The sequence below is a fragment of the Lacerta agilis genome, chromosome 3, assembly GCF_009819535.1.
Source record: "Lacerta agilis isolate rLacAgi1 chromosome 3, rLacAgi1.pri, whole genome shotgun sequence".
NCBI classification, from domain to species: Eukaryota; Metazoa; Chordata; class Lepidosauria; order Squamata; family Lacertidae; genus Lacerta; species Lacerta agilis.
Genome location: NC_046314.1, coordinates 24,295,436 through 24,583,793, shown reverse-complemented (window position 1 = coordinate 24,583,793; position 288,358 = coordinate 24,295,436). Strand labels below are relative to the sequence as shown.

The 288,358-nt window shown below is 42.8% G+C and overlaps 8 protein-coding genes, 1 non-coding gene and 1 pseudogene across 14 annotated transcripts; 4 read left to right on the top strand and 6 right to left on the bottom strand.

Moving 5' to 3' along the window:
* Positions 1-19,511: 19,511 nt before the first annotated feature.
* DCDC2C (doublecortin domain containing 2C) lies at positions 19,512-61,267 on the bottom strand. 2 transcript variants are annotated; one of them, XM_033143052.1, is made up of 14 exons: positions 60,900-61,267; positions 58,480-58,531; positions 57,408-57,484; positions 53,278-53,409; positions 52,276-52,413; positions 50,167-50,215; positions 44,043-44,196; positions 43,342-43,442; positions 41,260-41,319; positions 39,356-39,394; positions 31,801-31,858; positions 24,873-25,247; positions 19,983-20,120; positions 19,512-19,628 (listed from the first exon to the last, which is right to left on the bottom strand). In XM_033143052.1, the coding sequence occupies exons 1-13, from the start codon at positions 61,196-61,198 to the stop codon at positions 20,020-20,022; spliced, it is 1,635 nt and encodes a 544-aa protein (XP_032998943.1). In that variant the 5' UTR covers positions 61,199-61,267; the 3' UTR covers positions 19,512-19,628; positions 19,983-20,019. The 2 variants fall into 2 exon arrangements, with proteins under 2 accessions (XP_032998943.1, XP_032998944.1); XM_033143053.1 differs by lacking the exon at positions 24,873-25,247.
* A 2,732-nt stretch (positions 61,268-63,999) lies between these two features.
* Positions 64,000-73,295, bottom strand: ALLC (allantoicase). Its single transcript, XM_033143051.1, has 11 exons — positions 73,179-73,295; positions 72,205-72,255; positions 71,401-71,488; positions 71,091-71,216; positions 69,884-69,963; positions 68,442-68,574; positions 67,926-68,081; positions 66,502-66,575; positions 66,060-66,168; positions 64,546-64,673; positions 64,000-64,335 (listed from the first exon to the last, which is right to left on the bottom strand). Exons 1-11 carry the CDS (start codon positions 73,266-73,268, stop codon positions 64,183-64,185), a joined length of 1,188 nt encoding a protein of 395 aa, XP_032998942.1. The 5' UTR covers positions 73,269-73,295; the 3' UTR covers positions 64,000-64,182.
* An 8,234-nt stretch (positions 73,296-81,529) lies between these two features.
* Positions 81,530-106,782, bottom strand: COLEC11 (collectin subfamily member 11). 2 transcript variants are annotated; one of them, XM_033143048.1, is made up of 7 exons: positions 106,493-106,782; positions 96,166-96,315; positions 90,579-90,650; positions 85,600-85,671; positions 85,246-85,299; positions 84,266-84,361; positions 81,530-84,141 (listed from the first exon to the last, which is right to left on the bottom strand). In XM_033143048.1, the coding sequence occupies exons 2-7, from the start codon at positions 96,293-96,295 to the stop codon at positions 83,732-83,734; spliced, it is 834 nt and encodes a 277-aa protein (XP_032998939.1). In that variant the 5' UTR covers positions 96,296-96,315; positions 106,493-106,782; the 3' UTR covers positions 81,530-83,731. The 2 variants fall into 2 exon arrangements, with proteins under 2 accessions (XP_032998939.1, XP_032998940.1); XM_033143049.1 differs by having other exon boundaries at positions 81,530-84,123; positions 106,493-106,780.
* A 6,906-nt stretch (positions 106,783-113,688) lies between these two features.
* RPS7 (ribosomal protein S7) lies at positions 113,689-120,347 on the bottom strand. The gene is made up of 7 exons (XM_033143046.1): positions 120,241-120,347; positions 118,572-118,653; positions 118,010-118,081; positions 116,104-116,247; positions 115,593-115,657; positions 114,682-114,832; positions 113,689-113,809 (listed from the first exon to the last, which is right to left on the bottom strand). Exons 2-7 carry the CDS (start codon positions 118,644-118,646, stop codon positions 113,732-113,734), a joined length of 585 nt encoding a protein of 194 aa, XP_032998937.1. The 5' UTR covers positions 118,647-118,653; positions 120,241-120,347; the 3' UTR covers positions 113,689-113,731.
* LOC117044837 lies at positions 117,603-117,827 on the bottom strand. The gene has a single exon (XR_004426364.1). It is a non-coding gene; the product is annotated as a small nucleolar RNA SNORA73 family (small nucleolar RNA).
* A 2,367-nt stretch (positions 120,348-122,714) lies between the features above and the next one.
* On the top strand, positions 122,715-132,729 carry RNASEH1 (ribonuclease H1). The gene is given in 10 exon segments (XM_033143047.1): positions 122,715-122,941; positions 123,808-123,929; positions 124,987-125,055; positions 126,094-126,273; positions 127,761-127,814; positions 127,817-127,859; positions 129,333-129,387; positions 129,805-129,886; positions 131,696-131,820; positions 132,315-132,729. Coding segments are annotated over 10 exon segments (948 nt in total). The 5' UTR covers positions 122,715-122,810; the 3' UTR covers positions 132,402-132,729.
* Positions 132,730-138,754: 6,025 nt separating this feature from the next.
* On the top strand, positions 138,755-138,884 carry LOC117044823 (annotated as a pseudogene).
* Positions 138,885-144,288: 5,404 nt separating this feature from the next.
* On the top strand, positions 144,289-158,468 carry ADI1 (acireductone dioxygenase 1). Its single transcript, XM_033143045.1, has 4 exons — positions 144,289-144,486; positions 149,343-149,462; positions 154,490-154,669; positions 157,887-158,468. The coding sequence occupies exons 1-4, from the start codon at positions 144,367-144,369 to the stop codon at positions 158,007-158,009; spliced, it is 543 nt and encodes a 180-aa protein (XP_032998936.1). The 5' UTR covers positions 144,289-144,366; the 3' UTR covers positions 158,010-158,468.
* An 11,068-nt stretch (positions 158,469-169,536) lies between these two features.
* On the bottom strand, positions 169,537-222,985 carry TRAPPC12 (trafficking protein particle complex 12). Its single transcript, XM_033143042.1, is given in 15 exon segments — positions 169,537-169,894; positions 171,252-171,339; positions 172,647-172,747; positions 178,364-178,462; positions 186,405-186,478; positions 191,426-191,498; positions 197,075-197,187; positions 207,453-207,591; positions 209,457-209,570; positions 216,337-216,453; positions 218,867-219,321; positions 219,324-219,371; positions 219,374-220,077; positions 222,144-222,213; positions 222,901-222,985. Coding segments are annotated over 13 exon segments (2,361 nt in total). The 5' UTR covers positions 220,071-220,077; positions 222,144-222,213; positions 222,901-222,985; the 3' UTR covers positions 169,537-169,651.
* Positions 222,986-223,143: 158 nt separating this feature from the next.
* EIPR1 (EARP complex and GARP complex interacting protein 1) lies at positions 223,144-277,412 on the top strand. Of its 4 annotated transcripts, XR_004426183.1 has the most exons (11): positions 223,144-223,261; positions 227,927-228,010; positions 233,912-234,044; positions 252,228-252,383; positions 259,000-259,100; positions 261,317-261,453; positions 264,696-264,863; positions 266,681-266,845; positions 266,935-266,958; positions 271,911-271,976; positions 277,089-277,193. XR_004426183.1 is itself a non-coding variant. In XM_033143043.1 (10 exons), exons 1-10 carry the CDS (start codon positions 223,220-223,222, stop codon positions 277,261-277,263), a joined length of 1,185 nt encoding a protein of 394 aa, XP_032998934.1. In that variant the 5' UTR covers positions 223,144-223,219; the 3' UTR covers positions 277,264-277,412. The 4 variants fall into 4 exon arrangements, 2 of the variants coding, with proteins under 2 accessions (XP_032998934.1, XP_032998935.1); XR_004426184.1 differs by lacking the exon at positions 266,935-266,958; XM_033143043.1 differs by lacking the exon at positions 271,911-271,976 and having other exon boundaries at positions 277,089-277,412.
* The last annotated feature ends 10,946 nt before the right edge of the window (positions 277,413-288,358 follow it).

The following is a 288,358-nucleotide window of genomic DNA, read 5'->3' as shown; positions in this document are numbered from 1 at the left end:
CAGCAAATAGGGAGTGTGGGTGTGAGCAGAACTGACTGAAGTATCCCGGGAGAAGAAACATGGCTTGCTGGCTTCCTGGACAGGAGCACTCTGCATTGTGATATTCTGTTGCAGTTCCCACTTGCTTATTATAATTATTCAACCAATAATTATATGACAAAGGAGAAGAATCTAGTTTGTAGTATCACACAAAACCAATGCTCTGAGGTCTGCGAGCCAAACTTCACACATGCAAAAGGACTTCCCCTTCTTCCCCCTCCCCTGTGTACCTACAAAATCTCCTTTGGAGGGTCACCCAACCCGCTGGAGCTGATTTTGAGGGTGTACAGGTGTGCTGCAGGGGAGAGGAAAGTTCCATTCCACAAGTGAAAGTCTCTTGCACTAGCAGAACAGGAACATTGGCTACCACCAATGATTTTATAGATGTGTCATATTCCGAATTCAGGAGCTCGTTGTGTTCAAACATAGTAGGAAAAAGAGCATGTTCCTGTGTGGCCTAATAGCCTTTTCATCCTCACTATCAGTTGTCCTAGGTACGGACTTCTGCCTTCCCTGGGTTACACTTTGAAAACAAAACAAATGCCTCCAGTGCTTCCATGTAGCTTTTCCATATTTAATCAAAAGCATTCATGTGTCTGCTTTCAACACGTTGAGTGGAGAATTTCCATGGCTCCAACCTGTGAGCCCTTCAAATAGTCTTTGTGATCTCACCTGAGCAGCACATGAAGTGCTGAGAAACAGAGAAAGCTTCTGGCGACGTGAGCTGAATTTTGTAGAACCAGCTGCCGTTTGATTGCTGCTGTGTGAAAGTTGGCAAGAGGCCATCTGGTCACCATCCATTATTTCCACAATGAAAACGCAATGTAAAGAGAAGATTCATAGACAGATCTTGTGCATGTTCAATAACTGATACCAGGTCAGAGTGTTGGTCCAGGAAAGCTCAGTATTGAGTCCTCTGACTTGTAACAGGTCCCCAGAATATGAGGCAGAGGTCCTCCCTTATCACTGGCTATAACCTGATCCTTTTAAACTGCAACTATATCCCAGGATAGTTAGTGGGTCATTTAAGGCTGAGCTGGGTGTTGTTCCAGCCGCCTTCTAATTTCTGTAAAGGGAGGGAGTCTCAATGGTTAGAAACCCTCTCCTACACTGCCCCTTCCTCTCCTAGTTACAGGTAGGTAGCTGTGTTGGTCTGCCATAGTCAAAACAAAATGAAATAAAAAATTCCTTCCAGTAGCACCTTAGAGACCAACTAAGTTTGTTCTTGGTATGAGCTCCTATGTAGACATTTTGAATGTTCACATGGGGATCTTTATCAGCCCAAGGGATACACTCCCTTGTGGGCAACCTTTCAGATGCCCATGGTGGGCAGTGCCAGACATAAAAGTGGGTTGAGAAACTAGTTTTGTTTTATGCATTTCTTTTTTTAATGTAGCAGCTGATTGTAGTAAAACCTCCCAGCGATTTACAAGAAATTTTAAAATTCCCAATAAAAGCAAAAACAAATTAAGTCATGTTAATATAATTAAAATTAAGAAATTACATTAATCTCTTAATTAATATTGAAACACATCAACATCCACACGTCTGGACAGACTTGCTAAAACAAAACAAAATAGTTTAAGATTTAAGCAGGCATTGAAAAAATTACAATGGAGGTGTCCACGTGATGTCAGTAGGCAGCGAGTTTCCAAAGTGTTGGTGCTGCCAAAGTGAAAAATTGATTCCTTACAACTGTGGAATGAGTATAATGTGGCACCCAAAACTGTGCCTGTTCTGAAGGTCAAAGTGGGCACATATGGCGTAAGGCAACCCTGCGAGATGAGAGTCTTACCTTAGTACAGTAGGCTATATTTCACCCATGCAAAAATCAAACGTTTCTGATCTTCGACAGAGTCCTGTAGCTATGAATTGTCTCAACACACATACATCCCAAAATCAATGCCGCACAACCAATCCACTAAGTCCACTGCCACAAAAGTGATCTGATAAAGAATGTCTGAGAGTTGCTGCACAATGTGTGATATTTCTAAACAACTTTTAGCAGGACTGTCTGTGGCAAGAGGGTAAAAAGGTAAAGGTAAAGGGACCCCTGACCATCAGGTCCAGTCGTGTCCGACTCTGGGGTTGCGGCGCTCATCTCGCTTTATAGGCCAAGGGAGCCGGCGTTTGTCCGCAGACAGCTTCCGGGTCATGTGGCCAGCATGACAAAGCCGCTTCTGGCGAACCAGAGCAGCGCACGGAAACGCCATTTACCTTCCCGCTGGAGCGGTCCCTATTTATCTACTTGCACTTTGACGTGCTTTCGAACTGCTAGGTGGGCAGGAGCTGGGACCGAGCAACGGGAGCTCACCCCGTGGCAGGGATTCGAACCGCCGACCTTCTGATCAGCAAGCCCTAGACTCTGTGGTTTAACCCACAGCGCCACCTGGGTCCCTTGGCAAGAGGGTACTTCTCTTAAATCATCTCAACCTTGAATAAACCATAAGTGTCTCCAAGGCAGCAATGCCTGCCTGAAGTTAAATACAAATAATGTGCAACACTGCCAAGTACCATTCAACTCAAGCAGACTGGGGAGAGATAAACCAGAGCTGTGCATGGGAAATCAGCAATCAATGAGGATAATGAAGGAATGTACTCAAGTGCCGAGACTCCAGGAGGATAACTCCAGGCAAATTATTTGTCAAATATCTAAGTTCATCTTCAGCTCACCGAAAAGATCTTTTGACACAGTAATCTATTGTGTGTCGAAGGGAATAACTGTTGTTAGGAACAGTTATGACAAATAACTATAATGGGAATGAATGTCAGAAAGTTCTTAATGTCTATCATGTTTGTGAATTTATTGCAGTTTTGTTGACTAGTACATCGTGTAAATGTATCTGCAGCTTCATATACATATATAATGTAACTGAAATATATGCCCTGCAGTTCTTCTCAGAAATACGAGTGAAAAGCATACATAACATGCTGCTTGTGGGAAAGGGCCCATTCACATGCCAAATGTCCCACCAAATATATAGGGTTCATGGTTCCCTGTATGCCATTAATAAGCTATGAAATATCTGCGACAGCATTCCCAGCATCGGGAGCCAAGGGAAATGCAATTCTCCCAGGGCACCTGGCTTCCTAGGAGTCCTAGGAAAATAATATGCTCATAATGCTCCTGGCAACTTACTTCCAGTTAACTGTCTATAGGACTGCAGCCTTTGTTAGGATTGGATGGTAGATCTACTAGAAATCTGTTCATATATGCTGTGGCAAACAAGGTAGTGTTTCTAAGCCTATGGAAGAAGTACAGTCGTACCTCTACTTATGTATACTTCTGGATACGCAATCTTCGGGTTATGGCCACAGCAAACCTGGAAGTGCATACTTCCGGGTTTCGCTGCGCACGCATGTGCAGAAGCGCTCAATCATGCCACATGCATGCACAGAAGTGTTCAATCGCGCTGCGCGCAGAAGCGCCTCTATTTACATAATTTTCGGGGTGCGAACGGACCCCCAGAACGAATTAAGTTCGTATCTAAAGGGTCCACTATGTTCTATAGCCATAAAGTTCATTACTTCTTTAAATATCTTCCTTCCCCTCTTATCCTCTCATTCCAGGATCCCATTCCTTTCTACTGAAGAACCCAAGGCCTAGTAATCTTCAGGATTTTTTTTTTTGTCAAAACTAAGATGTTTTGTACATTCTACTCTAAATTGATACGCTGTGGGGGAGGGGAGACAAGATTGATGCTATCCCTGAAAACATGATAGGTTTCTAGAAGAGTTGCCCTAACTATGAAAAGTAAATGTATCCAGACATGCAGCATTCCTAAGGGAAATAAGCTTTCCCCCCCCCCTTCTTTTTTAAAGGGCATCGGGGTGGATCTATGAGCAGTGTAATGGAAAAGCTCTAGAGATCCTCTACAAAGAAAATCTCACCATGCTTCAAGTGTTTTAAAAATTAGGATGTCAGTAGCTCAGTAGAACTCCCTGAAGATAAGCGCAGGAGCACAGAGACATGTAGCAGAGAAGAAATATCATGGCCCTTGCTACAGAAGCAAGAGCAAACTGAAATACAGCTTGCTCCATCTGGAAAGAGAAAGAAAAAGAAATGTGAGCCTCATTGCTCAAATTGCCAAACTGCTACACTGGAAAATAAGCAGCCTCTGGGAGACCCAAAATGTTTTAAGTGGCAAATGCTGCTTGCATAACTTTCCGTAAACCTGTATCAGCCATCAGTGTTCCTAAACTGTGTTTCATCGCAAATCAATAAACGATAACATGAAATGCATCCCACCACCATGGCATGGAACAAAAATGCTGCAATCCAAACCCACACCACAGTGTGTAATTTTAATATGGTAGTGCCCTTGCAATCCTAGATGTCCCACTTATTTGCCTGTAATGGATAAGTAAGGTTTCTGCAGTTTCAGGAGCTGTATTTGGACTTTTAATGCTTTCTTGGTAGAATGGTTCCTAGAGCTCCAACCAAAAATATTTGTTTTCTGCAGACAATATTTTTGCATCAGGACATAGTTTCATGATGCAATGTTATGCAGGCTTGTATGGACACATTGAAGCATATTTATAGGTAACTCATTTTCTTCCCATCTCTCAAAAACCATTAGAATTTTGCTTTGCAATGTAAAAAAATAAAAAAAAGTTCTCTGACGTTTCGAAATGCATCATGGTCACCTTTAAGCGGGATGAGGCAGGTGGGGGGGGGGGAGCCAATCTTTCTCTAAGCCAGTTAATTTTGTATGTATGTTTGCCATTATGAAAACACAAGTGACATTCATTTCTGATTCCTTTATATTAAACTATTGCCTTCCCTAAATACAGTACCTGCCTGCATCAAACAAGCACACAACTGCTGCATATTATGTAGGCACTTGTAAATATGTCAGAGCAAATTATACAGATTCTTTCAGTTCCCCGAGGCTAGCTTGTTATTAACATTTAACACTGACTTCTCCTGGAAATACTTACAAAGGGTGTACAGGTGCCTCGCTGGAAGAGTGCACAGATGTCTTGTGTGCTTTGGAAATCACTGTTGTATACAGGTGTCCTGTTATATACAGGTGCTGATTGTAGGGGTGAACAGAACCGTTGAAGTTCAGACCATCCCAGTTCTGCATGGAGATGGGACTAAGTCTGCCCTGTCTCATCTCCATGTGTTTTATTAAAGTGAAATCCTTCAGAATCCACACGTGAACACCAACATATATATTTTTAAAGTACTTCAGGACACAGGAGAGCCAGTGTGGTGTAGTAGTTAAGAGTGGGAGACTCGTAATCTGGTGAACCGGGTTCGCGTCTCCGCTCCTCCACATGCAGCTGCTGGGTGACCTTGGGCTAGTCACATTTCTCTGAAGTCTCTCAGCCCCACTCACCTCACAGAGTGTTTGTTGTGGGGGAGGAAGGGAAAGGAGAATGTTAGCCGCTTTGAGACTCCTTTGGGTAGTGATAAAGTGGGATATCAAATCCAAACTCCTCCTCCTCCTCCTCCTCCTCCTCCTCCTCCTCCTCCTCCTCCTCCTCCTCTTCTTCTTCTTCTTCTTCTTCTTCTTCTTCTTCTTCTTCTTCTTCTCTATTCCTCTAAAAGTGATTTCAATCCTTTCCAAAATGGATAACACGGTTGCACAAAGACAGGAGTGGGAAAAAGTACTGTTTTCATATTCTTTACTGGGAAGTTTTTGATGTTTGATGTTTTAAAAATATTTTGTTGGGAGTTACCCAAAGTGGCTGCGGCAACCCAGTCAGATGAACAGCATATAAATATTGTTCTTCTTCTTCTTGTTTTCTTATTCTTCCAGGAAGCTCTAGGGTGCAATGCACACTGAAGCCCCTATTGTGTGCAAGGCATCACTGTCCTGCTCTTCAGAAACACAATTTGCTGCTCATATGGAATACAGCGCTGTATAACCCTTGCTTACAGCTCCATTCCATGTTACATGCCACACGGTGGATTTCAATAAAAAGTGGGATGGTTTTAAAAAACGTGCACTGTAATATCTTTTTTTTTTAATGCCTCGTGGGAGATGGGTAGTGCTTGAAATACCACTTTTTTATCACTTGCCCTTTGACTACAAGATGTTAAATGCTGTTTAATTTATAGCAATTGTCCCTAATTACTGAGGATATTACAATGTGTCTCTATCTATATCAAACACAATAACAAGAAGAATTTATTATTTGTACCCCAACCATCTGACTGGGTTGGCCAAGCCACTCTGGGTGGCTTCCAGCATATATAAAAACATAATAAAACATCAAAGCTTAAAAAGCTTAACTATACAGGGCTGCCTTCAGATGTCTTCTAAAAGTCCTTGACATCTGATGGGAGGGCGTTCCACAGGGCAGGTGCCACCACCAAGAAGGCCCTCTGCCTGGTTCCCTGTAACCTCACTTCTCACAGTGAGGGAACCGCCAGAAGGCCCTTGATGCTGGATCTCAGTGTCCGGGCTGAACGATGTGGGTGGAGACACTCCTTCAGGCATACAAGTTTCCCAAATAGATTGACATGTTAATCTTCTTAACCATTCTGACAAAAACATCCAATTTCAGCATACTTCATACAGAAGAAAGCAGAGCGGTCTAAAAAACAACGAAGGTGAGCACCACCTAGTGACGAAGCCACAGAATACAAGCTCTCTCCATATGGAGGGTGCAAATAATGGTGCTTTTTAGATAAGCTTTCAGCCACCAGTACAGTCTTCACTTCAGATGCAGCTCTGTACACAGAATGCTGCCTTTTCTTCTCCAAACAAGTTTTCGGAAGATGCAGCCTACTGGGGTTGGTGATGATTGGCACTTAGCCAGCACAAAATCTCAAGCATGTGAGGATTAATTAGTGTTGTGAAGGCACCTTGAAGATAAAGTGAGCACAGTGTACATGCTCAAGGGCTACTGTTGTTTTTTTTAAAAAACAACAACACACACCACAATTAATAACCATTGGAAATTTCAACTGCACTCTCAGCAAATATTAAAGTACGATTCTTCTTTGTGTTAAATAAGGTTTTTAATGGAGGTTGCTAGTACTTCGAAGAGGGCTTGAGGCAGGTAGAAATTCTTTTAAACAGAATCCAAATCTGAAATGCAGAAAATTCACCAGTAGTGCTTTCTATAAAATAATAATAATATACAAGCACCCATTATTAGCTTAACCCTAAAATGCTGAAAAACAGCTCTTGCTGAGCATTTAAAAGACATGCAAGATTGACGGTCATATCAGGGTTTCAGTTCTCTTGGCTGTAGTGCACAACCCTGGCATCACTTCAGTGCCAAGTTCTCTATCTTGTGCTGGTGGCCCCAGGGTAGGGGTCACATCTGGCAGACTGGAGCAGGGGCGAGCAACCTGCAGGCCATCTGGATGTTGCTGAACCACAGCTCCCATCTTCTTTAGAAAGAAACTCTGGGTTATGCAGTTTGGGTAAGAGCAAAGGGAGAATATTAGAGCATTAGCAAAGGTATCCGCAGGTCTCAGGAATGTCAGGAGCATGATAGCAAATGATCAAATGTAACCCTTGGGCTGAAAAGGTTTCCCCACATTTGTTGTTGTGGGGAAGAATGCCCTCACAATCCAAGCGTGACTTCCAAACTAGCTGGAGATTTAATTAATAAATAATTGATAATTAATAATAATAATGCAACCAGGGACTGGTAAACTGTGGCAGAGAGATTTGTGCAAGGCTATCACTGGCAGAAGAGAAGAATAGGAAGGGGTAGGAATGTGGGCCCAGGTCACATGCTATGCCCAGTGGACCCGACTGGTTCTCATGCTTGATTGTTCAAGGTAACAAACAAGGAATTCATTGCAACCTGCATCTTATTTAGCAGAGCACAGAGAATGACAGTAATGGTTAGTTCAGTGTTTTTCAACCACTGTTCTGCGGCACACTAGTGTGCCGCGAGATGTTGCCTGGTGTGCCGTGGGAAAAATTAAAAAATTACTTTATATATAGTCAATATAGGCACAGAGTTAAATTTTTTAACATTTTTTAACATTTTCTAATGGTGGTGTGCCTTGTGATTTTTTTCATGAAACAAGTGTGCCTTTGCCCAAAAAAAGGTTGAAAAACACTGGGTTAGTTGATAGGTGACGCACAGTTACCTTGAGCAACACTACTTGCATGTAAGGAAAATGTGTAATAAAATAGTGGGTGCCTACTCCATGGTAAAATAAGCCTTTAAAGACACACTTTAAATACACTGATCATATAAGGTAAAGGTAAAAGGTAAAGGACCCCTGGATGGTTAAGTCTAGTCAAAGGCAACTATGGGGTGTGGCGCTCATCTCACTTCAGGCTGAGGGAGCCAGTGTTTGTCCGCAGACAGCCTTTCCAAGTCATGTGGTCAGCGTGACTAAACTGCTTCTGGCACAACAAGACACCGTGATGAGTGCCAGAGTGCACGGAAACACTGTTCACCTTCCTGCCGCAGCGGTACCCATTTATCTACTTACACTGGTGTGCTTTCGAACTGCTAGGTGGGCAGAAGCTGGGACAGAGCAATGGGAGCTCACCACCGTTGAGCAGGTTCGATTATATATTACCAGTGTTTCCCAAACTTTGGTCTCTAGCTGTTTTTGAACTACGGTTCCCACCATTCCTGACCACTGGTACTGCTATCTAGGGTGCTGTAGTCCAAAAACAGTTGGAGATCCAGGTTTTGGAGACACTTCTATATACTGTGACATTGGTTCCCAAACTCCCCACCCCACCCCCCATGTTAGATGTTGTATGGTTTTCCACTCTATTTTCACAGACACACAGCTGACCAGTTTGGGAACTCTGGTCCTATAATGTTCAATTCGCAGATGCCGAAATGGATGATGGCACATTCTAAAAATGCTGAAGCCAGCGCAGAAATTGTGACTCATAACATAATCTAATTGCCTGACCTTACTCCTTTTACAGTCACACACACCAGTGAGGTAACCAATTAGCCTCTTCCTGCAACATGATCTGACCATACTTCTCAAAGGGAAGCTGAATGTATGTTGGCAACTGATCGGATTTCACAATTCCACAGTTTTTGTGTGCTTGGCATGGATGTGAAAGGGTGCAAAGATACACTAGAGAAAACAGCAAACCTCATATTTCTTATGCAGGGGGAGGCCTACTGACTACAGTTAAGTCTGTCCTGGAGTAAGTACCTCGTGGATTATAAAGCTCTTTGCGGAAGAGGGAAATGAAGAGAAAATGATCCCTGGGAAACTGTGGGACCAAATGGCATGTAAATAAGCACCTGTCATTTCTCGGTGAAACAAAATAATGTGAAAGTATTTGTGTGCATCGTGAAGGTAAGCTGTGGGAAAGAAAACCAGTTAACTTCAGAACTGACCCTTAGAAAAACGAGTTCTTCCTCCTCTGGTTGAACAAGCACCCATTCCAAAAAAAAGAAAAGAAAAAAAGAGAGCAAACACTTAGTTCCATTCGGTCGGTTTTTCCCTAAGCTACTACATAAGAGAAATATATTGCTTTCCCAATTTTGCTCATATTTAATTCTATTAATATCTAAGAAATGGTAATAGGCCTTCTCATCTCATACTGCATTTCCTCTTGATTTCTGAAGGTACACTTTTCTTCTCAGAGCCACCTGGTAGAGGATGAACTCTAAAATATTTTTTCAAAGGCAGGTGGCATGTACTTTTCTCTCTCTTTAACTTAACTTGGTAGAATCTTGTTTTCTGACCTAGGGATAGAGTGGGACTGTGGTCCCCTCTAGGGTACATTTTCAGGGGGGGAATGTTCAGATCATAACCAAAAGAGCTACCTGGCAGCTTAAGCGTTCCAAAGTCATTATTATTATTTTCCTGTCACCAGAAGCCACATGCTCCGTTTTAGCAATGTTTGGTTCAGGCTGGGATTTTGGAATTTGACTGCTGGTAGCTGTTACATCATTCTTCCTTCTTTATCTTAGAATGCAGCATGTAAAAAGTAGCTTCTCAGTGAATAAAATGCCTGATAGGAATCTATAACCAAACAGCAACTAGTGCTGTTCAAATCTACTTCTGTATAGCAGAATATAGCTCCTCTCTGTTCCATCTTACTTGTTTCTGGATGCAAGAGATTATCTGTCAGAGTCTGTGCATGCTGATTTTCCTTCATATTTAAACAGTGTGTGAAAGCATGATCAAACAGCAGCATCAAGAGCGAAAACAAATGCAGCTCATTGCAGATGAGAGACTAAAGCTGAATTAACACAGCAGTTTCATCAGAATAATTTAATTGGCAGAGAAGCTTGACTACCTGTCAAATACGTGCACACAAACATATGTGCACGCATGCACACAACCCAACAGACTCTTTCGCAAAACTATTCACAAATTGCCTTTTCTGTTTGTGAAAGCTGCACAAATAATGTAGGCAAGTCTCAGAGCAGGACATCCTAAAAATACCTTAAGCTAGGCTCCCTATCGGACTGTACCACATCTTAATGCAAGTGGGGGGATTCTATGCTTGAAGCTCCCCACATACAAGAAATATCCTGCCCATGGAAAGTTAGCATTATCAGAGAGAAGAGCCTGGTGTGCCGGATTTCTATGTGCAGGAAATGAATTTATGACCCCACCCCCAATTTCTAAAGGAGGGTGCAACATATTTAGCACAATTATACATGACAGTCTTGAGAGAGAATGGAGTGCGCCTCTGGGAGGGGGGAAGTAGAACCTCGGCATTGTATTCCTTGTATCTTATTTCCGGCTGATGAAGACTATTACGAAACAGTAGCATCATTCCGAAGAGGTTTTGAGGCTTTCGAGACGTCTATCATTGAAACTTTTGAAAAACTATTGAGAAACTTTACTTTTGAGATGTCTCCTGTTGATACTTTTGAAAGATTATTGTGAGACTGTCCTTAGACATCTGTTTTGAACACATGGTTTGACAGTCCTCGTTACCACTGTTGCATTGTGTAAGGTTCTCAGTTAGTTGCTCATGAGTAAGCAGCCAGGACTCCACTGTTTCCTTTAAAGATTTTATTGTGCAAACTATGTACAGTGCAGAGCTAAAAAGTTTGTGTCTGTATCAAGCAGTGTTAGAATCCGGGAATGGCCCCTTCCGGTTCTGACCCCAACAAAAGAGTTTCCGTAAAAGAAAACCCCACCTTCCATCCTTTCTTTTCACCCCACGACGTCTTTGGGGCAACAGCGTTCTCCGTGTATCGCCCTCAGGACTGTGGGAGTGCTGGGTCTCTCTTGCATCCCCAGAGCCTCTACTCCCTTTCCCCTGTGAACTCTCCCCCTCCTCGCTGGACGTCTCGCTGGTCCTCTTGCTACCAGAGGAGGAGCTGCTGGCAAGGTGGGACTGGGGCTCTCTGTAGCATCTGGATAGCCCTTCCACCACCTTGCGCTGCATTGGGGACAATTCCCTGACACATTGTATATAAGAACTTCGATTGACTTACTCCTATAATTTGAATATCATTATTCTATTGTATAGTTTCTACTATTAGCCTACGTGTTGTGTTTGTATTGTTGTGATTAGTTCTTATTGCAACACAGGGGTTTGTTTTTGGCTGCGGGACTTGCCAGAAGGAGGCGTACAAGGTGCCATCTAACCATCTTAGGGACTCCACTCTGGATTTGTTTAGGATTTACCCCTTAGCCTTTTCTTCTCCTGAAGATATCCCACAAGGTTTAAGGTCAGAGTTTTCCTTCTCCTTCCCAGGTTGATGGCAGCACATTTTCTTTAACTCTACAAAATAAATGTCATTTACAATAATTTATCTAGAGGGCCCCCAGTGAATTGCCACTGCGTCCTGCAATAAACAGGACACAACTGTATAGCTCTTTTCCAAAATTCTTGGGGTTTTATTTTTAAATAGCTTATAGCTTCCTTGTGTTTGTTTGGTTTTTTTTATAGGTTTTTTGTTTAAACTAATCTAAAAGATTGAGCTAAAGATGTGATGATGTATCTGGTTTTGATCACAAAACTGACGGTTATCAGTCAACAGACAGCCTATGTTTGAACTTGGTTGGAGTGAAAGGCATACATCATTGAGCAAGGACTTTTACGCCGTTACACTTTAGCAGTTTTATCATCATCAAGATTAATTGACCATTCACTGGAGGGACTATAAAAAATGGAAATATATCCTCATTTCCTTTTATACCCACACCAGTAAGGGGCCTTTAATCTAACTGGCTAATTGGTGACTCATATGTTTATTCCTCCCCCCCCCCCTTTAATATTATCAGAATGTGACCTACATAATGGATATGAGGAATGTTATTTTTTCACACACATTCTCTAGGGAAAGTTCCAGGGGTTATCAAAACGGTTTGCAGCATATTATTCAATTTTTGCAGCTTGGAATGGCGTTCCTGTATCATGTAGGATAGCTGTAAAACCCCATGGGAAAAGATTTTGGGCATCACATGGCAGGACAGTCTCTCAAAGATATGCTCTCCCAAGCCCACATTCACAGTATGTTCACACTCTTGTCTCAGCGATGTCTACGCTGGCTTGGTCACGTCCACAGAATGGAAAGTGGCAGGACCCCCCTCCCAGAGGATGTGCTTTACAGGGAGCTGGCGTCAGGCACCAGACCAACTCTGCATTACAAATATTTCTGCAAACATAACATGAAGGCTGGCAACCTCAACTCCACCATGTGGGAATCCCTTGCAGATGACCACAGTGCATGGAGACAGTCAGGTTCATCATCCATAGCAATGACCAGAGGAGAAATGACCGCTGGGAGGAGCACAGAGAGAAGAAACGGCATGGTGCATCTGCAGCAGCTCAACCAGACACCTTTATCTGCCCCAGCTGCAACAAAACATTCTCTCCTGTATCGGTCTCTGCAGCCACAGCAGGCACTGTAAGCTTCCAACAAGGTACACTGGGTCTTAGTAATTATGGCATCCTTTTCAAAGTGCTCACAGACTGTCTGTTTAATTATCTGTTCTGGGACCTTTGCTGGTATTAATGTCAAGCTGACCAGTTGGTAGTTACCTAGGTCTTCTCTCCCCATCTACCCCTTTTTGATGATGTAATGCATTGGCAGGCAAATTAAGGCCTGTGGGCCGGATCAGGCCCAACTTCCTTCCGGATCCAGCCCGCGGACGGTCCGGGAATCGCCGCTTGAATTGCCAGCACATGCATGTTCTTTTGCTCTCCCTCACTCTCCCTCCCACGACGGTGGCAGTAGTGCCTCCTCCCTCCCTCCTCCTGGCTTCTCCCCGCCCTGCCTAGAGGAGGAAGGGGGCTGGGCTTTGTTGGTGCCAGCAGTAGCAGCAGCAGCAGCACTCGAGTAGCCGCCATTTTAAGCAGCCCCTCTTCAAAGCCCTTTCGCGCACCACTCATCATCCCTCCGCCGCCGCCACTGGCCCCTGCCACTCGCAAGACATAGGTAAGCAGCCACCGGGGCTCGTGCATCATCTTTTTTTTTTCTTTCCAAAATACAGTCCAACCCCCCACAAGGTCTGAGGGACAGTGGACTGGCCCCCTGCTGAAAACGTTTGCTAACCCCTGATGTAATCTGTCTATAGATTACATACACAAGCTCATTTAGTACCCTTAAGTGCAGCTCATCAGGCCCTGGAGATTTGAATTCATTTAACATAGCTAGGGGTTCCCTTGCCACCTCTTTTCCTATCGCGGGCTGCAGCTCCCTCCTTGCACCATTTATTCTGTTATCACCAGGTTGTGCATTGCTTTCCTTTTGGGTGAAGGCAGAAGAATATATACCATTGCATTACTTGGGGGGTGGGGGGAGGCATTCCGAACTTCCCGCTGGAACTCAATTTCACAGCTATCAATACTTCAAAACAGTTTAATATGACACTGTGAGCCCTCCTTTCAAAATCAATTTCAGAAATCACTGGGAGCTGTTCTGATAAATTATTTATCCCGGGAACCAAAATTTCTTGTCCTGTTTCCCTAGATCTGTAGTAATTACTGGAGAATGGTAGTAAGCATTAATGCTTCACCAGAGGTATTTGTCTTCTCAATGAAAACAATGAGTTGCTAAAAGGAATTTCAGATGGCATGGTGGCACATTTCATATATTAAATTTTTTTTTTTTACATACCACTTGATTATAATAAATTCTTCAACTGGTTTACAAAACCGGCAATAAAAACTGCTACACAATCAAAGCATTTTGAAATCATTAAAATTAACATTACAATATATTAAAGCATCTCAGCATGTTTCTTAATAGACTTACCTAACAAAAATGCTTTAAGCAGGTACAGTGAGGACAGCAAAGTTGCCAGCCAGTGGAACTCCCTATTGACATCAGGCTGGCACCTTTGCTGCCATACTCAAAGTTAAATTCCTTACAACTGCAGAACAAGTATTGCATGGCAGCTGTAACACTGCCAGCACCACAGATACGCCAACAAATCACCTAGGAGGAGCTAGCCAGACTGTACTTCTTAAGGCACGTTATGACACAAAGGCAAGCTGGTAAACCCTTTGTAATTTATCTGAACATGTCGGTGAGAATGCTTGGCACCCCAGAATAGGACTGCTTTCCTGGAAACTCATTTTCCTGAGAGCACATGGAAGTTAAGTTCTATTAAGAGTATGTTTGATACAAAATGTTTCCATAACAAAAAATATCGCCAGGGCTTAATCGCCACCACACTTAAATAATTTGAACTGAGCCAACCCCAACTCCTGAAAAAAAAATCTGCAAATATGTATAAAGGTGTTAGTTTGATATGTCTGCTTACCTTATTTGGTGGGCGGCGTTGCAGCCAGGCCGCAGGTCCTGCGTCATCCGGCCAAGGGCTGGAGACTGGCGGGCTCCCTGCCGTCGCCTCCCCGCACTGTTGGCGCTGCGTGGGGTCCCACTCAAGGAGCGAGCTTCTCCAACCATTTAGCGCCAACAGGGGGTATGTCCACAGGGAATTTAAACTCCAGCACGGTGAGGTCAACTGGCCTCTTTTGTTGTGAACCAATCAGTACACTAATTTTGGCAGCTGATGGCAAGCAGAGGTTTTGGTAAAGCAGAGTGCACTAGCCCAAGATCAGGCAAGCTCTTACTTTTGAGTGGGTTCCAGCAGCAGGCGGAAACATTTTAGTTTTGCTAGTATGGTGCCAATGCTTCAAGATACGCAAGGTATTTTGAAATGGTTGGTTTTAAATTTTGTCAAGCTAGGTATGTTGGTATTTCCTGTAACCCACCTAGTGACCTTGAAGGGCAGGGTACAAATACTAAAAAGAAATATATCAGATAATAAAACAAACAGGTGAACTCCTGACTAACAAAGAAACAGATGCAGGGCATGGAACGCCAGAGGTAAGGAAATGTTTCCAGAGTTCTCCACTTGCTCATTATGAGCAGCTCCAAACCATATTTGCCAAATTAATCACCTTCATATGCTCAGGCCCAGTTTTTAGCCCAAGGGATGAAACAATCCTCCATATATATATATATATATATATATATATATATATATAGTCCTTGCAGTCCATTTCTGTTTTCCCATTCAGATTCCATCCCAGAATGTAGATGCTAATGTCAGGTGAGCCTGCTTTTGAGCCAACTGAGCTATATAGATAATTCATAATCTTGTTTATCTCTGCTACCTCGTCAGAAAGTCCTTCTTCACCTACAATGGCTCCCAACAGCATTATCTAGCTGCAAGGACTGCTCCATTGAAGTGTCAATAGCTTTTCCACATTTACTTTGCCAATAAATTGATACTTAACAACAGCAACTGCATGCTCAGCTTTTTCATACGTGTTGTTATAAGGATATAGCTGATATTCAGAATGCACACACAAAAGGGAATCCCTCTTACAGCACGGAAGCGTTTTCACTTCATTAATGTTCAATTATTGTAGGACTTTTTAAATAGTTTTAATAAACACGTCACTAAGTGTGAGATGACCTTATAAATTAGAGACCCTGCTACATTATCTATTTCTCATGAGTGTGTGTATGTGTTTGATTTGAGCAGTTCAAACTTGTCTGAAGGGTGGAAAATAAAAATATAAGTGCTTCCACAGGCCTACTGTTGTAACTGTTATCAGATTAGCTTTTAATTTGTAGGTTTTAATTATGCTTTATATTGATTTTTAATCACTTTATTATTATTTGGAAGTCGAATGTCCAACGCGGCTTCTGATTGAGCGCAGGAAGCTCCTGCAGCCAATCAGAAGCCGTGCCTTGGTTTTCGAACTGTTTCAGGAGTCGAACAGACTCCCATAACGGATTAAGTTCAACAAGCAAGGTATAACTGTATTCAGTAAGTGCTTGCCAATTTGTTCTAAATTTATATTGTTTTTGTTTTTATATCTCACACAATGAGCTAAGCTGGCTATTGATTTGGTCTGTGTTCTTCCCCGAGACTGTAAGGTGTAGGTCAGAAATATAAAATCAATAAATAGTATATTTTATTTACAAACGAGGAAACAAAACAGAAAGTGCCAATCAGCTGTGTTATACCAAAAGCATCACTTTGCTTGGTCAGTAAGGCAACGTTTTTCATCTCCTGGCTTACTCCCTGACACAAGCTTTCACTGATTCATATATTACTGCCAAGCTAACCCTGACTTTGGACTTCATACACATAAGCAGTCTGAGAAAGCCTGAAAACATTGTTCAATACAGAAAACAATATTGTGGAGGCAGGTCCAGAAGGGGAAAGTGCATTCTGGAGATAGATAAGCTTTGTCCCAAACATTAGATTTCAGTAATAGCCAAGGTAGTATACTTTCTCAGGTTAAGTACTTAATTGGTTCCGGAAGTCTGTTCTTAACCTGAAGCGTACTTAACCTGAAGTGAACTTTCCCATTGAAAGTAATGGAAAGTGGATTAATCCGTTCCAGACAATGAAAAACACCCCCTAAAACAGCAATTTAACACAAATTTTACTGTCCAACGAGACCATCGATCCATAAAATGAAGGCAGTAATCAATGTACTGTACTGAACTGTACTGTACTATTGCTGAAAGGTTGCAGTAGAGGCGACATTGGGGGAGCACTGCTGAGGAGGTAGCAGATCCAGCTTCCGAGGAGTATGCCACAAACATTGCTGCTACCGTGGCAGTGGCTGCAGCAGCCGGTGATGCCTTCCTTGCAGTCGCAAGCGGAGGGATGCCTCTGCCGCTGGCTGTCCCGGCCGCAGGCTCCTGTCCCTGCTCTTGCGGGCGTCAGAGGGGGGCGGGCAGGGCGGGCAGCCCTTTCGGCTGCTCGCCCATCCACCCTGCCCCCCTCCAACGCTCGCAAGAGATCGGGGCCGCGGTTGGGACAGACGCTGCTCTGCGCCTCTTCCAGCCACAGGCTCCGATCTCTTGCGAGCGTCATGGGCGGGCAGCGACAGAGGCGGGGGGTGGACGGATAAGCGTTCGGCCATCTGCTGCCGCTTCTGCTGCTGCCCACCTCTGACGCTCTTAAGAGCAGGGATCGGGGCCGGGGTTGAGAGAGGCACAGCAGCACAGCACCTCTCCCAACTGCTGCCCCATCCCCGCTCTTTCCGTACAGCGAGCAGGGAGGCACAGCAGCTCCATGCGTCTCTTCTCCCTGCACGGAAAGAAAGCAACAGCCGCTTACACGCTGTGCCTTCCTCCTCCATGCACGGAAAGAAAGCGGCAGCGGCTTACACGCTCCGGGCAGCAGCAAGGCCTCCGAACGCTCAGGAAACCTACTTCTGGGTTAAAATGGTTCGTAACCCGAACATATGTAACCTGAAGCGCTCGTAACCCATGGTACCACTGTATATTTTCACATTCATAATCTGAAGCAGGGGTGCCAACTTGAATAAAATATTGGGGGGGAGGACCCAAGTATGTCCCGCCTCTCATAATCAATAACAACATGCGCACACCATTTGAATGGTAATGTCCATTAACTTTTTGGGGGGAGTGCCTCAAATATTTTATTGGGGGTATGCGGAGGAATCTCAGCTCCTAGGAGTTGGCTTTTATGATCTGAAGCCATAAAAGTGGTGTACAAGATAAAAATGAGATAACACACACACACACACACACACACACACACACTTCTAAAAGTAACAAAACCATTTCTACAGACATTCAAAACCTGACTGGGCCACAACTCATGAAAAATGCCTTCTGAAACTAAAGTGTGTTCTGTAGGTAACTAAACAACACTATGTTAGGCGCCTGTCTAAATTTCACTGGTAACTGGTTTCAAACTTGAAGTTACTGATGCTAGGGCGCAAAACAGCCAAGCTGTCTCGCCACAGGAATGGTTCTGGTTGTCCTACGCCCAAAGCTGTTAAAAGGCACTCCTAATTGACCCAACTCCTGGGTATGCAAACCACCCACCCACACGTTTTCCCTGAAGTCTACTTGATTCTGATGGGAGTTAACTACAATAGTAAGCATCATCTTGGGACTGCAGCAGTCTTATTCCTGATTCAGTCGCAATTTTTATGTGAAAATTATGCCCTCCAAGTAAAAAGGGCAGCTACTAACTTGTCTCACCCTCCTTCCTTCTGGCACTGCTCTTGGATATTCTCCTTTCAGGGGGAATAATCAGCAAGAAAGAGCTAGATTGTGTGAAGTCTTGAGTCTGGCTCCGTCTCCTAGGCATTATCTAATGAAACATGGTGGCACTCGCTTTATTCTGTAGATACCAAGGACATTTTGACAGACAAGCTTGAGAAATAAATAGTTTCAAAAGCTGTTCACATCTGTAGTCTTGAGCCTGTTGTTTCTCATCTAGGATTTGGCTAGCTCTGCATCAAATATTTGTATTTTGTTTGGGGGAGGGGGAGGGAGAGAGCTACAAGTTCAAAAATAATGAACTTCGTTAAAAAATGACAAGGAGGGGGAAAAAACACTAGGGCTTATCATTCGGGAAAATATGGGTAGAAAACTGTATCTGCTCTCTATGGATAAAACAACAGATAATTCACATTATTTGAACAGAAGTCTGTCTCCTACTGATACGAATGCCAGGTTGCTACTGTACTTCAGATGCAGTTTAGTAATTGCATATACCAGCAAATATGTTTTGTTATCAGACTTGAGAGATTTTTGTGTTGGTGGTTAAGAAAACCAAAACCAAACCCTTGGTGAGCTATATTTGGATGACCACAGATCAAGGTTGGTATATATTTTTAAACAGAGGTGAAGTTCTTTCGTTTTCCAACAGATTGTGCCTTACTTTGAAATTTCTCTGCTCTGTTGTGAGTTGTGTCAAGCTGAATTGTTCCTAAAACATTATTCTGTTCTTTTAGAAATGCCATCAAATTGCGGCGAAGGTATCAGCATGCCATTCTGCTTTAGTGTTTGGATGTTATTACTTCATTCTACCAAATTTAATCATCAAACTCATTCATCTCATTAGATGGTAATTTTCGTGCAAGTGCAATTATATTTCACAGCAGGACAGCTGATTAGGCAGACAGAGAAAAAAATAATTCATCAGGAAATTATAAAAAAAAATTAATCGTCAACAACTTGTATAGTGAAAATCACTGCATGCTGCAGTTTTGCTGAATATTTTAAGACCTTCATTCTCACCATACCTTAATGGGGAGCAGTATATATTCACCAACAAATAAGGAAAACATAGCCCATAATTAAAGTTTACATTTCTATTTGTGCTGGAAAGATGGCACTCTTTAAATATATTTAAATGATAGTGATGGTACCTCCAGTGATAAGCAAGATGTTTCATGAGCTCCAACATTAAAATCCTTTAAAAAAGAAAAAAAATGGCATTACACAAAACACTGCTACTAATTCACATTTTACTGTCATATTTCATACAGATTTAACTGCCATACAGTGCACCCTCAGTACTTAAAATACAAATGACAATGTTTCAGTGACTAGGGCTAGACAAGTGTCATCCTAAAATACACCCATAATTGTTTTCAGAATAAGAAAACACGGAAATCAGTTCTATGGGCAATTCCCTACAGCTTTATACTAAATCACTAGCAATAATTAAGCAATATCTGTATCTATAGTTAAACGTAAGATTTAGTAACTGAAATGTAGGAAATTTCTACAAATGGTGTGCGAGACACAATGAGTATATACTGTACCTTTGTAACAGATGGCAAGATGTTCAAAATAGCCCCCTCAGTTGTAATCATATGCATCGAAATATTCGTTTTTCTTATCGTAAGATGGTTTCTTTATATCTAATTTTCTCGAATCTTCATTTGCTTCTTCATTTGTATCTAAAAAAATAGGTAAGTGTTTATTCAAATATGAAAGCCAGCTTCACATTGGTATTGCAGTTAACAGTGTCTCTCCTCTGAACTCGGTGCTTCGGAGTATTGACTAAACTGTATTTCTCGATAACTGTAAATGCAATAAATTAACATGAAGATTATTTCACAGCATGAGTACCTCTAAGTAAAAGGTGCATACACCTTCAGTTGGTTTCAGGCAACAGGAGCCTTGCTTGCTACCATCCAAAACTTTGTTTTTTCTATGGGATCAGCACCAGTCTTTGCGAGTTTCTTTAGAAACCTTTGCAGCCGATATCCACATGTATGTAGCTTATCAGTATAACTGGGCAGGGTAGGGGGCACAAACAGCCTAACATGAATGGAAAGTTCTCAGACTCCAAGCCACACCCTTATTTCAGAGGAGTGCAGTTCCTACCACTCACTTGAAACTTCAGAGACCCTCACCACTGTGAACCCTCTGTACAGCATAAATACCACATTGGTGTTAGGATTCCTTAGCCTGTCTTCCCTAGCTTTCTTGCCCATCTTTACTCTAATGTTAGAACCGTTGCCCCACTCTCCTGACCACTCTTGTACAGTGAAATATACTTGGTGTCGAGTGTGAATTTCATGCTCTTTATTCAGCTCATAGTAGTAAGGAATGAAAGTTCCCCCAAAACGCCTGCTTCATATACACTATTTACACAATGGGCCCCACGTGATTGGCTAATTCCGGAATACTCCTGTGGGCCAATCAGGTTGCAGATTCACTTCCACCTGGAGCCGGATTAGGGCAGACTGCTGCATTCTGAACCCTATTGTTCTAGGACCAACCAGACTGCTGCATTTTGGATCCTATTCAACTCAGTACATAACATACAGCATTCCTATTACTGCTACGATACCCCCATTCCCAAACTCCCAACTAGTACCTCACTCTAAACTCCTCTCTTTCTCCCACTGGACACCTTTTCTCTTCATGTGACTGTGGTGAGAGCACTGGGAGGCCAGCTGCTTTTGCCCAGTCCTGCATGCTCCCACCCCTATCCATCCATCCATATGTACTATTGGTTGGCTAGGAAGCTTTACAGTGCAGAGTTGACATCAGCTGCACCCGCATCCTCACATAGTGCAACGGCCCATTCTAGGACCCATTAGAGACAGGTTCCTCTAGTAACTGCAGCTCCCCTGGTTTGTCCTTTGTGGGTCCATGAGGCTATCACTCCCACCACTCTCAACTGAGCCCCAAGGAAACATCTGTGAACAGATTTTGGTGGTTGGTTCACAGACTCCTTGAAGAGTCAAGGGATGAGACTTCCACAGAGGTCAAAACCCCATTACCTTGAAGTAGCTAATGGCTGCAGCAGAAGACATCAGCCCATCTAACTGGCCAGGGGTCATCACTGGGGAGGGTCCAGTCAATATCTACCTAGCCCTGCTGTAAAACTTAGCCAGTTGCTTCAAGGCCTTGCTGATTCAATGTGGCCTCAACTGTTAGGAACACTGTCTGTGGTCCTGAACTGACACACATTCATCTCCAAGGAACTTCTAACCTTCCCTTGCTTGGGTTACCATCCCAAGGGGAGGGGACAGATCAAAAGGGCAAGAGATGCAAGATAGTATTTACAAAGTAGATCGAAGGCCACTAAAAGAAGGAAAGTAGTAATTCACAAGAAAACAAAGGCCTTATATGCTCCTCTCATAAAAATAACCCTCTAGGTCAGGGGTCAGCAACCTTTTTCAGCCGTGGGCCAGTCCACCGTCCCTCAGACCATGTGGTGGGCCGACTATATTTTTTTGGGGGGGGGGGAGAATGAATTCCTATGCCCCACAAATAACCCAGAGATGCATTTTAAATAAAAGGACACATTCTACTCATGTAAAAACACGCTGATTCCTGGACTGTCCGCGGTCCAGATTGAGAAGGCGATTGGGCCACATCCGGCCCACGGGCCTTAGGTTGCCTACCCCTGCTCTAGGTGGACAAAAGCATTTGGATTTAACTATTGTATATATCTACACAACAATTCTCATCCTTTAATACTATAGATTTGGAATGGGTAGAGTCTTACGTTACGAATCATTTCACTCATTCCGTGAGAAAATATTTTGGATGAATATTTTGAAAAATGGCGGACAAAAAATACCTCCTTCCCCCCTGACTTCACGTCTAGTTGTAAACAGAACTCGGGGGGGGGGGGAGTCCCACATTATATTTAGGCATCCAGGAGGAAGTGAGGAAGAGACAAGGGAAAGCTGAATTAAATAAATTTTCCCTGTGTTGTACTCAAGCTTAGCAATATTTTTAATCCTTTTATTATTTAAACAATTCATATACTACTTAATTATAGTCGTCTCTAAGTGGTGTTCAAGGAACTCAATACAATGCCAATAAATATCAGTTAAAATCAGAAATTGAGTTATTGATTTGTTCCTTTGTATTCTGCCCTTGCTCCAGACAACCTAATGGTGGTGTAGACGGTGTGTTAATCAATTTTAACTCTTAGGATTGTTGTGAGGATAATTTTGGTTGGGAGACAGCTGCTGACTCAAGATCACCAGAGACAAGAGAATTAATGAACCTGTTAACAGTGTGTCTACAGTGTGATGTCAGCTTCATGCAATGCCTAGTAAAAATTACCCTACGCCATGACAACACTGTGGATTTCCTAGATTCCAATCACTTGCCATTTTTTTGGCAGGGAAAAGAGAAAAGCAGCATTAACAATATCAAGACATGGAACAAGTTGTGTTACATGCCATATAGGGCAGTGATTTTTCAGTTGAGTTTTTTTTTAAAAAAAAAAGTCTGCTTCCACCTAGAAATTCATAACTGAACAACCTATGTCTCTGTAGGTTGGCTGTCAATGGGACTGGGGATTTTAATACAGTACTACATTATTCCGTTCACATCTCTAACCTACAAACAGCCACTACCCGTCGGCCTATGCGGCCTCCTATTTCATTTGCTACACACCTTCCAGCATGTTCAACAAATGAGGCAGAATCCTTCAACTGACGGCTCATTCATTATAAAATGCTAATTCAATCCCAGATTATTGTTAATACCCTTTTTTGCTGAACATCTCTGCGATCCCTTAGAGGGGGAAATGTAATCCCATAATCAAAATCATTATAGCAGCACACATAGGCAAGAACGGTCGATACCCTCTCCCATCTATGCTTAAAAATTAGCAAACTTGCATTCTAGTGTCTAAGTGTATGCAATTTGTAGTTAAGCCCCATGCCTTTTAAGTGGACTTTGAAGTACACACAGAATGCAGCCTTGGAAACATCTGCGCACAACACCCTGGGTGTGGCAAAGCTTTCTTTTCTCTTTATTTAATTGTGATTTGCCCCAAGCCCTGAGGATGACAGAGGCTAGAAAGTGAGGTGAATTAAATAATAAAACCACGATCCAATGGGTGGAAGCGTGAGAGCTCAGTGAAAGAAGGCATATGCCTATCAGGAGGAAGGTTTGGGTTGGTTTTTTTTACACATAATCACATTCCTGGAAATGACATAATCATTATTGCTGAAGTCTGCAGCCTGAGGCAGACCTGAAATGTTTCTACAACATGGTGACGGAAATGAAAATAGGATGTTCTGATGGAAAGCGATAGGCCGCTCTAATGGAAAGCACTGGGCTGCTGCTTCATCTGCAGTATAAACAAAATAATACAGAGGACTTACCCTCCTAGCTTCTATAATTATACCTTTTCACTACTGGAAGTAATTGAAAGCACAATGAATTTTCTCTCTCTCATTACATTCATAATACTCAGTTATCTACCTAAAGTTAATCAACCAAGAAATGAAAACTATGTGTGAGAGGAAGAGTAAACAGGCTGTTGTCATTATTACACGGATTCTAACATAGTGAGGCTTCGTACATTACAAAATTAACTTTAGGGTATTTTAGCATATCTGCCTAAGCCAGCAGACCAAATGCACTGATTACCAACACTAGAGATATTTCAAGGAATGCAATGGATTTTTAGGGTGGGGGCAGGGGGGGGGAGAAAATGGAGACTTCTACTCAGAAAAGTATATGTAATGCACTACAATATATTCTGATCTTATCTATTTATTATACCCGTATTCAATTTGAAACACTAGAAGCAAAAAAGTCAAACGAAATAAGAGGGGAGAAGCTGTTGTGTACCATTATTAGTCAGAAGTCCCGAGTGCTAGCTATGTGCCCAATCTGGCTGGCACCCCAAGCATACTCTTTAAGCTCCTTCAAGTTTGCTCTACAAGTGGCTATGCAAAGCCGTACAGAGAAAGCAAGTCTGCTGTAAACTAGATATCCACATTAACAGGAGGCAAAGTATCTGGAAGGGGCTAGAGTTCCAAATGCATGCTAATTCCTAACTTCGAACCAGATCGAATTTCCAACTCCCGTAGTTTGATTTGGCCACCAGTGAGAGCAGTGTCATTTTTTTTCTAGGAAAAGAGGTGCCAGAACTCACCATGAACACCTTCCCCTGTTCCCTTATAATGGCAATGGCGCCCACCTGAGAGGTGCTGGAACTGAGTTTCCAGAAAGTTTCGGCTGGGGAAAAAAGCCCTGAGTGAGAAAACAAAGCAATTTCCCCAGTGAGCACAGTCTTCACTTGAAAGTTTTCAATAACAGAATCACTGAATCATATGAGTTGTAGAGTTGGATGGGACCAAGGTCGTAGCATATGCATAGCGGCATCCCATTTCTGCTCTGGCAGACAGTACTGCGCATTCTCCCTGTATGTGGCAACTCACCATCCTGGCTGATGACTTTCACATCTCCAGTTGCATCGTTCTTCATCAGCTGTTGTTCTGGCATGTTGACAGAGTCCGCTTGGTCCTCTGGCTGATCACTATGTCCTGTCTTCTCATTGGTTACAAGGTGTGGTGGTTCGTCTTCTTCCTGCATCTCTCTCTCAGGTACAAGTTGTGCTGGTGCGTCTTGTCCCTCCATTTCTGAGGAACCAATGCTGTCTTTATCTCCCTCATTTTCTTTACTGTCTATTCTTGTGGAGGGACTCTGTGGCACTTCAGCTACAGGGGGTGGTTGAGTGGTGCCACAGAGAATACTTGTGTGGCTGACAGTTCCTACCACAGACTCAGCACTTCCAGCTAATGAAGTGTCCTCACCTGTGAACAAAAAATGTAACTGTAAATGAAATGGAGTCCAGGTAATGAGGTAGTAAGAGCTAAGTGGTGCAGTGATGCAAGGTTCTGGAGCCCTCATCTCACTAGGTCATGATGATCATTGCTAAGGGATGTTCTTTTTGTGTGTGCCAAATTTTTTATTAAACTTTAAAATCTTTACATATAAATTCCAGATTTCAAATTTGTTATACATTTCTCTTTAAACTTTGACTTCCCACCTTTCCCTCCATGCTGTTCTTAATCCCATCCCATTTGCATACTGCATTCTAATACAAGTTTCTCCTAAGACATATCTTCTATTTCATATGTTATCTTTTTTTCTTCCGCTGCTCGTATTTCAAATCCTGCTTGCCATTTCTTCCAAGTATGGTATCTTTTTCAGATATTCATTCTTCCATGAATAGTCCATCATGTTGGTTTCCTATTTCTGCTGTTAGTTCCACCAGTCCATTAGACTTTCTGGTGTTCTTGACCCTCCTGTAATATTGAGGCAGGGAATTCTAGATGAATCAAACAAAGCTTTATTGAGCCAGTTCCAAGTGCCCCTACTATGCAATGGTGCCCAGACTCATCCAGGAAAAAATGACAAATAGGTAACTAATAATCCAGTGTGCCATTGCTCTCAAACAGAACATATTTTGAGCTCTTTGGATTTCTCTAAGCGTAGTACTATTTCTGGTATGAAACTAATGGGTGGGCTGGACAGCAATGTCTGAAGTGGAGAGCTTGTGCTGGTTTTTGTTTCTTTTGCTAAGGCAGGATATACCACCTCTTGGGCATATTCATAGTTCGAAAGACCAGGAGACACAATGGCTGCTTGCTGGCACTGAAATCCAACAGCCGTATGCTCTTCATCTTCGGCAGTTTCAAGTCCAAGCATTCAGTATGACAAGCAACTTTCATGCATGTTGTAGTGGCACAGAGAAGTGTGATTGAGAGTGTTGAGACGGGACAAGTGTAGGTCAGAGACCACCCCTGAAAGACCACGTGACTATTTTGTTAACTGGCACACTGATTCAATAACATCCATTCTACGATCATCCACGATCAGGTGGTGTAGTTGCATCCAACAGCTCCACTGCTGCTCTGAGACATGTTCATTTGAATGGAAAGGAGATAATTGTATCGGATGATCCACTCCACAGTGTCCCATAATAAGAAATGTATCACACATGCTAGATTTTCCACAAGGATGTAATCTCTGCAGTAGTGCAGGTACTAGACCCATAGCTTCAAATTGCCAAGTTTGGACGTTCTGGAATACACAGTGTTGTAACATGGGCTCAGCTTCCATCTGCTGTTGAATAAAGGATGTCAGTGAAGTCCTTGAGTATATTTGTCCAATGAGCAATAACACTGCCCATGTTTCACACTTCAGTTTATTTTTTATATTTATCTAGTCAGTTAGTTTTGACATTGTCTTCTCATTGCATTGTAGCATTACAAGTGCTGGCACATCTTGATTTCATCATCAGCATCAACCGGTTCTAAACCACTTATATCTGGGATGTGGGGTGGGGTGGGAGAATACAGTCTCCCTATAAGGTGATACCCTATGCATAATAAGGCGACTTATGGTTGGCTGTGCATATATAACTATTGTTGGTTTGGCACAGCTTTTTGCAGGAAGAATGCTGGCTGAGCAATGTGCTGCTGGTTGTGAGCTCACCACTATGCAATTCATGTTGATAGCATGTTGCATATTCATGACTGATGGTGAAGCAAATAACTGGTTAAAAACCACTAAGCATTTACAGTCGCAATGCTTTGTCATGGGAATCCTGATATCCTACCTCTGCTTCTTTCATACAGTGGTACCCCGGGTTACGTACTTAATCCTTTCCGGGTTACAGTACGTAACCCAAAAAGGACGTAACCCAAACAATTCGTTATGCGCATGCACAGATCGAAAAAACCACAAAAAACACTCTGCGCATGCGCAAATCACACGCGTGTCTGGTTGCGCTTCCGGGTTAGCTGAGTTCGTAACCCGAAAAGTACACAACCCGGAGCGTACGTAACCCGAGGTACGACTGTATTTGATGCGCTGGCTCATCAGGAGCTGAAGATGACAATGGATATACAACACTGCTTCTCACCCAGGCAATTTGGTAACCAAAGAAATATCACCATATGTCAAAGATGGGACATAGAGACAGTGAGCAAATTTTCATGACTCAACTTCTACAGTGGTGGTACTCATTGCTGTGCCACGGCTGTGTGCTTGCAGGCCAAGGCTTCGTGCTTCCCTCTGTCTCCACTGTTCAGGGAGGGCAGAAGCAAGGCAACAAAATGCAAAAGGAATGCCACAGGTCTGGTTGAGTCTCCAGTGACTACCATCAAGGCATTGCCAGGATAGACTAAGCCCTGGGTTTTCAGTTTCCTTTCAGCCGCTTGCTTCCAGTGAACTGCATTATTATTCAGCCTGACTTCTTATATATGTGTTTTCCCCTGCAAATATATGTCATAGATTTCTCTCACACACAAATAAAAGACACCAAAGGTACCTCACGCAAATGGAAAAGAAACTGCATTAGACCATATACAGTGGTGCCCCGCTAGACGAAAATAATTCGTTCTGCGAAAATTTTCGTCTAGCGGGTTTTTCGTCTTGCGGAGCGGCAATGACAGCTGCGCTTTCGCTAGACGAAAAGAAAAAAAAAAGACGAAAAATTTTCGTCTTGCGAGGCAGCCCCATAGACTTTTTCGTCTTGCGGGGCAGCCTTCCGCTAGACGAATGCCTTCGTCTAGCGAGTTTTTCGTCTTGCGAGGCATTCGTCTAGCAGGGCACCACTGTACTTAAAACCAAGATATTTGCGAAAATGTAGACTTCTAGCCATCTAGCATTGCCCAAATGAATTTCTCAGGCTTTTGTAGTCCAGAAGCTACAGCAGCTTTTCAATGAAAAGCCAGTTAATGAATATAGCTTCACCAAAAAAGATAGCATTCATCTGTAAGAAGAAAATGCGTAACTCTGTAGCCTCCCAGCTGACAAAACGTGTCTTAATAGCTATGACAGGACAAAGATAATAATTCTCAAGAATGAATGAATTGGCTGGCATTAAGACTCATGTTGAATAGGTTACCATACTCTGCTGGAAAATATTTTGGAAGTAACAACCAACATTTAACGCTGTCAGAATATGGATTCACTCACAAGTGCAAATCTTTCTTCCTTTCTTTTTTTAAGCTGTAAAGATGAACTGCTGAGACAGCTTGTTTAAATCAAGAGGCTGTAAGTATTTTCCTGGCTCACTGTTGCAAATATGAAAAGCACTCTCTCAGGAGTTTACCTAAATTATCTATGGTTATTTAATGTTAGTTATCTACTTTTCCTTTATCAAAACTTTAGGAGGAATGGGCGTAAGCCCTGTACTGGAAAGCATTACAAACCTATAGTTTTGTGTTGTATAAAGGGCCCATTGACCTATCTGAAGCAGTCCCCACCTCCAGGCATGACATTTCACGGTGCCATGCACATGCTATGAGCTACCACCTCCAATTTTTAGTTTTGACTTGCTGTAGATAAGCATGGCCAAGATCCACACACAGCTGGTCCGAGGGATTAAAGCCCCCCTCCCTCCTATTAGCATTTGTACTTTATTTGATAAAATGTATTTTTCAAAGAATAAACTGTTAAAGGGGGGAAGAAAACACATGTAATGTAACAGCTGCGAAGCTTTTTGACTGGCCGGCTAAACCAGGTGAGAGTAGCTGATGGGTCTCAAACCCTCAGTGAGTTAGGGACGCCCCCTGCATGCAAAGGCGAGATCCAGCAGATTGAGTGGACAAGACCAGTAGTGGGTCCAATGGTCAAGAAGGCGGTTTCTGCACATGCTGTAAAGCAAAGTGAGGGGCAGACGGGGCTTGTCAACCTGGGAAGGTAGCCCATTTAGGAGAAGGAAAACTCTGATCCTAAACCTCCACCGCCTATCTTCAGGAGAAGAAAAGGCTGAGGAGTAAACCCTACACCATGGGAAGCCAAACTAAGGCCCGGGGGCCGGATGAGGCCCAATTGCCTTCTAAATCCGGCCCGTGAACAGTCCAGGAATCAGTGTGTTTCTACATGAGTAGAATGTGTCCTTTTATTTAAAATGCACCTCTAGATTATTTGTGGGGCCTGCCTGGTGTTTTTACATGAGTAGAATGTGTGCTTTTATTTAAAATGCATCTCTGGGTTATTTGTGGGGCATAGGAATTCATTCTCTCTTCCCCCCCCCCCAAAAAAAAATATATAGGGGGACAGTGTTCTGAGGGAAAGTGGACCGGCACCCCACTGAAAAAGTTTGCTGACCCCTGTACACAAATCCGGCATGGAGTCAAATATTCAAAATATTCATCCAAAATATTTTCTCACGGAATGAGTGAAATGATTCGTAACATAAGACTCTACCCATTCCAAATCTATAGTATTAAAGGATGAGAATTGTTGTGTAGATATATACAATAGTTAAATCCAAATGCTTTTGTCCACCTAGAGCAGGGGTAGGCAACCTAAGGCCTGGGTGCCAAATCTGGCCCAATCGCCTTCTAAATCTGGCCCATGGACGGTCCAGGAATCAGCGTGTTTCTACATGAGTAGAATGTGTCCTTTTATTTAAAATGCATCTCTAGATTATTTGTGGGGCCTGCCTGGTGTTTTTACATGAGTAGAATGTGTGCTTTTATTTAAAATGCATCTCTGGTTTATTTGTGGGGCATAGGAATTCATTCTCTCTCCCACCCTCAAAATATAGGGGAACAGTGGTCTGAGGGAAAGTGGACCGGCACCCCGCTGAAAAAGTTTGCTGACCCCTGTACACAAATCCGGCATGGAGTCCCAAGACAGAAGGATGGCGCCTTGTACACCTCCTTCCGGCAACTCCTGCAGCCAAGTTGGTGCCAAACATATTGCTTTCCTTTCCTTTGGACCACATCAGAGAGACCGGGGGGCAAGGAGGTCTTGTCATCTGGGCAGTCCAGGACTGCCATACACTGGCTCGCTTCGGTGTTGCTAACACAGCGGCTTGCTTTCACCCCCCGGAAGCGCACTCCATTGTCTCTTGAGACAGATGCCAATATACAAATATAAATCATTCAGAAAGTTAGACAACAATATGAGATGCAGGCAGCCCCCTGTGTACATGAAGGTTATGTTCCAAGGTACCGCATGCATTAGCGGAATCGCGTATTAGTAAAAAAGTGAGCAAACATCCCATCCCGCCTCTGCCCTGCTTTTAGTGATGTTTCAGTGGTATCTTTATGATATTTCTGGGTCACTTCCAGGTTTGGCGCAATACACGTATACACGATTGTGCACATATCAAATGCGCGTAATGTATATTCCAGGCATATTGATTTATCAGGCAAAAAATGAAGAGAGAAAAGGAAAGGAAAATAACAGTGAGATTTAAGGCACAAGCCCACAGCTAAGATCCACCAGCTACGGGGTTTTATGATTTGGTGGAACCCTTGCCAGTGCTAATTCAGCACAAAGGGAACCATATTTTCAAGCTCCAAACACCAGCTGCAAATAGTTGTGCATTAAAATCTTAAGTCTCCTTGCTGATCAGTGACAGTGAGGGTGTTGTTTTGAGCTTTCTAGCCTCAGCACCTAAATACGTTGAGGATCACTAGTTTCAACAGTTGGTCTGACTTTTGAAAAAGACAACTTAGGGCCACACCACACAATTCACTTTTAGATGCACATCTGTTTTGAAATACCTATGTAAACCATTTTCTGTATGCTTATCAGGAAATCATTAACGGCTGTAGCTGTGCTGAGCATGCAATTCAATGGCAGATCTGGGTTTGCCTTTATGAGGCATCAAAAACTGCCCCAAGGACAGAGGTTAATAAATCATGAATGATGTGCAGAGTGTAAAAGTATTCGCTTTCAAAACATTTCTGATGAAACTGACAGGCAGTGAATCTAGGGCAAACAATGGAGGGTGGTTTGGGTTGGTTGGTTAGTTTATATATATATATTCACCTGTCTCCTGCCCACCTAGCAGTTCGAAAGCACGTCAAGTGCAAGTAGATAAATAAGGTACCGCTCCGGCGGGAAGGTAAGCTGTCTGCAGACAAACGCCGGCTCCCACGGCCTATAGAGCAAGATGAGCGCCGCAACCCCAGAGTTGTCCGTGACTGGACCTAATGGTCAGGGATACCTTTGCCTATATTCACCTGTGGAACCTACTACCAAAGAATGTCGTGACAATCATTAGTGCAAACTATGATAACCACAAGCATAATTTTCATATTAAGAAATAGTCAAATTCTGTAGATGATGGGAAGTAACCAAGAAAGGGGGACTAGTGGAACTACGTCTTGCTTGCACAATTATGCTTAGCATGTATCTGGTTGTCCAACGTCAGCAGAGAGAATGCTGAGCTAAGCAGAATTAGGTTTAGCCAAGCATGGTAATTCTTAACATTGTTAGTTTAAACACACACACACACAACTGTAATCCCAACATAATGATACCGCAGAATAGATTAGCCGTAGAATATCTTTGCTATTGCATATTTGTCTTGTAAATAAATTTATGACATACCTCTCTTCTTTGATCTGAAGAAGAATCCAAACATTTTTTTGAAAACACCCTTTCTTTCCTGAAACAAAAATCAACATCAATTAAGGTTCTAAAATACTCTAGATCATCAATACAGTATAATCATCAGTATGGAATAGCAATATTATACACACACACACACACAGGCTTTGAAACCTAAGCTCCATAAGTCCAGTTTCACTTAGAGGGAGATTTCTCATCTTCCCCTTCTCCTGAGAGTAGGGAGTCTTTCTAGGCCAATATGGGGCTGAGGCAAGGGAGGGCTGCAGCAGGAAGGGAGAATTTGCAGAAAGGCTCGTTCCTGCTGGGAGCAACTGTTGTGGGCCCAGCTGTTAGCTGGAGAGGGTGCTTCTGTCTCCTCCTGTCGCACTGACTGCTGGGGACGTGCCTGTGGGGCACTCCAGCCAATTGGGAGCGTGCGAGGGGCTGGGGAGGGAGAACCTCTTCCTTCTGGTCCACTCCACGGCCAGCTGTGCCGTGGCTTCGGCTGCCAGGTAGGCAGGCTGGATTTCCTATTCTCCTTCCTCCCACATTTCTCAAGGAGAGGTGGCATGTGGAAAAGACTGTCTTAATGGTTTACACATGATAGAATGTTCCTCAAGATGCCCCAATAGGTAGTACTGCTCCAACCGGCGGTTTCAGAGGAAGCAACATGCAGGTGTTGAAGTCATTCTGACAAAAAAGAAAGGCTGGGGTTGGGGTGGGGTTGAGAGCAGCAAAAGACCTACCCTCCAACACCTTTGTACTGGAATACTCTGGTGAAGTGCTCGATCACAAAGAGTTCAAAGCCCGAGTGAAGGAGTATGCCCGAGGCAAAAATATCCATTATTATTTCATGTCATTCAAAAAATGATGAGGTAATAGGTGCCACCCAGAAAGGAAACTGCTCTCCTTTTATGAACCACAGTTGCAAGCCAAACTGTGAGATGCAGAAATGGACAATGAATGGGCAGCTATGGGTTAGCTTCTTCACCACAAAACTTGTTCCGTCAGGCTCAGAGCTAAACTTTTTGACTACCAGTTCCAGAGATATGGCAAAGAGGCGCAGAAGTGTTTCTGTGGCTCTGCCAACTGCCAGGGTTACCATTTCTATGATTTACGAGCTGCCTAAAGCTGAGGATGCATGTTGCTGCTGGACCTTGCTATGGGTTACATTGGCCACTGTATTCAGAGGCCAGGGAGGAATTCTCCTTGCAGACTAACCGGGGCTCATCTGCAGGTTTTGCCTACTACTTCATCACAATCACCACAACTAGTTGGCAGAGAAGGCACTGAGTTGGAAAAGGCACTGCCTGCCCCCCACCCCCCACTTTGCTGTCTTTGGGCATTCCCTTAAGGCGGCCTGTGGGGTGCTTCATGTCCAGATGCCAAACTCGGGGGCTGACAGTCCTTAGCACTCCCTCCCAGTGATCTTGTGGGCCACTCAGATGTGATGCCCGTTGAAAAACAACCTTAAGCCTGGTCAACCCCACTCAACCAGCAGTCAGGCAGCTGATTTCAGGATACACACTCAATGTCTACATCAAACCATCTGACATCTGTAACCAATCAATTCAATCATCTGAGGATGTTTTGGTGAGGAAGCTGAACATATTCTGCACTTTGTACAGAATTTGTTTAGAATTCCACACAGCTCAAGCCATGATAATGGTTATCATGTGACAGGGTGAAACAACAATGGACAACAGTAGCTGTTCTCTCTATATATACCATTGTATTATGTATATCAGCTGTGCTGAAAACTGCACAGCATAAGAACAGGAGGGGCATGGATGCATGGCTAGATATAGTTACAGGTAGGTAGCCATTTTGGCCTGCCATAGTCAAAACAAAATAAAAAATAAAAAAATTCCTTCCAGTAGCACCTTAAGAGACCAACTAAGTTTGTTCTTGGTATGAGCTTTTGTGTGCATGCACACTTCTTCAGATACACTGAAACAGAAGTCACCCGACCCTTTTATATAGTGAGAGAGTGGGGAGGGGTATTACTCAGAAGGGTGGTAGGAATGGGTGATTGGCTGATAGGTGTGGAAAACCTGTTGACGGCTGTTAACGACTGCAATTGGTCTTACAGGAAAAAGCAATGGGTGAGATGGCTAAAGATAGCTTTGTCATGTATAATGAGATAAGAATCCAATGTCTTTGTTCAGACCAGGTCTCTTCAGGGTTTGGTAATTAGTTGCAATTCAGCAACTTCTCTTTCCAGTCTATTTCAGAAATTCCTTTGTAGTAAGACAGCTACTTTGAGATCTTGTAAAGAATGTCCCATTCTTTACAAGAGATCTTGTAAAGAAGGTCTCATACACCCCAGCAAATGTGGTTGATGACCTTGAGCCAGACATCCTGGAGAGTGAAGTCAAATGGGCCTTAGAAAGCCTTGCTAACAACAAGGCCAGTGGAAGTGATGATATTCCAGCTGAACTATTTAAAATTTTAAAAGAGGATGCTGTTAAGGTGCTGCACTCAATATGCCAGCAAGTTTGGAAAACTCAGCAGTGGCCAGAGGATTGGAGAAGATCAGTCTACATCCCAATCCCAAAGAAGGGCAGTGCCAAAGAATGCTCCAACTACCGCACAATTGCACTCATTTCACACGCTAGCAAGGTTATGCTTAAAATTCTACAAGGCAGGCTTAAGCAGTATGTGGACCGAGAACTCCCAGAAGTGCAAGCTGGATTTCGAAGGGGCAGAGGAACCAGAGACCAAATTGCAAACATGCGCTGGATTATGGAGAAAGCCAGAGAGTTCCAGAAAAACATCTACTTCTGCTTCATTGATTATGCAAAAGCATTTGACTGTGTCGACCACAGCAAACTATGGCAAGTTCTTAAAGAAATGGGAGTGCCGGATCACCTCATTTGCCTCCTGAGAAATCTGTATGTGGGACAAGAAGCTACAGTTAGAACTGGATATGGAACAACTGATTGGTTCAAAATTGGGAAAGGAGTACGACAAGGCTGTATATTGTCTCCCTGCTTATTTAACTTATATGCAGAATACATCATGCGAAAGGCTGGACTGGATGAATCCCCAACCGGAATTAAGATTGCCGGGAAAAATATCAACAACCTCAGATATGCTGATGATACCACCTTGATGGCAGAAAGTGAGGAAGAATTGAAGAACCTTTTAATGAGGGTGAAAGAAGAGAGCGCAAAATATGGTCTGAAGCTCAACATCAAAAAAACTAAGATCATGGCCACTGGTCCCATCACCTCCTGGCAAATAGAAGGGGAAGAAATGGAGGCAGTGAGAGATTTCACTTTCTTGGGTTCCATGATCACTGCAGATGGTGACAGCAGTCACGAAATCAGAAGACGCCTGCTTCTTGGGAGAAAAGCAATGACAAACCTAGACAGCATCTTAAAAAGCAAAGACATCACCTTGCCGACAAAGGTCCGTATAGTTAAAGCTATGGTTTTCCCAGTAGTAATGTACGGAAGTGAGAGCTGGACCATAAAGAAGGCTGATCGCCGTAGAATTGATGCTTTTGAATTATGGTGCTGGAGGAGACTCTTGAGAGTCCCGTGGACTGCAAGAAGATCAAACCTATCCATTCTCAAAGAAATCAGCCCTGAGTGCTCACTAGAAGGACAGATCCTGAAGTTGAGGCTCCAGTACTTTGGCCACCTCATGAGAAGAGAAGAATCCCTAGAAAAGACCCTGATGTTGGGAAAGATGGAGGGCACAAGGAGAAGGGGACGACAGAGGATGAGATGGTTGGACAGTGTTCTTGAAGCTACTAACATGAGTTTGGCCAAACTGCGGGAGGCGGTGGGGGATAGGCGTGCCTGGCGTGCTCTGGTCCATGGGGTCACGAAGAGTCGGACACGACTGAACGACTGAACAACAACAACAACAAAGAATGTCCTGGGAGACTGAAGTGTTCTCCTACTGGTTTCTCTGTCTTGTGATTCCTGATCTCAGATTTATGTCCATTTATCCTTTGGCGTAGGGTTTGGCCTGTTTGTCCAATATAGAGAGCTGAAGGGCACTGTTGACATTTGATGGCATACACAATGTTAGAAGATGAGCAATTAAATAGTCCTGAGATGGTATGTTTGATGTTGTTGAGGCCAGTAATGGTGTTGTCCGGGTGTATGTGGCAGCAAAGTTGGCATCTGGGTTTATTGCAGGCTCTGGTGCCAGTGTCCATGTTAAGCCCTGTTGTTGTATTGTTGTGGGTGATGAGTTGTTTAAGATTGGGTGGCTGTCTGTACACAATGAAAGGTCTTCCTCCCAGAGCTTGAGAAAGAGAACTGTCATTGTCTAGGAGAGGTTGTAGATCTCTGATGAGGTGTTGTACTGTTTTAACTTGGGAGCTGTATGTGATTACTAGTCGTGTTCTCTTCTTTTCTGTTTTGGGTCTGTCTTGCAGCAAGTTCTTTCTGGGTATCAGTCTAGTGACTTCTGTTTCGGTGTATCTGAAGAAGTGTGCATGCACACGAAAGCTCATACCAAGAACAAACTTAGTTGGTCTCTAAGGTGCTACTGGAAGGATTTTTTTTATTTTTTTATTTAGTTAGATATACGGTAGACAGACAGACAGACAGACAGACAGACAGACAGACAGATATGGGCTAGCAATCATTCATAAGATATGGATTTTAAGTCCAACTTATTTAAATATGATAAAAGGTGACAGACTGTACCACAGGGTAGAACAATCTAGCAATTCAAATCCCTATGAAATTTTAGTATATTTCATAGACACCAGGATAATAATTGCCGTAATAAATCTACTTTTGTAATGTCTTAAACAAGGTGTGCCTGCAGTTTAAAACTGGTAAGATTTATTATAGTACTGAGGCATTCTCTGCTAGAAAATGACAAATTGCTAATGTATGCTCGTTATGTAATAGTTAGGCTCTGTTCTTCAAAGCCCAGTGAATGGACTGATAAATGGAAGTGAAAATTTGTTGGATGGGGGTGCAAGAGACTGATTCAGCTTTGGCTGCGTGAGAGAACTGACTTGTTTTGAATGTAGCAGCATTTAAAATATTGTGTGAGGCGTCCTGAATTCCAGATATGGATTTTAACTAGCAACTTTTAAAATCAATGACATGTTTTGAGCTAATGCATGGAACGTGGGGGATACAATCTAACAATCCTTTGGTCATGTGTACCGGAACTGCTACCCTAAAATGTTTGGGAGCAGTTATATCTGGACACACTGCATTTCAGAGTAAAACACATTTAGCCAACTTTTATCAACCTTTTCTGAAGTAAAGTCATCATATATAATAAATACAGTTCTAATCATTTTCCATAGTTATAAAGCAAAGTATTCAAATAAAGCTCTGGGCTGCAATCCCGTTAAAGGTAAACGTAAAGGTACCCCTGACCATTAGGTCTAGTCGCGGACGACTCTGGGGCTGCAGCACTCACCTCACTTTATTGGCCAAGGGAGCTGGCGTACAGCTTCCGGTTCATGTGGCCAGCATGACTAAGCCGCTTCTGGCGAACCAGAGCAGTGCACGGAAACACCATTTACCTTCCTGTTGGAGAGGTACCTATTTATCTACTTGCACTTGACGGTGTTTTCAAACTGCTAGGTGGGCAGGAGCTGGGACCGAACAACGGGAGCTCACTCCCATTGCGGGGATTCAAACCAACAACTTTCTGATCAGCAAGCCCTAGGCTCTGTGGGTTAGACAACAGTGCCACCCACTTCCCTGTTACAATCTTGTTACATACTGGCTAAATTCCATTTTTTTCTGCATACTTGCACTACTAAGGCTGCTATGATATATACATCTACATAGGCGCTAGAAAAAAGCTCCGTTGAATAGAGCTTATTTCTGAGTAGATAAGCATAGGATTCTACTATAAATCCCACTGTTTGCAGAGTTGCAGCCCTGGACCAAAATTCTTAACACTGAGGATTCTCCCCAGTGCATTCCTGTTCGACAGCATTTAATACTTCTGGTTCGATCAATATCAATCCTATTTTCAAGGGAAGTTCTAAAATACTTCTACCGCAGCTACAAAACAGTATCAAGAACGTAAGAAGAGATATTAAATATATTTTGTGAGCAATGCGTAAGAAAGCCAATTATAAAATCAATACGCATTTGATTTTACAAAATTTCACTGGCGGAGAAAATACTTAATATACACTTTATTGGCAGTTTGGGCATTATTAATTAAAGAAAACTCTTTTGCTGGTAGTAGATTGCTAAATAAATCAATAGTGCTAAATTATTACTATAAATCTTTGCATATATTAAAACCCACAGCTTGTTTAATCTAATGTTAGCAGTTAATACTTCGCAACTGTTTCCAGAGCAAATCTGTAATAGATTTTACCAGTACACCCCACTGCCCTTCACTGTCTTTCAGCCAAGAATTCATGATTTTTCAACTTTAACAATGTGCTTAATTTTCTAAGTCTGATATTAATGTGGGTTGCTTAACTACACGGATAAGTTGAAGTGATTCCATTGCAGCTGCATGAACCAGTAGGCTATTTCTCCTCCCTTCTTGCTTCTTAGTATACTAACTAGTGTTGTCTTACATGACCAAGGTGGAAAGAAATGAACCAGATCCCAAGTTCCCATGATCGGAACTCTGTTCAGGGATGCTGAAGGAGGAGGCAATTTTCACCAAACCTTCCTTCCCTCTGCAGCCCCATGAAACTCTTCAGGAGAGGGTTGAAAAAACAGTGTGAGAGATGATATGGGAGGCCACAAGAGAAATGGAAAATTGAAGGACCACTCAGGCCCCATAGGAGCCAACTCCTAGGGGCCATGGGGGCTTCAGCCCCCACAATAAAATATTTGAGGGGTTCAACCCCCCACAAAGTTGATGGGTATTCCCATTCAAATGGTATGGGCGCACTGCATCATGTGATCAGTTATGTGGGGCAGGGCTTACCTGCCCCCCCCCCCGAATATTTGGCACCCCTGTCAGCCCCAAGCCAAGTCCAGTATATAATGCAGAGAAAGTCAGTGGTTTGGATAAATGGGAATCTGAACTGAGCTCAGTTCAGATCAGTGTAAGGAAGCTGTGCTCCTAAGCAATTTCTATCCCATGTGCTTCCCCTAAGTCCACATAAGTATTACAAATGACCAGACCACACTATAAGCACTTTCCTATCTTGTTATTATCTGAGCCTAAATAGATGGGGAAAATATATATTTTATATAAAGGGCTCCATCATTTCTGTATAAACAAAATCGAAAATTCTTTCTAGTAGCACCTTAGAGACCAACTGAGTTTGTTCCTGGTATGAGCTTTCGTGTGCATGCACACGAAAGCTCATACCAGGAACAAACTCAGTTGGTCTCTAAGGTGCTACTAGAAAGAATTTTCGATTTTGTTTTGACTATGGCAGACCAACACGGCTACCCACATTTCTGTATAGTAGGGGAGAGATGAAAGGTGGTCTTGTACCTCCTGAATTGATAAACTAATTCACTTGAGCAAATGCTTGTTATGAAGGAAGAGGGGCACCCCAATTTCCCCTACTCAGTACTTCAGCTCTTGCTGTTTCATAGTTTATATACACTGAAATATTTGGGTATTTAAAACAGACCTTTTTCTCAGGTTTCACGTCTTGATAATATTCTTCAGCCTACATGATAACAATCACAAGCAATCATTAATCCTTCATTCTACTGTTATCTAAACATACAACTAAAGTGTACAACTGTGCTGAACTATACAATATATACCAGACTATAAAATGGGAAGAGTGGTATAAAGAGGTGTGTGATATAGCTATTAATGATAAATTAACATGTGACACTAAGACGGGGAATATGCAGGAGAAATGTTTCTGGGGAGATATGGTGTTTGTAGAATTTGTACTGCTAAAACAGAAAGGGGTCAAACCATCGCAAGAGGTGTTGAAATTCTGGGAGGTTGGATAGTTACAATGGAATGGTCTCGGTGGTGGGGTGCACATTTTTATTCTTACTCATTTATGATTATTAGTTTGTCAGAATAAAATATTTTTTTTAATATATACACAAAAACTGTGCGAGTACAAATTTTTATTTTAATACAGGTTCTTTTTATGAACAAGCTTCTTAGCTACATCTGGAAAAGCACTACTTTTAAAAGTACTTCAATAATCGAAAGGTAACGGAGAATGAAGCAAAATTCTCAAAAAGTAAGTTATGCATATTGTCAGATCCACGTAGCGGTTGCTCACAAGTAACGACAAAGTCCGCCTTGTCTACAAACTAATTTATTGTGCCAAAGCTATGTACAAGCGGAGCTATCCAAAAACATGACTGCCTAGTCGCTTGAAGAATCCGGAAGTGCCTTCTTCCGGCTGCAACCCCAACATAGGAATCGCGGCGTCCTGAGATGCCACCTTCCCGGTCTTCCCACCCCTCTGCGCAGCTCAGGCGATGGAAGTGGCATCTCCCCCTCAGATCTGCTTTGCTGGGTGGTGCTGGGTCTTTGAGCTGCCTCCTGGAGCCCTCCCTCCATCTGGCTGCCCGAGCGTAACTCCTCTTCCCCAGAGGAGCTGCTGGAAGACTCGCTAGGCGAAGACTCACTGGCGAGAAGGGGCTTGGGCTGCTGGTACCCACCAGGACCCTGACCGGCAGCGGAGGGCAGTTCCCTGACACATATACTTAAAATGGAACCTCCATGATAGTGAAAGAGAAGGTTTGTTTCCGGAAGGTTATATCCAGAAATCTCTAGATATAAGTAAGCTTTCTTAGAGGAATTTGCATGGCCACATTTAAAACAGAGGACAGCACTAGATTGTGCCCCTCCCCTCCCCCCCAAAAAAATCCAACAGGTCTCTTACCATCTCAAATTCAGTTTCAAATTAACTGTAAAGTGCACTATAACAAAATGGGGCTCTTACCCTGTTTGCCCTCTAACCATCTGAATGGTATGCTAGCAATGCTTATGGCAGGGGCATCATGGCCTGGCAGTCACTTAAAATTAAGCAAAGGCTTAACATTTGTGTTTACACATTGTGTTTACACACATATTTGTGTTTACAGGTAGTAAAGGACTCCAACAAAACCTAAATGTAGTTGCAGCCTGTCTTGAGAATGGACATTATATCTTAGGAACTTTACAGAATTCTGAGTGACAGGAGCTATATATGTACTTAGGGTTGGAGAAGTTTAATCTGATTATTAAGGTTGGATAGAGTATAATTCCCTTATTTCATCAGCTTACTATCAACCCTGAAATGAAAGTATACTTAGTAGTTACGAATGTTTTTATTGTCTACGTTAAATAACACAACTGCGCCTCTTAACAAAAGTATTGATCTCAGCAGGTCTGAACCAATGCAGTTTCCAGTGCTATACTAACCCATCTCAAATGCCACAATATGAATGGCTTTGGGTGTTAAGAAGTTAATTTGTTCGACTGATGTAAATAAAAATTGGCAAGGAACACCCCGGGATCAAAATTCCATTTTAACTGTACAAAAAAGTTCTCGAATACTGCAAAAACAAAACTAACCTCTTCTTCTGTACTCCAATTTGCATAAATGTCTTCATCATGGACCACCTCAGCAGGAGCCTTGAGAATGATGCATTCCAATAAAGATTTGAAGGAAAGAAAACAAAAATGCTCTTATGTCATTTTATCACAAATCGGGGGGGGGGGGGGAAATCAAGCAATCGAATTGTTTCCCATTTCCCCACTCTTTGAAAACAAAATACAGTTATGCCTCACTGAAAGCTTGCCATCCTAATTTGGCATTACAATATTAACGCTGGCTCCCTCGGCCTGTAAAGGAGTCGTTTGCGACTGGACTTAACTGTCGGGGGTCCTTTACCTTTATGTGACAGCCTAGGAAATGTGTAAAGTCCTCTCAAACAGTAAAGTGAACCTAAGGTCCCGTTTTTGCAAATGGTAAATGAGGTGGTAAACTTCTAACTAGACTGCTTCACTTCAGAGTACAGGTGAGAGTTCACAACTGAATGCTTCTTCTGCCCTGGCCACAGTGAGTCAGCAGGGCTTTGGATGAGATGGTGGCTCCACAAAGGCATCTTCTACCACCTGCTCTGTAATGGTACATTGGCTTTCAATAAGTGGGTCAAAACTTGACCTAAGGAGGGCTTCACCTGTGGCATCACAAAATCTGCTTTTCCTTTTAGAAAAAGAGTAGAAGGCCTGAGTATATGTGGGTTGGGGGGTAACCATGCAGAGATGTTAAACATCTTTTGAAGAGAATTCTACTTCTTTTTCTCTTGATGCACACACAACCAAGTAACAAATGCCATTCCCCAGTTTTGTTAAAAGGAAGGAATAACTTTTAAGGTAAAGGTTAAAGGTAAAGAAAGAAGTGGCTATATCATGCTGGCCACATGACCCGGAAGCTGTCTGCGGACAAATGCTGGCTCCCTCGGCCTATAGAGCAAGATGAGCGCCGCAACCCCAGAGTCGGACACGACTGGACCTGATGGTCAGGGGTCCCTTTACCTTTAAAAGGTAAATGACCCCTGGACATTAAGTCCAGACAAAGGCGACTATGGGGTGCAGCGTTCATCTCACTTTTCAGGCCGAGGGAGCCGGCGTTTGTCCACAAACAGCTTTCCGGGTAATGTGGTGAGCACGACTATATGGCTTCTGGTGCAGCGGGACACTATGACAGAAACAAGAGCTCATGGAAACACCGTTTACCTTCCTACTGCAGCAGTACCTATTTATCTACTTGCACTGGTATGCTTTCGAACTGCTAGGTCGGCAAAAGCTGGGACAGAGCAACGGGAGCTCACCCCGTCGCACGGATTCGAACTGCCAACCTTCTGATCGGCAAGCCCGAGAGGCTCAGTGGTTTAGACCACAGCGCCACCCGCGTCCCTTACTGACTTTAAAACCAGTATATCCACAGTGCAGATCTGTTCTGAGACAGTGAGTGAAGTGGGAAATACAGAAAGAGAAAAAATGGACACGAACATTTATTTATTTTAAAATTAAAACTTCACCCAGCGTTTCAGGTTGGGGCCAAAGGTGCATCCAGAATCTGGAAAGACTGAAAACAAATGGTTTAACAGAACAGGAAACAATAGCCTACTTTTGGCAGAAAACAAAAACACACATTCAAATATCCAGAACTACAATCTAGCCAAATTTGAGCAATTCTGTCCCACCGATTGCAATGAGCTTTAAGTATACACGTAAGATTTCCACTGAAATTAATAGCTGAAATCTAATAGCTGAAATCTAAAGGGCAATTCTGCATATTACCAGGCCTATTCTATTCTTCCTCTTTCCCATTGCAGCCCCTTGTTCTAACCAAAACCCAACACTAGAGGCTGGAGGACCCCTGAGACATGAATTCAACATGGTAGGTGGGGAAGCAGCCAGAAGGTAAAATTGCAGTCACCATCCTTTTGTGTATGCAGAACTGCTTTCTGCCCTTACACAGGGCAGACCGCATCCATCCTAGTCAATGGGATTTAAATGCACTGAAATTTGCTGGATTGTGGCCAATCAATCATGCCCAATATTTGTTTCCATGCACAGGCAGATGGGAGAGAAAGAGAGGTGTTATAATCGATTCATTCAGAAAGAAGAAATGTACTCTAAATCTACCTGGTCAACAGGTATTTCCACTTGCAAATTTTTATCTTCTTGTATTTGCTGAGCCTCTTTAATTTCTTTTGGGGGTGTACGAGCTTTATAGACCCCGCGTCCTGAAAATAAACAGGATTAAAATATATCTGTATTAATCACTATCTACCCCCACACTGTGAAAACTACAAGCATAAATAAATATTAACAATATTTAGGCGTAGCTACAAAGCAATTACTTCTTTAAGGGCAATGTTTGTATACAATAAATATTTTCAAACAACAGCAGTCTGATAAATTTCATCATTTTGAAATGTTTTATTTCTGTATTAAGTAATAATAAAAATGAGGCAGAAGATGATACAGTACGAAGTTGCAAGAGTCGTGTTATAAATAACAGAGGCATTAACAGTTACTAAATATTGAGCTTTTAAAGAATATGGAAATTATGCTGTAATTGTAAATTTAAAAACTTTTTCAGTGAGAACATTGAAAAATGTCTGCAAATATGCATTGGTTTGCAACTGCTTCTTAGTAAGCTTTTTTTTAAGGCTTATTTTCTCTGGCGCACATGTTACACTGAATACAAGTATTTTGGCTTAAGCGACTATGTACATTTTACAATCAGAGATAGATAAAATATGTAAACCAAGACATCAGTACCGAATCTGCCTGCATTTAACTATGGGGTCTTAGGTACCAGATACAATATTTTGTGTTACCATCATCAGAAGTCAGGTGCTTATTAGCCTCAGCGTCACGACTTGCCTTCTTGGGTTCTGCATAATAAACTGAAGCCCTATCTCCGGCTCCTCGTTTTGATGGTGGTATGGCAGGCTGCAGGCTGGCTCCCCGTTTTGCTCGTTCTGTAGGAGGCTGAAGGAAACACACTCAATAAACATCCAAAGAACATCTATTCCTTTAGATTTGCAGCAAACGACTATTCTAACAACACTGTTAAAAGATTCAGAAACTAATACAGTTCAGAATTCATGGGCAGCAAAATATCTCAAGCTGCAACTTGAGCTATTCCGGTACAGCAAATGGCCCTTTCACCAACACTCTGTTTTCCTTTTGGGTCGGGGGCTTGTTTCAATAGGTACTCAGCTTCCAGCAACATTGCACAGATCCTGGAACCTACTGAGCACAAGTCCTTATTGAGTTGCTTGGTACAGTTTTTCTTTCTTTTATAAACTAACATTTTATGGGACACAATGAACTAATCCGGAAGCTGTTAGGTGAAAATTCATAGCTTTGCAGCTGAAGGAGACATTGTACTTCAGTGTTTGAAACTCCCATTGTTGCAGGCGTGTTTTGCGACACGGAATTTCATTAGCGCAAGCAGTTTTCTGAGCTCTGGACACAGTACTGAGCCTAAGATTTCAGGTTAAAACTACAGAGTGGAAGGAAAGGAAGACCTTTTTTCTGTCTCCCCACTTCCAGCCACTCTCTGAAGACTGGAGAAGAGGCCCTCTTAAGAATATTAGGGAGGGAGGCAAGGGAAGCCTGGCTTTGTTTTTTGTTTTTTTGTGCAGTCTTCAGATGAGGACTAGGCCATGTGAAAAATGAATATAAGATTTTACCTGCAGTTCATTCATTTTCAAGCTTTCTATTCTTGTTATTTAAAAATAGACATTCTGTTGTTACGCTTATAACCTAGGTTTAAGGTGCCATTTAGCTCCTAGCTTTCATATCTCTGTTTCTAACACTGCTTCAGACAAAGCACAGTTGTTATACAGACCTACTGCAAGAATCTCAGTACATTTTAAAATAATCAATTAGTCAATCAACCATTTTATTTGTATGCTGCCTATCCAAAGTTAAGACCATGCTTCAAGGCGGCTTACAACACATTTAACAAATGCATAATGACAAACATAACAAAAGTAGCCATAAACAGTTCAAAACATCAAAAAGTACACAAAGGTTGTACGAGATACCAAAGTTGTACGGGATAGCAAAGAAAACTAGCTTTTCAAGGGCCAAGTGACTGGGGTATTCAGCAAGCCTACGTAAAGGAAAGTGTCAGCCTATTCTGAAAATCAATCTCTCTCTCGCCATAACAAAGTGGAAGGCTAACCAGAAGACATTTGGCTGTTTTCCCAAGTGAATCTCATCATTTGAGTGGAAGCCTACATACTTCATCATACAGCACACATTTAATCTGAGCATTTATTAAAATGGAAGACTGGCTAACATTTGAACTCTAGCGCAGCCTCTTCATGATCTTGACTGATGACAGGGAATGTTTCGCATTTACTGTGAGATACAGCCCTGTCCCTGGAATTACTAATCTGAAATGTCAGCTCTGAAGCAAACATTCTTCTCTGGACTTTACGTATCTGGCATAATGCATTAAACTGCTGGGTTTTATTGGTTAAGTTCCTATGATATAGCTCTCTTACCCAACTAACTGAAACGGAAGCTTCCCTTAATGTTACTTTTTTCATCTGCTAGTTTTTTTCTCTTTAGTACTTATTACAGAAAAGTACATGTATGTTATGTATGTATATCTGAAGAAGTGTGCATGCACACAAAAGCTCATACCAAGAACAAACTCAGTTGGTCTCTAAGGTGCTACTGGAAAGAATTTTCTATTTTGTTTCATGTATGTATATATGTTTGGGTACAAACACACACACACACACACACACACACTTATACTGAGAGCCAGGCAGGCAGGCATGTGTTCAAATTAGGTCTAGTATTTAATGTAAAAATGTATGCATTCAATAAATCAACAAAAGTGTTAAAATATATGCAAACACCACAATTTGCATTTTTATTACAGGTTTTAATATTAACGGAGACATTTTGGAGCATCAGAAGGCATGTAAACAAATTATTCCCTGTTGCTGTTTCCTAAAGCCTTTTTTAACTACTGTTTTATTACTCCTCCACTAGTTTTCATGACTCTGATACCTATTACAAAACTGAAATAAGCAGGTAAACAAATTAGATTTCAATTCGCAAAGACAACGTGCTGCATTTTTGTTACCCTCTTTCTCAACCTCACAGGCATACAATTAGACGAATGCATGAGAGCCCAATACCACTTTATGCATTACAATCCTAAGCATGGAGTCGCAGAGTGAGTCTGGAACAGATTCACTGCCTGTGAGCTGAATGATATCTGTCTCTTACATATGCCTGGGATTTTCCTAGGCTTGGCTACCTGCACTGGCATGAGGGAGGGTACAGTAGTATCAGTGCTGTGGCACATAATACATCACAACATGCGGAGAGAGAAAATTAAAGGGCCCCCCTGATACACAGTATAAATCACCACCATCTTTATTACATAGTTTGGAAATTCTTCTCATGACTCAACTTCAAGCCAGAAGATAAATTTACTTGTAAGAGTTATTTTGCATTAACACACACACACACACACACACACACACAACCTTAACACATTCATTGTGGCATGAACTACGACCAACATATTCTGCAACATGAGCTACAGCGTGCTTTATCCATTGCAAAACCTGATGAAGATCTCTATCATTTTCACGATCTGTGACAATGTGGGCCACATTCCAACGGTGAGCAGGGCAAAACAAAATGAATCCTTAAAGAAAAATGCACACAGAGAGAGAGAGAGCGCATTTCCAGCTCTCTCTCTCTACTATAGCACATGTCTGCAGGTGGCTCTGAAGATCCCTCTGCCAGAGGAATTTTCTCTGACACCCAATCTTAGCACTATGTCCCCTCCACTCTCATGCTAGTGCTTATCTCTCTTATCTTAATGCTGTGCTGTGGTGCTTAGTGCTAAGATCAGAGATAACATTATTACTTTGCCAGCTCTTTAAGGGCTTGTTTTCAATCTAATGATTAAAACATGGTAGATGCACCAAATGATCCATTAGTCATGGCAAGATGACTAATGGCAAAAGCCATAAAACGGCCAAAAAAAAAAAAAAAGAGAGAGAGCCATAAAATCACATGGGATGATTAATTGGTGGGTGAGGCTCTGGGACAGGCCTGGCAGAACAGATTGAAGGATGTGGCTGGCTGGATTAGGCCTTCAGGCCAGAAGTTCCCCACTGCTGCTCTGAATTTAATTATATAACTTTTAAAGCCTAATATGTTACTATCCATCTTAAGCCCATATGATAAGAGGGCTATATATATCTGAACATACAAACAAGCAAACAAGTTGTAATTCTTTACTTTCTTTCCAAGAAAATGACGGACAACACAAAGTGTTATATTACTACATTAAGTTACTATTTTAGTTAAATGTTGCTTTTTTGGTGAAAAGCAGTGCATAAAGGTTAAAATAAAATGTGAAAACAAGCAACTATTGGGTGAGAAGACCTACAACTGGCCTTCCTTTCAGTCAATAAAAAGCAATCTTGATAAGGATGTCTTTTATAAGACAAATAAGGTTTCACAAGCAAGTCTGACCCAACTAACCAAGCAAACATATATCAAGTCAGAAATAAGCCCCACTGAGTTTAGCAGGGCTTGCTCCAAGGTATGTGGATACAGGATTGCAACTGCAGACGGTTTAGTCATAGCGTTTTCAGAATGAGGTGGTTGTTTTTGCCTCGGTGGCTGTGAAAACATATCCCAAATAGAAGACTAATGGTGATTATACAGGTGTATGACTGACTACTGAGGGCTGACTGCTGGCTAGTGCCTTTATGACATCACTAGAACTAAATACTGTACCCTGATCACTCTGAAGGCACTTTAAAAGTGAGGCTTTTGAACTCCAGGCAATACAAATCTCCACAAAAGGCAAATGTGATTAACTTTGCAGAGAACTTTAGGCATGCCTGCTGCTATGCAGGAGCTAAAGACCAGGCGACCAAGCACTCATTAAGTATTCACTGTACAGTTAAGTTACAGTCCAATGGTATCCAGGTCTACTCAGAAGTAAGTTTGTGTTTTACAGGGCTTCCTCCCATTTAAGTGGCAGTCCGGACTTTGGTTTAGAGTTGGCATTGGAGAAAAGCGGCTTTGCCTTTAACAGTTGTGCAGGCAGGTAGGCAGGCAGAAATTCAACAGGTTAAGCCTCTTCTGGTATAGAAATGCAATTAGGGGAAAGCTGTACCATGACTGCCCCTCTCTTTTGTGACACCATGCCTCCCAACAGCAGCCATATTGAGTCTCTCTCTCCCCCCCTCCCATTTTGTGGCATACATTTTGTGACTGGAGCCCACAGCACTCTCTCAAAACTCAGAATGTGCTCGCTGGTCCAAAAAGTTGGTGACCCCCTCCCTACTCTAGTGGCTGGGTATGATTAGGACTGAGAAAAAATACCTCATGCAAACTCAGTTCAACCCAAAACCTGGCGGCTTTAGGCAACTCGCATCCTTTAATAGAAGTTGCTTCTTTTTACTGTTTGCCGTCTCACATTAAAAACATTTCTTCTTCATGTTTTACTTCTTCTTATTACAGATAATTCCAAACTCAGGTAATTCTGATAACTATAAGATTCACCCACATGGGGGGAAAAGGCCCAAAGCCTATAATAATATAAAGAACAAGACTATATTGTTTGAACACAATAGAAGGTATTTTTTAGAGATGTTTTTCCTTCTTATTTGCATATTAGCTATTAAAAGGAGACAATTTTGAAATAAAGTATTATTGTAGCGCAAAGAAATTTTGCAGGGAAACAGAATGTGATCAAAGTTTTTGCAAATCACACATTACAAGGAAAATGAAACAACAAGGTGGGGGGAACAGACCCCCCACACACACAAGCCAGTGGAGTGTGCATAAACCCACTCTGCCCCTGTCCCACCCACCCACCCTTTTTGTCCACTTCCAGGTTGCGGTGCTGCACACTTGAACGGTTGCACACATATTGGACAAGTATGAAATGGTCACTTCCTTTCTTGCTAATGGCAATGGACAGGATTCAAAGAGCTACCGTCTTTTTCCATCTATAAGACGCCCCTATGTATAAGACACCCCCTATTTTGGGGGACTCCGATTTAATAAAATGGGGGGAAGATACTATCCGTGTATAAGATGAGCCCAGATTTTGAACATTATTTTAGAGTAAAAAAGCACAGTCTTATACATGGAAAATATGGTACTTTAACCACACTTAACAGTTTAAGCATGCCCTAGGATTTTTGGTATCTGAAGAAGTGTGCATGCACGCGAAAGCTCATACCAAGAACAAACTTAGCTGGTCTCTAAGGTGTTACTGGAAGGAATTTTTTTATTTTATTTTGTTTTGACCCCTTTGAAGATGAGATCTCCGGCATATCACAATCTGCTGTTCAATTCAATTCAATTCAACACCTTTATTGGCATATAACAATCTGCTGTTCAAAGCTACCTCAGTAATGAACGCCGTTGGCACTGTGGCCAGGGAGCCAGGAGGCAATATCTCCTTCACAGCACAGACTGAGACGTGCAGTTCATTGGATCCCAACTATACTACAGTGGTACCTCAGGTTACAAACACTTCGGGTTACAGAGTCCACTAACCCGGAAGTAGTACCTTGGGTTAAGAACTTTACCTCAGGATGAGAACAGAAATCGTGCGCCGGCAGCGGGAGGCCCCATTAGCTAAAGTGGTGCTTCAGGTTAAGAATGGTTTCAGGTTAAGAAGGGACCTCTGGAACGAATTAAGTTCGTAACCAGAGGTACCACTGTATAGTAATTTACACACATTGTCCATGCAGAGCTCCATGTAGACTGCAGAGCCTTGCAAATCCCTGAAGTTGGGCCAGGGATTGAAATCCATTTGGATGTGCCAGACTTGAATTCATCCGAAATTTGTCCGTTCGACAGTGAGGAGCTGTAGATGCAGCATTTTTAAATGCAGGGAGAGGAGAGCATATAATAATGTTTAAAAGTCATTATAAATAATCTTACCTTTTTCGGAGGGGGCCTTTCTATAGGTCCAGGTGTGTTAGAATAATACCTAAAAATATAAAGTGTAATTTACTTCATGTAAAGGTGTAAAGTGTAAAGGTCAAAACTGTCGGTACAACCGTCTTGTTTTAAAATGTCATTATCTTTAAAGGTAGTACAAACTTAAGTATTGTCCACATGGATTCTGACTCTCATCAGCCATTGCCAGCATGACCAATGGTTAGGGATGATGGGAGCTGTAGGTTCTTCAACAGCATCTGAAGAATCACAGGTTAGCCATCCCTAGTCTACACAATAACTGCAGGTCTATCTCAGGCAATAATCAATTGTCCACAGACAAGCCAGGACATATTGCTTGGTTTGATGTTTTGCACTAGTGTGAAAACAGCTAATATATTTCTCTGTATTGGTCCAGGATGGTGGACTAATAAGATGGGCTGCCCCTAAAGACACATGGAATCAAGTGAATTCAAAACTCTGCAGGCTGTAAGTATTAGTGGTAAAACCACGATCCTGGGTTTGAATGTAATGACTAAATTTAAATGAAAGTGGCAGGCAAAGCTGCCAAAGTCCTCCTACTAGGAGTGTGTACACACTATGCCCTTAGAGCACATTCAAAGCACATTCTCTCTCAAAGAATTCTGGGTATTGTAGTTTACTCTCCACAGAGTTACAATTCCCAGAAATCCTTAACAAACTACAGTGGCTGGATTTGTGTGTGTGTTTGTTTTTTAGGGGTGGATGCAAGAAGGGCAGGAAAGGCAGGGGTGGGATGGAAGCCCAACCACTGTATGCCGTGCTAAGACATGGTTTAGCATGAAATGTAAACATATCCATACATGGGCTAAGGATTTTGGTTATAATATTCAGTTAGAATCATGGGGAAAGTTATGGAATGAAGAAATTAAATTTACTGCCTGTGGTCCTTTAAAAGAAAAGGTTATGGTAATGATGTATATAGATGGTATATAACACCAACTAAACTTGCTAAAATGTATAAGACTAGAAATAAGGAAACGTTGGAAATGTAAAGAAAAGGATGAAAATTTCTATCATATATGGTGGACATGCAGTAAAGTAAAACTTACTGGGAAATGATATATAATGAGTTAAAGAAAATGTACATAAGTACATTGGTTTTAAAAAAACAACCAGAAGAATTTTTATTGGATATAGTAGGTGAAGAAATTCCGAAAAAAGATCAGAAATTATTTATGTATGCAACCATGGCAGCAAGGATTCCGTTAGCCCAAAAATGGAAGCAGCAGGAATTACCAACAACAGAAGAGTGGCAGATAAAGATGATGGAATATGCAGAACTGGCGAAACTGACCAGGAAAATCCAAAACCAGCGCGATCAAGCCTTTGAAAAAGATTTGTACAATATTTGAAGGAAATTTGTAAACAATTAACAACACTTAGGGAAACCATTAGACGGGAGGGAGGGAAGTCGATTAGCTCATATGAGCAAAAACATATGTGAATAACAGGGATGTATTTAAATGTTATGAAATGGAAAATTAATTAAAAATATTATTAAAAAAAATAAAATTTTAAAAATGCCACTGGTACAAAATAGAAGTGCTATGAACCAATCCTTTGAGGCAATGGAGTTGCTGTGGGCTCAAGCTGCTGCTTTCAATATATGTAAACCTTTCCAAACCATTTTCATACTTCCTGTGCATCTCAACTATTATGAAGTCGCTTGTCCTGTAGCGTTTGCCCTTTCCCATTAAAAGAAACCCCAAAAACCGTTTAGCACTTAAATCCCAACTGACATGGATATGAAAGTGTATCTATTGAATGCCTAAGAAAACAAGGGTTTGTTCTGTTCCTAAACACTCCCCACAATAAAGAAAGCAACATTCTAAGACCGTTTAACAGGACTCAGGCGCTTAATGTTTACAGATTTCAAAAGAATTTGGAACAATTTAGAAATGCTAACTTCCGCTAAAAGGGCTGAGATCCGAATTAGCAAAAATACTTATACTAACCCCACCGAAGAGGGTTTTTTTGGGGGGAGGGGGGGTTGACAGGAGGTATAAAGTTAGTTTTTAACATCCCAGCAATGTAGCATCAACTAAGTTAAATCATTAATACTGTGCTCACCGCCGAATATCTTCTGGAACTCTAGGATGCTGCCAGTACGGCAAAGGCTGAAATTTTTCTTTGCCGCATGCAACGTAAAAATGGTTATGTTCTAGCTCATCAGACCCATGTACAGCCTGGCCATTTAATGTAAACAGTCTGTAAGAAATGCATATTGAAAAAGTAAGTATCTTATACCTATCAACAGAATACAGTCCCTCCAGTGTGCATAATTATCAGCTCCACTAGCAGTTTGTTTAATTATAACTTTGGAAAAACCAAGACAATTGGTTCCATTTTTCTGAAGCAATATTCAAAGACTACCAGGGCGTAGCCAAGGGGGAGGCAGGGAAAGACAGCTGCCCCTCCTGAATCAAAAATAAATAAAAATACATAACTGAGGTTATGCCCCCCAAACAAGAGGCCTGCCCTCCCTAATAATAATAATAATAATAATAATAATAATAATAATAATTTATTATTTATACCCCACCCATCCAGCTGAGTTTCCCTAGCCACTCTGGTAGGCTTCCAACAGATTAAAAACAGAATAAAACATCAAACATTAAAACTTTCCTAAACAGGGCTGCCTTCAGATGTCTTCTAAAAGTCAGATAGTTGTTTATTTCCTTGACATCTGATGGGAGGGCGTTCCACAGGGCGGGTGCCATCACCAAGAAGGTCCTATGCCCTCTGCCTAACAAAAGGCTTGCCCCTCTCAACAAAAATCTTGGTTACACTGTCCCAGTGTAAACACAATGCTGGCCACCCAAATAACTATAGAAAGCCCACAAGTAGGGCATGTGGGCAATATACCTCTCTTGCTGTTGCTCCTCAGGAGTTGGCATTCAAATACTTGCTGTCTCGCTTCAATAGCTAGTAGCCACTATGAATGTGACTCAGCTGCTTTTAAAGTAATCTAAGGCTGTGTATACAATCCTGTCTACTCTGCATCTGGTGTACTCCCACCACTGTCTTCAGAAGTTGTGTACACATGACATTAGCCACATAAGCACTGCTTACCTATGGATACCCCCAGACCGAGAAGATACTTTTTCATTTATCAATCCAAGGACACCATTCCAACTTTTCAGCGTGAACTTGGGAAGGAGAATTTTCACAGGCGGTATCAAAATGTCTCCGTTTGTGAAAACACTATAAAAAAAGACATATGAACAAGCTATTTTAAGTAAGGAAACTTCTGGGGGGGGAAATACTGTATTTAGAAAATTACTTTGATAAGAATATGTTTCATTAGGAATCCAGCTAGTTACATTTCAGGGACAAGCTTCAAATCTCAACCTCTCCGACAATACATTTTAACTCATCAGATAGTATTGTATATTTTCACCCATTTCCATCTGGCATAATAGGGGAAACAAAAGTGAAATACGTTCAGTTGGAGAACCCAAGGAAGATACAGCCTTTGAAAATTCAATTACTTTCTCCTATACCGACAAAAGATGTCCTCAACAATTCCCAGAGGAAATAAACCACAATCCTTTTAAAGAGATAATAGAATCAATTGATTTCTTCAGCAAAGCTCACATTAGAAAATGGCTCTTCCTCTACCTACAAAGATCCATGGAACCACTTTGAGACTAAAGCTGTAATCTTAAGTATACTGACCTGGAAGTTAAGTATAAATGAAATCAATGAGACTTACTTCCGAGTAAATATGATTAGGAACTGGGCTGCAAAAGCTTTGAAAAGAAGCAAAGTTTGGATAAATCACAGAGAGACACTAAGCCAGTTGAAGTACCTATATATTTTTGGAGAATGGCTATTCCAAGTCTCCACTCTTCCATTTTCCCCTGCTTAAAGTGTGTCTCTTTAGGGGAGCATCGTTCCTCCAACAGTAATAGTGTAATCAAACGAAGAGCCAGCACACACAGATTTGCTGAAAGGATTTTTCTTAACACTGCTGTTAATTTCCTTAAAGCATGTTACTACAAAAGGGCAACTCAAAAGGGGTAGTAGTTCTGCTCGCTCATATGAAAAGCTAAACAACACACCTGATATATAAGGCAGGGTTAACTATGACTACAATAGTATAAGCAGTGCTAAAGATCCAGCTCTGTATACTTGACCCCAACCTGTTTTCCTGCTTTCACATCCTGGTTTAGCACCACAGAGTGCATCAATACAACTATATTCAGCAACAGTGGACTGGAAGATTATGGCAGTGGTTCCCAAACTTTTCCCCACAGAGCACTTCAGAATTGCTGAGAGTCTTGGTGGACCACCTGATTATATGTTGTTGTAGCAATTGTAATATGTTGCCTGGTTTTTAATTGTGGTCTGTGGATAAGTTTGAGAACCTCTTTAAGCCTGTCAAGTGCGATGGGTCATTCCTTTTGGGGTGAGAGACTGACTCAGAGGTGTTCTTCCAAGTCTACAGTATTCCCATAATCGGTACATCTGATCCTGCTCCAGAAGTCCTTTATGCATAAACTGGCTTTTCTAGATGGAAACTAAGAGAGCTGCAGAGCTCAAGCTTTTAAGATTCTGCTAACTACTCAGCTGGCCTCTAATAGAGTATTTCATATTTGCTTCTAACCTGTTACCCCCTGGCCTAAAGGCTACAGAGAGATAAGACAGAAAATGAGAAGGTTCATTCTGGGGCAGCCAAGATCACAATCCAGCTAGTTAGCAGCATATTTGACAATTTGATATTATATCTCTCTGCTTCATTCCAACAATGCTTCCCTATTACATCAAAGAATAACACTGCATGATTCTCTAAGCTAATAATTTATCGCAATTATATTCCACCTTTTCCTCTAAAGAAATTAAGACAGTACATGTCCCTGCCTCTCCCATTTTATCCTATTTACCAAATCCACTGAAGTTAATGGTCATTATGATTTTACTCTGGTTCTATTGTGCCCCCGCCACTCATTTTTGAATCCATGTACACATAAATTTGCCCAGAATTATCCTGTAATTTCTAGTGAAATACTACGTATTGGTGTTCTTTCTCCCAAGCCACCTTCAAGGCAACTTGAACATGGTCACATTGAAACCTGGGTCTGTGCATTTGAGCTTTCTTCTCCTTATGAATTTCCAGGGGTGGAAACTGTGTGGGGAAACAGTCAGGCAATTCCATAAGGTGAAGACATCACCACCCAATTTCCACTTACTGGTGTGGGCATACAGCACGTGGCTTCAATACACATCAAGCCATGCTAATGTGTACAGCAACAGGCAAACTGAACTTGAAAAACACACAGAGAAAACAACCTCGCTGAGTTTTAAGCCACTAATGTGTACACAGACTTAAGTTCATTAATTTCAATGAATCTACTCTGAGTAAAGATAAAGGTAACAACTTAAGTTGAATACAGTTCCTAAACGTCACAAATAACAGGACCTCAGCAGATATTTAATTCACATTACAAGAACTGTTATTATGTGTGTGGTTACAAGTGCATTTTTATCTTATAAATATTCAAATATCATCCACAGTACAGCTATGTACCCAAAACTGCATTTGTACAAACCTCCATGATGTGATATACAATTCTGGTCTCAAATCAAATAGTTTTATCATTCAAGCAAAAGGCAATAACAGACTTGTAGCAACGGCATTAACAAAATAATACAGAACATCCATCCGTAATATGAACCATCATCTATTATGTAAGAGAGAGACGTTACCAGAGACACCAACAAACTCAAATCCAGCTTTATCTCAGTTTAACTCTCAAGTCAAATATTTATATTTGCCTGCTTATGTTTAAAACAAAATTCTAAAAGCCAACCAAAGAGTTTGCTATCAGAGGATATTTGGGGCCATCTAGTGGAATTCTCGGGGCATAGATACAAACCATGCATGAACCCTAAATTAAAATGAATTTCATTTACAAATATATTGTGCCAATAACAAATCTGAATAGCCCAAAGAAGGTCTTTTTTTAGTCCTTCTGGTTAAGGATATCCCAGCCCATTTTAAAGTACTTTTAAACACTCCCATCCCTGCCCTTTTTTCTTTACATAACTCAGAAGTCTGAAAAAGTGAGAATTAGACACGATCCTTGTCAATCCAGATAAGCAATACAAATTGTTCATATACAAGTTGCTGTGAATGCTGAAACACTGTGCAGGCTTGGTACTTTGCTGACTTCCCTTGTCCTACAAAAGAACTAAAGGCAGCAGCTTGCTCTGCAACACTTCTCTCACATGGAGACAAACTTAAGTTCTGTAGTTTATTCCGTGTATTTTTATCCCAAGGAGCTCAGGATTCTCCCCACAACCAGTGCTTTTTTTCCCCAAGGGGCACTCAAGGGTACGCAGTAATGGAACCTCTTTTTTTGTTGCTGTTGTTAAAATGAGTAGCACTTACTGTAACATCATGGTGAGTTAGGTTTCTAGAAAGAAAGAAAAAAGCACTGCCCACAGCAATGCTATGACATAAGCTAGGCTGAGAGGTAGCAGCCCCGTGTGCATACCATGGTAAACCAGTTTAATCGTTTACCATGAATGTGCCCAATAGTTTTGCTCCTTCCCACTAGCACACAAAGGGAGCAAAGACTGTCACGCCCGTTTGCAGCCCTTGTTCTGAGGCAAGTCTGGGAAACTTCCGGCCCTCGGATGTTACTGAACTACAACTCCCATAATACCAGTGCACATGGTCAACAGCCAAGGATGGTGCAAATTGCTCAGGGACATCTAGATGGCCCAAGGTTACCTGCACCTGTTCATAGGTAACATTAAGCTGGGGGTTGCTGTTTATTTGTCCCCAGTCTTTGTGCATGGTGAGCCATGGTTTATGCGACACAGTGGTGTCCAAACTTTTTTCAGAAAGGACCAGATTTGATGAAGTGAAGGGCCAGATTGATGAAGGGCCAGATTTAGGATTGATGTTGTTAAGGGGCCAGATTGAACCAACTAGTGGGGCGGATTAGGCCCCCGAAGCGGACTTTGCACATGCCTGGCGGTGATGTTTCAGACACAGGCAATGACTAGCCAAAAGTCACCTGGTTAAGGTCATGCCTAACTAAGGATTTGAACACAGATCCTAGTCAAAGACTCTACCCATCTTTATCGTTTTTCTTTATTTCAGAAGAACATTGATTAACATCTGAGGATTTGTTAATAATATATGCACTATTTTTAACCAACAACAACAACAATAATAACCATATACTTACCTTATATTTAGTGGCTTATTATAGTTTGATTGCCATTTGGAAGGTACTTTTATATTACTGTGGACCACGGGTCGAATCTGCAAAAATAGTGAAACTCAGATTGTATGATGCAACTTGTTTATAAAATTGAATAATTAGAGTGCTCAGTATATATGAATAAAATGATATAATTTAAGCTGCTACACTTGCTCGGAAGTTGGAGAAATCTACCAGGTTCCTAAAGTCCCAATTTATATATGATTTGCACTTCCTAACATGCTGTGTCACAACCACTGCCTTTTCAGCAACCTCTGAAGTTGCTGTTTGGCACAGCAGGAGAGTCACTATCAAGCAGAATGAGGAAGTTCCTTCCCTCCAGGGCAAAACAGATGTTCCATGCATGTGAACTATCTGGATTGGGACGGCAGGTATGCGGGAGGAAAGAGGTTAGCCCTTCCACCCCAATGCTGTCTTCCTGATTAAAATCTCCCTAAAACAGCTATCTATTTATTCCATGGCCAAACTTACAGCATCAAAAGGGAGTGGGGGTTAATAAGGAAAATAGGCTGAGTGAAAAAGCTTCTTGCTTCTATGGCCCCCTCTCCTCCACCAGCACAGCCACAAGGAGGAAATCGGAAGCATTCACTTGCACTTTTAAACTACCCACTGTTTTCAGTTTTGCATAAACTCGAACAAATCATGGTTAGTCTAAACCAGGGGTAGTCAACCTGGTCTCTACTGCCCACTAGTGGGCATTTCAGGATTCCAGGTGGGCGGTAGGGGGTTACTGCAGCACTGGTGGGCAGTAAGGAAATTTTACCATCAAGAAAAAAGCATTAGTGGGTAGTAGGTATAAAAAGGATGACTACCCCTGGTCTAAACGAAGGGTGAGGAACCTGCGGTCCTCTGGGGATTAAAAAAATCACTGGTCATTGGGGTAATGCTGGCTGGGGCTTATGGAAGTTGAGCATGACTCAGTTCAGGGTACCTTTGAAATTATGCTGAAGTCTTTTTAAATGAGTTGGTGCTAGGAAGACTGAGCAAATGTTTCCTGCTGCCAAATAAATGAAAATGCCACTGATCAAATACTCACCACCTCATCCCTCTTCTTTCTTTGAGGTTTCTTTGCCCCTATACCAAAATAACTTAAAAGGAAAAATATAATCAGAATAAACAATATGTTAATTCAAAAGCTTGAAAATTTAAACATTTTGGCCTCACGGAATAGAGGAGGACCTTGATTTATCTGAATCTTCTTAGTCCAAATCAATACCAGAAAAAAAGCTGCTGTACCACCAGATATTGGCATCTGACTTTGAAAGAGCAACTCGTTTTGAAGTCTCAGAGCAGGAGAGAAGGTATAATCCATCCATATGCACCTACCCAGACTCTGAGATCGTCTTCTGAGGCCCTTCTTTGTGTGCCTCCTCCATGAGAGGTCCAGAGGGTGGCAACACGAGAATGGGCCTTTTCTGCACTGGCTCCCTGTCTGTGGAATGCTCTCCACAGGTAAGTTCACCTGGCACCTTTATTATACACCTTTAGGCACCAGGTGAAAACATTCCTTTTTAACCAAGTCATTGGTTGATTCGACTGACATCTTACGCCCTTTTAAAATGTGTTATTTGGGGGGAGGGGTTCCTGGGTGGTTTTGTTTTTATTTTGATTATGTATTTTGTGGTGTATATATATTCTGATTTTATTCTGTGAACCGCCCTGAGACTTGGGGGTATAGGTTTGGTATATAAATTCAATAAGTAAATAAAATAACATAAATAATAAACTTGTTACTCTTTAAGGTTCCACAAGACTGTTGTTTTAGAAACAGTCAAGTTTTCCACAAATGACTGCCTCATAGAAAATGCTTAAGCATCAAAAAATTAAGCTGTAAAGCAGGCATAGGCAAACTCGGTCCTCCAGATGTTTTGGGACTACAACTCCCATCATCCCTAGCTAACAGGACCAGTGGTCAGGGATGATGGGAATTGTAGTCACAAAGCATCTGGAGGGCCGAGGCTGCCTATGCCTGCTGTAAAGTCACTGAACTTTACCATACCACTGGTCCTGTTAGCTAGGGATCTTTGTGCTTGGGATCTTTCAGTTTATTTTAAATCTACTGTGGTATGGTGTCATTTTCAATTCTTCAACTATATAAGAAGAGTGTCACTTCACAGGCATCAAAGTTCACAAATTTATAGGCACTTTACAAACTTGTAACCTACAGTGAAACCTCTGCATTCCATGTTTACTCCAATTGTATTGAACTCTGAGGAGAGCAAGGAAATGGATTTTATTTCCTCTGCCCTGAAACACTAATAAACAAATGCAAACAGCAGTCATCCTGCATTTGTGAGGGCATAAGTAGGTTCAAACAAAAATCTGATCAAACGGGTTTGCACTTACAACACAGAGAGGAATGTAAACATGGCCTACTCAAAACCGCTACTCAGAATTAAAGTAAATAGCCTTGAAAGCTGCATTTCAGTATTCAGAATTGTTATCTGTGAGTGATTCCAATTTCTGCCTGCACTTCTCTCCATTAAATTCACCAAGCAAGAACAATGTCAGGAACACATTGGTATAATGCTTTACTGCTGTATTCCAGACAACAGAGATTCACATTTAAGCTGGAAATCTTAGGTGTTTTTTGTTCTTTTTTACTCAATCACCCTTTAGTGAAATAGTAAGTAATCATAAGAGTCTGCAGACTTGTTTTGGGCTCGTAACCAAGGGAATGAAGGAGGGAAGGAAAGAGGATTAGCAACTGAGAGCAGGATAGTGAACACCATAAAAGAGCACTGGAAAGGGAGGAGACACAAAGCAGGAAAAGTTGTTTGTGTTAATGAGTAATGAACAGGGAGTCCTTCAGATGTTATTGGACTACATTCAACTCCTATCAGCCCTAGCCTGGCAAACGATCAGGACTGGAGTGAAGGAAGTAGTAGTCCTGCAACATCTGAAGCGCCACAGGTTCCTCAGTCCTGTATTAAGAGGCCAGTCGCTATTGGGGTATGTCTACACAGGTATGGTTTGGATGCATTCAGTGTAATGCAGTGCAGAGTGTAAGCTATCTGAAAGGCCAGAATTGCAAAATCAAAGCAAGGGTGACAGAGTCCACATGATGGAAGGGGGACATCACGAACCCTTTTGCAACACAGGCACTTTTTCTGGTGCAGTACACTAAGGTGTCAAGCCTAGGTAACGGAATGTGGCTGTGCTGTCAACCTCCGAGATTCCTTATCTGTGGTTCCTGCATTGCACAGGGTTGGACCAGATGACCCTTTGGCTCCCTTCCAGGCTCTACAATTCTATCTCCTTAGGAAATACAGGGACAATCCTTTCATATGCAAGGCTAACATTTTAAAATTCTCTACAATATGCATGTCTTGGAAATCCACTCCGGTTTCCGATTTAAGAGAAATCCCGAGTTCCTGCGCATTTTGATACACTAGACTAGATCTGCACCACCCAAATTGTTCTTGATCGCCTCCGTTCAAACCTTTTCATACTTACTTCAGTTTCCTAAACCTTTCCCTGCCGGCAGCCACGTATCTGCCTCCTTGCTCAATGTCGGTCAGGTCCATAACCGAATGCCCTTGGCGGGGTGTGTACAGGTTCCGCACCCCAAAGGGTGTCGCCACGCCTTCATTGAGTTGTATCATGAAGGCTTCAAAGTTAGGCACATAGCGGTGGTTGATCACAAACTTCCTTCCCAAATAGAAGGGGTCGCCGTTACGGTACACCCAAATTGTCCGGGCAGGGGTGACGTCTGTCAAGCTATAGACGGCTCGAGTTCGAGTCGCTCCCACCATACTGAAGTCACCAGTTCAGATAGACAGAGAGAGGTCTGGGGAGGAGTGGCGTTTGGGGAAGAACATAAAATATACGGCAGTACATTTAAAAAAGAAAGGAAACCAAAAAAAACAGATCCAGGACCCCTCCCATACACCCCAAAGCAAAGGGAACTGGGGCAGAGAAGAGGAGGTGGCTGCAGAGCTCCTGTTCAGACCTCTAACCACCTACTTCATAGTGGCACCAAAGTGGGGACACCCCCACCCCACCCTAGCCCCACCCCAAAGTCTTCCAAGGGGCAACTTTTTCTCCCTCTCCCTCTCTCTCTCTCCCACCTGAGCCTCACACCCCCAATACATAAAATCCTGACATCACGCCATGTGTGTGGCAGGATTGTGACTGCAGCCCTCAGCAAACAAAATAGGTCCCCACAAGGGTTTCCCTGGAAACGCATTGGGAGAGGGAGGGAGATGGCTCAGGCTGCAAAGGGATTCCCAGGCGCCCTGAGGGCTGCGCGCGATCCCGAAGCCTTGGAAGGCGGGAAGCGCGAGACTTGTGCGGGGCGGGCACCCGCCTCCTCGCACGGCGGCTTCCCTTTGGCATCAACCGAGTGACCCACCTGCCCCACTTATGGGTCAAGGAAAATGGCCACATGCAGCAGCAATGACCAGCTCCCCTCAAACCAAGGACTCTCCCGTTCCTCGGGAGTTTCTCCATTATCTAGGAGTCGTCACTCACCGCGCGCTTCATTTCCAGTATAAAATAAAAGGGTGAAAACCCGGCAGCGCCTTCCTCTTCCTCCTCATTGCTGTCTCCTCCTCAGAGAGTTGCAACTACGCACCCGCCCCCCTCTTTTGCAAAGTTATCCCCTCTCTCCTTCTGGTCACCTTCCTGTTTCTTTTCCCCACACAACACAGATCGATTGCTGCCTGGCGCCCCGCCTAGGCTTATTGCTATGCCCTCTCCTTGATGCAAACAAAACAAAACCCAGGTTGTGTGTTTCCCGCCTTCGCGAAAGAATTGAGAAAAGAACCGACGAGCCAGCCCTGTTAAATGTGCACAACCTTCAGCAGATCTCTCGCAGCAACGCAAATGCACTTGAGGGAAAGGGAGCGCATTTCAAAATAAGGAGGAAACAGACCTTCCCCCTTTTTTCTTTTGTTTTTTTTCTTAAATTACAACATAGCATATATATTCAACACAAAAAAACAGCGACAATTTGCTGTTGGCAAAGGACAGCTGGACATATAAAAGGCCCCATTACCTTCAGTAGCTTATCAAACCTAAATCCAGGCCTGACTGCATCCTCCAATAACTCTGGGAGGAAGCCCTATTGGAGATATGCTTCTGTGTAAACATGCATAGGATTTCACTGTGGGTGGGATTCAACTCTGTTTTACCCAGTGAGCCAAGCTTAGTCATGTTTATTAATTTCAGTGGGTCTGCTCTTAAGTAAAACCCAGTTCAATACCACCCTGAGTTTCCAACCATGTTTTTTTCTAATGTATTAATTTTATTAGTCCATGTGACGTGGCTCTAAAAACGGGCCTTGTTCTCCCATTCATGGAGCACTCAGAGAAGCAGACCTATTTATTTTCACCCAGTCTTTTCATTTATTCTTTCTATAAATGGAGCAGGGGTGTTACACATCCGTTTTCCAACCCCACCGTTGCTTTAGCTGTCAGAAAGGTGTTTGAGTAGGAGATCTGCTAGCTTGGTGGTGTGTCCCTACACCTGTAAAGCACACACTCTCCAAAACAAAACAACCAGAAGCACCAACAAAAGTTAAATAAATTTGGGTTAATAGGAAAAGATGGAAGCACAAACCAGGAAGGGTAAGTATTCTTTTATTATAACATAATTCAATTTTAGATGGCAAAAGGAAAAGATAGGCACAACTATCTAAGCAAAAAAAATTAATGCAAGATTGATTCTTAGCACACAAACTTTAAACATACTGAAGCATATTCTTGCGCAGATGTTCAATACAGGTTTGCTCTCAGTTTTCATAATTAATAGTTCCAGAATCTCTCAGCTATTTGTGATCAGCATCACTTAACATTGCACTCCTAAGCACACTTGCTCGAATTCTTTTATCAAATCAAGCGGGAATGACTTCCAAGTTAACATAGAACAAGGCTGTGATAAATGGCATCATATTCGAGGACATATTTTGAATATTCTGGACTAATGTAAGCAAAACTGAAAATTAGATTACACATAGGATTATTAATTTTTTAATGAATAGGGCTGGTCCTCACACAAGGCAGAATGAGGGGGGAACCTCAGGTAGCTGATTTTGGGTGCCATTAAATTGTTAGTTTTAAAAATTTATTATTATTGCCAGGGAAGGGAGAAGTGCGGTTTTCTGCTTTGAGTACTATTGACATTGACAGAGCAGGGGATGCCTTTTGCAGTGCCACACATCAGGCAGCAAACTGCCTTGGGTCAGTCCCGGTTATTTATTATTACATTAATATTCCACCTTTCGCCTAAGGAGCTTAAGGTGGCAAATGCAGTTCTGCTACTTCCCTGTTTTATCCTCACAACAACCCTAGGCAAGAAACTAAGAGTATCTGACTGGCCCAGGGTCAACCTGTAGGCTTCATGGCTGTGTGGAGATTTGAATCCGGGTCTCACAAATCCTAGTCCAACACTCTCTAAACAATATAACCGGCTTGATATGTAACTGCGCTTTAAAAAAACAAAAACAAAACCTTTCTACCTTATGTGCTCTATCCGTTCTACAGCTGCATTCATTGCCTTTTAACATTGTTTATTATATAATACCATTTTCCAAATCCGATAACCTGTTAGCAAATATATATGTAAATTATTCATTCAGCCAGAGAAATGATGTTATTGTACAACCGTAACAAATTGTTGCATTTGAACCAATGATGTGGAAAACTGTATAATTCAATGAATGCAGATAGATGAATTGTATTCGGGCTTGTATTAACCATGAGTGAAATTCTGCAGAGCCTTTTCCATGAGAACATTTTTACTTCCTCGTGTCTGGCAGGGCCCGTGGAAATCCCCAGAGACGCATCCTACTTACACCTCCATCAGGAGCAAAAGTAAGTTTCACATGAGTAAACACATCCAGCATCTTTATGGCAGTACCATCAAAAAAATGTCTTGTATGAGGTTTAAGCTGGGGGAGAAAGAACACGATAAATTTGGTACATTTAAATATTCCAACAAGGAATTTTGCTGAAATAATAGTTGCAGACAAGATTGTCATTCCAATCTTATATATATATATATATTTGTCTAGTTGTAGATGTTGTATGTTTGTGGCTTCCCACCCATAATACAGATATATTCATACTGTGTTCAGTTGATCTAGAGGTTCAAAACTGACCTTTGTTGCAGGTACCAGTGTGTTCCATTTTGGACCTTGCGCCAAAGTCCACTTTTGTGCGTTATATTCATTTTCTTCTTGTGTACTCAAAATACAGGCCTCAAGTTTAAATGTATCTGGAAAGTTTCCTAATAGTAAAATAATAATAATAATAATAATAATAATAATAATAATAATAATAATAATAATAATAATTGAATGTGATATACTAATAGTTCCTTCCAAATAAATTAGGGCTGCAATCTTATATACACTACCCAGGAAGAAGTCCCATTCAACTCAGTAAGTATTACTTCTAGTAGAGAGAGATATGGTTGCATTTTAAGGTTGGAACCCTTTGCACACTTCCTGAGGTAAAACTCTGCTGAATTCAGTGATAAGAGAGTGGTGTTTTTTCTTTCTTTCTTCAAATAAACATGCTTATATAGTAGTACTGTTATGTACTGAGCTGAATCCTGGAATAATAGGATCCAGAATGCAGCAGTCTGATTGGTTCAGGTGGAAGTGAATCAGCGACCTGATTGGCCTGCAAGAGCAGCCAATCAGGCTCCTGGAAGAAGTGAATGCGCAACCTGATTGGCCTAGAGGAGTAGCCCGGAATTAGCCAATCACGTGGGGCCCATTGTGTAAATAATGTATATATAGCAGACATTTTGGGGAAAGACTCATTCCTTGCTACTATGGGCTGAATAAAGAGCATGAAATTCACACCTGACTCTGAGTATATTTCAAGTACCCTCGGGCATATTCAATGGTGAAATATGAATATTACTGACCACAGTCTGCTTCTTAAAACATCTGCCTGTTACTGCTTGAAAGGAGGGACAAAATATTAAAATTTTAAAACATTCATTATGCTTGATTTTAGCATAACAAAATCTGCTGAATATTAACAAAATCTTCCAGGTATATATATAAATATTTGGACCAAAATCTTGACTATATGGAAACTCTGTGACCAGAGGGACTGCGCAGTGGGAGAAGAATGGAAGAAATTCAAAATGTATTTGAAAAAATATAGTAAGATTGAAATTTAGGAAAAAAACTTGTAAGAAATGTTAGACTGCAGATTTAGAATTATGTAAAGTGTTAATGAAATGCAAAATAATGAATTGAGACAATAATTTAAGAAATAGATAAGAAAATATGGTTGCTACAATGTAAAGAAATTACTAAAGATGAAGGAGAATGAACACAGGAAGGACAGACATGAGGAAGTCAAGTAACAATGTTAAGGAAAGAAGCAGTCTTTCACAAATAATTTTTTGTTTTTCATTTTTGTATTTTGTAGTTTGTTTAGTTTTTTTTATTTTTGTATCAGTGGGGTGTTTGTAGTTGTTGTATTGGTTTATTTTATGTGTTTTGTTGATGTTTTTGAAAAAAGTTAATAAATACATTATTTTAAAAAAAAATCTTTAGAAACACATTGAATAGTAGTAAACTTTTCACTGAGTTATCTGGGTAAAGAGGGTTTGACATAAGTACATAAGACAAACATAACAAGAAATGTGTACCTTTAAAGTGACTGGTGTCTATTTCTATGTGCGTTATAACACCTGAATGTCCCAATCGAAAGACTGCCCATTCACTTCCTGGTACGAGTAAGATTCCTTTGTCACCAAGCTGGAATTAAAAGGAAAATTTTTTTTAAGTGGTTGATTCCCCCTCGTGATCCACTCACATATTAATATCCATTTGGGGGGGGTTCCAATGCACAGCAGTTTCCATGTTATCTCCTTCATTCAAAAAAGTGTATTTTGTCTGGAAACGTTTTGTTTCAGTATACTGTTGTGTGTGTTCACTGTTGTTGGAGTCATCATAAAGATCAATAAAATACTTTAATGACAAAAAAAGCTGAGGAATACTGAAAATCTTCCATTCATTGCAGCTTCTAAAGATCAGTGTTCTTATGTTTAGAAATTGGATAGGAGTTGTTATAAATAATTTGTTTCTTACCTTTAAAATGGGTGGCCTTTGCAGACTTCTACCTGTTTCCCATCCATCTTTCATGGACTTTGCTCTTCCTGGTCCTAACCCGTCACCAAAACAAAAGAGCAGAGACACTATATAGAGAGAATAACTCAAAAGTCTTAACTATGAATCACCTTATTCCTTAATTTTATATGTTCTAAAGTGATTTCCCCCCCCCCCTGAATTTAGTAGGGCTATCTACTGATGAGATAAACCCCAGCTAATTAACTGTAAATATTGTAACTGGTCACTTAATGATGATTTTTTAATAAAATTTCTGTAATAATAAAACAACAGTTTCCAAGGGGGGGAAATGCTTTAGCCAGGTTCCAAAGAACCACACAATTAGTTCTGCATACCCAATAGGGACTTGGACTTGTGCATATTAAACATTCATTCAAGTGAAGTTTCAAAATGAGTTTCTGATATGGCATATCGATCTGCTGTTCAAATGCAAGGGTGTCAAAATTTTCACTAAGCACTTTCCCGTGCTTATGGGTTCCCTATTAATAAGTGGCATGTTTGTAGCTGACAAAACCGTTTTCAATTAATTAATCAAACTAATTCCATAACTAAATATTGCAACCCATAATTTAGTGTTCATGGTAGATCACATTTGATTTTCATCCATATTGCAGATAGATAGTAATACCTTATTTAGCTGGGTCTTTCTAATACAAATGTTTCATCTGGATGTGATTTTTACTTTATTCCTATATATATATATATATATATATTTGCCTTCATTTTCCATGACCATGTGTTTGGAATTCTACTATAAATAGCAAAGGAGTCTGAAGATTTATAACTGCCAGGCAAAAAGCAGTCGTGGGAAACAAGAGGAATCCAAGAACAGGCTGTGGAACCAGTACTGTGTTAAAGACTAGTGGTTCTCTGTCCCCCTGTTTTGTAATAAGTCTTGGAAAAAAGAAATACCACAAATTACACTCTCCTCAGAATGAAGTTGAACATGCGAACCACTACCCACTGCAATTTCCTAATGCAAGGGGAAATGAGGAGTGTGAAAAAATATCTGAAAAAATTATATCCAAAATTCTCTGCCTTGCTCTGCCCATTCATCTACTGTACCTATAAACTGGAGAAACTATTTTCAGCTGGGCAAAACGTCATGCTTAACCAGTGTCATTGGCCTCTCAGCTAAAACAGAGTGGAATTCACCAACCACTACTGCTTGCACCATGCCTGTTTATTTCACTTGGGCTTACTGAGCATAAGTGCCATTAATGGGCATAGTATTTCATGGATTATTCCCATAAACAACAATTGTGAGGGACTGTTTGGCGGTTCACTAAAAAGTTGACAGCTTAATTTCACGAAAACATCACGTTCAAACTGCATTACATGAAACCAAATCAATGGCTATAAACAAAGCCTGATGTCATTCTTACCTAAAATATTCCCAGGATGGCCTAACTGAGCATCACTGTATCCAACACAGACACCTCCGTTCACCATTGCCACCAAATCACTCAAGTGGTTCAGGCCAGAGAGTGGCCATACTCTCTGCATTGTGCCGTACACTTTTAAACGTGCAATTCCACCATCTGGGAGGGGGGAAAGTGTTTTATTTCTGGTTTCATGCCAGAAGAAAAGGATGCACATGTTTTGATCAGAGAAAATAATGCATATGCACATTTCTATATTTTTAGTAGTTACATTTTACAATAATATACGAAGGATATAACTTAATAAATGCTATGATAATTGTTAAGGGAGAGACAGAAATAACAAGGAAAGAATACGAGAAAATGCTGTTACATATACAGCTGTGGTTCTCCAGATATTCATCGTCTCCCAACTCCTGTCAGTACCAGCCAGCATGGCCAATAGTCAGGGATAACTGGAGTTATAACTCAGCAACATCTGGAGGGTCACAGGTTCCTTTCCTCTGATAGGGATCTTACCTGGATATATGTTGAGTCTTAGATGTGTCCATTTTTGCTTCGAAGTTGCAACAAAATAGTTTTGGGCAGCATCAAGGTTTCCTGATTTTATCTTTGAGATGGGAACTAAGGAAGTCCATTCATCTGACCTCATCTAAAAATAAATATTCATTAGCTGGTTAACTTTCAAGGAAATGATAACTTTACTTAGATTTCTTTTTAATACACCTGAGCTGGTATAGAGGTGGCCCCATGCCCACAACAAGACTACCTTTAAAATATTTAGGGTGCTTACGTAACTCAGATGTAAAACTTTTGAAATGTGCAGTGCTGCTAAAACTGGCCACTTCAATGCAAGTTTAGTAGGTGACTAATGTTACAAACTTGTAGATAGGTGTGATTTGGTAAACAGCTCCATTGGCCACTTGTTGTCCCCATCCTGTTTATTTGTTTACTCCAAGGAAATTCCAAATACCCGTTGTTTATAGCCCTTTCTCAAGTATAGCAATATCTAAGGTCTACCTAAGTGCATAAAAAGCAGGAGTGGTGATAGGATAATGTTTTCATCACAATTCACATGTTCTCTTTTATGTATTTATTCTGTGCATAGTGAAAAATGTTGCTGGACTCCCCTGCATTGCTCCCTCTGTTAGCCCCACCCCTGATATTCACAGATTGAAGCAGAGGATTTGCACATACAACAATTGTAGGCACATAGGCTTATACCCTATCACAAACACTTGTATATTCCCCTTTACAAATGTTGCATTAATTAAAAAATGGCATAGTGTTATGTGTGAACCCAAGCCAGCAGCTTTAACAATGGTTTGTTTACTGCCAACAAAGCACATTCTGAATCTATGGTTCGTTGGTGGCTTACTAACCTTGGTTTGTTTTAACTATGGCTTGGTGATATGTATGAACCCATGACCCCTCCTTAACCTTGGCTTGTTTGGCACCCCAGGCACTCACAGAATTATAAAAGCAATGCGGCAAGAGCAGCTAGAAAACAAACCAAACTTTGGAGAAACAAGCCATGGCTTGTTTGGTGGTCAGGGATAACTCATAGTTAACTTGTGGTTTAACAACTCATTCCTTATCATTATTTGTAAAGAAGGCTTTAGAGATTAGGGCTGCAGAGAGAGCTGTGGGTAAATAAATTGAGAAATAGGGGATATGTGGGAGATGGTTCAGAGAAGCAGAATTGCGTATAGAGTTCAGAAGCATAATAGGCCTTTATCCTCATTGGTTGCTGCAAGTTACTCCCTATATATGGCACCTGCATGATGCAGCCTATCCATTTTCCCCACCTTGGTATTTTGCAGATGCAGAGGCAATTTTAGCTCCTCCCTTCAGCAGACACCACACTAATAGGTGGTGAAGGTAGTCTAAACATTTTGATAAATTTTAGCGCAATAACTCAGTGTTCTCTGGTGCTTTTCCTACAAAGGCATCCCAGTTACCTCCTTGACAATCCTCAGCTCTTCATCCGAAGCGGCTGTTCCTATTCTGTTCCCTCTTGCTGGCAGCGCTGGTACCTCCTCTGCAAAGACAATATGCCCAACAGAAATTTAAGTAGATAATATGGGCATAATCAAAACCTCTGCCACATCCACTTCCGAAAATCTAATTGTTTAGATTCACTATTTTATCTCGTTAAATATTATATTAGCAACAGGATATCTACTGTAGGGCTAAGGGGGCAAGGGTCCTTTTGGGGAGACTAAAGAGCAAACTAAACATGACTTTGAACACCACGTGCAGAAACATGAAAAAAACGAAAAAACTGCTGATATGTGAGAGACAACACCCCCTTCCATCATTGCCAACACGACCATTGCTGTTTACTACATTGATACTGTTGGGGTAAAGAAAGCTTCTGTCAGGATGTCCCTGTGATGCAGATGAGGTTGGGATTAGCACAATGTAGCAGCATGTGAGATGAATGCATCATAATCAGTGCACACTCTCCTAATCACATTTGTGCCATTTCAGATATTGAATCATAGAATTGTAGGGTGGGAAGGGACCATCTAGTCCGACCCCCTGCAATGCAGAAATTTTTGCCCAACGTGGGGCTTGAACCCACGACTCTGAGATTATGAGTCTGATGCTCTACCAACTGAGGTATCTGGATACCCTTGCTGCTCTTTTGTTGTCAGCATAGCTCTGTGCTGGTAACTGAAGATTAGAAACAAGCAGAGTCATGAATGGTGAAATATTGCTACGGCTTTTTGATCTCCAGTGCCTGTATTAGTGCCTAGATATCCTGTGCCTGGTAGCTAAACCTGAAAAAGTCTCCTTCACACTTTCCCAATAGCCAATCCCTCCTGCTGAGGGTCCATGTTTGGCTTCCCTTGCCCCCTCCATGATTTTTCGTAATCTGTAGCCCAGGCATAGGCAAACTCGGCCCTCCAGATGTTTTGGGACTACAATTCCCATCATCCCTGACCACTGGTCCTGTTAGGGATCATGGGAGTTGCAGTCCCAAAACATCTGGAGGGCCGAGTTTGCCTATGCCTGCTCTAGCCTTAGGCCTTTAATAAAAGTTTCAGACAACGCGACTGTTCTCCTGATGTTGCTTCTTCTAGGATCCCTTTCCTGTCACCTTTCTGTGTTTTAGTACAGCATCATCAGAACCTCTACAAAGTTCTTGAGATCTTAAGTTACCTGGCTTCAAGCAAGCAGCTTGGATCGATATCTGAGGAGCGCAGTTTCCACCAAAGTAAGATGTGTCTGCCTCAAACCCATAAATCATACCTGGCACCCCCAGTTGAATGATACACCAATCATGACCTAAGACACAAAGGAAGAACCTTTAAAATGCAACACCCAACCAAAGTCAATATATGTAGATTTAGGAAATTTCCCATCCTATTTATTTATAAGATTCCTTACCCACCTTTCACCATAATCTCAGAAATTCTCTCAGAAAAGAAAAGTCTTCTAAAATGAATAAATGTAACTTCAGCTGTTTTACCTGGAATGCGCTTCCTCCTGGTTTCCCATCCATCCCTCCATTTCCCAAACTCGGTGAATAGGTCTGCATGATATGCTGGTCTTTGTTTCTAAGAAAACATATATGAAAAAGTTCAAGGTAGTGCTGCTTGCATTATGCCCTTCATTATAATAAGGTTTAAAGCTGACAGAAGTACAAACCTGTATGTTTATAGTAGGTGCCTCAGAATGCCTTGATTCAGGGTTTTCTGTTCATTATGTGAAATGAACCAAATTAAAAGTGAACTGGGCAAAGGGAGGGCTAGTGGGCTGGCTAGGTTGGTGTCAGTCTGAAAAAGGCCCTAGCACATGAACAGCGTCTACCATATAGTGGTGCCATTGAGGATGGAATTCAATTCAGAAATCCGGTGGGCTACAACCCCAAATGAAGCAGAGCTAGTTTATAAGGGGAGCCCTTGTGTTGTAAGGCCATTTGAGATAAGTGAAGTTGCACACCATTACCACCTAAAGAGACACTCTTCCATGTACAGCCATTAAAGCCAGAGTCTGAAAATACCTAACTACTGTATATTATCACTACCACAATTGGCCAAATGCTTATTCTTATACAAAGGAAAGGAAACTATGTAGTGTGTGCCCCACCCCAAATTTTTCACAGCTTGGAAAAGGCAATTGTGCAGCAATACCTTAAGCATTAGACTGTTAATTGGCCTTTATTTATCTATTAAATTTATATCCCACCCTTCATCAGAGGATCACAGTGGCCTTTATCAGCAGAATACATCTGCAATCCAAAGTAGTGCCTACCTGGATATTGCATACCTACCTTTAAGAGATTTTCTGCAGGAGCAAAAAAGTCATCCGTTGCAAATAAAACCTTTACAAAATAAAAAAGAAGCATGAATTACAGCTACAATTTACATGTAACTACTAATTTTATTTTAGATGTGACATTGGAAATCTCTCTTTGAGATTAGGCAGGCTGGTATGAGGGACAGGGCCTTCTTAGTGATTGCCCCCCCAAGTTATGGAATTCCTTCCCCTGAGACATACTATCAGCCCTCGCCTTGGGTTTTTTTTACGTGAGCTCTAAAACTGCATTTGTTCAAAGAGTAATGAATTCTGTTTTTCAATCTTTACCAGAATGGCTGGCTGTGGGTGTATTGGATAGCTTGAAATGAATCAAATGCTACAGAGCAATTATTATTATTATTATTATTATTATTATTATTATTATTATTATTGCTATTATACTTATTGTATTCTATATTTGATATGGTTTTTAACTGCTTAAGGTGCTGTAGGATGGTATTGGATGATATCCAGTTGCACCAGCCTCCTCACACCACAGCCATTCTGCTAGCATAACACAAAAGCCAAATCCAATGGGTGTCTTATATGTGAGAAAGAGGCTACACAAATCCTAGTTCAACTGCTATTATTATTGCACTCAGTAGCACTTAAACTTGTGCACCTGTGATACCATTTGCACAAGAACATCAACATTACACTAGAAAGTGTGCAATTGTGTCTGTCTGTCTGTCTTACAGTAGGAGCTGCTTTTGATTTAATATTTTATGCAGCACTTTTATTTGAAAATGCTATCAAAATTAATTATTGAAACCTATTGTTTCTATTACCAAAATATTTTCAAGCAGACAAACATGTCTTGGTATCATAATAATTATGATAATGGCTTTATATCTCTAGAAGTTAGATTTAAAAAACTCCCTGCACAAACGCTAAACATCATCTGCTTTTATGAACCTCTCTTGTTTCGGTGAATTTCTTTGAATTTACCTTCCCTCCTACAGATTCGCATCCCAAGTCATTCAGATGCAGGAAGTCAGGTAAAACGTTGCCCTTTTTTTCTGAGAGATGAACAGTCATCTTTCTTCAAAAGATCACACTGAATTATTCTTTAAAAAAAAAAGATATTGCTCTTCTAAAAGGGAAGAGAAATAAAATAAATCATATATCCCCACCTTATCACATTAAGCTCCCCCTTTCTTAAAAGCAAACTTGTAATTTGATTAAATAAATAATAGTGGTTAAATAAGTAAATCCAGTATTTACTGGCTTGAGGAACACAAGGCTACTACAGGTATGGATATTTTCTCAGTTCAGGCACAACCCACAATTTGTGTGGAAAGGAAAGGAAAGGAAAGGAAAGGAGCATACTCACTTGCTAATAACAGCATTATGTGACCAAAAGGAGCAGGCAAACACTGGATCAAACAGAAATTACACCACTATAAATGGTAAATGCAGAAAGGCCCCATGTGGCTGGCCTTCTGGAGTTCCCTTTTAGCTGTGGCCGTTAGAACTGAAGTATCATTTCACCCCATGGATTTAAATCCTCTTTGAAACCCATTTAAGCCAGTGGACTGTGTCGCCATATCTTGTGGCAGCAAATTCTGTACATTTATTGTAATTTTAACAGCAGTTCTGAATCTATGGCTAACTGGTTTCACAGGGTGACCCCACTTTCTAGGTTTAAAAGAGAGGGAGAACAATATTTTCTCTAATTCCTTCGTCAAAACCGTGCCTAATGTTCTAAGACTCGTATTCATGATCATCTATTTGTTGCCTTTTAAGAAAAACAGCCCCAAGCACTTTAGGTTTTCCTCCTATGAAAGAAATTACGGTATAACATTTGCTCATTGGGTTTGCCCTTTTCTACACCGTTTCCAGCTCAATTATATTTAATTTAAGCATGCCCAGCATTCCACAATTTGGCAACTCAATAGATTTATATAAATGTCTTCCAATGCTGGCAGTTTTATTTTTTAATCCCTTTCCTAATGATCCCAAGTATGGAATTTCCCTTTTTCCACAGCTTTCTTACATCCCATCAGTGTATATATGAAGTTGGGAATTGTTCCCCCTAATAAGTGTTGCGTAGGCTACTTGCTTGCACTGAGTCTTGTTTGCCATTTTGTTGCCCAATTATTCAGTTTGGAGAAATTATGTTGGAACTCTTTCCTTGAGTATTCACCTGAATAATCAAGTGTCATCTGCAAATTGGCTACCTCAGTGTTCACTCTTTACCCCAGCTCATTTATGAATGTTAAATAAAAACACTGGTCCACATCCACAATATATTATTACTGTTGCAGAGCTACTCGTGAGTCTTTTGTCAGTAACTTTTTCTCAAAGTCCAAGCATATTAAGTTTATATACTTGGACGTCCTCCTGACCAAGTGGAACAGCTGAAAGGTTGCGATTTCTTTTTTGTAAAAACATTTAAAAGATTACTTTTGTTCAGTTATTAATATAAAAACATGCTGATTTTCGTTTTCGCTTACAAGGTTGCAAATAAGATGTAATTAATTGTGCTACCATAATTATTTCAATACAGAGCAATGGCATTTCAGCTGTAAAAGCTAGTGCTATATATTCTAATAACTATATGCTAATCAGTTACAGGCATATAGGCAGGTTGTGTCGTCTAGGCACACCAGCAAAAATGGGAACAAAATAGTTAAATTATACTGAATTGAAACTTTTCACAATTCACTGGGAAACATGAAATATGGACATGCCTATGGATATTTTTAAATAATTCAGTCTGAAATATCTTTGCCATAACATGTCAAGGGAAATGAATAAAAAACAATTAGTCTTACTCTATTAGTAGTTTTGGTCCACGACAGCCGTAAATAATCTGCACTGTGAAGAGACTAGTGTTTTAAACGCATTGGTGGACATTCCCCGATAAGCAGGTTACACAACCAGTAGACAATCATTAGACTTTATTGATTCTGTAAGGGATCCATCTAAACGCTCACCCCCTTCCTCAAACAAACATACAAAAAGAATGTGCAGTCTCTTTATAAATCTAAAATATGTTTGTTTGTTTGTTTTTACTTAAGCAGCGTATTTTAAATTAACCTAGCAAAATGCACGAAGCAGGGTGTTTGTGACACATTTTAAACTCATATTTTCAACCACGGTACTGGCCTTCACAAACTTTGCTCCTGGAACCATGCCTGGAGTAGAAGGTCTCTTTTGTAGTATTAGCAACACAACGGCCAGAGGACGATCATTCTCATGTAGCGTGGACTTACCTTGGCAGAAAGCCTGTAGTAATACTGTGTGAGTGTACATATGCACAACATATCCCATCTGCTGAAACAGGAGGCATGGGTGGTTTTTCTCTTAATAGCAAATTGACAGCATCAGAAGCTGGTCAGCTGCCAGGGTCCTAAGACCATCAGCATGGCAAACAGTTCCCCGCATGCTACCAGTCCGTTTGCAACGAGCAATCCCTCTTGATTTGCTGCGCTCTTCGTTACTTCTTCCAAGATTTGTCCAAGGTTCTTTGAATTTATTAATGTTATATTATATATATATTATTTATCTCTTCGGAGATTGCCTCTAAAGTGGACAGCTTTTTTTTTTTAAGGCTTGAGAGAGAGAGAGACTTACGTTTTACTGACATAAAACCAAAAATTGTCCAGCAGCTATGAAAAGAGAAGTCTTCATACTGTACTTTTATTTTCTCTTCTCTATTCACACGTGCTGCCTATAAAATTTAATTGCATGTTTTAAAAAAAAATCGGAAATAAATAAAATGAAAAATTTAACACAAAAATTCCATCAGAAGCTAGCTAAGAGCCATTAAAGGTAAAATCCAACCACTTGATGAAATACGAAATATTAAGTCAATTATATCCTCCACTGCCTGTTTTAAATGAAAAATGGCTAAACTAAACAGCTTATCGTATTGCATTTCTTTTTCATTCCTCTTTTCGAGGCAACACCTATGCATAATAATGGGCTTATTTAATTCTGCTCCTTCCTGCTGAGTGTTTGCCTTTAATTCATCCTTATTTTTATGCCATCCTCCTCAGTAATAAGCCACGCATAGGTACTCTCTATCGTGCGCCAACAGATCTTCTGAACTGCTGTAACGGGTACAAATGGGCTCCTAAATCTATTTTATATTATATTAAAACTAATTTCCAAATATTAGTTTGGTATTAACTGTGATTTTGTCGTTGTTGTTGTTTTTGGAGGTGACTTTTGGCTTTACTTCGGTTATTTAAACCTGCCAAAGGTCTTCCAGAACTGTTTTTAGGGTGATACCTTGCAAAGGAGTCAATGTGGCGAATCCAGAGACGAATAAGCTCTCAGGAAAAAGGGCTTTCCTGACTCCCCCTGCCCACTGTATCCTCCTGTGCCACTGCCTGTCCTCGTGGATTCACAATCCACTGGAATGGTGTGGAATGAGGTGGAGTAGGGGCTTATGCTGAACAAATTCAGAGGGACCAGCTTGTGCAAGTGGAAGTGCTTTTCTACAGTACCATCAGGTACATAGTAAGTTTAATAAGGATATGAGGCAAAAGGGCTTTTTAAATGAACCCTCTTTATTGGAAACGCACCTACTAAAAAGCGATTGCTTTTCTGCTTTTCTGCCAACAGCGGACATCTCTGAATCCAAGCCCGTTACCTGAATTTGGTTTCTTGTAAAGGTAAAGGGACCCCTGACCATTAGGTCCAGTCGCGGACGACTCTGGGGTTGCGGCGCTCATCTCTCTTTATTGGCCAAGGGGCAGCTTCCAGGCAGGGGTGTAGCAAGGGGGGCGTAGGGGGCGTGCCGCCCCAAGTTCCATAATGGAGGGGGTGACAAATTATCAAGGAACAATTACTACCCTACTAGGGCGGTTCATAAAAAACTTATGCCTGCTCCAAAGGTCTTATCGTACTATACTAGGGATTATATAGCTATATATGAAATTTCATGCATATCGGTTAAAATCTTGACCTTCCTCCACCAAAATAGCTGTTTACTTGACTGTTTTCCTATGTCGTGAAGGCTTAAATTTCAATGGAACACTTACTGTTCCCAACCCTAACCCTGTGGAAAGCCATCTAATTAGACTTTAATTTGATTTTGAGATGTTTTTAGGAGGTAATTTAATTATTGCTTGATTTTATACCAATGTTATGTATCTGATGTTAGCCACCCTGAGCCTGACTTCGGCCGGGGAGGGCGGGATATAAATAAAAGTTTATTCTTGTTATTATTACTTGTGAAGGTGATGCCAGCCCGAACTACCAGGAGTCGCACTGGAATCCAGGGGTCTGCGTGCAACCACACAAATGTCACCGTGGGGGGTGGTCATTGCCACTAGAAATGCTTACTTGACAACAGCAGGCATGAACTGGCCCTAACTCATAACTTGAAAGTTTCTTCTGCCATTTAGAGCTTGGATTATAACAGTCCCAGGTCTAGATTCATATATAAATGTGTCTACCTGCGCCATTGTTGTTGTTGTTGTTTGTTGTTGTTTATTTAAGTATTATACCATCTTACTTTCTGTTCCTTCAACCCCTGCTGCTCTTCTGTTGCAATGGTAAGTTCTCCTTTTGGAAGTTTGCTGCCAGTTGCACCGCATATTTGGGGCTGCAGCGGGTTCAAAAGGGTAGGGGTATATATGTGTGTGTACACATTTGCAGGAGAGCAGAGAACTGTTAGCACACTTATTAATCCAGGCAGTCGAAATCTGCCACTTGCTTAGAACGAATAATTTAGCTTTCCAAATAATGTGTGCGTTTCTGCATTTGAAATGGAGTTGGACTGATATTTCCCCCCCACAAATATACTGGCCAGAGAGAGGGAGCATATGCATTAGCAGCCAGTCCAAGTGGCACTTACAATGAGGAAAAACAGTGACGAAAACAAGGCTAATACCACATTTCAAAATAAAAAATAAAAAAATTCCTTCCAGTAGCACCTTAGAGACCAACTACCGGTAAGTTTGTTCTTGCTGTGAGCTTTCGTGTACCAAGAACAAACTTAGTTGGTCTATAAGGTGCTACTGGAAGGATTTTTTATTTTATTTTTATTTTGTTTTGACTATGGCAGACCAACACAGCTACCTACCTGTAACTGGAACCACATTTCAAATCAGTGTTCCGGCTGCCATTGCCTGCGATATAGCAAACTCAAAGCATCTGTTTCCAGTACGGCACTAGAGGGCAGCATGGTAACGCAGAGATGATTAAACTGCACGCTGGACAAGATGATTAAGTCAGGCTGGCACTGCTGGCATGTTTGTAGCATATAAGACAGATGTGTCGTGACAACGTTATAGTCTCTGTGGGGGGGGGGGGGGCAGAAGCAGTTACCTACCAACACACAGGGACATATAGTACTGGTGTGCTGGGAAGATGCATTTAGCTACAGAGATCTGGTACGTGTCCACCACCATGTATCCGCATCTCACTTTGAAACACAGTGGTGTGCATTGCACAGGCATGCTAGAAAACCCTCTGCCATATACAGTAACTTCTAAAGGGACGTTTTTGGGATATTATCAAAGCTTTTCTAGACCAGTGGTTCTCAAAAGAGTGTGGCACGCACTGGTGTGGCAGGAAAGGGTGGCAAACGTTCAGGGGCAGTCAAAGAAAGGTTTAAACATTTCAGTGTAGTGTAGCATTGTATCAAAATATTTTTTTATTTATTTGCAGAAAAATGGATAGATATCTTTGCAAAATATCTTTTCTGACAGATAGGAAAGATCAGAAAAAGAAATGCTTCTTTGTGTTTATGAAGAGCTGAGACCTAATATAAATGAGATTACCCAGCAAAATAAAGTTCACATCTCTCATTGATCTTATATACATTCTTAAGGTATGCATGTAAGAGGCCAGTCAGATGGGTGGGGTACAAATGTTGTTGTTGTTGTTGTTGTTGTTGTGTTTGGGGGGAAGATTTCTTATGTTGCTGCATTGTTTTAAACTCTCTGGGTGTCCCATGATTATATTACAAAGTAGTTGCGCTCTACATTATAAATCAAGCAACTGCTAGGAGTTGTTTCTTTTTGTTTTCCAATGTGCTTCTTATCAATTAAAAACTTGGTGTGGCATGAGCAAATGTTTATTCTGAAAGCATGGCCCAGAGAAAAAAGTTTGAGAACCACTGGTCTACTAGACAAACACATTTTAGACATGGCAACCTATGCACAGTGGTGAACACTGCGCCTCTCTAGAGGGTTGGGGTGCAGCACAGGGGTGTTTCTGGGGGAGCAAAGAAACACCAAAAATTGGCGGGGGGGGGAGTCCACAGATAACTTCCTGGAAGCAGGGAGAACTTCCTCCCATTAATTTCTTCAGCTTAACTTTATCTGAGGTTCCAAGGCATGGTACCTGTATATCTGCAAACAATTTACGTCCTAACGGAGAAAAAGACCCTACGCAGAGTCAAACATATTACGTGTGTGTGTGTGTGTGTCCCCCTTAAATTCTTTTAAAATTCTAGGGTTGTAATTAAACTGTGGGGATTCCACCTCTTTGGGCAAGCTGGTAGAAACAAGGGAAAAGAAATTAAACTCAAAGGAAACAAAAGCTGGGATAAAATTTATTTATTTATTTATTTCCCTTAAACGCAAAATGATACACAGTAATTTCAAATGCTTGCCATACTTTATTTTTGAGAGCAAAATTGCTACAAGCAAAAAATTATTTATCAACCCAGTCGGCTATAAATTAGTTACATACTTGCATTTGTATGCTACCAGGAAGCTTATCATTAGATTAAACATAAATATTGAAGAACGCAGCAGAAAACGTATACCCTCAAGCTTTAAATGTTGGGAACTAAATCAATGGGTCAGTATCAAGTTACAGGTAATCCACTCTGTTTTTTTGTCAGTCTCTGGGATGTTACAGCATCAGGAAACCTATTATACACCCAACCCTGTTGCTTTTGCTTACATAGAAATCCCATTGAATCAACATTGGCAAGATTAGGGTTACAGTCTGATCCCCTGTGTGTTGCCTTAGAAGGAACTTCTGCTTTCAACACTACCAACTATGTGTAAGACTGCAGTTATTCCAAGTTATCAAATGGGCCAGTATTCACTACGTATTTTATTTTAACTTAAAAAACAAAGCAGCAGGTAGCTTTAAGGCAGGGATGGGGAATTTGTGGCCCTCCAAAATGGTGTTGGGCTGCAAGTCCCATCATTTCTGCTGGCTGGGACTGATGGGAGTGACATCCAACAATGTCTGGATGGGGAAAGGTTATTCACCCCTACTTGAAATGCTACAAACCTCAATGAGAAAGGGGAAAGGGCTTGAATCATAAGTGACTTAGTGATGGGTGGTCCGCTAGCAAATTCTGGAATAGCTCTGTGCTGCACAGAAGTTACAACATCCCAACAAGGAGGAACAGATTGAGAAAGCACTCTACTACCAGCATAGCAATGCAAGCCTAATGCAGAAGTGAACTAGTCATAACAAATAGCCACATTTTTTATATCTATCAAATAAGAGAATGCAGTTGTTTATGCATAGGCAGGATAGGAAATATAGGTTTGTTAAGTGAACTGCTGTCCTATGCTTCTGTAAAGTTTTAAACCAGGCACCCCCAACCTGCGGCCCTCCAGATATTTTGGCCTACAATTCCCATGATCCCTAGCTAACAGGACCAGTGGTCAGGGATGATGGGAATTGTAGTCCAAAACATCTGGAGGGCTGAAGGTTGGGGGTGCCTGTTTTAAACCAGTGACTATCTCTGTGGGGAACAACAGCATAAATCTTGTTCCTAAATTCAAAAAGAGATGGTGAACCAATTTTAACTCTTGTTCATGTACTGGACTCAGTCTTGTAGTTCACCCATTATTAATGAACTTCTCAGTTTAATTCCAGTGCCAGCAATCTTGAGAAGCCAGCTGAATTAATACCCACTGCTTGAGTGATGGGATTTGTATCTGGCTTCAGGTAGATTTGTTTGTGCAGATGAACTGGGAAATAAAATGCAAATTTAATTTTAATTTCAACTGTTTCATGTGCTACCTCCCTTGATTTGCAACCAGGCTAGAAGAAATTCAATTGGATTGACTCTATCATGGGATTAAGGCCTCAGCAATAATAATTAAAACTATAGAACTTCATGAAGGGCCAAGCGTCAGGTGCAACCAGCTGCATCCTCTGTTGTAAATGGATAACATTCATTAAGTCTGTAGAGTCAACTTACTCCCACAAAATCTTAGCATTCATTTAGCTATGTGCCTACAGTGACAAACGGAAGGATGGGTATATGAATTTTAAAGCATCTTTCAGAATATGAATAACTTAAAAAGTTTTTGTGAGTTGCATGACAACTTACAAAGACCTGCTTGGATAATTATTAATTTTTAAAGAAAACAGCAATAGCCTGCAAATATCTAAACACAATCATGGCAACTATCTAGGATGCAGTTCTGTGCAAAATGTGCTCCTGATTTAATGGAACAACCTGATTAATGTGTAATTCAGAGTGGGATTATGGCTACTGAGGTTGCTTTAAACTGCAACAGACTGGGACTTGATTAATTTTGCTAAATTATTCTGGCCATCAAGCCACAATGCTCAGATTCACTCTGTGCCAAAGGGTACATAAGGAAAATGTAATATTCATGTTTTCTGTAAATAATTTTGCAATACTCAATTTATAATCTATTAAACACTGCATAAAGAGTTGAACTGGTTTACTTCCGTGCTGTATTCCCACTTTAGCAACTGTGTAATGGAAGAGCTAAGGAACTAGTTCATTAGGATTCAGAAAGTGATAAAAGATAAAGTTTACATTTTATCATTATGAACCAGCACAGGACTTAATGTGAGCAATAGAAGGGTGGGCTTTTTAAAAGATAGAAATGATGGCTATAGGTCTTCAAAAATAACTTCCTAAAATCTACATTTATACCTTCCACTTTCGTTGTAGATCTCCATTAATCTCAACAAACGATTTGATGGATATTTTCTGCCTAAAGACCTATAGGTCACGATCTTGCGCAGAACTGAGTTTAAGCCCACTGATTTCAAGTGGTTTAACTATGCTTAATTCTGTGTTGGATTACAGCCATGTTTCTTTAAACCATGTGTCTGTTAACTCTGCTATTCCCTTCTGAAGGGTGAATATTGATATTTGAAATACCTAGAATATATTTACAGCTGTACAATACGAATATAATATACTTCTAAAAATACCACTATAATACTTTATCAACAAAAGTAACTAGGGTAGGTCTTGGAGTTGATTGACACCAGCACCCTGTGTTATAGATCTTAATGTTGAAGTTTGTCCTTCATTAATTCCTGTGTCCTATTCTTAACATATTTCATGTTCACATGTGCCTACTACTATCCAGGACGGTGTGCTGTTCTTTAATCTGTTAGGAAGATTTCCTGTGCAAGCCCTGTTGAAATGAATGAGTCTCATCATTTCAGTGAAAGGCTTTGCTTGGAGGCATTCCTCATTGCATGGTATAGAAGTGGGCACACCCCTATTCCTTCCACAAGGTAACTATCCTTATGGCTAAAACAAGCAAACTGTATTCGAATTCCTTTTTTGTGGAAGAAACGGAAGCATGTGCTGTGAATTTCCACTTCATACATGAGGGCGCCTGCATGACAGAGGGGAGGGAGCACTGCAAAGATAATACATGAAACAGGACTTTAAAAAAAAAAAGCTGTGTTGAATATGGGTGAAGAAAACCCATGCTATGAACACACACACACACACAAATGGAATGGGAAGCTTGACATATGCCATGTCTTGATCTTGGAATGTGTATGCTCTCTCTCTCTCTCTCTCTCTCTCTCTCTCTCTCTCTCTCTCACACACACACACACACACACACACACACAGATCAGATATGAGGATTTTTTGCAGGATAGATATCCACATAACCCAAACTAAACACATAAAAATATCATGTTGCTTTTTTAGTGATAGAAGAACTTTGAGACGCTGGCAGAGGTGAGGGTGTTCTGGGATATTTGTCCAGACTAATATGAAGCTTGTTGAAAGATTAGTACCTCATCAACAAGGGTACTAACTTTCAAATAAAGGCTGATTTGCACATATTGCTAAACCATGGTTTGTTTAGCCTAAATAAATTTGTTTGAATGGGTGAACCCAACCCAGCAAACAAACCCTGGTTTATTTTCTGCCAACAAACATGATACGCTTGCGAACCCATGACTTATTTTAACTATGGTTTGCTTTATGTGAAAGCCTTGCTTAAGCATGGTTGCTTCGGTACCCCACCCCAAATGCTCATCAAGCTACAAATCACAAGGCAGGGGTGGCTGGGAAACAAGCCAAGCTTTGGAGAAACACAAGAAACTGAGACAACTCATGGGTTATTAAATAAATCATGGTTAAAACCAACCATAGCTTAGTGTTACGTGCACACACACACAAAACCCCATAAACAGATAGCAGTTCAGGATATGTGGACTGCACCAACTTATTCAGGTACATAAAAAAACCTATAGTGCAGACACACAGCCTAACCTGCACACAAAGCTTCATTCAAAAATTGAGCTGGGAGTGGGGAGTGGGAATCATATTTCTACACATTTTCTTTGTCAAATTCACAAACAAAATTCATTGTAATATGACAGGCGACATCATTCCATCCCCCAGAGGCTATCATTTCTACACAGTCCTCCTCATCATAAGCATTATTTGGCTCTCCGTTGCTCCATTTGTTGAAGGTCTGCATTGGGGACCGGTCGGAGTAAACAAAATGGCCCTCTTTCTCTAGGTCGTTAATGCCAATGAAAACTCGGCTGAGGCCAGCTTGATTGATGTAAGCAGCAATTAGGCTATTAGTGTTTTCATCCTTGGGCATGCTCAGCGTTCCTCCCCTTCCTTGGCAGTAGAGCTGGGCGTCCATGTACCTCTTCTCTTCTTTCACCAGCAAGTAAGTCTTATTATCTGTCTCACGCACACCAGCAACAGCTGCGGGGGAGGGCAGTGCTGAAAAGTGAGCACTTGCATTTCTATAAACCAACTTAATGCATAGCACAATCAACCAGCGATTAAGCAAGCAAGATTGCCCCACATGCAAGGAAGGGGAGAATGTTTGTCTGGACATTCTTACCTTTTTTAATGAACTTCAACTCGGTCGTCAGCAAGGTCACTTGGTTATCCATTTTACCAATGGCTGTTCGTAGCTGGCCACATTCACAAGGAATGCCTGCAGAAAATCCATGTGCAAGTTACATATGGGCATTTGCACAAAAGATCTTGCACTGTTTGCTGGCCACCTAAAATAGTGCATATTTCACAACTTTTATCCATTAACTTACTATCCTCTTACTCCAGCCCTCTGGAGAATCCCAGTGATGCTCCATTGCAGGTATTGAACCCCCAGACCTGACTGCTGCTACATACATATAAGACAGTCGTTTGTGTTCAACATGGTCTCTCCCAACACAAAGGAATCACACGGGATGGTCTGTATGTCACAGTAAACCATAGTATGGAATAAACCATGTCAGACTATGAACGAACACCTTGCTGGTAGATGCTGCTCAGTTGCTCCCACTTTGCAGCCAAGCAATATAAACCACGAGGCCTGCTCTTAGCATTATATGCAAACCATCATTTGTATCTCCTGAACAACCATGTGTGTAGTAAGCCAATAAAATCTTGGCTGCACTCAAACAGGGCCCACAGCTTCCTGCAACTGTTTAGGATAATCATAGAAATGGCTGTTGAAATTCACATCCATTCACAATTGCATTCAAACTAAGATTCTGTCATGTCATCCCATACAAAGAAGGAATTATGCTGGGGTGGGGGTGGGGGAGTAACTGGTTCATAGACATGAGCAGAATTTGAGAGAGTGTAGTACACATAGGTACAAAAAAGATGACTTGGACCGCTAAGGGCTAATTCACATCTGCATGCATATCACTCGAGCTCAGTGGTTAAACTAATATTATGGCTGCTGAAATGTTCTATCTTAAAAACGTATTATACAAGCTTATAGAAACTATACATAATTTCACATTTATTAATTAGGACCTTAAATTGGATGTTAATACATTAAAACCAGTGCTAATGTGGTTGGTTTACCTGGATCTCCATTAGGACCAGGTGGGCCTGCATCTCCATTATCTCCTTTTTCTCCTATGAAAGGGAAAAATAAAGTTAAGCTTCTCAGCAGATAGCTTCAATCAGAAACAATAGCCTTTATCTTATACGGTACACTGACACCAGAATACTAGTTGTATGGGGTGTTTTTTTTAAAGCCTTCCCAATGCTGAACTATGCAAAGGAAACTCAACTTCATTTATTTGTCATGATCATTGCATATGGCTTTGTCGTAATCATGGTCAATCATCTCTTGTTCCTTGCAGAAAGAACCTCAAAATAATTTAAACAACTTTTCAGAAATAACCACCTAACAAATATTGAAAGAAAACATACCTTTTGAACCAATGGGGCCAATTTTTCCATGTCTCCCTATGCTCCCCTTTTGTCCTTTGTCCCCTGTTTCTCCTAGAGGGGGGAGGGCACAAAACAAAAGGCAAATTAAATGCAATTTTTTACATATACCCTCAGTAGTCAGAGAGTCTTGAGAGACGATGGAGTGTGCCTCGAGGGGTGAAATCAAACTGCTGTATTAGCAACATGGAAGTGACCTCCCTGGGGCACAAGCCTGGGCAGTAGCCTATGTATGGGGGTCCTGGGCTGCCCAGACAACCATACCCCCCTCTTGGCCTCACTGGTGTATCAAAAAATACCCAAAAACATCATGTAGTCTCCAGTCAGGCTTGCTAAAGACTAAAATTACGGTAGTTCAAGCCCCACTAGAATTAATAGATCATGCCCTCGCAACCACAGGTCTGAGATTACAGCCCTTTCATCTCATCTATGCTACGCAGACTGCACAGCTGATCTTTTCCCTGTATGCATTCAAAGTCTTTATTAACGAGGAGTGCACAGCAGCCTCAGGAAGATACCACGAAATAACTATCTGGAGCCTCACAGCGGGGGAAACAAGGTGGTTTTTCAGTTTTAATGGCAACGTTCTACAGCATTTTACAACGGAGCTGTGGCAAAACGAGCCTCTTAAAAAATTGGCTGCCTCAGCAAATTTTAATGAATAAGAGATAAATATGCACATTGCAGCACAATTCAGAGATAAATATTGTCAACAACACATCAGCATCTGGCTATCTTTTTCACTATTTGCCCAGGTTTTCTATTATGCATGCAACAGAAATGGTTGGAGGAGCTTAGATTCACTGTGTGTGCGCGCGCGTGCACGCACACCTTTAATGTATGTTATTGTTTGATAGCACCCAAAATGAGCAGAAGAATGAAAAAACATAGATTGTATTGTGTAGATCCCATTCCAGGAAGAACACACACTAGTATGGAGGTAGCCAGTTTACACAAGTTGCCTAAGAACCACCTCTGTATGCTCAGAAGCTCCCAGCAGTCTGTAGCAACCATGGATTCTGGTGAGCTGTATTCCAAGAACCTCCATTACAACCATCTTGTTTCTTATCTGATGCTGCAGGGAGAAGACCTGTAGTGGCAGATTGTAAGTGAACAAGCGGAACGTGCAAACATGAGAGCCTGAATGGGTTTTTCCACTTGACCAGTAGCTGCTACAGTAATCTGGAGGCTTCTGGGTTCATGGACGCTTCCCTCCTCAGTCTCAAATTGTTTTATAATGCAATCCTGTACACGTCTACTCAGAAGTATGGGGCTCGTGGCCAAGTTAGCATGTATAGGGTTGTAACCTCAGGCCCTGCCTAAGTCAGCCTGGAAAAAATGGTGAAAAGGACATGAAACAAATACTTAAGCATTGCTAGCAATATTTGTATCCAGTTTGTGCCTTATTGTGTTTATTTCCCTTATTCATGACAAATAGCTGAGACAGCCAATTTTTTTAAGAGGCTCGTTTTGTCACAACTCTGCTGTAAAAAGTGCAGTACAGCATTGCCATTAAAACTGAAAAACCATCTCAGTTCCTGCTGTGAGATACCAATACTAATTTTGTGGCATCTTCTGGCGGGCATACTTGAGGCTGCTGCAATGCTCATCATGAACGCATGAAAAATTCACAACAGACTAGATAACAGAAGCAACAGTCTCATCAGCCAACATTTTGGAACCCAGCTTGAAGCTCTCACCCATGTGTGGAAAAATTAGAGTGATTATTGTCTACCATACAGGACGCTTGTGTACATATGACAGGGTGAGTTGCATGTAGGAAGATGGAAGCTCTTATAACAGATGCAACCAAATAATCACTAAACTCAATACAAAATTGAGTTGTGTGAAAGGGTTCAGTGCATTAGACCAGTGGTTTTCAACCAGTGTGCCATGGCACCTTGGGGTGCTTGAATGATGATCAGGGGTGCCACGGGCAACACTGGCCTCTGTCCCTCTTTCCTTCCCTCTCTCTTCTGATGCCCTCTCGCATTTGTGCCTCGCAAAGGCTTGCACAGCTGTTTGTTGCAGTAGTCTTGGCTACAAGTTCCCCAGGCAAATACTGCTTCTGGGGCTGGTCAGGGGGTGCTGGCTGCCAAGAGCTGAGGTGGTCTCAGAGTGAGCAAGCAAGTGGGTGAAGGGGGCCCAGCCAGCCAGTCTGCCATCCCTTGCTGTTGAGAATAGATAGGCAAGTCCTAGTCCCATGTGGGGCAGTGTGAGGAAGCACCTCTCGTTGGGGCAGGCATGGGGCAGCTCAGAGACCAGGGGCAGCAGCAGCGGCTGCCCAGAGGACTCTCCCAAGGAGAGGGAAGAGGAGGCTGAGGTAACACTCCACACGGGAGGATGTTTGAAAAAGGGTGAGAAGCTGCCATCTCTGCAGACAAGAGATGAAAAAATTGGGCTCCTGAGCCCCATAGGGGTGCTGCAGAAAGAATGCAGTTGGTCAAGGGAGCTGTGGACTCAAAAAGGTTGAAAACCTCTGCATTAGACAACGGAACAATATACCGTATTTTTACGTCTATAAGATGCCCCCATGTATAAGACGCACCCAATTTAAGAAAAGGGGGGATCTATCCATGTATAAGACACCTCCAAATTTTGGACATTATTTTTTAGGGGGGAAACCTAGTCTTATACATGGAAAAATACGGTACTTCCAGCTAACGTGATCCTTCATGGACCTCTGGCTTAGAAACATCCCCCTCTTTAAACAAACAAACAAAAACCATTATGGAAATATCTTTCCTGAAGAAGAGTTCTGTTCAACCCGAGAGTTTGCATTATGCCTTCTGAACTGTGATTGATCTTAAAAAAGGACTTGTTTTTCAGTAGTCCTGTGTTTTCTGATCCTTGAGGTTCACTCATGTCTTTGGGTCTCAACATAAAGCACTTAAAACTAGTATCACTTATTGATTTAAGCCTAGACAGCTCTTCTGGCAAGCTGAAGTGTGCAATGGGAATTCAAAAGAAGGAAGGCAGGAAGATCCCCCCATCCGTAGACCTGTCAGAGGGTCACCTAACATTCTCTACGTTGGAACTCTATGCAGAAGCAACCTTCACTCTTCTTAGGAGTAGTACCCAACAGTAGTTGTTAAATTTGCAATTAAAAATAAATAAGAATAATAATCAATATCATTATTATTGATGGTGATGAAATCAGGTGCCCTGTGTTTTAAGATTGCTATTTACTGTTTTATCCAATTTCTTGTTAAAAATGGAACAATTATTGTGTGTATTCTTAAAAAAAAATCATAATGCAACAAAATTGACAAGTATAACATTAACTGGTATTCAGAGGTTCTTAACTATTTTTTCATTTCTTACAAAGCTATTTGCCGTTGTTATGGTGAGCTTGTGTGGGGGGGGGCAGAAACTTTATACCTTCTCTAAAGCCAAATGCCACATTTAGTTTTTGTATTTATTTTCTAACTACTCCTTCCAGGTCTCTCTCAAAGAGCTCCCAGTGCTCTAAGTCCAGAAGAAAGGTCAAATAAAAGGGGTCAGATAAATTGGTTTCTGGTGTGCAATTGTTCTCTCATAAGATTTCTTTACAATGAAAATAGCCTCTTATGTCTTTTTAAAAATACTCACAAAGAGCCTAAGTATTTTAGAACTTACAGGTCTGGCACAAATGGAATTACAGAAATGCTTGGAAGTCCCAAAGCATCATTATAAACATAAAACATTGCCAGATCGGCCAAGGAATTACTTTCACACAAACCTCCCCTTGCTCCAGGCATTACTAGGCCCCCGCAATATAGTCTGTTCACTCTGGCTGCTTCCTGAATGTGAAAAATACCTTTCCTGCTGGATCTTGGTTTTGAGAACCCTCTCTCACTCCAGAACTCTGCAAAAAGCAGAATTGAAGTACCTGCTCAATCAGCTGGTGCACACAGATCCTGGGAAGCTCAATCCTGCTTGGTCACTATCTCCCACCACACCTATAGGGCAACTTGAATAAGTGGGTGGGACCACTCATGTCACTCAGCTGACATCAGGTGGGGTGTTTTTTTTTTAAGCAACAGCCTGCCAGGCCAAATTGGTCTGTGGACCAGAGGTTTCCCACCTTTGACCTAGCCCAGTATCCTGATTCCAACAGTGGCAAGCCAGATGCATCCTGGAAGCCAACAAGCAGGGCAGTTGCATAGCATGGGTTGCCAGCACGCAGGGCCATGCGGAGGGAGGGAAACAAGATGGAGTATGCCTGTGTGTTCAACTGCCTAATGGCATCCGTGTCGTCCAGGAGATTGCAGCCGCAGAAATAAGAAAAGAGTCATTCTTGAGAGATTGCTTCCTGGTTCGCATGGAGAAGCAGTTTTCAATGGAGCCTAGCGACACCAGTGGACAGCTGTATCGATGCAGCACTGGGTGTTGAAATATTGCGCCTCTATCAATTTTGTGCCCGGGGCAACCTCCCCTGTGGCTCCCCGCCAAGCTACGCCACTGAGCAGGTGGTTTGTTCTCCACGACTGGTATTCAGACTATCTCTGAACAAGCTCTCGTGACAAATATTTAGGATTCATGATGAACAGCCATAATTCCCATATGCTCCAGGAAAAAATGTAGATGGAAATCATATTCAAACAAAGAAATATTTGCTCCAAGGGAAAGCAGCACCATTTCCACATAATTTATAGCTTCTACGGGTATAAGCGGCTTTATCTAGCAGCACTCCCTCTAGTGATGGAGGACAGGGCAGGAATTCCCATGGTTTTGATTGCATCACAGAAGATGGAATTATGATGCCAAGAAAACTTAAGGCAGAAGAAATGTTAGGTTCCTGCCTCTCAGTTCTTCCATTTCCTGATGCTATGAGCCTTTTTTTTTCTCTTTTGAGAACACTGGACCCAACAAGAATGCCAGAAAGCCTGATATACATGATTACCCTCTGCTCAGCACTAGGAAATAAACAGTTTCGTGAAGAGTAACCTCCATCACCTCCCTCTTTAAAAAATACTGACCTTTTTCTCCTGGAGGTCCAACTCGTCCTGGGCGGCCCGGGGCACCTTTCTCCCCCTTTTCTCCAGCATCCCCTGTTTTGTAGTTAAAAAAGGAGATACAATAACAACAACAACATGCTTGAATTCTCAATATGAACAAGCCTCTTGATTTGTAGTGAAAATTACAATAAGTAGTAGGAGTGGATGGCATTCAAACTCAGTGTAGATCCTCTGAAATAATTTTACAATTGATACCAAAGGGCCAACTCTGAGCATAACTGAGTGTGAGATCACTCAATGTCATTTGGGTGTCAGTGTGTGCATGTATGTCTAGATATAAGAAGAAGAACCTGGTGTCAAGGGTCTGGTTGGTTGTATTTGCTCAGCAATCTCGGCTTTTGAACTCCACCATTTTTTAAGTTTTCACAGAGGGATTTTCCAGATAAAAGTTGAAAAGATATGACGAAGAGTAGGTTTCTCCCCTAAGGTAATTACACTCAAGCCTGGTCAATGGGAAAAGGACAGAGGTGTAAAGGGAAAGAGTACGAAGGCAAGAGGAAAAGAACTGGCTAGTCAGAACCTAATGGGGTCTTGAGAGCGGCAAAAGAGGATAGAAAAAAAAGATGCAGAAAGTTCAGTTTCCGAAAACAAGAACAGCACGGTCACAGAACATTCAGATACATCAGGCATGTCCAACAGGTAGATTGTGATCTACTGGTAGATCACTGGACGTCTGCAGTAGATCACTGGTAGATCATTGGCTTCCCCCCCAAAGAAGCTGAACAACTGTGGCTCCCCTAAAAAAAGCTCAACATTTTACCTCCTCCCTGAAACAACTCAACAACTTTGACCTGAACCCCCCAAAAGGGGGTAGATCACTGCCAGTTTTTAACTCTGTGAGTAGAACGCAGTCTCTTGAGAGTTGGCCACCCCTGAGATACATGTTACCCATGCAATGGGAATGCAGTTAGTAAACTTCGGACAGAGCCTCTGCATTTAGTCATGGTTTCCATTCTGTTATCAACTTAAAAACAACAGCAACAATACAGGATAAGACATCCGGACACACACAAACACACTAATATAAAGCACTAGTAACCATTAGACAAATGCAACATTTAAATGGTACCATAGGTCGCTAGAAAGTGTAGCAGTGGAAATCTGGGGTGTTCTCAAATGTTTTCATTGATCAATAGCCCTCCTTGTGAAGGAAAATGTGGATAATGCACTGCTGTATATACAGTACATGCCCTTAGAAAAACTAGCCATGCCCTTAGCCACGGCTCCAATAAGGTTACCCGACATCTTTTGCCGTGAGATTTGGAGCCTCTGCCATAGGGCCATTCCACGTGTGAAGTGGGTACTTTTTTGAACTTTGCTGTAGCGTAAAAGGCACCTCACTTACCTCCTCCAGAAAAAGAAATATGATTGCTCCAAAGTACTAAGACTCAAGGCAGCGGAGAAGCTGAGGGCATGAGCTGGATTTCAGCCAACAGATGAAAGGCTCCAAATCTCATTAGCACTCCTCTAAGCTAGCCAGCTACCCCCCCTGACAGTTTAGATCAGGCACTGATGGCTTTTTAGAGATTTTATATTAGCTGTGGCCTTCGCAGGCCATTTTGTGCTTCACTGAATTTCTTCATCAATCTCCTTCACTATTATGATTATAGCTTCTAATTAGGTAGGATATTTGGAACCATGAGCAGATTTGGGACCCATCTCCCTTTCTTTCTCAGGCAGAAATAGACAGATAGTCCAGTGTTTTCTGATCATTTGATGAATATGAGATTGCTGGAACTCATTAAACAGTCAGACCTGTGCATGCTAACAACCATCACTGTTAGCATTTGTGCAACAATATATAGAAGGGCTTTCCCCCCTAAACGTAAGCTAACTGTTCATACTTTGTGTGGTTTTGTAGTTTTATCTAGTGCTAATGCTTTGACTTGACATAACAGGGAAACTAAGGTAGAGTGGTTAAGATGTTCTTCCAAGGTCAAAGAAGGCATCAGTAGATCAAGATTAATGCCCCCATCTACCTAGTCTGTGCTCTGCGGAATAGACTATTTCTTTCCATAAATATGCACTGTATTAAATCTAGTTAAGAGACAACCAGTCCCAATTTAACACTGAACTCCATTTTCTCCAAAGTGCTGTGCTACCTGTTTGAATAAAAACATCCTACAAAATTCAGACATTGCATTTGGATAGTTTCATCCCCAAAGTGTAGAAATCAGCATTTTTGCTTGGGCAATGACATTCTGGAATATAAAGGCAGAATGGGCAAGGTCTCTCTCTCTCTCTCTCTCTCTCTCTCTCTCTCACACACACACACACACACACACTTTCAGTACATATCATTCAGAAGGAGCAGCCACATTATCCTCCGCTCTACCTTTCCCTGTCTTCACTGCAAAAGACATTTGTCTTCCACTGCATAGTGCTTTAGGGGCCTTTCTCATACCTATATAATGTATGTACCATGATGCCAACAACCACATCCTAAACATTAAGTAGGGACTATTTCTGCAGGCGTACTGTACACGTGGCATAACTGTATACTACAGGCTTAGATTGAGTTGAATAATCCTTCCCTCTTGAACTGTGGATCTGTAAGGAGTACGGTAACTCGAACAAAACTCTGCTTCAAACTGCAGTTCCAAAGATCCTTTGTGGCACATCTGTAACGATGGCATAACAGCGATAGAAGCTTAAGGCACATATGTGCCCCAAAGGGGTACACACCGTAGATGTAAGCTGCTTTTTTTTTTTTTGCATGCTGCATTTTTATTGCTTGAATTTCTTTTATCATATGCATGAGAAGGCACTAGTGCTTACCGGTAAGTACACTGGGACAACAAATTAAACTAGGTAGCAATTGGCGAGAATAGCAATGCAAAAAAATGACGTCCTTATACTTTGAGAATGAAATGTTGAAGACATTGAACAACGAATATGTAAATTTCCTTCATTTGCTAAAATTCCAAAGCATGAATATTTAACAACTGCTGCAGCGCTTGTTAGGTGTGTTTATTCTTGTAGTAGTAGTAGTAGTAGTAATATTATTTATACCCCACCCATCTGGCTGGGTAAAAAAAAAAAAGTACTCAGCCATAATCCTTAAAGCATGGGATCTGGCATCACATTTCTTAAATAATTCCAGTTTATTTCAACTGGCCCTTTATTTACTTTCTCTCTTTTTTAAGTGTAGCGGCCTTAAGGTCAGAGGCAGAATGTTCTGGCACGACAGTTCCCAGAAAATGTTTTGGAAATGTTAAAGGAGGGCGAAAGGAACCCAGGGATGGTAGGCCAGACTAACTAACCCTAGGGAGAAGGAAGTCAAGAGACATGCCAAGTAGTTTCTCTGAAAAACATGTTCCGCAAGCACTACAACTGTTGATCCAAAAGGATGCTTCAGAGAGACTCTCATTCCTTGCGTTGCACCATCATAATAGGTTGTCATTTTTTTCTACAGGTGACTGCAGCTATGTCTTTAACAGCAGCTCAGTGCACAAACTTTAGAAGATGGTGCTTGTTTCCATGTAGCTTCACCTACTGATGTATGCATATCAGGTCATTGTTAAATGCACTGAAACAGCCATGTAGGAGACCTCTATTAATTTTTTCCTAGTCAGTAAGGTAAAGGTAAAGGGCCCCCTGACCATTAGGTCCAGTCATGTCCAATTCTGGGGTTGCGGCACTCATCTCGCATTACTGGCTGAGGGAGCTGGCGTACAGCTTCCGGGTCATGTGGCCGGCATAACTAAGCTGCTTCTGGTGAACCAGAGCAGTACACGGAAACACCATTTACCTTCCCATCAGAGCAGTGCCTATTTATCTACTTGCACTTTGGCGTGCTTTTGAATTGGTAGGTGGGCAGGAGCTGGGACCGAGCAATGGGAGCTCACCCCGTCACAGGGATTCGAACCGCCAACCTTCTGATCAGCAAGCCCTAGGCTCTGTGGTTTAACCCACAGCGACACCCGGGTCAGTGGGCAACTCTAAATCACCAGAGATGCAGTCCAGGATCTGGTGGAATTAAAGAACGCATCAGCTGATCAGCAGTGATCTAAGTGACAAATTCACTTCAAATATATAATGCAGGCCTAAAAGAAAATTCTACAGCATTCTTAACAAGTGATCTGGAAATGCAACTACAAGTTGGTTTTAGCACCAGTATGCATAATTCCAGAACAGGCTACGTCCCAGCCTATATGGAAATAGGAAAGCACACCTTTGTGCAGGTCCCCTTAAAATTCTGCCATCAGGAAATCTTCCAAATTTCACAACACTTTTCTCATTAGAATCCTTGAAGGGAGTGTGTGTTTGAATTTTGACAGGAACTGGGATTGTGGGAGGAGTAAAAAGTACGACAACAGTGCCAGTATTGGGCAGGTTACAGCAGGCATGGGAAGCCTGAAGCCAGATGCTCCTGGACTACAGTTCCCATCCTTCCTGACCAGTGGTCACGCTGGCTGGTGCTAATGGGAGTTGGAGTCCATCAACATCTCAAGGGCTACAGCATTCTCAGCCCTAGTTAGACAGAGAACTAAGGGTGTGGGTGTGCAGTGATGTTTCATCCCCATCCCCATTAAAAACTCTCCCAGGTCTTGCCTACAATTCCAGTGGTTTATTTCTTTACCTCCCTACCATAAGACTAAAAGCTCCTTTCCCCTACAGAGGCGAAGCCTTAGAAAAATGAGTATGCACATGTAATTTCATAGAATCACAGATTTGTTGAGTCAGAATTGAGCCCCAGGGTCATCTAATTCAACCCCATACAATGCAGGCATAACAGCTTAAAGAGTCCCTGACAGATGATGACCTAGTGTTTTTTTTTTTTAAAAAAAAATCACCTCCAGTGAAGGAGAGTCTACCACCTTCTGGGCTCAAGTTCAACTTTTTTATTCCCCATGTTCTGTGCATTAGTATAAAGACAACTAAAACCATAAATCAGGGGTCCCCAAACTAAGGCCCGCGGGCCACATAAGGCCTGAGGGACTTGTTTATCCAGCCCGCGGTGACCCCTGCCACCCGCTGCCGCCACCCACTCTTACCGGTGCTGTGCTGCACGGCTTCCCAGTTCTGGGTCGGAGGAGGCCCGTGCACATGTGCACAAGCTATTTCCGGTGCTCCTCCGACCCAGAAGTGCTCCGGAAATAGCGTGTGTGCACGCATATGGGTGCGTGCCCGCCGTGCAATCAGCGTTGGAGACACCGGCCCGAGGCACGGTAAGTTTGCTGACCCCTGCCATAAATTATTTCCTCCAGCTGCTTCCTTATTGATTTTTCCTGCCCATTAGCAAGTTCCTGTACTACTGACCCAGTTTCCTGTACACCAACTAAGTTATCGTCCCCAGTACTTGGTGTGTCCCCTGTCTTCTAAAATATTATCTCCCACTTTCAGGATTCAGTTTAACACTCTCGTGATGAAGTTTGTAAAACTCCTAGCAAATGCATTCTTGCCAACCGCTGTGAGGTACAACCCATTTTCCATTTAGCCAATGGAAAACACCTAACAATCCCGAAAGCAACCTCAGCAAACAAAAATATGAATGGGTGGGATGGGGGGAACTTCATTGGTCATGAAAATAGATACACCCCGTTACCTTTTAGGCCTGGAACCAGAATCTGAACAGAGCAGGATTCTTCTGCAATATGCTGAGCATATCCAGATCTTGGCAGAGACAGGAAGGCAAGGCTAATTACAGAGACAAAGAAAACCAGATCACTCTTCATAATGAGCTTGTCCCTTACTCCTAAAAGGAAAGAATGAATAAACAGTTAAAAGGAATTCCAAAGACTTCCAGTAGTTCCAGGCAGTGTTTGCAGTGTTCTACAGTCCTGTGCCTCCTACCTTTGCAGTAAGCAGCTTATCATGTACCTTGTGTTATGCAGTATATAGAGTTCCGCAGGACGTCATTTGCTTAACTGTGCAGAAAAACTATATCGGGGCTGTCGCGGGCCTTCGCCCTGTACAGCCCACCCCCGGACGTTTTACGGTCTATGAGTGCTGCACCAACGACAAACAGTCCCCAGCATGCAGCCCTTCAGACTACTGGCTGGATCCTGCTTACTTCATTCACCACAGACGAGGATATTGTGAACTAAAAAGATGTTTATTGCGTACAAAGCTTGTGGTTGCTGATAAATAAAAGGTTGTTCAATAAGCTTAAAACAGTTGTCCTATACCGGCCTAATACCTCTAAATATTACCGGCCTAATACCTCTAATAGTAAACTAAATATCAATAACAACGCGTTTCACAATCTCATTATCCTCTCTGCTAACATCCACCTAAGACTCTAAACTCCCAGCTCTATCTCGTGACTCACACTGCTCAACTCCAACTCTAACTCCCCGCACTTAACTTCAACTCCTCCTGCCCACACTTCAACTCCAACTGTAACTCTAACTCTGACTCTAACTGCCTTACTGCCCACTGGGAGGGGTGTTTTATACCCAGGCTAAGCCCGCCCCTGAGGGTTCTAACTGTCAGAACACTTAACCCCTACCTGGCATGAGGCTAGTTCTCCACATACCTCCCTCCTTTTTAGGTTTGTATCAGAGGAGTTACTAGCCAAAGTATCCCTCTGATACAAACAACATTTTTAAACATTAACATAAACAATACATTTTATAACTCTTACCTATTTTACCTAACTATGGCATAATATTACCTCTTCAGTAAAAGTACATATAGTTGTGAACATTATATACAATAGTTCATGCAGCATTAGGTCTTTATTGCAAGAAAAACCGTAACTGTCCATTAACCTTTGTCTTTGGGTCTTCATTCTAAGGCGTCTGCGATGATGTTTAGGATCCTTTCACGCTCCTTATCGTCCTTAACCGTTACAAGACGTATCTTTCTCGGGGCACCAGTCTTTTCTCTGCCAAACGTGATGGGATGTAAGCTGTCTTCCCTGGCCAGATGACACAGTCCCATTCCAATCTCTGCACTCGAGGCGTCTGTAACGATTGTGGATCCCAAGCTGGGTAGAGTCCTTGTTTCTCAGGGCCAAAAGCGCTCTTAGTTCAACCTCTCCCTCCTTCAGGATCTCTGTTAAATGTTTAAGCTCGCAGACTTGTACACACATCTCCAGGTCATCATAAGCTGCATAAACACTGGTTGTCTGGCTTTTAAATGCACTGGGAACTATTTTCAGAAGTTTGTGTATATCTTCTTTTTTAGTCAGCTTGCTGAAGCTTTCTAGACAAGCGTGATCACCTAATAAAAATAGGCTAAAAAGCTCTGATTGCTTATTGCTCATAGCAATCTCCCTTGTTGTCAGTTCATCTTTGGTCTGTATTGATTTATCAGTTCCCACTTCGAGCAATTTGAAGACTACTTTTTTATGCCTTTGACGTGGTAGCCCTGTTAATGCTGTGTAACCACATTCATTTTGGACATTTATTTGCGTTGCATGAGCAGCAGGGTACCCATCCTCCCACCACACAATCTCTAGTGTAGGAAACACTTTCACTTTCATAGAAAGTCGATGGGACCCCATGCCAGCTATAACTTCCAGTACGTCTTTCTTTCTATCTTTCCAACTGATGAGTGGTTTATCATAAATTTGACTAGTTGTTCTAACTGATCTCACAGATAGGTCACTGGTCATATTGCAGGTAGACACTCCTTTACCAATATCACAGGCTTTTTCAACAACGTGACTATTGTAGTCTAGATTGGGTTCATGGTTTAGTGACTGGGTTGGGTTTATCATATTCACCTGCATGACCCGCCTCCCTTCACCATGCTGAATTATATTGTTTATATCATTCATTTTTGGAATGATCTTACAAGGACCTTCCCCTGTCAGTTGTAACTTGTCACTGTTTACTGGTCTGATTAATAAAATATCTTGTCCTTGTAATTGGCAAGTATGGCACGTTCGACAAAATAACTTTATTTGCTTGCCCATCCCAGGCCAAAAGAAATTTTGGGACACCCTTTGTTTGGTTCTGGTGATTCCCAAGTGACCTCCAAAGATACTGCCATGTGCATGTTGTATTATCTTGGTTCTGAATTCAGTAGGTACTATCAGTTGCCTGTGGATCTCATTACCCCCTCTATTAGGCTTTAAAAGAATCTCCCTGTATAGCAACCCATTGTTGACTATAAACCGCTCCGGGCTTTCAGGGGTTAATACTGTATTCACGGCTGTGGCTTGAAAATATTTCTGTAAATCTGTATCTAGTTTCTGCTTGGCTGCAAAACTAGCTGCTTGACTATTTGTAACTGGCATTATACTTGTATCTTGTGTCAGTTCAGCAATTGTATCAGGCCTTTCCTCCTGAGGTAACTGTCGCAGTTTTTGTGCCCTAGTTATTACAAATGCACTCTGTACATGGTCAAGGAGATCCCACCCGATTAACATTGGAGCTGGGATTTCTGGTGAAACTGCTACTTGCCATTTTCCAGACCATTGTTTATATGTCAGATTAACTAATGCGACTGGCAAGATTTCTGGCTGTTTTGATATTCCTTTTAAACTGATTGTTTTGCCTTTAATAAAGTCTTCTGGCTTTAACAAATCAGGATGTACAATACTAATCTGAGACCCTGTGTCTTTTAAGCCTTTATATTGTTTACCATTCACCCAAATTTCTTCTCCTGTTTTGTGTAATAGCATGTCATCTTGTTGAATTATATAGCACCTCACAACTTGGGCCACTGGTAACTCATCAGCCTCTGACTGGGCCTCGGTTGCCGTGGCAACCATGTTGGCAGTTGGCTCTGTCTCTACAGTTTGGACACAATATGTCTGCTTCTGAGGGATAGTATTTGCACTCCTAGTTCTGAGTTCAGTTCTACAGTCCAATTGTCTATGGCCTTTTTTCCCACATTGCCAACAGATTAATTCAGGCCTTTTACCCTCACTATATTTATTTACTTTTCCCTCAGTCCCCCCCGTTGTCATAGGCGTGTTATGGGGAACATTTGCATTGGCGGGAAAAATTTTCTTGGCAGTTTCTGTGGTAAACTTTGTGGGCTGTTGCATTCTCTTAAACTTATTTGTTTCCCACTGTTTGTCCTTATATTTTGGGGCATCATAAGCGTGTTCTCGGATTTCATTTATTTCATCTGCCAGATTAGCAGCTTCCAGGATGGTTTTAGGGCGTCTTTCTTTAATTAAATACTTCAGATGACTATTAATCGTGTCATAAAATTGTTCCAATGCGATCACCTCTTTTATTTTTGCCACAGAATCGGCACCCTCCTGTTCTAGCCACTTGTTTAAATAATTTGTAGTTTTAGCTCCTAGTTGAGCAAATGTTTCCTCACGCACTTTTTTTATTGTTCTGAACTTTTGTCTCAGTTGTTCTGCAGTAATTCCGAATCTAACATAAACCAACTGTTTAAATGCTTCAAAATCTTTAGATTGATCAGATGGCATTTGAGAATAAATCTCTGTTAATGTTCCACTAATACGCGCTCTCAGTATTTGCATTTTCTCCTCATCTTTTACTTCAAAATCTTCGCAAGCCCTCTCAAAAGAAATGATAAACGCTTCAGGATCGTCTTTATCTTTGAAGTCAGGGAATCTTTTTAAATCCACCCTGCTAGGATTTTGTGTGGAACTATTGTTGTTGTTTCTATTTTCTACAGCTGATAATTCAAGTCTTTTCATTTCTAATAAATATTCTCTTTCTTCCCGTTCTCTTTCTCTCTCAATAGCTAAGGTCATTTCTTTCTCTTTCAGTTCTCTCTCTTTTGCCTCAGCTTGGAACTTTAATTCTCTCTCTTTCAGTGCCATTGCCTCTCTTTCTCTCTCTCTCTCTCTCTCAATATTTAATTCTCTCTCTTTTGCTTCAGCTTGTAACTTTAATTCTCTCTCTTTCAGTGCCATTGCCTCCCTTTCTCTTTCAAAATCTAGCTTTGCTAGTTCGATTTTCAAATTAAATTCCTTCTCAAGTTTCCATTTTTCAAATTCCTCTGAGGCTTTAAAACTAGTCCCCTCAGCAGGATTTTTGTTAACTGTTTCAGTACTGGTTTCCTCAATCGGGGAAACCCCATTTTCTTCTTCAGAGCTTTCTACTTGTGAGTCCCTAAGAGCTGTTTTAGTCTTTCTAGGTGGCATTTTCTATTTATTTGGTGGTATTATTTCTGTACTTAAATCAAGGATGTTTCAGTTAAACTATTTCTTCAGGCTCAGTTTCCACAGTTTAGGTCCAAAGTCACGCCTAAAGTTACCTCAGTGCACTTTGTCCAGCGTACTTTTCCGACCTCTCACTATAAACCTTTCTGCCTGAAATAGTTTCAAACGCAAAGTATCTTTGTAACTCTCTCACAATCTCACAGTCTCAGGCGCTATCACACTACACCCTAGGGCCAGGTAATTCCTCTCTGAATTCCCCTTCTCCCTTTCCAGGTGTATGCGATCCCCTTCCTGACTAGATTGTAGAGTCTCACAGAAGTCTGCTTAAATCCTCTTTAAGCCTCACACTTCTCACAATGCGTCACCCTTAAATCCTTCTTGTACCTTGGCACTTCTTGCCAACACTTTAGATCTTTGATCTCAACGTGACCACCACTTTATGACAATCTTTCGTATCCCGACGCTGCCACCACTTTAATGTCGCGGGCCTTCGCCCTGTACAGCCCACCCCCGGACGTTTTACGGTCTATGAGTGCTGCACCAACGACAAACAGTCCCCAGCATGCAGCCCTTCAGACTACTGGCTGGATCCTGCTTACTTCATTCACCACAGACGAGGATATTGTGAACTAAAAAGATGTTTATTGCGTACAAAGCTTGTGGTTGCTGATAAATAAAAGGTTGTTCAATAAGCTTAAAACAGTTGTCCTATACCGGCCTAATACCTCTAAATATTACCGGCCTAATACCTCTAATAGTAAACTAAATATCAATAACAACGCGTTTCACAATCTCATTATCCTCTCTGCTAACATCCACCTAAGACTCTAAACTCCCAGCTCTATCTCGTGACTCACACTGCTCAACTCCAACTCTAACTCCCCGCACTTAACTTCAACTCCTCCTGCCCACACTTCAACTCCAACTGTAACTCTAACTCTGACTCTAACTGCCTTACTGCCCACTGGGAGGGGTGTTTTATACCCAGGCTAAGCCCGCCCCTGAGGGTTCTAACTGTCAGAACACTTAACCCCTACCTGGCATGAGGCTAGTTCTCCACAGGGGCTTCTCAGACTTCATCAGAGAGTCTTTGCAAAGCAAAGAAATATTCAAAACCTCCCAAGTGCAACTGAGAAAAGGGGCCTTTGCCAAGCCAAAGCTCACTCTTGTCCTCAGCCCAGGAAAAAAGTTCAGACTAACAGATCAAAAGAAATGGAAACGCAAGGCTGAAGAGGTTTTAAGGTTCCCCAGGGAAGGAGGGTGAAGAGAGAGGGGGACTTGCACACTACAGACAACACAGCAGACAGTCCTATACTGCACTGATTGGGAGGAAAAGGCTGGCAGCCAGTCTCCGAGCCCAATCAATGCATACAGTGGGAGAGGTCAGCTCACGGTTCCCTTAGGGAGGCCCGAATTGCATTTTCAAAACCGCTATGAGAGTTCAACCGAGGGAAATGAAAGCCGCTTAGGAACAGATCCCAAGTACAAATGCATTGGGTGAGATGAACCTAATGAAAAAAACTGCCTTAAATTGTTTTGTTTTCCACTGCTTTTCTTGTTTGCAAGCTCAAGAAGAAGAACAAATGTCAATTTCCTCCTGAATTAGCATGGGAAAATGGATTGGGGCTGACTTGGTTCTAGGTGGCCTCCACTGAATTCTATGAGATAAAAGAGGCACTGGCATCACTAATGGCAGGGGATGAAGATGGAGTAGGGTTTGGGGGAAAGGACTGGAACTCTCTGTTCTGCCTCCACCTGTCAAAACTGGCGCGCATTTAAGTAGTGTATATTCCTGAGAGTATATTCTAGAGAGGCCCAGCTCGCTAATCCTAGATCTGTAGAGGGCTCAGTGGAGTTACTCACTACTGTGGCAGTTTCTTGATAAACTTGCTTTAAGGTCTGAACCCTGACACCGAAACAGGCTTCAGGACTAAACTCTGCCTCCTACTAAACCCTCCTACATTGCTTTAACCATTGTTCTTCAGCCTGTCAACAGATGTTATTGAACTACAGCTCCCGTCATCCTTTACCATTGGCTGGGGTTGATGGGAGTTGAAAAACAACATTTGGAGACCCGAGGTTGAAGAATAGTGGCTTAAAACATTGTTTGCACGCAGCTGAAATATTATGCGAGCAGTACATATGGAGAGCTGCACTGCTGCCCATCCAGGATGGTTAAGAATGTCCACAAAAATATAGATTGAATAATGGGGCTATTGGCTCACCATCATGGCTGCAGGGCTCAAGGTGTCCAATAACCACTGATACCTAATATTAGGCCTGGCCATGTGATGGCTGAAAAGAGCAAGAATCAACTTACTTTTCCTCCTTGCTTTTTTTTTTTATATATATATATAAGAATTTATTGGCATTTTCATAACAAGACATAAACCCACACCCACACCTACATATATAAATCAAATACAAACACAAATACAATTCTTCTTGTTTACACACTTAAGAAAATGTTCTAGTTCCAAATCTTGACAGTTGACTTCCCCTGCCTTCTCTCTTTCGGTTTTAAATCCATATTCTACTTTAATAACATCATCTCTCAAAAAATTATATTCATTTAAAAAAGTTCGAACCTTAAACATAAATCTTAATAACAATTCTTTAAATCTTAACAAATTATTCTTATATCCAATCTAAAATATTCTTCTTTCCCTTAAGCTGCTGCTAATAACAAAAAATTTCAGAATATCCCTTTTCTTGTTAAAAATTAAAATAAAACTTAATGTCTTAACCCTCCGATTTCAGATTACCATAACAAAGCAGTAATATTCTATACTTGACACAGTTCACCCTATCCCCCCTCTGTCCAATGTCCTTCTCCTTCTTTCACCGGAACCACTCCTCCAATTGTCCTCTTTTCTTGTACGTCCACAGAACCAGACACAGTCCCCCACAGACCTTGCATCGAGCATCAGGATACACTGTTCATCTTCTCTTGGCTTCTCCCATTCAATGCTGCATTCTTCTATTTGTAAATATCTTAATTTCTTGCCCTTCGCTCCCGAGCTCACACCTCGGGGGCTTGATATAACATTCCTCTCCGTCCTCGGGCTGCCACCACCGACGGACGCTTCTTTTTCCGGGAATCGCCATGCCATCTCGCTCAGTTTTTTAATCATCTCCTTCAGCTCTTTGCCAAGGCTTTCTTCCATAGTATCGAATATCTGAAAGGTCTCCTCTGTGGGAAGTAGATTTTTCTTCATATCCCCACTCAAAACCTTCAATTTCTGATTAAGCAGTTCCAGTTTCAGTATAATAATCCTTTCTTCATCAGTTAGTCCAGAGTTCAAAACAATTTCAAAAACAAAGCCCAACATGGTGAGGACGGGCATAGGTATCAAATTTCAGTTTCTATTTCGATGTTATCCGTCATATAGCAGTGATTTTCCACTTCGGTTCAGAGTTTTCGCAGCCATTTTCTCTGAGACCAGGGCGCAAAGACCAAAACTTTCAAATGGAATATTCTCCATCCTCTTCCTCCCCAAAGGGAGATCTATAAAGTCTCACTCATAAAAAAACTTGACAATGTATCCATCCAGTAGCAACAGCATCACAATCCGTTATTTTCTTGCCTCCGAAGGGAGACAGGCAGACTTCCTTTATCTAAAGCCTCCCGGGTCGTTAAGTCGTTAAGTCTTTAAGCTCAGCAGTAAATCCAGTTAATTACTCACGACCTCAGGGCTTCTTTTCCTTTCATCTCTCAGGGAGAACGTCGTCGCTCCTCACAGCCAGTTCTCGCCGCTTTTCCGCCCGGTTGGGGCATTTCCCCTAATGGCCCGGCTCCGCGCTCCCTTCACCCCCACTCCCCCTTTACAGGGGGAACGAGGGAAGGGTGCTTAGCCTAACGGGCCCGCCGGGGAGCCCGAGGCGCAGGACGCTCTTCCCACGCCTCACCGGAGCCCCGCGTAGCGGTGGCAGGGCTCCAACCCCCGGGCTGGACTGGGTCGCCTCGCTGCCGAGGCAACCCAGCGACCGCCCGTGATGGCGACCTCGCCGGAAGTCTTCCTCCTTGCTTTTGTAGGAGCTGATCACTGCCTTCTTTAAATGCATCCTTTCCCAACCTGGTGCCTTTCAGATGTTTTGGACTACAACTCCAACCAACTCCAGCAAGTATTGATGCACTGCCTGGGGCTGAAGGGAAATGCAAGCCAAACATCTGAAGAGCACCAGGCTGGGGGGGGGGGAGATGGATTAATCCCAACTTCATTTCTCCCCCCCCCCCGGGTCTGTTAGTTCCCTCGGCCCCACTCCACTTCCAGAGCAGCTTAACATATCATGCTTGCTTTCTGCAAATGGGAGATGAGGAGAAGATTGCTAGGAGCAGAGCCCTGGATCCTACCTCCTTTCATTTATAGTCTTCTTAGCCCAGGTAGCTCCCATCAGCAATGGCTACTAGACAGCGCCCAGAACTGGGAGATTAATCTGAGGTGACTTGGGTACCTCAGAAATACCTGCAGTGCCATCGCAGCATCTCTCACACACCTCAAGAGACCATTTAAGGGATCTTTATTTATATTTTTTCCCTGTTCCCACATACATTTGTTCTCCTCTCCTTCCACTTTTCAAATCTCCACAACTAACCCTCCCCCCTGCCGCAGCCATTATTCTTTTCTATTCTCCTTTGACTTGACACCACCACCAACCCTACTCACCCAGCATCCTTCCTCTTTTACTCTTTTTTAAATCTTGTTTTTGGGGCCTTTCTACAAGGCCTTTCATCCCCCCCCTTTTGTGTTTCCATAGGTATTTCTCAGAAGCAGAGCTTAATTCAAGTCAGGACTTCTTAGAACCACCTCCAGAGTTCCTTTCAAGCATTGGGCTCCATTCTGGAAAACGAGCAGGATGCCTGTGAGAGTTTCTCCCTCAGCCCCAGATAGTTTATTCACAGCCAGCAACCACTCTTGGAATCATTTCCCAGTCAGAGGCTATAATTTTATAGGCAGGCTTGAAGCCTGTCACTTTTTAATTAAGTACTGCCTGGAAGAGGGTGTGTAGAGGCCAGCTCAGGAAGGGAACCCACCAGAATCCACCAATGAAAAGAGCGTTTTCCCTCTCCTTGCTGCTGTTTCCATCTCTCCAATCTGACTCTTAGAAAATCTCACCGATTCCAAAAGTTTCCAATGTTTTTTGCACCCATGCAGATCACACCACGCCTTCCTCTAAGATGTTGGCCAATACCATTTAATTACTGCCACCTTTTTTTCCTGGCAAGACTTAGCTGTCTTTTAACAGCAGCGTGGCAGGCAAAAAATTAAACCGAGCATATTCAATATACCTTACTCTTTTTTTTTTAATAAAAAGAAAAAAGAAAATCAAACAGTATTATTTTTGCGGATCAGCAATGTGGAGAACAGAGCTGCCATCCTTTTGCAATGCTAGAAGGACATAGTACAAGCTGGGAAAGGTTTTGCTTAGCATTTATTCTGTGCTATTTCCCCCTTAGAATTATTAGTTAGCTGCTGTGAAGAAAGACAGCTCACTTTTGGTCTGCTATCCCTCAACACAAACTCTACCCTATGAGCTTACTTTACACTCTCTACAGACTGCAGTAAATATTCAAGTGACTACTACACCGTCTGTAAAATACACTGCAGCATGCGTGCTTTTCAAAACTGTTAAAAACTAAGGCCAGAAACTATACTCCTGTACTGAACATAACATGCTCTCTCTTTAGCTTAGCTTCCATTAAAAAAAAAAAAAAACAAACGCTACACCACTGTTAATCCAGCCTTACGTTTACCACCCACTCCACTGAGCAAGTGTATGTGGCCCCACAATCTATCTGCTTATCTCAGGCTTTTGAAGCATCTCCTACCTTACAGTCGCTGAGAAAACAGGCACCGTGGCACAAGCTCTGCCTGGAGGGACACTGTGCAGATGAACCTCATTGCTACTATTTACAAAAGCCTGATAGTTTTTAATTTGAAGCGAACTCGTCTCCTGCTCTTCGGCATCCAGCAAATCAGACCCAACAGTTGCAAGCGTTATCTATAAACAGCTTCCTGTTTGAAACAGCTCAGCTGTCCAGCAGGACAGTAATTAGGAGCAAGATGTGTGGGAACGCTACAGCGACCCATGATGTAAGCTGCTTCTTTTGGCAATGCGCTTTTTTGGGGGGGGGAATGCGGAATGCCTCTCCGTTCACAACTCTCCTTCCCATGAAGAGAAATCCTTGGTTAACCATTTAGGTCTGGCCAGTTGCAGTAATGTAAACAGGATCCAGCTAGAGCAAAGCTTCTGCTGCCTCCCTGTAGTTTTCAGAAATGCATTGTGGCCATGGTTCTCATCAAATCCTGGCACGTGGCTTAGAGACATTCTACGCATTAAACACAGCGAGGTAGTGGAATTATGGACTGTACCACTTCAGACCATAGGTAGGGGTGTTAAAAAGGCCCTATAGTAAGGTTATTAGATTTTTTTTTCAACGAATCCAGGGGGACACAATAAATAAATACTACACGTTCGGGACATTGATGCTGCAGTGATGGCGATGGCAGAGGAGTGGCCGCCGCCTTGACCTCAACCGTCACGTTTCCCCTTCCTCCGAGTCTTCCATCTGCTTTCTCCATGAGCCTGGGCAGCCCCTGAGTTTTTGGTTCTTTGGTGGTGGTGGTGGGGAAGTGGTGTGCGGTGGGTGGAAGGCAGAGAATGAGGGCCGAGAGCAGCGGCGAGGCTTGGGCAGTGTGATACCTCCCTTCCCAACAGAGCAGCCCCAATCCCATTCCTACTTGTCAAAACAAAATAATAAAAAATCCTACTTCCTTCCCTCAGCTGGGAATGGAGGCTTCCCATTGCTTGAGAGATCCCTGCTCCCTCCTGCTTGCACGCAAGCTCTGATGGGCAGCGTGAAGCCACCCTTCACAGCTGTGAGATCCCCGCCCCGCTCCTGCTTGCACGCATGTAGTAGGAGTTGGGAGGCTGCTCTGATAGGCACCATGAAGCCTCCCTTCACAGCTTAGTTGCTGGGGTCAGGGAAGGTGGAGGCAGCCCAGAAGCTGCATCTTAAGAGCCCCTGCACCACCATCATGTGGGGACTTCCGAGCAGCTCCTGAAACCAGCCAGAGCCAACTGCTCCAGGCTGCTGAGACTGCCGCTGCTGCGTTTCCGGGGACATGAGATGAAAACCGGGGACATTCCGGGAATGGAGTTTGTCCGGGGACTTATTCACAAATCTGGGGACTGTCCCCTATAGTATAGAAACTGTAAATAATTGAATTGTGGGGAAGGCTGTACTTCATCTGCAACTCTTGACCAGCACCACTTCTGCCTGGCCACAGAGACTTGGCAGTTGCCGTTTCCCATGTAGCTGCTTGCAGCACATTGTAACTGTATTCAGACAGCCTTCTCCCAACAACAGCTAAGACAAGGCAGTAGCAAGGATAAAACCTAATCAAGTGCAATAATCACATCACCACTGAAGCTTGCCTTGGCTGCTAAGAGAAGGCATTTCCTGTGGGAATAGCTGTTAGTTCTGTGCCACATGCAAACACACCACTTGTAGCTGCATTTTCCAAGGCCAGTCAGAGCCTTTTCACCTCCCAAGACGAAACCCACTGTCCTAATCAGTCCCTTCCTCCAACACAGTGGAGAAGAGTGCTGCCATGATGTTACCAGTCATATGCATTGGGTACGGGCCCTGGAACCAATGTGGTGCCATGAATGTGTCTTGTGTTCCTGAATTTTGGAACGCTGAGGACAGATAAAAGTACTTATTCATGCAGCACAGTCAAAATTGTGACACTCACTCCCACAGGAGGCAGCGGCGGCCACCAACTCAAAACGGATTTAAAAGAGGACTAGACCAATTCCTGACAATAAGGCTATCAAGTGGCTACTGACCATGATGGCTTTGCTCTGCCTCCACAGTTGGAAGGCAGTAATGCTTCTGAATACCAGTTGCTAGAAATCTCAGGGTGAGGGTTCTTGTGCTTGGGTCCTACTTGCAGGTTTCCCACAGGCATCTGGTTGGCTGCTGTGAGAACAGGATGCTGGACTAGATGGGCCACTGACAGGTTCCAGCAGGCTCTTATGATGTTCTTACATGCTTCCCACCTTCACAAGAAAAGTGTACCTGAGAGTTCCCATAAAATCCAGCACAAGCTTACCTTCCCTCTATACCAGGGTTTCCCTAAACTTGGATCTCCAGCTGTTTTTGGACTACAACTCCCATCATCCTTAGCTAGCAGGATCAGTGGTCAGGGATGATGGGAACTGCAGTCCAAAAACAGCTGGAGACCCAAAGTTTGGGAATCCCTGTTCTATACTATAATAAAGGCGTGCTCCCCACAGTGCAGTTTGCATGGTATTAAAAACCAATAAGCAATGCTGAAGCTCAACATCAAAAAAACTAAGATCATGGCCACTGGTCCCATCACCTCCTGGCAAATAGAAGGGGAAGAAATGGAGGCAGTGAGAGATTTCACTTTCTTGGGTTCCATGATCACTGCAGATGGTGACAGCAGTCACAAAATTAGAAGACGCCTGCTTCTTGGGAGAAAAGCAATGACAAACCTAGACAGCATCTTAAAAAGCAAAGACATCACCTTGCCGACAAAGGTCCGTATAGTTAAAGCTATGGCTTTCCCAGTAGTAATGTACAGAAATGAGAGCTGGACCATAAAGAAGGCTGATCGCCGAAGAATTGATGCTTTTGAATTATGGTGCTGGAGGAGACTCTTGAGAGTCCCATGGACTGCAAGAAGATCAAACCTATCCATTCTTAAAGAAATCAGCCCTTGAGTGCTCACTGGAAGGACAGATCCTGAAGTTGAGGCTCCAGTACTTTGGCCACCTCATGAGAAGACTCCCTAGAGAAGACCCTGATGTTGGGAAAGATGGAGGGCACAAGGAGAAGGGGGTGACAGAGGATGAGATGGTTGGACAGTGTTCTCGAAGTGACTAGCATGAGTTTGGCCAAACTGCGAGAGGCAGTGAAGGATAGGTGTGCCTGGCGTGCTCTGGTCCATGGGGTCATGAAGAGTCGGACACGACTGAACGACTGAACAACAATGCTGAAGCCCCCAGCTCTTCACAAGTTTTAATATAACCTACGATAGATCCCTTTGTGTACTCCGAGAGCGTACTATAATGGCAACTGCTGGGAGAAAATGTTTTAAAAGACCCCAGCGTATTCATATATCCCTGGCACTAACAGCTCTAGGACTTCTGGACTGGAGCCTAAGGCCATCTAAAAATAAAGACACAAAATATTTGTGGAAAACTACTATTTGACCCTTTAATAAACCACACTGGGCCTTTAAAATGATGCCCCACCCATTCCCATTTCTCCTTATCTTGAAAGAGCACAGTAGGGAAATAACCTCCCTTACGCACCAAGATACTCCCAGAAGCAACTGATTATAGCAGCTCATATTCCACCACGAGCACAGCCAAATTATAGTAGGCTATTATCACCAGGAGGTACTGTGCTGTCAGCAGCTGCTGTTTGGAGACACTTCCTGAGTGGTATTCATTGATCATAGTAGAGACTTATGTAAGAAAAAGACCTTATTATACATGTTCTCTTGATGAACAAGGTTTCCAGTAGCTCATCTCTCAGAGTAGATGGATTAATAGTAATGACATTCTGGAAGGCTTTGAACAAGATAAAAACTGAGGTGTCTTTGGTTTTGGGGTACCCCCCCCCAAGGGGCTTAAGTCTCCATCTGTCTTGTTTGGGGCCAGCGCAGAACATCCAAGATATAGCACCCAGTGAAATGGAAGAGGAGCAGACACCTCAGTACTCTTCTATTTCTCACTACCCTTCAGGAAATCTTTGAACTGGGTTCGTTGCTTGTTCGCCCAAGAAAGCTATTATCTGCCCATGTGGATTCATGCAGATTGGTTGAATCGTACAGTATCTGCAGCCATGTGGAATTAGAAAAAGGATGTTACAATAAATAGAAACAGCTTTTGGAAGCAAGTACAAACTCTTCCTTACCGTCGTTATTTGTCTGGTAGCTGGTGGTTGCAAGTCTGGTCAAAGACATGGTCCTCAATTAGGAGTCAAATAGTGTGAATACTTGTTAACCATATGCATCAGCATAGTAGAAGCTTTCGCTGGGGAACTACTGTATTTTCTAGCAATTAGTTTCAAATACACAGGAACTCTCTGAGCCAAGCTGGAAAGCAACAATTTCCCTTTATTCATTGTACGTAGTTCCTGAAGAATCAGAAGACACTCACAACCAACCAAGAAATCTGTTTGATGTACAGAGTGTGACAGGGTTATTTCAGTACCATCCCCCCGCCTTTGAAGACTCTTGATACATACAAATCGCCAGTGCATTGATTTCTCTGCCCATAAACAGTGTAATAGTAGTGAGACAAAAAAAATTTTTTTAATGTAGAGGGAACCAAATAAACAGGTTGATGTTTGCAAAGTAATACATATTATATTTTTAAAATTGATATACTTTGGATAAGTTTAAGAAATTTAAGAGAATATCTGGGTGATACTCAACCAAGTATGAGTACGATCAAGTATGACACATTTTGTTTGAAGGAGTGTCTCATTCCAGGTGGACTAGTTTTATCCATCAAGAGAGGGATAAAAAACAACTTTTATTATTAACAACCCTTATTATTATCCACCCAAAGGTAGAGTTGATACCTCTATTTAAAGCCTAACAAGTTGAAATAAAATTGTTACAGGTCAGGACATCTTTCAACACAACCACCTTCAAAGAAAAAACATCTCCAGTAGGGCGTATTAACTGTTAATGCTGAGAACAAGAGGTAGCTTCAGGTTTACACGCAACCCTTCCACCAGTCACTTGAACCTATCATGAAGTAATGCTTTGACAATCCTGTGCACTTCAACCCCTGTTCATAATGTACCAGTATCCAAACAGCAGCGACTGAATAATTCTGAATGCAGAATTTGCCAGATACGAGGCACGGGATGTCACTATAAGTTGCTCAAATCACCACGTGCCAAAAAATCCAATTGCTTTCCTGCAGATTCTTGATTTTGTGCCTAAAGATTTATTTTAAAAAGGGTAAGGTCAAGGCACAGCTATGTAATGGACTCTAGGGTTCTGCAGAACAGCAGCATTCCCAGTACACTCATTAAAAACTTGGGCAGATGACTGACTTCCCACAGCGCCACCATGAACCTTCACAGCGGATTTTAAGACTATGAATATTTGAGGCAGGTAATATTACAACCATCCAAGTAGGAAGACAACCCTTTACCCAATTTAATAACAGAGATGTCACAAAATGATCAGTTTTACAGACTGAGAGACTGCCCATGATATATTCTTTTGCAACATGGTTTTTATTCAAAGATGTATCTCGACGGTTCCCACTGAAGAAGTCTAAAAAAACACCAGCCAGCTGGTTTGGAAGAGTTTCTTTTGGCAGCGATTCTGGGAAAGATGACAAGTTCATGTTGCATGCATCTTTCCTTCTCCAATTCAGATACCCAGGATCTGAAATTCTTTGATCACCCAGTGCAGAGAGCAGGAGAAAACATAGCCAACTAACCCTATTAGAACTATTAGCAGAACCCAAGTTGAAGTTCAAAGTCCTCTCACATTCTTAATAGAACATTCCTGGAGAGGATATAGCAGAAGCAACACAAGAGGAGTAGAATGGCCAGTTTTGGATAGCTATTTGCTAAGTTTTGCTGTTACCTATCTAAATTCATGTCCAGTATAAGTAGAATGTTTCTTAAAGGCCTGTGAAAAGTGTGGTAGGGTCGCTACAGAGTTGAGAGTTTAGAAAGATCCTATATATAGGAAAGGGTGCCTAGAAATTTTAGAGATGCAAATCCTCCATATTGACAATCCACCATAAATCTTAGTGTCCAAAGTATTTCTGTCTTACTAAGCATATACCAGTGAATGGTGATGGTGTTGAGATAATTCAAAATCCAGTTTATTATGTGGGAGTCTAAAGACCTAAGAGACTGCTGATACTCACCAAAATTTTGCAGACACTAAACCCACAGGACAGTTCTTTGGATTGTTGCCTGCTAATTCTATGTGCCAGGAGAGGTTTGTTCTTGCCCTTTTTAAATAGTAATTCCCCCCACGCACACACAGCAACTTGCTTTCAATTCTAAGCTGCCTTTCAAAAGTAGTTTGTGATACAATACAGAGATCCGATGTTAAAATAGAAAGCAAAAGAAACTCATTGGTGTGTGTAAATTTTTGGATGAGCCTTTGGTAGCAGCCACTATTTCGTAATCTAGTGAACCGGGTTCGCGTCCTCGCTCCTCCACATGCAGCTGCTCAGTGACCTTGGGCTAGTCACACGTCTCTGAAGTCTCTCAGCCCCACCCACCTCACAGGGTGTCTGTTGTGGGGAAGGAAGGGAAAAGAGATTGTGAGCCGCTTTGAGACTCCTTAGGGTAGTGATAAAGGGGGATATCAAATCCAAACTCTTATTCTTCTACAAAAGAGTTTAGAATGTTGATATATCCCATTCTACTAGAATTACTTCAGAATTAAGCATATCTAGCCATAGATGAGATCTATGTAGCAAAACTGGCTTAAGTCAGTATCAAAGTTTATCAGCAACAATGTGATGCAGTGAATAAGGTAAGACAGCTCAACTCCACCCTAGGTACCCAGAGTTCTCCCTTTACGCAAGCCACCGAAGCTGAAATCTTGTTAGTGCTTCTGAACAATTCACTTACAGTTAAAATGCCAAAATGACTAAAAACCACTAAACATTTAAAACTACATTGACATCCTGCTGTATATCAGAAATACTGTTAGGCAGGTCTAAGGTCTACAAATCAAGACATGCTCAATGTCATCTCCTACAGAAACACTGGATCAGAAACTGTTCTGCTTCCTTTTTCTATCAGAAAAGTCAGGGATAAAGGGTCTTAAAGATTATGCCAGAACTCTTTTTCAGTTACCTACCTTGGGCAGTAGTAAGACTGTTGTGTGGGACATTAAACCTTCTACAACCAAACCCTAGCAGACTCCCATTCGCTCAAAATGTTTCCCCCCCTTTCTCTCAAAATGTTTTAATAAAAACACATTACTTTTATGATATATGAACAACTGAACTGTTTTATTCAATCATTTGTTGTACTTTACAGCTGAAATTCTGGAAACTCAAACACGACATCTTTGCCTGTGAGTTTCTTGTAGACACCAGAAAATGTTTCTACCTGCAAAGGGAAGGAACAGAAATCATAAAAGTGGTAAACAGAAAACTATAGTTTTCTACAGACACAATAGTTCTTGTACAAATATACACATCGAGTTTCAAAATGGTGCTGTACATGGCTTTACTTCTTAGAAAATGTTTATTCTTTGAATTTCTACCCCATTCTTCCTCCCAAAGGAGCCCATGAAGCCATACAAAAGACATGGCATTGCCATATGGAATTTTGGAGGTGAAGTCGCTCTTCCATACTGTACTGCGAAATGGAACTGTGTCACTCCAATTGTATAGAAGCACAACATTTTAAACTTATGAGAAAATCTGAACAATGCCTGTGTTGATAAATAAGTGGACCAGTATCACTCTGCCATTTGAGTTCCATCGTTCATTGTAAATGTCTCCATCTTGTGATGCCAGGTGCACACACCAACACTAATGTTTCTACTAACAATCAGGTAGTACAGATATGCCAACATGCCGGTTGTTAAAACTGCAAATTCTCATTCAGTAGAGGAGTGTACTACACAGTCAGCAAAGAGACGGCAAGGACAGCGCTGAACACCCAAGGAAAGCTGCACATTTCCCCAAGTTTTTGCTTCCTGTTTGTAGATACTGCTGGTGGAAAACCTGGCTCTTTCGAGCACCCCAAGGGGATTGGCTGTCAAACAGCTTGAACACAGATTAATCACAGCAGCCGGAATAGCAGTAATCTTTGCCGGTTTCAACTGTGCTTGCTTCGTGAAGTGCTGGGGTCCAACCCCCTGCAATGCAGGAATCCTGCCCACAAGCCATCCCTGGATGGGTTTGAACCCACCAACCTTCTGGTTAGCAGGCAGACACACTGACCCACTGTGCCAGAGAGATGCCCTTTCCTACCTTGTGTTCAACATTGTTCTGTTGCGCTTTGTCTAAGTGAACCTTTATGAGCCGGCTGCCGTCCAGTTTTACGCGAATTCTCTTGCCCACAATTTCGCTTGGAAAAACCAGATCTTCAAGAATGGCATCGTGCACTGCAGTGAGTGTGCGGCTAAACAGAAATAATGTGTACAATTAAAATGCTTTTACTAATGCCAACTTTCCCTTCATCTACACCACAGAGAATCATTAGAGAAGCAGAAAGACTGGATACTTGTATGGACTGGATACTAACACAGCAGGTAGCATGTAAATATCCACAAGATGAATTATTCTACCCTCACCCAATCACAGGGGTACAGCAGACAGATCTGGTGACTAAACCTTATGAAGTGCCAGTAATAAGGTAGTAAACAAAATCTAGCAGCATTTAAGTTTTAGGTATAAAATAAATAAATATGGAGCTACCTTAAACTGAGGCTAACCACTGCCCCACCTAGTCCAGTAGGCTGGGAATTTCTACACACAAAACGTCATCTACCACTGAGCTATGGGTCTACTAATGCCTGGCAAGGATCAGAGACCCACAACTGTCACAGATTAAAATAGTCTTCCCCCTTCAAGCTTTAAAATAGGCACCCATGCCAAACGGAAGGGAATGGATTAATGCAGTGTTTTTCAACCACTGTTCCGCGGCACACTAGTGTGCCGCGAGATGTTGCCTGGTGTGCCGTGGGAAAAATTGAAAAATTACTTTATATATAGTCAATATAGGCACAAAGTTAAATTTTTAAACATTTTTTTAACATTTTCTAATGGTGGTGTGCCTCGTGATTTTTTTTCATGAAACAAGTGTGCCTTTGCCCAAAAAAGGTTGAGAAACACTGGATTAATGCATGATTATTACACATACAATATAAATTTGAGATTACCTCCTGGGACGCTTTTGCTTGTTTTTTGTGCGGCTTTTTCTTGTTGGCTTCGGCAAAATTCTTCTCTGTTAAAAGACAATAGCATGCCATATATCAGCACATTTCTCTCATGTTTAGGAATGGAATTAACAAACCAGATTTAAGATAAAGAGTATTAGAGCTAACCAGATACCCATGGGAAGCTCACAAGCAGAGCTTGAACACAACCACCCACCCAGTGGTATTTAGAGGAATACTGCCACCAATACTGGTAGGAACAAATCCATGGAGGCCAATTCTAAAAACATACGACTATGACTCTTGTGATCTAGTTCCTGTGTGATGCTATGCTGCATATACACAGCTGGAAGTGGGAGTCAGTTCAAGACTTGTGTCCAAGTATGTACAAGGCTGCAGTCTTCTGATTCAATTTAGCACACCTTTCACAGACAAATAATTGTTCTACCGCCATTAACACTCCCCCCCCACACACCCAGCATTTTGTAGAAAGTTATGACAAGCTGCCACCTACCTGAGCAATGAACACCACATGCTTTCCACTGAATTTTTTCTCCAACTCACGAACTAGCCGCACTTGAATCTTCTGAAAAGATTTCAGCTGAGGGACTGGCACGAATATGATGATTGCTTTCCTACCGCCACCCACTTCAATTTCCTAAGCAAGAACAGAACTGGGAATGAACGTGGTTTAAGTTTTTAAATATCATCCAGCGTTTGCAGGATTACTTCCAGTCATGAAACACGGATCTTCTTTAGACCATTGGTCTATCTAGCTCAGTTATGATCTGCTCTTAACTAGCAGTGGGTCACAGCAGAGGTGCTTGCAGCTTGGTCATTCGGCTGGAGATACCACAGACTGAACCTTGGAGTTTCTGCATGCAAGGCATGGACTCGTACCACTACATTATGTCCCCTCTTGGCTAACCTACCAAAGGTGGATGTGAGGATAAAATGCGGAGGAAAACCATGTAAACCACACCTTGAGATTCTTAGTAGATAAAGATGGTATATAAAATAAATAAATAATAAAAATAAAAGGATCAATAATGAAATCTTTATTTTTTTTGGAAGAACTCTTTGGCTCTTAAGGAAGCAACCTAAGAAGCACTTCTAAGTATCACCCTTTTGCAGTAGACCTAAGGCCAGGCCAACAGAAACAAGCACCACCAAGTTTTATGGAGGAAAAGCACATTTATCAATTTCCGTATTAAATATATTAATATCTCTCACACACACACACGGAAAGCACACCTGAAAACCTCCAAGTGTTTTAAGCACTTGTCCAACAAGCTACAGTGGTACCTCGGGTCTCGGGTTACAAACACCTTGGGTGTTGTACAAGCTCTAATAAAAAGTTAGACCAACACCCACTTGGCCTATTAGCCGCCAATAGTGTCAAGTACTAGATAATTCAGAAGAAGCCACAGGATACATAAGTATCAAACCAGGTGCAGCCTATTCCAGAATTCTTTTAAGGTAGCCTTTACCACAACCCTACACATCTTTACTTTTATACAAGTAAGCAGGTATAGGATGGAAGCCCAATATACCTGTTTAAGAAAAATATAATTGTTCAGTTTCAGATATAATCTCCAGTGATTCTCAAAACTGGAACATAACTGATGACTGTGTGCATTTTCAGTATATATCACCGAAGGAAAAATAACAGTGTACTGTGATATATCCAATGGATGGAAAAAACAACACAGCTCACCGAACTTATGAGGGCCTGGCCATGACTTCATGAAATAGCCGTTATTTCAGATGCCTCATCTGAATGAGAGAAAGCCGGTAATAGCTTATACTGCACATGACCAGGCCTCTGTAAGGTATTTTTAAATTCCTAACTTTTGGGTGGTGTGTTGATTTTCCATACCTGTTTTCTGTGAACAGCACAGCTTCCCTAATTTCTGCAAACACAACTACTACGGTGCACATAACAACATTCCTGGTTCCATGAAATGAATGAATGAATGCAGCTCATCCTAAACACATCCAATTAGTTTGATCACTTGTGTCCTGCATGGTTTGTCTTCACAGCAACTGTAAATGCTGGGAAGTTATAGGAATATACAGGACGCCTCCCATACCAGCCTTTTCAGTCTGGAGGGGGAAAAGCTTCATGTCCAACATTGTGGAATGGGACTATACATCATTGCCCCTCACGGAGCTAAGCTCCCATACGCCACCTGGGCAGAGCCATGCGAGAGCCACCTCAATGGATGCCCATGTTGGACTCTTGAGACAACAACAATTTACACATCTGTCTGCTAAACACATTTCCAGGTGGAAAAACCCTGCAAAACCTAATACACACTATGCAATTATCACTTTAAATACTAACATGGTAGCCTATATACACCAAGCATCCTATTAAATGAGCCTGCACCATTGAGAAATACCGTTTTAAAAGCTACCTTTGCTGCTGTGATGTTCAATTCTCTCAGCTGAGCCTTTAAGTCAGAATTCATCTCCAACTCCAGGAGAGCCTTGAGGGAGGAAAATTAAAACAAAAGTTAACAAATATCTTCAACAAACCAATTCTAAAATAACTTGTAGTTGTTCTTGGCCATAAAAATGTTTTAAGGGGGAAATCACTGGATACCTATGTTTCTTTAACTTCTGTCAAAGTCATATTCAACAAGTTGATCTAGCAGGATCTTCAGCAACTACCTCAGTTACATTTCAAATACATATAGTTCAAATGTTCCCATAAACATTGGTCAACAGTAGAGGAGTTTGCAAACAGCTTACAAAGATATTCTGGTTGTAGCTGCTCCCACACCTCTTCCTTGTGTGGATCACAACTCTGCCTTTCCGCTACAAAAGTTTGAGCATATCCATTTGGCTGAATGATAATTAGCACAGCATCTATACTAAAATATAGGGCTATGACATCATATTGGAGCCTCAAGATTCCAACCCTCACATGTTCTGTAAGCAATACAGCCTATATTACCAGCTGAAAGGAGCACTTACCTGGGAAATGCCAGACTCAAATTCATCCGGCTTTTCGCCATTGGGCTTCACAATCTTTGCGCTGGAACTGAACATGGCCTTTCTGTATTTAAAATGAAACAATCAATATCTCAATGTACTGTTTAAAAGACTGATTTCCACCTATCACAATGACATCAAATTAGGGAAAGCCTTGATGGTGGTAGAAGCCAGTTCTAAAGGCTGGTTCAGTCATATTACTTAAGGAAAAAGAAGTGATAGATTTAGTCTTAGCACACATTAGAAAATGTTGTATGCACCCGTAGCAGAAGTACCACAAAGAGGAGTGTAGTGGTTAAAAGTATTTACTATGAGCGAAATAACATTCTTGTTTAAGTTTAGCCAATATCTTATTGGAGGTCTGTGGGGAGGACATAATCTTTGAACTGCAGCCCCCCACATCTACAATATGGAGTTATTAACAGTAGTGTATCTTACAAGGCCTTTTTCTCACTTACTAAGATATGAAGCAAATAAAATGCAAGATTAATATGATGCAGAACAGTCCACACAGGTGAGCATCAACATGCATTTTCCAGCTACCACAGAATCCTTACAAAGACACTCTAGAGAAGCACATGAGAACCCATCTTAAGTATCTTATTAAAGCTTTATCAAAGGGCCACAATCATAGAACCATGGAAGTGGAGAGTTGGAAGGGACCCAGTGGGTCCTCTAGTCCAACCCCCAGCAATGTGGGAATCTTAAATAATGCATCCATGACAGATGGCCATCCAACATCTGCTAGAAAACCTCCAAGGAAGGAGAGTCCTTCTGAGAGTCTTCCATTGTCAAACAGCTCTTACCGTCAGAAAGTTCTTCCTGATGCAAGCATGCTATCAGGAATGGCTAAGTGGCAAGGTAGAGCAACCATCTGACAATAGTTTTTTGGGGAAGGCAGCGCTACCATCTGAAACAGGTTTTGGGAACCTGCAGCCCAGCAGCTTCCAGAGACAAGGCCAATTCTGGGAGCCATAGTCCATTAACACTTAGGAAGACACAGGCTCCTTATCTTAAGTAGGATTCATGCAGGACCACGTCAGAACAACTTCCACAGATCTCCACACACACACACACACCCGACAAAAGTCTCCTTCCCCTGCAGTATTGGGGAGATATGACAACCGTGGGGCAAAAGCTTCCGGCTTTGCATCCCTCTTTTATTCGAGCAGAGCATACTGGGAGCTCACGGACCATGTGCTACCCTTGGAAGTTGCGGAGAGGGGGCGAAAGGGAGGTAGAAGTGGCCTCCGCGCCCCTCCCCCGGGAAAGCTAAAGCACGGAAGACAGTCCTGCCTAGTGCTTAAAGCTACTGATAAGACTCCATAGGGCATTCCCAAGCAGTGTGCTCGGTGCAACACTCTGCGAAAGCCAGGCGCACATGGAAGACCCGTGGAAACTCCAGCAGCCAAGATAAAGAGAATTGGGGGTCATTTTCCCCCTCCCTTCCACCGTCCCCTGCCCCATCCCCGAAATGCGTCTCCTTCGCCGTCCCAGGAAGCCATCGGGCATTAAGGGGCGGCGAATCGGACGCATCTCTGGACACTTAGGCCAGGCGCGAGGGCTTCCACCGCCTCGGAGCAATATCACCGGAGCCCCCGCGGGAAAAAGCCCCCACGCAGCCCAGCAGGCCCCGGCTGGCCGTGCCTACCTCTCTCAGCGCCGGCCTAAGGAAGAGGAAGAGTTCTCGCGAGAGCACCACAGATTCTCTGCCGGGAACGGCCGCAACACCGCCCACTTCTCGTCCCGGGGAGCTTGGGATTGAAAGGGTACTTCCGCCCTTCTGAAGCTTTCCGGCGGAAGGGAACTGCTGGCAGAGGATAAAGCACCGCTTTCACCAAACGGCAATACTGTACTGTATTATTGGAGAGCACTTTGGGGGAACTGGAAGTATGTGGTTGTGTCGGCTGTATTAATAAAAGTAAACCTTCCATGGCTTTCCTTCCTCCAAGTTGCAAATCCACCAAGGGAACAAATACGCACGCATTAATTGGCGTTTTAAAAAGAAAGCGCTCCAATGTTGTATAGTCGGAAGCTACCTGCTTGAATACGGTTTTGTTTTGTTTTTGCTCAGTAACAGGTAGAATTGAGCAATCTGTTTCAAAACACCGCTTTAGGCGCTTTGCAAATATAATTTATGATGCTTGGTGTACAAGCAAAAATAGAGGTACATAGGGTGTTTGGGGAGGGCTATTACCTCTGATCGTGCTCCTCCTGGGGTAGTTTGCCCACCATCATGCTGATGACTCAACATTTCTGAGTCCCCGAAGAGAGGCTTCTGCAGATGGACATACCCGGTAATTATAAACCTCAGGGACGGAACCTGAGGTATAGCCTGGGTGGGCTCATCTAGCAAGCACTCAAGTTTCTCCTGCAGTTTCCGCTCCCAGCTAGTCAGAGTGTGTTTGTTGCAGCCCTGAAGTGGCTCATTTCACTGGAAATGAAGAGCTGCAAAGCAAGTAGGAGAACATTGGGTTCGGGGCGATTATCATTTGGGAAAAGTGAAAGGAAGAAGGCATTAATTTATTCGCATGCATCACAACCCATGCTAGAAATAAGTCCCACTTTGTTCAAATGGACTTATATCCCAAGGTTAATATTCATTGTAAAGGGACTGCAGCCTCAAACTGGAGATTTAAAATTGATCACCATAAACCTCAATAACAGACAGGCTGAGGTAGGGTGTTTGGTGGGTCGGAAATGCAAGTTTCGTTGCAAAGAGAGCCTATGCTCATTCCAAATTTACAGTCAAGAGGCGGCCAGAAATAAGGACTTGAATGCATAGAGGGGGAGGGGGGACCACTTGTTATTTTCAATAGAAGGCAGCTCTTTCCCCTCCAGCTTCCGTCTCAGTGTATCTGAAGATAGTGTGCATGCACACGAAAGGTCATACAAGAACAAACTTAGTTGGTCTCTAAGGTGCTACTGGAAGGAATTTTTTATTTTATTTTGTTTCCCCTCCAGCATTTCCTAAATCGGTAGTAAGAAAGGCACCATTATGGTGAAAAGGGTAATGCATGGAAGGTCCTGGAATTATAGTCGACCTTTCAAAGACCCTGGTTGCATGTTCCCACCCTCTTTTTGTTTCACCAGTGGTTTTTCCCGATCTCTTCTAGGGAGGGTGGGAATCTCAGGAAGCGCCATTCGGTTTGTGTGCCTCCGCAGGGAGAGAAGTTCACGCCTATCCTGATCTGCGAGATAAGGCAGGTGAGCGGATGCATGGGCGGATAAGCCGAAAATGGTGGAGGGAGGCTTCAGTTCGAAGTGAAGCCACTGTGTTTGCAGCCCAGAGACTGCCATGGCTTTTAAATCTTGCCCCCCAAAGGTTTTCTACCACGTTACCGATTGCAGCCTTATTCTACTATCGCAGTGCAGTGGCGCTTACAAGTGGGTTAGGATTGGCGAATCATGCAGTCAGTCTTTGGGGCTCATATCCTTTTTTTCTAGCATGCTTTTGCTGTCCTTTGTGTGATGTCCCTTAAACTACGACTATAATATATTCTAGTTTACCCGGGAGTAAACTTCGACTACTTTCTGGGCAAACACGTGTAGAATTACTGTCCAGAGGCTCGTTGCTTTATCAATAAATCCAGGAACAAGAAAGTTTGGCTTTAAAGCGTTTGCAAAATAAAGCCATTAGCTGCTGTTGGTGAAAAAGAAAGTCTCCAGAGTCCAGTCCCATTTGGCTGTTAAATCTCTGAGTAAGGTGCACTGAATTAACACCGGTGCTTTTCATTTTCCCGCCTTTGGCTCCAGCGCATGCGCACTCTTAAGGCTTCTTTTTTTTAATTTCCTTCCCACCCCCCGCTTTTTGCAAGGAGGTTGAGGAGAGAAGGCGGAAACCGCGGTGGTGGCAACGCGCCTGAGCGCAACACTGTTTACTGTAGTTTCCTCCGCGTCGTCACTTCCTCGGTTGGACCCTAAGGGGAGAAAAGACTCGAAAAACACCACTCTTCCGGTCGGTTCGCGTTTTAAATAGCTGCCATATGAGGGGCGGGGGAGGTTACTTGCTGCGTCTTCCCTCCCCCCCTCTTCCGTTTGTGATCCGGAAGTGTCGGCTGCCGCTGTTGTTGTTTTCAGCCTGACCTCAAACTCCAGCGTGGCTAGTTATGCGCCTGCGCGGCTGCCCGAGAGCGGAAGAGCAGGAGAACAGCGAAGACGGACAGAGAGGGCGGTGGGTGGGGAGTTGGGAGGTCAGGAGAGGCGAAGTCGGCAGTTATTATGCTGCGCCGGATCCTGGCCTTACTCGCTCATCCTTGTTTTCTCCCCAGCAGCGGCCCCGGAACTGTCAGGAGCGGCAACATGTTCTACGCGGTTCGGAAGGGCAGGAGGACCGGCGTGTATCGCACCTGGTAAGCGAAGAGTGGCCAAGCTGCCCCCTCCCTGGGGCTAAAAGGCTTCGTATTCCTCCCAGTCTGGAAGGGACCCCAAGAGTCATATACTCCACCCCCCCCCCCCACAATGCAGGAATTTCCTATATATATATATATTATATCATATATCATATATATATATGTGTGTGTGGAAAGTTTTTCCTTGATTTACAAGAGTATGTACATTGTCTCTCAGTTTTTTTCCAGTTACATTTGTTATTATTAATGAATTAATTTATATATCGTCCTATACCTATATCTGTGTTGTATACTTGCCCAACGCAGGGCTCGACCCCACAACCCTGAGATTAAAAGAGTCTTGTTCTCTACCCACCGATCTTGTACAAAGAGCCCAAGGCAGCAAGCATTATCTCTCCCCCTCTCTTCCCCCCCCCCCCCGTTTTTATAATAAAGAACCCATTCTCCTAGCAACCACCGTCAGGGTGGTACTGAGATCAGGTGTCAGGCTCTGGGCGAGCTTCATAGCTGTGTGCAGATTTTTAACCCAAATCTTCCTCAAACTAGTTCAATGCTCTTAGTTATGTGGGGCTTTGCATTTAAGTTACTTTAAAAACAAAAAAAAAATGTTAGATTTATGTAATTGTTTCCAGGCCCCCAAAGTGGCTTGCATAGCTTACCCCGACCTTTCTCCTTTGAAGGGCTAAACCTATAGTGGATTCTTGAGGTTGAGAGACTTTCCTACCAATAACTGTGAGGATTGCCCTTCAGCTGATATAGGGGAAACCTTTGTGTCCCCAGATTTGCTCAAATGAAGAGTAGGTGGCATTGGAGATGATATTGTGTTTCTTTTTAAAAATAATAATAATAGCTTTATATTTTTATAGGGAGGAATGTAAAGAACAAGTTGACAAATATAAATATGCTAGCTTCAAGAAGTTTTCAACAGAGGAAGATGCTTGGGACTTCGTAAATGATGGATCAACAGGTACATTTTGTCATTCAACTGGTAAGCACTCTGTAAAGCAGGTGTCCCCAGGCTTACCAGACCTTGGGCTGCTTCCTCCAGTGCCGATCGCGTGGCTGGCCAGAGTGCGGGAGAGCGCACGGGCCTCCACAGACCCAGAAAAGCGCCGGGAATGACGCTTGCGCATGCACACAAGCTATTTCCATCAAAAGTGGGCAGCCGTGCTGCGCCGGTAAGAGCGGGCAGCGGGGGTCGCTGGGGGCTGGATAAATGTGCCCCTCGGGCCGCATCCAGCCCTCGGGCCTTAGTCTGGGGATCCCTGCTGTAAAGGGTGGTGCTTGGCAGAAAATTTTTAGAGTAGCCTTCTGGTAATTAGTGTGGGTGTGCTTCCCACAGAAAGCTTGATATGCTTATCACTGGTCAGCTGTATTTCCAGATGGCACAGGCTGAGTTCTCAGTTCTGGGATGTTTTTTTTATGTCAGATAATTGCTCCACCAAAGTTTTAGGATCTGGCTTGGTTTTAAGTAAAAATGGTGGATTTGCATTAATAGCAGTGAGAAGTTACAGCTGAAGGAAGGGAAAGTCTAGACCTCTTGCATATCTCATTTGCAGTAGATCAGAGGTGGGGAGAATATGGCTTTCCAGATGTTGGACTACAACTCAAACCATCCCTGCCTATTGGTCATGCTGTCTGGGGCTGATGCAAGTTTGAGTCCATCAACATCTGAAAGGCAACAGATAAGGGGCCTGAAAGACCTTGTAACTAAAATAATTCCTTTGCTTTATGACAGTGTTCAAGATTTTTAGATATGGTACTGCTTGACTAACTATTGAAGATTGTTATATTCCCGTGGGCTACTTTAGAAAGCTGGGAAATGAAGACTACATTCCGTTGCTTACTTCCTTGGGAATGGTTCTGCTGAACGCAGTGGGACTTATTTTTGAGGAAACATGTAAGATCAAATTGCAGTTTCGATAAGCCTACAGTTGCATTGGAGCTTGGACCACGTGACTTTTGTATGCAGATCATCTAGCACAGGAAGAACTTGTACTGGCAATTGCTTTGTCACATAATACAATGTGTTCCCTTTAAACTAGGCACACTGGCAGGGAATGCAGCACATGCAGATGCATCACCACCTAATGACCCAGCGGTTGTTACAGAAGGTGCTCCTCATAATTGTCTTTGTGTTTGTGGTGCTGTAGTAGATGTATAATGCGCCAGGCTGCACACCCCCTGTGCTTTCATTCTGGAGCTTTTCTAATGTGCTTTGCATTACTGAACTGCAACCTGGCTGTCTCTCATTCTTGCTCAGTGTGGTATTTGCCAGAAGAGAGATTCAGGGTTTCAGTGCCACCGCTGCGTTTGCTCTCGCCCAGGATACTGGTTTAGTGCTTCCACATATTTCTGTTGGTGGCTGAATGTCATGGACCTGAGTGCTTGGAGAAGGGGCATAGAAAGAGTTGGGAGTATAAAAATAAGCAAGCGCTTCGATAGGTCAGGACAAATTACAGATTCATGAAAATATTCCCCAGGTTTCGTTGTAGGTTTTGTATACAAAACTTACTTGATTATGGCGATTTGTTAGAACTGTTAGTCGTTTGGTACTCAAAAGGGTCTCCTAGCAACTTAACACAAGATACATGTGTATCTTAACGCAAGATAGATTCCAAACAATGGAAGAGTTACATTAAATGTATCACTTGGTTGAGAATCCAGAGTAACAAGTGAGCACAAATAGAAGCTGGCACACTGTTCAAGAGTTCTCAGTTGTTGCCTATCTGTACAGTAGGCAATACAGATCTACATAAGCCACTCACAACTGTAACATGTACCTAATATGTGGAAAAACTACCGTGTCCTAATTGTATGGTAGTAGATACAGCTAAGTAGTCCTAGAAATTGCCAGTGGATTTCCATGAGCTCATCTTTTGTGTGGATTTGTGCTGCTCTCCATTTAATCGCTGAAAGCATACTTCTACAAGTTAGCGCTGCTCACTCTTTAGTCTTGTAGTATATCCCTTATTGTCTCTCTCTGTGTGTGGCTATGCATTTTTCTGCAGTCCTGCTCACAGTTAATTCATGAGTTAATTTCTAATTACTTTAGAGGGACTTCATTTATGTGATTGTGGGTGTATAAGGTTCTTGAACATGAATATTATACTTTCAATGTGTTGGTTTTCTTGCATTTCGTTTCTTCTAAGCTTATGAAAGGCCAAGAAATAATCGGTTCAGGGTAAGACGACAACATCGTCGTCAGATTATAGTTTCATACAAGAGACCATATGAACAGCCCTCAGAAAACCAACGTGAGAGAAAGCGTGTAAAATACACTGAGGTACCTTACACACCTCCAGAACGCAAAGATGAATTCTCATATACGGGTAAGTGCCTTTATTGCAGCAGGTGACTAAACAATGTTGTCTCCTTTACAATTTTTAAATAGAGCTTTTCAGCTGTTGTTATTTATTAATTTGTACACCACCCTTTATCCAGTTCACAACATAAAAAATATAAGATAACAAACCACAAAATACCTAAGAAAAACAAGAACAAAAAGAAAACCAATAGCCCCCCCCCCATTGGAAGTTCTTTGCATATATATTTAATATGCAAAAGAGCTTTGCAGTCTTCTTACTCTTGGAAATGCACAAGTCACTCCTATTGAAATTGACTTAGCTGCTGCCTAGTGGGTTATGACACAATCCAAACCCTCTTTGTCACATGACTGCATTGGTCCCAATTACTGGTGCAGTGATTTGCTTCCCCACCCCCACCCCTCACCTTCCACTCACACTGTTGTGTGAAGCAAGTTTGTGGATTCGGCAGTGGCCCCAGCACTAAACCAGAGTAGTCCAGGTTTTGAACTGCACCATTAGTGGCTGTACAGAGTTTGGAATCCAGGTCTTAACACATTGACCGATAACAATTTTTACACTTGAGAGCTTTTCCAGTACAGTCGAACCTCCGTTTACGTAACCCTCTGGTTATGTAAACTTCGGCATGTGCGCACAGCAAACCCAGAAGTATTTTACCGGGTTTCGCTGCGCACACATGTGCTGAAGTGGTCCTCAGGTTGCGGAAACCTCAGGATTTGACTGGACCTCCGGAACGGATCCCATCCGCAACCGGAGGTACCACTGTACTGAATTAGGGATATATGAATGCCTCTGTTTAAAGAAGAGAGAGCTACTTCACAGTTCAAAGTAATATACCAGACATTCTGTGTGGAGCTCTTAAATAGTTCACATAGGATTTTATATTTGATTATATCCCATTTATCCTCTCCTTAAGCTACTGCAGATTTCTGCACTATGTATAATATGTCACAAACTTGTGTAATAGGTTCTAGTAGATGATGACCCTTAGTATAATAAAGCTTTTTATATCTCCTGGTAAATAGATGAAATAACCCTTTGATGGAGTCAAAGACCCATGGGAGACAAATGTTTTAAAACTTGTGTTTTTTATCTTTCGTTTTATTCTGTGAACCTCTCTGAGATCTTGTGATGAAGGGCAGTATATATCAAAAAAATAACAATAATGTTAATGTGACATACAGCTTTTTTGGTAGTTCACTATCTTTTTCTGAATACAATAGTTCAAAACAAAGTGGCTCAGTTGTGCGATGTCCCTTGAAAGTCAGTCTGCATTGGGAGCAGCACATGGCTTGTTCGTATGGTTTTTTTTTACCCATTGTTCTAAAATATGTCCTATGTGTATTTTGTGGGAACCTCAATAAGACTTTAATTTGGCAGTAGTATGTTGGGTTGTCCTGATCACCTTTCTTAAATATCAGAACTAAAATACCTGAGGTCCATCCAGCTGGCAATATTCCTGCTGAATTATTTGCCCCATTTGCATTTTTTAGGAGATTATGCAGTTGTTTATACTGATGGGTGTTGCTCAAGTAACGGGCGCCGTAAGCACGTGCTGGAACTGGTGTCTATTGGGGACCCGATCATCCTTTGTAAGTAAGAAATGAATGGTCCAATAACTTGATATAAAATCCATTCTAATAACTTTTTTTTTGCAGTGATCCCTATTGTTGTTTTTCATCTGGACGCGGTATTTTCCCGTCCTTCCACTAATATTATTTTCAGAAGAAAACTTTGGCTAGAGGGTGGACTTCTCTTGATCCAATTTTCTGTCTCTTATGAAGAGTTGTAGGTTCCTGGCCCCATCCATTTGGCCAGGTGAATCCAGTCCAAGCATAGTTTCATTGGTTGCAGACTAGGCTGTAAGAAGAAGAAAAATGTGTGCATGGCATCTGTCCACTGCTTTCCTAAGCAACAAAGAGGAGCCTGAGTCAGCCTCACAGTGCCGTCTCTACAGTATATCCCTTTTCTTCAGTCTTGAAGGAGTTCATGCTTCTTCAGATAGATAAAGTGGCTGCCTCCTTGCCCACCTAAGCAAATGTCCAGAAACCAGACTGGTAAGAAGTCACATTATGGAGGCTAGCGCAGTGCTGTCCAAAATAACTGCTGAGATGTCCCTGGCAGAAGCAATTAATGCCAGGAGCATCTGTCAGAATTTGCTTCCAAAGCCCTCAGTATGTGTCTTCCTATTCAGCTGAAGATCTTCAGGGCTTGTGATATGTAGAGGGAAAGTATGGCTTCTGTGGTTTGTCCAGGTGGAGCAATTTGTTTTCCACCAATCCTGTCCTTTCCTTGGTCACATTTGAAGGAAATGGCTTGTTTGACGAATGTGTGGACCAAAGGAAAGTAGTGACTGCTTAATAACAACAACAACAACAACAACAACAACAACAACAACAACAACAATAATAATAATAATAATTAATAACATGGTCATCTTCCCAGGGGCTTTCTCTAAATCATTCAGAACCTATTCATCACATATTGCACTGGCAGCCTTGAAAGCATGAGAAGCCATTCAAACCTTCCAGTTGCTCTTGGGGGAAATGTGAGACCTGGTAGTGGCCTACTTGGCTCCCTACTTTCCTCCCAAAGTGGAGCAATAAGAGGTCTGCCTGACTGAATAACATAAAACGTAACACTTTAAAATAGCAAGGATTGGATTTCCATTCCCAGGAGGTGCTTCTGTCCCAAGTTTCGGCCTTTCTACTTCATCCCTCAGTGCCATAGTTCCTCAGCCCATCTCACTCAACAGGGCTTCCTACCCTTGGTGGGTTTTTGGCAGGGGCTGTTGGGTACAGAAGGGCCATAGCCTTCCTCAGGCATTTCTTTTAACCAATATGAGCAATTCAGGTGGAAACAAACATGGTGTAGCACTAAATTTGAAAATCTGTGGTTTGAAGGAAGAATAACATTGGTTATTGTAATTGGTTTTCCTATTCCTATAAACATGCAGGCTTATCTTTCAGGTCACAGGGTGTATTTTGATCCCTATATTAGCCTTGAAGTGCTTCATGCATGAGAAAAAATTACTTGAATGTTATATGTATTTTGTACTCCTACAGAAATAGTAGTGAAAGACTTCCTGGGCGGCAGACTAATCAAAGGGCTGAAATACATGTAAGTTAAATGGAACACAGAATTGGCACGATTGAGTGCTTGAGCCTTTTAGTTTTAATGGAAAATGCACTTCTGTTTTCAAGGGGGGAACTGCATGGATCTCTAGAGTGTTGTTTGGAGAAATTGAAACAACAATTTAAAAAGTTATCTCATAAATCCTAACAAGACATCCATAATTGATAGGCCAGTGACGCAGAATAATTATGTAGCTATTATGAAAATTCATAAAACCTAGTTAAGTAATTGGCCAAGGCTCCCCCCCTTGTCTTTAGCATAATTTACATCAACTGCTGGACGAACAGTGCTAGAATTGGGTTACACTGCTTTTTGTGTTACAATTTTGAAAACTTGGCATCAGTATTGATGGTTCAACTTCCTTTCTGCTGAATGTGTATTCTGAATGTTTTCTGTAGGCAGCTTGCAAAGCAACTAGAGCAAGCCAAGAGTCAAAATATCAATAAACTGGCAATCTATACTGACAGCAAGTTCACCATCGAAGGTAAGCAATTGTGTATTGGGAATAAATAATAGGCAAGAAGCATGTGAAATGGCCTTCTGAAAGGATAATAAGTTTGTGCAGGGCATGGGACTTGGTATTTGATTATTTACCAGATGCTTCCAGCACCTTTCTGGGAGACCAGAGTTCTAGTCCCACTTGGCCATGAAGCTCACAGAGTGACCTTGGGCCAGTCACATTCTCTTGGTCTAACCTAATCTCACAGCATTGTGTGGATAAAATGGAGAGTGAGGGGAGAATTATGTGTACAATTTTGAGCTCTTTGGAGAAAAGGTGGGCTAGAAATAAATAACTTTCCAATATCAAGACCTAGGAATTTAGCATGTAATATATAATGAATGCTTGCTTTTGATGTTTAAGCAGATCATAGTGGACACATGTGGCGCTGTGGGTCTAAACCACAGAGCCTAGGGCTTGCCGATCAGAAAGGTCGGGGTGAGCTCCCATTGTTCAGTCCCTGCTCCTGCCAACCTAGCAGTTTGAAAGCATGTCAAGTGCAAGTAGATAAATAGGTACCACTGGCAGAGTTCTGTGCTGTCGCTATTAACTGGCTCCTGATCCTTCTTTCGATTTAAGTATTATAATAATCTGAATTACTGATTCTTTTAATTAATTTTAAAATTAAATTTATTTTTTTTAAAGCAATAATTATTAATTTTAATGTACTTTAATTTTAAGGCGGCCAACCCCTTTTAGATCAAATCTCAGATCAATTTTAATTGCATTTATTATTGATTCTGTATGTGTCTTTTGTGTGTTGTGTGCGCGCTGGTCGTCAACCATGATAAAGAACTACTAGGTACCGCTCTGGCGGGAAGGTAAATGGTGTTTCTGTGTGCTGCTCTGGTTCGCCAGAAGCGGCTTAGTCATGCTAGCCACATGACCCGGAAGCTGTCTGCGGACAAACACCGGCTCCCTTGGCCAGTAAAATGAGATGAGCGCCACAACCCCAGAGTCGTCCATGATTGGACCTAACAGTCAGGGGTACTTTACCTTTAGTGGTAAGCAGGCATGTGAATGAGTGTTGGGTGTTTTTCCTATTAAAAGCTAGTGGCTTGGGAAGGGTTTACATTGAAAGCTAACAAATGCTGCTCTCCGGAGAATACTTAATCAATAATAGAATTGTGGGCAAGGGAGGCTGTTCTCCATCATATACTGTTTCTTTTCCAGCCAACCCCCAGTCTCAAGATTTACCAGTCAACGATGCCTTTCTGGATTTATCCTCTTTCAACTTGGATGCATTTGTTCCCAAGCTAGGGACTGGCATTTCCTATGTTTAAAACCCATATTGGCAGGGATCCAACAAACCTGATAAATAAATACCCATATATGCCCAGAAGGTGACTTCCTTCTCAAAAGCAAAGGTTAGAGGTTGGTTGTTAACTGTAGAATCCGCATCTGGTTTTAACTTTTGTATTTCGAGAGAGACCTGGACATCTGCAGATGTTACCCGCTATCTACTCTTGAAGTGGGTCTCTGTCCACAAATGTCCCCTTCAAGATCTGGACTTCAGCTTCTCCTTATGGCAGGCAAGACCAGCTATAAGCTGACCGGTGCTTAAAATGGTAGGCCCAAAGTCAAAATGAATATGCATGACTTATAATGGGCTGCATATTTATTACAGCAAACATTCAGTGCCTGCCTAGACCCAGCTTGGATTCACCACCATGTGCACTTCTTTGAACAGCACAACTGGATGGCATTTTGCAGATGTGCGGTAGAATCCGAGGACAATTTCAGCAGTCCTTAAAAAAAGTCACGATTCAACAGATTCATCTTGTTCTTACATAGGTATGACAAGCTGGGTTAAAAACTGGAAGAAGAATGATTGGAAAACATACAAAGGAGCAGATGTAACAAACAGAGAGGACTTTGAAAGGCTTGATAAGCTTTCGGAAGGCATGGATATCCAGTGGGTAAGTTATGTGGTCTGAAAAGGCAGACTTCTTCATAAATAGCAAGTGCATACTATTAAAAATGAATGTTAACAAAACAATGCAAGTAATTCCGTTTAATGGAGATGTGCAAGTGTTTGGTTACCAGTCCAGCGGAAGGCCTGTGTTTTGTTATGTTTTGAATCAGAAAACAGCATTTTATTCTGAGCCTTGTATTTTTCTTCACCAGTTTTTTTGGGGGCGAATTGAAATACAATCTTGCTTTCTAGCTCTTTGCGGGTTTGGGGCTGGGAAAAAATGTCTTACCAACACGCTGCCTTAACAGTAGCAAACCATTTTGCGTGTCTGTTCCCTAGCTTTTGATAAAAACAAGAATTGAGTATTGGCATTTTTTAAGAGTCATTTTTGGCACTTTGAACTGAAAGCTGTCTCGTGAGATGTGGAGGGTGGGGAGATAGTCATAAAATGAAGGTGGTTGTACAGTTGTAGTAACTGGTTCAATTTACCGTTAACAGAAACACGTTCCAGGTCATTCTGGCTTTTCTGGAAATGAAGCAGCTGATCGACTAGCAAAAAAAGGAGCTGGAAAGTCCTTGTCCTAGAATGTGTTAGAAATATCCATTGACTTTGGGGGAAGAGTAACAACATTTCTGACTAACAGGATGCAATTGTCATGGATAAATGTGAGTTTTACTGACACTCCATCCAGTTTATTGATATTGAGAAGCCTCAGGTTTTGATACTTAGGAGTATTCTAAAAACGGCTAGAGATATTTGAACAAAATGCTTGTTTGATGCATTCTGGTTATGAAGAGTTACGACACCACAGAATTTTACGTAAGGCGTTGCCAGAGCATGTCGTTTGTTTCACAGTTGTACATTCAAGAGTTGTGTTTTATATATAAAAAATTAATAAAAGTTTTTGTTTTTTCATCTTGGCTTCTCAACTGCGACAGATAATAACAATAAACGCCAAAATCATAGATTACAACAGCATGTGCCAAATACACATTACCGGTAGTAGCAACCTCAGGACAGTATACTCAAATCAGCCAAAAAAACTGTTCCAATTCATACTTTAATCCACATGCGGGGAGCCTGTTATTAACCAAGTTATTGGTGGATGGGGCCAGAAGTAAAAATAGGAAGAGCAGCAAATGCACCTTTCTGACTTTTTACAATAGGTACAGTTTCTACACAGAGTCCACCAGGCAACCCAGAGGCATTATTGGAGTTCAGAGATACACTCCAGTCACAGAAACACTGGAGGAGGGTAAAGTAGGGCTGGTGAGAGTCCCAAGGGCCTGATAAGAAAGGCCTGGGGGTCACATTTTGACTTATGCCAACAGAGGATGACGTGATCCTCTCCCCCCCCCCATTCCCTGTGGCCATGGACAATTCAAAGTGTTGGTGCTGACCTTTAAAGCCCTAAACTGCCTCGGTCCAGATATACCTGAAGGAGCGTCTCCACTCCAATCGTTCTGCCCAGACACTGAGGTCCAGTGCTGAGGGCCTTCTGGCGGTTCCCTCGCTACGAGAAGTCAAGTTACAGGGAACCAGGCAGAGGGCCTTCTCGGTAGTGGCACCTGCCCTGTGGAACGCCCTCCCACCAGATGTCAAAGAGAAAACCAACTACCAGACTTTTAGGAGACATCTGAAAGCAGCCCTGTTTAGGGAAGCTTTTAATGTTTAATAGATTATTGTATTTTAACAATATGTTGGAAGCCGCCCAGAGTGGCTGGGGAAACCCAGCCAGATAGGCGGGGTATAAATAAATGATTATTATTTATTTATTTATTTATTTATTTATTTATTTATTTATTTATTTATTTGCTCATGGGTTACTACCCGGCACAAACTGGAAGGTGGCATTAGGGATGGTAAATAAATATCCTTCTAGAGTTAGCAGACTGCTGCTGGTTTAAAAGCCCCCCCCCCCCGAAATTCAAGGGCACCAACTGGATCCCAACAACTGTGTTGTGGCCATTGCTTATTTAGCTGTGTGCCTCTCCAAATGGATCGACAATAATAGTGCAGAGAAATGCATTCCAAGTCTTGGATTTTTTCCCCCCTGCCCAGACGCCCTGCAATTCGACTTTGACAGTTTTCATGGTTCTCTGAGATTATTAATGACCTCTCATGACCAATCCTCTCTTCATATTCCCCTTCATCCATCAGAGAGCATGGTGCTGTTGATCTGTCTCTCCTTGAACTGGCAAGGCAGAAGTCATTTGCCAATCTCCCTGGGAGGTGATGGCTCGGAATACACAGCAGATGTTTTATTCCACGACTCTTCTCCCTCCTAGAGCTTCTCCCCGTCTGCTGAGGTTATTGCTTATTTTACCAGGAGGAGGAGATGTTGTATTGTCATCAAGAAACCTGGAACCACGAGAAACACTTATGATTCGTGGACGACTTCGGTGGTCTAATTTCTGCATATTTACAAGGTTATTTTATTTGGGCGATGCAAAACAAACAACCCACAAAGTTTGTTCCCCCCCCATTCCTGATACACTTTAATTTCTTTTTCTTTTCGTTGAAATAATTAGACAACACTACCATAAAAATGCAGCATAGAAATTGCAAACATCAATAATAAATACTGGCTGATAAAAAATAAACTGACATTGCAAACGTCTATTTGTTTTTAGATGTCTAGAAGAGGCCGGGAATGATTTGTGTCAACCAAACCTCTACTGGCAGAAGGGGATGTGTAGCCAGTTTTAGTCACCAGCTTCTGTGTTCCAGCTATTGTCACACAGGCTTAAGGGGCGTGGTATTGTATTTTGACTTGCCCCATTGAATGTAATGCAGTCAAGGCAGGAATGCAGCTCAACCCAAGCTCTTAAAAAGCACGCACTTCCTATAGAAGTGGCTGGAGTAGAGTTCTCTGCAGCTTGCTCTCATTGTTTATGGCCCATTAGTGCAGCCTCCCTGGTTTAAGGCTATTTACAATCACGGCAGGCAGCGCAAAAGACAATTTCAAATTAGAAATGGATCTGAACAAGGGAGGAAAAGGTTGGCCCAAACGCCATAGAGAATGGCTACAAAGTCTGGAGGTTGTCCTGCAATTGTAACCATGTCTACTCAGATGTCCTACTGAATTCAATGGAGCTTATTCCCAGATAAGGAGTTAGGATCACAGCCTTGGTCAAGATCTGAGGCTGCAATCCTGTACATGTTACCGCAGTGAACAGGCTGGGTCTTGCTTCCAAGTACATATGCATAAAATCAGGATGTATGTAATCAGGGTGGGTGATAAATAAAAGAGCACCTCAATCTTCCCGATTGTCTTGTCTTGTATATTTGACTCTAAAAAATGTATAGCCTTCATTTTTACTTACTTACTTGCCACAATGACTTCCAAGCAAGTATACAAATATAAAACCAGTTATAAAAACATGGCCACACATAATTAAAATACACAATAAAATAGATTTTTCTGTGTGTGCATTAGTAGAGATAAGGCTGCCTGTGCATTCAGCAGCTTTTATTTTCTCAAACAATAAGAAGTTTTTCTCCCATGAAGATTTGAGGGGAAATTTAATCTTCCAGGAGGCTTGTGGCCTTTTGACATGCTAGTACGTCACTAGTCGTAAACATCCACATAGCACATCTTCTAAATATTAAGACTTTGGTTGTAAGTGTGCTTTCTGCAAATGGAAAGATTCTTTTCATTCATGGAAGGCCTTAGATCCAGCAGAAGATCCTGTTGGTGGAAGAAGACAGCTTTCAATATAATATTTCCCTCCAGCCTGCTGCAATATTCTGGAGTGTCCTTCAACCTTAGAAAACAGATTTTCCAAGGGGCTGCAAGGGAAGGATAAATTGGTGAAAGCTGCCTCCTTCCTCTTTTGTCAGCAGGAGCAAACTCTGAATCCAAGCATGTCTACTTAATGGGTATGTTCACACACAACAAGCCATGAATCCTGGGTTTAATAAACCACAATGTTAGATGTGACCTGTCGGATGCCAGCCAACAATGTTAAGATGTGGAAAACCTTTGCCCCTCCAGATTTTGCTGAACTACAACTGCCCCAGGAAGCAGGACAAATGGTCAAGGATGATGGGAGCTTAATGTCCAAACCTGAAATTCTTGGGTTTTTTTTTGCATCCAAACAAGGCAGGATTAGAAAAAACAGCTTTTAAACAGAGGTTGTTGGCTTACAAATGCTGACCTTTTGGGGAGCAACAAAATCCCAGATTGGACATCACGGGCAGTGATTCCTGGTTGGGAGAAGTAAATAGGCTTCGCTCACCAGCATGCTGCCAATTCACATTGCGGTTTATTAAGCCTAGCTTATGATAAACATGTGAACTTGACCACTATAGCTAGCTATTTAAAAGGCACTAGTCACATGGTAGATTGACATGTGGAAGAGGCGGGCAAGGGACAGTATTGTAATAGAGGATTTGGTTCACAGATACTGTATCTGAAAGGAACGTGAAACATCTATTAAGTAACGTTTTTAAAAAAGTGGAAGATCTTTCGGAAATGGGTTGCAATTTCTCCTGTGCTCTCCCTTCCAAAGCTACCACTGAGGGATGAAAGCTGCATTGTAACTGAAGCATGCTGAATAAAATAAGGACTTCATTGTAACTCAGTGCCTATTTATTTGGGTAGAAACTCCATTGAACACAATGTGTGTGTGTGAGCTTGCTGTCTTAGGATAACATTTCTGGCATCTGATAAGGCAGACTCTGGTCCACAAAAGCTTATAGGGAGCCTCAGTCCCTCCAGATGCCACTGGACTACAGCTGTCATCAGGTAGCATGGCCAGAGGACAGGGATAAGAAATATCACAATAGCTGCCAGGCACCATGTTCGTTACCCGCTAGCTTATGCCACAATTTTTTAGGGGGGTAATCAAATGTTGCGCACTTCTAACTGCACAAGCATTTCAGTTTGCTGGTCAGGGTTGTCCCTCCTTGCACCATGCTCAATTTTGGGGGATGCACAGGGGAAGAGGGGTCAGAAGTCCTTGTGTGGGACTTCTGCTGACGAGGTTCATTATGTGAATCTCACCCATAGTTTTTTAAAGTGCCATAAGGCTCCCTTGTTTTCCCCAAAAGCCCAGCACTCCAGCAATAGTTTTAAATAACGTTAGCCCAGGGGGGTAATCAAAATGATTACCACTGCAGTATTTAACTTTCTTCACCTGAGCTCTGAGACCTGAAAAAAGAACTCAAGATGGCCTACTGCTGACTGTTGTTTCTCAGCTCCCCCTGACCAGCCTTCTAGCTTGAGCCGAGAGACTTAAGAAAGCCTTCCATTACTTGCACCTTTAGAGCTCATTTTCTCTCTGCCTATCTGTCTTTTTCAGACAGCCTTCTGGCCTGCTTAGCTTAGAAGAAATTCCTTCAGTTTTGCCTAGAGGGACCGAGGGGAGCATTGTGAGGAGCATCTGACTCAGAATTGATTTGCTGGAGTGTTTCGTGTGGTGCGTTTCTAGCAGTCCAGGGAGCTGGAGAAAATGCAGCCCTCCAGGCATCCATGGGAGCAGGCAGGTTTTTTGGGGAGGGGGTTTTACAAGGGGGGGGGAAAACCCCACTCCTGCTGATCGCTTCTGATCCTGCCCTGTGTCAGTTTTGGATACACCAGCAAAATAAAAATCATTTGATGTGTGGCAAGCTGTGCTTGGCATATGCTTGGAAATCCACAAACGAGAGGGGAGCTGAATTAAAAATAATTGAGAAAAGGAAAAGGGGAGGAAAACCCCGACAACAACACCGAGATGCAACATTTGGTGTTTCCTTAGGCTCCTGCTGTGAGCAATGTCCATCTGGAATTTAATGTTCAAGGAGATGTGTGTGTATATAGATTGAGCCTTGAGCGTAATAAATTCTTGGGGTCCTGCGCAGCCTGGCAAACTGCCCTATTTCTCTCCTGCTACATGAAAGGCGAGAACGCTACCCGACTTTTCTTCTGTGCAAGCAGGCCCAATATGATGACAGCTTTCCACTTGATTGCCTATGTGGCAGCAGAATCAAAAGAATAAGCCACACACACACACCCATACCCTGCAGTGAAGCTGTAATACCTGATCTTTGCCTTCTGGCATCAGAAATGCACGGCCTGTCTCTCTCCAGCCTCGCTCTTGCCTTGTAGCTTCATGCTAAAAGCCTGTAATGTTATAGGTTGCAAGGCTTAGTCCACAGTGTGTGTGTGTGTGTGTGTGTGTGTTTCGGTGGGAGGAATCATTCTGATGCACGCTTACTTGGAACTAAGCCCCATTGAATAGTGAGACTTACTTCCTGCTGAACTAGTAGAGGTTTGGCAGGAACCATCCCTACCTTCTTTTAGATGTCTTCTGAAAATGGTAATTGTTTAGGCAGGCTTTCACCTTGTGAATTTCTTTCTAACCAACCTGCTGCTGTTGTTGTTTAGTCATGTCCGACTCTTCGTGATCCCATGGACCAGAGCATGCCAGGCACTCCTGTCTTCCACTGCCTCCTGCAGTTTGGTCAAACTCATGTTAGTAGCTTCAAGAACACTGTCCAACCATCTCGTCCTGTGTCATCCCCTTCTTCTTGTGCCCTCCATCTTTCCCAACACAAGGGTCTTTTCCAGGGAGTCTTCTCTTCTCATGAGGTGGCCAAAGTATTGGAGCCTCAGCTTCAGGATCTGCCCTTCCAGTGAGCACTCAGAGCTGATTTCCTTCAGAATGGATAGGTTTGATCTTGCAGTCCATGGGACTCTCAAGAGTCTCCTCCAGCACCAGAATTCAAAAGCATCAATTCTTCGGCATCAGCCTTCTTTATGGTCCAGCTCTCACTTCCATACATCGCTACTGGGAAAACCAACCTGTACCTACTGTTTAACCGACGCTTTTTATTACGCTTTTATAGATACTTTTACTGATTCTATTAAAATTTGTGTATGTTGCATAACACCTTCGTACACTTCATGAAAGTTCCGCTTGTAGACATTTCAGTTAACAAAATAAACACACACAAAGTTACCTAGCAGGGGTGACCCCAGGGTGAGGCTCTACTGCACTCCAGGTGTGCTGCTATCTCCTAAATGCAGGAAACTTGACTACATAATCTGCGGTAGTGGGGGACTGTGTTTGTGTACCCTCTCTCGGAACATAGTGATGACTAAAGGTGCTTCCTGGGGGGGGGGGAATAGAAATCTTATTCATAAACTGAAATGTATAATTTGACGGTGCTGCAAGGATAGCCAAGAATGGTTACAATAAAGACTGAGTTGCAATCACTGTTACCGCTTTGGCAGAAATCTCAGCACAATCGTTGGCATCTGTCTGTCTTGAGGAACAATGGAGTGTGCCTTGGGGTGAAGTCCGACTACTGCAGAATCACAGCACCTGCTGTGGCTGCAGAAACCGGTTATCCTAACTTGTAACTGCTGCCTCCCACATTGTTTTGCTTACCTTGTTAAAGGTAAAGGTAAAGGTACCCTGGACCATAAGGTCCAGTCGCAGAAGACTCTGGGGTTGCGCGCTCATCTCGCTTTATTGGCCGAGTGAGCCGGCATCTGTCCGCAGACAGCTTCCGGGTCATGTGGGCCAGAATGACTAAGCCGCTTCTGGCGAACCAGAGCAGCGCACGGAAACGCCATTTACCTTCCCGCTGAAGCGGTACCTATTTATCTACTTGCGCTTTGACATGCTTTTGAACTGCTAGGTTGGCAGGAGCTGGGACCGAGCAACGGGAGCTCACCCCGTCGTGGGGATTCAAACCGCCGACCTTCCGATCGGCAAGCCCTAGGCTCTGTGGTTCAGACCACAGCGCCCAAAATGACCTTTCTGGGGTGCAAGCCTGGGCAGTGCTGCCCAAACAACAAGTCCCCCTTCTTGGCCTCGCTGATGTGATCCAAAGAAAAGCAGAGCGATACGTCTGGCACCAGCTTGGCTGCAGGAGTTGTCGGAAGGAGGAGTACAAGGAGTCATCCAATCGTCTTAGGGACTCCACTCTATATATTTGTGTAGGGTTTACTCCTTGGCCTTTTCTTCTCCCAAAAATGTCCCGTAAGACAGTGGGCACGGCATAATGCAATCTTATTAAAAGGCAGGGTATTATCCAACATTGTGCCAGTTATTTCAGTAGAGGTTGTCGTGAATGTCTGGGCCATGCAGAGACTATTGTTGATTGCAATCATCCAGTTCTGCTAAGGTCTTGACTATCAACTGAAATCACCCACAAAAAGCAACAGTTCAATGATAAGAGCATCTCCTTGCTATGCAGAGGATCCCAGGTTTGGTTCCTGGTAGGGCTGGGAACATGCCCTGTCTGGAGAACTGCTGCCAATCAGTGTAGACAGTACTGGGCCAAATGGATCAACAGTCTGACTCAGCATTACGTAGCTAGACATGTGTCTAGATATTTCTATAATCCACCGGTGATCATGACCAGTAGATTTGAAAAAGGTTCTTTTTCTGTCTTGCAGCAACACTGGGTTCTCTCTCTGAGTTGGGGGGCGGGGGAAGAGTCAATCTGGGATTGACTGCTTCAGGGCCCATTTGTTCACCCTGGTATTTCCTAGGGGAGCAAATGACAACTTTCCTCAACATGTTGCCCAAGGAACAAAAGCAATTATCTAAAGTTATGCAGGCAGAGACCATTAAATTAGCCAGCAGCAGATTAACACTGCCAAGCATACTGTTGATTGCAATGAGAGAACAGGCAGCTTCCGCTATTAATTCTGCAAAGCCGCCCAAGGTTCAGGCTGACCTACCTTCCAAACAAAGACCGGAGATAAGATCCACTCGAAGGAGAAATCTTCTTTAACCCCACCAAGCCAGTCTTTTTTCCTTTTCTTTTGCAAACGCAACATGCCAAAGTAAACCTCCCACAAGCTATTGGAAGTCGTGCTGAGTCTTCTCGCAGAACATCTGGCAACATCACTTCCCTAAAGGGGCAACGGAATGAAATAACTTTTCAAAGATGGCAAGGAAATAGATGGAAGAGCACTAGCTCAACCTGAGCATAGCTCAGACGGAAGGAATAGCCTTTCCAAAAAGGAGCTGAATGGGTGACACATTATTTCAGGTAGGAGCATCTGATGCTACAAGCCCACATGCACAGAACTCCACAGGGACTATGAAGAACAGGGTTGTGTTTTTTAAAAAATAATTTTGAGTACTCATCTCTGCAATTCAGGTGTTTGTTTTTATACAGCAGAACATTTGCTACCAGGGTTGAAATCCTAAGGGTGCTTACTTGGACGTAAGTCCCCTGAAATCAATGGGATATATTTTCAAGTATGCATTATTAGGGTCAGTCAATAACTCATGTCATGTGTCTATTATAAATGACCTCTCTCAGTATTTTATGACTGAATTAGGCTGCAATCTTTCACACACTTACCTGGGCATAAAACCCATCGAAAACAATTGCACTTCTGAGTAGATACGTGCAGGATTCTTAGCCCTGATTCTTTTTTAAAAAAACTTGATTATGAGTGTTATCAAATTCATTGGTCTAGATTAGAATTTGACTTTTTTAAAAATGCCAGGAAAAAATCAACATAATTCAGTTTCTGCCTTTTACTTCTGTGTTTTCTCTTTTGAGAAATGGAACCACTGATTGATCTACCCTGGCAGACACTCCAAATTCTCCAAGACTTGCTGTTCAGTTTTATCCAGGAGCAGATTATTTTCAGATTTTGTGACAATAGCCCAGGGCATTTCCTGTTTCGTCATGAGATAGCAAATTTGGGTTGATGCTGCGATGTGCAAATGCCATATAATAACAAGTAAGAGCAGCATTTCTTGTACCAAAACTTATGTACTCAAACTGATATTTTGTACTGTTAAAGTACAGGTCACTCGCAATCTACAAGCATTTAACTTGTGCACATTCAGCTTTACATGTTTGGCATTTTTTTAAAATAGAAAAATCAAAGGGAGCAAAAAGGGGGAGGGCACCTGTGGGGGGGGGGAACTTTGGCAATTCCACCCACCATTGCACCCAATGTGTTTTGACTATACACTATTTTGGCTTTATGTCCTATCCCTGGAATGTAACCCCTGTGTAAGCAGAGTGTTGCCTGCACCAGCTTAGGCAGTGTCATAAAACAAAAACCTGCCCTTATTCCCTTATGGGGTACACAACAGCCCTTTGTAGGTTGTCCATCGGTAGGAGAATATAACAGAGGCCAACCAGAGAAGTTTGAGAAGCAAAGTCTTTATTATCGCTGTTGCAACAGAGTGACTCCACTCACACACAGGAGAGCAGGGGAGGGACCCAGAGCCCATGTGTGCAAGCCCTTATATGTTGTTGTTGTTCAGTCGTTCAGTCGTGTCCGACTCTTCGTGACCCCATGGACCAGAGCACGCCAGGCACACCTATCCTTCACTGCCTCTCGCAGTTTGGCCAAACTCATGTTAGTAGCTTCAAGAACACTGTCCAACCATCTCATCCTCTGTCGTCCCCTTCTCCTTGTGCCCTCCATCTTTCCCAACATCAGGGTCTTTTCTAGGGATTCTTCTCTTCTCATGAGGTGGCCAAAGTACTGGAGCCTCAACTTCAGGATCTGTCCTTCTAGTGAGTACTCAGGGCTGATTTCTTTGAGAATGGATAGGTTTGATCTTCTTGCAGTCCATGGGACTCTCAAGAGTCTCCTCCAGCACCATAATTCAAAAGCATCAATTCTACGGCGATCAGCCTTCTTTATGGTCCAGCTCTCACTTCCGTACATTACTACTGGGAAAACCATAGCTTTAACTATACGGACCTTTGTCGGCAAGGTGATGTCTTTGCTTTTTAAGATGCTGTCTAGGTTTGTCATTGCTTTTCTCCCAAGAAGCAGGCGTCTTCTAATTTCATGACTGCTGTCACCATCTGCAGTGATCATGGAACCCAAGAAAGTGAAATCTTTCACTGCCTCCATTTCTTCCCCTTCTATTTGCCAGGAGGTGATGGGACCAGTGGCCATGATCTTAGTTTTTTTGATGTTGAGCTTCAGACCATATTTTGCGCTCTCTTCTTTCACCCTCATTAAAAGGTTCTTTAATTCTTCCTCACTTTCTGCCATCAAGGTAGTATCATCAGCATATCTGAGGTTGTTGATATTTTTTCCGGCAATCTTAATTCCGGTTGGGGATTCATCCAGTCCAGCCTTTCGCATGATGAATTCTGCATATAAGTTAAATAAGCAGGGAGACAATATACAGCCTTGTCGTACTCCTTTCCCAATTTTGAACCAATCAGTTGTTCCATATCCAGTTCTAACTGTAGCTTCTTGTCCCACGTAGAGATTTCTCAGGAGGCCCTTATATAGACATTTCAAAAATCCCTCCTGGAGTCCAGGCCCACCCCCAGAAACCTCACACATACATCACAGAAGGGGTGTAACCCAAGACCCCCCCCCCCCCGGATACATCATGGTTACATCATGAAAGGGGATGTCTGGTGGAAGTAATCTGAGCATCCTGGACCCTGTCCCCTGCCTCCTCTTGCCCTCCACCAAACACCCATCAAGTGAAACAAAAGAGATATTTACATTTCTCTGTTTCCCAGCCAAGTTAATCACACCCTTTTGTCTTCATCTGGGTTTGTTATCTCTGGAATGGCTACCTGTCTGGCACTCAGGTATCAGAATGCCAGAGATTATCACTCAGGCAGAGAGCTGCTGTGTAGCTGGAAGGGCAACCCCCCCTTTGTTCCTGAGACAAAGAAATACTTGGTCAGTTGGGAGTCAAAATAGTTACAGGTGTATATGACCTTAATATTCTTATTTGTTGTTGTTCAGTCGTTCAGTCGTGTCCGACTCTTCGTGACCCCATGGACCAAATATTCTTATTACAGGCAGTCTAGCAAAATATACACACAAATACAAATCTTTACCAGGCAAATATCAGATGAGGCAGACACATGCAGTTCTCTCTCCCAACTTTTAAAAAAAATTAAAATCAAATTTACAAAATTCTCCACAAATACAGTTCCAGCTTAATTCTGAACCGTTCTATTTTCAGAGTACATTATGGGAGATCAATATAATAATAATAACAACAACAACAACAACAACAACAATAATAATAGTTTTCTTATTTACACCCGCCCATCTGGCTGGGTTTCCCCAGCCACAATGGGCTGGCATAAAGAAATGCCAGTTTTGTTTTGTTTTAAGGGTCGAAAACAAAAGCCAGTACGGGGAAAAGTTTTAGTTATTTCGCCCTACTAAGCTTTCCACGGTGTGGATATCACACAGCTAGCGCGGGCTGGCGTGAAATACACCATACCGTGGGAAGATGCCCCAACAGGCCAATTCACACGTGCACAAACGGTTCAGTTACTACAGGACACGGGGTGAAGACTCAGCCGCTGCTCCTTGTTCACGGGTCTAAAAAAAAATCGCTCTAACTCATAATAAAAATTCCGGAGTTTAACTGGATTGGTATGGGGGGGGGAGTGCTGCGGGTCTAGGAGGCTCGTGCGCACTTTGAGCTGCTCCTTCCCGGTTGCTCCTGCGCAGGAAGCCCGCGCGTGGTTTCCTCCCCCCGGGAAGCGGAGAGGCGGAGCCGCAGCGAGTGGCGCCTTCCCTCCGTCGGGACGGGGAGCCTGGCTGGCTGGGAAGGAGGAGAGGCTCGGCCTGGGCGCGCCATGGTGGAAGCCTGGTATATGGACGAGTCGGCGGAGGACCAGCGCCAGGCGCACCGCCGGGAGCCCAACGAGCCCGTCAGCCTGAAGCTGTTGGAGCAGCTGGGAGTCTTCTACTGGAAAGTAGGCAGCAGCGGGAGGAGCCATTCCTGGCGCCAGGGCTCGGTTTGGAAAGGGGAGCAGGATCCTGGCGGGGCTGCGTTTCCCTCCCGTCCAGGGCGCAGCACCCTGAGCGCAGCCGCCTATGCGCTTTGGGTGCAGGTTGCGCGTACACACGCGCTCAACATTCTCCCCCTCAAAGAATTCTGGGGGGTGTAGTCCACCCCTCGCAGAGCTGCAGCTCCCAACTGCTCTTAAAGAACTACAGCGCCCAGAATTCTTTGAGGGAGGGAATGTGCGCACTGCTGCAGTTCGGTTTCCAGTCGCCAGAACTGGGCAGCAAAGCAGAGACGAGGCGCTTGCCAGGGGCTCACACTAAAGCAGCAAAGAGTTGGCAACGTGGTGGACGTTTGTTGGACCCCCAGCTTCCATCAGGAGAGATGCATCCCAGCCACCTTTGGCGGGCATGACACTAAAGTTAAAGCTAGTTAAAAGTGCAAGGCTTTTCCTTGGATCAAATCCTCCCCTCTGCCATGTGCATAGCCAGGTTTTATTTTAGTGGGGGCAGGCTTTATGTTGCAGGGACACAACTGAGTTACCTGCAGCGCAATTGGTCAGTTAAGTATTTTTATTTATTTATTTGATTTGGAAATGGGGGGAGCAGCTGCCGCTCTGCACCTCCCTGGCTACGCCATGAAGATGAACGTAGGCCTGTCGTGTTCTCATGGTCTAACCCACCCTGCAGGGCTGTTATGAATATAAAAGCGACACAGTCCGTATTTGTGCCACCCACCCCCCAGCTCATAGGAGGGAGGGTGAGAGACAGCTGTAGTTATCGTTAATAATAGAATTTTTATTATTGTTGTTGTTGATAATAACTCTCAGAGGAGTAACTGGTAGCAAGAACGATAGAGAGTTGTGTGGCACTTTAAAGATGTAACATTTATTACTGCATAAGCTTTCCTGGACTAGAATCCACCTTATTTTTTAAAAATAATAATAATAACAACAATAATCATTTACTACATTTAGATCCTGCTTCTCTTCCAAGGAGCTGAATGCACACATAGTTCCTCAATCTCTTTTTATCCTCACAACTTGGTGAGGTCAAGAGATAGTTTACCCAGCGAGCTTCATGGCTGAGTGAGGGCTTTTAAATCTGGCTTTCCTGACTGTACTCCAGCACTCTCTGCCCATGACACAACACTGCCTCTTCTTCCAATGGCTATAAAATGCAGAATTACAGCCTGTGATAATTGTATGGAAAGCTTCCATGTGCCCAAGTCAAGCACAGTTGACTCTTGACCCTCCTGTAAGTTGCCAGAAATCCCCATATCACCATATGCTGGTCACCTGATCCCTGAACAGTGTTTTTCTATTACACTGGCCAATTGCTTTGTTTCTGTTTCTGCTTAGCTTCAGCAAGGTGACTGTATGATGTGCCCTCAGACCTTCTACAGTACTCTGTATTTCACATTTGACTACCAATACTAGAGCGTGAAATAAAAAAGCAGTGAGTGTGGAAAGCTCCTATTGTTTCCCTTTGAAATATGTGGAGATTGGAGCTGGGGAAAAGGTTAGGCCCTTGCTTCCCTTGTGTGCAGTATTTGAATAGGCAGAAAGTACCAATGCATACCTCAACTAAAGTGGCTTGGGAGTATCTTTTGTGCTGTACCACAAATGATTGATTTGCTTAGCTCACAGAACCATAGAATTGTAGAGTCGGAAGGGACCACGAGGGCCATCTAGTCCAACCCCCTGCAGTGCTCAAACACCTGACCCTGAGATTCATGCTCCACCAACTGAGCTATCCCAGAGCTTAAAGATGTATATGTAGACAGATGGGCTAGCAAAACATTTTGCAGGCTCTTTACCTAGGGCATCTTGTTTGCAAAGCAATGGCCATTTTAAACTAAGTGTTCTCTATCCTACAGTTTATTTTAGAGCAGTGGTTCTCAAGCTTTTTTTATGGGCCACTTGAAAATTTGGGGGTCTCAGAGGACCATTTTGTGCATCTGCGTATGCAAGCTAGAAATCAAAGCACATCTCTTACTTAAAAAAATAAATAAATAATCATAGTCTTGATTTTCTAATGTGATGGATGTGCCAGCTTTGCATGTAAGCAAAATTCTCTCTATTATTATTATTATTATTATTATTATTATTAATACCCCACCCATCTGACTGGGTTTCCCCAGCCACTCTAGGTTGCTCCCAACAGAAGAATAATAATAAAGTGATAAAACATCAAACATTAAAAACTTCCCTAAACAAGGTTGCTTTCAGATGTCTTCTAAAAGTTAGATAGTTGTTTATTTCCTTGACATCCCAAGGTGAATGTACTGTTTGTCAGCTTTGGTCTCTGGACATTATTCAGCATTCACTTTCCATATTTGGACTTGAGGGTGGCAAGGATATTAATAATAATAATAATAATAGAAGAGTTTGGATTTGATATCCCGCTTTATCACTACCCAAAGGAGTCTCAAAGCGGCTAACATTCTCCTTTCCCTTCCTTTCCCTTTCTCCCCCACAACAAACACTCTGTGAGGTGAGTGGGGCTGAGAGACTTCAAAGAAGTGTGACTAGCCCAAGGTCACCCAGCAGCTGCATGTGGAGGAGCGGGGACGCGAACCCGGTTCCCCAGATTACCAGTCTGCCGCTCTTAACCACTACACCACACTGGCTCTATTATTATTATTATGTATAATAATAATAATACATAGTATTATTTGTACTCTGCCCATCTGACTGGTTGGCCCAGCCGCTCTGGACAGCTTCCAACATATATGAAAACATAATAAAACATTAAACATTAAAAAACTTTCCTTATGAAAATCATGGCCCTCAGGCTATGGCTTTATTTGCCTGTTCGATAATCCAGCTCTGGTCAAAACATCCTCTGTCTCTGTTGTTGGGGCGGGGGTGGGTGGGTGGAAATCAATTGCATGGCCGCGTACAGCTATTCTTTACTGTTCTGTTCCTCAGAGCACCTGAGTGGAGTTTGGGGGGGGGGCAAAAGTGATTTGCAGACCAGAGCTTGAGTACCTCTGCTTTAGGGTTTAGCATAAACCTTGGGGGCTGCTCATTTAACACGTATCCTCAGCAAAGGAGTTTCTAGCACTCTTGCTGTAGTTTACATTACAATGTCAGTACAAACCATTGATTATCCTAGACAGGATGGGTGGTGAGTGGGCAGTGTGGGCCTGCGTTTGCCCTCCCATGAGCGCTGCACTGCTTCCCTCAAGGTGCAACCCATTGCAATTACTGAACAAATACAGTTAAATCAGGACCCGGGCAGTATATTAAACTTGTGAAATAATCGATGAAGACCCCTTGATTCTTGTCGGCGTTTAAATTTAATCTCGTTTGTTTGCTGCGTCCCTGATGCTCCCCCTATCAGGGCTAATTTTGTTGTTTTGGAAAGCTGCTCTGCCAAATATGGCAGCCTGCCTGGAGGGAAATCCAGGAAGGGAAAGTTATATGAAACAGCTGAGAGCTCTTCATGGGCAAAGGCTTCTTGCTGGTGTAGCAGTCTTCCTTCGCGGGGGAACCCTGCTCTACTGTTGACAGTGGAAGGCCAGCTTTTCAACGATCCCTTTTTGGTGAACAAAAGTGGTTTCAGAAACTGAGAACTTTATTGCTGGTTTCCAGAACAAGAGTAGCCAACGCTGCTGTGCCCTCCAGAGAATTCTGGACTGTGAAACCCCACCACCTCCGACCATTGGGCATGCTCAAGGTTGTCATCTGAACTAGCCTGGTGTTTAACTGAGAGTCCATCACATCATTTGAAAAATAAGACTTTAGAGCCGCCTAGCCCCAAAATGGCAACTATATATTCTGTTTTGGCAACTGTGACCTTGGTTCAAGGAACCATTTGGCACCTGGTTTATATATCTTGAGTGTCTTACACGGGACGTAAGCAGGTAATAGCACCAGGGATTTATCTCCTCACCAGTACAGTGGGAAGACTGACAACTGTGGGAATCTTGTTTAAATTATATAAAAGAAGTTTACTCACATCATCAGTTCACAGTTGGATCCCTGAAGGCAGACTTAGTTACAAAGTACAGGTGAAACTCGAAAAATTAGAATATCGTGGAAAGGTTCATTTCTTTCAGTAATTCAACTTAAAAGGTGAAACTAATATATGAGATAGACTCATGACATGCAAAGCGAGGTATGTCAAGCCTTTATTTGTTATAATTGTGATGATTATGGCGTACAGCTGATGAGAACCCCAAATTAACAATTTCAACTTTGGGGTTCTCATCAGCTGTACGCCATAATCATCACAATTATAGCAAACAAAGGCTTGACATATCTCGCTTTGCATGTCATGAGTCTATCTCATATATTAAACTCCAGTAGCTAATGAAAACAACTGCTTACATAAATGGACTTTTCCACGTTATTCTAATTTTTCGAGTTTCACCTGTATATATACATGTGGATCTATCCCATATGGGGATAATCCCAGTGTCCTCTGTTGGCTAAAAGCCAACAGAGCATTTCTCGCTAAAAAGCTTCTCCAACGACAGAGGAAGTCAAGGAGGGAGAGGGCTGCGTGCCTTGTCTTTTTGTTACCTGGACAGGTAAGGTCACGCCCATCTCCAGTCACATGCAAAGGAAGTATGTCCCAGCCCAGGAGGAAACAGGAAGTTTTCGACTTGCTGGACCAAACATTCCCCCGCATGTCCAATCTAGGAAAACAAGGAATGTTGTACTTGACTGCTTCTTACGTATCAGATCCCACAACAACCTGCTCTGCAGAGTCATAAAAGCGTTTTGTATGCAAGGAGCGTTTGGGATGCAGCCGATTGCAATAACTGCCTCGTTTTCGACATTTCCTTCACCAGACCCTTTTCTTAATTCCACAGCTGGATGCTGACAACTATGAGACCGATCCTGTGTTAGCAGAGATCCGGAAAGAAAGGAACTACAACTGGATGGATATAATAACGATACACAAAGATACGCTTCCGAATTACGAAGAGAAGGTATAATACATTCTGTCTCTCGTTTGGGCCTTGAAAGGGTTGCAAATGCTGGAACTCGCCACTAGAGTGTGTGCCAGTTTCAGAAGTTTTCCGATTCTGCTGTTTGAACACTGGCTCTCCCTTTCCTGAGAACTAAGGCTGAAATCCTAACCCTACTTAACCTGAAAATAAGCCAAATTGAATTAAAAAGGGCTGACTTTGGAGTAGACATGGCGGGATTTTGCTGTCAGTCATGCAGTTGTTCTCTCTCCTGCCCTAGTGCATTTCAAAACCTATTATAACGGGAAAGATATATGTGTTTCCCTTCAGTTGCTGCCTACTATTTTTCTGACAGGGCTCCTGCGCCTTCTTAACAGCTGGTGAATTCTGGAGTGCAGGCTGGGGGATAAAATGAGTTGCACCTGTTTGATTTCTGCCTCCATTGCTGCCGCGAAAAGGCACAGCAAATGTGCTAGAAAAAAATATGGAGAAAGTTGGCAGCAGGAGGGCTGGCTTAATGCATACATGTGAATCACTTCCCTCTTTTAACATGCAGTTAAGTGAGCATTTGGGAACTTTTGGTTGTAGGCATGAGCTCTCTCACTGGCCTGCTTCGGATAGAACTGTAGAATTGTAGAGTTGGAAGGGACCCTGAGGGTCATGTAGTCCAACCCCCTGCAATGCAGGGATATCGCACTAAACTCGGGGTGGGGAATTTCTGGCCCTCCAGATGTTGTCTGGATCAAGCTCCTTTCAGCCCCTTCCAGTATGGTCAGCGATGATGAGAACTGTAGTCCAGCAATGTTTGGAGGGCAGAGGTTCCTCATTCCCACGCAAAACCGTAGTTTAGCGTGATCATGATGTGATTTTTTGCTGCTTATTGGTAACCCCTAGACCAGTGTTTCCCAAACTTGGGTCTTCAGCTGCTTTTGGACTACAACTCCCATCATCCCTAGCTAGCAAGACTAGTGGTCAGGGATGATGGGAATTGTAGTCCAAAAACTGCTGGAGACCCAAGGTTGGGAAACACTGCCCTAGACTACAGCCCTTAATCTTTCATCTGGCAAAGGCACAGTGAAGTGAATGGGATTACAATATCCGAAGTTAATATAACTTGGTTTATATTCCACCTTTTCTCTAAGGAGCTTAAGGCAGCAGTATGCGGTTCTCTCCACCCTCTCTATTCTTCTCAGCAGCCTTGCGAGGTAGGATAGGCATAAAGAAAGCCACTCCGGAACTCTCATTTCATTTAATGTTCATTTCACTTTTAATTTGTATACCGCCTTTCTATATTACTATACACAAGGCAAGTTTACAAGCCGAAGAAACAACAAAATAGGTAGCGACGGTCACACATGTAATAACAGTCTGGTCCAATACAAAATACGTCACAGCTACTTCAGAATAAACAACTGATATCAAACAAAGCAATATTCAGTTATCCATTAGAAGGTAATAGTAAACAGTAAAATTAAATATTAGCAAGTAATAATTAAACGGCTCCCATTTGTCAGTGATAATAAAGAATTGCTAAACTATAACCGATAAAAATAACAGCATGTCACAATGCATAAAATACCACAAAACGTACAAAACAATATAAAACAATCAGATTGAGAAACAAGGACACACAACTCTATTATTATTATTATTATTATTATTATTATTATTATTATTATTATTATTATTATTATTATATCCCTGAACTCCTCTTTGCTAGAACTTGGATCGCTAACTGCTGCACCACACTGCCTCCTGAGGTGATGATATTACTAATTGGGCAAACTCAGTTGCCTTGTGCGCTTCAGGATTTCAAGCCAGATAGGTTTCTTCTATAGACATAGATGTTCGGAGCCAGCAGAAGGCAAGACAGACTGACCGCTGCCAAGCACCTTGTCTCTCAACGTAAATATATGTTTTCTGCCGTTTTGTGTGTCTCTTGATCTGTGAACACTGAGATGAGGAGATGCGACCTGAGCACTCTCACCTGACAGTGTTACCTCCAGGGTGGCCAGGTGAAAAAGGAAGGCAGGGCTGCTGTACCTTTAACGGAGCGATGATTCTGCTGAAGTGAACAGGCTTATTTATATGTTCTGAAATGGCCTCTTCTACACAACTCTTAAAAGGTGCAGGAGCTCCCCTTCTCCCGCCCACCACCACCACAAACCACCCTACTTATATGGCAGAAGGACGTATGTTAAGCTTCTGAACAATTGGCCACACCGCTTCCCTGGGACATTATAAATGAAAGCAACAAAACCACCTGGTTCTTTTCTAGCCGTCATTATTCAGACTTCTCAGAAAGAGGGAGCTCTTCTGCCTCTCCTTGTCTGGTTGTCAAGGTGATGCGTTTTAAGTGCTATGAATATTTTAGTAATTTCACGACTGGAGTGGAGTCTGAATGCCTACCCGGCTTATTTCCGCCAGGTTCCGCGATCTCCCTGACCCGTAACATGTCTCAAGAGCGTTATCAGCCTGGCGGCGCTGACTGACGCACCCTTCCGAAAGCTCCAGTGCACTTCAGCTGTTGTCGGCTCGCAAAACCATTCCGCCACTAAATTTAGGTTTTTCTCCCCTCCCTACCTCTTTCCTCCAGAGCTGACTAAGCACTTGAGGAAGCGGGTTGGTTGTGGTGGCAGCTTTTGGTTTTGTTTTTTGTTTTTTAAAAAAAGGCTTTTACCGAGGGAGGAGCTGGGAAAGAGAATAATTCATTGGCAATTCCATGCACTTCAGGTGCACCTAGGTAATTTTACTCGCAGATCCATCATGTAAAGAGTAGCTGAGTTCTGATACAGAGCTGTGGTTTGGACTTTGTTGGACTCTTGAGTCATCTCCATCCCAGCCAGCATGGGTGCTGGAGGGCAATAACATCAGCAGAGCCACAGGCCCTCTTGGGGTAGGATTGAGTAGCAAAAACTGGCTGACAGGAGGAGATTCAGGGCAGGCAAAAGGGCCACCATTTCCTACAAACCACCAGTCATGGATTACTGAGCTGGATGTATAATGACCTACTTAACATTATTGGGATACAGTGGTACCTTGGTTCTTGAACAAAATGCATTCTGGGAGTCCGTTCGAAAACTAAGGCGTGGCTTCCGATTGGCTGCAGGAGCATCCTGCAGCCAATCGGAAGCCACAGACGCCACGCAGGATGTTCGGCTTCCGAAAATCGTTCGAAAAACGGAACACTCACTTCCAGGTTTCGATCATTTGGTAGCTGATTTGTTTAGGAGGCAAGGCATTTGAGATCCGAAGTATGACTGTATATCGTTCTAAAATGTCACACGGCATACTTGTAAAATAAAGCATTTTTTTTTTTAGGCATACTTGTAAAATAAAGCATTTTTTTTTAACCTTTGTTTTCCTCTTCATCAAAACGGCTATCTCCCTGCTGGTGGTTGCTCTGCAGACCCCTTGGTTATCACATTTTCACAACGCATTACGAACGTTATAAGTAGGATGCCATGTTTCCATAATGCTTAGCAAAACCTTTCCTTAACGTTAAAAACCACAAGGTTGTTTTTGTTTTCTATTCTGACATCTTTATTGAAAGTTTAAAAGTACATAGTTATATGCGCACTAAACATGATGAGACATAAATAAAAAAGAGAAAAAGAGAAAGAGAAACAGCACCCGTGTAGAAGGGAAATTAAAGGAGGGGGAATGGAAACAAAACCTAAAACTCTATACTATAACAAAGTTGTTATTGTACTTCACCAGATCTTACCCTATTACAGTATTTGTAAGTATGGATTCCAAATATCGTTGAATTTCGTCCATGGCAAGTCTGCATTTATATGCAAGTTTTTCATGCGTTGTGAGTTTGTATAAGTCTTCAATCCAATCGTAGAAGGGAGACGCATTTTTAGTTTCCCATTTCATCAGTATCAGTCTTTTTGCCATGGTAAGGGCATGGAGAGTCCACTCGTATTGTCCTTTTGTAAGGTTCCATGTGCTGGGCATATCATTCGAAAGGATGTTTTGCTCTGTAAATGTGAGGTTGTTCCATACAGTCCCTGTTGATAGCTTCTGGTACCTTCTGCCAAAAATCTTTCAACATAGAACAATGGGAAAAAAACCATACGTTTTAGAGAAGCATTTTCCCTATTAAAACCATTGAGTGTAGATCTCTCCCTGGTAGCCTTGGGCAACCTGGCGCCCTCCAGGAACACGACTGATGGGAGTTGTAGTCAACGCTAGCAATCATCCAGGCATGTTTTGCGATTGGCAGGGGTTCAGTTGTGACCACGTGGAGATTTCTGGATGCCAGGTTGGTGACTTGACACCTCCACCTGGCTGGCCCCTCCAGCTTTCTTAAGCAGCTAAGCAGAAAGAGCTTGTTTATTGCATTTATCTCCCACCTTTCTCTCCAAGGAGCGCATGGTTCACCCCCATCCTCAGTTAAGGATTAAGAGGCTGCGACTGGCCCAGGGTCACCCAGTGAGCTTCATGACTGAGCGGGGATTCGAACCCTGATCTCCCAGGTCCTAGTCCAACACTCTCACCACAACACCACACTGGCTTCCTAGAGTACTTCTGCTATAGGGCAGCTATATAAATTCAGCAAGTAACTAAATATGGGGGGAAAGTGGAATGTCACTTAGAGAAGGACGTGAAATATTTTCCTTGAAGCTTGAATTTGTTTTATTCTGGATTGATTGATGTTTTAATGTGTTGTGAACCACTTTGAGATTTTTTTTCATTAAAATATAAAGCGGAATAGAAATGATGATGATGATGATAGACAAAGTCTGCTCTGGACGATAGATCCAGTGTGATTAGTTATTCTCGGACTAAATCTGGAATAAGGACTAAGGGTTTGAGTTGGGAAGTTCCTCAAAAGAGCGATCTGCAATATGAGATTAATGATTCTGCCCTGCCCTGCAGGGTTGCTGTTGCTCTCCTTTCAGTGCCAAATATTGCATTATTGAGAGGGGCTTTGGGTTTCCTAATGTAACATCTTGCAATCTTTACATGCTTTGCCACTTGTAATAAAGATTCGCTAAATAGAAAGCCGCTTTCTTCTGTCTTCCCTTCCCCTTCCCCAGATAAAAATATTTTATGAAGAGCACTTACACCTGGATGATGAGATTCGCTACATCCTGGAAGGAAGTGGGTATTTTGACGTTCGTGATAAAGACGACAAATGGATCCGGATTGCCATGGAAAAGGGAGACATGATCACGCTTCCTGCTGGCATCTATCACCGATTTACGCTGGATGAATCTGTATGAAATTACTTCCCCCCCTACCCCCCCCCATAAACATCTACACAGAGTTGACAGAATTGTCTGCAGCTGTAGAACTGCATATTAATAACAAAACTCTTGAGACCTGCAGTGTAATCCGCTAAATTAAAAAAATGTGTGGGTGGGATAAATGAGGGAAGAACAGGCAATGGGTACAAAATCAGAGCCTGTGACCACTTTTATTTGTTTTTTATTCTTTTAAAAAAGGAATTTAGGGCTGCACCTGAACAGTCAGAACGGGGGCTGCATAAGTGCCAGATTTAGAGCATTGTGAGTGGTTCCCATGAATAGGGTGCTGAGCTGAGCAGGGCTCAAAATTAAGGAGATCCTTAATTGAGACTATCCATTTGGGGGAGCAAAATATTGGCCTCACACAGGGCGCCATATTAGAAAGATTACCATCTCTGGCTGCATACATGTTGTTGTTGTTGTTCAGTCGTTCAGTCGTGTCCGAATCTTCGTGACCCCATGGACCAGAGCACGCCAGGCACGCCTATCCTTCACTGCCTCCCGCAGTTTGGCCAAACTCATGCTAGTTGCTTTGAGAACACTGTCCAACCATCTCATCCTCTGTCGTCCCCTTCTCCTTGTGCCCTCCATCTTTCCCAACATCAGGGTCTTCTCCAGGGAGTCTTCTCTTCTCATGAGGTGGCCAAAGTACTGGAGCCTCAACTTCAGGAGCTGTCCTTCTAGTGAGCACTCAGGGCTGATTTCCTTGAGAATGAGGATGCATACATACCATACATTTAAAGCATGCAATTTCCCCCAGGGAATTAAGGGTACTGAGAATTGTAGCTCTGTGAGGGGTAAACTACAGTTTGCCAGAATTTCGTTTTATTGGGGGGTGGGGTGGAGATGTGCTTTACACGCCTAGTGTGAACACAACCTGTGTTTTGTCATATTAAACATGTGGAGTAGGGTGGGGGGAGTCACTCATTGAAGGGATTCCTCCCCCCCCCCCCAAATTTTTATCACCACCACCACCATAATCTCCAAGGAACTAAAGGTACATAGCTCTTCCCATTTTATCTCAACAACAATCCTGTGAGGTTGGCTTGGCTGAGAGACTGGGACTGGCCCAAGGGCACCCATTGAGCTTCAGGGCTGAGCAGGGATCTGAACCCCGGACTTGCAGGCCTGGGTACGAGACTCTTCACCACCACACCACACAGGCTATGCAATATCTTGCTCTCTGTGCAACACTGGTGAGGATCCCCCCCCCACTGCTTTCTTTAGAGGGTTTTCAGGGGTTCGCGGGGAAGGGGACAGAAAGACCACTTGTACAAATTGCCGCCTTCTCAGCGGACCACACCCTGGCTCCATCTCTCCTCATCTAAAGTTGCCTGCATTTATTAGTATAGAAAAAAACAGCCAATAAAAACACTTCTCCTCACAGACTTTCCCGCCTCCAGTAATCCTACTTTTGTTGATAGTACTGACAAGTGCTCTCCCCCCCCAAAAAAAAATGTTTAGGGGTGCTCTCATTTTCCTACTCATATTGAAATACTGCCCTTCGAGGAGGCCAAACTTAGATTCACAAAATGTTTAGGGGTATGCATCCCCCTGTGTCCCCCACCCCAGAAGAAGAAAAATACAACACTGGTACTGACTGGAAGTCATAAATTTCTGCACCTTGTTGGTAATCGAGGCATGGCAGCATCAACCTCGGTTCGGACATAAAGCCCACCTGTCTTCCGAGCTGCCATTCCCAACTCTCTGGGATTAGAAATCAATTCCTCAAGGTTCAGTCAGGGATAGTATTTAGAGCACATGCGCTTTCCCTGTTCTGCGCTGCTGCTGCTACCTTTGCAGTTAAATGGAGCACTCGTTTCTTCAGCCTTGTCACAAAATCCATCTTCAGTAAGGGATTGGTGTTGCCATAGCAACTATGCAGTGGAGCCTTGGGAGATCTGCTTTGCTCGTCCTGTTCTCTGGCTTGTTGTGAGGGATGTGTAAAGCATTCAATATAGAAAGTTTAAGGTCGCCGTCTTGCTATGGGTCTGAGGCCTCTGGCCGGCTCTTAGAATGAGCTCTGTGATCTATCGGTTTCCCTCTGCATAGGAAAACAGGTGCAGGCCCTGACAGAGTGACAATATCACGACCCCCAAAATTTTGTTGAATGTGCTTTGTCGAATCGAGGTTTCCCTTGCTGTTAATATCGCCGGAAGGATTAGGTGGCAGCCAGCCAAGTTTTGCTCAGAGTAGGCCCATTAAAGTTAACGGACTTGAGTTAGGCCTGTTCATTTCAAAGGGTCTTCTCTGAGTAAGGGCACTTCCGTGTTGAAAAACAAAGCAAAACATGCAGTATTAGCTGCAGAGATGTGGCTGTGCATCAGCAACAGAAGCCGGAGTCAGACTTCTTATGTGTAAATTTTAAAAATGAGGAAAGGGCAAAGAGGTCTCTCTTCTTCCCCCCCCCCCCAACCTGCATGTATTGAATTGTAAATGTTAATCATACTGATTTCATGTAGGCTAGCATTGCAATAACTTCTGTGTGTGCCCCAAGCCTTGTTCAGAGTTGGTTTTGCATCATTTTTTTTGTTTTTTTATAAAGAGCCAAAATTCACCTTGAGGATTGGTTCCAAACAGAGATAATATTGGGGGAGGGGAGAGGGGAAGCATTAACTGCTAAATTTTGGTTACAGGTAGGTAGCCGTGTTGGTCTGCCGTAGTCAAAACGAAATAAAAAATAAAAAAAATCCTTCCAGTAGCACCTTAGAGACCAACTAAGTTTGTTCTTGGTATGAGCTTTCGTGTGCATGCACACGAAAGCTCATACCAAGAACAAACTTAGTTGGTCTCTAAGGTGCTGCTGGAAGGATTTTTTTTTTTTTTAATTTTTGCTAAATTTCAGTGTGTCAGGCTGTTCCAAAAGGGGATTCTCCTTTTGTGACTTGTTCACGATCTCTTTTCCACGATGCGTTTCTGGATGTTTTTGCCTTAGAACAGGGGCAAGGCGAAGCGATTTCACTTTACAGTGTCTGCTCTCTGCAATATGTGAATATTGCAAGGAATCCAAACACGATTAGGCTATGGGGATTGGGGAATGGATATTTCAAATAACGCAGCCGGCGTATCTCCAAAGCTGGCTGTTTCCCAACCCTTCAGTTGGACCCGATCCCTGTCCTTTGAACCCCACTCCTTTCAGGGTTTTCATTCTGTGTTAAGTGTGAACTTTCTGTGTTTCTCTTCCCAGAATTATGTGAAGGCAATGAGGCTGTTTGTCGGAGAACCTGTGTGGACAGCGTACAACAGGCCTGCGGATCATTTTCCTGCTCGAGAACAGTACCAGCAGTCTCTGGCGCAAGCAGCACAATAAACCAGTGAGAAGGCGCGAGGCAGTTTCCCGCAACTTCCGCACAATGGAAATAGCAAAATGGCCTTCTTAATGCCACCTGCTTATTAATGAGACGTCGGTTTCCTGCAGCTCTAATGTAGGGGAAGCAAATACAGTAGAGGGGAATGTTTGTTCTGTTCTTCCTCAATCAATTGTTGGATAGAAGATGATTACCTTTCCTTTTCTTAAAAGTGGGAGAGATCCTTTTGAACAGAACTGGAGGTTGCATTTAACTTCGACTACTTATTTCAAGGATCTCTCTGCTGCTCACGTAGTCAAATAATTCAGTTACACCTGAAGATTCATATAGCGTAGCTTTCCCAACTTTGTGAGGGCACCAAGCTGAGGAAGTCTGATGACAAGGCAATATATATGCTTACCTGTTCTTGTTTTGCTTTTCAATACAGTGCAGACCTATTCAGTTGAGGATATGTTGATTTTTCTTTTCTTTTTAAAAATGCAAATTTAAAACTGTTTGAATACTTTTTGAGTTAATCCAGTGCCGTGCTCATGCAAAGGGAGGGGAATTCACTTTGTGCAAACGCTGCTTTAGCAAGAAATATTTGGGCAGAAACTATTAATAGCAACCTTATAATGCTGCCTTACCCAGTAGCCTGAGGTTTTGGTTGGTTGTAACAATCAAGCGGTTCATAAATTTTATGAAATAAATAACTTAATAGAACTACTGTGTCTCATAAATGAGTCGGTACAAACCAGGTCCCCTCTGTCTGGCTTCCTTAACTGTCTAAGCATTTGGATAAACAAGAGTTCTTTTCTGCCTTGGGTGCAATCCAACAAAACCTGTTACGGATAATTGAAGTCAGGTTACAGCAGCAAGTCACTGAAATACATCTCTGGTCAATAGGTTATACCTGGCAGTAAAAGAATGTCGCCCTTATCCCCTGCATGCCCCCAAACACTTTCCGGAGGGATGAGAGATCTGCAATAGCAGTGGGGGTGGGTACAGTGTGGTGTAGTGGTTAAGAGCGGTAGACTCATAATCTGGGGAACCGGGTTCGTGTCTCCGCTCCTCCACATGCAGCTGCTGGGTGACCTTGGGCTAGTCACACTTCTCTGAAGTCTCTCAGCCCCACTCACCTCACAGAGTGTTTGTTGTGGGGGAGGAAGGGAAAGGAGAATGTTAGCCGCTTTGAGACTCCTTCGGGTAGTGATAAAGTGGGATATCAAATCCAAACTCTTCTTCTTCTTCTACAGTGGGGAAAGTCAGATGGAGGGAGCTTGCACAAGCCCTTGTGGGGTGGGAGGCAAGAGGAATTGGAACCCTCCTTGCAATTGTGCTACACCGGGTATGTCCCAATAGCTGCACAGATTTGGTACCAGAACTAAGAGGTACATTTTCTGCTGTTTAGCAGTGCATGGGGTATTGCTGGAAAATCAGAACACTGTGTCTTGTTTTAATATTTTATGCAGATGACCAAAAAAAAAAAAATTCCCTTACAGTTGAGCGCTTCAGGGGTGCAGTCCCCAACATATTTCCTCCCAAATATTAATCAGATTTCAGCCCTCCGCTTGGTTCTGCAGTGGTTTGAAAACTGCAAAGTGGCCAGGATTCAGGTTTGGGTTGCACGATAACCGTGCACACATTTGGATCAGTGTTGTCTTCACCGAGCGATTCCTTCTGGGCAGGGAGCTCACGGTCGTGACTTCACCTGCCATTCCCCCCCCCCACGTCTCATTAGCTTCACTACTGATATTTCAGGTTACTCATCTCTGTGTCAGGCATGTGTGGGCGTCGAGGGCAGCCGTGTTGCAGGACTGAGGCTCTCTAGCCTGTCGTGCCATTTGCTCACTGGAGAGAGGCTCTTCCTTCCTTTCTTGTTTAACCCCGGCACTAATTAGCCGACTAGTTCAAGGCAAGAGTTAGGTCGTCGGTGGCGCGTCAGCCGCAGGAAGTTCCCAGCAGATCCCCCCGCGGGCTGTTGTGCCGGCGGAAAAATACATAGCCACAGGCAGCAAGAGCTCGAGTGGAATGCTAAAACCGAGAGGAGCTAAAGACTGCGAGATGAGCAGGGCTGGGTTGCAGCAAGGACCCATCTGGCCTAGCATTCTGTCTCCTTCAGCAACCAGCTTACAGCCTACTGGAAAATATACATTGGTGGGTGTTGTGTGGATGAGAGAGAGTAGCCTTGATAACCATTTCGCACAGTCCCATGGGAGGGACCTGATGAGGAATGGTTGAAGGAGCTGGGTATGTTTAGCCTGGGAAAGAGAAGGCAGAGAGATAATAGCCATCTTCAAATATATAAAGGGTTGTCACAGGAAGGCCATTTGGAAGTCATTCCTCCAATGATGAAATGTGTAATGAGCACGTTGTTGTTGTTGTTCAGTCGTTCAGTCGTGTCCGACTCTTCGTGACCCCATGGACCAGAGTACGCCAGGCACGCCTATCCTTCACTGCCTCTCGCAGTTTGGCCAAACTCATGTTAGTAGCTTCAAGAACACTGTCCAACCATCTCATCCTCTGTCGTCCCCTTCTCCTTGTGCCCTCCAGGGATTCTTCTCTTCTCGTGAGGTGGCCAAAGTACTGGAGCCTCAACTTCAGGATCTGTCCTTCTAGTGAGTACTCAGGGCTGATTTCTTTGAGAATGGATAGGTTTGATCTTCTTGCAGTCCACGGGACTCTCAAGAGTCTCCTCCAGCACCATAATTCAAAAGCATCAATTCTACGGCGATCAGCCTTCTTTATGGTCCAGCTCTCACTTCCATACATTACTACTGGGAAAACCATAGCTTTAACTATACGGACTTTTGTCGGCAAGGTGATGTCTTTGCTTTTTAAGATGCTGTCTAGGTTTGTCATTGTAATGAGCACAGACATACCTAAATAAGGGAAGCTGGCCTGTGTTTCTGCCCACTTCCCTCAGTGGGCGAATCATCACGCTGCAGCTGACATACGTTCTTGCCTCTGCAGCTTCCAGCATATATAAAAGCATAATAAAACATTACACATTAAAAAGCTTCCCAATACAGCGGTACCTCAGTTTTCGAACATCTCGGAAGTTGAACGTTTCCGTTTTCGAATGCTGAAAACCCGGAAGTAAAGGCTTCCGTTTTCAAACGCACTTCGGGAGTCAAACGGCTTCCGCTGAGTGTTTCTCAATTTTCTCAAATTTGCAGACCGCCCTTTGCGCCTCACTTTCCGAACGTTTCGGAAGTCGAACAGTCTTCTGGAACGGTATACATTCAAAAACCGAGGTACCACTGTACAGGGCTGCCTTCAGATGTCTTTTCAAGGTTACACAATTAAACAGCCAGCAATTTATTATTGTTTTGTTTTTGTTTTTTAAAATGAAAACTTAGCCCTTGTGATGTTTGAACACCTCCAGGAAGGAGAAGGAATCTGGGATTGTGACGTCACAGCCCCCAATTCAGTTTCCCTCATCGCTGCAGCTCCATGGTAGGAAAAGCTGCACCGGTTGAATTTCTGCCTGCTTTACAGCTGTTAAAAGGTCCAGGAGCTCCAAGAGGAAGGGGAAGGCTGAAAGGGGATCAGCGGTAACCGTGCTGTAGCTTAATGCTTCTGCCTTCGCCGCTCACACCTCCAACCAGCTCTCTTACAGAGTACAGCTCCATCTCTCTCCCCATCTCTCCTTCCTTCCTACTTCATTTGCTTTGGGGTGGGTGGGTATAATAATATATGAACATGATGAATAGCCCTTTAGCAAAACGGAGAGCACTTGAGGACCTTGGGAAATCTAGACTGCTGACTAGCTTGAAGAGGTAATGATTTGTACTCTTAATTAGGGAAGGGGAGAGGGCTGTTTACTTTTGTTTGACAGCCACTGTGTCTGCCTGCACTCAATCAGGGAGCAGCTTGAAACCCCCAGGACTTTTCTCCTGTTCCTTTTTAAATTTCGGAATTAAAAATTTAGCATTCGTGAAAGGGCTGGTTCCTGCTAGGGCACTGAGGGGGTGGGCTGGTGCCAGTTGTCTCCAGATCCCGTCTGCTAAGTTCCTGCTGTTCCTGCCCTGGGCACACCTAGCGCAGACCAACATAAACCTGCTCCCAGATACGATGCAGAGTCTTCCCATTGCAGCTGAAAATCGCAACGTCTTACCTGAGACCATAAGGTGGACACCAGCCTGTTTGGATGATAAGAGAAGAGAATTCAACTACTGTGTTTCATATAGGACTAAACAAAATAAAAAATAAAAAAATTCCTTCCAGTAGCAGCTTAGAGACCAACTAAGTTTGTTCTTGGTATGAGCTTTCATGTGCATGCACACTTCTTCATATACCTAGGACTGTCATCACTGCGTCATGCAAATTGGTGTGTGTGTGTGTGTGTGTGTGAGAGAGAGAGAGAGAGAGAGAGAGAGAGAGAATGTGTGGCTTCACTGCCTTATCTCTGCGTTAGGAAAAAGACTGGAACCCTAGTTGTCTCTTAATAAAACCTTACTGGGTGATAGGGACGCAGGTGGCGCTGTGGGTTAAACCACAGAGCCTAGGGCTTGCCGATCAGAAGGTTGGCAGTTCGAATCCCTGCGAAAGGGTGAGCTCCCGTTGCTCGGTCCCAGCTCCTGCTAACCTAGCAGTTCAAAAGCACAAAATGCAAGTAGATAAACAGGTACCGCTCCGGCGGGAAGGTAAACGGCATTTCCGTGCACTGCTCTGGTTCGCCAGAAGTGGCTTAGTCATGCTGACCACATGACCCGGAAGCTGTACGCTGGCTCCCTCGGCCAATAAAGCGAGATGAGCACCGCAACCCCAGAGGCGTCTGCGACTGGACCTAATGGTCAGGGGTCCCTTTACTTTTACCTTTTCAGCATATTGTGATATATATCACCAGATACACATAGCAATATACCAATATACCACGATGTCTGAAATAAGAATGCAGCTATGTAGAGGCATTGGCTGGCTTCGTGGTTTTCCCCACATCGTGGTTTTTGCCAGCGCATGCTCTTGCGATTTTCTACCCCCCTGCATGAGGCAGGGGAAAGCTGAGCTGGCAGAGTGAACAGGGGCTGCAGGAATTGAGAGACGTATTGGCAGCCTTCGTGGTTTTACCCACATTGTGATGTTTGTATAGTGTGTACACACACACACACACACACACACACACCATGATTCACGCTTATATTGCCAGGTGAAAAATTATGGAACCGGTATCATGACACGTACTCCAAACCAGTTTAATAACCAGTAAATAGATAGATAAGGTAGGTAGTTATTTAATTACTTATTTAATTTATATTCTGCCTTTCTCTCAGTGCAGGGCTCAAGGCTGTTCACAGCATGAAATAAAATGAATGCAGCTAAAACACACACACACAATCAGTATACTTTTTTAAAAAAAGGAAGAAAGAAAGGAACACTATTAAAAACAACCATCACCAAAAGCACTTAAAGCCATTTAAAAGTACAAAAAGTGTGTGTGTGTGTGTGTGTGTGAGAGAGAGAGAGAGAGAGAGAGAGAGAGAGAGAGAGAATATACAATACCCACCTTCAGAAGAACCAGCTAGTGGCCAAAGACTTCTCCGAACAGAAAAAGGTATTTGCCTTTAGTTTGGGGTTGTTATTAAAAGAACAGCATCATTTGGTTGCATTTCCTCATTCTGCTTGTGTGGTATGGGATATGCTTCTGCAATCCATGCGCAGCACGTAAATGTTGTTCTAAGGTTCTTTTCAACATTCAGGTTTTTTATTGAGTTTCAGAACAGGCACATAAGATATACGGAGTAAAACAATACAGTGGTACCTCAGATTACATAGCTTCAGGTTACAGATTCTGCTAACCCAGAAATAATGCTTCAGGTTAAGAACTTTGCTTCGGGATAAGAACAGAAATCGTGCTCTGGTGGCGCAGCGGCAGTGGGAGATCCCATTAGGTAAAGTGGTGCTTCACGTTAAGAACAGTTTCAGGTTAAGAACGGACCTCCAGAACGAATTAAGTTCTTAACCCGAGCAGGGGCGTCGCTGGGGAGGGGCGGTAGGGGCGTCACGCCCCCAGTGACAGGGTGACAAGCGGCGGCCCCTCCCGCCACTCCCACGCGCCGCCGCTCCCTCCGTCACCCAGGGAGCAGCAGCGCTGCACAGACGGGGTGACCGGTGGTGCGTGGGGGAGGGGCCGCCGCTTGTCACCCCCACGCACCGCCGCTCGCTCCGTCGCTGTAGGAGCAGCAGCGCACAGTGCTCCCGGGGCGACGGAACGAATGGCGGCACGTGGGGTGACAAGCGGCGGCCCCTCCCACCACTCCCATGCGCCACCGCTCCCTCCGTCACCCGGGAGCCCGGGGGTGAAAGGACAGGGGCAGACCAGCGAGGGGAATGACACCCCCCTCGCTGGCCCAACTCCTCTCCTTTCCGCGATACGGCTCCGCTCATGGAGCGCAGCGGGAGAGGGGCGGGCCAACTGGCCCGCGCGGAGGCGTTGTTCCGTGCGCATGCGTCATGACGTCATGCGCACGGAGCGACACCCCGCCCCCATGGGTGCCGCTGGGCTTGCTGCCCCCGGCAGCCCAGCGGCTAGCTACGCCCCTGAACCCGAGGCACCACTGTATTCTATTCAGAACTTAAAAGCTCCCTTTCTCCAATATCATCCATACGCCCAATGCATATTCACATTAAGGTTATTTTTTTGTGATTCCCAAATGCACAGCTAGGTTAACTCCAATAAGAGCAATCCTGTGGGTGATTTGCCATGGAGGAAAAAGCAAGAGGAGGACAGACAGGGTCTGTTTAGACACACTCATTCTGATTCACAGTGCTGTTGAAAATGTGTGATAAAACCCCGCTTGGATAGATGTTCTGCCTTCCACCACTAGAGTGTGCATGAGCTTTGGAAGTTAGTCTTCATAGGCTTCCTCTTTGAATAATTAATTAAAAACACACTGCTTAAAAAATTAAATTTGGCACCTTTTTAGCAATTTCAGCGTAGATTTGACAGTTCTGGCAATTACTTCTTTTTTGTTTTTAACTAAGCTAAACGGGAAGCCTACTTTATGGCATTCCCCGAAAAATCATACCTGCATTGTCTCTCTCCCACACGCCTGCCTTCCTCCATCCCACCTTGCCGTAAAAATTATGCACCAAATTTGACGATTTTAGTCCTACTGACAGCTGGTGTCATTTGTGAAACTTGAAGGATTTGCAAACAATCGCACAAAGGCCTACCCAGATCAAGAGCTGATCCCAAATATCCCGGCTAATGCAGCAATCACAGTATGCTCTTTCTCTCTCTCTTAATCCTACCCTCACACTGTGCTTGTGGCCATTCCGCCCTCTCCTTTTTGAGATGGGAATCTCTCGAGCTTGTAATCCTCAAACTGACTCGAAGAGCTGACTGGGAAAGCAGCTTTTGGCCAGAATTACCAGAAAGCTAGCTAGCCTGGGAGCCTGATTTGCATGCACAGCTGTGGGATTGCAGAACGTGTTTGAGTAAATGATATTTTGCCGCTGCAGCCGCAAAACGCCCCCCCCCCCCCATAATTCCACACACCCAAAATCCAGGATGACATTCTTCTCCTCTTGCTTGAGTGGCACGTCTTTTGTTTTAATAGGTCCCTTTTTAAAATTTCACTTTCCAAGCAGCGGGCTTTTAAATGCGCACAGGGAGGTGGTTTCCTCGTTTTCACCTATAAAGCAGGTCAGTTCTTAGCCGATTCATTCACCCATCTCGGTAACCTTTGGAATTATCCTGGGCTCTCTTCAGAACAGCATGTGAGCTGCATAGCAATCAGATGAGCACACCTGCTGACATGCTCTGCCAGCACTTTATGCATTATAGATACGTTCAGCCAGACTAGTCTGTACAATAGAACGGCTGTCATCTTAATGCACCAGTGGCCTCTTTTCGTGGAATGCCACCCGGGGTTAAGGTGGGGATTAGGGCCAGAGGGAGATGCCCTCAGACCAAGTTGGTCCTTTTAGCTCAATATTGCAGGTGCTCATTGGCAGATGCTCTCCAAGGTTTCAGGACGGGCTCTTTCCCCATAGATAGCAGGGGCTTAACCCGAAACCGTTTGCAGGGGCTCCACTCCCGGGCTACAGCTGCTTCCCCCCCCCCCCAAATGCTCCCACCTTTGAGTAGAGTTTGGCTTATTGTATAAATGAAGCCACTTTCAACATGCTTCAGGGTCTCTCTTGAATATAATGAGACGTTTGGGGTGGGAGAGCCTTGCAACTTTTAATCACGGAGGAGGGGCTTTCTGCTCCCCCCCCAAAAAAACCATTCATTTCTCTCACTGTTCACAGGTGATCGGACCAAGCATGAGTTCCTTGTCCTCTTGCCTTCAAAGCACTACACAGCCTCGCTCCCTGCCTGAAACCCCATTCTAGAATACCTCCACCAATGGATGGGAAGCCTTTTGCCCTCCAGATGTGGTTGGATTCCAGCTCCTGTCCTCCCTGACCATTGGGCATGCTGGCTGGGGATGATATCATTTAGGGGCCACAGGTTCCTTGCCTCTCACCCATGTGGTTGCCTTCCTTTAACTCCCTCATCAAAGCCTACTTTTTCCATGAAGTCTCTGACACTTATTATTTATTCTTCCTGTTGCTGTTTCACTTCCATGCGCTCTGGCAGAAAATGAGCATGTTCTATGATTTATCATCTCCTTAAGGGAAACAGACCAGGCTTTTCTCCTTTGCTTAGAAAAGAGGAGAGATCCTTTACCCCTTGTAATCTCTTGGAAAACAGGAAACATATTCTCTCTCATCAAGCCACCCCCGCTCACTCCAGTATTCTTCAGGAAAGCTCAGAAAAAGAAAAACAGATTACAGATTAAGCCAAGGAAGAACTCACTCTTCCTTGATCCTTACTGCAAAAGTCTGAGCACTTCTCTGTTAAGGCAGTAATAGGCTCACACTTTAAAGAGCGGCAGTTCAGGCCATGTGAAGCTCTGCTATCTGCCACTGCTGGAAGTTGGCTGCATGTCACATTTACTGAGGTCTCAGCCCTGCTTTACTTCGACAGAGGAGGAAAGTTCGCAAGATGCAGCAGGACTGGAGTGGCTGAGATTTTACAAAGAGGCACCAGCTTGAAATCAAAAGGAAGGCCGGGCTGTAGGAAACCCCACACCGTTTAGTTCTTCATACATGCAAATCCCACAACCATGCAAATGTTAGAAGACAGAAAGAACAACGGTTATTGTGGAAGCTTGCAGGACGTAAAAAGCCACCGCTAAGGCCAGGCTGGCAGTGTGGAAGCCAGTGGAGTGCCTGCTGGCATGACATGAAACAGACCTAATGTGCTACATTAATGGGGTAGAGTTATGTGACATGTGGACATGATTATCCCATGTTTGTTGGCTTGCTGAGTTAGCACACCCACTGTATTTTTTCCGCTCCATAAGACGCACCTGAACATAAGGCGCACCTAGTTTTTAGAGGATGAAAGGGGGAAAGCCCTGTTTTTTTTTAGATCAGCTGAAAGTGGTGCAGCTTTTTTTGCAAAGAGGAAAAGCCCCGTTTTAATGGGGTTCAACTCACAATTCTGCAGCTTCTAGTCCTACAGCCATTTCTACAGTTTCCAGACAGATAATCTAATCAGCCAGTCACATGTTGCTGGGGGGAAACAAACAGCCTCCCTCTGCATTCAACAATGGAGGCCTGGGCAAGGGGGCTGGGCTGGAAAGGGAGCCTTATCTCTCTCCCGATCACTTGCTAAACAGCTGTTCAGCGGCTTCCTTTCAACACCCCCTTCTCTCTTTGTAAAAAAAAAGAGCACGATCTGCTTTTGGCCCCTAGGCAATTCAGCTCCAGGGACCATGCATTCGCTCCAGAAGACGCACAGACATTTCCCCTTACTTTTTAGGAGGAAAAAAGTGTGTCTTATGGAGCGAAAAATACGGTAGGTGGGTCCTTGTACAGTTGTACCTTGGATCTCAAATGTTTTGGCTCCCGCACAATCAAAACCAGGAAGTGAGCTTCCTGCAGCCAATCAGATGCCGCGCTTTGGTTTACGAATGTTTTGGAAGTCCATTTGACTTCCAAGGTATGACTGTATACAAATAGAGGCTCTAATGAAATGCCACTTACAGCATAAGTACATCTTGCACTGGGGTCCTGGTGCATATACTCAAAGCAGCACCTGCGTGAGCATCCTTAGCTTCTGGAAACGGCTGCACCCCTCCCCAGAAGGCTGTGGGGCCATCTGGAACAGTGTGGGAGGTGGTGAGGCTGCAAGGGGAGGAGGGAAATCAATGGAAACCACCCCCCTTCCACCCATGGGAGTGGAGCGAGGGCCTGCAGTGGAGTAACTCATCGCCGCTTGGGATCCAGCCCACTGTTTTGAACTATTTATAGGATTCCCTGGATGTAGACATTAGCTAGCTTGAGAGGGACATGGCAACATTGGGACACCAACAGAAGTCAGAGGGACGTTTAAACGTTGACTTCCTGAAGGCCTACGAACTGCTGATACACAACAATTGTGAAAACGCACAAACACCAAGGCGGGTGGGAATGGGTTTCAGCCACAGGGTTGTGCCAATGAAAGTCAACGTAAAAAACGATTGCACATAAACAATTACAATATGCTAATCCATGTAAAACTATCATAATGTATTAATGGTGGCAAAGCGTTGGGGAAGGGAAATAGTCTCCTGACCTAAGTTTTTGTATAAAAGAAGCCTATGCACAAATTTACTTGGTGATAAAACATTACCTTTAAAGGAAATCGGTGAAAGTCTGTCCAGGCAGAGAGGGCACTTGCAAACAAAAGAATAAACAATTGGCTGCTTCCCCTTGGATTGGCATCACTTTGACCATGCTGAGAGCACAACAAACCCCCTCTATTCTGATGAACTTGTACAGACTTCCACACAATCTGGAACCCTAAGCAGCCAAGGTTCTAGATCACATGGGAGTCTCCTGCTTCCCTGCAGTTATTTATGTTCTCCATGTGGATGCCAGGGGAGGGGTGGCTACTGAGGGCAGCCCAGTTTCCCAGGTGTATGTGCTTCTTACTGTGAGCAGAACACCCTAACAGTAGAGACAATTTTAGGGAGTGGGTAGCCTAGGAATCCAAATGCTAGCATCCAGGCACCTTTATTTCCTTTTGCCTGAGTTTACACACTGGACAGGCGCTGCTGGAGCAGCGGGGGAATGGGACCATGCCACCTAATTGCACAGATCTGCTTTGAGATGTAATAGGACATTAGCAGTGGGCGCGATGCATTCGGGAAAAGCTGAAAGGCGGCCCATCTTCATAACTTTGCATTTTACTGCAGCGTTCTTGCTTCCACCGCCCACCGCCCTCCAATTATACACATGCAATGAGTTTAGCTGGTGTCATTTTATCACTAAGCCCCAAATGTGTTCAGAACAAAAGCCATCAAGACAACTTAACTCAAGTACGCTGCTATTTGCAGGGAGAAAACCCATCTGAATAACTGCGATTGTTTGTACATACTATAAGCTTGGCAATAGCTTCAGGGATGAAGTTGGCTGTAGATCAACACAAAATCCCTAGGGTGATAGCCAGGATTTGTTGAAAACAGACCAGCGTATAAACTCGTACAACGTAGTAATTTTACCATATGCTCATAATTAAAAAGCTTTTTATTGCTCTAGCTCGAAGAACATTTACAGATTAGCAGGAGTATGTACAACTTCTGAAACGATCCTTTCCAAAAAAAGAAAAAGAAAAAGGGTAGGCTTATCCTAACTTGAGACACTGAGTGTTGAAGCTGTCGCCCTCCTTGAGAGCGACAGCTTCAAGCAGAGCCTGCTTCTTCTGCATGCTGCGAGAGGACTCGAGTTCGTACATGGTTGTCAAATTGAACAGGACGCTCTCGTGGAGGTAGTGCTTAGGGTCCTGCTGAACCATTCCTTCCAGCTGCCGGAGGGACTCCTTCAGTTTCCCCAGATAAAGCAGACAAACTGCGGCATTGTTGTTAGCCTAGAGAAAAGGTACATTAGATTCATCCATGGAGCCAAATAAATAAATAAATAAATAAATAAATAAATAAATAAATAAATAAATAAATAAATAAAGCACTTCAAGATATTAATTCTAAACACACCGTAATTCATTTTTCTGTCAAAGGTGGATTTGAATGCTCTTTCCTTCCGAGCACCCTAGAGGGCCAGTCCTTAGAATATTGTCTGTTTGCCAAAAACCTCACAGAGAAGTTCAAAAGGGAGGCCAGGCACCAGTATCACTTAAGCCAGTGTTTCCCAAACTTGAGACCATAGCTGTCAAGTTTCGGATTTGAAAATAAGGGATCAGCAGTCTCACCTATCCCGGGGACAGCCACATGTCAGTGGTGGGTGAAGCCAGAAGCAAAAGTGGGCGGAGCAGCAATGTAAACTCCAAGTGGGCTCGGGCTCGGAGCGGAGCAAAGAGGAGGGCAGCCAGCAAAGAGGAGGGCAGCCATGTGCTCCGCACAATGGAGCCCCATCGTCGTCTTGTCTGATCCCATCAAAACAGGACAGGAAGCAGCAGCTGCTCAAAGGCAGCCAGGCTCCGCCTGCCAGCTAACCCTATTGGCCGGCTGAGGGGCTCGGCGGCAACGGATAGGGGCTGATGCAGGGGGAGGAATACACCCCCCTGTAAGCACGGGAAACGGTTCCCACTTGCTTTGAGGGCTGAGGCTTTTCTCTCCAAGTAGGCGAGGTCTTCCCACCCAGTCCCTGGGCAGCAGGGGAGGAGCTGCTTCCATTAAAAATGGGAAATTTAAGGGAAATAAAAAATAAGGGAAAGCAGCAGGAAACTGCTTGAAATAAGGGAGAATCCCGGGGAAAACGGGATACTTGACAGCACTGCTTGAGACTCCAGCTGTTTTTGGATAACAATTACCATCATCCCTGACCACTGGTCCTGCTAGCTAGGGATCATGGGAATTGTAGTCCAACAACCCAAGTTTGGGAAACACTGACCCAAGCAATACTGCTCTGTCATTCATTTGCTTCAAAGAGGTTTGCATAAAAAAACCCCGACCATCCTAAAGCGCTGAGATACATTACTGGAAAGTGCTGTTTTTGTAAAATTTACTGGTTCCTGGGAGCAATGTCTCGCCTACGCCATGTTCATTTGTGCAACATTAATTACAATTTGTGGCACCGGACTCTAGAGTAGGAATGAGGAACTGGCGGTGCTCCAGAGGTTGTTGGACTCAAAACTCCCATCAGCATGGCCCCTGAAGGATGGTGGGAGTTACAATCTAGCAACACCTGGAGGACCACTGATTCCCCATCCCCGCTCTCAAAGGATGCAGTTTTTGAAGCCTATGATTTAACTGTAAGACATATCCTACCACAGCATTGGATGGGTCAAGCTTCAAAATCTCTGTGAAGAATTTGTGAGCTTCTGCAAAGTTATTCTGACCAAGATGGAGGAATGCTCTGGAATACAAGAGAAAAAGAGAGAGTGTGCTCCTTTAGAATGTGAAAGTTGCTTAAGAAAACTCAAAGTAATGAAGGCATTATAAAAGGTGACGGGGTCATCCTCGTTTCCTCAAATTTCTGAGTGCTCTTGGCTGCTGATCTTCATCATGCGGCCTTGATGTTACAATTTAGATTTCAGATTAAATGTGTAGCAAACGTATAGCAAAGCAAAGCAAAATTCTAACGATGAAAGGAATTGATGATCATTTCACATGTCATGCAGAGTGCTGCAACAATCCTAGGTCCTTGTCTATGTATATGTGCTGGCTAACAGGTTTCCGGCATTAACTCTTTTTAATTTGAAATATAGTTAAAACATTTTAAGTGAACACCTGAATAATGGATGTGTGAACTGAAGAACTTTTTCCAGCCCAATTCTAAACATATTTAATCAGCAGTAAATAGGAATGTCAGAGAATTCCAATGAAAACAGAAAGGGAAGTGGAAACTGCCAAAGTTTGCTTATTTATCCCATGTTTGGAACAGAAATCAATCCAGCAAATACAATAGGTTTTCAGTTTGGTTGTTGCTTTCAGCCTGATAACTGATATTCCCCACTCCCATTTGCACTCTGCGTCTTTGCATTGAAACGAATGGGGTAGAATACTGCAAAGACAAATTTCTTTATGTAATTAACCACATAAATAATGTAATTTGCACACAGCGAGACAACTAATGTAGTTTCTAGAGGAAGGCAAATTGCAGCAGAACAGAAACACTGTTGCATAAAGCAAATACAAGGTGAAACAGAAAGCAGCGCCTTCTTATACCCCTAGTAGCAAGTTACACAGAGTGAGGGATAGCTCAGTTAGTAGAGCGTGAGACTCTTAATCTCAGGGCCATGGGTTCGAGCCCCACAATGGGCAAAATATTTCTTCATTGCACGGAGCTGGACTAGATGATCCTTGTGGTTCATTCCAACTCTATGATTCTATTAATGGGACTTCCTTATAAGCACATATAGGAGCATTAAGCTATGCTGGAGAGTGATTTGAAGAGAAAGGTTTGGAGTGGACAAGAAATACTTTTCAAGTCAGCTCTTGTAACAAAGGAAATAGAACTCCGTCAATCTAAGATAACATGACTACACCATGTTATACAGATCTCAAGGGCTGGTAGATGCCAATCAGTCTTTCTTCTGACAGTTGTAGTTACATAAAAGAGAAATGAAGAGAAAGGGGCATTCTCTTGGGCCCCTTAATGTTCACAGTGCATTCTTTGCAAAATCATGTTTAAGACTAATTTAGCTTTTTTACATTTCCCACCTGTTCATTAAAACCATAATTTGGTTCTTCAGCCCATCCAATTTCTGAGTCACTTTCTCGACGTCTTGAAAATACTTTTCAGCCATTTTTATGTCTCCAATCTAGGTGGCACAAAAAAAAATTATAAGAAACATTTGCTGCAATTAACAAAGCACACAAGGGAGGCGTCAAAAAGGTAGGCTTTCTTACAAAAATACCTTTCTGCACTGGGCGGGGGAAGAATGAACATACAAGGAATATGAACAACAACAAGTAGTAGTCAAAAATACATGTGGCTAAGATTAGTCATTTTGCCTCAAAATCATAAGGATGCCGTTCCATTAAAACATTTCACCTAGAAATTGATTCAAGATATTATTGCAAAATCAGAACTCAAATATTTCTTTTCTTTTTTTAAAAAAGGATTAAATTGATATATGCCTTCCACAACCACAATGACTAAGGAACGTTAGGATATGTGCTGAAATCCTGACTTACACTTATTTGTTGTTTTTAGTTGTATTTGTTCTTTTTAATGTGGAAAACCAATAAATTTTTGTTAAAAAAAGAAAAAAGAAATCCTGACTTACAAGAGCATGTTTTTCTTGGGTTGTAGAGCAAGCTCTACTCTTTTGTATAGACACAAATATTTCGCTCTGAATCTAGCATCAATCAGGCAAGCTTTCAGCTTTCCTGTTTCCAGATGCTTAGTATCATTACTCATTTAAGGATTTATTGGTTTCTTTCTAAAAAACTAAATAAATAAAAACAAGTGGGTGATATCCAACTAAGCCTTATATAAAGCAGACCTGAACTTCCTGTTACTTAATTCCATTGACTTCAGCAGGTACAGTGTGCTCTTGAGTACTCCCAAAATAAAAGCACTGCTTAAACCAATTTTTAAAAAGTGGAGGACCACATGGCCTCTGCAGCAATTTACACCATGCTGGAATCAAACAATGGTCCTACATATGGTAGAAATTGTCCAAGGGCTTTTCATGGCACAGAATGTTGGTGGTCCTGGTGTTTTTGTTTTCGCTTCTAGCGGACTTCAGCAGGTCTCTTCTGAATATGACTAACCACTGGATTATAACCTAATCCACCCTCCAGCTCCCACTTGAAACACTGCTCTGAAAAGTGGACAGGAACGTAACTTCAGAAGGGATAGCCAATCAGTGATCTGCACATCCATCTTTTGCTAGAAAGAGGGAGAATTGCTCCTCAGCAAAATACCCTTGAGCAAGATTGTACACATCTGATTCAAATTACACATGACTGTGCATACCCCAAGTTTCCTGCAGTCTGATTTAGGCAGTGGCTTTCATGCAAACCATAGTTTACACAGCATGTGCCATTTATAGCATGTTCCTTTTTTAAAATATATTTTTATTAAAGATTTTCTTGATTTACAAAGGTATTGCAATGTCTCTCTCATATTTTTCCATATAACATTTTTACAAGTCAGTTTTTGTTGTTGAGACATTAGGAAGAAAATGGGGAGAGAGATGGGTGGGATGGGGAAATAGGTGGGGTGGGGTGACGATGTTTCTTTTTTACTTGATATGAATAGCGTTTGGTGTCAGCGTTGTTTGTGTAGGTTCTCTGTTGTTCGCTTGTGCTCCTTTGGCGGCGAGAGAGGTCGGGGTTGGCGTAGGGTGTGATTGTTCATTTGTGGTTGGCTGGGGTGATCTTTGGTTTCCTGTGTGAGTGGGGTTGGTGAGTGTTTTGGGTCAGGTTAGCCATATTGATTTGTATGCTGCCGGTAGATTTTTGTCATTGTTTTGTTGGGCTGTGTGTGTGATGAAGGGGAACCATACCGGGGTGAAGGTGTCTTCTTCTGTTTGTCCCCGTGTCAGTTTCAGCTTGCTGGTTAGTTTTTCTAGTAGGGCTGTTTTCCATACTACTTGGTACCATTGGTCTATGTTTATTCCTGACAGGTCTTTCCAGTGTCTGGTTATGATGTTTCTGGCTGCTAAAAGTAGATGGATTATGAGTTATTTGTGTTGTAAGTGGGCATTATTGTCTTGGAAGATGTTTAATAAGACCAATTCTGGGGTGGATTCTAACACCTGCTTGGTTATTTTACCTATTTCTCGTGTGGTTGTTGTCCAGAATGTTTGGATTTTGGGGCACTCCCACCACATGTGGAAGGATGTGCCTGTGCAGGTGCACCCTCTCCAGCATTTTGGTGAGGTTCCTGGGCGTATTAGCACTAATTTTAGATACCACCTAGCATGTTCCTTTTCTTAGGTTGACCAGTTTCTTGGAAAGGGGAAGAAGTTGGGTGGTTTTTTGTGTGACTTGAAAGCTCAATGTTATCTTCAATTGATGAGGAAAAGAAAAGTGAGACCACTTTCCAGTACAAGTTTTTGTGTGCAGTGAAGAAAGGAAATGAGATAGAGAGGTGTTGCTACAGAGCTTCTTTTTGGGGGGGGGCATGAAATGTACTGTACAATTCCCACTTTATCTTCAACGCAAGACAGGGTTGAGAGTTGGGAGTTGCAGGATTGCTGCTGGAAGGAATGAATGATTGGGCCAAGACAGGGCTGTACGTCTTGTAACCCTACCAGCAGCCCCTTGGTCATATAGTGTTAGCCTGCTAGGTTTTCTGCACAGTCCAAACAGGTAGAAAAACCAGGTTTTTTTTAAAGCCCTAGGCAGCCTGTCACACAAAACTATTGGGCTGCATTCAGCTTGATAAATAGTAAGCTACCTCTGCCACCCTAGAAGCAGAGTTCACTGTCCATTTCCTACGTCCAACCCCAGGATCCAAGTATTTTGCAGTTCTGGGAGTATTTGAAGAAGTCACGTTTGCAGCAGGGCCTCTGTCCCAATATCAGCACCTACAGGTTTTTGCACAGACTGATGGAACTTGTTTCCTCTGCAACTTAATCATAAGAGCGCTCAGGTCTGGGACACTGGCTTCGGCACTTTTTGATGTCAAACACTATGTACTTAATATTCCCTGGGTGGGATTTCATTGCTGCATTACATTTTATTTAAATTGTGGTCCTCTCCCATCCTTGCTCACCACCTCAGCGCAATTCTGGGATTTACATTCTCTCACACACTGTCTTTTACACCCACCCACCAAATTTCATCAGACATGACAAGGCAAGTATTGTTTGGGAATTTCACAATGTATAAGACAGTGAAACACTGACAAGGGAGAAAAGGCAATGTCTCTGGTGCCGCCGCCCCAAACCATTTCGAGGAACAGCCGCTTTTCAGCTGCCGCTGTTCCAAGGTTATGTAAGGCAGGCCAATAGGTTTCTCGTGCTTTGTCTTCATTTTTTTTTTTGCAGCACTTGAAGGAAAAAGGCCCCGTTCTGACAGTAAAAACCACTAATTCAAGAATATCCAATAATCTCTCTTCCCTCAAGGCCCCCTGTAACAGCAAACACCGAGGAAGACAAGATTCCCTTCAGAGCCTGTTAACATTGCTCTTTGAATTGGACAGACAGATTGCTCCTCTGAGACACGCGCCACTCTCCTTGCATTCTCCCCAAGGTTGGGCATGTTGTCTTTGCAGCAAGCCCAGTTTCTGATGGACCTCAGAGCAAGAGAGTGTAGCCAGGAAGTGAACTCTGCTCTCTTGTGTGCTCCACCGAGACCCAGAACAGTCAGCTGCTACGGAAAGGACTTACAAGTCATCAACAAATGTAACATAAACAGGCAGAAACTATTTTTTTCCTAACACATCTCTACTTTATGTTTTAATAACCTCATTTGATATACTCCCAATTATTTTAATGCTTCTCCAGCTGCAGACAGCCTTCAAATACCAGCCATTTAATGATGGATAGAGAGATAGGGTAGATGGCTGAGTTATTATACTTCATTTGAAAAGCTTACTCCCAGGGAAAACATTCAATGGTCCCATCACAAATGAGAACAGCAAACCACAATCTCCGGCCCTAAAGAGTTTGGTCTGAAGGAGAGTCCGTGGTTTGTTTCACTTCAAACAAGGCCACGATGTGAAAGCAAAGCTTGTTTGGTGTGAAACAAACCATGACCCACGGTTGAGATGTAAGGCCAATTACATTAGGGATCATGGTTTGTTGCTCCCGTTCATGGAGGAGTGAAGGGTTTATTGTGAGGTATGGATTGGGTCATAGTGTGGTATGGTGACTGGCTATCGGAAAGCAGGCCTTTCCAGTGATGGGAGTCTGTCTGTGGAATGCTGTCTCCAGAGAGAGGCTAACCTGGCTTCTTACTAGGCCATTTTGGTGCCAAAAGACCTTATTTTCTCTGGCTTTTTGGTGTGCTTTAGCTGCCCCATGAACACTGTTACAGTCGTACCTTGGAAGCCGAATGCCTTACAAGTTGAACGATTCGGCTCCTGAATGCCACAAACCCAGAAGTGAGTGTTCCGGTTTGCAGACGTTCTTTGGAAGCCGAACGTCCGACGCAGCTTCCGATTGTGTGCAGGAAGCTCCTGCAGCCAACTGGAAGCTGCGCCTTGGTTGTAAAAACGTTTTTGGAAGTCGAACGGACTTCCGGAACGGATTCCGTTTGACAACCAAGCTACGACTGTATCGGGCAACGGGGGGGGGGGGAGGTTCTTTATAAATACTCTTGATGAATGAATATTTAAATCTTGCCATTTAAGTGATAAAAAGAAACCCTGAAACAACAGAAAAGGAGGGGGGAAATATCTGAAGAAAGAAGAGGAATAGACTGCCTTGTCATTTACGAGTTTTATAAAGAGCTCAAACTTCAAAGTAGGGTGTTAACAATTCTGAAGCACGTGCTTCGATTCAGAGCCATGCTGTCAATGACTGATGGGCTATGGCTTGACAAAGGTGCAGAAGAGCAAGCTAACCAACCTTGGGCAATGGAATGGGGCATCTAGGTATTCCCTCCCGCCACTGTGGTGTGGCAAATCTCTCCTCTTGGAAGACAAGGGAGGCATGGAGAGTAAAGAGCTAAAGAACAGTAAGTGCTGATTGGTGCTGAAGACAACTGCCAATGTTTTTTAAAGAGCTACAGCAGGACAATGGCAGAAAATTCAGGTGGCTCATGCTGGGAATCTGCCCACTGTGAAATTGTGTGTTCTCTGTTTTGCACATGCTCCCACTCCCACCTACGTTTGACTTGAGGGCCACTAGCCTGAATACTAAACTGCAAGTTGCAGAATTGGAAGATTCACCCGTTTCCATATACGCAGAGAGAAATGTGGATTATGTGTGTCACCTTATTGCAAACTGACTAGATGTACATTTAATTTATAGCAGAGCAAAAAAAAAGAAAAATGTGTCAAGTGAGAAACATCTCTTCAAAGCACAGCTTACCAAATATCAAGTATCATTTTAATGAGACACGGGCTTTGTTGTTTAGAATATTACATGCCCCTTTCAGCAGAGTTTGGCAGTACTGTTGGTGCCTAGTAACCTACAAACAGCATTATTTTGCTCTGGATGGAATAACTGAAATGCTCAAGGAAGGCAAGGGAGAAAAGGAGAAAGTGTCAGGTGGATAAAGATGAGAATGTTCTTCCCAAACTTCCTTACATGCCTTATCAAGTTTTGTACTCTCTGTTGCCATTTAATTAGCCATCTCTGTTCAAACCTTTGGGTGTTAACCTTCTGAACTGTTGAGTTTCCCATTGTACCATTTGGTTAACAACCAACACATCAAACTATATACAAGCAGGGGACTTTTATCACACACAAATATTTGTTCTATTGTGGTCAAGAAGGGCTGTCACTAGGCTTTATTCAGAATCAAGTATATACCTGCAGGAATATCCTCCCAATTCCACTCAACAGCTGAGGCTCTTGCTCCGGGTAATATTTGATGACTGTGTGATATGTCTCCACAGCAAGCACATAGTCCTAGGGGGTAGAAAGCACACACACACAGATGCAAGGTCAGCAGTTGCTCTTTGCTTCATGCACACAGCAAATGCACGATAAACAGATGGAAGCAACGTAATTTAAAGATAGAAAAAATAGGATGGTTGAAAGCACAAGTAAAGGGTTGCCCCTGTCTATGACTATATGCTGCTCTACTGGGTTAAGCAGGGTAAGGGAAGACACTTGGATTGTACAAGGAGGTGTGTGACCAGGTTAAAGACCTCTTTCTCTTGCACCCATTACGTGAGCAATGGGACAGCTGGGAATACAAAGGAGACTTGAAATCGACCCAAAATATCTCCGCTCCTCAAAGCAGAACCAAATATATCTGCCCACCAAGCAACAGCTTTGTATTTGCCAAAATCATGCACAATGGGCGTACGTACACACACACACACACACACACACACACATGAGTCTCCTTCACCATCTTTCTGTTTGGCAAGTGAAGCCTTCTGCACAGCCAAGTCAGATAGACTGCCAATGTTCTAAAAATTCCTCTTGCTGGGAAAACAGCCACTGCTCTTATGATGAGGGAACAGCCACAATGGCTAGATGAAGGGAATTTTAAAAGGAGCTCAGGGCAAACGGATGGGGATTTAGCAAGCAAGTAGGGATTCCTCCCACATTAACACTTAATGTTTTTGAAGATATGATTGTCAAAGAATGCCTTCGGAACATTTATTTGCTTCCTGGGTGTGGCTTCTTGATTTATAGGTCTTGGTCTTGATTTAAATACGGATTATTATTATTTTTTAAAATGTACAAATCATGAAAAAAATAAACTAAACTTAAGCTCAGCGCAAAAACAACAATGCAGAGAAGCATTATACCACACCGGGAAGGGGCAATATTTATTAATATTCCAAAGTCAACACATTCCTTAGGCTCAGAACATGTTACATTAAAACACAACAAACCAATAGATACAGATAGCGAAACTTTAAATGCGTAACCCTGACCAAATATAAGAGATGCTACAAAGGTTCTGAGCATTTAAAGGTTTTGACCACTAACCTGTGAGCCCATTCAAAGGATTCCATACACTAGCCTGCGTACAATCTAATAAAAATTAAATTTTTTTGTCAATAATACCCTGCCCATCTGGCTGGATTGTCCCAGCTACTCTGGGCAGCTTCCAACACACATATAAAAACATAATAAAACATCAAATATGAAAAACTTCCCAGTACAGGGCTGCCTTCAGGTGTCTTCCAAAAGTTGCATAGCTATTCATCACCTTGGCATCTGTTGGGAGGGCGTTCCGCAGGGTGGGTGCCACTACTGAGAAGGCCCTCTGCCTGGTTCCCTGTAGCTTCACTTCTACAGAACTGGAGGCAGCATACCTCTAACAGCTGCTGAGATCATGAATGGGGGAAGTGTTGCTGCACTCTGGTCCCACTTGTGGGCTTCTCAGAGAAGTATCTGGTTGGCCACTGTGGGAACAGGGTGCCGGATTAAATGGGTCTTTGGTTCAATCCAGCAGGGCTTGTCTAATGATTTCCATTTTCTGCTCCCGGAGCTTCTGAAGATCTGAGCTCAGGAGTAGGCTTGTGGCTAGCTGTGGTCATGAAGTCGGGAAAGGGTCTTCAAAGCCATTCTGCACTTCCAAGCGCTCCTCATCCAACGGTTTTGAATTCAGAAATCCTGGCTGCTCCTTCCCCCAAGCAGCCAATAAATAATTGGGTGGTATATTCAATGAAAAACAAATAATAATCAATCTCTCTTTTTCTTCACCGCCCCACAACCAAGAAGCTCCCATGCTTTATCGTAGTCACACTAGACTGAGATGTGAAGCCCGAAAAACTACTGCACTTTCAAGCAGACCTACCAAACGTCTCTGAGAAGAGGATATACCCTATCAAATAGAAGAGCAAGCTTAATGAACATTAAAATTTGACTCCATTTGAATACTATATTCAGCTGCAGGGCAGAAAGCTGGAAGTCCTTTTATTCTTCTTTATCTTTCTTTCCCTAATCTTTCTTCTCTCTCGCCTCTCAATTTCTCTTTCTTTAGGTTTCCCCTTTTCTTGTCTTGTCTTCTTTCCGCCTACGTTCTTTTTTATACTAAGTAGCTGTTTTATATCAATGCATTATTTAAAAAATACTTTGTAATAGGTATGTATATTTGTATATCTCTGAATACGTATCAATAAATAAAATATAAAAACAATTGACTAAGAGTGGCCAAAACAACTCTTAACTTCAACACTGATGTCAAGGACAAAATGTAAAGAGCACTTTAGAATCCAGTTACATGGGCTTCATCCCATTGAAATTGCTGGTCTTAAGAAAATAACTTGGGGTGCAGAATGGCAGCCCTTCCCATCAATGGAAGAGTTCCAGGAATTCAAGAAGAAATACAGTGGATATGACAGCCTCCAGAAGCATTTTTTTCTGTTATTTGTGTGGCAGCAGCAAGAGACAGACTGTAGCCAAGTGGTATTACTGCAGCATAATTTAAGAAAGATTTATGATGTATGTCTCCTTTAAATTAGAAGACAGAGGCTTTAAATCAGGGGTCAGCAAACTTTTTCAGCAGGGGGCTGGTCCACTGTCCCTCAGACCTTGTGGGGGGCCAGACTATATTTTGAAGGGGAAAAAAATGAACGAATTCCTATGCCCCACAAATAACCCAGAGATGCATTTTAAATAAAAGCACACATTCTACTCATGTAAAAACACCAGGCAGACCCCACACATAACCCAGAGATGCATTTTAAATAAAAGGAAACATTCTACACGCTGATTCCTGGGCCGTCCGTGGGCCGCATTTAGAAGGCGATTGGGCCGCATCCGGCCCCCGGGCCTTAGTTTGGCGACCCCTGCTCTAAATCAAGAAAGAGTCCTTAGGCATCAGTCTCAGGCCTGACTAGGTCAAGAAACCCTCCTTTCTCTGCTGTTTTGTTTCTTGAGATCCAAATGCCAAAAAGGAGAGAGAAAACGAACAAGTTTCTGTCTTAAGAGTCTATTAATAGCCAGCAATATGAAAGGGAAAATAAATTTAAGCAAAAACTGAAAAGCAAACCCCCTTTACAAGAACAGTTAAAACTTCTATGTTTTTAAATGCAGGACAGTATTTTCAAAGTGTTTAATAATTTAAACCAGGCAAAACACACATACACAAGTGAACTAACCTTACCTTTCTAGTAGTACTGGAAGTAAAAGTGAAAGCACAAGTTTTTCACTTATTTCCCATTATGAAGCAATGATCAACAGCGATGTATGTAACAATTATTACATCCGCTCATGACATGCACATTCCTTCTACATGCAGAACAGACTGAGTCTCAACTCAAACATGTTCTCTGATGTGGTGCAGTCCTCAAATAGATCTCTCTCTCTCCTCAAAATGTACATTAAACCACTTATATGAAAAGTTGCTGTCAGCATCTGCTTCTCTAGGGAAAACCAATATATTAGGGCTTCTAGCCAAACACAAGATGAACATACATGTGATTGTCCCACATGAGACAGTACATATTTGTAATGAGACGATACCATGTGCCTTTCCTGGACATTTGAATCACCTGTGTGTGGTTTGGACTCCTCAAGATGCTACAATGGAGGGTAAGGGAGAATGTTTCCTTTGGAAGGCATGAGCCACCAAGAACTAGCTCATTTTTGCTAAAGAAAATGCCTTTGGAAATCGCAGACCCAGAGTAATTGCTCCCAAATAAGCAAACTGCCTTGGCTCTGGATCTTTCCTCTTCTTCTCCAGTTCTGACTTTCTTCAGGCGATTCAGTTGGGAACTGCAATCCTGGGAGTGGAGCAAAGGGTTCAATCTTTTCCCCTGAACCATTTCCCCAACTTAAATCACTCCATGAAACAATCTGCCCCAGAGGGTGAAAATTAATGTTCATTTGTTTCCCCCTTAATGTTACTATTTATTTATCTCAGTGCTATCAGTGCACACAAGCCTCCACACCGGTTTCATAGTTAGATGATTCTTTTATATATATATAGTGGGAGGAAAAGGCAAGGGTAGAATGCTCAAGAGAAAACAAGGGGGGAAATGAAGAAGGATGGAAAAGATATGCACTAGTGCTGGGGAGAACTCACCTCCCAGCACTCAAACACAAAGTCTTTGTTCATGAAAAAGAAAACAACCAGAGTTATTTTCCAGTTAGGTTGTACTGCTGTTAGGATTATGATGCGGAATGCAGCCTCTCAAGCATTATGGGCATATACTGGCTATTTGTGAAATTAATGATAAACAGCTCTTTGCCAATTTATTTGTTGAATTTTATTTACAGTATTTATCAGATTTCTCACCTGCCCTTCAACTTAAGGTCCCAGGGCAGGCTACAGCCAGATAATATGCTGTTACAATTATAAAACAGGCGAGTTACCGTACTCCAAATGGAACAGAAGAGTAAAACTCTTTGTACAAAACCCTTTGATTTGTAAGTTGGAGGTTCCTTTGCAAAAATGAGGCATAACTGACTCCAGATCTCTTTCTCCATTCACTGGGGCTCCAGACTCTTCTCATTGGTATTTAAAGGGCATGCCCTCATTCTGTTGTTAAGAGCTCACTCCTAACTGGTTTACGTATTTCTTTTAAAAAGGTGAAACAGCGCTATTAATCCAGTTAATAGCAAATGCTGTTTTAATTAGATTGGTTACTTATACCTTCTAACCAATCTCCACACCATCATATTTCCCCTGTGTTCTTCATTAGAAATAAACTATTTCCAAAATTAGTTAGAACACAAGCACTATAAAACAGCACTTTGGGGGAGGGGGGAAGGGATGTCACTAGATGGTGGCACATTGCACTTTACACCAATGACAGAAGAAACAACAACAACAAAATCCTAACGTTTATTTATTACACATGAAATCAAAGCTGACAACTAAATGATTTATTTGAAAGCATGAAAAGTTAAAAAAAAAATGCACCCAATTCTTGTAAACAAACACTCTTAATAATCTGTACTCATGCGATTTTAATTTTTACCTGTGTGATTTTGTGATTAATTTTCATTATGAAAATTAAGGTGAATGCTTTTATAGCAATTCTAAATTACACATTACGTTAACTGGATTTCTTCATTAACTACATTTTTTTGAAAGGGGAAAATATGTAAGGGGAGGGCAAGCTTATTTCTCCCTCTCCCTTATTCTAAAAGGCACATGGTTCACACTGTATAAATCAGTGGCGTTTGCAGAAGTGCAAATGCGCATGAATAGGGATACATGACTTAGGAACGTGGCGCCACGCTGCGTGTCAGATGTGAATTGGGAACGTGACTATTCCACAAATGGCAGATAATGCTGTCGATTCAGCAGGGTCGGGATACTTGTTCACAGCAGGGCAGGGCGCAGCTCTGCAATTCCAAAATGAGACATACAAGCCATGTTTCCATGTTCCCACTGTGGCTCATGCTCCCCACCACAGGGATGCATCTGTGGAGAAGGCACGCCTTGTTCTAGAGAGCACCTTTCTCAAGGAATTTTGGTGTACTTGATGGGACACTTTCTCTCAGTCCATTGCATCAAGAGATGGCTTGTTGCAAGTTGTGGGAAGCTTTGTGGGGAGGTGAGGGGAAACCTAAATTAAATGTCCTACCAGGCAACAAAGTCCTGCAGTTTCCCTGGATTGTGGCCACAGCCCTGAAATCCAATTTCCTTCCTTGAAATTAGTATGTGAACATTGCTCTCGGCGGAAGAATCTTCCATGGAAATGAATGCCTGAGCTGGGAAGTGCAGACAGCAATATTCGAGGGAAAGTTGCGAGAAATTTTTAACAAGGGCTTAACGCTTGAACACAACGCTGCCAAGGCAGAGATCTGAATTCTCAAAATGGTCTTGGAAGGCTGTGTTTAGAGATGGCTGTTTATGCAAACCATGATTGCATTTGGATCTAAGACTGAGTTGCGGTGCTTCAAAAGAATTATAAAGAAAGGGGGAAAGTAAAACAAACAGATGGCCAGCCGCTACTAAAGGGAGATGATACAGGATAGATTTAATACAAAGAAGAGGAGCAAGGGTTGAATGTAGAAACAAAGACGTCTATACAACCTGTGTATTTTAAAAAGGAATATTTTTAAAGGGATCTTACTTTTGCACTTTAAAATACTTTTAATATCATTAAAATGCTAAAATGATACTTCCCTTGTTTTTTAAATGATTTCTTGCTGCTATGATCTCCAGACTATTTCAGCATACTGTTGCTGTTTCCTGCCTAGAACAAAGCATCTTTTCCTCTTATCACTATTAATCACCTACATGGTACCACTGCTCTGCCAAGTATGCTTAAAAAAATAGTTCCCCCCACCACCAGATCTTTTATTATTTGACTCCCATTTGACAGATATATTGGATTTGAACCTGTCTCCAACAGTCAGAGTTCACAGTATTCTTTGCCTCTACAAAAACCAGCTTCTCATAGAGTTTATTGAAGACTACTATAACTATCACTCCTTCAATAAACAAAAGCTTGTCCATTTCAAATAAAACGCTGACATTGCCAGCGTTCAATAGGAAGGAAATCATAAACACAAGCTGGCGTGGTTGTTGGTTTGAAATGCAGCTGTGTGTGAGAAGGTACGTGGCGATCTCTTTGTGGGGAATGGCCTCTCATGCTGTTCCAGTAATCTCAATAATGGCATGGTAAACCCTGATTGATTGAATGAATGAATGAATGCATTTTGCACTGGCTAAGAACCACATATAGCACTGCTTCACACAGACGGGTTGTTGTACAGTGTTATCCGCAAGCTGGTTCCGGTCATTTTATTTGCATATACTGCTTCTCTGCATGTGCCGCAAATAAAATGGTCCATAGCAAAGTCCAAGGAGCCTCCAAGCAATGCAAGCAGCTTGTTGAATGGGGCTACTTTCAAGTGACGCAAAGGGTTTGTTTCACTTTGCCAACTCCAAATGATTACGTTTCATGTTGCAGCCCTGCTGACTTTCGTGCATTTGGATTGCATTTAAGGATTGTCTGTTAAATGCACATGCCAGGTTCCAGAAGCGATGCAATTTATCACGATAACTAACGGAATACAGGAGCCTAGCCTTTTCAGTCATTAAAAGTTTCTCACTCTGACTCGCAACATTATCCTTCCGCCATTCTGAGATTCACAAAATCTGCTCAAGCTGTGTGAGTTGGCACGTTAGCCATTGGAAAACAGGCCAACTAATTTCTCAGGACTGGTTCAAATGCTGCAAAACTGTCTGTACAGGGATCATAGATCCAGTAGAGAGAAAGAAGCTGAACGCAACTCACAACAGAGCATGGCATGTGGATGGCTACTGGGGAAGCAAAGCTTTCCTTCATCTTTCCATGCAGAAATGTTCTGGGTGAAGGTGTTGAGAGCTAGCTCTTAAGAGTTCCATTAAATCAAGATACTGGCCTTTTTTGGACACATGGACTGATTTCGGCCTTAAAAAAAAAAAAGGAAACCAGGAGAACAAGGCCTGGGAAATTAAATTTACTCAAATGCGTACAGATCTCAGTTTCGGAAGGACCTGAATTAGCTCAAAGGTATTTATTAATAGTCATCGTAACAAAAGGATCTGAAAACTCTTGAGTTAGTAAGCCGCGAGGGAATCGGTGTCATGGCATCATAGAGTTGGAAGGGACCCCGAGTAGTATTTAAACACATTTTAATACTACACGTCAAGTCTGAAACCCGTGGCATCGTCAACAAGTGGAAGTAGAACAAACGTAAACACCAGGCATGAAAAGGGGAGCGAGAAGGCATGAAAATGACGCCGGTCATAGCAGGTCGGAAATCCAGCCATAAAAAAATGTATATTCTGCCTCATTCTTGCATGGCTGCTTAAAGTGATTTCAGCAGGCGCATCCGGCTTACACCCCACGTAACAGCAAGCAGCGATCTAACTCATCCTCAGCCTCTCTGACAATCTACTCGAGTATATATGGTAACTGCAGTGACGGTACCCACCTACCTTCATCATTAGCAGGCAGTTTGCCGTAGAGTACATCACCCGGCCCAGACGTGACCTCCACAGCTGAACGGAGGCTGTAAAATGAGAGCAGCTTGTGAATGTGCACAAATAAATTAGAAGCTCTTTCCCTAGCCATCAATTATCAGTCATATGCGTTCTGATTTAAATGATTTCCCCTCGTTAACACCGCTGCATCTCGAGCGCAGCATTGCTAGCATTCTGCCATGTTGTTGCACGGAAAGCCCCGCACCCTCTCGATAGCGCGAGGCTTGATTGGCGAGAGGAACAGACTGCCGGAATAAATGAAGCAATAACGCAAAGCTGGGAAACGACCTCTCAGGTTTTAGCTCAGGCAAGGAAGCATCCATTTTCCCCCCAACAGCAGAACAAAAGGCGGGGAGGGGAAAGGGAAAGGGTGCTGAGTTAAAGCAAGCATTAGTTTGCAACCATGTCATTAAAAGCTTTAAAATATACACTGCTCAGTTCCTTTGAAACTGACCAGATTTTTTTTAAAAAAAACAACAAACTGAATTTTCAACCAGAGCATGAATGTTGAAGGGCTGTCTTGGTCTGGGGTTCTGCACTCTTGCCTCTGGCATATGAAACACTGCCGAGCTGGTCCGACACCCCTACACTATTGGAACACATGGGGTTTAAAGGCTGCTGCGTATTATAGCAATAGCAGCAGCAGCAGCAGCAGCCGATCTCTCGCTCCCTTCGCTTGCAGACAGGTTCCGGCTGTGTGAAAAGGAATGGCTCACATTGATCGTTTGCTGCTTAAAGGGATCCGAGAGTCGCAAAGCCAACTAACGGGAGCTTCTGCTGTTACAAAATGAGCGCTAGGGTAAAGGGGTGAGGGAATGGTTTCTAATTTGTAGTTAATATGTCCAGGGCTGCAATCCGAAGCAAGCACACTTAGAAGGACGTTCTGCGAGACCCACTTCTGATGCAGAGGATCGGGCTGCCAATTTAATTGCTTTCAGGGTGAAGGTGATGATGATGATGTGCCCGTGATTGTGGTTATCACTCAGAAGGAGCATCGCAAGGAGAGGAACCGAGAAAGAAAGGTGCAATAGAATTGCCGGAATGGCAAGGAAATGTGCCCCAATTTTCCTATCTGACACAGTATGCTCTTTTTATTGCACCTTTGCTGGGTTTTTTTTTTTTTAAAATAAAACTCCTTATTAATAGCCACATCCAGGACTAGCAGAGTGTTATTCATTTAGATTAGTTCAAATGAATGCCCTGCCCAACCTTTAAAACGCAAGCCAGCATTCACCATTAAATAATAATAATAATAATGTGTGTTTCTATCATAGGGGCCAACTCCTAGGGGCGGAGGTCCCTTTGCGCGCCCCCTAAAATATTTGAGGTCCCCCAAGTTGATGGGCATTGCCATTCAAATGGTGTGTGTGTACCATGTCATGTGATTGATTATGTGCATCGGGGCTTACCTACCAGCCCCCCAATATTTTATTCAAATTGACACCCCTGGTTTCTATTATATGCATGTGTGAGTACATGTGGGCATGGATGCACATCACACTGCCCCCTCCCGCATATCCTCACTCCTGACCTAGAAAGCCCAAGAGCAAAAATTGCATATGATGTGGATGTTATCCTTTCCCCTATAGATGACGCAAAGCTGTCCAAAACCCACCAATGCTTCCTATGGCTGCTTGGTATCAGTGGAAGTGAAGCAGGTCCAATATCAGGTTGAGCAAACCTATATAAGATGCATTATTACAATTCAAATAAGCTTTTTTTTTTAATAAGAGCAAAGCTATGGAGAATATGTGCATTTTTATTTGTAACCACTGTCATATTACAGCTGCATCCCTTTTGTGCATTTTTTGTTGCTCTGGGAACTGTGTGCTGTGGAGCACCTATAGGACTTGATGCCTTGCAAAAGAAGAAGGAGAAGGAGAAGGAGGAAGAAATGGAGGCAATGCACTGCCAAGAAAATGGTGCAATGTTAAATCGTTTTCCTCCCACTGAACAAATGGCGAATGCGATGTCCTGCCCTGCTCTGCAACAAGCTGGTTTGTGCAACACCTACTTAAGAGCAGCAGTAGGGAAATTATGCTGCAGATCTAATCCCAGAAAGAACTGAGGCTTGTTTCCAGTCACAGTTCACAAGGCAAAAAATAAAGGTTTGCCTCAGCTGGAGCGCACACAAAAACAGATACAGAAAGTTTCCTGCAGCTCAAAACTGCACCAGAGGCCCTTGCAGAGAGCAGATCTGATTGACCTACTCTGGAAGAGATGCCAATAGTCCCCACAAGTGTCCTCTGGGCAGCATTAGGCAGACAGGCAGCTGTAATGCTTCTGCACTCCACGCGCATAACAACCTCTCACAGATGCTCAAAAGCCCCCCCCCTCCCCTAAAGATTCTGCTGGCTGCCTCTCCTTCCTAGCCTCTGCCGAGCTCAGCTGAGCTCTGAAAAGCAGCTGCGCCAAAGGAGAGCGAGAGCAGGCAGACAGAAACCATCACACTGCAGGGTGGGGAGCAGAGGGAAGGACCACAGGGTGCAACTAGGAGAGGAACTGTAGCTGCCGGGGAAACAATACAAAATTATTTGGAGCCAGTTTGGTTAAACACAGTGAAATGGGCAGGGGAAGGCATGAGAAGAACTCCAAGATTTAATGGTACCCTCTCTCAGATAGTCTCGAGGGTTTGCGGCTCTGGGTTCTTTGTGTGGATTGGAATGGGCTTTACTTAACTAGCCCTAGATTGCTCTGACGACGAAAATCCCATAGCCACCAATACTAGCAAGCTTTGCCTGGCTGGCTACTTCCATTGCAGTCAGGACTCAAGATGCAAAAAAGCAGTGATTTCCCTTATCTTGCAGTTATACCCCTAACCCCCTAATTCTAGATGGGGAGTGGCTAGCTACAGTTATTTGATCAAAGAAAGGTAGCATTCAGAACCGCTCTCTCATTACCGTAAATGTTATGTTCTACGAGTTGAAGCAAAGTCACTGGAAACAGGGCCATTTCTAAACTGGGGTGTCATAACATTGCTGAAGAATTTTTATTTCCCACCCCACCCACCCATTTCTCCCTAATTCTTCCATTGTCAATACAGTGAGGGGGGGGGGAGGGATTGTCGCTGTTAAAAGTTGCACGAGGGAATTAGTGTATTTTGGTCAAAGTAATACCAGAGTCAGAGAGTTGTTTATTTCCTTGACATCTGATGGGAGTTTGTTCCACAGTGAGGGCGCCACTACCGAGAAGGCCCTCTTCCTGGTAATGGTCTCATCGTGACAAGTAAGTACTTTACACTCCTCCCATCTTCAGTCCATCCCTCATAGCACTGTGGATAGAGACTACATCAAGGATTACCCCTGTCCAATGTGTGGGGCTGGTGACCATTTGAGACAGGCTTTCATGGAGGCCATGACATCCTGAGCTGGCCCAGCAGCAGCAGCCTTTGCATGAGTATTTAATTCACCTAGGACTGCCATTTTCCAACACTATGCCAGAGACCACCTTGGCCAGCTCAGTCAGGGATGCTGATAGGCAACAGGGTGGTTGATAGACCAGCAGCACCTCTAGTCTGCCTCTCCAGCCCAACACAGATTTAGACCCTCTAAGCCAGGCTTCCTCAAACTCGCCCCTCTGAATGTTTTTGGCCTACAACTCCCATGATCCCTAGCTAGCAGGACCAGTGGTCAGGGATGATGGGAATTGTAGTCTCAAAACATCTGGAGGCCCGAGTTTGAGGAAGCCTGCTCCAAGCCCATCCCAAGATCAAGAGGTTTAAAACCAAACCAAAGAACACCCACAAACAACACTGGAAATGCAACAAACAAGATTGTTGGCATTATCCGTAGACATGGAGCAAATGAATAATCAACTCTGCTGAAAATGGGAGGGTGGAAGCAAGCCAGGTTTCACTCCTTGAGACCTTTGAATCGGTTTAATTCTTTATGATCCCAGTTCATTCTTGAGTACTGTACCCAAGAAAGCATCACACTTCCACCACAATGCTTGGGTTGTCTACCTCGTAGTAAGTGCCTTGCCTTTGGCTGATCCAAGCCCACAAAGACTGGCTGGACCCTCACTTACTCGATGCAACAGGAGGAAGACTTGGGATTTTATGCAGGCAATTCAAGGGAGAGTGTGCCAAACTCAACCTAGCCTGCCTGGACCTAGGTGGCTTTCTGACAGTATGGAACCAGTCAAGAGACCTAAAATAAACTTTGCTAAGGGCACAGCACAACAGAAATTCATCAAGAATGTCAATTATCTTAAATGAAAAAAAGAAGTTTGGCTTTTAACCAGGCATCAGTGAACAGAAAGACTCCATCTGTTCATGGGTGGGACCAAGATCCAGCACAGCATCCTTACATGTGATCAATTATGTGGGGCTGGGGCTTACTCCCCACCCCGGCCAATTTTTTTAAAATTCAAGTTGACACCCCTGCAAGGATCACAGGGTGGTCTACAATACAAAAACACAAAACACAGTAACAAATAAAAACAATACAACCCCTCCCTTTCCACTCTTGGGGAAATATTGGCAAAGCAGAAGCCCTGCAAAAAAAAAAAAATGTGGCATTGTAGGGTGGAAAAGCCTTTAAAAAACCAACAACCTAACAGGCAACTGACAGCTTAGGGGCCAAGCCACGGGTCCAAACAAGAACCCCAAATGTAAGGTAGAGAGTCTTATGGGGACAAAGAGTTGAGTTTCAAGACTAAATGCTCCTTTGGTTTCTAAGCACCGCACTGCTATTATCATAAATCTGTCATTCTAGAATGGCAGCCATTCCCCCTTTTTTGAAACTGGAGAGAAGACTGTGATTTAATGCATCGCCACGATCAAAAATAAAAAGCAAATCTGCGAAATGATTCCCAGCAATCAAAATACAGGGGTGCATCATTTTAAAGGCTGTACGAGCGACAATGCCGCTGTTTTAACAGCTACAGAGCAATCTTGTGAGAACTTCTGACAGTATTTGGGCAAGTGATAAAAATACACTGACTGTGGAAGAAAAGGCTTCAGGGGTTGTGCCTACCTTGCCTGTTCTCTTGGGTAATGTTAGTCATGCTTCCATCTTCTGCAAAGCCACATTCCAAGTTATCCAATATCTGCAATGAGTATTTTTAAGCAATTTTGTTGAGTTTGAACGCCATTCCAGAGCGAAAGCAAAAATTTGTAAACTGAAATCAGTCACGGTCACCATATTCTCCACACAGAGAGATTCAAACAGGGCTCCCCCCACCCCATCCCACGAGAGCAACTTTTGAAATCTCCAATCTATTGGAAGTCATAGGAATCACCCTTCAAATCAATTAAGAAGAAAACGAGAGAATGCTTTCATACTGCAGCTTGGCTGAAATGACACACACCCAAGAGTTAATATTCTGTGGACAAATGCCAGCTCCCTTGGCCTGAAAGAGAGATGAACGCCACAACCCCATAGTCACCTTTGTCTGGACTTAACCGTCCAGGGGTCCTTTACCCTTTACCTTATTCCGAACATAACTGGAGAAATACACGTTAGGCAGGATATCAATTACTAGCCTGTACAAAACGAAAGCAGTGCAACACAAACTGAGAGCCAGTGTGGTGTAGAGGTTAAGAGTGGTAGACTCGTAATCTGGGGAACCGGGTTCGCGTCTCCGCTCCTCCACATGCAGCTGCTGGGTGACCTTGGGCTAGTCACACTTCTTTGAAGTCTCTCAGCCCCACTCACCTCACAGTGTTGTGGGGGAGGAAGGGAAAGGAGAATGTTAGCCGCTTTGAGACTCCTTCGGGTAGTGAAAATCGGGATATCCAATCCGATCCAAATCGAAACTGAAGTAAGCACATTCAGTGTTGTGAGCTGCTTTGAGGACTGTATAAATCCACTAAACAAATTTGTCATCCGTGGAGCCAATCATTGCTCACCGGTGACGACAGCCCAGCGAAGGCATCCCATTTGGGCCGCCAGTGACTGAGACTGTGAAGCACCTGCCACAAGACACGATTGGTGGGCTTCAATCAGACAACATTGTGCAGGCAGAGTGTTTGGTTCTGAACCAAGGAGATCAGGGTTCAAAGAGCTGGCCAGCAATGAAACTCTGTAACTGGTATGGGGCCAATCTCAGCCTAACCAACCTCCCAAGACTGTTGGGAAGATAAACTGGGATCATGCCCATGTACGCCAACTTAGGACTACTTGGAAGAAGTGAGAGATATGTGGACATATGGAGATGGCGTCAGAGCTCACCGAGCCCAGTATTGCAGCAGAGTTGTCGGGCAAAGAGCTTTCTGAACTCTTGAAGAGATGCCAGGGACTGAACCCAAGGTTAATGTACATGCTGGCCCCTTTCCCGCAATAGGTTGGATCTGACATTATCTTTCCGTTCATGAAAGGGACTGCAATTCAGTGGGGAGGCTCTCGCTGGTGGAAAGGGGGGGGGTAGGGAAGCTACTCTTGCTGATTCCCTCGAAAGCCCCCTCCTACAGTTTGAGGTACTTCCAACCATCTGGAGCAGTTGTTGAGGAAGGCACAGGGGACTGGTGGAGGAAGGCAAGAGAGAAGCATGCTGCAAGTGGAGGCCCCTTTATGGAAACTCTGGATCTAAGCCAATGCAATAAAATAAATAAAATAAAAGCTGATTCCAAAAGAGGTGTTAAAAACAACAATCACCACCTAACCCAAACGTTCTCTCTCTTCGGTAGTTTTATAATTTCCATCAGGGGTTTCATTCCTAGTTAAAACAATGATCTCTACCCTGTATCACACATGTTTCCCCCCCAAAATGATTTCTGTGATTAAAATGAAGTCTGGGCAAGCTAAAATAAAGATGGCTGTGATGATCTGGAAAATTATTTGGGCTGCTAGCTTTGAATGGTTTTGTGCCTGAAATTATAAATCAAACCTCCCATCTCCATGGAAGAATATCTTCGGCTCCCTCCGTGACGCCTCAAATACCATCACTCCTAAAATCATGATTTGTAGCATCCTTTGGCCTAAGAGAACTAAATGAGATTCATTCCAGAGCACTTGTACTTTAATTAGCTAGTCGTTTCTGCAGATCAGCAAATATAAGGGACTCCCTCTCCTGGGGAATGAGTGCACTGTTTCGGTGCTGATTTTGGCTCCTGCCAGCTGAGAGACGGAAGGCCCCAGCTGCAATTTACATTTAAAGCCACATTATCTCACTTTATTCAGTCATGGCTTCCCCCAAAGAATCATGGGAACAGTGGTTCCTTAAAGGTGCTGAGAGAGGGATGAGTGTGTAGATTCTTTTGACTTCTTTGTGGCTGAAACGTAACTTACTGCGCAAAATTGAAAGGAATGTGGCCTTTGGGTCTGAAACCATTTCCCCACCCTTGTCGTGGAACTTCATCTTTTGTCACCTCTCTTGGACATGATTCTTCAGACATCTTCCCTGCAATCAGTTACAGCGCAGGTATCTGCCCACACCTTCCACAACAAAGGCAGGGGCAAAGTGGTCACTCAGTTTCTTCTTATCCTCCTCTGTCACTCCTTTGGTGTGTGAGGGCCCAACCATCTCCTTACTCGTTTCCTGGTGTTCTTAGAAGACATTTTCACCGTGGGGTTTAGCAATATTGTCTTCCTGTTCTTTCACTTGCCTTTATCACCAGCTTACATTTGCCAGAATTTATTTTCCTTTCTGCTCTTCCCATTTGGGCCAAGCTTCCATCTTCTGAAAGAAGACTTTTTTATTTTTAAGGTCACACATACATTACTACAAGTGTTAAAAAAGATTCTCTGTATTGCTTCATGAAAGTGTTCCTGGCATTTTGATGAAATACAGAACTGTGCTTTTGTTCCTAGGAAGAATTTTAGATGGTGCATCTTTTCCGTTGAGTAAATATGTAGCCTATAGGCATTATCAGGACAAAACACACGGGAAAATAAGAATTGAATATTCTACACTTCAGGAGACTCGGCCTTGCTTTTTTATATATTTGTAAGGTCTTTTTTTAAGCTCTTAGTTTTGTTTTGTTTTTTGTTTGGACCACTGGCCTGCCTTACATAAATCAATACACTTTTGTACTGGTGAGCCAGCGTAGTAGGGAATTGTCTTCAGGCAAACAAAAACTGCAGTGTGGATGTTAATTTATTTCTCCCTCCACCCCCCCATTCATCTCCACGAAAATGTTCGTTCGAAAATCTAGCTGGGACCACTTAAAGACTGACACTGGTGAGAGAAACAGTCTAGTAGGCATTCACCTTGAGACATATTTTTTTTGGGGGGGGGGGAAGGATGTAAAAAGAAAAAAAAGAAACTGCAAGTTTGAATTTGGTCCAGTAAGACCCCCAAACTCTCCAATGATGATTTTGGCACAAGATTTGCTGTTTGCAGAAGAGCGGTGTTTAGCCAGGCTTCTGGCTAGTTTTTAAATGTGCTGGTGCAGACAGATTAGCCTTTCCTTTTTCCTTGCCATGTTGAATGGAAGCAGTCAACTGAACCACTTGAAATTACACACTTGCTGGTTCTCACAGTGAGACTTGCCAGGGATGAAGAAGCTGTGGCCCTCCAGCTATTGCTGGACTACAATTCCAATCACCCCCAATCATTAGCCATGCTGCCTGGTGCAGATGGGAGTTGTAGTTCAGTTGCATCTGGAAGGCTCTCCATCTGCAGCAAAGTCCTTCCCATCCCTCTTGCATGCATATATGTGAATTTGAGCTGTGATGATTAGTCTATCCTGATAAGGATAGCATCAGTATTCTGTGCTCTGGTAACCTCTAGAGCACGGGTAGCAGAGCTGTCGAGTTTCGGATTTGAAAATAAGGGATCAGCAGCCTCACCTATCCCGGGGACAGTCACATGGCAGTGGTGGGCGGAGCCAGAAGCAAAAGTGGGCGGCATTGGTGTGAATGCGCGCAGTAGGCTTACTGTATTTTGGAAACGCTGCCCATGGGCTACGACGCCTGTAAGCGCGGGAAATGGCTCCCGCTTGCTTTGAGGCTGCAAGGAGGCGAGGTCTTCCCAGTCCCTGGCCAGCAGGGGGAGGGAGAGGAGCTGCTTCCTTTGAAAAAACGGGAAATTAAAGGGATATAAAAAATAAGGGATAGCAGTGGGAAACTGCTTGAAATAAGGGAGATTCCCGGGGAAAACGGGATACTTGACAGCACTGACGGGTAGGCAAACTAAGGCCTGGGGGCCGGATCCAGCCCAATCGCCTTCTAAATCTGGCCCACAGATTGTCCGGAAATCGCGTATTTTTACGTGAGTAGAATGTGTCCTTTTATTTAAAATGCATCTCTGGGTTATTTGTGGGGCCTGCCTGGTGTTTTTACATGAGTAGAATATGTGCTTTTATTTAAAATGCATCTCTGGGTTATTTGTGGGGCATAGGAATTCGTTCACCCCCCCCCCCAATATAGTCTGCCCCACCCCCCAGGTCTGAGGGACAGTGGACCAGCCCCCTGCTGAAAAAGTTTGCTGACCCCTGCTCTAGAGGTTAGACTACTGCCATATGTTACATGTGGGATTGCCTTTGAAATCATCAAGAAGGCAACCAAAATCAGAAAATTGAGGTACCTTCCGTAAGAGAAAAGGAACATTTTAATGTTGAGGAAAAAGAGGACTAAGAGGAGACAAGGCAAAAGGTCTTATTCAGTGTAGTGCTACACGGGATAAGCATGAACAAGGCCTGCTTGCGCAGTGAGACTTCCCCTCTCCGGCCCCTGTGCCCCCTGGAACCTGTTCTGGGTCTTTCCCCAACCTTCCAGAGAAGATTTAGGGGACACAGGGAGAGGAGAGGAGGGAAAGTCCCGTTGTGCAGACAGACCTTGTTTTGTGCATGCAGCAACTTAGCTGCATCTCGCCCAAAGCCTTGATATGGAAAAGTGTACAGAGAAAAGGTCCCTCCTTTTATCATCATACTAGAACTCAATGGATTTATTGGCAGCAGATCGAGGGAAGTCAAAATAACATACTCTTCACACAATACAGCCACCTGATGGAATGGTGGTGGCCACCACCTTAGATGTCTTTAAAGGGGGTTAGACACATTCATGGAAGTTGGGTCTATCAGTGATTAAGTAGCCTCCATGTTCAGAGAAAGGATTGCCCTCAGCAAAAGTGGCTGGGGCCAACCAGAGGAGATGCCTATAGCCTTCAAGGCCTGCTGAAGGATTTGATGGAGTCATCTGCTTGGCCTCTGTGAACGAGGCAAGACTTTTGGTCGGATCCAGGTGGATTGTTCTCATATCCAGGATCGGGTTTGGTTTGACGAAAATAAAAATTACTAGCATCTTATTAAATGAGAAGGTTGATATGGTTCAAAGCAGGATACATTGCTAACATTTAACTTTGGATATTGCCACCCTACATGGTTTGTTTGTCACATTACTAGGCTGATGGTTTGTTTAAAGTGAAAACATAACTGAGTAGCAATGGGCTTTGAAATACAGAGTTAATGTGTAATGAACACTCACATTTCTAACAGCAAAATCTTTAAGATTTCGGAGCACAGAGCATGAGCCAGTCAAAATTAAGCACTTTCAAATTCCACTGAGCCTGGAAAAGAGCAGCTTCTTTTAAGCCTACCCTGTCTGTCGAAGAATTATTGCATCATAACTGTGCAATGAATGACTGAAGCTCGATGGCTGTTCCAGACATTCTAAATACTCTGCCTACAGAAAGTCCAAGGCTACTGATGCCTAAGTATTGGAAAAAGATTGACTGCCCTTTACCTTTGTGCAGATTGTTTTCATACTGTGCAGTCTATCAAGTGACTCTTGAGGATTTCCGAGGTACTGCTGAAGTTCAGCATGCAAAATCCTCATGGAAAAAGGAACCATGGAACCTAGAATGGTAACAAAATGGATGGATTGCAATTATTGTAGTTATTGGTACGATCCACATCTATCACAGGCATATGCTCTCTGCATTTACTCAAGATAAGGTTATGTCTCTCTGGAGACATGATATATACAGGCCTGAAACAAACCTTAGCGTGGAATAGCAAGCTGTAGATTTTTGGACAGCTGCCCACCCCACTTCCTGCACTCCGTCACCCTTCTTCATTGTTGCTCTTAATGAATTGTTTGCCTAGTATCTGTCCCTAAAATTTCAAGATGTAAGTTATCTGAGGAAGTGATGAGCAAATGAAACCAGACCAGTGTTCAGCTGTGGTCTCCATTTTATCTGTGCAACTAAGTGCAATTTGAGTTCTATTTACTCACTTTTTTGTGAGGGCCTGAATGCAAACCTAATAAGGTTTCTGAGTTCTACACATCCGTATGTGGCTGCCAGCCATTGTGATTTTACTATTAATTGAAGAATCATTAGTCACTTTAGGCCTACAAGGGTCATTAGAAGTCATTTAAGTATTTTCCTTTAGGGAAACCAGGTCTTGTTGTACTTGAAATATTCCTAACAGGTACTGCGTCTCATTTTTTAAAAGGTTTGAGCTTTTTCTTGGATGTCATAGAATCAATGAGTTGGAAGGAACCATGGGAGTCATCTAGCCCAACCCCCTGCAATGCAGGTCTAATGATTCCTTTACACAATGTTTTAGAACCCAAATTTACAAAACATGAAACTTTAAGGCTTAGAAAACAAATGAAAGTATTCCTTATACAGTAACAATCCAATATACTTTTGCAAGGAGAATCCCTCTGTTAGGAAAACACCAAATTGTCTAGTAGCCCAGGGTCTTTCCTGCTGACCTATGATCTGTGCAATGCTTTCTTAACTACTTCAAATAACTTTATTCCTCTGTTTTGTATCCCCATCATTTGTTCTTCTTGTCCTTCGTGGCTGTTGCTCTAAAGCCACAGTTTTCAGGTCTTATTACAGCACCTGGGCTGCTCACAATCCACTCCTTTTCAGACCTACTGAGTATAAAAGCTTCACTCCACAGACAGATGGATAGTCACCATGCCACAGAGAGAAAAATATGACTTCACTAGCCCTGAGAATGGTTATTAAGCAAAGTTAATGATCCTACATGCTGCTGCATGGAAGGCCAACTCATTAGCAGAGAGGTTAGTGTGCAATGGAAATCCATATCGCAATCAGAAAGATGTAGCACCAGAGCTAATCCCACAGCTTCATTTTAGAAGTGGCAAATAAAGTTGGCAGCCAACCAGCACTGAAGTCAATTTCTTACAAAATGGGAGTTACTACTTGGCTCACTTCAGATTTGGGGGGTGGAATCTTACTTTCTCACAGCATCTACACCATGAATCCTGGACAGCACAGGAATGGGAGCGACGTGCATGAGGAACAGGCCCAAGCTCTGCTACTTCAGAGCCTGGGAGTTTGAATTTATTTATTTTTAAGAAGGTCAAGAGTTGAAGGTGCAATGCATTCAGAGGTAGGCTGGTTTCCCCCACTTTGGTCTTGGAAAAGATGGTTTTTCTTTCTCTCATTCCTCAGTTACATCCCAACTAGGCAAAAATACCAGGACTTTTACTTTCATAGTAAAATTTTAAGTACAGTTTTAAACCAGAGATACTGATAGCTTCCTTTATGATTTTGCTAAAGTATGTTGTCCCTTGCACTGTAGGACAAAAATCTTGTTTGCTTATGAAAATGCAGTGCTATTTAGTGAGGGGGAAAGTCGGTTAACGCTGTGTCAAAATATCTGGATTTAGATGTGTAACTTTTGCTCAAATAGCATTGGCAAATTTAACTTTAGAATGAGACAAATGCACACATAGAATCACAGAAATGTAGGGTTGGAAGGTACCCCGGGGATCATCTAGTCCCGAGGTTTCCCAAACTTGGGTCTCCAGATGTTGTTGGACTACAACACCCATTATCCATAAGGAACAGTGGCCAGGGATGATGGGAATTGTAGTCCAAAAAACAACCAGGGACCCAAGTTTGGGAAACCCTGATCTAGACCAACCCCTTACACGGTAGCATCACAGCAAGAAAAGAAAAGAAAAGAAAAGCTAATCACCACTTTAAAAAGGCTTGACACTGATAACATGTTTCTTCACTGATGCCCCAGGACAGAAAGAGGCAATACTGATCACAAATTCCCTTAGTTCCTCTTATTTATTTATTTATTATGGTTATTTATATCCTACTTTCCAGGATACGCATCCTTCCAAGGTAATAAAATTGCAGCCACACAATTAAATCATAACTGTTCATTTCCATTCTTTCCACAGGGCAGCGGATAGTAGGCGGCCCTGCCAGGAAGGGAAAGTCCTTCCGGAACAGCCTCTGAGGTGGTCTCCACATCACTGCAGCAGAGCGAGAGATTGGGAACCGGGCTACTCCATCAGCTCCACTGAGAGACCAGGTACATGTGACAGTTCCTGCTCCTGAACTGGCTATTATTTAGGCTATGGTAGGCTATTGTTTAAAAATATACGCCACCTATTTTGTACCAAATATTGACACCCAGCCCCAAAATAAATAAAAAAGACTGCAAGACAAAGTTATCCATATATAAACTATATAATATTAAAATTTTAACCACAAATAATGTGTACTTATACTGTCCTTCTGCGGCCTGTTCATTTATTTATTTTGAATATTATTTTCAATTTTGCACTGACAGATTTCTAATATTATCTGATTTAAAAGCATAACGAAAGGATTAGGCTACTGCAAATGAGTTTTGTGGTTCTGGAATAATTTTGAAAAACCCAAGGGGGGGGGGGAAACCTGTTTTCTGTCACACCCCTAGCATATGGGGAAATATATGTGTGTGTGTGTGTGTGTGTGTGTGTATATATATATATATGTGTGTGTGTGTGTGTGCGCATGTCTGTATACACACACACACACACACACACACACACCTAGCATCCAAAAGCAGACTCCTTCAAAATGAGGAATAATCATCACCTCTGAATAGCTGCAGGAGAAAAACACAAAGGAGCACAGGAGAGGTAATGAAAAGTTAGGGAAAGTCCTTTGAGAAGGTAGATGATTGCGAACCTTTCGTGTCAAAAATCTGCAAGGCAACCATGTTGGCAGGAAAGTTTAGGGACATTAAGGGCTCTAGAAGCTGCTCAGTCAAGTTTCACAGAGAGCACTGAAGAGCCACAGAGACAGAAAGACCAAGTCCTAATAGGACACTTCTGAATCCACCATAAAGACCCAACAGCCTTGCTTGGTCTGCTCTCCCTACAACCGTTGTATAACTTATCAGGCTGGAGGTAAGACTGTTTGTACTGTGAGTTATTGCTTGATTGCTTGCTGAGTGAATGTAGCTGGGGTGGAGTTGTGGCCCAAGACTTGCCTTACTTTCACAGCAGGCCCTGTCCTGAAATGAGCGACTACAAAGGGGTTTGCCATTTTTTGGAGGGGGTTTGTGTGTGTCACATTAGGGTGATACAGGGGCAGGGTCACCCTGCGCTGTCAGCCAGGATACAGAAGTGCAGGCTGCCTGAGAGAGCTTTTCAATCAAAATTTTGGTCAAAACAGCAAGACTTTGCATTTGTGGCATGATGACACGGCCACGTTGAACTTTCTTCCAGCTTCAAATTAAAAAGCCAGGACAAAAAGAGGTTAATAATGGAGAGCCCATTCCCACAGAAAATGGAAATCTAGTTGTTGTAATGAACAAACAAGGAAACAGGTAACATGAAAGCCTGCCTAATTAATCATAAACAGAAGCAGTCCTCATATGCTCATGAGGGCAGATTTAAAAGCAGGACAATGCCTTATAGCTCACCTGTGAGTTTCTGACAGCGTGACAGACTCTGTGATAACCAGGATTATGAACTATGAAAGTGTGTATCTTTATTGGGGAGGTTGGGGGGAGAGAATCACACTGAGGAGTCTTATATAAACAAGGTGCATTGGTTAGTCACAGCATTCTAGAAGAATTATGCACACCTACAGGTTTCTCACAGTGGTAATAACCCCTCTTCAGAATAAATTTCCACAGTTCCTGAAGTCTTTGAGAAGTTTTAAGCAAGGGCTGGGTTATTTCTGCACCATGCGAAACATGTAGGACATCTCTAACCCCGTTAAGCAGTTAACTATGTCTGCAAGTCAGTGTTTATTATAATGGACAAATGCATGATGGCATAATGCTTCTGCATAATGTGTATCTATTGTAAAGCCAATAAGTGAGGGGTATGAACAGGCTGAGAAGTATGTGCAGGTTAAGCATCCTGCTGCGACACAGTCCCTTTCAGACGTTAAGAGCTGTGCTTCTCGTAATGTCTGAAGCTACCCTTAAGGAGACGGCAAAATATCCATCATTCTTATGGACCCCCCACTCATCAAAACATGGCAGCAAGTTAGTGCAATCCAATATTTTGTGCAGCAGAAATAAGGTGGGGTTACCCGAGGTCTGGGATGCATAAACGTGTGCTCTAAACTAGGACAAGATTTTCACAAAGGGGAATGGGTCAGATAAAGTAGTAAAAGAAAATTAAAAAAAAAAAACAAATTGAGGAGAATGCAGCTCTTTTTCATGGCATGTTATGTGGAGTTAAAAGAAATAACAGACACACATAAGGAAAACGACCAACCAAAACGTTACAGCCAACATGTATAGGATACTTTGCAGCTAAAATCCTATGGTTAGAAACCAAGACATACAAACAACAAAATCAGATTTCCATGAGCACACACAGACCCCTCCACAAAAAAATCCCTGTCCTTATTTTAGTACTCAATGTTCTAAGACATGCAAACAAGAAAATCAGATTTCCATGAGCACAAACAAACAAACAAACAAAAAATCCCTGTCCTTATTTTAGTACTCAACGTTCTTATGTAAGGAACTAATGAATAGCCTAGGAAAATAAGGTAAGCAAAACTGTTGACTTGGTCAACAATCTGGGTGGAGACAACTGGGAGTTACCACGCGGGAGCACGATATGCATAGAGTTGTATTTGTTCTTTTTTTAAAAGGCTTTAGGCAAATCCTACGTCATGTGGGAACTAAAGATTCCAAGGCAAGGAGAAAGATGACGGAAGTCAAACTGGGCTGCAGAGGTGAGGGTACAACATTAAGCAATGGGTGGTATTCAGGAAAGTAGGAACAAGGGAGACAAAGAGCAACAGAGGAAGAACAGAAGATGTTGAGCAATGATTGCACTGGCAGAAAAAAGAAACAGAGAGAAATAATACTTGGGAGGCAGTATTTCCCTGGGCTGTAGCAATTATATAGCATCAGTATCAAGAACACAGAACTCACTGGGCAGAGCTCGGAATAGCTGCTGGGTTTACAAAACAGAAAAGTGTATGAAAAACATCGAGAAAGCAATGTAATTATAGGATGGAAAGAACTTTAGCCATAAGGATCTCCAGTGCGGAATTCTTCATCTTGAGGAGAAGCATAACACATTCTCCAGCAGGTGTGAAGGTAGCATACTACTATTAGTAAGGCCGCCACTAGAGGGGGAACAAAACACATCCTTCAAGTGGGCCCTGCCAGCTCGCACACTGAAAGCAAAGTATTTTCTGCTATTTCTCCCCCTCGTGTCATAATTACTTTACCGAAACACTGGAACACCTACAGTTGCTTCAACGTTTTAGAAGCATGTGATTTATATCAGTGTTTTTCAACCACTGTTCCGCGGCACACTAGTGTGCCGCGAGATGTTGCCTGGTGTGCCGCGGCAAAAATTGAAAAATTACTTTATATATCAGTGGTGGCGAACCTATGGCACGCGTGCCAGATTTGGCACGCAGAGCCCTCACTGCTAGCACGCGCACCATCGGCCCATCTGTGCTGCTGTTGTTGTTTTTTCCCCAGGCTTGCGTCCACTGTTGCCTGCTTGCACTCGCTGGGGCTGCTGGCCACGCAGAGCCGCCTCTCCCGGCGGAGCTGCGCCCAGGGTGCGAAGGCAGCGGCGGCTTGCCTCGCTGCCGGCGCGCCTGGCAAGGCGAGCAGTGCTAAATCCACCCTCTCGAGCAAGAAGGCAGCCCGGGCCCCGGATCAAGCAGGCGCCAAGGCCGGCGGGAGGCAGCCCGGTGGCGAGCCAAGCAAAGGCAGGAAGGGCAAGCGATGCGCCTCCTTGGCCCCGCCGGGTTCCCTGGCCCCGCCGGGTTCCCTGGCACCGGCCGCTGGGCTGGGCAGCGGATCCGGCGCCAGGATCAGCCACATGGACAGCAGCTCCGACCTGTCCGACTGCCCGTCCGAGCCGCTCTCCGACGAGCAGAGGCTGGCTCAGGCCGCCAGCAGCGATGCGGAATCCAGCACCGGCTCCAGCGATCGGGAACGCGAGCAGCCGCAGCTAGCGCCCGCTCTGCCCCCGGGGCCAGGCGTCGCCCCTCAGCCTGCCTCGCCTTCTTCGAGCGCCACCAGCAAAGGGCCGGCAGCGTACCGCCCCCCATAGCGACGCCCCTGCGGGTGGGCTCCCGCCTGCGGGGACTGCGGCTTGCTGGAGAGGCTGGGGAATTTGGGGTGCACCGGCGGGGGCTTGGCAGAAGCTGCCCGGGCGTGGAGGTCTTTGAGGAAAGGTTTGGCTGGGGAAGGAGCTCGGTGGAGCCCCTTCTTCTCGGCGAAGGAGTGGTGCAGGCTCTGCGGCGACTTCAGAGGCTCGCCGAGGCTGGTGCCATTCAAAGTCTCCATAGTCCCGGCTGCCTAAGAAGACGCCAGGGAGGGGCGGACACTTGAGGCTCCTCGAGCCCTTCCCGAGCGCAGGAGTGTGAGTGGCGAAGGCAACGGTCCTCCCGGCAGAGCCCCGCAGCAACAGCGCCTTCCTCTAGTTTTCGCCTTTGCTCTCTCATCACTCCTGCTTCCTCCTTGCCCGCCACAAAGCTCACACTTTTTCCTCGGTCTGATTCAGCAAGACGGGCTCTCCTCCACCCCTCGGTCAGAAAACACAAACACACACAAAGCACAATCGGTGGCAATCTTCTCCCCCCCCCCCCCCCGATCTTTCCAATCCGCTCGATGCAGCTCACGGTAACGTTGCACCCTGCAACATCGACTCCCTTCCCCCCCAAAAGCCCAGCAGCTTTGGGGCGCCCCCCCAAAAGCAAAGCAACTTTTGTGCACCCCCCCAAAACTCCAAAACTTTGGTCGGCAGCTCCCCCCAAAAAAGCTCAACAAGTTTGAGCACTTTGTGATAAATAAGTGGTTTTTGGTTTACAGTTTGGGCACTCGGTCTCTAAAAGGTTCGCCACCACTGTTTTTAACATTTCTAATGGTGGTGTGCCTCGTGATTTTTTTCATGAAACAAGTGTGCCTTTGCCCAAAAAAGGTTGAAAAACACTGATTTATATATACAAAGAAGAAGAAGAAGAAAAAGCAAACCTGGAAAATGTTTTCTTTTCTTTTTTTAAACCAATCTCTTGAAGCAAAAGGAATACATTTAAGTCCTTGTAAAAGATGGGAGAGGGTGGAATGATAGAGCCTTTTAAAGCCACATGACAGCTGCCACATTCCAAAAGGTAGATTTCCCCCCCCCCCCCCAACGCAGGTGACCACGGCAGGGTAATCGTAATTCCCACACCTATGCTGGAAATCCTTTGATTGAGCGATGAAGGTGGTCCTCTTCGGACCCTGCCAATCGTATGCTGGCTCAGGAGCACTGCTGGTGCCTGTGACAGCCTCAAGGAGATGGAGCTAGCCTGTGAGGGTAGAATTACCCTTGACAGAAGGAAAGAGGACTTCCTCTAGTTAGAACCACTACACCAACTCAATGATATCTAGCATTTCCAAAGAACAAGCAATCGTTGGAGAATTTAAGGCTTGAAAAGACCTGAAGGGCAGCAATATCCTATCCTAAAGCTACGCTTACTATCAAAATTAACCTTTGCTTTCTCGTCAAATTGCCTTCGCAGGGCAGGTAGCCTGACAGCAACCGCCTACTAGAACTAAAAAAAAAAAAAAGCATTACAAGCAAAATGAACAAAATCCATACCTTGAAATAGTCACTTAAGACAGGCAATTGGCAGTGGGGGGGGGGGAATCTTTAGGGTGAGCAGGACAGAATAGAAAATTTAAGTAAACAAGATCTAATTGCATCTCTGTAATGAAGTAGATACACAGGCAATTGTCACACAGGTTAATGTACAATATCTGGTGCTTCCTCCTCCCCAAGGACGAGGAACATCACATTTGAATGGCAGGATGTGTTTGCCATAAAGACAGGAGTATATGGATGCTGGGGTGTACACTGGGATGTGTTCATCGGCTGTTATGTTCTGCATGGGGTCGGGATGTGTACAAGAACTGGAATCTGGCTCCTACAAGACTAAATACTAGATGAGGAATGTGAATGGGCACTAAGATTTTGCACAGACATTAAGCCAGACCTATGGACTGCACACTGCATGGCATGTAAGGTAGGTTATGAAGAGCTAGCTGTATTTTAATTAACAAAAGTAGATGCCACAGAAAGAGCTGTGGGAATCTAGTTGGAGAAAGGGAATGAGAGAAAGTGAAAAATACGTGGTGTGTCAATAAAAGTTGGCAGTTTAAGTTGGAAAACTCAGACTCACACAAATATGGACTATAAAAGAGGCAGAATTTATCCAGAATGGAAAAGTTACTTTGGAGTAAAAAGAAAAGCATTTAATAAGTCTAGTTGCATAGAAGCCAAGGACAAAGTAGTACCAGAAATGTTAACAGACATCCATGGAAATTCATAACATTTCCAGACTGAAATTCACATGCTGTTCAGAAATGAAATGCATTTCATTTCATTCAATGAATATTTTGAATTGATCCAAATTACACACATGAATTAAATGAAATGTATTTTATACCACTTTCATAACCATTATTTATTTGTATCTCGACACATTTGATTGCAAAGTGCATTTTAATTGCCTAATTCGTTTAACTATTGTGAATCAAAATGAGATAGATAAATCAAAGATTTTACAGTTATGCTTGTTACACCAAAAAATGAAAAGAAAAATTAGCAACCATCAGCATATTATCATAGATGACGGTTACTGCGCAGTAGATAAAATATATGTATGATTTATGTTTATTTTATCATTTAAATTAGCTGTTTAACGACACAGATTCATTTTTCTTTTTCAATACAGTTTATTTCAAGGCAGACTCTTAGGTATGCCCTTTCTACCTCTTAGGCCATCAAGATAGCGTAGCCCTCAAATATGAACAAAGGAAGGGTGATGGCCTTTTCCAAGCTTTGATCTAATGCACCTGCCATTTCCTATTATAGGAAGATCAGATGGATCCCTGCATTATCTGATTTTTGATCTGATTATAGATATAAATTCCTTAAGAAGCTAGATAGGTAAGGGGTTAAAATATATCTCTCATCTTCAGTATGCTTAGTCTTGGACTATTCTGCAAATCTAAAGCCTTCATCTTTTACTCTTAGCAATTTTGTAGCTCAGTTAGCTCAGTACAGACATAATGCTACACCATAGTTAGTGCTAAACATGTCATTGCCTTAGCAATAAGAAAACACCAGCAAAACTTCATTCTAAATTTACAAGCAGAGACTAGGGAGCTAGGTGACATTAACAACATAGTTTGGACATACCGGTAACACTTCATCTAATTTTTTTTTATAAATAAAAATGTGTTTATGTTTTTAAATGTGTTTGAAGTCACTTGGAGACTTCTGGATAACAAGTGACAAACAAGTTTAACAAATAACAATATAATTTGGCCTCTGTTTATATAGATAGATAGATAGATAGATAGATAGTGTGTGTGTGTGTATATAATAAACTAGGTCTACTTTCTAAAATGCTTTTGCATACTGCATGTTTGCTATCTTTTACCAAACATGTGCTTTTTTAACAATACAGAACTCAGTTCACTATATTTTGCTTTGAAGAAGTATATTTAGACTCCTTACTACCTGCCACTGTTATGTAAAGTATAACCACTGTGGATCAACTGGAAGAGACTTTCAGCGAACCAGCATGGTCAAAAGACCTTCAAGAAGTTAGGCCACCATTGTGTTGTTTCCGTCTACAAAGTTGTCTTACTCCCTTTAAGGTTGAAAACTTGGGTTTCTTCTTCTAAACTACCGGTATGTAAGGAAACGGACAAAATCCAGCAACATTAAAACCTTGAAACTCCCATTAATGTCAACGGAATATATTTAAGCATGTTCTTAATTCTCTAACTGAAGTCAATGTGATCTAAGCACTCTAATGCCCAACATCCTTAGTATTAGCAGAACAGAATATAAACAGGTTTACCTTTGCGTCCTGGGTATACATGGGGGTAATACTCGTAATATAGATCAGGCTGGTCTAGATTTCCAAATGGTTCAAATTCCATTTCAGCGTTTTGGAAGAGACCCAGTTTCACCAGGAGTGCAAGTCTTACAAACCAAAGCTTGAAAAAGGAAAAAAGGAAAAAGAAAAGGGGGGTGGGTGGGAGAGAGAGAGAGAGAGATCATTTGACAGCGTTTACTGCAAAACGCAAACAAACTTACTTTACTATTAGTTTTCTAATGATGCCTAAAAAGTTGCCTACGATACGTTCGCAGATATCCACATAACAGATGCCTTTGGCCAAAATCAGAAAGCTAAAATAGGTGGTTCTGTCTTCACTTAACTATCTTTATTTTCTGCTCATCTGCCAATGAAATAACAGCACCTAACACCATATAGTTGTACATATTATTTGTTGTTGTTATTATTATTAATTTTGTTGTTGTTGATATTATTATTAATTAATAATATTATTATTAATTGAATTTGTCACCTTTTTATTAAAAGTAACTCCAAGTGACTAACACAAAAACCAACATTAAACTAAAACGAATTAAAAGCTAAAAATGCCTTCATATTTAATTAAGGCAGGTCTAAGACATCCCACTCATTGAAAGAGACCACAGATAATTAAATGCCAAAGGATGGTATCGAAAACTGGACCAGACTGAAATGGATAGAGCTAGGGCAAAACATGCCAATTTGAGGATGGGATGCTCTCATCCAATCCTGATTCCTACATACTGGCTGCCATCACAAGTTGAAAAGAATAACTAATTATTTGCTACAATATTGCTAGCTATTATTATAAGAAATGAATATATTGTTTATGCCTCCAGCTATTCCCACTGACACACACACCCATAAGAGATCTAGAACACAGATTCATCAGTGGAGTTTTCAAGCATTGTGTTATTAGCCACAGCGCCACAAAACATCTTTATAACCCTTGTATCAACTTCACTTGAAACAGAGAAATTGCAATTGCTTTTAAATAAATATCAGCATAAATTATTATTACAATGCTCATAAAAATCTTTGGAACACAACTCTCTAAAGTAAAAAAAAAACCTAGGCAAGTATGCTGCAGAAGAATTTTTAAACTATTTGTTCCCTTACTAAGATCATAATATGCTTTTCGGGGCTAGAATAAGGGCAAAGTATATTCTTCCCCGGGACGTGGGTGGTGCTGTGGTCTAAACCACAGAGCGTAGGGCTTGCCGATCAGAAGGTTGGCGGTTTGAATCCCCACGACGGGGTGAGCTCCCGTTGCTCAGTCCCAGCTCCTGCCAACCTAGGAGTTCAAAAGCACATAAAAATGCAAGGAGATAAATAGGTACCGCTCCGGTGAGAAGGTAAATGGCGTTTCCGTGTGCTGCTATGGTTTGCCAGAAGCGGCCTAGTTAGTGGTCACATGACCTGGAAGCTGTCTGCGGACAAACGCTGGCTCCCTCGGCCTATAGTGCGAGATGTGCGCTGCAACCCCAGAGTCGTCTGCGATTGGACCTAATGGTCAGGGGTACCTTTACCTTTACCTTTATATTCTTCCCCAACATCACAGCAAAGCCAATGGCCTTCCGTTTGCATTACAAATCTCAGCTTTGATTTTAAATAGATCATGCTTGCAGGACTAATCCTGAAAATACAAAGGCAATGCATCTGGAAGGATCTTAAATCTGAGTGGTCAGAATCAGGGTACCTCTAAGTTGTGAACAAGCAATTTCAACTAGTTAGACTGTTAGACTGCAGTTGTGTGTACTCTGTTGATGCAAGTTACGTGCAAAGTCAAATGCATACATTAGCTGCAGGCCTCCAGTTTGTGTTACATTTCCACGAAGATTCTTGTAGTGGAACAAATTACCCACTGCTGCTTTAAAGTGCACATTCAGGAAGTGACAGCAAATAAAAATAGCACTGAAGGATGGCTCTCTTCACCCATTTGTAAAATCGAACCCACAATTTTGCTTGACTGAATGGCAAATGTACCTGCAGAGAGTCTGTTGTATGACTTGTGGGCAGGCCATTTTTGCCATAGCCTTGACCGTGGGCAGTCAGAAGCCGTCCGCATAGGTCAACGGCTGCTCTCCAGTTTTTGCTGCTCTGGGTGGGAGAAAAAAAAAAGAGAATAGGCTAAGTAACAAATAAATTCAGCTGCTAAAAACTTGAAGCTGCTTATTTTGCTTGAAGCAGCTCCAGCTAACCATTAGTAATAATGACAAGGTCAGTAAAGTTAGCCAGTAGGAAGTGGGATGTCATTTGTCAAAACTGCTTGTATAATTAGGCAAAAAGCGAAGCCAGGCATGACTCACAATTTACAATTAGAAGATTGCTAGTGTAAAAGGATACACAATTTATTATGACAGGCCAGATACTATTCCATTCAGAAGCAGTGGTCAGGCTCCATCTGAAATGCGCAACGTTCCTCTCCACCTTCCTAAGTTTCATAACTATTCTCCCCAGATAACACTGCTATTTTATTCTCTTTCTAGGATCCAATTATGTTCCTAATAGTTTTGAATTGATGGCTTCATGAAGGTCATCAATAAATACAGCTTGGTCAAAATGAAATATTTTAGTGAATATAAACAGCTGAGATTTGAAACGTCTAGTCGTTCACCCAGATTTAGCACCAAATGAAATACGGGGGAATTATCAAAACAAGACAGAGAGAGAGAGAAAAAAAACCCTCAAAAATCATGCAAGTGAACTTCTTTCTATGGGCATTTGCTAGACTTTTGTCCGCAGTCCATACATTTTTTATTTAAAAGTGTTTAGTCCTCAAAAACAGACAGATTTTTCAGAAGACACAGCTATGTGTACCCCAGGCTCACAAATGTGTCAAGCCTCAGAGGAATTCCCTCGGGGAAAAACAACTTGTGCCTGTTCTGCTCAAAAGCTAAGATAAAGAATGACTGTTGCTTCTTGTCAGAGCTAAGAGAAAGAATTGTCCGTGTGTGTCCAATACAGCCAGTAAAGAGTGGAATCAAGGACAGTAACTGGGTCGAACTCCTACGACACCACTGAGTAATTCCCTAAAAGTGGCAGTAGTCAGTGACATAAATCAAAAGGAACATCACGAACAGTAGCTTCTCTTTGCCAAACTATTTTCTCCTTGAGTGTAGAAAAGGATACTAAACGGAAGTCCCTCCACCAAGTGCTACTTCTCCAGTCCACTCCAGTCCTATTCTTTACAAATATCCCTGTGGCACAATCCATTTGGAGGGGAAGCAGAAGACCCACGTCACTTATTTATTGACTCATGAAGATGGGAAGATATATCTGTGGTCAAAGAGGACAACTGCTCTTCTGTTGTGTGTTGTGTCCCACTTAAAATCTGACCTAAAATCTGGGGTCTACACGAGATGGTAGATGATGATGATTATCCAAAATGTGCATTTATTTATTTAAAAGATGTGTGGGCTGCTTTTCAAGGACAAGGTTCTCTCTAGGCAGCTTACAGACATATAACTATGAAAATCAGAACTCCTATAATTAATGCAACGCAATGCAATATGTCATACCCATTACAATCAATGTACACGACTAATTCAAGTCCCATTAATTTCAAGAGGTCTTCTCCAAATATACATCCATCCATGCATCATTTGATTTGTATGCTGCCTTTCTGTGGTTAAAACCATGCTCAAATACATAATTGCAAATGTAAGGAAAGTAGCCATAAACAATAATAAAAAGGGCACAACCAAATTGAAACAATTTACACGTAAATCATAATAAGATCTAAAGTAAATAATCAATAACAGCAAAAAAAACCCCCCACCCTAAATAAAACTTCCTAAACAATACACCAGCCCAAGAGTCTGTTCAGCAGCCTTAGCTATTGTCGTTGGAGTCAGTCAGGGACCTGCTCTCTCAGGCCAGGGAACACTATTCCAACGGAGACCACTTGTGCAAATTGGGAGTCAGCCTCAGGAAACCACAAACACTCTCTTCACTTGGCTGGCTTCAGAAGTCCAAACCATAGATCACGGCTATTACTGGGCTCACCTTATGAACTGTGACACACTGTTATCTATAAAGCAAACCAAGAATTTCTTTTCATATGTGCTGCGAGGAAGAGGGGTGGGTGAGAAGAGCAAGAACACCCCTTAAATGATTAAGAACATCCCTTAAATTTTGAACCAGAGAACTTAGTGATGCTAAGTATTTTATTTCAGATGCTGCCATACATGAATAATTCTGAGGAAGCTTTTAAGGGGCCAAAAGTCAACAGTACACTACACTGATTACTGCTTTTTCTACCATAGATGTAGAATCCAGAATTATTATTACTATTTTTTTTAAAAAAAGAGAATTTGTGAAGATAGCTATGTTTCATGTAACTGTGATATTTTGAAAATGTACACCTAGTAACTGTATCACAATCAGATCTATTAATCACATTTTGGATTGGATTGCTCTTTGTGGGTAAAGCCCAATTTCTGCTGAGTTTGCTGGCTTACTATGGTGGAAGAAGAATACCATGCTATTCATTTGTTAAGAATATAGTGTCATGACATTTATTAAAGGTTATTGGGCTACTACTGCATTGGCTGCCTAATGAACTTTCGAGAGAAGGTGGAAGATGCTAATGGAAAAGCAATTGGGAAAAGAGGTTCAACATGTTCAAACTTGGGAAGACAAAATATGGTATCTTCAACTAGTTTACAAGTGTGTGGGTAAGAGGAACAGATCTTGATTTAGACATTGTGCCAGGAGGTACTAACACCGGTGTGCTGTGATTTGGGTTGCTAGAGTGTGTTAGCAGGATAATGGTCTAGATCCAAAAAAACTGAGCAACTAGTTCTGCATACGGGTAGCTTTGGACGTAGTCTTGAACAAGCAAGGAATTCAATTTTTTAAAAAAGGTGTTAATTGTGCTATGGTTCCCATTTATCTCCAGCGTGGAAACATTCCAAACCTCTGATGACATTCTAATCAAATGCAAATACACATTTTTTTCCCCACACAATGATATGGCTATCTAAATTACACATCAAAACTCTTCTAGTAGCTGAGGAGCTTCTCCTTAGGCTGTTTTACTCTAATTGATCCACAAGCTTGCTTGTAAAATATACTGAGGGTTGCAGTTTAGTAGGTTTCTTTTTTCCTGAATTAATCCTTCCTCTTGCTGTATTATTAGCAGTGTTCTTTCTTTTTGCTGCCTGAATATTTAAACTTCATTTCACAGTACTGAAGCTGAGAGAATAGCCATTTGCCTAAGACTAGCTAAGGATTCCATGGCCAATGTGAAATGTGAACCAGGGTCTTCTTGGTTCACAGCTCTTAGCCGCTATAGTACAAAAAAGATATATACGTTCCCATCTTTGTATCAGATACTCAGGTACAGACACAGAGCATCCTGCATTTTAATGGGATCATAGCCAGAGGACACAGAACAGCAGGAATGGACACCATCTGTTCTTTGATGTATGACAGATGTACATATGCAACGAAGGTCACATAGTTCAGGTGATACAGCAGAATAATGGACCAACCATAATAAATGGATGTCTGATTTCCAATATAAATTCAATTTTTTTATTACTGTTATTAAATTTCTGATGACCATCTGTTTACTTCTCTGGAAAGGACTACTGAAGATTACTCATCTAACCTCTAAGAGAAATCAAGATTAAGAAAAGTAACTTTCTGGCATTTTTTCTTTTAAAAAAACCATTAGACATAAGACTACTGAGAGTGCTATTCACTGGGCAACAGACAACCATAGGCTACTCAATAGCCCTAGGGCAATGTCTCCTGAAAAACTTAAGGCATTGTTCAGGTTGAAGAAGCACTTGTCTATACATCCTGCTTTAGGAAGAGTTACACAATCGTACCTCGGGTTACGTACGCTCTGGGTTGCGTACTTTTCGGGTTGTGAACGCCGCTAACCCGGAAGCGCAACCAGACACGTGCGCAATTTGCGCATGCGCAGAGCGTTCCCCCGGGGTTTTTTCGGTCTGCGCATGCGCAGAACGAATTGTTCGGGTTACATCCTTTTCGGGTCATGTACTGTAACCCGGAATGGATTAAGTATGTAACCCGGGGTACCACTGTATGACAGATCCTTAAACCCACTGATTCCATGTGCAAAGGAAAAAGAAACCTAACAGTTTCAAACTTTCTATCTTCAGAGAAGCATTTCCATGTTGACTGTCTTCCACTATACACATAGGTTTTAGGGTGTACACCCAAACTTCTGCAGCTGCATGTTGCAGCGATAGATGCAAATGAGTGGACATGTGGGGTTGTGTGTGTGTGTGTGTGTGTGTGTGTGGTTTTTTCTTTTTTAAGAACATTTGCCAGCCATGACTGATCTACCTATTGGGGAACCCTAAATAATATTCGAGAAACCCCAAACATCCCAAAGAGCACAGTATGAAAGTAACGGGCACAACCCACCTCAGTTTTTTTTCTAAATCAACTGAAGAATGATTAGTTGTAGCCATAACTCCTTGACCAGTTTTTTTGTTTAAAAATACAATTTAAACTGGGAGGTTTGAAGTAAAACTTTTCTGGTATAAAACAGTAAATATGTACAAGAACTACAGCATATTATATTTGACAACATATGAAAATTCAACATTAAATCAGAAGCACAACAGAATGTATATGATTTTTTCCAAACGGAGTCTCAAAAGGGAGTCATTAACTCTACATGCGACACCATTAAAATGATTAAAATGTCCTCCTCCATTTGCTATGACATTCTTCTCGATTGTAAATTACTCTGGTAGAACACTTTGACATTACTTAGAGAAACTCACGTCAGTAACCCCTTCTTAGGCTAAAGTTTGTTTGAAGTTATTACGAGCATAAAGCTCATTAATACGCCATTGAAATATTGCAATTAAAAAATTTAAGTCTATTTCTTACATGCTTTCTACACTGAAAACTATCAGTTGCCTGCTGCTACTGTCCTACTTTAATTACAAAAATGCTGCAAGAGCCATTCATTTATGGAATAAATTAAAATGCAAAGTCTTGAAACGATGGTGCCTAGATCTTTTAGATTCTGTGTGCCAAATTAAGGCTTTCAAAAATGTTTGCTACTTTAAGGCAGCAATTTTGCACAGATGGGTTATTATTTATTTCAAATGCAACTGAATGATGTGCACACATTATATAAGCTCAAAGTGCAACACACGAACGACACAGTTTCTTGAGACAAAGGCAATGTCATTTCAAAATCATTGGCAACCAGCAAGCGTTACAAGTACAAAAAAATAAATAAAAAATCAGTCCTCTTTCCACCTCTGAGTTTAAGACAGAAAATTGAATTTCCGGGCAGCAGATGGTCCCAGGTTTAGTTCTTGGCATCTACAGTTTAAAAGAATACAGTAGCAGGTAATGTGAAAGACCACAGACAGAGATCCTAGAAAGCTGGTGCCAGTTGAAGCAGACAATACTGTGCTAGACAAGTAGTCTTCCAGTGCTCCTGCTAAACCCCACATACATTATTGGCATCACATGCTCCTCCCTATTGGTGCACATTTGTGGAAAAGGAGAACTGAATGGTATAGGCTGATCTATAGGTGATGAAACCTTTGGCTCTCAGGCAGCTCTTGAATGTACAGGTGAAACTCGAAAAATTAGAATATTGTGAAAAGGTTCATTTCTTTCAGTAATTCAACTTAAAATGTGAAACTAATATATGAGATAGACTCATGACATGCAAAGCGAGATATGCCAAGCCTCTATTTGTTCTAATTGTGATGATTATGGCATACAGCTGATGAGAACCCCAAATTAACAATTTCAACTTTGGGGTTTTCATCAGCTGTACGCCATAATCATCACAATTATAACAAACAAAGGCTTGACATATCTCGCTTTGCATGTCATGAGTCTATCGCATATATTAAACTCCAGTAGCTAATGAAAACAATTGCTTACATAAATGGACTTTTCCACGATATTCTAATTTTTCGAGTTTCACCTGTAAATGCAGAAGCCATGAGGGTGCTAGGGAAGTGCAACCGTTTTGCCTTGCCCTCGGTTCATCTGCCAACCACCCTCAGTCACAGGCTGGAACTCAGGAAGCCCCAGATTAAGATCATGTAGTGATTGACGGCAGCATAGTCTAACGACCACTAGGTTTTGTGCGCCGTGCATCAAACTGCAGAAAGGAGCAACAGCACCGATGCAGAAAAACAACCAAAGCTGTTGCAGTGGGACTAAACAGAAGTACAGTCGTACCTTGGAAGTCAAACAGAATCCGTTCCGGAAGTCTGTTTGACTTCCAAAACGTTCGGAAACCAAAGTGCGGCTTCTGATTGGCTGCAGGAAGCTCCTGCAGCCAATTGGAAGCCGCAGAAGCCCCACTGGACGTTTGGCTGCCAAAACAAGTTCAAAAACCAGAACACTCACTTCTGGGTTTTGATTGTTCGGGAGCTGAAATGTTCAGTAACTAAGCTGTTCGAGATCCAAGGTATGACTGTACTGTTATATAGCTTTGGTTTCTGAACAACGTGGTGGTTTTTAGGTTATAGCTGTTGAGTTTTGGAATTCGGTCAGCTCTAGGCTATTCTGTTGGTATAGCTGAATATGAACCGGGTCGGATCCAAAGTCCCTGTGAGCAAAATACTACTTTCAGGATGCTCCTGCTGGAGGAAGCAGGGGGTGGAGATGCAGCAATTTTATCTACCTCTCCGTTTCCTTACAGCCCCCTGAAAAGTTTCGAGTGTTGGGGGACCCTTCAGAAAAGCACGTGAGGCAACACTGGTGGCTATAGGTGGAAGGTGAAAATTCCCTCCCTCCCTTCAGTAAGAATTTCCATTGGACTGATGAATAAGTTTAGCTCTTAACATATCTAGAGAAGAAGCCTAGTGTTCAATATGCACAAAGAAACATTGTTACTTACTATCAGTTGTTTTAAACCCACAAAAGACTGTTCCACAGAGGTGGCATTTAAAACTTGTCTTTTTGCTGCAGACTGCTCACCAAGGAAGCGAAGCATTAAGTCTTTTACTGCATCACCCTAATTGGGGGACAAAATACAAAGTGTTGGTTTTTTTAACTGAAAGTTTCTCTTAGCCATTAAAACACACACACAAATGTCTTGCATTAATGCAGTGCTGCTACATGCTTGAGATTTTTCAACATACAACAAGGTGCTTTGTATATTTCTACTTATATGCCTTGAAATACCCTGCACAACAGTGGCCTTGAGCTTGAGACTACTGTACTGATTCCCGTGATGTGAAAAATCAGTATGTTGAAGACAGCTATAATCTCCTATTGCATGGAAAGGAGAGTATTTGGCATCTCTTTACTCAAAAGCAGCTGTATGCCACATTGGCTTTAAGATGTGCACTGAAGTCCCATTTATTTCTGCAGGGTTACTGCTGCTTGTTTGACAATAGGCTGATTTCACTGAAGGAAGCAGCTGCTACATGCCTGCTAGATGCTTGCCCTTTGTAGCTAGTAACAACAACAAGTGTTCAGTGCATCTTTAGAAACAGTATGTGTTCTCCATCCCTTAAAGAAGACAATAGCAAGACCTGTGTTTGTGTGTGTAGAATTAAAGTCATCCCTAGACCCCGGTACCTCAACAGGTCCCTAATGTGCCTTTCATGAGCAAGGTAATTGAGTGGGTAGTGGCTGGACAGCTCCAGAAACTCCTGAACGAAGCTAACTATCTAGATCCATTTCATCCTGGTGGAGGAACAGAAACTGTCTTGGTTGCCCTCACAGTATCCAGGTAAGATAGCCAGATAGGGCCACAAGCTATACTGCTACTAAATTCTGCTGGTGGAATGGTGAGTCTCTTAACTACGTTCTGTGATTTATCATTAGTTAGAGCTCCACTTTATTTCTTTTCCTTAATACAAATACTATGCCAGGTTAAAGAGATGCCAAATTTTCAGTTAACGGACTGAACAGAGATCTTGCATGGTTGTTTCTTCCACCTACTAGATCACAAATGTTTTCCCTCCCTCTCTGCTGAATGTATGCCATTGTACTATTCATCCATTCATCAAACTTCTTTCAGCAATATCTAAATCTGGCAACCATCTTGAGACTGATCTCATTCCCCCTCCCTCACCATAAACTGGTGTGGCAGCACACCCCAGCAGACGTGGATACAAACTTCAAACTATGTAAAGGACAGTTTCAACAAAACCCATTGAAATCTCTAGAAATATCAGAATATAACTGTACATTTCTGCTAATAAAATAACTTACATTGTTAATAATAACTGACTGGATTCAGACCTGCTTCATTTAAGCAAAGTGGTAGATTCATGTGCTTTCAGACTATGGGCTATATCCAATGCTAGTTGTATTGAGAGTAGACCCACTGAAATTAACAGACATGACTAACATAGGGCCCCTAATTTCTATGGGTCTACTCTCAGTAGGACTAGCACTGATCACAGTGCTCAAGGGCTCAGGACTTGAGTCCACTATTACATCTGAAACTTATCCCCTTATGAGAAAGTATGAAGTGTGTGTGTGTGTGTGTGTGTGTGTGTGTGTGTGCACACACACACACACACACACACACACACACATATATATATATATATATATATATATATATATATATATATTGCGCCTTATAGTATGCATACCCTCTCCCAACCCAAATGCTCACCTCCAGAATACTATGAAGGTTTAGGGGTTTAAGCTGACCAGCTCCTTTGCTCTTCCCAACTGACACTTTCAATATCCCATAGCTCAGTGGTGCTCATTACTAAGACACACAAATCTGCCTTTTGGTTCTTTTAGGCCTTTCCCAAACCAAAAACCTCATAGATCCCAATTCTCCAGCCCCTCCCAAACATATGGAAGAACACACATCCCCAACTTTTACGTTCCACCCTGGCCAACAGAAGCCTCTTCACTGCCTCCTATTAGGTTAAATCAGGGGTCGGCAACCTAAGGCCCATGGCCCACAAGCGGCCCACAGGGGTTGTTTAATCGGCCCATGAGCTGCCCCCGAACTGAGCCATCCGCTCAGTGAGTCCCTGCGCACTGCGCTAAACTGGTGCAGCACGGCACAGGGACTTGCTTTTGCGGCACTGGAAATCCCATCTGTACATGCGCAGACGCCAGAAATCGCACGCATGATCTGGCCCACGGAGGGATCTCCGCTGGAGTGAACCGGCCCAGGGAAGGTAAACCTTGCCGACCCCTGGGTTAAATAATGTTTATAACCATCTACCTTCCCCACCCCCTCTTTATCTGCTCTTATCTGATTTCATTGTGCTATTAGTTATTATGTTGAGCAGACTGCTTATATTATACTGCAGCATGGTGCATTTTTATGAAAAGGTGGGATATAAATGTCACAAATGAAAAACTTGACCGGAAGAACGTACATGCCACCTAGCTTATTATTAGCCACACAGTATTCCAAGATTTAAGACACAAAGGAACACGCTTACCTGAATGTTGTCAAACTTTAATCCAGGCATTGTGAGATTTTCCTTGTCTATGAAAACATTACTGTACTGCTGAGTTGCTACTGAGATCAAAACATTCCTAGTTGCATCACTAGGAAGCCAAGCATCGTTTCTCCTGTCTACCTCACTCATATTCAGCACAGATGCAAAAGGATCGTCACCACCTTGAAAAACAGCTTGGATCTGGGAAAATGGCTTTGGAGACTGTGAAATTTCTGGAGAAGATGCAGACCTCCCAGCTTCAGACCGTCCATTTTTAACAGAGTATTTGTGGCTGGCAGAGTCATGGAACTCCCCAGCTGTTACAAGAGAAGACATTTGTTCTGGTACAGAAGAGCTCGCATTAGGGTTACTGACAGAAATAAAAGAGGATGTGGTAAATGAATCGAAAAAATCAGAAGCTAGAGTATTAGTATTAATGGCTTCACCAAAAACTTGCTTAGGCTGGGACTAGGTTGAACCACCTGTGGAAGAGTTTTATGGGAGTCTCGCTTATACCACCTAAGCTAGGCGACTTCACCATCTGAGGCTCAAAGCCATCATGCAGGAACTGCTGCTGACCATTCATGTGACTTCCTTGGCTGAAAATTGTACACACAGGGATAGGCTCAGGGTTGACGGGTGATTTGTCGGCAAGTGAGGAAGATATCTGCTCCTCAGATTTGCATTCATCAATACTGTTTGATGCAGAGTTAAGCAGCTCATCACTTTCCACTTTCAATTCATTTTCTGCTGATTCCTGAACCAACTCTTCTTTCAAAGGAGGTTGATCGCCAATTCCACTATCAGAAATAACTTTAGGAGTGCCTTCAAGTTCAGTTTTACTCTCTTTGCTAATTGCCTTTTCCTCCAGCTCTTCTTCTGGTGGACGAAGGTCTTTCATGTCCATTTGTTTTACAATTTCTTGAAGACAACCAAGATCGCCAGCATCATCTTCACTATTATTTGGAGAATCTGATATAACAACACTCTCCATCATCTGCTCATTAAGTTTATCTATGAAGTTACTAGAATCTTCTGAGATGGTCTCATTTTCTTCAGACTCAAACTCATCTCCACCAAGATCAATTGTTTCTTCATGAAACATAAGTTCTTCGTGACCCGGCAGCTGGATAGCACAGCCATCTTCTGCCGCACTTGAACCTCTTATCTTGGCATTCTCAACATCACCTTCTTTGTTTTCCATAATTGCTCTGGATAAAAAATTACAGGTGAATGTGACTGCTGGTGACCAATTCTTAAACTTAAGATGATTTATGCATAAAGTGGAAACCTGATGGAAACATCAGGTTCTACATATCTATTTGAATTATTAAGATGCCCAGTATGTCAAATGCAAAAAGCTCCAAATAAAAGTAGTTAACTCTACAGCAGGGAGAGCCAACTTCCAAGATACAATTAAATACTGGCAGTGATCTACCCCGTTTTTTGTGGGGGGGGTTCAGCTCAAAGTTGTTGAGCTTTTCTTAGGGAAGCTAAACAAGGAATAGGGCAAAGGAAAAAATGAAAACAACCACTTATGAAACAGTCAGCCTTGCAGCAGGAGCTCCGTCTTTCATTCTAACAATCTAGAGGGTGGGGAGATGGGCCGGGGCCGGGTGGAGAGGGGGCGGGGGCTATGAATGGAAATAAACCCTGCTCTACTGTAGAGTTAAGAACAGAAATAGTATCACGCAAACAGTATCACAAAGAAAGATAATTCAGTAACATTTATATAGCATTTACAAATGTGCAGATCATTTCAGTGTAGCAAAAATGATTTGGATGCTGTCCCCCACTCGCTTTTTCTATTAGTACAGTTTCTGTTTCTTCATCAACTGTCCATCAGCACAGATGCTGAATAGAGGTTCAGCTCCTTCTTCTAAGTGAAAAGTCTGTTAATACACAGAGACAAGAAAGAAAGCTGAAACATTATTAAATGTACACATAGAAGGTTCAGGGCTACTCCGTGTCCAACAAGGTATAGCAATGAACCAAATGCAGAAGCAGCTAAGATTTTCCCCTTTTTAGATGAGAACAGAAAGTGCTGCAGAAAACAGATGGCAAAGCACTAAGTAGCCACTCCCAGACAGTCCAGCAGCCTAGCTGACCACTTTGAGAAAGAATGCTGGACTAAAAGGGCCATTGGCCTGATCCAGCAAGCTCTTCTTAGGCCCTTTTGTTCTTAACTGAATCTCCTCAATATCAACTTAATCTTCCTCATCCCCACAGCTGCCTCATAGCTCTTAGTGCATGGGGTTAGCCTCAAACATGGAACTACTCCTGGCAGCTGAGTCTACTAAGGTTTGTACTACGAAGCGAGATCACCAGGGAGGAGTTACGTAGTAAGGCAGGGATGAGGGATGAATTTCTGCCCAGTCAACTTAGGTCTTTATGATCACTTTGTTTCCTAGGGTAATATGAGCAAACAAAGCTACTTTATATTAATTCTAACTGTTGGCCTACTTAGCCCTTGATGGTCCCTCTCCAGATGGCTTCAAAGAGATAACCAGTTAATTGTTATTTCTAGGGCCTGCTCTCCCCATCCTTCTTCCTAGAGAGTCCCATCTTTTCATTGGATGGGAGAGGCAAAAGTGCTAATAGGGCAAAGTCAATGAACTCAAGGAGTTCCCTGGCTGAAGGGGCATGTAACTTGGCAGACCCCTCCATGGACCACGTGGCTCACAGAGGGATTTGCCTGCAGAATAAATGGAAGAACAAGGGAGGGGCCCCGGGGCTTAGGAAGCAGCCTTTGTCCCCTAGCCCCAATATGATTTATCACAGGTGTCCATTGATAATCCCAGTTTTATAACTAAAAATAATCCATGATTGCCAGGTAGTAGGGTTATGACTCAAACCTATGCAGTTGCCAATCTACACCATTTAACAGATGATGTAAAAATGGCATATAAGCAACGTTGAGTCTGTTCTTAGGTTTCAGCAGACTAGCTAATGGGTGCAAGAGAGATAAATATGAAAGGGGTGTAAGAGAGAGCTGGCTAGTAGATTCAATCTGGGAAACTTAGGTCTTAGGGTATGTGAATGCTAGCATCTGTTTCTCTCACCCATACAAGACTTCTGTGTTCAAAAGCTGAAATTCCACTTTAAAAAATAAAAGTTCAAATAAGTAATTTTAACATTTGTTTAAGGTTAGTTCCACTTTAATGTGGTAATAATTTTCATATGGTGAGATCAGGTGACAACACATTTCTCTAAACAGACTAACAGGAAACAAGATTTCTCCCTATAGGACTTCATGAAAATACAGACATACCAATACCTTTAATCTCTGCTCTGGCAAGTCTCAATATCCCAGGACAAGTCACTTTAGATCAGTCTCAGTGTCCCATCTGTAAAACAGCAGCAGGAAATATTGTCTCACTTTACAAATTATGATTAGGAAACCAAGCGAAACAAGGATCTGTTCCTTTGCTTCATAAAAAATACCATACTATACACGATTAACAAGCGTATTTACAGAGAAATATCACAATGCACGCTACTGTTTAGAATACATGCAGGAAATATCAAACCTCCCACAGGTTTACTAGTTGTTCTCACAAAACAAGTTCTCTACACACCACTTTGGGCTGCAGAGACACGCATCTGGGTTTCACATTTGAGTCCTACTCTGAAAACACACACACATACACAATCTCTGTCCGTATAGAAGACACCAGGGAGGATTCCAACTCCGACTTCTCCCTGACGAGCTAGCTTTCTACATTGCAGGGGGGTGTTCCCCTTATCATGATTTAGCCTGGGGTGTAATAGAACATCGCCATCCCCCGTAAGACCACTCCACCTCCAAGGGGGGGGCACAGCCACCTCAGGCTTTTCAAGAGCCAACGCAACAGGGATGATTGTGGAACGAAGCTGAATTTTTTCCCCCCGGGTTGCTCTTCAAAGAGGACGTGCGAGTAGCACCTCCCCGCGCCCACAGCGGGCGCCCCTTCCTGCTCCAAGCCTCCAGGGAGGATGGAAGGCCACGCAGAGGACACTCTTTCCCACCCTCCCTTGGCCTCCCCCTCACCTACTTCCACTGACAGCTGCGAAAGGCGACGCCTCCGAGACGCGGCGGCGAAGATGCGCGTGCGCGTGAGGGGTGGGGAGGGGGAAGCATAGAAGGAGAGGAACCAACCAATACGCGTGATGCGCCTGCGCGGCAACGTTCTCGTTCTCGTCACCCTGCTTGCCGCCGCCTCACACACGCCATACCGGAAGTAAGGACGGAAGCCCGACGCGGGACCTGCCCCGTTTTGTGTGTGTTTCGCCTTTTCTTAAACACGCGTTTGGATCATCGCGGCGCCGCCGAATCAGAGAGCCGCCGCGTCTTGAGGCCTCCGTTGGACAGCCATGGAGGACGACGCTCCGGTGATCTATGGGCTGGAGTTCCAGGTAATAAGGAGCCAGGAAGCACCTGCCGATAGTTACGCTGTTTGTTCCTCGCGGGGGCGGTAAATGAAGCACCGGCGCACGGGTTGTTGAGGAAACGTGTGGACGGCGCGCATCCTTAAAGAAGCGTGCTCGAAGCTTTACCAGACTCAGCTGAAACATGACTGCCCACAATAAGAAAATGGAACCACGCCTTCCAATAAATAATCGCCATGGGTATTGAGGAGTACTGTGAAGGGTATAGGAGTCAACTCCTAGAGGCTAAGATCCTTTTGGCCTCCCCCACCCAATAAAATACCTGAGGGCCACTCCCCCCAAAGTTGATGGGCATTGCCATTCAAATGGTGTCCATGCACCGCAATTTGTGATAAGTCATGTGGGGCAGGGCTTACCTTCCCCTCCCCACGGTACTGTATCTGTTTCAAGTTCAAGCCATGTTCAAATATATAAAAGGATGTCATATAGAGCAGTGTTTTTTCAACCACTGTCCGTGGCACACTCGTGTGCCGCGAGATGTTGCCTGGTGTGCCGTGGGAAAAATTGAAAAATTCAAGAGAATTACTTTATATATAGTTCTATAGGCACAGACTTAATTTTTTTAACATTTTCTAATGGTGGTGTGCCTCGTGATTTTTTTCATGAAACAAGTGTGGCCTTTGCCCAAAAAAGGTTGAAAAACACTGATATAGAGGAGGAGAAAGGTTGTTTTCAGCTGCTCCAGAGAAGCGGACACGGAGCAATGGATTCAAACTACAAGAAAGAAGATTCCACCTAAACATTAGGAAGAACTTCCTGACAGTGAGAGCTGTTCGACAGTGGAATTTTGCTGCCAAGGAGTGTGGTGGAGTCTCCTTCTTTGGAGGTCTTTAAGCAGAGGCTTGACAGCCATCTGTCATTGATGGTGTTTCCTGCTTGGCAGGGGGTTGGACTGGATGGCCCTTGTGGTCTCTTCCAACTCTATGATTCTATTCTATGATTCTAAGTTGGCACCCCTGGTGAAGGGGGGGCGGCGCACCAACCTTGCACAGCTTTCCCCAACCTGGGGCCCTTTTGGGAATTCTGGACTGCAGTTCTCATTATCTCTGGCTGTTGGGGATGGTGGGAATTGTAGGCCAAAACATCTGGAGGGTGCCAGGTTATGGGGGTAGGGGTGGGGAAGCTGAGATTCTGTCTGTTTCTGGTTGATTCTGCTTGAATTTCTCAGCTTGAGAGCGAATTTAGTTCTATAACTTTTGCCTTTCAACTTGGTGGAAGTTAATTTTGAGTGTGCTGTCGACGTTGCAGGGGAGAGGCGGTGATGGTGTTGGTGTTCTTTTCTCATTTGTTGCTTTCAGAATGTGGTGCAGATCGGGAATTACTTTATTGTGGACTAGTTGCCTTTAAAACTGCACACTACAGGACCACCCTTCCCAAAATATGTGCATAAAAGTATTTAACATTTCTGGAGAATCTTCAGATTGCTTATTTATATTTCTTACCTGTCCTGAGGGTGTAGGTCAGGTCACAGCAATTTTAAAATATGGTATACCAATAGACCACACAGAAAAATAGGGTGTTTTCAAGAGATATATTCCATTTCTTGAATATTCACATCCGATTAAATGGGCCCCATACTGTTATAAAAATGATTGATTGAAATTGTTTGTCGCGGTGGGGGTGACCTCCTGTTGCTCGGTCCTTCCCAGCTCCTGCCAACCTAGCAGTTTGAAAAGCACGTCAAAGTGCAAGTAGATAAATAGGTACCGGCTCCAGCGGGTAGGTAAACGGTGTTTCTGTGTGCTGCTCGGTTTCCCCAGAAGCGACTTAGTCATGCTGGTCACGTGACCCAGAAAAACTGTCTGTGGACAAACGTCAGCTCCCTCGGCCAGTAAAGTGAGATGAGCGCCGTAATTCCACAGTCGTTCGCAACTGGACTTAACTGTCAGGGGTCCTTTACCTTTACCTTTACCTTACGGGTTAGAGAACTGGATCTGGCCAGCATGCTGGTTCCTGGGTTGCCCCAATCCGAGTGAACCACTTTGACAGGTGGGTGGACCTTTGCCCACCTGTCAATTACTTGATGTCACTATGCTATTAGTATTAACTTTGTAGCATTACAAACTGCACTACAAAATAAAATCTAACATGTGTTAGCTGTTAGGTGGTGACTTCATGCCCTGCTTTCTGCAGGGATTGGCTCCACGACTTGAGTTTTCCACAGTTGATCCTCTTATCCCCAGCCAGCTGATTCAGGAACTTCCCTTCCAGCACACCATCTGTAGAGAACTTTAAATTTCCTGATTGTGCATTGGCAACTTTTAGTCTGCTTGCCCCAGAACTCATGTCACATGATGCTGGGTTTGGGCAAATGGATGTGGCTTGGAAAAAACAGCTGTGTGGGCCAAATTGGGAACTGTGCTAGCCCTAATTAGGGTTGTGGGCTTGAGGTTTCCCACTCCTGGTTTAATGCATGCTCCCTTTAAACCATGGGCCACAGCACTACACATGGAAAGAACCAGATAAAGCTCAATGAGGTCCTGTTCTTCGCTTTGCCCCATCGGTGGTGATGTACATGCAGAGCATGATAGGACATTGAGACAATGGAGGGAAGTCTGTGTTGACCTCCTGAATTCTCCTCTTCTCCATATCATGCAAATTAAGTAGGTTAGATGACTGTAGTGTCATCTAATGTCTGCATGGGACTGCTTTTGAAGACTATTTGGAAACTGCAATTAGCTTTAGACCAGTGTTTTTCAACCTTTTTTGGGCAAGGCACATGTTTCATGAAAAAAAATCACGAGGCACACCACCATTAGAAAATGTTAAAAAATTTAACTGTGCCTATATTGACTATATATAAAGTAATTCTCTTGAATAGGAATCCAAAATACAACAAATTTTTCCCACGGCACACCAGGCAACATCTCGCGGCACACTAGTGTGCCGCGGAACAGTGGTTGAAAAACACTGGCTTAGACTTCAGTTGCAATGTATCTGATGGCATTTGTACATGGCACTAACCTTGGTTTAGCATTATAAGGGCAAGCATGTACAAGCCTTGAGCCTCTTCCTTCTCCTTTGATATGGCAGGAAGGAAGAGACAAGAAAAATTGAAATATGATCCCTACTAGATCAAGTCAATAGCCAATCTAGTCCAGCCTCCTGTTCTCATAGCGTTCAGTCAGATGTGTTTGGGAAGTCCAAAAGCAAGACTTGAACACAAGGACGCTCTACCATTCTGTGGCTTTCAGCAACTGGAACTTCCTGTTTCTCCTTTTGGTGAACCACAGTTAAGGATTCAGTTAATTTAGTCTTGGCTTGTTTTGGTAAACCTTAGTTAAAACTAACCACAGTTTGTCAGCATGCGGACTTGCTGCTAACTTGCATTTAGTCAAAAATGGAAGGGTAAGCTACCAAAGCCATGTTGGGTTGGGAGATTGTAGTGTCCAAGGTTTTTTCTTATAATGGCATAGTTCAGCAGTGCATTTGAATGAGACCACTGGGGCTATGTTCCAGAGTCGCATCATAAATGTGCCATCTCTGTTTTATGCATGCATGCAATGCTATCAGTAAAACTCTGTTTCAAACTGGAACCATTGTAAATAGTTAACAGGCCATCCAATCTGTTTTGCTGCCAAATTTAAGTTATTCAGTAGGTGCCTATTTTTTAATTAATTATTTTAAGCACCAAACAAATCTTGATGTGAAAACATACAGGTGAGGTGTCTTGAATTAAAAAAATGCTTGCAGTTCTACAGTAAGTGGGTTGTATTCAACTAAGTTCTATTCATAGTAGGCCCATTGAAATACATACACTTAAGTTAGTCATGGGCATTTAAATTTAAAAGTTAGTGGAATACAACTGTATGGAATCTGGAAATCCTGGGTTTGATTCAAACTAAATTAATCATACGTAGTTCCCATTGAAATCAGTAGAATTTGTGTTAGTCATAACTAACATTTTATGTTTATTTCAGTGGAACCTTGGCTTGAGTAACTTAGTTTGGACCCAATCCCTTATGTTTTGCTGTAAAACCTATAAAAATATTAAATTACACAGATGTAACACATTGTGCAGCGTATGAGGGTGGTTTCTTGTGCAGGAAATAAGTTTTAAATTTTCAGTTACTGTACTTGGTCTACAGCTTTCCCCAGTTGCTGTTTCTTCAAAAATTTCTATCTTGAACATTTGTGCAGTTGCTGTTGCATTCTGTGCATCTTTTTCATGGATGAGATGGTTCTCTAAAATTAATTTTGGAAATGTGTCTAACACTAGAAGCATGGCATTTTTACTCATGAGCCTATCACACTTCTGTACCAAGCATACTTTTGGGAAGTTGGGAGAAAATAAATCTACAGTATATTCTGGCGTATAAGACTACTTTTTAATCCAGGAAAATCTTCTCAAAAGTCGGGGGTCGTCTTATACGCCGGGTGGAAAATCTGTGGTTGAGTATATCTCAAACTCTATATTTTAACTGGAAAAGTTGGGGGTCGTCTTATACGCCCAGTCGTCTTATACGCCGCAATATACGGTATGTAACAAAGAACTTGCATTTTTTAAAAAAATTAAAAAATACAGATGGACTAAATGTCAAAAAGACCGTTCTTTGTAACTGATGTCCTGCATGTTCCAAGATACTAAAATGTGTTGATATATTGTATTTTTATCCTCCCCCCTTTTTTTAGGCACGAGCTTTAACACCCCAGACCGCAGAAACAGATGCAATACGGTTTCTGGTTGGAACTCAGTCTCTTAAATATGATAATCAGGTAAACTTGTATGAAAGATGTATTAAAATAGAATCGGAAATGTTTTGAAAGCCTTCAGTGGGATAATGATTTTTGCTTGCCAAACTGAAGTTTTAAATGTAGTGTTTTTAAAAAAATATTGGGTGTGATCTTGAACAGTATTTGGTTGTAAAGTTCTGTGTTAGGAATTGAGCTAGGGGTGGTGAGGAAAATCCTAATCGTGCTAATGTTAAATAATGGTTAAAGGAGGGTCTTTGGGGCTACAGAATGCATTTATAGTTAGTTGGACTCTGTAATCTGCACCTAGGAACAAGCCCCACTGAACTCAGTGCAGCTTTCTTGTGAGTAGACCTGTGCTGTAAAAAGCATTCTAAAGGTAAATGGACCCCTGACCATTAGGTCCAGTCGTGGACAACTTGAGGGGTTGTGTCGCTCATGTCACTTTACTGGCCGAGGGAGCCGGCGTTTGTCCGCAGACAGCTTCCGGGTCATGTGGCCAGCATTCTGATGGAACTTAATTTCTCCGCAGTGAGAAATGATGAATTGAAGAACGTGGTTCATTGATGAACTTGCACAACAGGTTAAAACTTTATGCTTGGTTTCTGAGTCTCAGCTAAGCCTGTTTAGAATCAATGATGATTTAAAACAAGCAAGTTGATAAACATGTCTAAAAAGGAAAAACAAGAACTTAGTGAAGCTATATAGTTATTTGAACAGTTTACCTTGGGGCATCTGTTGGTATAAGGCTGAAAAATGTTTTGGGAGGCAACAGAAACACTTCCTTCCTCTTCTCCCACTGCATGCCCCCTGAAATCTGTTGAGGGAGGGTCCCCCAACCCTTTGGATCAGATTTGGGGAGGGCACAGGGTGCCAAGCATGGGGAAGGAAGGAAATTCCTGTTGCCCTAATGCAAATATTTAGTTCCATACTGCCCAATATGCTTTTTTTGTGATGGTGGGGAAATCAGACCTGCTCACTATTAGGCATACAGTCATACCTCGGGTTACAGCAGCTTCAGGTTGCGTTTTTCAAGTTAAGAATGCGGTAAACCTGGAACTGTTTACTTCCGGGTTTTGCCACGCACGCATGCGCAGAAGCGTTCTGCACACTTCGCGTATGCGCAGAAGCACTCGATCGTGCCCCGCATATGTGCAGAAGCGCTCGATCGTGCCGCACACATGCGAAGAAGAGGCACTCTAGTTGTGGACTTTTGGGGGTGCGAACGGCACCCCAAAACCGATTAAGTCTGCAACTAGAGGTACCACTGTATTGGTATAGAGTGGTGCCTTGCAAGACGAAATTAATTCGTTCCGCAAGACTTTTCATCTTGCGGAAATTTCGTCTTGTGAGGCACCGTTTCCCATAGGAACGCATTAAAATTTAATGAATGCGTTCCTATGGGGGGAAAGTCCGGGGGCCCCTTCTGACCGGCACCGGAGCCGCGCGGCGCCGCGTTTTAAGGCTGCAGTGAGCGAACAGCAGCGCTGCTGTTCGCTCGCTGCAGCTTTAAAACACGGCGCGGGTCCGGTGCCGGTCGGGAGGGACGCCGTTGGATCGTGCCCGCCATCTTGGGTGGGCGGGCGCGATCGGACGCCGCCCCTCCCGACCGGCACCGGAGCCGCGCGGCGCCGCATTTTAAGGCTGCAGCGAGCGAACAGCAGCGCTGCTGTTCGCTCGCTGCAGCTTTAAAACGTGGTGCGGCGTGGGTCCGGTGCCGGCTTCCAGTGGTACCTTGCCAGACGAATTCGTCTTGCGAAAAACAGCCATAGACGAATTCGTCTCGCGAGTCAACTAAAAACTCGCCAAACCCTTTTGTTTTGTGAGTCTTTATTGTGCGAGGCATTCGTCTTGCGGGTACCACTGTATCTTGTCTCTTATAATTAGTAAATTTTGTTGGAGACATGGGACTCTGGTTTTTCCCCATAACAGCTTCTCCCAGAATACCCCATAACAGGTTGTAGATGCCATCATGCGAAGTAATTTCATGGTGTAATTTCACCTGCTCCATTCCATGACAGGGGAGTGTCTTATGGCATGTTGTAGGATGAGTGCTATTATACATAGTAGGAAGAACTTGAGGTGGGGATGCCATTTTTGGTAGGATCACGTCTTGGGTTATATGTAGTTCCTTCCCTGCAGCTGATGCCTAAATGTACAGTTTCCTGTAGCAGCAGATACAAGTGTTTTGAAAATACTCCAAGCCATTAAAACTTTTGCTGAAGGAAAATATTGATAGCACTCAAGCAACCTGATTGTATCTGGGTAATAATTCTACTATTGACTCAAAACACTGTTTGAGCCCGCTTCCCCTTGCTCCCCCCTGCCCCCCGTCCTTTCCATTTTATGTCTTACCAGCATTGATAATTGAGGTGCAGGGCACTTTCTCTGAGTGCTAATGAGTTGATAGGGTTAATGGCCTTTAGCAGCGCTTGAAGCCATCAACTCCTCAGTCAGTCATTAATCCCTAAGAAGTGTCAGGAGCCTCTGTTGTTACTGCTTAATTTAGCAGCGCTGGTCTCTACCTAGGTCAGGTAATGGCCATTCTTCTAACACTTTCCTGCAGATGGTAGCTTGACATCCAAGTTGCACTAACTAGGCTTCCACTCCTGGGCAGAGGCGTATTGTGAGTGGAATCCCTGAAAGGGATTGCATTGTCATAAAGTATTGGGGGCGGGTGTGATTTTTCAATTGCATTCAGTTCATTTACATTAAGCCAACACAAGCAAGTATGGAGCCTGATACAGGATTTGGGTGTGAAAATGCAGAGACAGGGCAGGCAAAGTGATCCCTACTGCATCTTCTACTTTAAGGTTGTTCACTGAGTACATGTAAGAAAAAGGCACTAAAAAGGGTATTATTATTTTTAAAAAGGAAGAATAAGAATTGAAAGTATAATCATGTTTCTATCCTTGGGATACAAGATTGGTTTTTTGTGTCTTGGTGGTTTTTGTGTGTGCAAGAATGTCTTCCACAGAGGAATGTTTACAATACACGAGGAGGCTCTTTTTGCTTGAATAAGCTGCATTTCTCAAACTTTTGAAACTGAGCTACCTCTTTTTCTACTTTACCTGTTAGCCTTCTCCAACACACCTATGCTTTAACTAAATTAAAAAAATATATTTGTCAGAACAGGATGTCAAAAGCAGGTAGAATTAAGAAAGGATGTTTGACTGCCCTTCTTCCCACAGAATGTTTGATAAACCCGAGAGAGCTGTGTTGCAACATGTTGTCTGGTTTTGCTTTTTAATGCTTTCCACGTCTCCAAGCCAAAAGTGTTAGGAAAATAATAATATTAATAATGATAAAATCCTATGGAACCGGTGACATGCTGTATTTAATAACACTTGTCCTCGGGGCCTGATGTGGTTCTGAATGATGAGCACACCAGTGAGAAGGAAGCTGCTATGCCTGACTTTGAGGAACCTGAGATAGGGCAGAAGGCACTTCTGGTTTATGTGCAGCATGACCCTCTTTATATGGTTAGTAGGGGCATATAATACATGTTGGTAGAGCAAATTGAATTTTGATTTGTAGCTCACCTTTAGGGAATCAATTTCACTGCCAAGGAGACTACTTCATAATTTCAACATGAGGCTTCCTGTTTTTAGAGGAGGCTGCGAGAGCATATAGATGAAGCAGCCAACCAGCCTGGTGCAATCTGCTCTGCTCTATTTTCAGCAAAGATTTTGTTAAAATTGTGCTCTGTTCAGGCTAAACACTAAAAGGGCTTTTTGTATTGTAGGCATCCAGTTTAGGCAGACATTGTGCAACAAGCTAGATAGAACATCTGTCTCTGGATGCTCTTCTGGCTTCCAGCTTGCTTTAGTCTCAGAATGGCTTTCTTATTATGTTAGCAAATGGGAGAGGGAAATGAGTTAAAGGGGTTTATCTCAGGACAATTGATTGCAGAAACGAATCCCTTGTGGTCTCTCCAGAGATGCAAGCAATTGTTAAAGCATTTCAAACCTTTCTCTGTGTTGACAGGGTATTGGCTTGATAAATATTCCTCCACCACCCTTTTCTATTTTGCTCATGGCTTGTACTTGCATAGCGTTTCCATTTAAGGCAGATGTGGCCCTCCAGATTCTGTAGGGACAATAACTCCCAATATCTCGGACCTCAAGCTATTCTGGCTACTGATGATGGGGGTTGGAAACCAGTGGCATCCTCAGGGCACCAGGCTAGCCATGTTCAATATACATAGGAACAAAGGATGCTGCCATGCTGAGTTGAACCATTAGTCCATCTAGTTCAATATTGTCTGCATACTGACTAGCTGCTGCTTTTCAGGGTTTCCGACTAGGATTTCTCAGAGTGCTATCTGGAGATGCTGGGGTGAATCGGGACATTCTGCAAATGCTCTGCTACAGAATATGACTCTCCTTATTTAAGATACAGGTGGCAATATTTCGGGGGGGGTTCTGTTTTGGCCCCCCGTGTGTTGGCCGAGCGCGTATAAGCGACCCCCTTCCAGGTCCAAAAGGACCGATGCATCAGCGATCACACATCAATTGGATGTGCCTAAAATGGTCACTGCCTGTAAACAACAGCAGAGCAAGTTACTTTCCCCACAATCTGATGAGCTAAAACCCTGATCCCTGCTAAAGTGAAGAACTTAGACATCCAAGACATCCAAGTACATGTAAAAAATTAGATGTTGGGAGAAAGTTCTCTCACATGCACTAGTGCATCAGCACTGTTCGGTTAGCTTCCCTACAACATTTCTTGTGTAGTACCCAGCAGACAGAAGGAGTGACCTTGGCGTGGGGGTTGCATGCAACAGCTCTCAGGCTTCGTAATCACAGTCTTCCAGTTAAGATGGGGATGGGGGGCCCTGTGACCCTTCAGATACTGTTGGGAGTACAACTTCCGTTATTCCTGACTTTGCTGGCTGGAGGAAGAATCCAACAACATTTGGAAGGCTACAGGTTAAGGGGTCTCAGGTTGGAAAGGTTGGGTAAGGTGTTTGAGCACTCCCACCACTCATTCCAAACAATACTGGCATACATGCATGTTAGTGTAACTTAGTTCAGTAGCCTACCTTTGGGGGCCTTCTGAATTTTGAGTAGGTGCCATGGGCACCAGCCACAAAAGTTGCTATGAGGGTGTGGCAGTGCCCAAGATGGCTGCTACGTCTAAAAATGCCAGAAGAGAGGCAGGACCTTAAAATGGTGCAGGGATGCTCTCCCATCACACCCTCCCCAAATCAAGGCGCGTACAATAAAACACTGACAGAAGCTCATAGCACCTCTCCTCTGTTCAAAAGAGAAAGGAGGTTGGGTGCCCAGGCCTGTTATCCAATGAAAGGTGAGCATGTGTTGAAGGGTACATATTCAGTTTAGGAGAAGCTGAGCCAGTGCAAACAGGATCGGAGCAGGAAGGTATTGGCTAGAATACTAGTGCCCACAGGCACTGCATTGGCAACCCAGTACCAATGTTCAGTAGTAAAAGGCTACATGAGGACTTTGTAGTGATGCTGTATGACTCCTTCCCTCTTGTCTAGCATAGAAAGCTATTAGTTGCATTTGTTCAAATTCTGCTGTAAGATCAAGTACTAAATATACCAGATACCGCCCTTTGCCATCTTATGGACTCTTATATATGGAGTCTTATCATAGTCTATGTTACTTGAATAGGAGTTTGTATGTTTGAATGAGTGGGGAATTAGTGACTAAAACAACCTGCATTTTGTATTTCCTTATAGAGACTTTATACTGGTTTCCTTTATTACCTGTTGTAGCTGTAGACATAGCATGGCATTTTCACCAATGCTGTAGTTGTTTTCAGTGACTCCTGTGCACCCATTTTTATGAAATGAAACTGATAGTATGTTTCACACAGTTGTAATGTATGCTTCAGACCCCTCTGGGGGAAAAAAAAACCATGCATGAAGTCCTAACGGTTCTTGTCTTGCATTTGTAGATTCACATCATAGATTTTGATGATGAAAATAACATTATAAACAAAAATGTTCTTCTGCATCAAGTTGGTGAAATTTGGCACATAAGTGCCAGTCCAGCTGACAAAGGTGTGCTTGCAACCTGCTACAGTAAAAGTAAGTGCAATTTGAAGTCCTTCCTTTTCTCTCCTTTTCTTCTGTAAGAAATTTATCTGAGGGTGTATATATGGTATTGAAATGCACATGAACTCTTCTAGTGGCATTCATGTTGGTTTGAGGGATTACATTATAGCTGCCTATTTTTTTAATTGATAAATGAACATAGTGGCTCTCTGATCACTTAACTTTTGGTCACATGTCTGGTGTATGGGAGGGGCTCCAAGCAGTGTTCAAAATTAGCAAGGTGCCAGGTGCATTTTGCACCTGCCTATTAACCACTTGTAACCAAGTGAAGATGCCTGGTCACCAGGATGGCACCTGACATCTCCACCATCTGGAGGTGCATGGCTGGGCATCATTGGATCTTGACAGTTTTCACACAGTAATACTGTCAATCGGAATGAATTTCAGGATCCAAAATGCTTTTTCTGTGCAGCCTGAGCAGGATTGGTGAACAATGTTTTAGTTAATTGTTGTAGTTTGTCTTACCCCACCCTCATATTCTTACGTTATGAATGGTCCATGTCAGCATTAAGAAAAAGAGGTAGGAATTGGCCAATATATACAGTATGCTGACAGTCCCTGGATCAAGTGTCTTTTCTTCTCAAAGTTCTTAACCAAGCTCAAGGTTGTCATCTGTAGTAGCCAGATGTTTAACTGGGTGTCAGTTGCAGTCAGACCATCATTTGAAAAATAAGACTTTAGAGCCGTCTTGCCCAAAATGGCAGCCAGAGATTCTGTTTCGGTGACTGCAACCTTGGTGTGAAGAGGCATTTGGCACGTAGCTTATATATCTGAGTTTCTAACACTGGTTCCAAGAGAGAGAATTAAATTGCCAAGTTAGATGAGATACCTTTTTAAAATGCTAGTGTCTTGGAAAGATATACTGTGCTGCTCTTTGTAAAGGGAAAAGTGGCTGAAATATTTAATAAACTTATTAATTGTAAAACCCTGAACAGCGGTGATGCAGTCTCTTCTGTGGTGGACAGTCACACAGTAAGGAAGAAAAATGTACCTTCAGGTGGGTAAAGTGGCTATAGCGAGGAAAGCTTTCAGCTTATATACAACAAAGAACAGCATCTGCACAATGGTGAGTGAGCAGCAATGGGTATACCACGAAAAGACCCTTTTCCATGTCCCCTGCTGCCCTGGGCTGCTAGATCATTATATCTGAATTGCTATAAATCTTCTCACTTTGAGAAGGTGAAAAGGCAGAAAGGATAGTAGATCATCTAGGTACCAGAGTAGCTGGCAAAATTAGAACAATGAAGAGCTGACAAAGCACTGAGCAGAGATGAAATACAACCAGTGCACACCCTGCAATACTTAATTTTCACAGGTTTTGTTAAAGACTTGGGAACTATGAGAATGCTAGACCTGGGGGCAAACTGCAAATCTGTAACCTTAGTCTCTTCTGTTTGGGTGGGTGGGTGGGTGGGGAATGTAACTGTAGTAAGACCTTTACAGACTGTTCTGTAACTTCACACCTAATGTTGCTGATGTCTTGGGCTAAGTTGCATTTCTGCGTCAAAATTCCAATGTGTATATAACCATTATTACGATTACTGTGTTGTGGAAATGTATGCATGTATATAGTCTATTTTCGCCGTGGAACGGACTGCACAGACCAGGGAATGGCGTATAAGCAATGCTGAGCGCTGCTTTCAATTTCACATGTGTTCCCTAAGAAGTCAATTCTGTCCTATTTCTGAAATAATCTTCATTTTTTTTGTACATCTGTATGGCAATATCTGTTTAAACATTTTTTTTATCTCACTGTACACATTTATAAATATACTTTACCTGTATATATATATATATATTGAGGCGAGCACGGTCACAAAATGCAGAGAAGTGCAAAATCCAAAGGATAATTAGGTTCCAATCTGCACATTAGTCCATTAGGTGCAGATCAGGTCAGTTCACATTGGAGTTCATAGAAATTGAATTCCTCAAGCATCCCTAATCCCGCTTGCCTTTGCTACCATCTGCTTGCTTGCTCCCCCCCCCCCTCTTCTGCTGAACTCTCCCTGCCGTCACTGGTATGACTTCAGGCACATGGAAATTCAAGCAGAAAGGCATGGCAGTTGCTGCAGATCAGCAGGCAAGGAGTTTCCATGGCGTGTTAAGGGGTGTGTGTGTGTGTGTGAATGACAGAATCAGGGGATTTCAGAAACTTCTGCTTTATAACCTATCTTAGTCCTACTGAATTGTCACTCACCTCAGAATCCTTTTATAGGCTATAGATGGAGATGAAAAATTCAAAAGCATGTATTTGCAAACCCATTTTGCCCTTTCAGCAGTTTTAAATAAGAAGAACATTGTGTTGAGCATTCCTTTAGAATATACTGAGAATGCGAAAATGAGATGAGTCTGTTCATAATGATAATTTACTTACGCAGATTGTCAAGCTAAGCGGGGTCTTTGTTTTAACTTTGCCATTGGGCAATCCATTTGAAAGGGTTGGTTTGGGGATTTTTTGGGAATGCAGTAACTTTATTGAACTTTGAGATCAGAATGGCAAGTTGGAGAGATTCAAATCGCTATTCCCACATCTACTTTCAAAGAAGAAAAAGGAAGGCGTAAAACACCATTAGATACTAGAAGTGAGGCCTCTCCCCATCCAGTGGATATTTCATCTCTGCTGTTGGTGCATTCATTCTGTGTACTCTGCTATGCTTTCAGACGTCATGGAAACTTGCAGGGAGGTGAAAGGTCACAGGTGTTCAGTTGTAGGAGAAGTTTTCCAGTGATCTCTATACACATAATTGGTGGGAAAGAGAGTTCATCTGCTTCAAGAGCGGAGGAGTCTGGTGGAGAAAGCAGGGGTGGAAGTGGCAAATTTTCAGTAATTGACAATAAGTGGGGTGAGGGGTGGTATCCATTGCTAGGATGCAGGTGGCAGAAGCTGAGGAAGAAAAATGAAATATCTGCTCAAGCATCTCTTAAAAATATGTAGTTGGCCAACATGGGATAAGAAATTTGGAGCTAATTTTTGGAGCATTGATTTTTGTCCTTTAAGACAACCATCATTGATTCCCAGATGGGCTTAGCATTTCATTGGTGGAGCATTGGGAGGGAGGCTGGCTGCTGGTAGCCATGATTTTGGTTCAATATAGCTTCTCAGCTCACTGTTGCTGGTCGTCCGTTAATTACTTAGATCCATACAATTCCTTAGATGTTCTTGAGCATCTCCAGAATATTCCTCTTCTTTTTCAACGTTCGTCTACCTGGAGGTGCTGCTGTTTCCCTGTGGGAAGTAATGAAGTGGCACAGCAATGCTGAAGAAAACATTCCACAGATAATACCGTACTGATCTACTCAAGCCACGTTGAGCATATTAGATATTATGAGGAATGGCTTCCAGAAATCGGAACTAATTGTTGGAGATGAATTTTGAAAAGGGTCACGTTTTACATATCTTCTGTTATTACAAGATTTAGGCCTGTGGGCAGAAGGGGTTAAATATGTAAACTAGTCTGAAACTATTTGTGCCTTTAAAAAAAACCCATCTTCATAGCATTGCTGTCTGCTGTGTGGTTCTCTCCACATAGGTGAAAAAGGACCCTGTAACAGGTGATGGGAAATATCTCAGACTGAGAGTCCCTGCCAGCCAGAGTAGACCAGGCTTTCCAATCTGGTGCTCGCCAGATGTTGCAATATGGTTGAGGGTGATTGGAGTGGCGCTCAACAACATCTGGAAAGTACCAGGTATGGGGAGGCTGGAGTAGCTAGATGGATGGATGATCTGAGATCTGGTAGTAATATAGCTTCCTGTGTTCCTACTGAAGTTGAAATTCTTTTGGCTGGATACATTTTGATTCTCTGAAAAAAAAAAGATTTACCGGTATATTGTCTGAATGTGGGAGAACCATTTTAAGAACACACTTACACTGGAATCGTAGCAAGTTTTTATACTACTGAATTTAACTTTTCTAGAACATTTTCTATTTTCTGAGAATTGAAGGGTTCCTTGCTGCTCTTAGTAGCCCAAATATTTTTTTAAAAAATCCAAATGAGAGAAGCAAGGTTATTGTTATAACATGCAACTGAAATGAGTATTACTTTTATGATGAATTTAAATGTAATGGATAAGTAAACCGGGCTATGTAGTCTGCTTCTCACATGACCCAGTATGCCACGTGTTCTGAGACTAGACATCACAGCCACTTGGTGACACTAAGAAGTAGCATTCTGACAAATAAACCAATGCGAATGCAAAACTTCAGCTCTGAGCAGCTTTCAAAAGAAGTAATTTTGTACATGATATGTCTGCAAAATTATGGAAAGAGGAGTTCTGTTCACTCATTGCCTCTTCTAGATTCCAGTTTATGGTTTTCCACCTAAAATGAAAACATTTGTGGACTGCACTGAATATGTTGCTCGGGCTTGCATAACTTACTCCTAAAAACACATTTTCTTGTAACTGCAGGATTAAAAGCTTGACTCTATTGGTGTGCTGTTGAAAGATTTGATAGCACACAGCCTGCTTTTTTATTTTTTTTTCCAGGGTGGGAGAAGGGGAGACAGGGAAATCACTTGATTCCTATGAGGCATAAATAGCACAATAAAGTCACTTTTAAAACAAATCAGTTGTATGCCAAGATACTGTCACTTGTATAATTAGGACAGTTTCATAAGGTCTGACACTGGTAGCTGTAGAGATGCTGATTTATCACATCAGTGTGACAGCTGTAGGAAATTAAATCTGCCACCCCCCTTTTTCACCTCTTACTTTTGTGGGAAATCCTTGGAGGGCAGAGAGACTGGCATCGCCACCCCCTCTCCTTCAGGGTGAAAGCCTTTGTCCCTGAGAGAGATCAGCTGGCACAATAGATATGTAACTTGTACCTCTCTGCCAGCATCACTGGCTCAATGTGCAATGTAGCAGAATTAATAATACTGTAGGGATCTCACATTTGCATTACCTGACTTTATTGGAAGGGGGGGGGGGAGAAGGAGAAGGAGAGATGCGCCGTCTCGCATTTCATTAAGGCTTCAGCATATACATTCTGTAGCTTTAATATTGCAGGGGGAGAAGGGGGGGAGAGAGAAGAGAGAGAGAGCGTGCTCACAGCTTCATCTTATTTGGATTTAAAAGAGCGGTTTCCTAATGCTTTATGGAAATGCAGTGGAAAAGAGGACAGTGTCATTCCTTGACACTGATGAGGGTGGTTTGGGGGTCGTGAGTGAGGGTTCAGTTTGATTAAATGAAGGCTTATCTACAGTGGAGCTGCAGAGCATGCATGCTCATACAAGTCAAGGTTCATTCGCTCGAAAAGCTGGGGTGGGTGCAGGCGAAAGATGATTCAAAGGCATCTGTCATAAATATTTCAAATCTGTGCCTGCGATAATAGCTCCGTGCATAGTTCTTCCCATGTAAAAAGTGAAGAGTTGACTAGAAAGCACTCTTGCGGCAATATGGTTTGTGTGTGTGTGTGTGTGTGTGTGTGTGTGAGAGAGAGCGAGAGAGCGAGAGAGAGAGAGGAGAGAGAGAGAGAGAGAGAGAGGAGAGGGAAAAGAGAAAGAAAAGGGTGGGGGAGAGACAGAGAGTCTCATTACACAATAGTCTGTCTTGATGTAATGGTGGAAAGAGCCGGCAGAGGGCAAAGTCTCATAATTGTAGGTGATGGTCTCTTTGTCTGCTTCTGCCCTGCCGTTAAGAGGATTTTGAAGATGTGATGATAAATAACCTGTTTTGAGGGCTTGGGGTATGCCGCTTTCCCTTGTCAAAAACCATCATTCAACACATCCTGTCTCTTCAGAGCTTCGGCATTTTCTGAGAGAGCACATTTTAGCGTTGCTTTTAAAAAACAAAAATTCTACAGAAAGGCAGTTTCACATATAGCAGTTTCTCCCCTTTCTTTTGCTGAAGGGAAGGGGGAAGGGAATTCCTGTGTTTTTCAATGAAACCTGGCCTTTTAAATAACTAACTAACTAACAAACAAACTACAAATACTCTAATGCAGCCCTTGCCAGCTGATGATCGCCTGTTGATAATAGCATTTTGTGATGGAAGATCAGACATTGGTATCTGTTTGGTAGACTGCATTGCGAAGGCAGCAGTAGCAAAAACAAAAACCCACTCAGCAAAGCAGAAAAATAGCAAAAAACAAAAACAAAAACACTTGTCCAAATCATTTCATTGCCGCTGTTACTTTTATCAGCAGTGCAAAAACCACCTCTGGATTTTATTAACCTAAAGTGTTTGTGCAGTGGTATATTTACATTGAGACATTTCATATTTTAGGCGAGGACAGAGTTTAGACTGGATTAGATGAACCAGTACTAAACACCTGTGTTTTAAGTGTCTCTTTAAAGCCTTTGTTGGATTTTTCTGAAGTGAGTTCACACTAGAAATGTGAAATGGGACAGGGATCCAACAACCTATACTTCATTTTATAGATCCCACAGCAAAAATGTTGCCGTGCAAATATGAGTTTAGAGACACTACTTTCAGCCTCATCCAAGGCCTTACTCTGTTACCATCCTCTCCCTGGGAAGGCGGGGTGGGGGGGCTTTTATCTTGGGTTTGAGCATTTTTATCCTGGAGTTTATGGGAAATTTCCCCACATTTGTTTTCCTCATCACCTCCCCATTTCCAAAATTGGGAGGAAAGCGGAGTTGTTGTTTTCCCCTGGCACCTGGAAAGAGTTTTGCCATGCAAGCCAAATGGATAGGACCACACCTTGCCAGCCTTTTCTGGTCCAGAGAAGGAAAGGTGAGTGAGGATTGGATGCTGCTGACTGATGGCGCCTTTCATGAGGAAAGGTTGGGGGGTGCCGTTGAGCTGTGCCCTCCAACCCAGCAGCCTCACAACTCCCCACTCTGGAAGTGGGGAGGGGAGGAGATAAGCTAACAAATTTTAGGCTGCTTCCCATCATGTTGTTTACATTTTAAGAAAAAGAAATGAAGGCACTGAAATAACATACTTACTTGAGCATAATGCTCAAAGGGGCAGTACATTGGACATATAGACATTTCCTGAGTATAATCCCTTTGTCTTTTTCTCTGCGTGTATTCAATCAAGATGTGGCAGCGTAGGGGGTGGCACCCCACTGGTACTGCTCCATCATCAGCATGTCCAGCAGAAGAGGAGGACAGGCTCTGTATCCATGCCACTGTATGTACAATCAGAAACACCAGCTCTCACTTCCATACATTACTACTGGGAAAACCATAGCTTTAACTATACGGACCTTTGTCGGCAAGGTGATGTCTCTGCTTTTTAAGATGCTGTCTAGGTTTGTCATTGCTTTCCTCCCAAGAAGCAGGCATCTTTTAATTTCGTGACTGCTGTCACCATCTGCAGTGATCATGGAGCCCAAGAAAGTAAAATCTCTCACTGCCTCTATGTTGTGGTATTCAATGCTTGTAAAGGTGTTTTGTAAATAAGTCCAATAGGTAGATTGATAATTTTGATAAGGCGTTATCATAATCATTGAAAGGTTATGATCAAAGGGAGACTGATAAGAATTAGAGACCCTAGGTGTATATTTTAATTATTTTAATAATGTTTCAACTTTAATTGCATTTAACCTTTTAGAATGTATTAGGTTTGGTTTTTCTGTGTTCTCCCCCCTCTTATGCTGCATTCCATCTCCCCTTATCTACCTCTGAAAGTGATACAAATGGCAGGATATTTCAGCTATCCTTGAAACTATCCAAGACCCAGGAAGAGGATTTTTAAGACAGCATCTTAAAAAGCAGAGACATCACCTTGCTGACAAAGGTCCGTATAGTTAAAGCTATGGTTTTCCCAGTAGTAATGTATGGAAGTGAGAGCTGGACCATAAAGAAGAATGATCGCCGAAGAATTGATGCTTTTGAATTATGGTGCTGGAGGAGACTCTTGAGAGTCCCATGGACTGCAAAAAGATCAAACTTATCCATCCTTAAAGAAATCAGCCCTGAGTGCTCACTGGAAGGGCAGATCCTGAAGTTGAGGCTCCAGTACTTTGGCCACCTCATGAGAAGAGAAGACTTCCTAGAAAAGACCCTGATGTTGGGAAAGATGGAGGGCACAAGGAGAAGGGGGACGACAGAGGATGAGATGGTTGGACAGTGTTCTCGAAGTGACTAGCATGAGTTTGGCCAAACTGTGGGAGGCAGTGAAAGATAGGCGTGCCTGGCGTGCTCTGGTCCATGGGGTCACGAAGAGTTGGACACGACTGACTGAACGACTGAACAACAAGCAATACAATACAGAGAATTACTGAGAGGAAGATTAATAACCCCCCTTTTAAGGCTTCCTTGATTCAACTAATCTGAGGAGATCAACCTCATGGATTCCAATATAGCCCCGAGATTTCAAGTCCAGAAACCAATACGTTAAACAATTCCAGTAGGTGCATTTGTCCAAATTAAATACTTTGACTCTATAAAGCACATACAGACTTCCTTATACATAAGCAGTGATTCCTGCTTAATCAAAGCATAAATTTCTGTGTTACTGTTAACTTGCTTCACATGGTGCTTCTCCTGAAACCATTGGATCAATGGGGAAGATTGGCACACATGTAGAGGTAAAGAAATATGGTTACCAGTTGACCTATTTCAAATTTTGGATTTCACAAAAATCTGATCCATTCAAAAAAAAAACACATGGGGAAACCTTCACGGCTACTTTTGAAAAAATTGTTACAACTTCAGCAATCACAATACTCAGCAATTGCTTTTTGGTGATGCACCAAACCTACATATGGATTTTCATTTTCCTATGGGTATTCTCAATACACCAAACATACAAACGATAGCATGCAAACAGTTACATGAAATGAAGAAACACTTGTCCTTCATGGGCACCACAACACAATTCAATACATCAATTTACAGTTCCAACTAAAATTCAAACTATCATATAATACAAAATACCAATTCGATGTCTAGCTATTCATGAAAATCTCTTGGTCTCGAAAAACTTCTTGTTGCTTCCACAAATACTTTCAATCTCCAGGAACTTCAACTTTAAGTTGTAGTCCAGAAAAAGTCTTTACAAGTCACCTTCTTCCAGACCCCCCTTTGCCTGCCACCCCGCAAGTCCTGGTTTGATGCAGATGAGAAGAAATGGCTGTTGCTACTTTGCTGTCATCTGGGAGGCCATAAACGGGCAATAAACACATTATTCTAAGTCAGGCTTCCCCAAACTAAGGCCCGCGGGCTGGATGCGGCCTGAGGGACTCGGTTATCTGGCCCGCGGTGACTGCCGCCGCCCCATTACCGGCACGGGGCGGCTGCCCACTTTTGGGTTAGCGGATGGCTGGAAATAGCTTGTGCGCATGCGCAAGTGTCATTTTCGGCGTACCTCTGGGTCTGCGGAGGCCCGTGCACATGCGCACAAGCTATTTCCGGTGCTCCGCCCACTAAGAAGTGCACCGGAAATGACCCTTGCACATGCGCACAAGCTATTTCCAGCACTCCGGCAACCCGAAAGTGCGCCAAAAATAGCGTGTGGGCGCATGCTCCTCCGCCCTCTGGCCCGCCACCCACGTGATCGTCACTGGAGGAACCGGCCTGAGCCCAGGTAAGTTTGGTGACCCCTGTTCTAAGTGATTCCTTGGCAGATTTTTTCCCATTCACCAGGAGGGTTCAGATGCTTCTCTGGACCACCTAAGTATGCAGAGAAAGCAAAATTGCTTCTGGGTCTGAAAACATAGTTGGTATGGGAAGGGGTTAAAAATGACAAATGGGAAGGGTTTTTCCAAAACAATGATCTTTTTTTTGTGTGTGAGCAATAAACCATATAAAGTTTTAAAGTTAGAAAATTTATTCATTCCAGTTTATTTATAACTATTGTTATCTGCTTAATTTCCTTTACCTAGTTGGCTATGGGAGGAAAGAGAAAGAAAATATTATTTTTCATTCAAATACAATAGAAAACATTTTGCTATAGGGAGCAGTAAGAGTTTCCAGAGACTCCCATTACCTGTTCATTTCTACAAAAAGCAAAATTATTATGGAAGAAAAAAAAACCCTGTTACAGTTATGGGCAGTTATTTTTACATCAGGATAACTTATTTCCACCATGGGTTTATTCATACAAATTTTAGCAGTGGTAGGTTTATTAGAAACAAAGTTAATTATTTATTCTCAAGTAATTCATCCAAACCATGTGGGTTGAAAATTAGAATGGACAATTAATACATTTTCCCCAAACATCAACTCTCCCTTCCTCAGTTGATACACATGTTCTTTACATGTACAAGTTTGAATGTTGAACCAACTTCCAGGCTTTCTGCCATATAAACACAAGAGTTCTAAAGTTCTAAAGTTGGGGACTCAAGTAAATTGACCATTATCCAAGCACATAATTTAATGAATTATTTACTATTTTCTTTTTAACTAGATTTAAGATCAGTCACACTTAACTGTCTAAACTTTAACCATGAACACACTTTTCTCAAGCTTTTGCTTTGTACCGCATACACTGGCAAGGAGACTTGAAAAGTCTTGTAGCTGCATGTTACACAATAAGTTCACCAACACTACATTGAGATAAAGTTTATTTCCAATCATATTTAAAGCGCTCTGTTACTTCTTTCCTTTCAACACAATCCACTTGAAGCACTCAGTGAAAATTACAACCTGTTCCTCTTGCACAATCATCCCTTCTCCACATCCCTGTTGCCTTCACACAGAGACATTTCCTATCAGAACCAATCAAGAGATCCCTGGTTCTTTAGTCAAACAGATAGATTTCCTTCTTCTGTCTGGCATCATAAAATCACAGAATGGTAGAGCTGCAAGGGGCCCCTGAGGGCTATCCAGTCCCAACTTTCTGCAGTGCAGGGAATGTCAACCAAAGCATTCATAACAAATTTCCATTTCTTGTCCAAAAAGCCTCTACTTAAAACTTCCAATAAAGGAGTGCCAACAACTGCTTGGACTCCTCAAAATACAGACAGCACAGTAAAGTATTCAGTCCATGGCACAACAGTTGGGGAATTTATCCTTCTAGTGTTGTAAGATCTGCCTCTTTGCAGTTGTGAGAGGGCTCTCGTGTTGCCCACTAGTGAACTCCACAGGATCAGAGAGTAGCTCAATGTTATATGGGCTTTCTTAAACCTTAAAGCAGCGTTTAGTAGCCAATTGATAGATACAGTCTATAGAGCCTCTGCTCCAAAACAAGTACAATCTTATCTTGGATCTCGAATGCCCTGGAGCTTGGACGTTTTGACTCTTGAACGCCACAAACCTGGAAGTGAGTGTTCGGGTTTGCGAATGTTCTTTTGAACCTGAATGTCCAGCAGCCAATCAGAAGCCGCGATTTGGTTTCCGAAAGTTTTGGAAGTCGAACGGACTTCCGGAATAGATTCCATTTTACTTCCAAGGTACGACTGTAGTTGCAGGACATGCCCTAATCCATGTGTGGATCTGTGCTGCATTGCCAAGCTAACACTAGATGTAGCCATGTGAGTTCTAAAAAGGCGGAGAGGAGTCCAGAAGAACAATTTCTGTTGGATCAAGTGTAATTTGAAATCCAAGGAAACCACTTGTGATAGTCTGCCATTGGTGCGCATGTATTGGGGCTTCCTGACATCTGCTTTTAATACTGATACCCTATATACGCTATACAGTATCTTGAAATGCATGAAGGACTGGTGAGTGGTTCCTAAGTGTGTGAAGAGTGCATTTCCCTCACCATTGAGTAGCTGGAGAATCTCTCAGCAATGAGAGCAAATCTACTGATCTAAGGGAAGGAATGTATTGACCTGCAGGGACTACTGCAAATAGTTTCATATTCATTATGAAAGTGCATGAATACTAAGAATTTCTACTGAGTATAAGTTATACTGTCTATCAACCAAACAGTGATGTATTTTAAAATTATCCCCCTGATCTTCACACCCTACTTTGGCAGTAAGTTCAGTGGCCCCTGAACTTGTTGGTTTCAAAAAACGATGCATTTTTGGACCTTAATGATGGCAAGCCAGAACCAAAAGGTAGCAAGGTGGTAAAGTTGTCTTTCAAGAGTGCTATACCTTTGGAGCTCCCTCCTATTCAAACAGGCAAAGTGTTTCATCTCCATTAATAAGAATGATAAATCCTTCTGTTTTGGCAGTGGCAAAAAAAATGAGGCATCTAAGACTAGCTGCTTGCTCCTGTCATACAGGGAACATTAATGGGCACCAGCTGGGCTGCAGCTATAGCTGCTACGCGACTTTAACTTTGCACAGCGAGAGCTGCTGCGGCAATGGTGCAGAAGTACCTCCTGTGCAGATTTAGAAGTACACTTCAATTGTGGTTCCCAGGGCAACAGAGTAATGGCAGCCAGCTGGCTTTGTACCACCTGAGCGCATCAAAGAGCAAGTCCTGTCAGCCACTGAAGCCTTGGCTCAGCTAGCTCCAGCGTGGATTTCTGCAGACAGCAGCTTTGGTTGGGGTTAAAAACACTTGGGAATGCAATTAAAGGATGACCAACGTATTTTTTTTTGTTCATTTTACCCATAGGTACATAAGTCTCTTTACAAGAACTCATAGCAATCTTCTATTCTCACACAGATGTGACATATGTTTGATGCATTCTCCTCCTAGACCCTGTTTTTCCCTTCCTCTTTTTTATTTTAAAAAAATAGAACTGCAGAAATCTGTAATGCCTACAGTCTTTTATATTGTGTTATTTCAAACACAACAGATAAAGTACCACAGTACAAAATGATTTCCAGCCATCCAACCTTCACAGAAATGCAAACAGTATGTAAATCACATTGGAAACCAAATCCCATACCTTGTAGGGACCATTCCTTGAAAAGAGGTGGAATCTCCTTTTTATTGGAAAAGGGAAGAAATTGATTATCGGCTGTGGGAAGGCAAATGGATTATATCTCAAAATTTCCCTTTTCCACAATAGTATTCAAATAACCTAATAAAGCTTAGAAAGGTTCTAGTGGCACAGATACCAGCCATGTGCTCTGCATTTCAAGGTGCCGGTCTGTACAACAGTTGTCTTTATCACAAGTCGAACAAAATCTGCATTAAAAGAGATGCATCTTCACCCCTCATATGATCCAAACCAGGGTGTGGCTGGAGGGTTGGATCCAGAAGTCACCAACCCTCCACAGGGTACTTTGACAAGTGGGTGGGAGCGTATGATGTCATGGCAGCCGTGATGTAAAGTTTCAAAGGAAGATTCATTCTTTGTAGTTTCAGCTTGAATTCTTTTTGAATTTTGCCTTGGAATTTCCCACACCTGATGTCATATGACATCAGGCATGGGAAAGGGGAACGCCGTTTACCCAAAACAGTCCGGCAGACCAACCTCAGAGACCTACCACTGATCTAAACCATACAACTCTTTTCTCACCCTGAGTTGAACACCACTGGTATAAAATATTTGGGGCTGTGTTGCTCATAGAGTGTATTTTTAAACAAAAGGGCTAAAAGTGGCCGCTGTAATATGCGCAAATTGAAATAATTTTGAACGTCTTACAAATAGATATACCACACCTATGTAATTTGCAAATTTATTAAATAATCTGTACACATGCCTTCAGCTTACTGTCCTGCAGCTGTAAAAGACGAACAAAAATGAAATCATGGGGCAGATTCAACTCCATCCCAGTAGCAAAGGCCAGGGCATGGTTGGGAGAATCTCTAGGACAGAGCTTGGGCGGCGGCAGGTTGTGTCATTCCATTGAGCAAACATAAATGCTTGCACTGACAGAACGTTCTCCTTAGCGCTACATTGAATTCCACCCTATATGTTGTTTTCTAAGCAATTGTCAGTGCATCAGCTGGAGTTTCAGTGACTTGGCCAGATTGATACGTGCCGACTTCTGTATATTGGCCAGATTGATATGTGCCGACTTCTGTATTTTGAGCATTTCATTGCTGCAGTTCTGAGTGCTTACCTGTAAAAGGAGTGAGTAATAAGAAGGAAGTATCGCGTGCGAGGATTTAATCGTACCCTTAACTTCAGATTTGTAAGTGACAAAAATAAAATAAAGGGTTCATCTCTGTAATGGGCAATGAAAATTTTGTTATGAGCTTTTAGGAGTTGTAGAACTGCTTGGTTTCTAAAACTCCAAGGGTTAGTAACAGGCAACTCCTTCAAAGGGTAGATTATGGCATGCATGAGAGAGCATTCAGTAACGTATGTTGCCAACAAGATGTCAGTGCGTTTAATCATTTTGGTTTGAAGAATATAACAGATGGCACCAAAGTTGTGGTTACATTAGGTGAGTGTGGGTGTTAGTAAGGGTGGTTTCACGCTTAAAAAAACACAAAAACTTTGATTTGCTTCATATCTTCTCTCAAGGACCCAGGCCTATCTAGGGGAGCCAACTTGAATAAAATTTTGGAAGAGGGGGGCAGGTAAGCACCCTGCAAAATCGATCACATGATATGGCACATGCGCACCATTTGAATGGCAATGCCCATCAACTTTGGGGAGGCCCAGCCCTCAAATATTTATTGGGGGGCCAAAGGGACCTCGGCCCCTAGGAGTTGGTTTCTATCAGCCCATCTCTCCCGACTGATCAAAGGCCACTCAACTACTTAGGTCTATCAGTTCTTCTGGAAAGTGCTGTAGAGATGATTAAAATAAAACCTTGTGTAGCCAAGTTAGCTCTCCTGGCAACATTTTGGATACCAATTTATGATGTGGCAAAGCTAGAAAATTGTCCTAGGAAATGTATAGGCCTGGGCCATCTAAAGTTAGTTTTGACACATTCCCATTGAAATTACTAGAGCAAGTTTAGTCTGACTGACTGAAAGCATATTACTTTCACTGGCACTGAGGACTTCTGACACATTCTCTACTGGTATTGTTTGAGGAAAAGGTTCTAGAAAGAGTGGCTTCTGAATTTCAAAGGTTAACAAATACGGGGCTAAATGTATAGGGACAATAATCCAAAGAGCTATTTAAGTACTGTATACCCAAAAACTTGGTCATGCCCAGTTGAATTTTGGTTTCTTTCTTTCTTTCCTTTCTTTCTTTCTTTCTTCTTTCTTTCCTTTCTTTTCTTCCTTCGTTCTTTCCTTTTGCTTTCTTCTTTCCTTCTTTCTTTTCCTTTTTCTTTCTTCCTTTTCTCTTTTTTCTTTCCTTTTTTTCTTTTCTTTTTTCTTTGTTCTTTCTTTCTTCTTTCTTTTTTGCTTCTTTCTCTTTTCTTTCCTCTTTTTTCTTTCCTTCTTCTTCTTTTTTTCTTTCCTTCTTTCTTTTCTTTCTTTGTTCTTTCTTTCAGATTCTAGTAGGTCTGTCTTTGTTTCTGGGGTATTCCATTCCCCCTAAAGTTAGTTAGCATTCCATGCCAACTGAGCATCCCCAGGTCTTATTGGACTGTTTGGGGGAGCCTTCTTTTCTGAGCTTTTCTCAATAGATACACACAGGTATGTTGCCCAGTCTTTTCCTTCTCACAGAAGTATCTCTATTTGTAGGGCTCCACGCCCCTAGTTTGAAACTCTGTGGCCTTACTGCAAGATGTCATAACACTGAAAAAATCAGCGCATTCCACAAGATAGAAATTCAGAAAACGTGTAAAGAATGCCTCCAAAAACCACATAGCTGAGACCAGAATAATCTCCTAATGTATTTTGGGCACACAGCGGACAGAGATACATCATATTCACAGCCTCTCAGTGGAGAGGGAGGACTGCTTGCTAGACTCCAAGGAATGTCAGCCAGTTTGCAAGATGCGAAAACCTGATACTTCCCTCAACAGACTGTCTTGTGCCTGCAAATATGCACGGTCTTGATATAATTAGCGGTTATTGTACTTTGAAAGTGAGAGATCTGTCTAGCCCAGTCTCCAATTAGTTTCCCCCCCCCCGCCTTTTTAAAGGGGGGCAGTCTTCAATGTTTCCAAACCTTAGCTTGGCCTATAGTGATAGCAAAGAAACAAAAAATTGGTCAGTTTATTACATTTGCACGGAATCTTGTTTTCCCAACACACTGGTCATTCCTAGGCCAGTACAGAGTTCCGCGGGGGAATGTGCCACAGGGCAAGACCCTGTGGGTGGGGTCCAGTTGGTACCCTTGCACTCAGAAACAGGCCTTTGTTCCAGTGGGTGCCTTCACTAATGGAAGAGGAGGGGGAGTGGTTTATGCCCATTTCCCTTTCCACCTTGCCACCTTCTTCTGGAGAGTCCCTCATCTGCAGAGTTGATTTTAGAGGGTGCTGGGTGGAATAGCTAAAAAACACCTCTTCTTCCCATTAGCAGAATTGTCTGCTGGATTTCTCTTTTGAAAGCACACAGGCACTAACTGGACTCATAAACACTATGGTAGTATTGTGTTACTATATTTTTGTGTCTTATATTGTAAACCACTCTGTGATCCTTGGATGAAGGGAGGTATAGAAAATTAGTTAGTTAGTTAGTTAGTTAGTTGTAGCTCAATTCCACCCAATGTTAGTGATCTGCTGACAGAAATCTACCCTGGGTCTTATCTGCCAGTGTATATAATAGCCGAAGGATCTAAACCATGTTTAAGCCAAGAAATCTGTTAGTCAATATGCTTGTACCATACAATAGCAGATAATATTTTTCATGTTTCCCTCTTGAACTAGGTAATAAGGAAATGTTTGTCTGAAACTGAAGTAGTTAATTTTGTATCAAAGTAGCAGATATACTTAGCAACCTTAGACTTCATTTAGACTTAGGCTTTTGCGTGGTGAGCTGCTCATTCCTTGCAGCTTTCACCAGTTTTCTCCCCTATCCTTGCATAGCTTTTGTTAACTTTTTATTGAAATTTTTCCGTATCTCAATGTGTACATGCCCGCTGATTGCAGAATAACTTGTGGTGCTACAAAAGTACACCCAACACTAAACAGCAGAAGCCAAACAATCAGGGGAATGAATGAATGAATGAATACAAAGGAAAAAGAAAGGCGTATGGACATAGTAAACACATTGTCATTGTGCTATTGTATAACCTTTTGAAATTTGGCTTAGGGAGTGTTTGAAACATTACTAGATTAGGATGGTAATAAATTTGTCACTGATTCTGCAACGGTATAAATTTAGCATGGATGATATAGGGCAGGCATAGGCAAACTCGGCCCTCCAGATGTTTGCGGACTACAACTCCCATCATCCCTGACCACTGGTCCTGCTAGCTAGGGATGATGGGAGTTGTAGTCCCAAAACATCTGGAGGGCCGAGTTTGCCTATGCCTGAAATAGGGATTGGAAACCAGAACTGGCAATACTTGTATTCATGTGACTATATTGGGGGTATCCCATATTAATCATATATGGGGTCATACTTGGAGGACACCCTCTGACTTAGTTGGATATCACTCATTGTTTTGGGGTTGGTCAGTTTCATTTGTTCAGTGTGTTTTGCAAGAGCTTTCCATAACTTCCATGAAGCAGGAACTTTTTTGGGATTACCTCCAATACCCATTACACTGCGATGGGGAACCTGTGGCCTGCCGTATGATTTTGGATTACAACTAACATCACCTGACTATTGGCCATGCTGAATGGGGCTGATGGGAGGTGGAGTCCAACAACACCTGGAGAGTCAAAGTGCCACAGAGCAACAAGGGTCTTTGAGCACTTGTAAGCATGTCAATAGTTTTCCATTCTGTGCGTTTCTTAGGTAGTTCCTGGAAATTCTGGAACTGGCAACGGCCTTGGGTTTGAAATGTTTTAGGGAGCCAATAAACCAGGGACCCAGAGATTGGATTGTTCAGACTTTCTGCTGAAAGGACTGAAGCAGGCGCTCTCTGAAAGCATAGGGCTTTAAAAATGTCGTTCTCTGCAGAGGAGGTGATTTAGTGCCACACATGCAAATTAAAGGCAACCCAGCAAAGCCAGAGAGGGAGACCTTAAAAACTGTGCCTGCATTAAGGTGAAAAATGGTACTCTTAGCAACGGCTCGCTGTAATTTTCCAATATTAATTGAAATGGACATATGGGAAGCAACCCTGGAAAGTACTTCTGAGTGGGATTGCGTTATCCACTGAATGTTTGGCTTTAAAATGTGAGAAATCTGAGTCAAATCTATGCTAATTATGGGCTCTGTGTTAAACTGCTTGCTTCCTTTGTAACCCATCATTTTGCCTGTGTGCCGTATCGTCAGAATAAAGTTCAGTAGGATTATTTAAATATTTTAAATGGCGATGTCTGTGACTCGCCTATGGTTATGAAAATACTGATGAACCATATTCCAGGATGCCTTTCCTCCCCCCCCATCTCCCCATACTGTGATCTGTTGACATTATCCTCTGTTCCTTAGCTTCAGACAGTAAAGTCATGACATGTGCGGCTGTTTGGAGGATGCCGAAGGAATTGGAATCAGGCAGTCATGAATCCCCTGATGATTCATCAAGCAACGCTCAAACCCTGGAGCTACTCTGTCACCTTGACAACACGGCCCATGGCAATATGGCCGGTAGGATTCTGCATATTTTATACTCTCAGGAAGGGGGATGTGAAGGATAGACCTATTCTGTTCAATGCAGGTTTATAGCAAGTTTTGGTTTTGCACATTTTAAATATACACACTTCTGAAAAATCATACATACTGACTTCTTCTGGGGCTTTCTGGGGGGGGGGGGGAATATTTATTCCAAACAGCATCAGGGACTGAAAGCATTACTCCTGCAAGCTCAACATTGGTGCAACTATCTTTCTGCAATTCTGCTGTGCCTTTCCTTTTGTACATGTATATATGTTCATCTGCACACCAACTAATGCTAGCTGTTCAGTCACATTCTCTATAGTTTGGAAATTCTGTTTTGATCTTTGTTTGGGTTCTGTCTCTCCTATGTTTGGTCTACCCTGAAGTTGAGATTTTATTTTATTGTACACTTTATCGCGAAAAAGTACCGTAGGTGCTTTCCTATCAAGAACTGACAGCAGAGTATTATCAAAGAAAGCTTTTCACATTTCCTTCTAATTATTTAATGATGACTGATGTGTGTTTACAGCATTATTGATGAAGATTCCCCCCTCCCCTTTATATGTTTGTGTACTGGTAAGATAGGACTGTTAAGACATGGTAACCAAATTTGCATGCTGGTTCCTGAGATCAATCAGGTTTTCATCTATGTTTGGATACAGCTGGGTCCTATTTTGAATGAAGATGGTGGATGGAACATTTCAAAACTGCACAGGTTTGGGGAGGGGTTTCTTAAAACTCCCAAACATCACCAGGCTGCTAGTATTAAAAAAAAATGTAGCTTTAAGTACAGTCATACCGTGGATCTCGAATGCCTTGGCTCCCAAACAAATCGGCTCCCAAACAATCAAAACCCAGAAGTGAGTGTTCTGGTTTTCAAATGATTTTCAGAAGTCCAACATCCAGCATGGCTTCCGATTGACTGCAGAAGCTTCCTGCAGTCAATCAGAAGCTGTGCTTTGGTTTCCGAAAATTTTGGAAGTCGAACAGACTTCCGGAACGGATTCCGTTCAACTTCCGAGGTACGACTGTGTGTGTACCTGTGTGTGTTATTGCTCTTCAGAGTGTTGCCAGTAGTACATATTGCTGGGTTTTTTTCCTTGAGGGTCTTGTTCCGCCAGTTGACCAGTCCATCACAAAACTGGTTATCCAGTTGTCCGCTTCCTTGCACTGGTATAGCATTATCTTTACTACATGGGCTATCTCCTAGACCAGGCATCCCCAAACTTCGGCCTCCAGATGTTTTGGACTACAATTCCCATCATCCCTGACCACTGGTCCTGTTAGCTAGGGATCATGGGAGTTGTAGGCCAAAACATCTGAAGGGCCGCAGTTTCGGGATGCCTGTCCTAGACTCTTACTATCCAGTCTTCTAATGTGGGAGTGCCCATTTCCCCCAAATATGTATGTGTTTGTGGGAAGTGGGGGGCTATTGGTTTGTTTTTGTTTATGTTTTTGTATTTTGTGTTCTCATTTTGAATTTTTATGTTGCGAACCACCCTGTGATCTTTGGATGAAGGGCAGTATATCAATTTAATAAATAAAACAAGATAAAAGTGGCTGTTAACAAGTGTATTACCAGTTTCATATCAACAGATAAGACCAAATCTGTAACATTTCCAAACAACATGACCAGTGGGTCACCACATCCTATTATCTTTCCTTTGTTTACATCAGCTTAGTTGCTACACACACACACACAGTGGTACCTCTAGTTACAAACTTAATTCGTTCCGGAGGTCCGTTCTTAACCTGAAACTGTTCTTAACTAGAGGCGTGCTTTTGCTAATGGGGCCTCTTGCTGCTGCTGCGCCGCCGGCACATGATTTCCGTTCTCATCCTGGGGCAAACTTCTCAACTCGAGGTAACTCTTCCAGGTTAGCGGAGTTGTAACCTGAAGCGTTGTAACCTCAAGTGTGTGTGCGGTGTGTGCATGAATGAAAATAAATTTGAATAAATTGATGCTTAAAAAAAAAGATGCAACAACAAACTTACTGTGACATAAGCTTTTTACTGACAAACTTACGTGACATAAGATTTACCAGATGCCCACTTTCTGACCATGAAACCTTACACTCTTTGCCAATCTTCGGGGTGCCATGGAAGTCTTAATCTGTTGCAGCAAAATCAACAAGCGCCACTGCTTTCTGCCTGTTGCAGCCTGTCGGTGGGCACGTAGCCTTGGCTTTATCGTTGCCTCCTTTCTCTGCTTGCTTCGCCATACCCCTCACTTTCTCCACTTTCTCTGTTGTTTCCTATGTGTCCAGTTTCAGATTGTAAGCTCTTAGGAACAGTGACCTGTCCTCTTGCATTCTGTAAAGTGCCAGGCACATTGTGTTATGTTTTGTCAAATATGGGGTGCATATGCTCACAGAATAAATGAATGATTTGGACCTGTATCAGGCTTTCAGATAAACGTTCATTGTGTTTTAGGTAGGAATTGACCTGAAATGCTTCTTGTCAATATGTCCGTGTTCCACGTGTGGAACCTAAAGAATTATAGCTAACAAAGTTACTGGTATCTCAGTCCCTGATTATTTAACACAACATGGAGGGAAACGCCAGAAATTTGTGTTAATAGGTTTTTTTCTGTTTAGGAGAGTATATCATTCTGGTACTCTATGCACAATCAGAAGCTGTTTGCTGAATAGATCAACAGCAACACACACACACACACATTGGGGGAGAGGGAGAATTGTGAAGCATTGTCACATGAACCTAAAGCCAGCTAGTTCTAACCAGGGACCACAAGTCAAGTATGTAGTTCCTTTTAGGCAAGTTACCACCCACCTACCTACTCCTGCCACCGCCACCTGCTCTGCCGCTGCTGCACACCTTGCCACACCCACTGCTGGCAGAGAAGTGCCACTGCCATCAGCACTGATTTTGGGCAAGATCGTGCTGATTTGGGGCGAGATTTTGCCCAAAATCTCATTAGGTATTGTGCGCTCTGCAAGCTCTTGCATGATTTGAGGCTTCAAATCTTGCCCCAGATCGGCGCTGCTGGCGGCACATCTCTGTCACTGGTGGAGGCAGTGGGGCCCTTTGGGCATGATGTTGTAGGGTTCTTCCGCCTGAAGCAGTGGCCTTACCATACCTCACAGCTGGGTAGGCTCTGCTTGGCGGTAACATTTCTGCAGCAAGAGTAGGTAATTGACACATCTTCAACCATTAGTTAAGGTAAAAAGTTTTCTCCAGCTTGATGCAGACTTTAAAGGTTTTGAACATGGTTAGGAGCAAGGAGCTTGCTGAAGATTAAAACAAAAAACATAACCTTTCATGATAAGAGGTTTAAAATCAGCTGTTTGGGCCACTATGCTTCTTTTAAACAAAATTGGCACTTGGTTGCCAGCAGTCTAGCGTGCATTGCAGACTTTGGTCTTCACCATTACAGTACCATAATTTCAAGAACAGGATACTGGCTATAGGAATTATTTTATTTAAGGGGGGGGAGAGCGGTAACCTTCATTTTCACCATAAATCCTGAAGGATTGCTACAATCGCATCTATAAAAGAGTGAGCTATGAGATCAATAAAATGAATTAGTAATGAAATAAATGTCCATCTTGCAAGGACCGATTGAATACTGTTAGATGTTCTCAAGGTGTGTTCGTTGAGTTATACTTCTTTCTAATTAGCACCCTTTCTGTCAGGTTACTAACACCTTCTTACAGCTCATTGAAAATCAGAAATGCCAATGATAATGTTCACTTTTTGAAAACTTTAGAGAGATCTTAATGTAATGAAAGGCAGTAGGATTAGCACCTATAGAAATTGCTTTTGAAAAAGGACTCCAATATCGGTAAATCATTAGAGCAAACTCTTTTTTACCATTCTTACCATACGTGGACCCTAACACTGCAATCTTGTTCATGTTTGCTCATTACTAAGTCCTATTGAGTTTCGTAGGACTTACTGTATTTTTTGCTCCATGAGTAAAAGTAAGGGAAAATGTTGGTGTGTCTTATGGAGCGAAGCATCCTGTCAAGCAAGCGACGAGAGGCCGGGGGGGGGCAAGGGGCAGTGGAGGAGGTGCTGCTGGATCCTCCCCACCACCTCTGTTTGCAAAAACAGGCTTGTTTTTGCGAACGGAGGTTGCAGGGGAGGATCCAGCAGCATCTGCTCCGCTCCCTGCTGCCCCCCGCCTCTTGCTGAACGCGGCGAGAGGCAGGGGGTGGCGGGGTGGCGGGGACCAGCAGCTCAAAGGAGCCCTCTCTCGTTTTCTTGAAACTCTCTTCCTCATTTGGGTGCTACTGCTTTGCTTGTCTCTCTCAACTTTTTTTTTTAAACAGTATAGGGTTGTGAATATATAAATCAGCGGTCTTAAAAAAAAATAGGCCAGGAATCAGATGTCTAACACAAATCCCTTGAGTGTTTTTTGTTACTTTGCATTGCCAATGAATATAACAGTTTCTTTTCTTGAGATGAAACTAAGGCAGCAAGCCCTTAATTATTCAGAGACTCTTTCCCCTTCAGATCATAAAATTGTAGCGTTGGAATGGACCCCGAGGGTCACCTAGTTCAATCCTCTGCAATGCAGAAATCTCAGCTGAAGCATCCATGACAGATCACCATCCAACCTCTGCTTAAAAATCTCCGGAAGGAGAGTCCACCACTTCCCAAGGGAGACTGTTCCACTTTCGAACAGCTCTTACTATCAGAAAGTTCTTCCAGGTGTTTAGTCTTAATCTCTTTTCTTGTAACTTGAATCCATTGATTTGGGTCCTAGCCTCCAGAGCAGGAGAAAACAAGCTTGCTCCATTTTCCACATGACAACCCTTTAGATAAATCAAGATGGCTATTATATATTCTTTTCCAGGTTAAACATACCCAATTCCCTCAACTGTTCCTCATAAGGCTTGGTTTCCATACCCTTTATCATCTTGGTTGCCTTCATCTGCACACCTTCCAGCTTGTCAATATCCTTCTTAAATTGTGGTGCCCAGAATTGGACAAAGTACTCTAGGTGTGGTCTGACCAAGGCAAAATAGAGTGGTATCAGGACACTATACTTCGGTTGATGCAGCCTAGAATAGCATTAATCCCCCCCCCCCCACTGCACCACCACTGTTGATTCATGTTAAGCTTGTGGTCTACTAAGACCCCTAGATTGATCCTTTTCACATGTACTATTGGCAAGCCAGGGGACGCGGGTGGCACTGTGGGTTAAACCACTGAGCCTAGGGCTTGCTGATTGGAAGGTCGGCAGTTCAAATCCCTGTGACGGAGTGAGCTCCCGTTGCTCAGTCCCTGCTCCTGCCAACCTAGCAGTTTGACAACATGCAGTGCAAGTAGATAAATAGGTACCGCTCCGGCGGGAAGGTAAATGGAGTTTCTGTGTGCTGCTCAGGTTCTCCAGAAGTGGCTTAGTCATGCTGGCCACATGACCCGGAAGGTGTACACCGGCTCCCTCAACCAGTAAAGCGAGATGAGCGCCGCAACCCCAGAGTCGTCTGCGACTGGACCTAACGGTCAGGGTTCCTTTACCTTTTATTGGCAAGCCAGGTGTCCCACATCTTATATTTGTGTAGCTGGTTCTTGCATTTGTACCTATTGAAATTCATTTTGTTAGTTTGGGCCCAGTTCTCCAATCTGTTAAGGTCATATTGAATCCCAATTTCTGCCTTCTGTGGCATTTGCTGCCCCTCCCAGTTTGGTGTCATCTACAAATTTGATGAGCATCCCGCTTAATACCTTTAGGCCCAAGACAAAATGTGGCACCCCACTTGTCACTTTTTTCTAGAATGATGAGGAACCATTAGTGAGTGCATGTCCGATTACCCTTAGCATTCCCTTGCCTGTGTATAATGAAACCCAAGAGAACATGAGCACTTCCTCCCAAGGTTCCCAGTACTTTCACTTCGTTGATCCATTCCTCCCTGTTACTGAGGAACAAGTCCAAGAGAGAAAAACCCCTTGTTGCTTCTTCCACCTTCTGTTTCCAATATCTCCCAATTGTTGATAGTGATTGACTCTGAAGACAAATCACATGTAGTTAAGGGCTTTGCTTAGATAACTGAATACAAATATGAATTAAAAGTATCTTTGACACAATGGGGTAAGGCTTACTTTACCGTCTCTGCATGGCGTAGTAAAGCCATCATGGGATGAAAATGATGTGATAAGTCTGTTTTGGGTTCCACTACCTGGTGATGCATTCATGTTATTATAGGAGGGGTGGGCCTCCCATTGCTGTTGGACCCCAACTCCCATCATCTTCAGTCAGCATAAACATTGATGAGGGGTGAGGGGAAGTCTAATCCAGCCACATCTGGAGGGTGGCAGGTGCCACACACCTCTAACATAGTGGATTGCTTTTTACTTTATTCCAATGGCCACCTGTAAGTTGCTTTAAGAGTGCTTGCTATAAAGTGGGACAAATAGATTTTTAAGTAAGATATTTGATCTATTAAATGGTTCATGATTATGATTACACCAACAGGGTGCACAGTGCAGCACCAAACAACTGCAAAAAGACAGGGCCACTCGATAACGTCTTCTGCAGATTATAGTTAAGTGGAAGGTTATAAATGCACCCCCAGGGACTTGCATGTGTGTGCCTGTTTTGGATTGCTTAACGTGACGTTGTTGAATTTTTGTGCTTGCAGTGTTGCATGGGAGCCGATGGGAGATGGCAAAAGATTAATTTCTGTGGCTGATAATCACTTGCTTCTGTGGGATTTGCAAGAAAGCTCAAGCAAGGCAGTGGTAAGGAGTGTCACAAATTACAACGAGGCCTCATTTTGTGTGTGATGGCATTACTTTTCTGTACGTTTGTTTAATTGATAAGCAAGTTGCTAACATATTTAAGCTGTATTCCAAGCAGCAGTGTGTGTGTGTGTGTGTGTTGCTTGAAAGGAAAGTAAGTGTTTTAATACCTGGTGAGTAAAATCTTTCGACAACCATGAAACCAATCATCAGAAACCACACATTATTCACACCCGCAGAACAGTCATGATTCTTCCTGTGTGAAGCCTTTGTTCATCCTTTTTGGCCTACGTCTCCCCTCTCCCCCATGTTGGTCAACCAGCCGGTTCCTTTTTGGCTGTTGCCATCAGTGTTCCCTCGAACTGACCAATACAGTATTCTACTCACTGTCTCCCTTGCCAACAGTTGGCCAACTCTTTCTAGAGCAAAGTCTGTTTGCATGCTGTGATCAACATTCTTGTCTGATTGAAGTGTCAGGTTTTTACAGACATGCTTAGCATTTCCTCCTTCTCCTCTTGCTCCCCCTGGGCTGCTCTGCCTCGCCTTGCTTTAAGGTTCTTTGAATGTTAATTAGGCTTTTCACTGTCCTAGGCAGTCTCTTTCGTTCATAATCTCAAAGTTACCATATTTCTCCTTAATTCCAATCTGTATCAAATATAAGCATTTCCTTTGGGAAGTTCTCCAGTCTGTCACAAGTCATACCACTTAATAGAAAGGGAATTTTTCTACTGAGCGTTGAATTCTTGGGCTCTCTCATTTACTTCGCTGGAATTTAGCTACAGAAATTCATCACTGTCGCATGCCTTTCATTAGCTGAGCTATTCCTCCAAATAAACATTGTCCACATTAACTCTTTCCTTGATTACGTTTGCACATGTCTAGGCAGTTGCTTTCTCTGTCGGTTGAGCTATGGGCATTATACCATTTAAAAATATATATAAAAAAGCATTGTTCCAGAGTAACCCAGGTTCTATGCTGTGGACAGTGGACTTTAAATAATTATGCAAATTAAGGTGATTTGCATGCACCTGGTTGTTCTGCATAATTCCTGTTCAGCTAATCATGAAGATGGGTGAAGATCTCTGTAGGGATACCTTCTAGTCATTGGACATTCTACCCAAACCACTACCACCCTGCTCCAGTTTATGAGTCACCTCAGGCATTTCCTGCATGCTTCCCCCCCCCCCAAAAAAATTAGCTTCACAAACAAAGAGTAGAAACTTTTCTCCTACTATTGCTCCCTCCAGGTGTTCTGAAACTACATATAAAGGGGGAGGGGACATTTTTTCAATTAAAAAAAAGAAAAACCTAAGAAAATTAAGAGGGATTTAAAGAGGAAGGAACTCTGATGGGATGGGGAAGGAGGCCATTTGATGAGATGCAAGGGGCTGCATAAAATGAGGTTGGAGGCCACAGGCTGGTCACCTGTATTGTTAAGGAATACAGTACAGGTGTTTCAGGTACCTGTTTGTGTTCTAGGAAATGGAGCACAATAATCAGCTCGATACATTTTCCTTCATTTGTGCTTAGGGGCTATTCCATATCCGTGGACCTGTTCAGAAGAGGTGATGGTCCCTGAGACACAGTAGGAAAGGGGAGATTGGGATCAGAGCCTAGAATTGTGTCTCTGCTTGCATTGGAAAGAGAAGATTGAGTGGATTGCAAAGGACTCTTTATTTGAATGTGGGATTTTCCTGAGCTATAAGATGGATTTTTAAAAATGGTGTACGTGTTGCTGTAACCTTCTGAGTATGTAGGCTTATCCTAGCAATATCTGAAAGGACCCAGCATTGAGAGAGGTAGCACAGGTGATCTTCTGCCCAAACTCATCCATTTATCTGTAAGGGTTCTTCTCGCTTTTCTTCTTTTTAAAAGGTGATAATGAATTACTTTGTAAAAACCACTTTGAGGTTTTCTTCTACAATCAAGCAGGGTATAAATGTTATGAAATAAATGAATGAATGAATGAATGAATATTTTCTCTTATCCATCAATAATTGACAAATGTCGTCGTCTGTGCTAGGTAGAACCAAGTGTAATTCGCCAACAAGTCAGTAAGGCGTGTTACGAAATGAATATTATCGTCCGTCACACGAATAATTCCCTGTTTTAAGTTTCAAGCGGTTCTGGTTGTTGCCTCTGAAGTGAGTTGCTCTGTACAGCTAGAGAGGCATTTCATGCGAGAGTCACTCACCTGAGTTGTTTCTAACGCGCAGCTGTCAAATTCCGTCGCCTTGGAAGGAAAGGGACAGTTGAAGTTTACCTCCGGACGATGGAGTCCCCACCATAATTGCACTCAGGTTGCGACAGCAAACGACACTGCCATTCGAGGATGGGATATACGCACTATGACGTAAGGAGTGTGGTTTCTTCTTTCTGTCTATATCTGTATCTGTAGATAAGCTGTGTCTTTCTGAAAAGTTACTTTTCCAGCAGTGATTTTTTTTTTTTAAGCAGGCATCAAAAGTAGTTATTTCACTAGTTTACATGCCTAGTTTAGACGTCTGCCACGGATTCAATAAGCTATAGCAGCAACCTAAAGGATCCCTTTTCTTCACATCCAGTATGTACGGTACGTGAAAATCCTGCTGTTATTAAGCTACTGATAAAAAGAACCCCATTCATTTAAAATAGAGCTAGGTGTGGATGTTTTTAGAGTAGAGGTGGGGAACCGTTGGCTTTCCAGATGTTGTTGCTCTCCAGCTCCCATCAATCTTTGCCAGCATGGCCAAGGGTCAAGGGTCATGAATGATCGTGATGGAGAGCAACAGCTTCCCCATCCCTATTTCAGAATGTGCCAGTGCCATTGAACTCAGCAATTCAGTCCAGAGCGGAGTGACTTAAGTTTCCATTCTGGACTGTTATTTTAAAGCTGGCTGAATCTGTTATACTAATGACTTCTTCTTTTTCAAATTTTAGAGGGGTTTTTATAGGGGGCGGGCTGGAGGGAGAGATTAGCTAGGTCTGGAGTTTGCTCTGCTTTGTTTGAGGAGGGATGGATTTTAGGTTTCCATTTGATTTTGACAGTATCTTTAGAGATAATGCAGCAGAAGTTTCCAATCCGTTGACAGTCAGTTGCCTGGCACAACTGTGTTTAGTATTGGGGCCGCAACGTATCAAAAATTTTGAATGCCAACAAACTTAAAGCTTCAATATAAGAAATATAGGACTCCTTTCCTGCTCTAGTTGTAATTTTGATAAGCAAAGGAGTGATGTTGTGCACATCTGTTGCCATGACAACAGAAGTCTGTGCAAGCTTTTTTAAGATACAGCTTATCCCCTTAGCACACAGTAATTTATCACTAGCCTCGGAAGACGGATGTCTTGTAATAACTTCTGCTGCCTTAAAGGGGGAGATGACTTTAAATTTGGTTTTATGTCTCCCGCGTGCTCATGGGTGCAGCACTATATTTCCATTGTTTCCAATTACATTCCTTCATACCCCAAAACTGATTAATTTGATTAGGAAAAGTTAAAAAATATGTATTTAAATGCTTATAGTAATTCTCTCACTTTCCTCTTCCATTTTCTACAAGAATATGGGTTAAAACCCTAACTTGGGGCTTCTGCACTAGATCAGTATAAATTGCAATTGGACTCATGGCATGGCACCAGAAGAGTTCACAAATGTGTGTGCTCAAAGCTGATCATAGTGAGCTGAAGAGAAGCGTTGTCTCTCTTAGCTCAATTTTACCTAGACTAGAAAAGAAGCTGAAAGCTGAGGACATAAGGCTGTCTTTGGAGCACCCTAAACCAAAGTCGAAGCTAGATGGGGTGTGTACATTTTTGGTGGTGAGGGACACATTACTAGCAGCTGAGCAGAAGGCACTGCCCCCGTTGCTCAACGTACTCTTGCTTTTGACTCCACTTACCATTGCCATGGAACCCCAGAAGGTTGTCCATGTGGGAATGCATAGCTGTCAACCCTCCCTGCTGTTTCCCAATGCTATAATAAGGGAATTTCCCGCAAAAAAAAGGAAAGGTTGACATCTGTGGGGAATGTGACCTTTGGGTTCAAAGCGATTTCCTGACCCTCGAGGAAATCATGGTTCCCACCTCCCTCTCATCTCATCTGCTACACTAAGGCCCTTTTAGCTTCCAGACTCCTGTAGCTACAAAGCGGTGAGAGGTTATAGCAGGGCTCTTCAGCCTTTTTTGAGCTGGGAGCCCATTTGGAAACCTGAGATACTCTCATGGGCGCCACAAAATGCCCTTATCCCTTTCCCCATATTATACACCTGTTCATATGCTGAGATTTCCAGATGGGAACTGTTGTGCCACAGCCTGCTGAGCTTCATCTTGCAACATATCATGGGGAGAGGGCCTATTCTGTTGTGGCACCCAGTTTGTGGTACCCTCTTCCCTCCAAAATGAGGCAAGCGCTGACTTGATCACGTTTTTGACAGCTGCTTAGAGACCATTTTATTCACCCAGGAATTTGCTGTTTATTCATGCTGAGCTTTTAGTAGAATCGCTGTTTCTACGGTGATTTTTATGTTTTGTTGCATTTTAATACGCATTGTTGTGAAGTGCCCTGGTACTACCCAATGAAGGGGAATATATATGTGTGTGTGTGTCTATGTATATGTGTATATGTATATATATATGTATGTATATGTATGTGTGTGTGTGTGTGTGTATGTATATATATATACATACATACATACATACATACAAATACACAAATAGACGAATTAATTTCAGAGAAGAAAATGTGGTGGCACTGTTTTAAGCAGATGGTCCCATGACCAGACAATAGTAGGCAATGTGGCCTACAATACATATATTTTTCACGTTCTTTTAGAATATTTTGCCTGCAAAACTTAAGACATGCCACAGCATTTGTTTGTTTCTGGCTACATGCTCTTCGGTGGCACATATTCCAAGAGCTGGAAGTTGAGGGACAAAGGCATAAAGGAGCTGATGGTAAAGTAATTATTGAACAATATGCTTATTTAGAGTCCATGCCTGTAAGAGGTAGTTGTATGCAGGCCCTGTCCTGCCTCAAATTCACTGTGGTACACCTCCACCTTTCATATGTGGATGGTGATTTGTGAGCTCACTAGATCATCCCAAATTTTCTTATGTGGAAGGTGGGTTTTGGCACTGGTATGAATCTCAGCGATGCTGCTGATGTGTTAGAGGACAAGATGCTGGCTTGATTCTAATGACAAGGCAGATGTTTCCCAGCACCAGCTGCCTGTGTGGCGTTGGAGGTGATGCTGGTGGGTTGTGTGTGTGTGTGTGTGAGAGAGAGAGAGAGAGAGAGAGAATGAGAATGAGTGACTGAAGCACCACTGTAACTATCTGTACGTATGCTGTGATGCCCTAAATCCAGTCTTACTTGTCCCAGAATAACCTGGCTATTCGCAGACATACCAGTCTAACCCCAGAAGTAATTTTAAAGGAGCAAAGCTGATATGCCAGCACTTGGCACCAAAGCAAACGCAGCAAGTCGCTGTTGTCCTAAATTGAAGCAAATTAATTTGCAGTGCAAACATGCCCCTTGTTTTCTATTAGCACTGTGGCTGGGCTTTGCTATTTGCCTTTTCTTGATGTGTCTCTTTTTTTCTTTCCACCCCTCTCCTCCTGCAGCCAAATATATTGTATAGAAAATGCTCATGGACAGCTGGTGAGGGACCTAGATTTTAATCCCAACAAACAGTACTATCTGGCTAGCTGCGGAGATGACTGCAAGGTGAAATTCTGGGACACCAGAAACGTCAGTGAGCCAGTGAAGACACTGGAAGAGCATTCCCACTGGTAAAGTGAATTTATTTGGGTGAAGGATTTATCAAATTGAATCTGCTAATTGTTCTTTTCTGAAAACCATGCAAACAAGTTCAGCTGGTGCTGCAGATAATTTCTTTCTTTCTTTCCTCTAAGCAGAATACAGATATTTTAAAAGCTAGCAAATGTTGATTTGTTTTCTAGGAAGGTATTGTCCGTACTGTAAAATAGTTTTAATGTGTTTCTACAGCAGAGATTAATGATTCCCTTTTGTTGAAGATTAATGTAGAAAGATTTCTATATAGCCAAGAGACAGAGTGTTGTTCAGATTTCACAGATTTTAGGGTGGCGGCATCTGCGGCAAAATAATTCTGGGCCCTGAAGCAACTTCAGCACTGGCATCGAAGAGGCAACTTTGTGGAAACATCTTTATTTACTGAGGAGATTATTAAGCCATTAGAACGACAGAAAATCTGGAGACATTTGGTATTAACATGATCTTCGAGAGCTCAGTTAATAGTGTTAATCCTCCCTTTGTCTTATGGACTACTTTAACCATACCCAGCACAGATTTGGGGTAACTTTGGGCTCAATTTATCACATTAATAAATAATCCATGTTTTGCTTATGGGGGAATGCTTTGTCTTCAGAATATCTGCATGCTGTGTTTAAACAATAAGCAAAAACTTCCATTGCAGGATTTGGGCTTTTGGGTCTCCCCCTCCTTACAACTTGTTGGTAGGCTCTGTAAAGAACTGGCCTTGCAAAACGAAATAAAAAGTTTTTAAAGACATTGCTGCCATAAGAGTAGGAGCAAAAGATAAGGCTTTTGTTAACCCCCCCCCCATAGGCTTCATCCAGGTATTGACGTGAATTGCTTTGGTATTTGCCTCCAGGGCAACTGCAATGCATTAATGCCCAGTTGCCCAGTCCCAGACAGAAATAACATTACAGCAATGCTATCCATCCCAGGAAAAAGAACAACATGTGTTTATTTCTCTAGGCTGGTAGGAGCAGCAAGTTATATTGGGCTGAAATGTGCAGCCCTTCCATGAACAAAAGGAGTTACTCTATTTTGGGAACGGATTTCATCCAATAGGGTCTTCCATTCACAGTATGGGGAAGGAGGGAGGTAGGAGAGATTACTTTTGCTGATATCCACTTCCCTTGTTGCCAGCAGGAGCATTCCAGATCTCTCACAGATCTCTGGATCCATTCCAGTGGTTTTGGGACAAGCAACTGGGCTGACATTGTACTACAAACTGGGGTTGCACTTCTCGGATTAGCACAGCCAGTGTATTCAGCTTATTGATGCTCTAGTACAGAGATAAGAAACCCGTGGCTCTCAGATATTGCTCGACTCCAACTCCCATCACCCCTAAACTTTGGCCATGCTTGCTGGGGCTGATGGGAGTTGGAGTCTGGGGGATTGCCACTATCCCATCCTTGCAACCTGCGCCTCCGATTCTCAACACGGTTCCTAAGCACTTTATTAGAGAGGCAATATCAGTGGCATTTTATTGTTGCTGTTCAAAACTCACTATATGTCTTTCATCCCATGACTGAAACATCCCATATGTGTTTTTCGGTTGCATTGGACAATAGCCAATATTTTTACACCGTGAGCACAATTCTCCTTCCAAACACAGAAGTTCCTTCTATTTGTAGAGTAGAAAAGTTGGTCTACTGTCCACAGCCTTCAATATCTAGACTTGTTTGATAGCAGGTAATAGATTTCAGCAATCCATGGATGGAAACTGAGGTTTTGAAAGCTGTACAGCATGCTTATATCTGCGTCCTTTAGGTAGTGGTTCAACTGGTTGATTCTGTGGTGGGGTTGATGTTTTTAGGGTCTGGAACGTCCGCTACAATCATTCCCATGACCAATTAGTGCTGACAGGCAGCAGTGACAGCAGAGTCATCCTTTCCAACATGGTATCCATTTCTTCTGAACCTTTTGGGCACCTGGTAGATGATGATGAACTTAGCGACCAGGAAGACCACCAGGAGGACAAGTAAGAAAATACCTTAATTAACAGACACAACATTTTGTGTGAGGTCAAGCGGTCACTTAGTTTGATGAAATGTTCTTTGCTAATTGTAGGGTTTTTGTGTACACACCTAAACGGTAAGTAGCTCAACCTCTGAATTCATTAGCTTTCCTACGGTTGTGGACTGGCACTTTTCTTGAAGTTCATTCCCCCCCCCCACACACTTTCTGAAGTCATATGGTAGCACTGGCTTGGGTCTAAAGCCCATGGAAGTCAAAAGGAGGCCAATGACTTCCATGGGCCTGCATATTACACGGGGGGGGGGGAGGTTTTTTGGTTTTCCATGGAATTGTTTCTTTGTGACGTGGGTTGGATGGGCATTTCAGGAAAAGCGCAGATTATATTTCCACGCCAGCTAAAATAAAACTGGCACCAACATTAAAACCACACAAAAATATTTCAATGGGCTTCTGATGCTTCCTTTTGCACTGCTCTGAGGACTCCTGGGACTTTCGGGTAGCATGGGTGTGCATGTTTAGAACTGGAGAAGGGCACCAGCAGATTGTGCCTGCAGAAGCTTTCACTTCATGACTATTTCCCATTTTAAGTCACTAATGCACCCCAAGTGTGTTTGTGTGTGTGTGTGTGTGTGTGTGTGATCAACTTATGGAGAGTGTCACTTCCTGACTGTAATATTAGCAAGTACACAATATTAGCAAAACACAACGTTTGTTTGCAGAAGCTTCATTCTAAGCTATTTAATAGTTTCCTCCCAATTCTATAAAAGCGATAGACATCTTAATCTGTTCAAAAGAATATGCGCAGATGTAAAATGCGTAGGGGGGGCATGTGTGTGCCCCCCCACCCCAGTTTCCAGTGGTGCACCCACTCCACCCCAACCTTTCTATCTGAGCAAGAAGGCCTGAAGAGGATTTCCAACTGCATTTGGCTGATAATACAGCCTTCCTCACCATGGGTGGCTTCTAAGCATGTTTGGCCACACACATGCCAACCCTCCCTTCAGACCTTTCCCTTCAGCATGGAAAAGTTGGGGGAAGAATGGATGGGGATGTTGGGAGTGGAGGTAAAAAAAGAAAGAAAAAAGTAAAGGACCTCCAGTCAAAGGTGACTATGGGGTGCGGCACTCATCTCGCTTTTCAGGCCGAGGGAGCCGGCATTTGTCCAAACAGCTTTCCGGGTCATGTGGCCAGCATGACTAAATCACGTCTGGCACAATGGGTCACCGTTGACGAGTGCCAGAGTGCACAGAAACGCTGTTTACCTTCCCGCCACAGCGATGCCTGTTTATCTTCTCGCACTGGTGTGCTTTTGAACTGCTAGGATTGAAGAAGCTGAGACAGAGCAACGGGAGCTCACCCTGTTGTGTGGATTCGAACCGCCAACCTTCCGATCAGCAGGCCCAAGAGGCTCAGTGGTTTAGACCACAGCGCCACCCACGTGGGGGTGGAACATGCACTTTGTGCCCACACACATTATTTTGAATGCATGAAGGAGGCTTGTGCATTGCCCAGCTTGTTGCTTATGTGAACTTTTTAAATAACTCTCCCCCCCCCCATTGCCATTTTTAAACACCCTACTTCTCTCCTGTTCACCCATGGATATGGTAAACAATAGTTCTCTTCTCATTTCTCATAGGCTTTTAAATAATGGAAATCTACTGCTGCATCCACCACCTCCTTCTTGCTCTCTATCCTAAACCTGCTCAGTTTCTTTAGACTTTCTTCATGTCGTTTACCTTCCACAGACCCGTTGTCATCCTTGCGGCTTCCCTGTGAATCCTTTCCAAATTGTCCACCACATTCTCGAACCGCCGCTCTCCTCCAAACTGCAGTACTTCAGATGATGCTTAACTAGCAATAAGCAGAGCAATGTTATCAGTCTTGGGAAGCAACACTTCTGTCATAGCTGCACAAATAGAATAGCATTGGCCTTTTGTGCTGCTGCATTGCATTTTTGACACGCTTGGTTCATTATCCACCCTTAAGCGCTAACTCTTTCTCTGAAGCGCAGCTTCCTAGGCAGTCATCTTTCCTTCTTGAACATTTGGATCATTTTTACTGTGGTGACATTTAACATCTTTTCATGTTGGCTGTCCCATTGTAGCCATTCCAGCTCTCCAGCTGATGGAGCTAGTTCTTATCTTTTATCTTTTAGTCTGTTCTCCAGGAACTTTGCAGCCCCCTCCCAGGTTTTAAGCCATTCATTGATGGAAGAGTTAGTTATCTGTGGCATTCATAGCCCACTGTTCCTCCAAATTTTGTTCAGCAACAGTAAAATATGTAATTCCGAAGACATAAAATAAGGCAATTCATGATGTATCAAATAAACATGTTTTGTTTATTTGGTCACCAGAGAAGAGGCTAGATGGACCTCCTTTAGGAAGACACCCTGGAGCCTGGAGTAGCTGCTTTTAAAAAATCCTCTCTTGATTGCCTGCCAATTGCACTCCAGGTATTGGCAAGACGCACGCAAAAAGCATCCCCCAATTATTTTTAAAACTCAGTGGGCTCGTATGTTTCAAATACTCCGTCCCTAAGTTGTGTAGGGCTTTGAACATCCTAACCAGCTCTTTGAATTGTGCCCAGAAGCAGACAGTCAGCCAGAGAAGGTTTTTAACATGGGAATCACAAGTTTCCTATCACCAGTATTGTCAACAGTCTGGCTGCAGCATTACGAACCAGTTGCAGTTTCCAGGCAGTCCCCAAAGGTAGCTCCGAGTGAAGTGCACTATGTCAGTCTAAACGACATATAAGTGGCACATGGGATGTCATGGCCAGATCTGGCATCTCCAGGAACAGGCAGAGTTGGTGCACTAAGTTTAGCTCTGCAAATGCATTCCTGGACACAACCAAAACCTGGACATCCAGGTTGAGGGCCGAACCCAGAAAAACACAACTGGAAAACTGAACCGGACTGCTTTGCACTGTGACGTTTTGTTGCATTTAATGGAATAAAAGGTCTTCCCTGCAAGCCTTTTCAGAATAGGATTGACTTAAATATCAACATGTAGTATATTGTAGTGCTGAGATCAAATTAGAATTAGGAGTAGGATGTGATTTGACATGTGTTTAATTTGAATATTCCGATGTTCGTGCCTTTTATGGATTAAATAGAAAATCTTCTTCAGAAGCTAGAAAGAGATGATTCTTCAGATTACTGCCTGAAGATTTTGTTTGGCGTAAATTTTTTTGGGAGTTGCATGGGCCTCGTACGTGGCAATGAACCGCTTGTTAAATGATCCAGTTAAAATACTTGCTCTACAAATGCAAGAGCCACAGCTGTTCAGTTCTCTGGTGTAGTCAAGCACCCAGTTTACATTAGCTTTCTAGGCAATCTAGCAATGCAGTTCAGCATCTTCTCAACATAGATAAGAGCATTTGTGGGTCTTGCTACGCTTTATCCTCGTAACAACTCTGTGAAAGGAGATTAGACACAGAAACAATGAAGTTGTGACTCCCATGGTTGAAAAGGCCAGCTCTCCCCCAAAAGTTCTTCATTATTTCTGCGATAAAGAATCTCCATATCAACACACTAGCACTTCCTTTATTCACATAGTATCCGATTCCATGCAGGAAACACACACAAACAGAAACAAGTTTCTAGCCCTTAATACACTGTGAAATCCAGGGCCCTGAAGTGTGGGTGGTAGCAATACTGTAGTTCTATTCCCCGTCCCAATATTACCTGAAGCAGAATGAAATATACAGATTTGCTTAACTTGGATAACTTATGCAGGTTGCAGAATCCAGCTTTTATTAACTTTTTTTAAAATTAAAAAATAGCATAGTGTAGGCTTAGAGTTATAACAGGATCATATAAGCAGAATATAACATAAACAGGAAAACGTGATTAACATGACAGTAATGGCTAGTTAGGCAGTTTTCCAGCTGAAACTGCTGGCCACTACTGTGTTGCAATTGTGGGAGGAAGTGGATTCCTGTCCTTAACAAAAACTAACAGGAGATGGCAGTGTAGGCAGGTGTCTCAGTCAGTGTTAGGTAGGATGTGGTGTGGTTGCTAATTGGTTAGACACCCCAACTGACATTCAGGGCTAGCCAATCAGTAACAGTACATTTGCATGGACCAACTGAGACACCTCTTGCTTGTTTCTGGTAAGGACAGGAATTCCTCACCCTCGATTGCTTGCAGTGGGTTCAAAGCAGACAACTGTTTTGCCAGCTGCTGCTCTGTTTAGGCATAGTTCTAAAATGTCATCTGAATTGAGTATGAAATGCAGCTTGTATTTGTGTGCCGTGTGAGACGGAAGTTCCACTAAAGGCATTTAACATTATTTAAATGTGAATTAGGTCCCTGTTCATTGGTATGCTGTTGTTGTTTATTGATACTCATTCAGTTCAAATTTGGATACTGGTGTTTAGCAAATTCAGGAATTCATTCCAAAATCCATATTTAGACTTTAATAGGCCAACCAATATGTCAGAAAATAATGTGCAAACTTCTGAGTTTTTCAGGACTCTTCATCGGGCTAGATGATAAACAGCAAGAGCAGGGAGCAAAAAGTTTTTTGATGGCGCAGCCATGGAGTCTGCATCTGGTCATAATCTGAAAACAGTCTTTGAAGCACTGCAGAACTCATGTTTGCAAACACTTACAACTGCAGAGTAACTCCTATAAAATAAATATGATAAATATTTTAACTTGAGGAATATTTTAATATGCTATTTGTGTGCACTCATATAATATCCTTCAGGAAGCTGTCAAATCATCCTTGCCTGTTGAGAGAACAGTATAAATGTTGGTCTCAAAATATTTGTTTTTTTCTACGATGACTTGCATGGCAGAAACAGAAAAACACAATTTATCTCGTTTCAAGGTGTGTATATTTTTTCTTAAAGAAACTACCCTCCAGCAGTGAGCAAGCATTGTAATGTTTTCTAAATTTCTCATATGGGCACATACAGTATAGAATACAGTGTACATTTATGGTCATTTATCTTTAAAAAAAGTTGAAAAAGATATTGAAAGGCAACTGAAATTATCAAGGGCTCAGTACATCTGCTTATGAATAAAGCCTGAATAGCTTGAAGTGGTTGTTGTTTTTTTAAAGTCTACAGAGGTAAACTGAGTTGACGTATGATAGATGACCTTATTGAGGATTTTCATGGATGAAAAGGTGAGGTAAAATATATATTCCAATATTTGACTACTGGATTAATTGTTGTTGTTTTTTCTTTAAAGAAATAAATAGACAAGGCCTTGGATAATCTTATCCTCCACTGAACATTAGCTGTGGGGTTGTATCTAATGGTCTTGCTTAGCAGACAGTAAGACTTCTGTCAGCGGAAATGATAGGAAAGTAATTTTTTGGCAATTTCCTCTTCCTCCCAGTAGCCCCTTGCAACCCTCCCACCATCTCTAGTTAGCCCCTCATATATATAAAACTTTCTCTACTGTTGGTATGAAATCTTGAGTCTACCTACCACCACCCACCATGGTTGCCTGCAGGCCAAGAGAGAGTGGGATCCAGATACAGTTCCTGGTTAGGCTGGTGGAGCTTCCTCGGGCTTGTCATTCAAGTAGCATATTACTGCCTTATAGGTGTTATTCATGCATTGCGGTGCCAAAAGGGGAAACTGATTGCCCTGTCCCAGTTTTGCAGTTTCTTAAATAAACTTTTCGTCAGGCTTATTTGCATGCCATTACCGTTCTGCCAAGAGAAAAATCATAGGTTGCCACTCTGTTCCATCAGCAGCGAGGTTCTGAAGCTTAGGCAACGTTTGGCAGAAAATAAGCCCTTTGTGTCTTCCTGAAGTGCAGTCTTGTGTGGTCTTCACTTGGAAAAAAGAAAGAAAGAAGGGGGCGGGGAGAGCCTTCTTCTCCGTTCTGCCTGCTACCAGCATACTATAATCCCCAAAGGGAAATTCAGCAAAAGACAGAACAATTTGAGAGGACTATAAATAGCCGAGTGGAGCAGATAATGCACAACCGTGATCTCTCTGCTAAGGCGGTATATCATTCTTTAGCATACATCTCTCCACGACTTAATTGTTTAATTGTTAAAACATTCGTGCATCCAATTGTGCACTGCATCTGGCCTGAAGGAAGTGAGGGGCAAGCCAGCAGCTTCCTTCGTGCCTGTTTATCAAACTCCAGGTTAACCCGAGCTCCTGGTTAGCTGAAAGTCGGCCATGTCCCCTGATAGGGGCGTGTGCCATCCATTGCTCCCTTGCTTATTCGGAGACGTCTGAAATCTCTGGGATAATGGAGTCTGAGATAAGTGGGTGAGCACCGCACGAGGCACATTGCCGTCTGGGGACGTGACCAACTTTTCACGTCAGCCAGGTGCGTCTGCTGAAGAGCAGATCTGGAAATGGGGGGGGGGGGAGACTGAATAGACATAGCCTCCAGGAAAAGAAAAGAAGAAGTACACACACACACACACACACACACACACACATTAAAAAAGCATAACTGATTTTCTCTCACATGCATACTTAACATTCATGCTGCATAGGTACTACACTGGGATTATTTTGTTTGGTTCTTGATGGCAAGCATCAGAAACCACATCGAAGCATCAGTGTTCTAGCTTTGCCGTTCAGCAAATAGGGATGTGATTTCAGTTTTAACCTTCCATTTTCAACTTGGCTGTCATGGCTGACTAAGCAGCCGTTGTACCTCCTAATGCCTTCCAGCAGCACTAACAGGATGTTGAGTTATGTCAGGGAGTGGCTGGCTGGATGAGGAAGAGTGGTGGGCACCCGCTGCCCTAGAGCCCCAGCCACCCCAGGGATGACACAGAAGATGACTTAGACCCCGGGTGGTGGTGGTGGGACACTGGAGAGCAGTATGGGGAAGGGACAAGGTGGAAAGTGCTAGAAGCAGGAGGTATGAGCGATCAAGCAGGGGTCAGAAGAAGGTGGCCCTTCTAGGACAGGCTGAGAGTCACCATGTGAGCGCAGACTCAGATAGAGAGGAGTCAGGTTGCCCTTTGTACTCAGCGGGAGGACAGTCCCAGTCCTGCTGTCTTTCCTCCCCCTCTGACAACTTGATCAATTAAGAGTTTGGCATGTTCAGGAATTTGTTGTTTTTATTCTCGAGGCGAACTAGCTGCAAGGTTGCCTTGGGTTCTCTTTATCCCTCCTCTTTGTTGTAGAAACTGATTTAAATTTATGCATTCTGAGTTTTCATATTATGATTTTATCCTGTGAACTGCCCTGAGATCTGCGGGTGCAGGGTGGTATATAAATTTATTAAATAATATTAAATAATAACATTGCTGAGCAGTGGGCTACACAGGCCGAGAGGAGGAGCCCAGTCCCTTGACGCAAATCATATAATAAGCAGCACATTCCTTCTGTACAATATGTAACTCTATACCCTTTATATGTATGATTGTACAGCTACCCATCTTAGCAACAAAATCATAAAGTCTGCTGATGACACCACTGTGGTGAGGCTCATTTCTGAGGGGGATGAGTCCGCCTATCAGAACGAGGTGGAGCAGCTCTGTGGTTGGTGCAAAGAAAACAATCTGTTCCTTAATATCGCTAAGACCAAGGAACTGGTAGTGGACTACAGGGGGGGGGGGAGGCGGACATTCAGCCCTTGTATATTGGTGGGAACCGGGTGGAGAGGGTGGCTGTATTCAAGTTTCTGGGTGTTACTATCGAGCAGGGTATGACCTGGAGCCCTAATACCATTGCTATGGTAAAGAAGGCCCAGCAGAGACTTTATTTCCTCAGACTTTTAAAGAAGAACAATCTGAGTGAGAGACTGCTGGTTTCCTTCTATCAAGGCAGCATAGAGAGCATTCTTACATACTGTATCTGTGCTTGGTTTGCCAGTTCCACAGTCACCAATAGGAAAATGCTCCAGAAGGTCATAACCACAGCCCAAAAGATTATCGGTCATCCTCTCCCATCTTTGGACGAACTATACAGCTCCCGTTGTCTCAAAAAAGCAAACAACATTTTACAGGATTCATCTCATCCTGGATATAGTCTGTTTGCACGATTGCCCTCGGGCAAGAGATACAGAACAATTAAATCAAGAACGGATAGACTAAAAAACAGTTTTTATCCAAGAGCTATAACTATTTTAAACGCTGTAACCAAATGATATGATCTTCGGGGAGTTCATTTCTTTCAGTAATTCAACTTAAAAGGTGAAACTAATATATGAGATAGACTCATGACATGCAAAGCGAGATATGTCAAGCCTTTATTTGTTATAATTGTGATGATTATGGCGTACAGCTGATGAGAACCCCAAATTAACAATTTCAGCTTTGGGGTTTTCATCAGCTGTACGCCATAATCATCACTATTATAACAAGCAAAGGCTTGACATATCTCGCTTTGCATGTCATGAGTCTATCTCATACATTAAACTCCAGTAGCTGAAGAAAACAATTGCTTACATAAATGGACTTTTCCATGATATTCTAATTTTTCGAGTTTCACCTGTATGTGTATGTGTGGTTGTAAATGTATAAATGCGTATATGTGGCTGTAAATGTGGGATGGCATTCAATTTCGTTGTACTACGTACAATGACAATAAAGTATCTATATCTATGTATCTATGTATCTATCTATCATCTAACTGGGTATTCTGCACTAAAAATCCACATACATACTCTGTCTTCCACATTTTTGCTTGATAGGGCACTTTCATAACATCCCAAGTAAATGAAAAAACACTCAGTATCCACTTCCTAATAGATTTTGCACTGTTAGCTTCATGAGAATGTCTTAGTCTTGACGTTCCATCCCAATATCCTCTCCATCATACAGTATTTTCTGCATCTCATAATGAGAATACTTATATTCATTCCTTAGCCTTAGTTTCAGGGTACCAATGTTATTTGCCAGTGTGGCAGCCAGTGAGCACCTCCAGTTTTTCTCTTGACTAATCGTGCAGGTCGGGTGAACTTCACATCACCTGGTATTGACCTGTTGTACCAACTTGGTGACCACGACATCCATGTTTGAACATCTTCTGTGGAAGGAAGGAGGACTAAATTACCCTGTATTCTAGCTCTTTCTGAGCCACACCCTGGGAACTTTTTAAAGCAATGTTTTCCTGAAAGAGAGAGAAAAGGGGGTTGGGGAGAAGGAGAGAAAAAAAAACTTCTGATTTGCTGTGATCTTCCTTAATGAATATGTTAGCCAGCTCTTAGCTCCTTACACACTGCCCAGGCTTGCGCCGGGGGGCAGGACTGGTTCAGCTGCAGGTCAGCAAGGAGACTCAGAGCCGAGCAGTAAAGTTGATTCTTTATTCAAGGAAATAGAATGCGAACAGAGAAACTTACGGGCAAGCAAGTTGCCCCAGTAAATCAGTTGCTAGAATTGACCATCTGTGCCTCTCACTTTCCCCTGAGTCTCCTCCCTGTACAGCTGTGTTCCCTGCAGTCTTAAACTCCCAACAGGGAGAGCCCCCCCCCCCGCAACCTCTGGACATGTTGTTCTGCTACATGCAAAAGTCTCCAAGTCCTTGGAGACAAGGGGGAAGGGGAGTTAAATACAGTAGGACCAGCAGGCTCCTGTGATCTGTTGCAGCCTCAGCCCCCACTTCCTTAGCTGCCTGTCTTACATCTGCCGTGCTTTCTGCCTCTTCCTCTCTCTCACACAAGCCTGTTGCTTGTTCGGCATCCAGCCATTCTGCCCCCCCCCCTTCATCCTTTGTCCTGTCTTCAGTGTCCTACCACCAATTCCCTGGCTCTGAGCCTTCCTCTTCTGAGGCATTTTTTTTTTTGGGGGGGGGGTTCCAGCTGGGGCCTCCCACCACTCCTTATTGTCTAGCCCAGTGGTGGCCAAACTTGGCCCTCCAGCTTTTTTTGGACTACAACTCCCATCATCCCTAGCTAACAGGACCAGTGGTCAGGGATGATGGGAATAGTAGTCCCAAAACAGCTGGAGGGCCAAGTTTGGCCACCACTGGCCTAGCCAGTCCCTTATACCTTGGTGCTGCTAACACAAGACAGGCAGATACTAACATCTTAGCTCTCATAGGTACGCTCATCATTATGTAGTTAAGTGTGTGTGTGTGTGTGTGTGTGTGTAGCATCACAGGAAAATTGATGTGAAGACATCTGCAGTGACTCCTTAGGTGTTATGAGTACAACATTATTTCTGCTAAAATTGTTCCTCCGGCTTCTTCTCCTGCCCTAAACCTGCACAATTGAGGAGGAGCTTTACAACTCTCTCTCTCTCTTTCGTCTTTATATATCAGAATTGCTCCAATCACTTGCTTTTTTTTCTTTTCCTCTTTTTAAATTCTAGGATTAAAGAACCACTTCAGGACAGGATAATAGCTACCTATGAAGAACATGAAGACAGTGTCTATGCAGTGGAATGGTCTTCAGCCGACCCATGGCTATTTGCCTCGTTAAGTTATGATGGGCGGCTTGTTATTAACAGAGTTCCCAGAGCTCTTAAATACCACATACTGTTATAAATCTGTTCACATTTCTTCAGCTTCATTATCTCAATATTGGCTGATAATTGGAAATACTCCATTTCTCAAATAAGTGTCATGAAAGGAATACCAACCCTTTTCCCTCTAGTGTAAATATTTGAAAATTAAAAGAACTGCTATGAAAATCACTTTTTTTACTGTTTTTCTTGTTTTGCACCTGGCATCTTATATACGTGTATATATACACACACACACATGCATACACATAAATGAAGAGACTATTACTATCCAATTTCCTTGTATGATCTGTGTTGTCCTATATGAATTAGTTGAACCCAAAGGGAGCATCTACCCATATTTTTTTTCAATATTTAGGGAAACAAATGGAATATTGCCAACACACTCACACCAAAGTAAACCATTTCAGTTTCACTTAATTGTTTCCACGGCAGAGGTTTGTGGTTGAACCAAATCGTGTCTTAAAACATTTCTGTCTCTTAAAACAAATAGACATAGGCTGTGTTTGCATTTAAGACTAAACTTTAGTCAGTGCAGTGTGGCTGAGCCATCTGCAGATATGATAGCCTTCTTCAAATATCTCAAGGGCTCCCACATGGAAGACGGAGCAAGCTTGTTTTCTCCTGGCTCTGGAGGGTAGGGCTCGAACCACTGGCTTCAAGTTACAAGAAAGGAGATTCCGACTAAACATCAGGAAGAACTTTCTGTCAGTAAGAGCTGTTTGACAGTGAAATGGACTCCTTCGGGAGGTTATGGACTCCCCTTCCTTGGAAGTTTTTAAGCAGAGGTTGGATGGCCATCATGGGTGCTTTAGTTGAGATTCCTGCATTGCAGGGGGTTGGACTAGATGGCCCTTGGTGTCCCTTCCAGCTCTAAGATTCTATGATCTTCTGTGTTGTGTTAATGTCTTTCAGTTACAGGTAGGTAGCCGTGTTGGTCTGCCATCATCAAAACAAAATAAAATAAAAAATTCCTTCCAGTAGCACCTTAGATTTGGCAACCCCAGCAAGTTAGTTCTTGGTATGAGCTTTCGTGTGCATGCACACTTCTTCAGATACCGAATGTCTTTCAGTTTTTGCACAACAGGAAGTGCAGGGGCCACAAGGCCTAGTAAATAATTCCATTAGCTTGCGGGGGGGGGGGATGAATATGGATCCATAATTCCTGCTGTTGCTATAGTGACAGCTTTGGCTTCTGTTGAAAGGGCCTGCCTATTCCTAACCTTTGTCTCTACCCAGCAGCTGGATCGAAATGTGATTTTTCATGTGTGTATGCTGTTCCCAGTATGTAATGATATTACCAAATTGTATTTGTAGGGCCTGGGAAAAGGGAGGTGGACAGGGAAAGCCCGTTAAAAAAAAAACATCCAAAAGCTGGATTTTGTCCTTGACCGACTAATAAGTACAGATCTAAATTCATACGTTCCATGGTGGGTATTTTTCTGCCTCTATTTTAATAACTTCTGCACTTCCTGAAAAATTAGCCATCACCCTTGGAGCTTTCCCTTCAAGGGTTGGTACCACGTCCATTTCATACCTGATCAAGCTGGTGCTTCATGTGAGCGGACAGCGTAAGCTCTCCTTGGCTTCAGCAGTAAACCTTTGCTAATGAAGAAATGAGTTTTGAAATAGTGGGTTTAAAAAAGAAAGTTGGTCAGTTTTATTTTCACTTTAACATACCTAAGCTTTACACCGTTGAATTGATTTTGCCTGTTAAAAGTTATCTGCCATAACTAATTTCACTATGGACTCGAGTGGAAGGAGTGAGGTACCCTTCATATATTGAAAACAATGCTATAGGTAGATATGGCAATAGGGTTATAGAACTAATTTTCTAATTTGCTGGCAAGAAGCTGGACTGGGGATCCCACTATGATCAAACAATCCCATAGAGCCTGGACCCCAGTTTATCACTGTACCTTCAGCTATCCACATGGATGGTAGGCCCAAGAAGCAGATGAAATGCAGTACCTTTGCCAGAGCTGCTGCCAGTCAGAGTAGACAGTATTGGGTTTGATGGACAGATGGACTTCCTATGTTGAGTAAAATGGAAGCATGCTGAAATTATGGCATGGGGTTTGTTCAGATATAAATAAATTGTGGTTGCACTAACCATGGTTTAGACTCGCAAGCCATGCTTTTTGGTCCAGATTTATAGGCAAAGTATATTTTCTTTGATTTCCTTCCTCCTCATACCTTCCATGAGAATTTCTGGATGCTAAGTCAGACAGTGGCATCTAATGGTTAAGCACCATCCCAAACCATGAGTTCAGATTAAATATGACAATTTAATTAAACTAGTTTTCAAACCAGCTTCAGACTCCCAATTTCAAATCCTCATTTGTTGGCCACTGGCAAACCATATTTTGCCAGACGGTGTTGGTTTAGACATTATGACAAACCATAGTTTTGTGTGCTCAAGCATGGTTTGGTGTTAACTCTTTCCTGCACTAATTGTCTTTTTCATTCTTTGTGCATATATTCCATTCAACTTAAAAAGAAGGCCTCCCTAAGTCTAATATGCCAACTCTTGCAGCTTACTACTCTGTGACTGTTGGTTCATCCTAATAAATTGGGCATCATATATTGCTGCGTCTTAGGGAAGCATGTGGGTGTTTGATGGGTCAATGCAGCTGCTTGCAGTTTTGGATTCACCTGGGGGATATGGCTGCAGGCTCTCCTTTTGGGTGTGACTGCTGGTGCAAACATTGTGAGCCCTTGCACTTCGAAACTGACCACTGTGCTACTGGTCCCCCGGCAGTCGTCTACCCAGGACTCCCAAACCCAGTCATAGCATGTGAAGCTTCAGCAATGTTATAGCATCAATGCATCTTCAGACCATGCCTTGGGACTTTTTGTATTTAACAAACTAAGTGTAAAGAAGCAAAGAAGCTTTGAAAATATTGAACACTGGTGCATTTGCATATCCAGGGAACAGTCATTTGTCATCAAATGAAAGATAGAAAAGAATAGTGTTCACTTTTTAAAAACATGGCACACACCCACACACCCACACACACCCAATACTCCTAATATTTTGCATTTGGCTTTTGAGATGTTTATGGCATAAATGAGGAATTAAAAGAGGAGCACCATTAAATGGGTGCCATTGGGGGAATTCGGTTTTCGCATTGGCACTGCAGGCTTTTCCACCCCCTGCACCAATTAAGAAACCTATTACATATAATTGCAAGCATAGTGTGATGTTTGTATTCCATAGTATCATATAATGAAATAGAAAGGAAAGGAACCATGTTGTATTTATTTACTTGCTTAGGTTTAGCACTTGATGCAAAGTCTGCCAAAAACTGCATGTTTATGTGTGCTTTAAAATGAACACTAAGCCTAAACGCTAAAGCTTAAAACGTAACATTTCTCTGTTTACTCCATGAGCTTCTATTTCTTTGTGCTTGTTAAGAAACACAACTTATTTTTGCTCTTAAACATTTAATTAGGAGGCTGTGTGCACACCCAGAAGCAAAAGGTGTTACAATGCAGGGAGGGACATACCTTTCTATGTTATTTTGTGCTTGTTAATAAAGCTGACGTTTTGGTTAATGGAAATGGGTTCTGATCTGAAGTGGTGGTGCTGAGGAACCTGGCTGTTCTTATCTCACCTCTTGTTGTTGCCTTGGTCCTCTGTATGTACAATAAGGTTAGGAAAGAAAGAAAGAAAGAAAGAAAGAAAGAAAGAAAGAAAGAGCCCAGTCAGTTCACAAACTAGCTCTGGAAGTTCAACATACAGCGGGCATGTCAGTCAGGGTCAATCCGTGTTGTTTGGTTCTTGCTGTTCATGGTGGACGGCCAGAAGAGGAAGACAGAAGGTTCATGAAGAAGAAGGAAGTCCTGAAAAGAAAGCAAAGTTTCTTGGCAGTGGAAGACTTGCTGGGGTAGCCAAATCACTTGACTTAGGCTGCAGAGCAGGGCCAGCCCAAGATATTTTGGCACCTGAGGCAGATCCCAAAATTGCACTCCTCTCCCTGCCAGGGAAGAAGGGGTGAGGGAAGATTGACATCAGGATCTGTTGTCCCTGTCGCCTGAGGGAAGAATATGCCCACCGTGTTGGGGGCGGGGGAGAGAAGAGAGATGCAGTTCAAAATCACAGTTTTCCACCTCTCGGTTTCCACCCACCCCTGTTTTACTCAAACTCATGCTGCTGTTTTAAGCCGCCACTTTTTCCTGTCAGTGTCCTTCCCCTCTTACTCCCATGCTGCAGCCTATACTGCTGTACAGCCTGGCTTTTCTTTCGCTCCCCTCCCTGACGCCATGCAAACCCAGGATTGTGACACAGCGCACTACAAACCCTCCCATGGGTGCTGCGTGATAACAGCCTTACATTTTTATGTATGTGAGAAGATCTAGAAACCACAGCAGCTTAATACGGTTTTTGCCTTCAGACTCACAAAGATAAGACACACGAGGAAAAGGGAGGAGGAGGGAGGAGGAAATGCAAGCTCAAGCAAAAGTTCTGAAAGCTGCAGCCAATGTCACTGGAAGTTCCTCTCCAGAAGCACACACTCCCCGTCCCTGATTAAATCTAGGAGCAGAGCTGGTGGCAACATCCATTCTAGGAGGCAGGGCAGCTCATGCCACACAGTTCTTCCTTCAGACAGTGGGTTGGATAGCAGTTAGAATCCTTCCCCCTCCCTTGCTCTGGGCTGGATCTGGCTGTAGACTAACAGTTGCCCATCCCTGGTCCTCTATAGAAAACACAGCATTTTTCTTTGTTTCGGGTGAAAATGTTGTATATGCCTTACTCTAGGAGGTGATGGGCCAGTATAGATGCTTTTTGCTGAATGTTCTTGCGACACTCCCAAGGCGGTGCTCGGATCTGTTCCTTTTGTGAGGTGGCCCAAAATGAAGAAAGTGGACTTAAAGGGATGAGCATCACTACTGATTAGCAGAAAAGCTGCGACCCATCACCTGAGGAGGCTGCTGAACTGTAAGCCACAGATAACTTTCCATATCAATTTGCACACTGCTTCTGCTCATTCCACCTGCTGGTTTAGTCAGGGAGAGAACCAGTGAAGTGAGAAGAAAATGACACGGAGGAGTTCTGGAAAATGAGAAAAAGACAAAGGAGAAGAGAAAGGTAAAAGGGAGACTGACAAATACAGAATGAGAAGTGAATTGGAAATGACAGGACCGGGGAAGCATCAGCTTGGGAAGTGGAAACGGGGAACACGCACACAAAATAGACGGAAAATGGGGTTTAAAAAGGCAGAGGGGAATTGCAAGCAACGAACGAAAAACCCCGTGAGAAGGGGAGAGTGAAAGGAGCAGGTGAAATAGTCCTAGTTCACCTTACAGAATGGCTAGCTAGATAAATTTGGGCTGCTAGAGGGCAGTGGTGTGCATGGGGACCCACAAAGTGAATGGCTACTTATCCAGACAGTTTTTCAAATGCTTACATCAGATTTAAAGAGATTTCCTAACACTTTTAACAATCTCCGGTAATTTCATTCTTTTGAGCTCTCGCTTTGGATTAAATAAAGACTTAAATAAATATATTTATGATTTTTTCATAATCACATATATAAAGCAGAATGTTAAATTAAACACAGACTTCCCTCCTGCCCCCCTTCCATGGTTTCTTCTCACTACCCCTTACTGCTGTATATTCTAATTACTCTGTGTTTTTCCTTTTCTCATTTCATCTCAGCGTAATTTTTTTACTGCTGAATTTAATCCTGCTAATGTTTTAACCCATTTACAATGATTCTTCTGATATTCTACAAACATTTTCCAATCTTCCTTGAATACCCTTCCCTCTTGATCTCTTATTCTGTTGGTTAGATTCACCAATTCTGCGTATTCCATCGTTTTTCTCTGCCACTCCTCCTTGCTTGGTACTCCATTTCTCTCCATTTCTGGGCATATGCCACTCAGGCTGCCGCAGTTGCATGGGATCCTTTAATCTCTGGGTATATCTGACTCAGTTGTTCCCAAGAGAAAGACTTCTGGTGTGTGTGTGTGTGTGTGTGTGTGTGTGTGTAACCTTTTAAACTCCCCCCCCCATTTCATTATATACCATCTCTCAGAAGCTCTTAGCCAATTTGCATGCCCACCACATATGGCAGAATGTACCTTCCATCTCTTTGCATTTCCAACATTTGTCTGATTCTCGTTTATACATTTTTTGCTAGTTTACTTGGCGTCAGATATCATCTATATATCATTTTCATAAAATTCTCTCTTAACACATAACAAGCTGTAAATAAAGACTTGATCTGGGCTGGGGAGTCTGATAGTTTACCATTCATTAGCATGCTTCCTTCTATAGGCAGGCTGCCTTTTTACCTCCTGCTCCCAGCTGCTACGGTTTTCCCGCCCGCCCACCCTTTAGGCACCATTCCTCTGGACCTTGCTATGGATCTCGCTCGGTTGCCATTGAGGGGCATGGTAGGAATTTTCCCACTTGGCAAATTGGCTCTGGCTTGGTGGTTTTTGCCTACCTCGTAGCAACTCATCACAACTTGGTTTTGGCGGTTAGGCATTGGATTACCTCTATAAGGCTGAAGGTGGGGGGGGGAGGTTGCGCCATCACCTCCCCCAAAATACTGAAGGGTATTCCGTTAAAGGAGTCTGGGGGGCGTGGCCCTGTCTGACGCCGTGGAAACTGAGGGCCTAAGGCACGCCCCCTTTGGGTGGCCCCAGGGTGAGTTCCTAGTTGATGTGCATCAGCAGGGCTCCCCTATCGGTGGTTAACCCTTCCCGGACTCCCAGTACAACAGGCTGGAGTCAGATATAGTCAGATAGATCCAATGCTTAAGCCAATACCGCTCAACATCCGTAACCAGTAAAGTTGTGGCCTTTTTTATTCCCATTAACCTTACTTATTGTGTCCTGTGAGAGCCAGTGTGGTGTAGTGGTTAAGAGCGGTAGACTCGTTATCTGGGGAACCGGGTTCGCGTCTCCGCTCCTCCACATGCAGCTGCTGGGTGACCTTGGGCTAGTCACACTTCTTTGAAGTCTCTCAGCCCCACTCACCTCACAGAGTGTTTGTTGTGGGGGAGGAAGGGAAAGGAGAATGTGAGCCGTTTTGAGACTCCTTTGGTTAGTGAAAAGCGGGATATCAAATCCAAACTCTTCTCTTCTTCTTCTTCTGTGTCTTTATTTTACCACAGGAGGGGTCGGGATATCGCCACGTAAGTGGCTGTTGGACATTATTTACTTTGGTTTTATTGTATGGCTCTTTTCGTTCAACAATGATCTATAATTGTATATAGACTATGTTCGACAGCAATGTATTTTTTGTAGAATTTTGTATAACATTTTTCTTTTGAGAATTAAAAAGGGAGAAAGAGATTGCTGCAAAGTATCAGGAAATCACAGAAAAGGCAATACAACATTGGACACAAGCTGATGCATCCTTGACACAGAGCACAGCACTGGAACCAAGCGAAGGTTGCGTTAATTAGTGTTTGTTAAAAAATTAATGTCAAAATTCTTATGAGAGTGATTTTATTACCATTTAGTAGCTGGACAGTACTGTTGGGTTTGGTTGGGGGGTGGTCTCCCCCACCTTTTTTTTTTTTTTTTGAATATGTCATATCCAGAGAACCCATACTACTGTGTATTCCTGCCTTGAAAGGCCGATGAACATTTCACTTGCCTGGAATGATGGGATTCTTGTTAGCTGCAATTGAGTTTCCCTGAACTTGGCCTCCTGCCTTTGTGAGTGCCGACATTGCCTTCCCTCCTCCGCAGCTAATCTTAAGCAGGGTCTTGGCCGCTGCTGATAATTCTTCAAGCGCTCCCTTCTGAACAGTATGTAGTGCAAATGGCTTTCTTGAAAGGGCCCTTTAGAACCTATAGGAAAGCTGAACGAAAAGCATGCAGTGTGTCTTCTGAAGTCCGAATTTTTCTCTGGTGCAAAACCCCTTTTATGTTAAGAGCCGTATGTGAGCGTGGAGTCAGGCCTTGCTGTTGCTGTACCTTGAACGATGCCACAGAGCATAGGCATCTTGTTTTGACATCTTCGGACCCTGGGCATTTTGTAAACGGAAGGTTTGTTTCTGTAGGGCATGTTTTCTTAAGATGCAGGCCAGCCTCATGCATTTGAAGAGAACTGCTGCTAGCAGCCTTTTGGATCCTACAACTCGGGCGTAACTGCCCACAAATGCCATGGAGTCCACCTATAATTAAAGCTGAGTTTGTCCTGAAGCAATCATAATCTCAAAGTGCAGGAACACTACCCATCTGATAGTCCTCTGAATTACAATTTGGGGTTTTAAGAATTCTGAAATGTGTCAGTGGTTAAGAGGTCCAGCTATGAAATCAAGAAGTTGCATGGGACAAATCTCTCATTGGCCCTTTCTCCTCACAAGAGAGAGAGAAAGAGAGAGAGAGACTTGGATGGCAAATACGTCTGTGATTAAAAATTGCAATTAAAAATAAATTGAAATATTTGAAAACTGTCAAAACCACCTAAAAACAATAAAGCACAATGAAGCAGCTGCAATCCAAAGTACAGGTGCTGTCACACTGTGGGCCAGCCGTCGTGTGGCACTTGTGGAAACACAAGTTCCACAGACTGAAGCAATCAAATCGGCACCCGTTAAGATGCAATAGGCAATCCCACCACCCACCTCTCTGCCTTTGGCAGGTAATGGCATTTACCTTACACAGTAGGTCTTCAGCTGGTGCCTGAAACTAGCTTGAGTCCGCACCAGCCGTATGTCGGAAGGAAGATCCCTAATGGGGGGGGGGGTCTCCACTAAGAAGGCCCTGCCTCTGGTTGCCACCTAAAGTACCTCAGGGCTTCATTCAATGTTAATCATTCTCAAGAGCAGACCAATTGAAATTAACGTACAGGACTAACTTGGGCATACTTTTTATTTAAAACATAGCCCGGCCACATCTGGTGGCTAGCATGTTCCCCACTTTTAAGGCAGGGGAAGCATTGGGTGGCTGGAATTGAGGCATTTTTAGTGTGGCCAGAAATGATGGAACTCCCAAAAAACGTAGGACGGGCTACATGTTCCCCTTACAGGGTTGTTGTAAGGATCACAAATAGGTGATGAAGTGTGTGAAGTGTCTTGAACCCTCTGAGGTACTGTGACATAAACACTAAGTTTATATAAATATTCAGGAAGGTTTGGTGTCAGGGTCATAGGAAAGGAAGATGCTGACTTGTGCCCAAGTTGGACCATCTACTTTAATACCACCAGCAGCGACTCTCCTGGGTCCCAGGCTGCAGTCATCCCCAGCTCTGGCTGGCGATGCCGCGAATGATATCTGCCACTGAGCAATGGTTTCTGACACCTGAGCTCAGTATTAGGACTTATTTCCGGGAAGTAAGAATACACGGAAGTGCCCTTGAGCAGGTGCATAGAAAGAATTTCCCCTAAGCATCACCAGATTCCTCCTAGCTCAGAGCAGATGTCTTTGTGGCACTGCTGAAATAGAAGATCCTGCACAATCACATCTTATATCGTTCTTTGTACTTGGGACCTCATTTTAAAGTTTCCGGATACCATTTTATTGAGATTGCACTGAAGGTCCACATAAGATAATCTTATGTAAAATACTGGCATTTTTTGTGACATATAAATGTCTCTTGGCAAGAAACTGTGCAAAAGTACTTGGACAGATAGCTATAAATTGTCATGGCGATACCCTGATTTGAGGATAGCTTTATTATTTATTTTATCTTGTCTTCATTTTACCCGGAGTTTTATTGCTTATTTTTCTTATCCCTTGCTTTATTGTTTTTTTTATCCTTGATGCTAGCTTTTATTTACTCTGTTTTATATACATAGTATTTGTATTAGAGAATATGATTTGCTGTACGGCTTTGAGGCTGATGGAATCTTTGCAAAATGACTGTCCGTAAGCAGCTGAATAACTAGAGAGAGCCCCAAAATGAGGAATTAAAAAGGAAGGTCTTCCTGACATTGTATTGCAAGGGGGTTGGACTAGATGAATCCTTGGGTCTGTTCCAGCTCTACAATTCTCTGATTCTATGACAAACATGAGCCTGGCATCCCTTTTAATAAAAGAGATACAATGTCAACTTAAGCATAATTCTCAAACATGAGGCTTTAAATAACTCTCCTTTATATGCATTTGGTAGCAAACCAACTCCTACGCGCAAATCTGTTACATCTGGTGTGTCCCCAGATTTAAATAACAAACTATGGTGGCCCTTCTGAGAGAAATTAAACGAGTGTTTCCACAACCATCATTCAGCCCAAACATGGAAATCCAGCTCTGAGGGCCTTCTGGCAATTCCCTCACTGCGAGAGGTGAGGTTACAGGGAACCAGGTAGAGGGCCTTCTCGGTAGTGGCACCCGCCCTGTGGAACGCCCTCCCATCAGATGTTAAGGAAATAAACAACTATCTGACATCTGAAGGCAGACCTGTGCAGGGAAGTTCTTAATTACAGAACTATAGAACTGTAGAGTCGGAAGGGACCACGGGGGTCATCTGGTCCAAAATGCAGGAATCTTTCACCCGACATGGGGCTCGAGCCCACAACCCTGAGATTAAGAGAGCTGCGCTGTACCAACTGAGCTATATGTTTACTGTTCTACTGTGTCTGATGTTTTAATTTGTTGGAAGCCGCCCAGAGTGGTTGAGGTAACCCCGTCGGATGGGCGGCATATAAATGATGGTGATGATGATGATGATGCATGGCTGCCATGACTTGACAACAGCCCTTATAGAAATTGGTGGGACTTAACTTCTTAGGGAAAATACTTAGCACCAAGGTGTAAAGACACCCAAGCCAGGCCTGGCAGTGTGCTTAACAGCTAAGGAGAGCGATTCTTTGACCTTATTTGCTGCTATTCATGCCTCATGCGGAGGAATGCTTGTCACAGCTCTAATGATTTAAAGTCAGGCCCAGCTAATATATCTTAGTTCTTCCTGCATAGCCTCGGCAGTTTCCTTTATAATGCAATATGGAGGAACCGTCGGTGTAATTGGTGAAGAATGGCAGTGCCTGAGAGGTGCCCTTTGCTACAATTCAGAGCTTCTGCAATTCATTTGTCAGAGGCCCGGCTCTGTGACGCTTTTAGCTCTGAGACACACACAGCACCGGAGAGATTATAGCTTTTTATTGCACTCACCTCTGCGGGTAAAAGACAGCAGACTTTTGACACTCGCAGAG

Excerpts from the sequence above, each read along its gene's own strand:
- DCDC2C (XM_033143052.1), bottom strand. The coding sequence starts at position 61,198 with ATGGTGGGAGCGACTCGAACTCGAGCCGTCTATAGCTTGACAGACGTC. Across the intron at positions 52,414-53,277 it reads CGGTCTGGGGGTATCCATAG|ACTGTTTACATTAAATGGCC; the intron begins GTAAGCAGTGCT and ends CATTTCTTACAG. Across the intron at positions 50,216-52,275 it reads GTTCCAGAAGATATTCGGCG|GTATTATTCTAACACACCTG; the intron begins GTGAGCACAGTA and ends TTATATTTTTAG.
- RPS7 (XM_033143046.1), bottom strand. The coding sequence starts at position 118,646 with ATGTTCAGTTCCAGCGCAAAGATTGTGAAGCCCAATGGCGAAAAGCCG. Across the intron at positions 115,658-116,103 it reads ATGTGGTGTTCATTGCTCAG|AGAAGAATTTTGCCGAAGCC; the intron begins GTAGGTGGCAGC and ends GTCTTTTAACAG. Across the intron at positions 113,810-114,681 it reads AGAACAATGTTGAACACAAG|GTAGAAACATTTTCTGGTGT; the intron begins GTAGGAAAGGGC and ends TTCCCTTTGCAG.
- EIPR1 (XM_033143043.1), top strand. The coding sequence starts at position 223,220 with ATGGAGGACGACGCTCCGGTGATCTATGGGCTGGAGTTCCAG. Across the intron at positions 252,384-258,999 it reads GGCCCATGGCAATATGGCCG|GTGTTGCATGGGAGCCGATG; the intron begins GTAGGATTCTGC and ends TTTGTGCTTGCA. Across the intron at positions 259,101-261,316 it reads AAAGCTCAAGCAAGGCAGTG|CTGTCAAATTCCGTCGCCTT; the intron begins GTAAGGAGTGTC and ends TCTAACGCGCAG.
- ADI1 (XM_033143045.1), top strand. The coding sequence starts at position 144,367 with ATGGTGGAAGCCTGGTATATGGACGAGTCGGCGGAGGACCAGCGCCAG. Across the intron at positions 149,463-154,489 it reads TTCCGAATTACGAAGAGAAG|ATAAAAATATTTTATGAAGA; the intron begins GTATAATACATT and ends CCCCTTCCCCAG. Across the intron at positions 154,670-157,886 it reads GATTTACGCTGGATGAATCT|AATTATGTGAAGGCAATGAG; the intron begins GTATGAAATTAC and ends TTCTCTTCCCAG.
- COLEC11 (XM_033143048.1), bottom strand. The coding sequence starts at position 96,295 with ATGAAGAGTGATCTGGTTTTCTTTGTCTCTGTAATTAGCCTTGCCTTC. Across the intron at positions 85,672-90,578 it reads TGGACCTCCAGGAGAAAAAG|GAGAAACAGGGGACAAAGGA; the intron begins GTCAGTATTTTT and ends TCCCCCCTCTAG. Across the intron at positions 84,362-85,245 it reads TGGTCCTAATGGAGATCCAG|GCATTCCTTGTGAATGTGGC; the intron begins GTAAACCAACCA and ends GATTTTCTGCAG.
- ALLC (XM_033143051.1), bottom strand. The coding sequence starts at position 73,268 with ATGACTGTTCATCTCTCAGAAAAAAAGGGCAACGTTTTACCTGACTTC. Across the intron at positions 69,964-71,090 it reads AGCTGCTTGCTTGAAGCCAG|AGGAGGTACCAGCGCTGCCA; the intron begins GTAACTTAAGAT and ends TTGTCTTTGCAG. Across the intron at positions 64,674-66,059 it reads AGACACCAGTCACTTTAAAG|GAAACTTTCCAGATACATTT; the intron begins GTACACATTTCT and ends TTTTACTATTAG.